This window comes from Scatophagus argus, chromosome 20 (assembly GCF_020382885.2).
Source record: "Scatophagus argus isolate fScaArg1 chromosome 20, fScaArg1.pri, whole genome shotgun sequence".
Classification (NCBI taxonomy): domain Eukaryota; kingdom Metazoa; phylum Chordata; class Actinopteri; family Scatophagidae; genus Scatophagus; species Scatophagus argus.
Window position 1 is genome coordinate 18,745,967 of NC_058512.1, and position 277,894 is coordinate 19,023,860.

Genomic DNA, 277,894 nt, shown 5'->3' on the forward strand with positions numbered 1-277,894 from the left:
CGCACAGGGACCACTGAAGACAAGCAAACAATGTGCTCATAATTTTGCCATTGTTGAAGAAAGAAGTGGGATTAAAGTATCATATTTTATCCTGGTTTATCCCCCCCCCCCAATTAGATTTTGTGTACAAGTGGAAATTTCAACATGATGGTGATTGATGATAGGTCAGAAGGTTACCCAAAATGTATGTGATTTATTGTACAATAATGCCAAATATTGTAGTTGTAGCTGTAGTTGTTGAATACAGATCTGATCTGTGATATGCCTATCTAAATTTCTTCTTTAATTGTCAAAAATTTGTAACAAATTAAATAAATGAACAACAACAACAAAAGGTTTGAAATGATGAAACTAGCTTTTGCATGTATTCCTCTGCTTGTAAACAGAGGACAACCCCCCCATAAAATAGTGCCACAGGATGTGGTAATTATAGCAGGACCATGCTTCAGCTGATAACATATTTTAGTGGTGCAAATCTGAAACACATCATTTGCAGTTAATCAAATTACTCTTGGACCCACACCAATTATTTGCATACAAGTGTGTAAAACAAGGGAAGAGGAGAATAACTAGAACTCATTTAAGTTTCATCTAATTAATTAAGATTAAAAGTAAAATATATTCTAATTAAGGCTGGTTAAAAATATTCAGAGGAACACATTTTTGTAGCTACAGATGGTTTTTGAAAAAAAATATTAGTACTTACTGCTACTACAACGTTGTAGTACTACTACTACCACTACCTTCACAAAAAGTACTGCTGCTACTGATAATAATAAAAATAATGATAATAATAATAATGATAATAACAATAATAATAATCATTATTATTGTGACACAAAGAACAGGATATTAAGAACATAAAAGGGGCGTACAAAAATAGAAACTTTAAAGACGAGTGATGGAAGGAGAAGAAGAGGAGGAAGAGAGGAAGAAGAGGAGGAAGAGATGGGAAAAGGAGGAGGAGTAGTGTATGTAGGAGGTGGAGTCTGTTTGTTGACATCGGAGGAAAACGAAAATCAGATGAGTGAAGACTGGTTATAAAAACTACATTTCTCGCCCTCATCGAGACTTATAGCCTTGGCGAAAGCTAAGGTAGAGCACTGCGTGATGAGTCAAGCACTCAAACACCGCTGACCACTGGTTGTGGTCTGCATTTCCATACAGAGATCTTAGCTAGCGCTAGCACCACAAGCTAAGTTAGCTCACATCATAGCTGGGAAAGTCATCGTTAGCCACAAGCTAATTTGGACGCTGAAATGCACTGGTGACACCGTATCGGCAAGTTAAGGCTTAACTTAGAATAACAAGTGTTGCTCTTTGGTATTTTGGGTTGCTGTGAGTGAGTAGGATAAAATCCACTGTCTGTTTGTCAGTAGCTGTCTCACATTAACGTTTTTAGAGTAAATTGTTCTTTAGTGTAGCTAGCTAGCTAGCCATCTTAGTAACGGTCTGCTGTTTTCCCCTCATGATTCATTGCTGTATGGTTAACTAACAAACTAGTAATACTAACTAAAAGACAAGGCAAGCTAGATTACTAGCTTCAACCTATCAGCATGAGTCGTTGATCCTAACATTAAAAAGATGGCATTACTTTTGTTAGTAACGTTGAAAGAAGTTCTTGAAAAGTAGGCTCATTAGTTGCTAACAGTAGCCAGCCAAAGGCACGACGGCTAACTAAGCAAAGGTCTTAGTTTATTGTGGCAGTAATATGCCAGGCAGTTTAGCAAACACGGAAAACAGGAAGCTTTTGTAGGAGATGACCTTATTTTTGATTGAATGTCAATGTTGTAATTGTTGTCTGTCACTCAGTTAAAGAGCACCAGTTTGAATATTTTACAAAACAAAACATTTAGTAACCTAAAACATTAATATTAAGCTGCATTGAATGACAAAAAGAGTGGACAATGAAGCAGACATTAACTTATTGCTATTGTTACAGTGATTTTACATGTGGACTGTTTTTATTCACAATTGTTATTTTAATCATCACTTTTAGTCAGTCTTCATGTTGAAAATGTGAATTATTCGAGGCAGAATGAACATTTTTGCTGTTTCCCACTAAAAGCAAAGTCTAATGCGTTATTGTGTTTAATGCACGCCTCCAGGGTCCTCTGCAAAGCCTTGTCTTCGTTCAGAGCTGGAGAAGAAGAGGCTAACATGGCAACCAAAGCAGGAGACAATCCTGACAGCCTCATGACTCTAGCAACGGTCTTCTGTCTGAAGAACCTCAGGAAGACCATGTGCTACCAGGGATTCAGGAACAAGCTCTGCCTGCGCTCGGACATCTTCCTTCCCAGTGAAATTTGCGACAAGCTAGTCAACACGTATGTAACAGGATGCATCAGTTGATGTTTACCAAATTTCTATCTGTCAGAATGCCACGTTTGTTACAGTATTGCAGATTTTAGGTCTGACAAGTGCTTTTGATTCCGTGTTGGTTTTATTTATTCATTTATTTACTTTTCTTGATACAGGTATATGGAGTTGGTCCACACAGACAGTAACTTTGAACCAGAGGAGAGCTTCTTCCAACTATTCTCAGACCCTCGAAGCACCAGACTGACCAGGGTACAGCTCAGAGAAGACTTCGTACGTGACAGAGATTTGGAGGCCATTAGAAAACAGGTGTGGCACTTCAAATAAGTCAAACACTATTTTTTCTGAATAAGCTTATGACATCTTTGGAGTAAGTTTTTCATTTTCCAGTTCCCCTCTGTGGAACACTAGAAAACTGAAACATTTAAAGTATCCGTACTCCTTTACTTTTTAAAGCAAAATTAATGGAACAAAAGGGACATGGACCCTTCTTTTGTGGTCTTTCTACCCTTTCTCATTTTGTCTACATGATGAGCAAACCAAAAGATGGAGCTGTAGGAATACTGGCATTAGTAGAGCAGAAAACCATTCCAAATTGGTTAGAAGTAGGCAAAAATACAAAAACGATGGAAATGGGTAGGACACATCAAGTATTTTTGTATTATTTCCTGTTGTTACACATTTTGTTCAGTGGTATTTATTTTTTGTGGTTTGTAATTATACTTTTGAAGAATAATGGTAGGTCTACAAACATGCACTTGTAAGAATGGGCTCTTTGATGTACTATGCTAAGCTACCTTCTTGTCGGGATGGAAACTGTACTGTGATGTTGGACCAATCATTTATCTTATTACTGTAAGCATTTCAACTCTGGAATTCTTTTGCTTTGTGGCAACCCTTTTACCATACTGGGGTTGTTTGAAACTGGAATGATGGAACCATGTATGCATGTGTGTATAAGGCTAGTACTCTATGCATTTTGTTACCCATCATATCAACCTCGTACTCTATGAAATTTTGTAAAACAAGCACATAGTCACACACGTGACACGACAGGTGTTTTTACATTAGTTTCACCAAAACTGTGATGAAGTATAGACTGATCGGCCATAACATTATGAAGACCTACTTAACTTTGAGCAAGTTCCCCTGTTGCTGCCAAAGCAGCCCTGACCTGTGAAAGCACGGACTCCACTAGACCTCTGAACGTACGCTGTGGTATCTGGCACCAAGCTGTCAGGAGCACATCCTTTAAGTCCTGTAAGTTTCGAGGTGAGACCTCCATAGAAAATCCCAAAGATGCTCAATTGGAGTGAAATCTGGAGAATTTGGAGGCCAAGTCAACATTTCAAACTTGCTGTTGTGTCCCTTGTGATGTTATTGCTGATTGGTGTATATTTCTGGCATCATATTGCAGAATTTCCTGTATTGTTGTGGCATGGTTAAGAGGATAATGTTTTGTGTTAGTCTTGTGCAATAAGTTAACCTGTGGCTCACATCCTTATAGTTGATTTTATACTGCAGTTTGTAACCTAGTCATTCCAGATTAAAGCTTACTTACATCAGTATGGTCAAAATTTATTCACTAATGTGTAATAATTTCTTACTCTGTGTGTTCTGACAGGATCTGATTGAGCTCCACCTCACCTACTGCAACAGTCTGTCATCCCGCAGCTTGAAAACACTGACTTGTTTCCGTGAGACCTTGGTCTCTCTTTGTCTCTTTGGCTGTAGCCGCATCTTCTTCCGGAAGGGCGGCGCCCCACTTGCTTGCAACGAAGACACAGATGATGATGAGGAGGAAAGCCCTGCTTCAAGGCAAGCACTAGAGACAGACTTTAACTTTCAGGGGTTCAACCGCCTCAGGTTGCTCAATTTAGGCGGCTTGCCTGTTGAGGTGGATGCTGAGACCCTGCTCAAACCCCTGAAGTCCCTCACCTCATTAGATCTATCTAATGTACAATTGCTGGGAACAGCTTTTCTCACCCAGTGGAAAGATAGACTGGCATCTCTTGTTCTCTACAATGTGGACCTGTCAGAGGAGTTGATCAGTACAGTGGTGGAGATTGTTAATCTCAGGTAAGGTGGGAGGGGGGGGCTTTTATGTATACGTTGTCATTATGCTCTTAATACATTGTAGTGTTATTGCAGTCTTACACACACATATATATGTATGTGCATGTTCATGTGCGTGTGTGTGTATGTTAAAACAAAACCAATTTTACTGACGTGCTGCAGGTGGTAAGAAACTGCATTTGAACCTAAGATCTGTGTAGTTTAATCTTGTTTATCCAAGATAAAACCAGTTTATCCACTGGACTCATCCAAGAGGCTTTGCTGGTAATCTGCAGCCCACATTTATGTGTTTAAGGCATACATACTTTCCATGTTGTGACTAGAACGCATTTTCATTCATACTACAAATGAGTATCCAGGTTGTCCTTGCAGTCCACGTGTGCGCATTTCCCCGTCCATACAGCACACTCCTTTCCAGTAGGTGGTGTTAATGCACAACTGCCATAATGCTCCACTACATAAAAAATTTCTACAAATGACACAAGAGTAGGAATTCATGGATTTCAGGCACTGTCTGACAAATCCAGAAATAACTTGAGTATTGGTGGAATATACTAGTCTTTCACACCATTTGTGCAAACATGCTTATTTTTCACAAGGTACGGAAGTATCATATGACACTGGATTGTAAATAATTCAGGGTCGTATCGTTGACTATTATATCAAATGACAATGTGATTGGAGTGGGAAACCTGCAGAGAATTATCAGCTGTATGAGGCTTTATGGAGCTGTACAGTGAGTTTCACAAACTGCAACTTAACCGTTTTGGTTCACTCTCATAGCCTCTTTTTGGGTCACATCAGTTTTCAGAGGAAAAAGCTCACTGTACACTACATGCTTAGCAACTGTTGAACATGCAGAATGGATAGTTAATTAACTTAAAAAATGAGTTGTTTTAGATATACTGATGTAGTTCTTTTTATTTGCTCACTAATCATCAAGATGTTGTGTCAGTATCATTGATGGAAATCTGCATTCTTCAGACATCTTGACATCTCGCGGGAGGGCAGACGAGCCTCCAAGTTTCAGATGACCAGGAAAATCCTGACGTCCATCGTACAGCGTCTGGTCAATCTGGTGTCACTGGACATCTCAGGTCATATTATGCTGGACAACTGCACAGTTCCACACTTTGAAGAAGCTATGGGTCGGCCAAGGTGGGTAAACAGATCTGGATTTTACACACAAAAAAGTGTGGAAATTGCTTTTGTGTTTTCGTTTACGTTCAGGTGAACGGCGAACTTCTGAACAAGTTGACTTTCTCTTTCAGCATTGAGCCGTGTAAGAGCAGCATCTATCCTTTCCAGGAGCTGAAGAGGCCCTTGCAGTTTCTAGGTTTATATGACACCACCCTCTGTAATGTGACGCACATCCCTGCTTATAAGGTACTGCTTATCTAAAGGGCTGGATGAACATTATATTTTTTGGCTGATTATAGTTGTTTTGGGCATCACAACTCAAGTGACATAGACAGTTTTTGTCTGGACGAGTAGCTGCTGACAGACAGAAGATTAAATTACTTGGTGTGTAAATGTAGAGGAAATATGCCAAGAGTTAATGTTATTTTATAAATTAAATGATTAAATTTCTGTGATTTAACTTTCGTCATCCAGGTGATACTGCTGAGTATATATAACTGATACCAGTTGAAAAATGATGTTGTCGGTCCCCTCTGACAGACAGACTCTCATTTTATCGCTTATCATGTGACATATACACAGATCAAAACATATCTGCAATAATGAATGTTATTTGTGGGATTCAGGTAGGTTGACCATAGGTTTATCTGTTGGCTGTTGTGTTCACAGAATCAATGAACATATACAAGTAATGTCAAAAGCATTTGCCAAATTGGGAGGGGTCATGAGGGAATTAGTAGGGTAATTAATAGTTGTTCTCCATTCCTTGAGAACAACTTGTGACCCCTCCCAAGTTGTTCTCCCTTCCTTGAGAACAACTGGATATTTTTATGTTATTTTTGTAGTTGACTCTTGAGTCTCACTCCCAGGTCATCAAATTTTTGGGTTGGTGGCTCGGATTGATGTTAACAACCTAAAATGTCAACCATTAAAATGAAGGCAAAAAATTACCTTCACCTTTTTAGTTTGTCCATTTATCCTCTGTGTGATGTTCTTCCTTCTTAAATTAGCTAATGCACATGGAAATAACATATAACACATTAGTCCTCACTAAATTTAAGGTACAATGTGCTATTATCTACACTCAACTGGTTAGAGCAATCAATGTGCAGTTTAAATGGGAAAAACGTTTTTTTTTTTTAAATCAGATCAGGCATGTATGTTAATACTGTTTATTAACAGCCAGGTTTTGCTGTGTGGCTTGAATCTGTGTTGCTGGCCTTTTTCAGGTGACTGGATCCAAGAATGAAGACCAGGTCCTGAATGCCATCGAAGCTTACACAGAGTTTCGCCCTGAGCTGGCCCATAGAGCCATCAATCAGCTGTTTGACATTGCCAGGATACAGCACTGTAGCCAGCTCCTCCGAGCTTTACAAGTATGTTGCGTTTAAGTAGGGTTATTCTTTGAGCTCCTGATTAAATCTTTGTACCGTGGCTTTGCATGTTCACTCTGTTACACCTCATAAATGTTCTGTCCTTACAGCTTGTTATAGCAGCACTGAAGTGCCATAAATATGATAAGAGCATCCAGGTGACAGGCAGTGCTGCTCTATACTACCTGACCAACACAGAGTACCGCAGTGACCAGAGTGTGCGGTTGCGCAGAGAGGTCATTCAGGTGGTGCTGAATGGAATGGAGCAGTACCAGGAGGTTACTGTAAGTCTACCATGTTGCCTCATCTCCATCTCTGATAAGCTCAACACAATTTCAAATTGACTTGTGAAATAATTTTAAAAGGTGAATAATTTTCTATGATTAGATTTATTAAATGTATTTTCATGCTCAGAAAAATCCATTCTCCGTATGTGAGAATTGTAGTAATGTTAAGATGGGATGTCCTTAGACGAGCCTGACAAGGTTTCTCACTAGCTGTCAAAAATTGGATTTTGAGAGAATTGAGAAATCTTCTCAAAATTTGATATTTTTAGAGCAGAAGACTGTTGGAAATGGGATGCAAATTAACTGAGAATTAAAATGATGACAGGATTTTGACTCTAAGCCAGGCTTGTTTTGGGGATAATTGTGAAACTTGATTAATGCAGCATCACCACTACAGGTCATTGAGTGTCTTTTTATGTGCCTGAGTACTGATGCGGTTTGCATCCTGCCTGCTAATTTTAGAGACTTTTGGTCTTAGAATTTTCTGCACTTTTAGCAGAGAGAAAGAAGAAGGAATGATAACCATAACGAAATAATGAATAAGAACCAAAAGATTAGGGCTCTGCTTGGGCCCAGAATCTTAATTTTGAAAGACTGCGCTTTATGAAGGCAAATTTCCTTTTAATTCCTCTTCCTTTTATTTAAATTTTCATTTTCTTCAAAATAGGGTATTGCAAACAGTTACAGTAAGGTTTGGGCGCTGTATCTGTTCTAGGACAGATAGGCAAAGCTAATACAGGCTGATTATTTACTTACTTGTGAACTTCACTTTCTATATAGGCAAATTCGGTCAGTCTGTAAAAATCAATTTTAATAATTTCTTGTTCCTCAGTATCAGAACATCTTAATTACATCCTCTGTACGTAAATGTTATTCAACAAAAAAACTCCAAAGTATATATTTACCATCAGGTAAAAGTCTTCTGTGCTTGATGAAAAATGTTATTACTTTAAGCTGTTTACTTAAAGTGTATTATGAAATCAAAATCAGTTCAGTTTGAAGCCTAATTGATGTTGATTATGTTGCTCTTCAGACTTTCACCTTTGAGTTGTAAACCCTCTTCTGCACCCCCGTCCCCCGCCCCTCTCCAGGTCCAGAGGAACTGCTGCTTGACTCTGTGTAACTTCAGTATCCCAGAAGAGCTGGAGTTCCAGTACAGTCGGGTCAACCAGCTGCTGCTGAAAATCTTGGAGCCAGCCAGGCAGGATGAGTCCATCCAGAGGATTGCTGTGCACCTCTGCAACGCTTTGGTCTGTCAGGTGGACAATCATCACAAGGAAGCTGTGGGAAAGATGGGGTTTGTTAAGGTAACATTAAGATGAGCTTTTGTCTTTTGTTTTTTGTTCGTATATCCATAAAAAAACAAGTCAATTTGATCAGTTATGAAACACAAATTCTCTTTTATCAGCAACTGGTGTGATGCATCTCTGCCAGATTTGTGGTGCTGATTTTGATGAGTACTTTTGAAAAAACATTTCTGCAGTTCGGCTATATTTAGGTAGGCTTATTATTATTTGTATTTGAACCATCCTAACTATTCAGGAGCAGTGGGCAGCCACAGTGCAGAGACTGGGAAACCACTGCAGTTCTCATGCCTGTTACTTGATCAAGGACAATGGCAGGAGTATTCCTAACATCTAACAAGCTTATTTTGGGGATGGCAGGAAACCAGAACACCCAGAGGAAACCCACATGTACATAGGGAGAAGACGCATCACAGCGTGATGATAGTATCGTACTTCTTTCAGCTATGTCTGTGTGTTAGGAAAATTAAATTGGAGTTCTGTAGTATTGTATAAATTGATAACTGTTGCAAACATAGTCAACCAGCATACAGGAACACACACTGTAAAAGCAGACAATCAAAGAATATAATCTATAAATGCAAAGGGGAATTATTAACAGTATAACAATGACTTTAGAAATAAATAGTTAGCATTCCTATAGAAGCTGAATATTTGTGTTAAATGATGTTTCATATTTTGCAGACAATGTTGAATTTAATTCAGAAGAAGCTACAGGACAGAATGGTGAGTCTCACTTTTACTCCTCCTGGGTCTTTTGAACTTAAATTTATATTGCTGACTCAGCGGTTAAGTGGGGAGCACATAACTTGGGTCAAATATTGTTTCACAACTGAACAGATGGAGATTCAGAACTTAACATGAAGTTTATTTTTTGTTTTTTTTTGTTTTTCAAATGTAAAATGTGTGGCATGGTTCGACTCCAGTTTAAGTCCATTTACAGTCAAATGTAATGGGACTCTTGCTAACGGCGCGTTTCCCCTCAGTGTGACCAGGTGATGGAGTTTTCCTGGAGTGCTTTGTGGAACATCACTGATGAGACGCCCGACAACTGCCAGATGTTCCTCAATTGTCGGGGCATGAGTCTCTTCCTGGAGTGTCTACAGGTGTGTCCACACTCATCTACGCTGCCTCATTTGTCTTTTCTGAAACCCTAAGTATTTACTTAGCTTTCACTATTTGTTCTTTACACGTTAGAAGTAGATTGAAAGATAAAATATGTTGCTTTTGAATTATTGAATTATCTTTTGACATTTCCACTATATCTTTCCTCTGATATGATCTTAACTCCAGGAGTTTCCAGACAAGCAGGAGCTTCACCGCAACATGTTAGGGCTTTTGGGAAATGTTGCTGAGGTCAAAGCATTGAGGCCACAGCTGCTCACCCCTCAGTTCATCACTGTATTCAGGTAAGAGAACTGTTGAAATCAGTGGAGAGCAAAATGATTTGAGAACCATTTAGGCTATCCTTTCCAGTGTACCTATCATTAGTAAAGCAGTAACGATAAGAAACCTGCTCATTAATATATCTTACAGTACTAGTGGATATTCACATCCCCTGCTGTATGGCAGCTCATGTACGGTCATTTCCCTCAAGGGGCTTCACAGTCCGTACAGCAAATGACATCCTGAGACCTTTATTTGTTACAGTTAAACTTATTATAGAGTACATGAGTCTGGATAGACATAGCTGTAAACTGCGACTTGACTGGTGGCAGTATGAAATTGCAAGATGGTATTTCTAACTCTTAATTCTTTGACAGTAACCTGCTAGACAGTAAGGCAGATGGGATTGAGGTGTCGTACAATGCATGTGGCGTGCTCTCGCACATCATGTTCGATGGGCCTGAGGTTTGGTCAATGGAAGAGCCGCAGAGAGACGCAGTGATGCACAAGATGTGGGATGCCATTCAGAGTTGGGACGTGAGCTCACGACGCAATATCAACTACAGGTGATTATCTGTTTACCATTTCCACATTAATGTAATATCAGCCATCTTTCATTTATTATATGTATGTGTAGATGAATGAATGTGTGATCATAATCAAAGCTAGGTTAGCTTAAATAAATAGATAACACTACATATTGAACTTTATGTATTTGTGTGTTTTTATAAGCCTATCTGTTTGTTCACTGTGTATGTATGTATGTAAGCATGAATGCCAGTGTATGACCATGCTATATGCAGCCGTGGGTAGGAACATACTGTATCAGTATATAGTGAGCTGAAGTTGCGTTCTAGCTGTACAGCACAGCTGTCAGTGGTTTTCCTTTTTCTTTGAATTCTTAAATCGGGTTTGGTCTTTCAGGTCATTTGAGCCCATCCTACGGCTGCTGCCCCAGAGCATCTCCCCTGTCAGTCAGCACTGGGCCACATGGGCTCTCTACAACCTGGTGTCAGTTTACCGTGAGTATCTGCTGCCCCGGAGGGTTTTAAGTCAGACTCTGATCGGTTAACACAAACACCGGTACTGGGAACTGCACTTACTAGGTAGCAAGCCAGGTTTTGCCACACATTATAGCTAGTACTCCAGAATAATATTCTGGTACAAAATCCTGTATACTGACTAAGCTATAATTTTCAAGACATAATTTAGCATATTTAAAATATTTATTCCTTTTTCTACTGTGTTCCAGCATTAACTTTTCCCTTTTACTTACCACCAGGCTGCTTGTCCTACACACAACTTTCTTTAAGGCAGATCTGTCTTAATTGGGCTTTGTAAAGTACTAAGCAGGAATAATCTTTTTCTTTTCCATTCATTTTCGGTCTGCAGCTAGCAAATATTGTCCTCTGCTGATAAAGGAAGGAGGAATAAGTCTTCTAGAGAAAGTTCTGGAACTGGAAAGCTCACAGCCAGATACCAAGGATATGGCCAGGTATGACTGACAGTTCTGTTTGTATGCTACATGTACCTAAAGTCCATTTCGTACTCAGTAGTCTTTTTTCAAAGCAAATTCTACAGCTGCGATAGGAATTAGTTTAAGAGGCTTTCTGTTGTGCCAATTAAAGAGAATTTTGTTGGCGACAGTCATTTAATGTAGTAACCTAAATACACAGAAACACATCACAGATCACTCCCACACCTGTAGGTCAGTAGTTGTTGACTGCCAGCCATCAGCCCACCCTAAAATAGATTTATAACGAGATCACTTCCTTAACAGTTCCTGATCCGCAGATATTGAATAAGAAAAGCCCCAGAAAGTGCTGTCTTCTTCAACACAAACACAGGCGTCGTTACACTGGGCAACGTTTTGTCCAATCCCCATGCAGGATGAGCTGATGACCACATTCCTGAGTTACTATCATCCTTCTGTATCAGCGAAACACTCTTTAAGATGAGGCTGGGCACCTTCACTGTCAAAGGCAAAGGCAGTTTAGGCATGAAAACACCTCGGATGGGATTTGGGTTTAAAAATCCCTCTGTGGATCGGACCATTTGTCAGTGAAATCAATGGAACGCAGAGTTTAGAACTGCTTAAGCTTTTTTGAAGTATCTGTCATTTAGCTAGCTTGTATTTTTTTATTTTTCAGAAAAGTAATGGAGCAGTGTGAAAACTTCAAAGAAGACCCTATGGAAACAAATCATGGACAGGAGGTAAACTATGGACAGAGAGGTTGACACCACAGCAGCCATGATTCCCAGCAAACATCAAGCAAACCAACCTAAGGCCCCTCCTACTGTCATCACCACAAGGGTCAATCGTGTGCATTTTTCTTATCATTATTATTTTGTAGAGCAGAAATGTGTCTAAGACCCTCTTCACAGCAGTTTGGATAAAACCTTAATATTTGACACATAGGATGTGGTGCATGGTGTTTTGTTGTCAGGGTGCTTACGTTTGCTGCACATGAGCATCTCTTTCTGTTGGGACAGGTTTGTTATCTCTTAGTGTGTGTGTGTGTGTGTGTGTGTGTGTGTGCGCGCGCGCGTCAAAGACTCAATGGCAGAACGCGGAGCAGTTGGGGTGATGCTCGGTTCTCAGCACAAGGAAAAAAAAAAGCCCCCTGGCCAGCTCACTACCATTAACTGTGTAACATTGAACAAAAGGCTAAAGGCTGTGCACCGCCATCAGAGGTCTCAGCTCTCACACTGCGCTCTCACAGTCGCTCATGCATGTGAAGGCCACTGAGCTGTTGACACATGTACAGTGAATGTTAGCCATTATGCGTGTAGGCTGCAGAGAAGCATCACACTGATGCTGACAGGAGGGAAGTCTTCCCAGACCATGTGGCACAATGATGGACTTTGTTGTTATATATATGTAAATATTCTCTGTTTGTCTCATCCTTTTACTGTGTGTAAGTTTTATAATATAACTGTAAACACTCATGAATTTACTCTTTATTTAAATTTGTTTAGGTCTGACTGACATATAGTCAGTGCTAAGAAAATATATACAGAATACTCAATCATTCAGATGTAGTCTGGCAATCCTGGATACCATGCCCTTTAAAAGATCATTTAGATTTAGTTCAACCTTGCCTCTGTCTTTAATTATCTGGCATTTTAATTTTGATTCCCCTAACTGGAAGCCGCAGTGAGCTTCAACAACGAAGGAGGTCAGTCACTTAAAACAAATACATTATATGGCAAAAAAGTATGTTGACAATACACACTACCCTCATAAGCCAGGTACGTCAGTAAATGGTTTTACCAGTTGGGTGTGGAAGAACTTGCCTAGCTTGCACAGAGCCCTGAGCCCCATCCAGCATCTTTGGGATGAACTGGAACACACACTGATTGTGAGCCATACCTTCAAAAAATTGCTGTTTAGGCTAAATGGGAGCTAATCCCTGCAACAAAGTTCCAACATGTGGTAGTAGGTTCTGAAACCAGAACAGTGGAGATTGTCACAGCAGTTTAGTGTCCATGGTTTTGGAATGACATTTTCAACTATGATACATGGGTGAAACAGAGATAATGTCTTAGTTTATTCCATGCATTCCTCTTGTCAAAACCTCTAAAAAGTCCAGCCCATCCACCTGCTCTATTTCAACTGAAGTGATTTATAGTGCCCCCAACCAGGACTTTGATCTGGATCAATATTTTGTGGTTTTCCCTCTGAAACTCTGTAAGTTATTTTTTGCCGTTAACTATGATCCAGTCAGACTGATAAATTTATACATTGTGTTTTTGTACAGTAATCAGTGAGACCTGGCCTCAGCAAATGATTCCCCATATCATTATTTTCCAAGTTGCTGTCCAGCACACTGGCAAGAGGATGAGGCGTTGCTCTGCCAGTCAGAAGAAAGACCTCAAAGAGCTTGAAGCTAAACGTTTGTTTCACATAGAGGATAAACTCAGGGGCTGCGTATAGGGCCAGTATAAGGTAAATAATGCATTTTTGGAACTGCTAATCATGCAAAGCTACTCTGGTGAGGTCTTACAATAAAAATATATGGCTGGAAATTGATGTAATAGTTCCCCTTTAATCCACCACTGGCAGGTGGTTGTTCCAGTAGCAGCTGACCAAGAGCAGGCTACAGAGGCTCACTTCTTGCTCACTTTCTCCACTCCACCTTCCTAAGTTTTTTGGGGTTTTTGGTTGTTGTTTTTTTTCATTTTCAGATCTAACTGATGCTGACTCAAGTGATGTCACTAGAGGGCAGGATTTCACAATGTTATTGTGAGTAAGAGGCAATTGTAGTAGCATCTGGAACCAGTGTTTTGCCCTCAAGCTCAGCAGTACTTTCAGTGATCAAGTAAGATGCCAGATGATCAAAAAGACAAGGCTGAAGGAAACACAAATTTCCTTTAACAACACTTGATGGCCCATCATTTTTACTGGTTGGTCAACATGCTGCTAAGTAACTGCTTCATTAAAAGAAAACTTCTACTATGAGTAGTCCCACGGTACTATACTAACATTAAACAGCAGATGAAGCAATAACTGATGGTACAAAAGAAGATGGTGAACAGATATTTATATTTAAAGTTGAAACTGGGATGAAGTAAGCTCTTTTCTTTTTTTTGTTACCCCATATTAAAGTCTGGCTTTATTCACTCCATTGACTGTCTAGACCTTAAAGGTGCCCTATGGAGTTTTCTTGTTAACGTTTCACCAAAACATGCTGCGCTAACAAACTTGAACGCATTTCTTTTTTTACGTTTAGCAAACTGCAAATGTTTTCTAGCTCACGTTTTTTTTGGTTGTTTGTTTTTGGTTGTTTGTTTGTTTGTTTTGTTTTTGCTGTCCACAGTTTGATAAGCAAAATAACATAAAACTGGTGGTACAAATTTAGATTGCCCCGCCCACATTTTCTTGTGTGTGGGTCCTTTTATGGGCGTTCCAGATACAAACATAACACAGGCCTATTTCTAAAAATATTGCTCCACAGCACTGCTAGTGGTTAAAAACTCCACAGGGCACCTTTATGATGACCCTAATTAAGTGGTTTCTTCACTGGTATTTTTCACAAAATGGCCCTGAGATCATATACAAGAAGTGTTTAATTAGAACACTCTTCCGTAAACAACATTCACAATAAGACCCAGTTTAGAAAGTATAGGCCTGACTTAAAGGCAGTGTCCAACATTCAGTCCAAGAACAAATCCAGTTCTCAACTGTAGCTGCCTGAATGGGGAGTAGTTTCTTTTAGTTTAGACGGCAGATTACCTGTAATATTTATTAATTTCTTGCCATGGAGGCATGACAAATATATTAAATATGACTGCTTTTAATACCTTGTCTTAAGCAGAATTTTTTTGTTTTTGTTTTTTCTTTTTTTAATCCCTGGCCCTATGTTTACATATTTTGGTGTGTAAATAATAAGACTTGGCTGCAGTGACTGCAATGCAATCCTTTGAGGCAACTCTGACTGTCAGAGTTGCGTCCACTAAAAGTACTTTTTTTTTTTTAATTGCCACTCACAGGCTGAGACTGTTACTCTTGAGAGTCTGTGGGCATTACAGGAAGAATCCCTACAGAGATGGAGCTTTTTGTTAAAGATTAGAATCCTTTTTGTTTAACCCGAAGTCTCACTCAGGGAGAAGTCTCACTCTGAAATCTTGCGAGAGGTGAATTGTTGCAGTTGTTGCCTTATCTAGATTTTTGACATCAGTGAAATAATTCAGCCGTAGGGGCATAACTTCAACAGTCAAACCTGTCCCAAAGGAATAATATGTAGCCACTGCAGCCATGTAACAGCCGCTGGCTGTAGCAACCTACTGGACTAATTCCAAAACTCTTTTTAAGTATGAATCATTTACATATAGTGCTCAGGTTTAAAAATTCAATTATAAACTTCAATTATAAACTGCCTCTTAGTTTAGTTTAGAAATATGACATGATATGTTTCCACTTTTTAACATAAGCAGGGTAACAGTTCCACACATCAGACTGTTACTATATGTTGTGAATGGAATTGCCTTTCTATCCTTCACACTGGACAGTTTATGCACCTATAGATTCATTGTATTAGAAACAAATAAGACAGGTTTAATTATCAAAATTGTTTCTGGTTAAATAGTTTTTTTAGGGCAGTGCTACAGGTTTATTCTACCTTGATTGAATTCTTAGAACGTTGCATTGTTGCCATATTAATTCAGTTTCACTTCAATAAATGACCTGAGTGTGGTTGAATGAGCAGTCTGAGCAACATCACTGGGATTAAAGACTCTGTGCCTGCAGTAGTGAGCACAGTGCTGATGCCGATGACAGAGTTTGGATGGCGCTCCGCAGCGAGGGTAATTCATTCACATACATTTTATTTTTGGCACTCTTTAACAGGGACTGTCAGGACCTTAACAGTCATGCCAGTGAAAGAACATACGTCGCCCTTCATATTGCATCACAGCATTCGAAAATTGTTCTGCTCCAACTGCAAAATGTGTTGGTTGAACCATGGCAGGCTGTTGCACAGTGGTTAGTAATATGTAGCACACTGGTATCTCAGTGTGTGTGTAGCTCGAGCTGGTTCCCAGTTTCAGTCTCTGTTTTGTATGTGAACACAGTTAAGGATTATGTTCCCGAGTGGCGCCTAACTGATGCTTTCTAAGCTATTCCATGTCAGTTGCATTGGGTTTTCCCATTGACTTGGTTTCCTCGTTCTCATGTACAGTTCTTCTTTGTTTGATTTGTGGGACTCTGATCGGTACGGCTCTGTTTCTATCGCTGTTTCACAGTCACAGTGGAAAATAATGTTCAAGTAGGCAGTGGTGTGAGGTGAAAAGCTTTATTAGAGACTCACCTAATGTTTCTTTCTGGGATTCCAGTGTGTGGATATGAAGAGGATTCACCATACTTTCACGTATGATCAAAACCAAATCTCTTGTGACTTTAGTTCTTAAGAATCACAGTGTTTGACTGAAGATTCTAGATGTGTGAACTTCTCTCTAGGGAAAATAGATGATAGTCTCCATCACCTATTTTTTCTATTTTGGAATTATTTTAAATATATGTTTTTTGAGAAGAAATAATGTCTAGAGCTGAAAAAAAAAAACTCATGGTGTCAGTGACCGCAGGTAGCTACTTTTGGGGTTTGATTGTTATTTATAAAGGTGTATGTGCTGAAAAAAACATTTTAAGGTGAAAAAGTGCTTCAGGAGGACTGCTGTGTCACAAACTATTTCAAATTTCATCTACTAATTTCATAATCTTTCTAAAGTTTGTTGACACTCCGCTATTGATTCTTTTGTAACTGCTGATAAGTGTAATTCAAAATGGAGTGAAGAACATTTGATCCAAACATTATGGAGTTCCAGTTTTTCCTGATTTAAATCGTACCAGGCCATTAGTGTAAAGATATGAATAAGCAATAAAGATGGAGTGTTTAAAAAAAATGTGAATCCTGTGTTGTTTTTCCGTGCTTCCCTACAGGTTATTACACTGTGATAAATAATTAATGAACCGGAGTTGAGTCTGGAACTCTGCATTATGATGAAAACACATGTCCAAGCACAAAGAGGTCATTTCCACTGAGGACAGGGCGGGACATGTCCCTCACATGGTTACATGCACCTGATTGCACTTGATATGATCTCCTGTGTTTTGCCTCTCAAGCTGCACACAGCGTGTCCTTATTGTAAATCAACAACGGGACCAAACTCACAGGACCAGTATCTGTTTACAAGATTTGGCCATACAGGTCATAAATATATACAATCCAAGTGAATTAAATGTTTCACTTACATACTCGTTAAAGGAAATAATTTGCATTTGCTCCTTGTATTTGTGTCTAACAATGCAGAGAGTTCAGTTTTATCTGTTCAAGTTTTGAGATCTGCCTCCACCCACGGGTGTGTCCAGAAAGGGGCCTGGTGCAGTAATGCGGCGTATTGTTTTCTTTTGCATGTTGCCAACTTCTCAAGGTACTTGGTAGGACTATTTATTATTAAATGCTCCTATTGTGAGTCACATTGGATAAAAGTGTCATCTAAATGAATGTAATGTAAAATGTAAGAAAGTGTAAGACATTGTGATGTGTGTAAAAACTGACGTGAGAAACGCTAAATGAAGCTATCCTGATGTGTGAATATGCAAACATACTTCACTCCACCCTGGAATAAATCAGGTTCCACCTTGGCCACCCCAGTGTGGACACGCCCCTGCCGCATGACAGTGGAGATTAATGGATTCAATAAACGCAATGCACAATGCATTTTAACATCCTATTCTAGATAATCCACGGATTTTACTTTGTATTCTCCATTAGATCCCGATGATCTAAGGTAAGCAGAGGCTATCGTGGAGGCACAGCACACGCTGCGGGGTCACAGGGGTGGGGGGGGGGAGTCGTGACTTGCAGCCCGGTGCTGTGGTCTCTTTAAACGCAGGGCGGTGAGCAGATTTCCGATCGTCCATGAAGCGGATTACAGCTTGAGTCGTGCGTCTGCTGCTACATCATCTCAGCTGATCCGCAGGATTCCCTTCACGGGGAAACAAACAAGCCCCGTCTGTATGCTCAGCTCACCGCGGCACCATGGATTTCAACGTCAAAAAACTGGCTTCTGATGCAGGGGTCTTCTTCACCCGGGCGGTGCAGGTAAGCCGCTGATAATGTGGACTGCTTTACCGTCACACTGTAACTGCGTCCTGTATGGATGGAAGAAAGCTGCGGGCCACGGTGGTGGATTTATACTACAGTCACAGAGCTGATTGTGGCGTTTTAAATTACAGTTGTAAATTTGAAATCAGGTTTTTTTTTTTGTTGTTGTGGTTGTTGTGCATTTGGACAAGCGAGGCCAGCGCTATAAGCCGATAAAGGTTTGTCAAGACAAGCCTCGATCTATTATTGATGGCTGTGATCGAGTGAAGCCTATCATCCATGTGACACCAGCTGACTCCCTGGTCCCCTCCGAGTCATCAACAGGAAAGGCCTTCTTCATGGGACAAACCGCACAGGCATCAGGCTTTTTACTGTGTAATGTGCTTTGTAGCATTACTGCCCGCCTGCTCCACTAACTGCCAATTCTTTGTGTTGGTGGAAAAGAACATGGCACAAACCTCCCTTTAAAAAAGGGGCAATTAAATGATTCCTCTTGTGTTTTGAACTGTACATAAGAGACTTACTTCGACTTACGAATTTAGCAGGATTCATTGAGAATATCGGCATGCACCTAATACTCCAAGAAGCACTATTATTCATTTTATCATTGGTTTTCTTTTTGGTTGTGCACCCGGCTCTGCCATTCAAAAATACATCACCGACAGAAATCCATTTTTTCCCCATTAGAAGTTCTCTCTGTGGACCTTTTGTATGTCGAATTAATCTAAACTTCTTATCGATAAGTAGCCTAAACGGTCTTAAGTGATGTTATCATTAATGCACTTGTACTGATTATCAAGAAAGATTTGAAGATTTTCCAAGGTAATCTTGCAAGGGATATGCGATGCATTCATCAACTACAGGCTGCACACTACAAGTGTTACGGCACCTATTAGATAAATGTGGTATGATCTGGAGAGCTGTAACTGAAGTTGTCATATTTGAGACAGGCAGCAGGTATGATGTAGAAAACCATTAATAATGAGAGTTTTGCACTGACTGGAAGAGAAGTGTGTTTCATCATCATCACCAGTGCAACCAGAAGACATGTCACCTTAGGGCGTGCTCCCAGTGCTCACCAACAACCCTGTCAGCTACTGCACTTTCATTTCTGAGTACGTTCTGCAATGTGTGACTGCTCCATGAACGCAACAGGTTCAGATCACTTTTCTGCATGTTTTCCAAAGGCATTGTGGGAAACACAGGAAATCATTGACTGCAGAGGAAGCTACCAAGACATACTGAGGGACAAAAAAAAAACAAAAAAACAACAGATGTCTACTCTGCACAAATTAAGTCTTGGAATGCACTCACGAGTGTATAGGCAACAACAATATTTTCCATATTTACCAGTTTACACTCCACAACTGCAGTGTGACCCAGAGTAGACCACATCTGCAAAGGGGATCAGGAGCAAAATCAAACTAGGGGGGGGCCCCCTCCTGCCAAGCATTTTCCTGTGTGCATCCTGCCTTTATGGAGCCAGCAGAAAACCTGGTCTTTCAGTCCCCCAGCGGTCTGTTGTAGGTGTAATCTACAATCACACCCATTAGTGATGCCGGGTGTAGATTTTGGCACAAGGCCTCTCTGCAGTGTATTTCACATGATATTCTATTCACATCCAAATACTGCATATTTTCAAACAGATATATAATTTACCTGTCTAAAACGGCATCAAATGTAGTAGTTCTGATGTTTTTTCAGATAAATTCGGATTCATCACATTGTTATGGTTTGAGGATAGTTTAAAGGTAGGAGACACCATATTTTTAAGGTTTCAGCTGTATAATTTGCCATGCATCCTGCAAATGCATTCTTTTGTAACAATGACCACAGTGATAGACAAGACAAGCGTTTAATCTAAAACACATTACATGTTCGTATTGTTGTAACATCTATTGCTGCACTGGCAGTCAGTGAGGTTTCACAGAGTACTATAGCGCCCCATGGACTAGACAGAAGTTAGTGAAAGGTTAATTAAAGTCCCACAATGTAATTACCCCACAGTGAAGCTGGGGCATTAGGGTCCCTGAGGGTCTGGGCTGGGGCCTGGTAATTCAGCTTTGGATCAACTCTGTGTGACTGAAAAAGAGTTGAAAGATGTGACACGTCGTTTGTCATCCATAAAGTTGTTGCCAGTCAGGGTTTTGGCCTGCTCTTACATGACACTGATGGTGAATTCTTCAGTCATCTGCATGTCTTCAGTGTCCAGTTGGCTGCTGCCTTCTGTCAGTCAGACCTGGCAACAAGCGAAGAAAATGGAAGGAGAATTCAGACAGCACCGCCTGATACCACAGATGGTGTTTTTGGCCTCGCTTCTAGAAGTGAAGTCGGTGTTCTCGTCATTTTCTACACAGTTCACATTTGGACATCAAAGTTGGTTAGAATAAACTGTTTTGTTTTTCTTTTAACTGCTACTGATGTAAAATAAGGCTTTTTTGATATGATCTGAATAAATAGACATGGTGCTTTCTTTCACCATTATGAAGAGGTTTGATATTCAGTGGTACTAGTAGTAGTAGTATGCATGTCTAAAAACATGTACACCTGAAAGACTGAAGCACAGATTTATGTACTTATATATTTTAGCTACAGTGTGTGTTATTGTAATGTGATTGAAGTGAAGATATGCGTCTGAGGTGTACACTCAGGGTCCTGACTTTGCCTCCCAGTTCACAGAGGAGAAGCTGGGCCAGGCTGAGAAGACGGAACTGGATCCTCATTTAGAGAACCTGATCAGTCGAGCCGAAGGAACCAAGAACTGGACCGAAAAGATCTTGAGACAAACAGAAGTTCTCCTGCAGCCCAACCCGAGTAAGAGAAGGAAGAAAAAATAAAAAAGACATGAAAAGACATGTGACCTCCCAAATGGCAATTACACCCTCTCACAACCAGTCATCCTGCCACATGGAGTCCTAGAAGAAACAAATAATATTTCTGATTTATGCAGATATACTTGGATAAGTAAGAAAACTCAACTCAAAAAGCAAAATTGTAAAAATAGTTCATTTCATTTAAAATAATTGTAAAAGAAATTCTTTAGTGCTTATACAGTAATCAGAAGGCCAAAGATCACAATTTGTTACCTCTTGGACCCCATGGATATTGGTTTGAAATATAAGTCTCCAACAAGCAGGAGGCAAAAGCTCCGGCCATTTTAGAAAAAGTAGAGGAAATGTTGGTAAAAGTAGTTTCAAGGTCACTTTGCGGCAGCTTTGACATATGATGTTTTGCCACACTTTTTTTTAGCCCAATCACTCAGTGTTGTTACCATCAGTTTTTAGTGTAGCACACAGAGTTTTCACATTAATCTGTAATGAACTTAATAGACTTAATGGTTCATGGATCTTGGTTGTAATGTCTAATCCTTGACCTGTGTATTTTTTAACCCTCCATGCTTCAGTTGACCAAACTGGTAAGTCATTTCCCACAGTGCTGTGTTAGGATAGTGTGTGTAAACTCACCGAACTTGAGCATCTTCAATATTAATGAGTGCAGATGATATTCAGTGTAGCATATCCTAACATACAGCATGGCTCCACCTTTTCATCTATATGTTTTTTCCACAACATTTTTTTTTTCATTAAATCGTTGTAAAGCTCCCATCAGTGAAACAAGACATAATGCATATTTTCCAACTGTTATCTAGGTGCACGGATAGAGGGGTTCATCTATGACAAACTGGATAAAAAGCTTCCCTCCAAGGCGACCAATGCAGAGCTGCTGGGCCAGTACATGCTGGAAGCTGCCAATGAGTTTGGTCCGGAGACACCATACGGTCAGTGGAGCTGTTGCTGAAACTGATATCGTCGCAGCTGATGGGACTGTCTGCTTTCTGCTCATGAAGCTCTAGAGGTGCTGGGGATATTTTCCTGAAGCCGCAATGATAATTAAATAGTTGGTAGATCAGTCCAAATATCTAAAGACTCGACAAAATCAAAAAACACTTAGACCTCATCTTGGACTTTAACACAAGTGACTTGTGACTTGATTTAGACCTGAGCCTTTTGACTTGAAAACACTTGATTCCCCAAAGCCCAAAGATTATGAAGCCTGATTAAAAGATTAAAACCATGATTAACCAATCACCAAACCTGGGTAAATTCCCTTTGTACCCAAACAGTTCTTTAATACCAAACTTAAAATGTGAAAAATTCTGTTTTTACATTTGATAAACTAAGACTTGGTCCCATCAGAGATTATTGTGCTGGTTTTTCTGCTGCATTATTCAGAATGACTGAAATGGCTGGATGACCGCTGAAAGTTCAGATAACACAGGATCAATATGTCAGATTTGATATTTTGCGTAATACAAGTGTGCATATACAAATCGTAGGCAGTACCCTGATCACAGTGGGAGAGTATCAGAAGAGACTGGGAGGAGCCGAGCGCGAGTTCCTCCACACATCAGCCGCCACTTTCCTCACTCCTCTGCGCAACTTCTTGGAAGGAGATTGGAGGACCATATCAGTAAGTCTGAGTGACTGACTGATTTACTTGCTTAATCATGAGTCCTTGGTGCTTCGAGACATTGTGTTTGTATTAACAGCATCTGAATGAGGAGAGTTAGATTTTTGCTGTGCTGTTTTTTTCATGAGAAGTCAGTGTTTGCCTCATTGTGTTAGCTGAAATAGAAATCTAGAGTTGCAAGGTTTGTTCCCCCGATTTCTGATTGGCTCCCTTCTGTCCTCTGCAGAAAGAGAGACGATTGCTGGAGAATCGAAGGCTGGATCTTGATATCTGCAAAGCACGCCTGAAAAAAGCCAAGCAGGCAGAAGCAAAAGCAGCAGTAAGATGAAATTTCACATTGTCGCTTTTGTTTTTGTCGTTGATGTCGTTTTTCTTCTTCTTCCTCCTCCTTCTTATGTGTATCAGTATCCGAACCACAGTAATCATAAGACCCACAGCAGCTGAACTGTGCAGGTAGATTGGAAATGTGTTGCACTTCTTTGGCAACAGTGATAACACTGAGAAGCCGGGTAGTGGTATCACAACACCTGCATACATGTAGAGCCGTGTTTGTGTCCACCTGATGAATGTCCAGTACTCACTTTATGGTAGCTCTCTTTTGGTCTCCTCCAACTCCTAAAGGAAATAGCTGACTCTTCAGTTGTTCAATAGGTCACTATGTTCACCAGCTGGTTGCTAACCGTGTCTGTATGGTGTGTGATGCTGAGCAGGTAGCGTGCAGTGGGTTTGTCAGAGCTTGTTAAGATTAAACCGCAGCCGGGATGATTAAAGTGAAACCAAAGCAATGAGCTGAAGTATGTCAAAACATCCGCAAATGTGAGCGGAGCTGCATTTCTCTTCACTGTGAGAAAGCCCTGTCACCTTACATATATCCATTTAATCCACTGTTAACATAAATGATTGTTTACTGCCGCTTTAACAGCAGTCATGTAACGTGTTGGGCATTTTGATTTTCTAAAATCAAAATCATCAAAAATCCAAATTTTTTGCAAAAGCAACAACTGATATTAATTCACCACAGTTTGATATTTTATATTATAAAATTATTTTTGGTATTTTTTTATATTTAAAAATACTTTTATATTAATATGAAAAAACGATGTCATGTGAAAGGTGTCACCCATTAAACAGAGCATTATAACCTAGCTCTGCAGCTCTGTGAAGCTTTTCAAACTCTTTTAGCTTTAGCTCTAGCACATAGTTTTGTTTTGATGGGAGACTGGTAAACTCAGCCTAAATAAATGCACTACCTGCTGCAACAGACAACAAAAAAAGCAGAACTTTTAGCAGTGGTTGAGACCAAAAAAGAGCTAGATTTAAGATTTAATAACAGACTTACATCTAGAGGTATTTTTGTGTTTAGTAATCACTGCAGTTGGCTTTCTCTGCCATATCTGCACATTCTGAAAGTGATTAACTAACATACATTTTCACATCAGGCCAAGTTCTTGCTGTCTTTAGAATAACTGGTTATTTTAGTCTTATAATGCATCAGGTCGGTTGCTTCTTCAGACGGCATGGCCTCACTAACTCAAATTTGTGAAAAGCTTTTGAAATGCTCTGTTGGCAGCAGTATCATCAGTGATTCTGCCTGCTGCGCCTGCTGCATGTATCTCAACCTCAATAAGATAAGCTTCTTAATGCCTTGTACTGATTATGAGACTCTTTGTCTGAAGCCATTACACTTTGCATATGCTTGTTAAAAAAACCTGAACGCAGACAGACGATTGGCAAGCCAGAGAATGAATGTTAACATTTTATTTTGTCCTGTCTTTTATTGCGCTCACATACTACATTATACAATAAAAGGACATAAAAGTGTTTGTAACTCCAGAGGACTGGTGAGGTGAAGTCACAAATAGCCAACACGACAGATGACAGATGCTTATCACAAAGCAAGTTCAACTTAGTCTGGCTCTCTCTGGATAACCTTGTTTCAGGGAGTGAAACATTGGTGGCCCTGGATAATGTCCTAATGTCAAGACAGACTCCAGAATTTCTACATGTGTCAGGGTGATGAAGGTAGAGTTTTGTTGTTCAGAGACAGCAGGGGGCACCCTTCTTACAGCAAGGTGGTAACAGCTGTACATACAGAGGCTGGTTCGAGTCGATCACATAACTCTTTGGGTAGTGTTTAGGATAAAAGCTTAAAGAGCCTTAAAATAAGTTTTAAAAAATAAAAGTCAAGAACATTTAGCCTCTCTTGTCTTACTTGCATATGAAGCTTCTGTATGTTGCATCAGTGTGAACAGAAAAAACAGAAATTAAAAAACAAAATACTCAGGAGCTGTATGTTTATAGTGATATTGTGAAACTGATATTTATAGTTAAGAAGTAATCCTGATAATTAAACCTGTACCATCCAGCAGAGCTGTGGAAGACCATAAACAAGCTGACAAAAGCTTAAGTTCATGCTAACAATGCCACAACAAAGGAGCAGATCCATCAACATAATAAGAATGTAATTTGAGTCCAACTATTTATTGCTTTAAAAGCAATTAATGAATTATTCATAGTGATGAGGTGTTGCCTGAAAGCCAGCATGTCTCTTACAGAATGTCAACACACCTCTGAGCTCCTTGTAACGGAGGTTATAGTTTATTTGAATCATAGTTCATAATTAATTTCAGGGACTTTGATACCACACACAAACCACCAACAGTCTACAGTACCTTCTGCTTTCGAAATGATTTGCACTTGAGCTGCTTCTGCTTTTCTTTTCGCCGATATGCTTTTTGGCTCACGTTTTCGTTTGTCTGCTTAATGACTCTAACTGCATGACTGTGCCAACGTGTCTTTCCTCCTCCCTGCTCTCGTTTGTAGGCTGCACCTGATTTTCAGGAGACAAGGCCTCGAAATTATGTTCTTTCTGCCAGTGCATCAGCGGTAAGCGCTCACAAGTGAAACAAATGGCACACATGCAGAACATGCACGAGCTAGGCTGAAAAGCTAACTGGCATGCAGCACTAGAACACTGGCCTTTATGTGCCGTTCAGCCTAAGAATGGACACCAGTAGACTAACAAAATGTTCAAATCAGACTATGTAGCTTTGAAAATAGTAAAGTGCTCAATTGGTCTGCTTTGAAAAGTTGCTTATGGTGGTTAATGTTAGCTAATGTTTCTTACTGGGGATGATGCATGATCATTATTGGCTGATATAATATCAGCATTAATCCAAAATCCTGCTGATATGACAGGATTTCAGTCATGCATAATTGGCCGAAACCATTGGCTCTGTAGCGTAGATTTTGAAAAGCTTTGTATTTTATGTCAGCATCTGCTAGTGGGCTATTATGATAATGCTGGGCATAATATTATGTTAGTCCCATTACAGGAGAGACTTGATGTTCCATGCAATGAGGTGAAAAGAAATATGTGCATGTATCAGTAAATGCTGCCAAAGTTATAGTTTTTTGCAAGACTGTGAGCAGCTCTGTGGCATGATGTTATGACATGAGTGTGTTTGTGCATGTTTAGTTTTTGTTATTATTGTTTGAATCCCCTTAATGTTCCTACCTTATATTGATTGAAAGTCTTATATATTAAATGAAACACATTATGAGTCATATACAATAGCTCCACACCAATATGATCTGTCTCTGAAAAGACAAAGTTGAGTTTTATAGTTGCACTGGTCATTAGAACAAAACAGTATATCATATATACTATATAAAAGATGTTTGGTGGCCCTAATGTGCCAAATTAGCCACACATATTTGCAAAAAACAAAACCCCAGTTAGCAAAAAGATTTCATCAGAAAAAGCAACAACAAAGCTGTTGCTAGCTGAAGTTTAGAAGTGCGTCAGTTAAACTATAACTTTCAGAGGTTCGAAACGCAACAGCGTTAAGTTGGATCACTGTGTCAAAATGGCAGCTTGTTGGGCACGAAATCCCTGTAAATTGTATTACCTCAGACTTCTGTTAAACCATGTTTGTAGCAGATTTAATTAGACCTCAGAGTGGTGATTTCTATAGGGCACCGCAGCTGCAGGCACAGTTTTTAAAGAAAACAGAAGAAGAGATCATGCGATTTTTTTTTTTGTCCTAAACTTAAACCTCAAACCACAGTTTAGATCACCTTAGAACACCTTTCCACCCAGTATCTATCAGAGAAGTAAATGGAGGCATCAAATCAGAATTAGGAAGAACTGCAGAGAAATATGGTTGTGTTTTCTGTGTTGCTGTTGTTGTTGTTGTGATTTTGCAGTGAATGGGATATTATATAAATGGCCACATTAGCCCCACTGTCAAACAGCTTTGTAGCGTGAATACGTTTGAGGCATGTTCACAGTCAGTGTGTGTTTCTTTGTGTTTGCTCTGCGACTAAATCAGCTGCAAAACGACTGGGAGAGCTGGGATGTGGCAGCGGATCCCAGTGTGTCAGAGCAACCAAGGAAGGTTGAACATGTAAACATTTGTCAGTAACCTTAAAATAGGATTTGAACCTTTTCGTTCTGGACTTTTTATGTGTGGTCGTAGAAATGTAAGAACTGTCAGTATCCTTTTAATTTAGTGTGTGTTCTGTGGAAGACTTTTTTAATACAAACCTTATCCTATCTGATGATCCTATCTGATGAGGCTTCTTGCTCACCCTGCCATTTTGTTCAGTCATTATCTGTTCACTTCCATGCCAATGGAAATTCTGGCTGAGTTACTTAGTCAACAAAACAACTCTGTTGTGTTTAACAAATATCACTTTTAGCTTAGCAGCTACAGTGAAGTTTAAATAACTTTGGAATAGGATATTTTCAATTTGTAATCAATAATTTAGCCTTTTTAAACAAATCTCCAGCCTCATTAGTTGTTTAGGAGAATGCTGCAATGCTGTTTTCCATTGGCATGGAGGTGAATAGGTAATGACTAAATTCTCATTTTAAAGTGAATTTAAGGTAAATTTAATATTACCAGTGATGCACAAAGGAAAATGGCTAAGGAAACGACAGCATCATTTCATATTTTTAACTCTTAAGTTTGACTATAAAGGTTTGTTTATCAGTTGTTAAGTTTATCAGTCACTAACATTTGAACATGTTGTCCATCTGTGTATCTCAATTAAGCTTATTTTATTTTCCAAATGTTATTTTAAAAAGAATACGCTAGTTTTCATGTAAAGTATGCTACGTCTATATTAATAGGAAAGCTGCTGTCATAATAACACATGTTGAACACAGGGGGGTGCGATACAACCACCGTTCATCAGGCCTAAATGTGTGCAGAATGTAGAGTAAAGTTCAAGTTCAGTTCAGGCTGGTGGCCAGAAACAGCAGCTGTCAAACAGTCCACTGAAGCATTTACCATACACTCCAGCTTAAGTCAAGTTCAGTGTTTATCCGTAATCCCTAGGCACACACATTCATTAAAAAATATAAATTATTTATAAAATTCACCATAAAATTAACAAAATGTTAAAAAAAAAAAGAACGTTAGCCACCATGGGCCTCGCTGAAGCATGAGATGTAACTGTGAGAGAGTGATGTGGGCAGAGCTGCACTCAGTTGCTGTCACAGATTTATTATACAAAATCCAACAGGACACTACATAAAGTATTATACGACATCAAATCAAAGGAGAACTTGTAAGCAGGTTAAATTTGGGTGCAGAGCTGTGCAGCTGCCAGATATATCTGAGTTGCTTTACTCATTTTTATGTGGATAAAGAGCGAAATAAGTAACTATAACCTATTCAGTGCAAAGACATTGTCTGATACTGAAGACACCTGCACCTCAGCACAAAAATGACATAATAATAATGACATAATAACAGAAGCAGACTTTAATAATAAGATAGGCCTTCGTTAGTCCCGCAGCAGGGAAATTCTCCATTCTCAGTTCTATGTTATCTTAGAAGCAGGCTTTAATCCAGCTGAAGATGAATTTAGATTCAGTAGTTCCTAGTCCCCCTCATAGTTTCAGACAGTTCACAGACATGCCTTATAATTATTCATATAGTCAACATGATTTTATGTTTGAGTCTGAGTCTGACTGCTTTGTTGTGTCCTCATGCTGCTTCTCTCAGCTGCTGAGTGAGGAAGTGGACAAAGTAAGTATCTTCACCACTAACCAGTGTGTGTGGCTGGTGGTCCGTGTTATGTGTGAAATGTGAAAAACATTACATGTGTTGGTACACACCTTTCAGCACTTCTTTCTTCTTCTTCTTCTTTTTTTTCGTTTCCACTTGCAGGCAGAGCACGAGCTTCGTGTTGTGCAGACGGAGTTTGACCGTCAAGCTGAGGTCACCAGACTGCTACTGGAAGGCATCAGCAGCACACATGTGAGTGTTCAACACCAGTCGTGTCTCCCTCTGTGAGCCAGCAGTGCTGGAAAACTGTTAGTCACAGTCACCAGACCATCAGAATGGAGAGGAAGTGCACATGAATCACTGAACTGACCTTTTCCAAAAGACAAAGTCCAAATTACACAGAGCTGCACAATCATCAAGAATTACTGAACACATGTTCATGTATTATTCATAGTGAGCTTCTTGTCTGTCTGATGTCTGCATTGCTATCTGCTGTGGCTCCGGTCCTGTGCAGTGTCTCTTGTCCTGCTGCCATATGACAGGAATTTCTTAGTTTGGGATCACTAAATAAAGAACCCATGGGCTTTTCTCCACCTTTAGAGACACAATTCCAACAAGGGTTATGTTGTTATAGTTATCACCCACTAACAGACACATGAGCATAAAATTTCGATTCAATCAACAACAAATTTGCTGAAATGTTCTTTTTAATCTTTTCTCCCCATTCAGCTCAACCACCTTCGTTGTTTGCACGATTTCGCCGAGGCTCAGGCCACTTACTACGCCCAGTGCCATCACTACATGCAGGACCTTCAGAGGGAGCTCAACAGGTGAGGATTCGCTGCTGTTGATAGCTTTATCTGTAACATAGGTGGATTAGATTAGGATAGTACTAACAGCTACTGGCTTAGTCACAAAGCATAGTGTTTAACAAACTGTGAGACTCAGACCAGACAGTGTTGTCTTTGGCACACACTTCCTCCAGCTCAGTCAGAATCACACGTACCCCCTACAGTTTGTAGGTTGTTGGGAAATGTGGACCTTTTTAAATTTTTTTTCCCCAAACAAGCACAGATGCTTTCTGAGGACAAAATGTAAGCTCAAGATCCTGTGGGTGTCTGTGTGTTTGTCATTTTTTTTATGCTTAATGGCCACATAACAGGAGAGCACTGCTCTTTGATGATGAGGCGTTTTTAATTAATCACCCGTAACTTCATTTATCCACCCAAAGGAGACTTCAAAAGGACTTAGTCATTAAACTAGAAGAAGAAGAAGAAGACGAATCAGCTTTATTGACAGTATATATATTTCTACATACACACATGCAACACCTGGCAAATTACATGCAGTGAAACACACACAGGAGCAGTGGGCAGCGTCAAGCACCCGGGGAGCATATTGGGGGGTTAAGTGAATCTGTGGAATACAGTGGTATGAAAAAGTTTGGGCACCCCTGATCATTTTCAGGATTTTCCTTTATAAATCATTGGTTGTTCGGACCAGCAATTTCAGTTAAATATATCATATAGCAGACAAACACAGTGATATTTCAGAAGTGAAATGAAGTTTATAGGATTAACAGAAAGTGTGCAACAATTACTTAAACAACATTAGGCAGGTGCATAAATTTGGGCACCACAACAGAAAAATGACATCAATATTTCGTAGATCCTCCTTTTGCAGAAATAACAGCCTCTAAACGCTTCCTATAGCTTCCATTGAGGGTCTGGAGTGTTTGGGGTCGTTGTCTTGTTGAAGTATCCAGCCCCGGCGCAACTTCAACTTTGTCACTGATTCTTGAACATTGTTGGCAAGAATCTGCTGATACTGACTGGAATCCATGCGACCTTCAACTTTTACAAGATTGCCAGTACCTGCACTGGCCACACAGCCCCACAGCATGATGGAACCACCACCAAATTTTACTGTGGGTAGCAAGTGTTTGTCTTGGAATGCTGTGTTCTTCTTCCGCCATGCATACCGCCCCTTGTTATGTCCAAATAACTCAATTTTACATTCATCAGTCCACAGCACCTTATTCCAAAAGGAAGCTGGCTTGTCCAAATGTGCTTTAGCATACCTCAAGCGACTCTGTTTGTGGCATGTGCGTGGAAAAGGCTTCCGCCGCATTACTCTCCCATACAGCATCTCCTTGTGCAAAGTGCGCTGAATAGTTGAACGATGCACAGTGACACCATCTGCAGCAAGATCATGTTGTAGGTCTTTGGAGCTGGTCTGTGGGTTGAGTTTGACCGTTCTCACCATTCCTCGCCTCTGCTTATCAGAGATTTTTCTTGGCCTGCCACTCCGGGCCTTAACTAGGGCTGTGCCTGTGGTCTTCCATTTCCTCACTATGTTCCTCACAGTGGAAACTGACAGCTTAAATCTCTGAGCCAGCTTTTTGTATCCTTCCCCTAAACCATGATGTTGGACAATCTTTGTTTTCAGGTCATTTGAGAGTTGTTTTGAGGCTCCCATGTTGCCACTCCTCAGAGAAGATGCAAAAGGGAGAACAACTTGCTACTGGCCACCTGAAATACCCTTTCTCATGATCGGATTCACCTGTGTATGTAGGTCAAGGGTCAATGAGCTTACCAAACAAACTTTGTGTTCCAATAATTAGTGCTAAAGGTACTCAAATCAATAAAACAACAAGGGTGCCCAAATTTATGCACCTGCCTAATGTTGTTTAAGTAATTGTTGCACACTTTCTGTTAATCCTATAAACTTCATTTCACTTCTGAAATATCACTGTGTTTGTCTGCTATATGATATATTTAACTGAAATTGCTGATCCGAACAACCAATGATTTATAAAGGAAAATCCTGAAAATGATCAGGGGTGCCCAAACTTTTTCATACCACTGTATGTTTTGCCCTCTCCAAATTGTATTTGGAAAACATGAATATCAGCATGGTTGGATGAAGACATTTGGATCGAGGTGCAAACAGTATATAAACGGAAGCTTTGTTCTATTTTGCACAGAGGTCTATAAAAACGACTGTTATATTAGAAAATATATAGTTTATATATATCCGAAAAAAAACTACATTTAGGATTGCTAATTCATCCTTGAATTGAACACATCCCAATGCTAACAAAAAATTTTGGAGAAGTACAACTTAATGAACTACACATTATAGACAAAAGTATTGGGATGGGGCTGTTTTCCAGGGTTTGGGCTGGGCCCCTTGCTTCCAGTGAAGGGAAATCTTAATGCTTCAGCATACCAAGACATTTTGGACAATGCTATGCTTCCAACTTTGTGGCAGCAATTTGGGGAAGGCTCTTTTCAGTTTCAGGATGACCAGAATGGGTGAACACTTTGGCAGACAGAAATATCTTAAAAATTAAACGACTGACAGTCTGACAGTCATGAAATGTTGTACAGTATAAATTCCAGTTGTTTTGGGGATCAAGTTCTACCACCTGATTCAAAATTAGCTCTTTCAAATACAATGACACGCTGCACACATTAAAAACAAAATGTGCAGTTGTTCATTGTATAAACATGTGAAAATACATCATTGAAAATTGTGACTATAGGCTACTGTTATCAGCATTTGCCAAGAAAAAGTGAAATAATAATCTTCCTAGGATAGCGAAGGAATACCGTGTCATACTCTGCCTCTGATTGGCTAGTACTCGTTGCCTTCGTTGGCTGGGTTGGTTAGGTTTAGGCACAAAGAGTGATGATTGGTTAGTGTAGAAAACAACAGGTATTTCAGTATTCTAGTGAGAGTGTTTAAATGTGCGCAAACTTCCAAATTATATTGGAAGGCTTGTGGCCAACAAAGAAATCTAGCACATATGTTATGGGCCTGTCCAAATGAGTCAGGCACCTAAGTCTTTTGACATGGAACATTTTCACTAAGCACATTTGGATCAGTGTCTCATCTTTATTGCAGGAAAAACTAGGCTGGAAGTTCACTTTGACTACTCATATCCTACAATTGTTTCCTAATATTCTCACAGATGTGCTAATGTCAGTGGTGCCACCATCCCCTCCTCTGATGCTGTCTGTCCCAACCCCGTCCCCTCTGCTTTCCTGTCTGGGTCATCATCTCCTGGGGCCATTGTCTCTTCCACATCCAGCCAGAGGCCTGGCACACTCACTATGGAGCTAACACAGCTCCCTGTCACAGGTACAAGGAAGGCCAAGGTCCTGTATGATTATGACGCCCACGACTCCAGCGAGCTTTCCCTGTTGGCTGATGAGGTACAGTAGGATAGCCGGGTTCACTCCACACGCTATTATCTTCATTACACAAGGGACAATATCTGACTTGTTATACATAAACAGATTTATCTGCTTCCTTTAGGCCAAAAATAAAAACGTACTAAATTAAACCTTCAAATGGATATATCAATCAACCCATTTATCCATCTATTTTCTACAACAGCTTGTTCCTCCATATTTTTGAAGTTTCTCTTTAAACAATATTCAAATGCCCATATGTATGTTCATGCCTCCTGTCCATTTCAGCCCTAATCTGTTCTTATCTGTTCCTAGCGCAGCATCAGTATCAGAGATTGGAGACAATATTCTCAGTTCTTATTTTGAGCAAAAATGTATTTTAAAGTGCAGTCAGAGCCAGTGTATTCAGCAGTGTGAGTTAGACCAACATTTGGGTATCTTTCTGGTCCAGAATTAGATGATCCAGTTCCACAGGATGAGCTGTATTAAAGTGATTTAGAAACAAAAGTCATCTTAAACAGGGCAAGTTGCTTGGGATGGATTAAGCTTATGCAGCTATAATTGTAGCCAAACTTACAGCCCTCTTTTGGCAGCTTTCAAGTATTTGCAAACACAACATAGCCATGACATACTATATTAAATATGTCTGCATAAGCCTTTTGTTTTACCAAGCTGCCGGGGCCTATTGTGTCACCAGAAGGAAATGTATTGAGTCAGATAAACTTGTGTCATTGTCAATAGGACCTGAAGACTATACGTTTGAAAATAGAGAAAATCTGAAGGTGGATTTGGAAAGAAGTGAGCTTACCAGGTCTTTGAAGTCTGCTCCTCAGCTTTCAGGCTACAGTAGACTTTCAGGCTCCATTAGTTGCAACTAGCAGATTACAGTCAATTTGCATTGTTTTGACAAAGTAGTGCAATGCTAAATATGTTCCCCTGACGTTCATCAGTTGAAAATGTGCTGAAAACATATTACAGAGTCTGAGTACTGACCTGTACCTCGTGTTATTGTAGCCAATCTTTTATTTGATCATCATGCAGAAGTCTTCCTGCAAGTGTGTGTATAGTGTTACAAGTGAACCTGGTTGAACTTTTTAAGCTGTACAAACTAGATGACCTACGGACAGAATCATACATAATATCAGTAGTAACCTGCATATTAATTCACAGTTCACAATGATTTAGACCTCAGTGATGTTTTACATTAGATTACAGAGAGATTTTGTGGTAAAATATTAAGAAAGTAAACGCATAAAATCACTGTTTTATATTACATTTATGCTTTCTTTTTCAAAGTAACCTCTTCAGCTTTCTAACAGTTTCCTTTTTTTAATTAAATATGAAATTGATTTGAAGATTTGAAATCTGCATGGCACAGCAAGGAGGATTTTGATTAGAAGATAGCTTAGTGTAAATATGTGTAGTGAATCTACTGAATCACAGACTACAATATGTGGCACTAAATCCTGTTGCTGTATGATGGCTAGAGGTACTTAAGTAACTGAACATAAATGGTGTATACTTTTTTTATTGCCTCCGACCAGGAGATGTTGCCTTTGTTTGTCAGCAGAATAACCAAAAAATCACTTTCCATAAGACAGAAAGAAGAACCCCTCAAATTTTGCAGTGGATCCGAATCATGTCGCAGATATATGAATTTTGCTAAAAAGGGTAGTTTGGGGTTCAGATCCTCCTCCATGGCTCAAGAGAGCAGTGGTGAAAATGATTATTGGCTGGAGGCAACAACCCAAAGACTGACACCCAGAAACGTCCCCAACACAGACAAGTGATAATACTTAGAGGAACATACAGGCATACAGCGACTCTCTGCAGACACCATCACAGGCTTCTACTGGATGACTAAGAGCTGGTACTGATGCTTCGGCCACACATAACCTTATTCAACAAACACTGTCTAAAACATGTTACTGAAATACAGTTAAATGTACACCACATGATGATGAAAATGCTCATCCAAGTGAAAGTAAGCAACCCACTTTCTTTGTGTCCCTTCTGCTTTCAATTTCGGTTGATCGGCTTTCTAATATCAGAAATGACTTTGCTGACAGTAATTCGAGGAAGTCGAGACAGATAAGGAAGGACAGGACAATGAAGAAATTCCGAAGGTTGATCAGTCTTTGGCTATAGAGCAAAAACAGGAACATGGTACAAATATGGTACAAACATGGTACAAGATGATGTACAGTGTATCACTTTCCCCTTTTGTTTTCATTTAGAAACAACCTGAACTACTGAGCATTTTGTTTTTTTCTTTTGTTTATTTTTTTTTTTTTTAAATGGTGTATTTTAGTAAAATGTGTTTTGCCAAAATTGTCTTAAAATGCCTCCTTTGCTCTTTTGTTTCTCCAGCTCATTACTGTATACACCGTACCAGGGATGGACCCTGACTGGTTGATGGGAGAACGGGGGAACGAAAAGGGCAAAGTCCCTGTCACTTACCTTGAACTGCTGAGCTAATCTACTAAACAACAGAACACACACCCAAACACACACACACACACACACAGTTCACTTGCAATGCCAGTCATGTGCATTTAGTACACTTAGTGTGTTCTGGTCCTTCTGGCTATCTTACACGCTTATGCAAACCTGTTGGAAAAAGTTTCTGATGACTAACGAGAGGAGGAAGTTGCAGCAAACACTTGTGGGGAGCATCAGTTTTATTACAGACTTCCAGTAATGTTTCACCAGAGTGTGATGAGACCAGTTAAAGCTACAGCACTTACAGTTGCTCAGCAGTTCAAGTGCTTCTTTTTTTTTTTTTTTTTTGTGAAAACTGGAACTCTTGCAGTTTTTTTTGTTTGTTTGTTTTAACCACATTCATGAGGCATTCAAAGTCCAAGATCTCATGCAATCCATTAAAGGATAAATGATGTTTTGGAGATCTGAGTAGAACCAAGTAGTGGCTATTTAAACATGTATGTTTACAACAGATGGGTAATAATTTTACCATTCACCTTAGTTTTTCTCTTCTAAAAACGTTGAGCTAATCTGGAGGTCTGAGTACAACCAGTCTGATCGTGTCAGCTTCTTAACTTGATCTTTTCAGTGACGTGACCAAGTTTCAAGATCTCAGTAACTGAGCTGGTGAGCATGTTTGTTTAGGACTTGCAGCTTGCCTCAACTCACCAGTCCACTTTCAGCTCCACAGTCTCCAGCTGTGACGGCAAAAACATGTTTTTTATGTCAGCATTTGTTGTTAAAACTCAAATACGTCTCTCTTCCGCTGACTGTCAGTTATAATGAAATTGATTGATTATTCTTGATTTTTAAGCTCCACTCTTGTACTGTAAACTTTATAAACATACAGACTGGGAAGCTTTTAAGTTTCTTTTTCATTTTCAAATGCAGAATTTGTTTAGTAACATCACTATGTGACCAGGTTAATGACACTGTTTGCTGTATATAGTATGTGTTCTCATAACACCCATATGACTTCACTTTGGTTAAGTGATCATGCTTTTCTGTCCTTTAAGCTTTTGCGAGTCTCACAGATGACAAGCAGCTTGACATAACTTGTGCTCATAGTTAGATTCAGTAGCTGTTTGGGTCACAGTTGAAATGTGAATTTTTAAAATGTGTGTGGAGAAACATGATAGAAACTTGTTAAACTTGTTTATTAGGATGACAAACTGATGTTGGCCTAAAGAATGACTGCAACAATGCTAAAGAGAGAAAAAAAACCCTACAGTACAGACAGAGGCCATGACACATGCCTTCCTTTGCAATAACTGTGGCAAGAGAATTTGAAATGATTTGAAACTGAGAGCATCAGTTTAGGGAGGGTAACTTTGTGACAGGAGTGAGTGAATCTTACCATCCCACAGTGACACGGGACATTTACTGTGGGAAAGTTTTGCATGTTTATATCTTGTTTGCTTATTTCAATGAACTGTGACTGTGTAAGTTAAAGTACTCAGCTCCCACAGGGTCCTCCATTGAGGAGATCCTCCCAGCTCACAAAGTGTACACTCAGGCAAAATGGGTTATTAGTCAAAAAATGACATGTTTGGAGGACAAACCAGTTGCCTGAAATCATTTCAAACTGTCGCCGCAGGAGTACACATGTCATTTTTCAGTTTTTCATTTTTCAGTGAATTTCCCGAGGGAAATTCAAGATGTGCACAAGAACTCATCAACAGATGAAGTGGAGCCTTGAGTGACTCCAGTTGTTTGATTATGTGTAAGTGAGTACAGATGATGTAACTTCCTGTTGTATGAATTACCACACGAGTGACACTGTTGTAGTTGTGAGTCATAGCTGTGTGTCATGTGGTAAAGCCTTCAAAGGAAAACCCCAGAGTAGTTTCACTTCCCAAAATACTAAAAATAGAGCCTAGACTGTACAGTGATTTAGTGCATATGAAACCACAACTGTTCCCAGAGGATGATACAGAATGTTTTTTTGTGATTCCCTGATTTGTTTTTTTTTTGTTGTTGTTTTTTTTTTCTAGCTGGAGCCACTATCAGACCTCAATATCTCTTTCCACGAACAAAAAAAATAGTTAAATTTGAATTAAACTAAGGTGCAGTGGTTAGCACTGTTGCCTCATAGGAAGAGGGTTCCAGGTTTGGAACCCTCCCACAATCCCAAAAACATGCACAGTAGGTTAATTGGCTACTCTACATTGCCCCTACTTGAGAGTGTGAGAGTGTGTGGTTGTGTGCCCCGCCTCTCACCCGTAGTCAGCTGGGATAGGCTCCAGCTCCCCCGCGACCCTGACGGATAAGCGGTATAGAAAATGGATGGATGGATGAATTAAATTATGTTTTCCTCCAGCGCAACCCTCAGGATTAAATTGTTTTCGTTAAGGCATTAGCAACGGCTAAATCATCATTGTTTGTGCTCTATTTGTATTTTGCAAAGGTCATAACGCAATGCTTTAGACATTTGGTATTATTTTAACTTATTAGATGTTTCGGCTTTAAAGTCTTTCTTGACCTCAGTAGTTTAACAACATAATCTTGCTTCAAGGCCCAGTATCAGTCGAATGCATTCCACCATATTTAACAGTTTTCATCAGCTTATGCAGATGGATGACAACTGAGCAAACTCAAACAACTAAGGACAGTGGCAACAAAACCATTAAATAAAGATTCAAAGATTTTGCAAATGAAATGTCAGAGTCATGGTTTTATGTAGATCATGACGTGGCAGTTGAAAAATCACACAAGCATAAAATGCTGCGTGAGTGAACCTTGAAGCAAGCTTATATTGTCAGACTTATCATTCAGAATATTCATTTTCTGATCTAAACAGGCTACCTTACAAGGACAGAAGAGCACATCATTTGTCGCATGCTAATTGTAGAAAGTAGTGTGCTTTGATCGCATAAAACACTTACCATTTACTCTGTGTGTGCGTGTGGGTGGGTGTGCGTGCGTGCGTGCATGTTTTATGTATAAATGACTTCAGGATTTCTAATCACGGTTGTTTTAATGAGCAGTGCTTTCCCATTACTATCATGTTTTCATTTAGTGTGTTGCTGTGCCTGGGGGAGGAACTTTAAACTGTCCAGACATCTTATTGTCATTATATTCGTGAGTCACCATCTCTTTTTGCCACTGGTGTGATGTGCAATAAACATGCATGTGTGTTACAGTAATATGTCTATGTTTGGTTCTTATCCTCAAACACAGCACTGATGATGTCTTTCACAAAATACTTTTTTTCCCCCTTTTTTTCAATGTCTGTTAAATAACTGATGGGGAAACACTGTCTAGTTTTGTTAGTAACGTGATGCTTTCCAATTCTTTGTCATCTTGTTGCCATTAAGCTGCCCATGTGACCATTGACCATATTTTATGGTACAAACTCACTATTCCTGAGGAAAACATTTGGCTTTTCGGCTGATTGATGCTCCAATATGTTCACAGCATCACAAGCAGCTTGTCCTGAAAACCACAAATGTGTTAGCCCAGTTCAAGCAGACCAAAAAACCTTCCTTGGCTCGTCTTGGCTAACATCACATAACGTGTTGACATGTTGTTTGTTTTTATTTTCTTCCTCTATGACACATTACACGAGGCAGTAGGATGATCTGTGGACAAAGGGGGTTATAGCTACATTTCATTTTGTACAGAGAAACATTTAAGCCTTGGGCAACAAAGAAACAGAAACTCTTCTGTTCCAGTTTCAGCTTGAACACATTTTCCCGTTCAGGAGTTCAGGAGTTCCCGTTCAGGCCTAAACCTAATGTTGCTGGACAAAATGCCACACTGTGTTTGCAACTTACATTCACAAAACGCTGGAAACTGAGAGCAAACAAAGCACTTTGGGGTCAAATTAATACTATTCTTTCAATTAATCACCACACAGTGAACAATGAAATACAAAATACAGCTATCAGCAGTAAATCACATAACAGACTGTAAAGTATTTGGCAATGTTTCTTTTTTCATTATGAGAAGTTTTACTCAAGTAGTGTGTTTAGTTGATGCTTTTGTATTCTTAAGTAATTATTTTCAATCACAACTTTTACTCATAATTGCAAAGTAAGAGTAGTTTTACATGAGTACTGGTTTTTGGCTGGTTAAATCACCTTTGCTGTGCATTAATAAAGTGGATTTGGTGTTTATTCGCCTTTTAAGGGTATACAGTGGTATGAAAAAGTTTGGGCACCCCTGATCATTTTCAGGATTTTCCTTTATAAATCATTGGTTGTTCGGATCAGCAATTTCAGTTAAATATATCATATAGCAGACAAACACAGTGATATTTCAGAAGTGAAATGAAGTTTATAGGATTAACAGAAAGTGTGCAACAATTACTTAAACAACATTAGGCAGGTGCATAAATTTGGGCACCCTTGTTGTTTTATTGATTTGAGTACCTTTAGAACTAATTATTGGAACACAAAGTTTGTTTGGTAAGCTCATTGACCCTTCACCTACATACACAGGTGAATCCGATCATGAGAAAGGGTATTTCAGGTGGCCAGTAGCAAGTTGTTCTCCCTTTTGCATCTTCTCTGAGGAGTGGCAACATGGGAGCCTCAAAACAACTCTCAAATGACCTGAAAACAAAGATTGTCCAACATCATGGTTTAGGGGAAGGATACAAAAAGCTGGCTCAGAGATTTAAGCTGTCAGTTTCCACTGTGAGGAACATAGTGAGGAAATGGAAGACCACAGGCACAGTCCTAGTTAAGGCCCGGAGTGGCAGGCCAAGAAAAATCTCTGATAAGCAGAGGCGAGGAATGGTGAGAACGGTCAAACTCAACCCACAGACCAGCTCCAAAGACCTACAACATGATCTTGCTGCAGATGGTGTCACTGTGCATCGTTCAACTATTCAGCGCACTTTGCACAAGGAGATGCTGTATGGGAGAGTAATGCGGCGGAAGCCTTTTCCACGCACATGCCACAAACAGAGTCGCTTGAGGTATGCTAAAGCACATTTGGACAAGCCAGCTTCCTTTTGGAATAAGGTGCTGTGGACTGATGAATGTAAAATTGAGTTATTTGGACATAACAAGGGGCGGTATGCATGGCGGAAGAAGAACACAGCATTCCAAGACAAACACTTGCTACCCACAGTAAAATTTGGTGGTGGTTCCATCATGCTGTGGGGCTGTGTGGCCAGTGCAGGTACTGGCAATCTTGTAAAAGTTGAAGGTCGCATGGATTCCAGTCAGTATCAGCAGATTCTTGCCAACAATGTTCAAGAATCAGTGACAAAGTTGAAGTTGCGCCGGGGCTGGATACTTCAACAAGACAACGACCCCAAACACTGCTCAAACTCTACAAAGGCATTCATGCAGAGGAACAACTACAACGTTCTGGAATGGCCATCTCAGTCCCCAGACCTGAACATTATTGAAAATCTGTGGTGTGATTTAAAGCGGGCTGTCCATGCTCGGAAACCATCAAACCTGACTGAACTGGAGATTTTTTGTAAAGAAGAATGGTCAAAAATACCTTCAACCAGACTCCAGACCCTCATTGGAAGCTATAGGAAGCGTTTAGAGGCTGTTATTTCTGCAAAAGGAGGATCTACGAAATATTGATGTCATTTTTCTGTTGGGGTGCCCAAATTTATGCACCTGCCTAATGTTGTTTAAGTAATTGTTGCACACTTTCTGTTAATCCTATAAACTTCATTTCACTTCTGAAATATCACTGTGTTTGTCTGCTATATGATATATTTAACTGAAATTGCTGATCCGAACAACCAATGATTTATAAAGGAAAATCCTGAAAATGATCAGGGGTGCCCAAACTTTTTCATACCACTGTATATGATAAATATGTTGCACTGTTGATGGCAGTAGCTAGATAGATAGATGGATAGATAGACAGATGACTTTATTCATTCCCGAGGGGAAATTAGGTATACATGGCATAAACTTTCATTGTTATGCTGATAACACTCAGCTGTACGTATCCTTAAAACCTGAAGAAACAATTAAACATTAGAAAATAATTAACCAGTGATGTTACTGGCAAAATACAATGCATAGAGACACACGTGTAGAACAGTAGAGCAAAATAAATGCATCTCAGAAATTAGTTAAAATGAGCTCGTAGCATATACGTTGGGAGCAAGGCAGTGTGCCGAACTGATGATGCTGAAGACAAGAGGTCATATTCTCCACTGTTATCAGTCACGTCCTGCAAGCTACTTAGTGAAAGACTGCATGACTCAACTGCAGATTACGTAAACTGTTTTGAGTTGCTCATGAACAGTGAAATGGGTGAGTCATGGGGGCGTAGGTCTCAGACGCAGTAAGAGTTTGTAAGAGGAAACCTCAGTTGTTTGACAGTTCCTCAATGCTTGCAGTAGACCCTTCAGAGATCAATTTTAAATCATTTGTTTGTTTGTTTGTCTTGATCACTTCCTGATATGAACCCTTGATTAACTGTTAATGTGCTATGAACTTTCCATTAACATGGCCACAGTTTGTGTAGATTTGTGCTGGAATCAGACAAAGAAGTGATTTAAATAACTTCAGTGTTTTCACTGGCCTCAGTGATCTGTGGTCCTGAATACACTGTGCTGCTACACTCCTCCTCCTCTCACTGTTTGCAGAGCTATGACTTCACAGTGCCAGAGTATTTCAATTATTTCCATCCTCCCATTTCTCTGTAGTTTTACTTAGTTCTTTGCTCTGAGCTCCTCAGCTCCAGTCTTTCTTTTTATTTTAGGACTCTGCTGAACCAGATATTGTTGTTGTAGACAGACTGACATGAGATACTGCATTTACCTGTGCAATTCACTCTGCAGGTGCAATCAGCACAGCACAGCACTGTGAGGGACCAGAACGGTCTAATAAATAAAGGGATCTAGGCGAGTTTGGATTCAGGTGAAAAAGGTTGGAAACAGGAGGCAGCGAAGCTTCAGGTTCCTGAACCACAAATTCTCTACACACATTCTGAGAGCAGACAAAATGCAAGAACAATATGGCGATAGCATAGACTCACAGCAGGTCATAGTACCTCTCTCCATGACCTCAGAAGCTCAATGAGGGTCCATTAAATAGGGCTGCTGGTTGAGCCCAATTGGTTCAAACCATTATCAAGGGGATCACCCAAAGTCATAATGGTCCATACAATATTATTAATCATAGGTGCTCACCTTCTCACATTTTCCTACCCCTCTGGAGTCGCCAGCTGTGGCAGACAAGAAGTCTGCCACAGTTTTCTGCTTGCCCGCCCGGTACTGCCCCGTAAAGCGATACGGCTGCAATGCCAAAAACCAGCGGGTGACACGAGCGTTGCAAGACGTGATGGTAAATCTCCAATGAAAAGTCTCTGCCTAATAGGTGATACAATACTGTTTTTATTTTTCATTAAGGCAGCCACCTGACAAACACATCAGTGCTGCTAGCGGTCACCCTGATGAATCTAAACCTGAATCTGAGTTTAACCATAAAGTCCCCAAAGGACTTGTAGAATGGATAGACACAACTTTCATGACTCCTTTAGTACCCTTGCAAGAGTAAAGCGCTTGCCCAAATCCTCCCCAGTGTGCCTATACTGATCACTACTGATCACTATGCTAGTAAGCATTAGTCATCATCCTGTCTGTCTATAGTGAACAATGGAATTTCCACTCGCTTCCCAACCTTGAATGCTGCCAGCTGTGCAAGTTGGAACAAACAGCCAAGCTGGAGGCACAACGGCTAGGCCTGAACCCTTTCTCAGTAATATCATGAACTGACGTGTAATGAAGCGTTTGCCCCAGAGGTACACTGCTCAGGTCAGGTGCCATGATTTCATCGTCAGCCTCAAGCCATAAATCTCTTTAATTGTCTTTTGCTCTGTATATGTATCAACTGTATATTTCTAAAATTTTAAAGTTTGTTTTTTTTTGTGAGCACTTTTACACTTATTTTTTTTTTGTTTGTACAGAAAAGGTTTCCATAAACCTGAAACCAAGCTGAAAACTGTGACTGTGGGGGTCTAAATTCAAGTATTCGAGCAAACTCTGAATTGACAGTATAGTCTTACTGATCCTGTTTGGTGTTGGTGTAACAAAAGTCAAAAGTGTTTGTTTGAGTTTTATGAAGAAAATCCTAAAGGCCTCATATCATTAACACCCAAGATTAGAGGCTACAGTTGATCTTGGCAACTTTCCAGCTGGTTGCATGTGGCAGGTAGGTTGTAGAATTTTGCCAGTGTTTATTTTTAGTCATGGCCCTGTGGTAATTTATACAAAATTCACATGTATCAGCTCGCATTGTCAGATCAGGTCTCATTTTTCAGTTTTTCCTCCCACTCATTCAAGTCTCATCAAGTTTTTGATTTCACTCCAAGGGTTTGCCCTTATTCATCCATGCATCTGCGGGGGCAGCAGCTTGAGCAGGAATGCCCAGACTTCCCTGACCCTGGACACTTCCTCCAGCTGATGGCTCCTGCTCAAAACCTACTGCGATTACCACTGTTTAGTCATAATCTGATTTAAATCTGTTACGACTCAGTACAGCTACTACCATTATTGTTACTACTATTGTTATCAAAATCACCATAATACCTTCTGTATACTTCATTGTCATTATCATTATCTACATTCCAATACTTCTGGTATTATTACTGCTGCTATGCATCTCTGCTTGTGTGCTCCTTCTCTCACACCCCACCCCCTCTGCCTCTCTCCCTTGCTCTCGCTCGCTCGCTCTCTCTCTCTCTCTCTCTCTCTCTCTTTCCCTCCCCCTCTCTCTCAACCCAACCGGTCAAGGCAGATGGCCGCCCATCTTGAGCCGGGGTCTGCTCCGAGGTTTCTGCCTTCTAAAAGGCAGTTTTTCCTCGCCACTGTCACCAAGTGCTTGCTCAAGGAGGAATGTTGGGCTCTCTCTATTTACAATTTAATTAAAGGGTTTGGTCTAGACCTGCTCTAATTGGAAGTGTCCTGAGATAACTTTTGTTGTGAAATGGCGCTATATAAATAAACTGAATTGAAAACTGAATTGAATGGCTTACACTTGCCGTTACACTTGGGTGACACCTAGGTGCCCTAAGGAGCTATGGGATTCCCAAGGAAATCTGCCAATACAAATGATGAAAAGGAAAAATAGGAATATGTTGCAATATTTAATAGGATGCTCTTACTGTATGCCAATGGGTCTTGCCAAAAGAATGTCTGGATGTGGAATGAGGAGATGCAGAGTCCAAGTCTTGAGTTTATGCTGTTTATCTCAACGGGAGGTACGTCAGAAAAGTGTGTGTGAAGCAGAGAGTGTGATGAGAAATATGGGTGTAAAAATGCAAAAAGTTAATCAAAGGTGAGTTGTTTGTGAGTGGCTCTATAACAAAAGAACAGTGTCACAGGAGCTGCCTTCCACACTGACAAGCACAGTCCACATAGGTGAAATAATCAGTAAATCTAAAAAAACAAAAACCAAAAAAAGGGAAACAGTGTTATCACGGAAAGAAAAGTTGACTTGATTCCTCCCCGAGACAGCAAGATCAAGAAGAGAGAGCACTAAAAAGGAATGTGCTGACAAAACTGGACAGTGCGTTGTGTAACTGCTGCCAACAAGATGTGTGTGTGTGTGTGTGTGTGTGGCTGATCACTGTATGCTCTGTGGTACTTTCCAAAAGAAGTGAAAGCAGTCTTAGATTATGTGCTCATATCAAGTGTATCTGTCCAACAACTCACCAAATTTTCACTTCATTCAGGCAAATGGGTGTTTGATTTTAAGCCATGTGTTGAAAAAGAAAACAACTGGGGGGAAAAAAAGGGAACATAAAGTTGGAGTACCTTAAAACAGATACATCCATCCATTTTCTATACCGCTTATCCATCAGGGTCGCGGGGCAGCTGGAGCCTATCCCAGCTGACTACGGGTGAGAGGCGGGGTTCACCCTGGACTGGTCGCCAGTCAATCACAGGGCCAACACACAAAGACAGACAACCACACACTCTCACACTCACACCTAGAGGCAATTTAGAGTAGCCAGTTAACCTAATGTGCATGTTTTTGGTATTGTGGGAGGAAGCCGGAGTACCCGGAGAAAACCCACGCAGGCACAGGGAGAACATGCAAACTCCACATAGAAGGGCCCAGACCGGGATTCGAACCTGGAACCCTCTTGCTATGAGGTGACAGTGCCAACCACTGCACCACCGTGCCGCCCATACACAGATACAATTCATTGAAATAATAATAATACTGATGTGTAAAATCCAATAACCCTAAGACAAAAAATGATTCAGAGTCCACCACAGTTAAATTCATAAAGGTAATATGATGTCATGGATAGATTTAACACAGTGAAACTGATTTATTATAATAGTACATTTTCTTGCCTTGACAAAACAGAACAAGAGAATATTAAAGTGACAAATTAAATAGGAAGCACAATACAGCAACCATAAATCATTTCTGCACAATTTCTCATAATAACACTTTGTGCAAATTATCCCTGAGTACACACGACATATGGACACTTTGTAATACTGTGTGAATTCCATATTTTCACAAGTCACATGTACATTTTTTCCCCATATTCCTGACATCACCTGAATATACTCCAAACAGTCATGTACTTGGACAGTTGTGGACGCATAGCTGTGTAGCATACTGCATCACCTGTAGCGAAGTGGCAGCACAGACTGACTTGAGGTATGTAGATGTCCACATGAAGTCCACATGTGTACACCTCATGATGACCAAATGTATGTCAAGTGGATCCAAGTGGATCCTCACAGTATGTTTTAGGCTTTTTTTTTTTTCTTTTTTCTTTTTCTTGGATTAGCTCCGTCATGGATTGCTGGCTGAAGTTAGTGTGCATGTTTTTGAATGGGATTTTGAATTGGTGCTGATTTAGCTGTGTCTAATGTATTTCTGCATGTTGCTTGAAAGACACAGTTTGACCAGAATTAATTAGGCAACATTCAAGTGCAAGCTAACACTAAGCAATAACTGTACATAGATTTTTTTTTTTTTTTTTTAAAAATCAGATTAACACATGGGTGGCGTAATTCAAATATTTTACTTTAATACAGTGCAGACAATGTTACTCATGAAATTAATGCTGCTCTGGAGACTGCTGAAGGAAATACATCTTACTAAGACACTGTAAATTGTTACCCATCTGTATGCTGTTTATCTTCCAGACCTGAATACTCAGTTAATGTAGGCCTTAACAGGAAGTACTTTAAAACATACAAAGCGAGAGTGATGATAAATAACCCCAAAAGAGTTGTTTCTAAGAAAAAAAAAATACAACCCCATTTCCAAGAAAGACAGATGCTGAGTAAAACGTAAGTGAAAATGTAATCCAGTTATTTACAAACAAACTGTGTTTACTGACAGGAGTCTCAAATTGTGTTCCTGATATCCTTTCTCCAATCATGTGCTTCACCGGGTGGTGAACCTCAGCCCAGCCTTGCCTATGAACGACTGGGCCTTTGGAGGATGTCCCTTTCACACCCAGTCACAATATAAGCTGTGTCAAATGAACCTGTTTACCTGTGGAATGTTCCCAACAGGTGTTTTTTTTTTTGTTTGTTTGTTTTTTTGATCAGTACACAACTTTCCCAGTTTCTTGTTGTTCCTGTCCCAAATTTTTTGGAATGCACTGAAGGCATCATAATCAGAATTAGCATATATTTACAAAAATCAATGAAAATTATCCTTTATGTTTATGTTTTACATAGTATGCTTTTTTTGGAATTGGGGTCATATGTTAAATATTATTAAGATAACCTAGTTATTTAATATTATAAAATATTAACATTCACCATAATATGAATATTAATATAAATATTAATATACATATTATTATTCAGACATGCTCTCTATGTGCGATAAGCACCAAATGATGATCTTGTGATTAGTTTGTAGCCCTCACTAATCCACACACTCACATGATCTCCTTCCAGCAAATCAAAAAGCTGTCCCACGAACATGGTCCTGGAGCCTTCTGAAGTGCATGATACACCATCCCAGGCATCCATCAGGATTACAGTCTTCTGGTAACCTTTATTCCACTTGTGCAGCTCTACAATGAACCTTTTGGTGTTTACAGTTCTATCCTGTTCGTGGCATCTTAAAGCAAACCTCACATAGACAAAATAGAAGCCTCCCTCGGGAATCACAATGGCACGTCTCTCTTGGTCGTATTTTTCACCAAACATGGCATTCCATTTGATGTATAGTCCATCCGTGGTTTCGTTTGTATACAAGGACCCTGTAGGATAAAAGATTTGAGTCAAATGTTTTATTGAGGAATAAAAAAAACAAAACAAAAAACATCTGACCACAATTCTCACCAAGAAATAGAAGTGAACTTAATCCAAGAAAGGAATCCTGATGAAATAGACAAAATAATGTTGGCCCTATTGCACAAGACTCATCTGATCTTCATGTGCTCTCCAGCTGTTATTTGAATATTTATACACACATGAATGTACACAGAGATTCATCCTACTGAGGTGAAATGTTCTGTCAGGGTGTAAAATAACAAATTTGTTTTAAATCATACAACTAGGGATGCCAGATGTGACTCGTGCTGTCACAGTTTAATGACATAATTACATTTGCAACATTTGGAATGTGATTAATTCTTTAAAAGTGAGTTTTACAGTATGTTTTTTTCTGTTTTGTTTTAAAACTTCATGTAAAATCCAGGCTGCACTTCATGTTTATATACCTTAAGATAAGTATTTAGGTCCATTCTACATGAAGTTTGAAGCAAATGAAGATGTGCGAATAACAATGTGATGTAAAAATAAAAACACTCACTGAGATGAATGTGCAGTCTTTGGAAGTTTGCTAGAGGATTAGGAGGATCTATAAAACCAGAAAGACAGAAGAGAAAAGTTCAAAACAATGCTGCTTGTTCATGTGTAATATTTCAGGGAAAGAAAAATCTTATCTGAGTCATGTGAAATAGGAAACTAGGTTAGTTAAAATGCTTAACCTTGCAATATTTAATTGCATACCTGCAGGACACACTCTCTTTTGCAAAGAGTAGGCTGGACTTGGTTCAAGTTGTCTCTACAAAATAAGATGGGACATATTGTTTAAACCAGTTTCATCATGGGCAGTAACATGTTCAGCCAATATACCTCCCATTTTGTTCACTATATGGATTACATGACAGCTTTTTGAGTACCAAAAGTTCAAGTCCAAACATGATCTTATCTTTAGTGATGCCAGCAGGCAAATGGCAAATAAAACAGGTACAAATGTGTAAGCAACAGGTTGTAAGGGCGAAAATGATTTAATCACAGTCAGTGACACATGTGGAAAGCTAACATTCATATCTCCATTGAGATATAATCTGTCTAAGTGGACTGGAAGGTTTATATTTATGTCTACAATGCAGTGAACCAAAGTAGTACTGGTAAAAAAAAAAAAAAACTGAACACAACTACCTATGTGAATGTAAATCCTTTAAATATTCTCATTTCTTTATCTTTAAGATGTTATGGCAGAAGTACTCAAGTTCAGAGATGCCGTATGCTGTGCATTGTGCCAATATATCAACCCAAAGGGTTTCTTATGTACTTAAGGCAGTTTTAAACTGCACTCCATGCTTGGCCATAAAGACTTTCAGGTAAAATAAAACTAAAATGAAACATAAGTTAAAAAAAAACATTCCTCACTAAAGGTGTTTAATAATAATGCCTATGTATGAGCATAACATTAATACTACCTGAATTTTTTGGTATATCACCTTACACAAATGTATTACATAAATGCTGTCAATGAGGTTTACATGCTCACACAGTCAGTGATTCAGACACAGTCAGACCTCTCTTCAAGGACAACTGTGGAAACAAAGAAAAAGGTTTTTTGGAACTTACCCCACTGGATGCAGAGTTTTCATGTGATCTTAAATTAGTGCCACAGATGAAAATTAACACAAGTGCCGTACAGCTGAGCAGCAGAAGCAGAGTGATGAGCCTGAGCCGTGTCTCCTGTTGCTTCATGTCCTGGCAGTGTTTGATGAGTATGAGCACAGACTCATCCGAGCCCATATTTACCATTGACTCCCCAAGGGCAGTTTCAGCTGGCAGTGTTTCCATTGATTTCTGTCCTGATGTAGCAGGTCTGATCTCTGTCAGTTTACCAGTGATACATGCTGTGTTTTATATTAGCAGTTGAACAGTGAGCAACCGCCTACACTAAATCCTCAGTCTGGAATTACCTCATCCATCCATTGATGCTGGTGGGAAGGGAAAAGAGAAAGAGGTGGAGTCTCAACACGAGACTTATGTGCACTGTCAAAATATTGTGAAAGTATGGATCAGTTTTCTCAAAAATAAATCCTTGAAACATTATTAGTCATTTGAAGTGGCGTTTCCAGCCACCTGATGAATGATAAAGATTAGTTATGTCATTGTTTTATAAAGTAGAAGCCCAACAGACAAATTTCTAACTCAATTTTGAAAAAAAAATCCCACCAATCCACTCCAGTCATTTTTGAACATTAGAACATGTTTCTTCTGTTTTCAGTTGGGCTCTTTCTGCCACTGTTTGTGTCTGTGGTCTCTCTCATCATGAGGATGTGGTTGAGGCAGATACTCCAAGAAAAACATTGTCTTTATGATTTAGATTATGATTTAGGTTTTAAGTCTAGTCTTAAAAGTGGAGGTGGTGTCTGCCTGTCAAATCCAGATTGGCAACTGGTTCCTCCTAACCTACAAAGCCGTGCACGGTCTGGCACCATCATATATCACTGATCTCATTGAACCATATCAGCCCTCTAGGGTGCTGCGTTCCTTAGATTCAGACTTACTGGTAATACCACAAATCTCCAAATGTAAATATGGAGCCAGGGCCCTCAGTTATCAAGCTCCTCTTCCGTGGAACCAATTACCAGCCTCAGTTTGGACGGCAGACACCCTCTCTATGTTTAAGAGTAGACTTAAGACCCTCCTTTTTGACAAAGCCTATAGTTGGACCAACCCCTAGTTATGCTGCTATAGGTTTAGATTGCTGGGGGAGATCCTTAGACACCGAGCTTTCAGAGCAGGGGGACTCACTCATCTTGTCCCATTACCGGTACAGCCCTCTCCTCGGAGCTATTGTCTTGTTGTTGCTGTTCTCTCAATCCTCCCTGTCTGTCCTCTCTCCCTCTCCTTTTTCTCTCTATCTCCCCCTCTCCTGTCTCTCTCCATCTCCCTGTCTCTCCTCTCCCGCCTCCCCCTCCCAAGTGGTCACAGCAGAAGGCCATCTACACTGAGTCTGGTTCTGCTTCAGGTTTCTGCCTGTTAAAAGGAGGTTTTTCCTCACCACTGTCACCATATGCTTACTCAGTGTGGGGTTTTACCCTGGGACCTGTTTCTCTCTGATTCTCTTCTTTTTTGTTGTTTTTTCTTGTTGTTTACACACCTGTAAAGTGTCTTGAGATAACTAAACTGAATTGAAAAGCAATTGAATTAAGGGTGCCTGATAGCTAAAGGCTTGTCCTCCCGTTCTACTTTTATGAATTCTGGGAACTGCAAGTAAACCTTCACTCTGTGATCTGAGTGTTCTATTGAGAATATATGGGACTATTAGATCCTGCAGGTATAGTGGGGATAGTCTATTTAGAGCCTTATGTGTAAGTAAGAGTATTTTAAAATCTATTCTGAAGCCAGTGAAGAGAAGCTAAGATGGGGGAGATATGATCCCTTTTGCAGATTCCTGTCAAAACTCTAGCTGCTGCATTCTGGATCAGCTGCAGGCTATTAATAGAATAATTTGGACATCCTGATAATAATGAGTTGCAATAGTCCAGCCTAGAAGTAACGAAAGCATGGAAGCAAGTTTTTCAGCATCGCTCTGAGAGAGGACGCTCCTAATCTTAGCAAGATTACGGAGGTGAAAGAAGGCAGTCTTAGAGATCTGTTTAATATGATGGATAAATGACATGTCCTGATCGAAGGTAACGCTGAGGGTCCTCAGTTTAATAATAAAAAATTGGAGGTCATCAATATCAATTTCAATTTTCAATTTCAATTTATTTATATAGCACCTTATACAACCAAAATTGTCTCTAGATGCTTTACAAAGACCCAGAGCCTGAACCCCCGAGCAAGCAGACAGTGGCAAGGAAAAACTCCCTTTTAACAGGAAGAAACCTTGAGCAGGACCCGGCTTGCAAGGGAGAACTATCCTGCTGATAGTCGGCCGGGTGAAACACAACAACAAAAGTTATCTAATGACACTTTCCAATTAGAGCAGGTCTAGACCAAACTCTTTAATTAAAATGTAATACAGAGAGCCCAACATTCCCCCTTGAGCAAGCACTTGGCAACAGTGGCGAGGAAAAACTGCCTTTTAGAAGGCAGAAACCTCGGAGCAGACCCTGGCTTAAGATGGGCGGCCATCTGCCTTGACCGGTTGGGTTGAGAGAGAGAGAGAGAGAGAGAGAGGCAGACAGACAAGGAGAGAGAGGGAGAGGGGGGTGGGGCGTGAGAGAAGGAGCATACAAGCAGAGATGCATAGCAGCAATAATAATACTAGACTAGATACTAGATAATACTAACACTGGAACTGTAGGTAATGATAATGAAGTATACAGGGAGGTACTACGGTGAATTATGATAGCAGTATTAGTAACAGTAATAATGGCAGTAGCTGTACAGAGTAGTAACAGAATTAAAATAGATTATGACTAAACTGTAGTAATCGCAGTGAGTTTCCAGCAGGACCGCAACAGGAGCTCCAACCACGATCCATGGGAACCTGCAAGACGAGAAAACACAAGGACTCCAGGGAAGAAGTTGGGTTAGTGATATGCATTAATGGGACATAAATGTGTGCAGAAGGAGAGGGAGAGGAAGAAAGAGCTCAGTGCATCATGGGAGGACCCCCAGCAGTCTAAGTCTATAGCAGCATAACTAGGGGCCGGCCTAGGCCAGCCCTAACTATAAGCTTTATCAAACAGGAAAGTTTTTAGTCTACTCTTAAATATAGAGAGGGTGTCCGCCTCCCGAACTGAAACTGGAAGATGGTTCCGTAGTAGAGGAGCTTGATAACTAAAGGCTCTGGTGGGATAATAGGGTACTATCAACTCTTTAAGATATGATGGTGCCTGACCGTTCAGGGCTTTATATGTGAGGAGGAGAATTTTAAAATCTATCCTGAATTTTACAGGTAGCCAATGCAAGTCTCTTTTGCTTAATGCTTTTCTTTTTTAGCAACAGAGTCTATCATTGTCCTTAATGAGCTTGTAGCACTGTCGAAAAAATGGTCAATTTGAGAGGGATTGTTGTAATGTTCACTAGTATCGGGACATGATACTGAAGAAATGACTGCTTCTTTATATTTAGCCACAGCACTATCAGACAGGTATCTAGTGTAGGAGTTTTTTCTTGGTGGTGTGAAGTCAAATAGTACAAACTCAAAAGTTATTAAACAATGGTCAGATAGAAAAGGATTTTGTTCAAAGACTATTGAATGTTCTACTTAAATTCCATATGTCTGAACAAGGTCAAGAGTGTGATTGAAGCAGTGAGTGGGTTTATGTACACACTGACAGAAGCTGATTGAATCTGATAGAGAGATAAATGCTGCGCAAAGGCTATCATTACCATCGTCTGGGTGAATGTTGAAATTGGCCATAATAATTACTTTATTAGTTTTAAGGACGAGACTCGATAGGAACAGTAGAAATTCAGAGTATGGGCCAGGAACGTGGTACACTACAGCAATATAAATTGGTTGTACTGTTTTCCTGATAGGGTATGAGAGACTAAGAATAAGGCTTATGAATGAATGGTAGTTGACTTTGGATTTAATGATAGCATTGGGTCAAAAATGGCTGCAACTCCACCTCCTCAGCCGGTGTCCCAAGTAATGTGAGTGTTAATATGACTGTAGGGAGTGGATTCATTTAAGCGGACATATTCTTCTTGCCAAAGCCAGGTTGCAGTTAAACAAAATAAATCGAGTCCAATATTAATTCATTTACTGGTACAGCTTTAGATGAGAGAGATCTTACAGTCCACATTTAATTCTCCTATTTGTTGTAGCTATGGAGGCGTTGGTGTTGATCTTAATTAGATTTTTAAGTATAACTCCTCTTTTCGTATTTGATTTAATTAATTTGAGTGGGGAACAGACACAGTCTCTATGGGATATTGGGTGGGTAACTGTAATGGAAGCTCAGAGACGCATGTAGGACTGCAACTCTGCTTCCTGGTCTCAGCTCTGGGTTGTCAGGGTTTTGGTTTAATAAGAAATTCAGTCAGATTTGTAGATATGAGAGCTGCTCCATCCAAAGTGGGATGAATGCCGTCTCTCCTAATGAGACCAGGCCTTCCCCAAAAGGTCTGCCAATTATCTACAAAATCCACATTATTTGCTGGACACCACCTCGACAGCCAGCGATTGAATGATGACATGCGGCTATACATATCATCACTGGTCAGATTGGGTAGGGGTCCAGAGAAAACTACGGAGTTCGACATAGTTTTTGCAAATGTACACACTGATTCTACATTAATTTTAGTGACCTCCGACTGTTGCAGTCGGTCTGCACCGTCTAATGGGGGCTGGCTAACTACAGTAGCTAAAGACTTTGGTTCCATGGTGCTGAGCTGCGTTTCTAATACACTAAGCCTCACCTCCAGCACTACAAGTAAATTACATTTATTACATTTACCATTTTCACTAAAGGAGGCAGAGGAATAACTAAACATGTGACACACCAAGCAGGAGAGAGCAGAAGAGCGAGAGGGAGTCAGAGAAGCCATCACTAATGAACAGGCTAAGCTAGCTTAGTGGAATTTAGCAAATGCTAATCGGTTATAAGATTGGAGTGAAATCACTAAAGTGAATGATAAAGTGTATGACTAGGACAGTAAAGTAACAATGTGAAATTACTAGCTATATTGAATAATAGAACAACTTAAACGATATTAAATTAAAGTGCAGACGGAGCTGCTCATAACACCAGTAACATACTGTCAAGATTGGTTGGCGTCGCTGACGCAGGAAAATACTGAACCCCGATGCAGAGTCAAAAAGTTCCTGGCATGGCATGAAAATAACGCAGACGCTCTGACAAAGGTGACTGGGATTTCAAGGACTAAATAGACATCACAATGAGACACAGGTGACACACATCAGGAGGGAGAAAGCAATCAGGAAAACCAAAGCAAAGCTACATGAAAACAGGACACACAGGGGAAGAGACACTTTAAAAACTAAAACAAGACATGACAAAAACCTTGAACATAATACAAGGAAGCACAAGACACACATGGAACATGACAAATGGACTCAAAAATCAAAAACAAAGCATAACCAAAAACCAGGCATGACACATACAACAACAGGAAATGACATAGGATGCTTACCGCATCAGGAAGTCACCAGCGAGTTCAGATAACATACCTGTAGGAGCCAAATTGGTTATTTTCTTTGTTCACAAGTGTTGTATGCATTTTTGCCAGTAGGTGGCAGTATCTTGATTAGGCCATGGTTTGTATCTATATAGGGAGGTGGGTTAATCAGGGTAGTGGTGCACGCTGGGGAATCCACACGGTTTTTGACCGTGCCATGGTGTAACTTCTCAGGTCAGAATAATATGTTATGGTTAAAGTGAGTACCTTTGAGTTGACTGTATATAGACTAAATAAACCTGGAGTACAATCAGCAGTGTTTTGGACATTGGCTGTGTTATCCATTTGCACCTGCATACACCTACACTGGCACGCGTACAAGCCAGTTAAACAACCAGCGTGCGCGGATAGTGACAAAGGGCCACTATAATAACAATGAAAGTTTATGCCATGTTTCCGAATAATATTTCCTAGAGGGAGCATGTATTGGTGAACAGGATGGTTCCGAACACTGAACCCTGTGGAACACCGAGATTAACCCTTATATGTGAAGAGGAAACATTAATATGAATGAAGTGAAATCTATCTGATAAATATGATTTCAACCAGTGCTGTCCCTGTGATCCTAGTCTCATGTTCTAATCTGTGTAATAAAATGCTGCACAGTGTCAAAGGCAGCGCTGACATCCAGTAGGACGAATATGGAGACAAGCCTGCAGTCTGATGCCATGAGGAGGTCATTTGTAACTTTAACCAGTGCTGTTTCTGTGCTGTGATGGGCTCTGAAACCAGACTGAAACACTTCAAGCAGACTGTTCCTGTGTAGGTGATTAGTTAACTGACTTGCAACCACTCTTTTTAGACACAAATGGGAGGTTGGATATCGGCCTATAGTTAGCTAAGATGTTTGGGTCAAGTGAAGGTTTTTTAAGTAAGGGTCTGATAACAGCAGTTTTAAATGCCTGTGGCACATATCCTGTTGTTAAAGACAAGTTGATCTAATCCAGAGGTGTCAAACTCAGTTGCACAGGGGGCCAAAACTCAAAGCACACCTTAGATCGTGGGCCGATCTAAAGTTAACACTTTGAACACATTTACAGAATAAAAACAGACAGGAATATCATTCCAAAATAAATAAAATAACTTAAAATCTCCTGTCAAAACAAGTAAAAATACGAACATGCTACAAAAAAAAAACTTTCTCACAAGAATGTTTGTAATAAGCTGAAAAGACTTGCAAGACATTATTGCTTGAGTAAATGGCATGATCTCACAGAGGACTTATTATGGCTCAATTAAAGTAGTTGGAATATAGTTTTATATACTGCTAGTGAACTACAATATTTATTATCACCATCAGGCATAGTTTCATTAACTTTCTTTGTAAAGCGCAGGCCTGGTGTTTGTCACCATATGAGCAAGTAGCAGATCAGGAGATTTTGTGCCTGACATATCAATGACATGTTACGGATAAACAGAAATAAGCAGAGGAAGAAAGCCAGCCATTCATTTTATTTTCAGAAAAACACCACCAACATCAGTCTGAAAATGCCGTGAACACACCAACATGTGTCGGGTGATTGTACTGAAAGTGATGTTTGGTCGTCTCACGGCTGCTACCCAGGCCATTCGGTGTCTCCTCGTTAGCTCACAGATCCGAGGTCCTTGGGTTTGCGTGCACGTAGGAAATGAGAAAAAAACTCACCCGATCGTTTATTTTACCGAAGCGATCATGTGAACGATTGTGGCAGTTAACGACACAGCACGTTGGCACCATGTTTTAACTTGTTGAAACAAAACAACAGAACACAAGAGCAGCATCATGCAAGCAGCAGGCGTAAACACACTTTTCAGTTGCCTGAAAAGCCCACAATGCACTGCGGTTTTCCCACTCCGATACATCACTCTTTCGAGCCCGGGGCGGCACAGATGAGCGTGTCGTGACCGTTTTCCGACAGGAGGGAGCAGTGCGCTAATTACGCAAGTAGAGACGTTGTTGTTGTGCTGAAAGTAATCGTAAAAGAGCAAGCTAGGCCAACAAAATCAACAGTCTCGGTTGTATAAGGCAACAGAGCTCGACTTGATTGACGCGGGAATGTTCCCAGGTAGCCAATAGTAAGGTAAGGCGGCAGTTGCGCTGCATTATGGGACCTGTAGTTCGTGTGTTATCAGCGCTTCATATTGGCGGGCCATTGGTCACAATAATAATAGATCTATATGAAATGAGCTCGCGGGCCGGATATAATTATACGCCGGGCCGGATGTGGCCCGCGGGCCTTGAGTTAAAGGAAGCACCAATCAAGGGAAAGACATCCTTGAGGAGCTTGGTTGGGATGGGGTCTAAGAGACATGTAGTTGGGTTAGATTTATTAATGCTGGAGCTCAGCTCACGGAGGTCTATGGGCAGGAAGCTGTCCAGAAATGGATTAGGACTAAAAGAGATTTCTAAAGATGGAAGTATAATGGCTATTGTAGGGAGATCTTTATTGATTTTTTTCTCTAATGTTAGTGATTTTATTGGTGAAGAAACTCATGAAGTCTTCACTACTAAGAGCTGCAAGAATACAAGGTTCAACAGAGCTGTGACTCTTTGTCAGCCTGGCTACAGTGTTAAAGAGAAAACGTGGGTTGTTCTTGTTTTGCTCTATTAATGATGAATAATAAGCGGTTCTGGCTTTCCGAAGGGCCTTTTTATATGTCAATAGACTATCTCTCCAGGTGGGATTCAACTGATTTGGAGGAGTACCACTTCCTCTCCATCTCTCTTCAGTGTTTGTATATTTGAATTATACCATGGAGCGAGCCTCCTATGATTTGTAACCTTCTTTCTTAGTGGGGCAACCATATCTAAAACTGTGTGTAAAGTGGCTGCAGTGTTGTTGACAAAGCAATCAATTTCTGCAGGATTAATATTTAAATCAGTACGGTCTGTTGTACTGGTACATGGTGCTGAAGGGAGCTGTGATGGGATTGTATCCCTAAATCTGTCTACAGTATTCTCAGAGAGGCATCTGGTATAGAAAACCTTTTGGTTCTTTGCTGTAAGGTCTGTTAGAGTTAGCTCAAGAGTTATAAGTGAATGGTCTGAAAGGAGAGGGTTTTGAGGGACAACTTCTTTTTTTAACCCCATCACCCTCAGTTAAGTTTCATCTTCTTTATGTTAGAACTCTCCCTATCAAGACTTGAGTTTATCACCTCTAATCAGCTTAATTTCATGTTAAATATATTGGCGCCCTTAATAAATGATGACATCACACACTGAAAAGTGAATGTAAAGAAGAGGAAGACAAGGCTTCAGGTGAGTTATCACTAAATAGTTGATGATATCTTTCTTTGACTAGGTTAGAAATGCAAGGCCAGCTATTTGACTGTCTTTCAAAACCCAATGCTATTCGTTTGAATCAGTATAAGACATCCAGTGAGAAATGTCTTATATTTCTAACCTTTTTTCCAACATTTGTACGCTTTTCTGACATAAACCTCACTTGTGAAAACACATTAACAAGGTAATCCAGACATGTTACTGCCATCTGAGGAATTCGGCAAAAATACTCTCAATACTGAGTCAACAGACTCCAAATTGTTCAAAACGCGGCAGCAAGACTCTCAGTCAGAACCAATTAAAGAGGAATTATAACCTATTTTAATGACCTTACACTAGCTGCCCATTTGACATATTGCCTTTAAAGCCCTTAGTGTCCTGACCCCTGAATATAATAGAACTACTATATCATTACAAAGCAGTGACCAGCCGGAGATCCTCAGACAGGAACCTCCTGCCTGTTCATGTTTTAAGACTAAATGGGACCAAGAATTTACTGTCTGTTTATCAAGTTTTTATGTTTATCTATTTGTTGTAAAACACTCTGTAGCACTGCAACACTTTTGATACAGATAAACTTTGCTATTTTTTATTATTATTATTACATGAATATAATGTACGTTGAAGTCATTAAATAGTGACGACATTTACTGTATTTTGTTCATTTAGAGATAATTGCTAGTACCATCAGTGCAGTATATTCTGCCAATGAAATACCTGTACATTGCACATAGTCATACAGCTGCAGGCATACTGGAACAAGAAAGACGGCAGAAAGGTGCCAGTATGCTTGCCTTTCTTGTTCCTTTTCTAACACTGAGATGCCAGGTGCCAGGCTGTCTCCTTGGTAGCTGCGGTGTGTGTGAGGCAATCAATCAACAAAAGACAGGACACCAGACAAAGAACATATTCTCTGGTGGCACAAATATGCAGCTTCAGAACATTATCACAGTTTCATTATTTGTATTCAGACAGTCATAAATGAGTGTTAAAACTTACTGGCCAGTAAAACAAACATAACATTTTTTAATTAAGCTTTATGTAAATATCATATTCTAAAGTGGCACTGCTGAACTCTGTGGGAGAATGAGACCACATCAAAATGACAGAAATGTTCTCTGTGATTCAGCGTGTACATTTTCTGTATGTAGAGAAAGCACAGCTCTGAATTCGTGCACTGTTAATGCAAAAGAGGTTAAAATCAAGAAAGACAGTAAAAGCTACATTGGCAATAAAACATATTTTACCAGACACTGGAATCTACTAATGGAAATACAGGGATGGAAATGTACAAAATTAAGTAATCAGCACAGTGAAGAAAATATCTGTTTAACCTCCTCAAATAGTTCATTGCATGTATTCAGTTCCATTTCAGCATTACAGAAGCATAAAGTTCTTCCTGTCAACAGCATTTACTATCTATGGACATAGTCAGTGCATGAATAGGCATAAGCAGGCCTGTCACTTACTCAGAAGAAAGAATAAGCAACTCCCTTTTGTAACAGCAATATAGGGTAATAGTATTAGGTGGACGAAATCCACTCAGCCTTCACTATTTAAAGTTCTACTTTTGTGTCTGTATGTCTTTGAGTATCTTGCATGATCTAAATTTCACCTTCTGTGGGCCCACATGAGCATACAAAGATATGTACCCCAAAATATATGTCATAGATAACAAATGTGTAAACAAGTCCATGCATAGGCTCACTTATAGACAAAAGATAGAAAAAGATGCAAACTTTTAAACATTCTAATTATTTCATTTCATCATCATCATTTTCACTGTTTAAATGTCCCATAGGACACAAACTAAATGAAATCATCAGTGAGGTCATTTATTTTTTATTCAGTTTTTCATTTATTTTCAACTGGTGATGAATGGTTAATGTTTTGAACATTACATGTATGGTGGTTTATTGTGTTATTTTTCAGAACAACACAGAACATGACAGTGCTGAGGAGACTAATGCAAAAATTCAAAAAAAAGTAAATAAATACAACAAATAAGGGTTAGGGTTAGGCAACCTTTCCATTGTACAGCTACTGAAAATATAAAAATACTAAAAAGACTGCAAATTGAGTTGATGCTATACTGCTGGAAAATCTGAATGCTGACATCTCAAACAGCATATTTTGTTTTAATCCCAGACAGTCACAACTTTAAGAGAAAAGGAATCAAGAGCTGCAAACACTTTTGCTTCCAGATGCTTTACTTGCCAAAAAGTACAGTATTTATTAAACCTTTTAAAGCAGCCACATACTGGAAAAACAAAGTGGCCATGAAATAGGGGTTGGAAGTACATGCAGGCAGACTTACATTTGTCTTTTTCCACTAAGGCATGTCAGCTGTATTTTTTTTCAAAGCCTCTCCATGATACATCACATTTGATTGAAAGTCACTTTCCCCCACTGTACTTTATTTGAGTAAACTACTCTGAGTGCACAATCAATCATCTTTTGCAAAATTGTGTTGTAGAGAGAGATTACAATCAAGCAAAATTTATTACTTAGTTTGAATAAAGAAAAATCTGGGCTCAGTAAATTTAATTGCACATTTCCTATTCGATTCACAATAATAATATCTCTTAATTAGTTAAATTAATTTCCCCTATTTCAAATTCACTGCTCGACGCACTTCAAACCTTTGCTCTCTCAACAGGCCTTACTCTTAAAGCCAGACACAAAGTGGGTTGTGCAGCTTGTCTTGTTTATTTAGATGTTTTGCAAAAATGACTATTTAGTACATGGCAATAACTTTTGTGAATATTTTTGGTCTGTTCATATTAAATTTTAGCCCTATTGCCAATCTTATTGTTTTGCATGAAAATGATGTATACCTGTAGAAGATATATTGCTGTGCTCAAATTGTCTACAGGCTTGTGTTTTGAGCATGTGGAAAGATTAAAGGGTTGGGTGGAACATGTGTCGTTCCACCACTAATTCAAGTTCTACTTTGTATGGTCCTGTACCCAGTGACATAGCCTGAGGCAGTAAGTCTGTGGGCTGACGGTGGAGAAGGACCGGCCTGGGTGTCTCAGTCTCTTCCACAAATGCTCCAGCCTCTTCTTAAAACTGTAAACTGTGAAAATGTCTATGATCCCAATGAAGTAGCGCTGCTCAGGTCCATCAATGACATGCAAAGGATTCCTTAAATTGGGCAGTAAACGTCGGTTTTGGGCTCTAAAATCTTGAATCTCATCTGTGTCGCAATCTGGCCCTGTATTTTCTGGGCAACTTTGAAGAGTGCCCCCGCTTGATGCATCTCGTGCTTGTGAATGCTTCAAATCGCTGCCATCTACATCAGATAAAAGTAAGTTGGAGTCATCTTCTGGAATTTCCCCTGGGACAGCGGTTATGCTTTCAAGGATAGGGCTGGAGCTTGGATTCACAGATCTAAAATCACAAAGCCACAGGTACAACATTGTGTATGAGTCAGAGAAATGAAGTAGCCTTCCTCAAAATTCACTGGTACACTGTAAAGTGAGCTGTCGGGACAGGCACGAGTCAAAACAGCACAACAAACTGGAGCATTAAAATTGAATCCCTGAATACATATGAAATCGTCTTCCACAACATTATGTTTCTGTGTAGTTTCATTTTCTGACTCATGATGTATGTGCGTAACCTTCAGGAGAATCAGTTAACTAGGATGTAATTTATCTGACTTTAACAACATGCTGTGTCCTTTGAAGAAAATGACTCAGCTATTGCAGTTACTGCCCATCGTAAAATACACGCGTAAGCTTTATTGCGCAAGACCAAATCTAAAGTCCACAACATCAACATCAGCATGGCAATGAGGCACAGCAATTTAGACAACTTTGATCAGTATCAGGATACTGGTGAAAATGAAATGACTCCATACTAAGTCATTGATGAGGATGAGTAGGAACAGATGAGAAAACGAGCAGGAAAGGTCAGATGGCTGGGACTGAAGGGGCTACTGCAGAATGGTGTTTAGAGAATATAAGGAAGTGAATATATGTGGATATAAGATGACTGGAACTGGGGAAATAGACTGTACCCGTGCACAGCAATGAATTTGTTAGAGAAAGTGGGTAAGTCTGAAGAAAGGGATGGAGAGGCATTTTGGATGTTGAGGTTGAGAATATTTCACTATATTTCAAAATATCTATTCATTTGACTGAAAAATCTGATGTGCCTCATTCACAAAAGGAAATGTTTGGGACTCATCTGTCAGTAGAATGCATCCTTTGGCTCACACGAATATGTGTGCAAAAATTCAGGGCAACTTATTCAATAGCTGTTGAGATACAGTATGTAAAGTGGTGGACTCACTGATAGACAGTACTGTTATCCATTGAAAGTAATATGGCTAAACATTATTAAAATGATTGCTCATGTGTTGCAGTTCTGGTCATTTCCACTTTAATGCTTCCCTTCCTTGGACCATTGCTTACTATGATTTTCTGTGAGGTGAGACTTCATGACAGAGAAAAGCTGACTCACTGTCTGCTCTGCACTACTTGTAGGTGTTTGTGATGGAGACACTGCTATTTCCATGGTGTTTGTGAAATGTCAGAAGACCATGGGTGAATCAGTTTGCTTGTGTGGGTAAGCAGTTTGGCTTACAGTCAAGGAATCCACAGCACATCAGAACCCAATACACTAAAGTCTAAGTCCAGACAGCCAGCTCAATTCTCAATGTGCTTATGTTGCGTGTGGGGCTGCATGAGTCACACTGGAATCAATAGTTCTGGCTTAGAACGAATCTCTTTAACAGATCACCACTTGTTTACAATATACACTTTTCTCAATTTTGTATGTGCAACATATTTATTTTAAGAAATATGGCAAAATCAATTCAAGTGTGTAAGGAAGACAGCTGTGTGGAATTGACATATTAGGCATGCTACAAACTATGCCTTCCCATTCAGAATTGAATAAACTCCAGTGCATCCCCTGGCACCCAGCCCCACAACTGATCCACTCCAAAGCTCTTCTCCTCATTCACAAAGCCCTCCATGAGCAAGCCCCCTCCTCAGTCAACAGCCTGCTCCATCAGCACACTCCTTCAGAACAGCTTCCGCTCCTCTGATGCCAATCCCCTTCTCCATAGCTGCCCTTTCCCACTGGAAGTAGCATTCATGTAGCGTTCAAATCACTAATCGAACCTCACCTTTTTGAACTGATTTTAAAGGGTGATTAATGTTGTGTTTGTTATATTTTACTGGTTTGTTTTTAACTTATGTAAAGTGTCTCATGAAAAGATCATGAAAATCACTACATTTATAAATTGTATTCTGATTAGAACTATTACTACAAATATGTTGAAATGTGTAATGGGATTTTGCGTTGGTTTTGTGTTGGTCCACCTGAACCTCTTTTACATAGCAGATAGGTTTTTATCTCGCACAAGTTGTTTTTACTGATACTGCTGCCTCATGTCTTCAGCTGTGGTTTTCCTCAGTACTAAATACACAGTTAAAAATAACTATCCGCACATAAAGTTAAGTTGCAGTTTCACATTCCCGGAAAAGGTAAATTCCTAAAGAAGCTGGCCTCTGTAGTTTTTAGCAGACCCAAACAGGATGAAATAGCGCAATTGTTGGGGAAGTATTTTCTGTCTGATATGGGTTTTCCAGTTAACCGAGTTAACGGATGACATAAGCCATCCTACCAGTTTGGAAAACTGTCTGAAACACATCAAGTCCTGGATGTCCTATAACTTCTTATTACTTAATTCAGAAAAAACAGAAATTATTGTATTTGGACATAAACATCTCAGGGACTCTTTTTCTAGCTGGGCCGCCACCCTGGATGGCATTACCTTTAACTCTATTACAGCGGTGAGGAACCTTGGAGTTATTTTCGACCAGGACCTGTCCTTCAATTCCCATATAAAACTTATCACTAGGACTGCCTTCTTTCACCTTCGTAGCATAGTTAAAATAAGGAACATCCTTTCTCAGAGAGACGCTGAGAAGTTGGTCCAGTTGGTTGCTTCCTGTAGGATTAAGAATAGACTTCAAAAATCGTCCTATTGACTTATAAGGTTCTCAATAGCAAAGCTCCGTCCCATCTGAAGGACCTCATTGTTCCTTATTGCCCCAGTAGAACACTTCGCTCCCAGAATGCAGGTCTGCTAGTGGTTCCCAGTATCTCTAAAACAGACTGGGAGGTAGAGCTTTCAGCTACGGTGTGGAACCAACTCTCTCCATGGGTCAGAGAGGCCGACACTCTCTCCACTTTTAAGTCCAGGCTAAAAACATTCCCTATGATAGAGCTTAAAGTTAGGGCTGGCTCAGGTAACTGAACCATTTTATAGCTATGCTGCCATAGGCTTAGACTGCTGGGGGTCTCTGAACATTCCCCATCTATCCCATATCTCATGTTGTTAACTGCTTTCCTGCCTGCACAACATCCACTGCACGTCTGCCCGACCTGGGTGAGGGATGACATGATGTGACCTGCTAACACTGAGCAGAACTGCACTTGCCCAATTAAGGTGGTTAATTTTGGCTGGTGTGAGAGTTGTCAGTCAAACCCTGGTGAAAACCAGATTGAGCCTGCTTGAAACGGTTGGTTTCAGTTCACTTGCTTTGACACTGACTTTGTTTATCAGATTAAAAAAAAAAAACAATCAATCAAATCTTGTAAAGGCAATAACAAAACTTTTTATCACCTCAAAAACAGTCAGGGATCTCATGACAAAACAAAAGTTTCAAGCAAAGCCGTTTACTGTGATGGACATCTGACAGGATTTCCCAAAAGGCCATCAGGCACATGAAACTAATTCAAAATATTCAAAATTTGTTTCTTTCACTCATTGGTCACATTAGTTATGCAAGTCTTATGAGGAATTTACATTTGCAAGTCTGTTTGTATGACATGTCTTATTATTCATATTTGTATTTGTACTCATATTTGTGTTTATGTTCATGTTTGTATTCGTATTCTACAGCACAGCAGAGGAACCAACTGCCTGATCTGCCAAAACAGAAGCCAGATTGAAAACCTTATTTTTCTCAACCACTTTTTATTTTTTATTTCATTGCTATATAGATTTTTCTCTTTTCTTGTGCTCTTTTCAAATGTGCTATTCTAACTTTGGACTGAGTTATTTAAACCCTCTCTACAGCAGCATGAATATGTGTATGAAACCTACTTTGTAAAATAAAACTGCCTTGTCTTGTCTTGCCCAGTGCTGTACTGTTTATCGGTACTGACTATACGACTCTAGCTGCGCTGTAAATGAAATATCAGCGAAGTAAACACAGGATCACAGCTCGCAAAATGCAGAGAAACGTAGTTATGAAATATCAGAGAACCAACTTTAAGACACTGACCTTTTGGTTCTCATGATAAGAGAAGCGAAGGAGAGACTCTGGTGGCGTTCATCTTGGTGTAAGGGCTGATGAGCCAGGAGGAGACTATAGTCCAACACATTGAGCCTCTGGAGGAAGTGTGTGTCGATTTCCACCTGCCGCAGGAGCCAGGACCGCTGTTGGTCTGCACTCATACACAGACCACGTAACATTACAACCAAGAAACAAACTGCAAATGTACAGCATGTTTAATGTGTCGCTACAACTACTAACATTTTCACACACCATTAAAACTGACTGAGCTCTATTCGAATTAGATATTTGCAATAGAGGAATGCATTCTGGTTTTGGTCCAGCCAAGCAGTTGGCCTCAGGCCTCAGGCCAACTTGATATTATTCTTATCATGTTTGCACAGCTTCTTACGACTCACAGTCCCCCAAAAACATCACAATCTGTTTGCTTACCCAGGGTGATGTACTGGCCTTCAAAGTTGAGGTCTTTGAGAACCACAATAATTTGGCTTCCCTCCGGTGCAGGCTCTGTCCAACGACTCACTTCACAGCCCTTAATGTCATATCTAGCAATACAAAACACCCATCAAACCACAAGAAGAGCCTACGCTGTCTGATTCTTGTTTTTAACACATTAATAATATTGCCGCTACTTATGCTTTGTATTTATGGAGACAAGAAAACCAAGCTGACCTGGCATTGATTCGATCATCTGGATAAAACACACTTTGCATAACAATGAAGTATTTCTGCGAAACACAAGTGAAAATAAGAAATGTGCTTTATAAAGCTTTGTAACCTTCCATGATCATAATGTCACACAGAGCAGTGATGGTGATTGATCTGTACCTTCCGTCGGTGTGGGATTTTGATCCTGTGAACACCTTGAAAAAATAGTAAGAAATCATTCAGACCAGTGCAACATATTATCTGATAACACTTATACATTCAGCAGACACAGATTAACAATAGCATTCATTTTAGTCTCTTTCGCTTTTTCTCTCTGCAAGTGAATCCTTTCACGTTGCACATTATCATTAAATCAGAGTTTATTTAAAGTGCGGGATGTGTGAAGAAGCCTTTTTTTTTGGATTGGGGTTGAGGGCTTTTGATGATACAAACAAATGAATGAAACATCTTCAGTTTGACAGTAGAGTGCACTGCCAATACTCACGCACACGGAAAGAGACAAACACAGCAACACACAGTGCAGTTGTGCATTTGGATCACGTTTTATGTTCTTAATGTTGTCGTGTTTTGTCCATTGGCACGTGTTTTCTTTTTTCGCTTGACCACTGTGTTATGGCTGTGTAGTAATGAAGCATTCATTACTACATGGGGCAGAACACAGATGCATGCTTTATGTGCTCTGTCACAGAAAATATTAGATTGTACTGGACAAAGTGGTGGACAAACTGACTGACTGCCTGATACCAGCCCTAAGGCATAGCTACAAGCAATAGCCTTAAGACTTTATGATGAGATGATAAACAATAATCCAACATGGACAGTCGTGGTAAGTAACCAAGTGCGTTTAATTCACAACTAAGCAAGTAAGTTTGATGTAATTGCTTGATTTCTATTTTATGCTACGTTAAACTTCTAGATTGCATTTTGTCTTTACTCAACTACATTCATTTTACAATTTAAGTTAACAGTTACTTTCACATAAAAACATATGAAACATTTAGAAAGTGCAACAAATTATTAAATGTCAAGCCAGTGGTTCCAAAGGTTCTTTTTGAATTATAGTACCTTATGGACCAAAGAAATCTGTGTGTATTCAGGGCCCACTGTGACATTTGACATGTCTATGAACTTGTTGCCAGTTCCAGCAGAGACCTTACTGTCACAATGTCTTTTCTCTGACCACAAATCCCCCGTGCCAAAGCCCACCTTTCCATCTCCCCAGCCTCATTCCCTCATCCGACACTCACTACATATATCGGCTCAGATCCATTGTTCCTTTGTAGGATTGTGAAAGTTTGCATGTGTTTCTTGCCTTCGCCAAGCCAACTGAACCTGAACCTGACTTAGTCCTTGTACCAGTAGCTGTCTGCCTGAACTTTCTACATTTTTTTTTCCACCAAACTGTTCTTGTCTGTCTCTGTTGTCTGCATTTAGGTCCTATCCTCATTGCCTTGCAGTCACCCACCTTGAATCTTAAAAATGTTTAATATTTTTACTTCTATTAATGATCTCAACCCTGCTAAACTCTGCTACTCAGATCTATTTAAAGTAGATAAACTTGCAAGGGCATATTTTTATATAATGTTGTACTGTTACTTGTTAGTGAAGGATCTGAATACTTCTTTCTCTGCTGAACACAGATGATACCAATTTGTCAGTCTGTCAATTTCTTGCATTAAAAGGTTTTCTGCTGAGAATATAAAATGTTTAAGCATCCTGAAAAGCACCACCACAGAGCTTGCACTGCAGTCTGTGCTCGATATGCTAATATAAAATGATGCTTCTGTAAGTTTCTACAAGTTGATTTTGCTAATACAGTAAAACACAAATTTTTGGTGGCTAACAACATGGTAAAACAGTGGTGTGGTCCTTTAACAATTAAATTCACAAAGAATACTGCTGCTGCGCTGCACTGCACAGCAGGGGTTTCCCGTCAGCCGCTGTGCAAGCACCAATTTGGGGTGTGGTCACAAGTGCAACATACACCATTGAGGTTTGGGAAGTCCAGCAACACTTCCAAAAACTCAGTCATCACACATGAAACCTAATAATGAAACCTATGACACAGACAAATCAGTATTAATTCAATATTCTATAAAGGAACATCTTAAATGTGTAAATTTCATTAGTCCTCGAGTGCTCACTGATTTGTGTCGATATCTAGATCAAACTCAGTTTGTTTTGGTGTGTGTCTGTGTGTGTGATGGGTGCACCTAGGAACTTGACCAGCAGTGAATGGGGGTATTTCTTCAGGTGTTCCATGTAGATCTTCAGGTTGGCCAGAAGGAATTTGATTTCCCTTTTATTCTGAGTCTTCAAAAAGAAGCGTTTATCATTTCTAGAAGTTCAAAAGCAGAGAGAAAGAAGATGTCTATCCAATAAACAATACAACAATCCAAACTCTGACCCTTTTATAATGAAAATCATTCTCGGTATTATTATATATTTTGTCTAAGACCAGTTATACTGGATATAGTCATTAAATGTGTCTTCAACTTTAGAGTAGCAATAACACGCTTTCTTAAAGCTTTTGTGCACCTCTTTCTGTGCATGTGTAAGTTCACTTTAGTTATTCCTGAGGTTAAGGCAAAGGCTACAGCTAGGGTTAGGTTTAGAGTTATGGTTACAGATAGCTTTTGGGTTTAAAGTCAAGCAAATAGGATTTCATTACAAAATATGGATTAAAGTCTGTTAGAAACAGTGGAACAATCTTGTGTGTGAGTAACTCACGTCAGGAAGAAGTCCGCCTTGCTCTTGGAGTTACTGATGAACTGGAGGTAGCAGTTTTCAGAGCAGAGCGACTGCCGATACTCCTGCTCTGTCATTCCTAAAGACCCACGCAGGCTGGCAAACACTGGGCCTGCAAACGTCTCCATTGTAAAACCCTAACCACCCATCCACACACACACACACACACACACACGCACACACACAGAGGATCTAAATTTGCCGTGGGAAACTATCATTGCAATAATTTAGTCCTGTTAATTATCCAGACGCATTATCCTACCTTATGAATCTGAGTGACCTCCAGTCTGAAATCATCATCTGACAGTTCATTCTACAGAGGGAGGAAGAAGAAAGATGTCAGTGACAGTTAGAACTGAGCTATTTGTTAACTGAGCTTAACGTTAGATATATTACACTTGTATTATTTCGCCAAATAAAACACACACATTGTATAAAATACAGAGTATATCGTATTATCACGAGTGCGAGACAGTGTCAGATAAAGGGAAGAAAACTACTATGAGCAAAGTACATGTACGTACTATACATATATCAAGGATTCAAGGAACTTTTATTGTCATACCAGCTCACATTTACATGTTTATGGTACAAAATTAGGACTCAGGTCTCGAGAGTAAAAAGTAGAATATGAAAATATGAAATGAAAAGTTAAATAAAAATAGAATATATAAGCTAAATACAAATAGAAAATAAAACTAAACATTTAAATAAAGAAGCCAGTTTTAGCATGTGCAGCACAAACATGCATGTGCAAGTATGTGCAATCAGAATCGGAATCAGAATTCCTTTATTTATCCCTGAAGGGAAATTCTTGTTCTTACAGACATTGCACATGCAGTATTCTCGACCAAAAAGGCGAAAAGTGCGGAGTATAAAAATAGGATAAACAAAAACTAAAATCTCAAAGTACAGGTATTTGCAATGTATTCAAATTTTTTAAGAAAATTTAAAATACAGGTATGTACATGTGTAAAAAACCAATATATACATTGTATATATAAAGTGAGTGAGTGTGTCGGTCACAGTGCTGAGTTTAACAGTTTGATGGTGACAGGCAGGAATGATTTCCTGTGTCGCTCTGTGGTGCATCGTGGCAGTATGAGTCTTTTGCTGAACGAGCTCCTGTAGCCGATCAGCACATTGTGGAGAGGGTGAGAGGGAAAGTCCAGTATAGTCCTTATTTTGGACAACATCCTCCTTGATGATTCTATTGAGTCTGTTAGTGTCCCTCACCCTCAGGCAGCTGCCCCAGCAGGCAACAGCATATGTGATGGCACTGGACACCACCGACTCATAGAACATCCTCAGCATCGTCCTGCAGATGTTGGAGGACCTCAGCCGCCTGAGAAAGTAGAGGCGGCTCTGGCCCTTTCTGTAGACCATGTCCACGTTCTTGCACCAGTCCAGTTTGTGGTCTAAGTACACCCCCAGGTATTTGTACTCCTCCACCACCTCCACAGTGTCCCCTTTGATGTTGATAGGGGTCACTGGAGGCTTAGTCCTCCTCAGGTCCACCACCAGTTCCTTGGTCTTTGTCACATGGAGCTGTAGGTGGTTTTTCCCGCTCCATGTGACAAAGTTGTCCACTACCGTCCTGTACTCTCTCTCATCCCCCCCAGTAATACACCCAACCACTGCAGAGTCATCAGAAAATTTCTGAAGATGGCAGGACTCTGTGCAGTGCATAAAGTCTGTGGTGTAAATAGTGAAGAGGAAGGGAGAGAGGACAGTCCCCTGTGGAGCCCCGGTGTTGCTGATCACTTCATCTGACAGGCAGCACTTCAGGCGTACATACTGCGGTCTGCCCGTCAGATAGTCTGCGATCCAGGACACCAGTGGGTCATCAACCTGCATCGCTGTCAGCTTCTCAGCCAGCAGAGCCGGCCTGATGGTGTCAAACGCACTCGAGAAATCAAAGAACGTGATTCTCACAGTGCTTGCCGGCTTGTCCAGGTGAGTGTAGATTCTGTTCAGCAGGTAGATGATGGCATCGTCCACTCCAAGGCGGGGCTGGTAGGCGAACTGAAGGGGATCCTGAAGTGGTTGGACCATGGGCCGGAGCTGTTCCAGGACGAGTCTTTCCAGGGTCTTCATGACGTGTGACGTCAGAGCCACAGGCCTGTAGTCCTTGGGGTCGCTGGGACGCGGCGTCTTCGGGACAGGAACGAGGCATGACGTCTTCCACACCACGGGGACCCTCTGAAGACTCAGACTCAGGTTGAAGACATGATGAAGTACTCCGCTTAGCTGGGGGGCACAGGCTTTCAGGACCCTGGGGCTCACACCATCTGGGCCTGCAGCTTTGCCTGCACGGAGTCTCTGCAGCTGTCTTCTCACCTGGTCAGCTGTGAAGGTCATCGTTGGGGTGATGGGTGGGGGAGGAGTGCATGTGGTACCCAGGTGACAGTGGTCCACCCAGGCTTCTGGGGACGAGGTGTGAGCGAGGCCATCCAGATGGAATGTGGGGGGAGGGAGAGAGGCTGGAGTGGCTGGTTGCTGCAACCGTACTGCTGAGGAGTCCTTTGAAGTGTGAACTGAATTGAATTGAAGTGAATTGAATCCCTGTGTCGAATCTGTTAAAGAACTGATTCAGCTCATTCGCCCGTTCCACCCCGCCATCAACTCCTCCGCTGTTTGTTACCACAAGTTTGAGGTAGTCCAGGAAAGTAGTCCGTAATATTGCACTTGTAGGATAAAGTGTTTGTAGTGCAGGTCTGTGTTGTTGGGGGTGGGGTCTACAGGGCATGACATGGAGTTCAGCAGTCTGCCACTTCCACAGCTACTCCTCCGATGTGCAGTGGAGGGGTGGGGCGCCTGTCCTTCCTGAAGTCCACCACCATCTCTTTGGTCTTCGTCACATTGATGCAGAGATTGTTTTCTCTGAACCACTGCACCAGGTGTTCCACCTCCTCTCTGTATTCCGACTCATCGTTGTTATTGATGCATCCCACTACTGCTGTGTCGTCTGCAAACTTCACGATGTGACAGGTGGGATGCCTCGCCGAGCAGTCGTACAGGAGGGGGCTCAGCACACAGCCCTGAGGAGAACCAGTGCTGAGGGTGATGGAGGAGGAGGTGGCTTTTGCAGTATTCAGTCGTCACAAGTACTGAATCATCCAAGTTTTTGTATTATGGATTAAAATATGAAGGATTTTTAATATATACTCTTCAAACTACCCAGAATCAATATGTAAAATCTTTCTAATATTTTAAAATATTAGAAAGATAAAATACAGAAATACACAATACACATATGCAGTTTGCTGACACACTGACTCAGATAGAACTAGATTGAACTTGATGTTTAGAGTCTTCATCCACTTCAAATGATTATTATTGGGCAGTTGCACTATATTTATATTATAAGTTACATGTTTAACTGATTTAACCACACACACAGCTAAGATCAATGGGGATATTTACTGATTTTTGATTGACCACTGTGCAGAATATGGATGCTCTAAATTGTCTAAATAAGTAACAAATCAGACAAAGCAAAATACAATACAAATTGTTATATGTATTTCTTTTATATGTAAGCATGTAATGTGTCATAATTCATAAACTATGTATGCCTTGACCAGCCAATCAAATTTCACTTCACATCCAGGTCTGTCCTGACTTACATGATATACACTATATAGACTAAAGTATTGGACCACCTGACATTACATCAACAGGAACATAAATGATATTACATTTTAAATACATAGACAGCTTTACAGCTATAACAGCTTCCACTCCTCTGGGAAGGCTTTCCACAAGAGTTTGGAGTGTTATTGTGGGAATTTTTGTCCATTCATGCAGTAGAGCATTTATGAGGTCAGGCACTGATGTTGGATAAAAAGGTCTGGTTTGCAATTGTTACTCATCCAGTGTTTGATGGGGTTGAGGTCAAGACTCTCTGTGGGCCAGTCAAGTTCTTCCACACCAAATTCATCCAACCATGTCTTTATGGAACTTTGCTTTGTGCACTGGGGCACAGTCATGCTGGAATAGAAAAGGGCCTTCCCCAAACTGTTCCCACAAAATCAGAAGCATAGCATTGTCCAAAATGTCTTGGTATGATAAAGCATTAAGATTTCCCTTCACTGGAAGTCAGGGGAGACACATTTGTGTCATTTATATTGGAAGAAAAGTAAAGTTTCAACAGAGGTTCTATCCTATTAGATATCTGTGGGATATTTTGGCATAATTAATATATGAATCATTGAGATATGGTGGGTTCACTTTGACATTTGATCATCAAAATCTAATTAGGTCATCCTTCAGTACAAGCGGATGTTTGTACCAAATTTGAAGAAATTTCATCAAGGCATTCCTGAGATAACATGTTCACGAGTGGCACTGACATAAATCCCAAAAACATAAAGCCTCCCTTTTAACATAATGCCTGGAGGCATAACAACAGACAGAACAGTTATGCATTAGCCTGCTGAGTCAGCAGAATGTGTCTGACAGGGATTAGGGTGAAGCAGCATTGTGTATCCAACTGTCCTGTCGTTGGACACACAATGAACAGTCGTTCATTCAGCACAAGCAGGGTAGCCACTGTTTCAGGCCTTGGTCAGAAGGGAATTCCCCACTCAGCTGTGGTTTTCGTACATTTTCACATGGAGGACGAAAACAATCGCTGCGCTTATTGGTTGGTGGTCTTTTTAGACGATGGCACAGAGCACTCATCATGCTGCAATTTAGCACATTCAAATAGACAAAAAACACATGCAACCAATTTGACGAATTCACTGCAGATACACACAACACAACCAACAACCAACAGCTGGCAGTTTAATAGCAAGCATAAGGCTAAGGCTATGCTAAACATCTGCGATAATAACTGAATTATGCCTTCATAATGTTATAAGGGGGTGGGGGCAGGTAAACCATGACACAGTAAAACAAGCAACAGATTAGCTGGCCTGCATGGGCCTCTATGGTTAAATAGTTACTGCATACAGCTGGTGTCACTCAGATATCAAGTCCCCACTCGAAATTGGAGAAACTAATCTGTTCATTTGTTGGTGGGTGAATGATTTATATATACATGGATTCAGATGAACTCAGAGATGAGTCCTGCTAATCCACTTGAGGAAACGGTGACAGTGTGAACCTTTGCCTCACCTAGGTGTGAAAAGTACATGCGTGTATGAAGGTGCTGTAACAACAGGGGGTGATAATGACAGTAGCATAGCATAAAGAGCGTCAAAGTCAGTGGAACACTGATCCTTTGCACAGGAGACCACTGCTTGTGGCCCATGTGAAACCAGTTGTCAACTTAGATTGTGACCAGCCAATCACAGGGCTGACACACAAAGACAGACAATCACACATGCACACAATCACACCTAGGAGTAATGTAGAGCAGCCATATAACCACAAACGTATCATATTTGATACATGAGTTTTTCAGTCCTCCACATGAGTAGTGTAATATTTTTTTCTGTGAAAAACCTGATGTATACAATCAGACAGGGTTAACCTAATGTGCATGTTTTTGGGATTGTTGGAGGAAGCCGGAGTACACAGAGAAAACCCATGCAGGCACAGGGAGAAGAACAAAAAATGAAAAAAGTTAAATCAAGTTAAACAGTGTTGGATGATGTTTACATGTACTTTGAGAGTTTTAAAAAATATGATCAATAAGGTTAAATATTGTCCAATATTAATTTTTCAACATTCAACATTATTGATCAGGATTCCTTCAAGTCATAGAGTTCAACCTCCCTACAAATAAACAGTTACATCAGGTTTTTGCTGTTTGTCAAGTGAAGTGAATTCTTCTGAATTGACTCATAAAAACTAGAAGTTTTATAGCCAGGGAGCTCATGGCTGATGCAATATTAGAGTAATCTGTGGCTGGATCGCAGTACTGTTTGTCAGGCAACTTGTAACAGGATCTGAGCACCTTTTCTCCCTATGCCTCAGCCCTAGTTAGAACTATGACAGCAACACAAGTCATCTCAGCTTGGTGAAATGGATTTGACACAGATGGACAGAATAAGACACAGACAGACAAGTGCACCCCCACCACCAGTCACAGATTCATTTTTCAACTTTGATACAAAAACATAGAAGCCTGGTGATTCTCAGGTAGTTCTGGTGTCTTTTTGAGAAAACATTAAAATCCCCCATGAGGTGTGTCACTGCCATCTGTAACAGCTGCTGACCATATCGACAGTGAAATCAGCAGCCAGACTACAACAACTAATTCCATACTGTAAGAACACCCTGTTTGGAAAGCCCCATTATAGACTGTCAATGTTAAAAGCCTGGCAAATGAGGGAACCACCCTGGGGCCCCCATGAAAACATATGCATTGTTTTCTATATGAGCCCATACATTGGTTGCAGCATTTTCATTGCATTCAGTTACACTCACCACGGATGGTCTTTGTATGTTTGGGGGGTTGATTTTAAGCCATACAGCACTTTGTATGTTTGTTTGAAAATAGATAAACAAATTAAGTTTTTCTTAAAGTATATGGAAAAACAAACTAACAAAAAGCATTGTTTGATCCAAGTTTTACTTTACTTTTTTTGTTTTTTACTCAACATTTTTCGTGCTCAAAAGGATGCAGCAGCTCTAAGACCTTTTCTCAGTTAGTGAAAACCAAATGTTCAAATGACATCTATGTTCTTACCCTGAGCAGTATGTTAATGATCACCTGTCGCATGCTGTTTGTGCTTGTTTTTTTCTTTGTTTGTTTTGTTCCTTTTTCACTGGTGTCTGCCCGTCTCTACATTTACTTTGAAACTTGCATGGTGTTTTAATGCACAGGCAAACACACTCCTAAAGTTAAACTGAGGTCCTGTCTGTAATGTTACAAATCTAGATGCTTCCTTTTCAAGACAAAGTGTTTAGATTTTAAATGTTGTACATGTGTGTAAGTGCAGATTAATGAAATGTTGCCTCTGCTGCCCCGTACTCACTGTAGGTGCACTGTCAGTGGTGCTTTGGGTGGCTGCTGCCAATCCCTCCTTCATCATGCAGGTCAGGCTGTAGAACTCATGCTGCTGATCGATCTCAAACAAGCCCAGAAGCTTCCACTGCTGCTTCAAACCTCCCCACCGCCTCCTCTTCACCGTGCTGGAGCGCTGACGGCGATCGGACATCTCCAGACCACCTGCGGCCGCTGACATGTCTATCTGGGATACAGAAAAAGGCTCAGATCCTGATCATATAACTGCTATACGGTGATGTGACACTGCGCTGGAAACACAGATGAGGCTTTCAGAGCTCCAGCAAAAAGAAATCAAAGAGTAAGTAGAGGCCAGAGAGGCCAGTGACAAACACAAAAGACAGCTGATTGTCAGGTGAGTCTTTAACATGGTAACTATGGAGACCAACACAAAGAGATCATAGCTTCATGGGCTGTGCTGTGGTTAATGTCATAATGAAGGTCCTTCAACCACAACATCTCTTCTTTATAACAAATTCTTGTATTTGTTGCAGTAAATGGAGAAAAAAATAGCAAAAATAGCAAAAGTACAATAACGTCACATTAATTAATGAGCCACTATGAGCATAAGATGCTAAATGCAAAAAGGTGATTAGATAACAACTGTGCCAATACAAAATATATTTTAAAAACATGTAAATGAATCTATTACCAAAACACATTCTTGCCTTTGAATTTTTAAAAGATGGTACAGGTGCAGGACCAAAAGGCATTTTTACTTACATAAAGCATAAAACAAATAAGGATCACTTTCAAATAGTGATAATCTACATTTTCCTGTTGTCTTCATTCTAGACCTTCATTGTTAAACCTATTAAACCTACCTACCTACCTATTAAATAACCTATTATTACTGTAAGTAGTCCCTGGCAAATAGAACAATTTCCTCCTGTTTGAGTAACATCTGTTTAAAGCATTTCATAGAAAGATATTACTTATTAGTTGGAACATATTTTAAGTGAAATGATTTATTAACTTTTTCACCAAGTAAATGCAAGAGTCAGTGACTCATTTGTAGCTGGGGAGGGATTGTTCAACTAATTCTGCTCTGTGTGCATTATTAAGAACAGTCTCTGTTAAGGTTTTGACTGGATACATGCATATCCAAATTTTATAAATCTTATACGTTTTCTACAAACTTTACTACTATGATTTGAACTGAATTAAGTTAATGTTTCTTAAGCTAATGATAACTCCAATGAAACATTATACTCCCTGTCCAACTTATTCAGTTGCCACTGCATTCACATCACAATGTTAGCCCGCCTTGCTCTTGGTAACCATAGCAACAAGCATGATGGAAAGCCCTTTGCACCTTTTAAGCTCTTCTCTCTGTTACTAGCGACGCTCAGAGCTTCACTTGGCAGAAGAAACAAAAGCTTTCTGTCTGATCACAGTCGTGCGCAACCCTGTTTGATTTCCTGCTTGAATGTTCAGGCTCTTCAGGTTTGGGCACATCACATCTTTAAGAGAACAGTTTAGACAGACAGAGGGTTTTCATTATCATGTTAAAGGAAATCTGAATATTATAATCATTCAAATACTGCCTTGTGTAAATGATATTAAAATGCACTATAAATGTTGAAAAGATGTCAAATAAGCCTGGACTCTGTAATGTGATAATTATGACAGGTGGTGATGAACAGCAAAACAGTTATCACTCAGCTCTACAGTTCCCCTAAGCTCTGTGGAGGTTTTTAGTGTTTTTCAGCTCAGTGTTTTGGTCTCATGCTCTGCAGCCTTGCTGAACTGTATGAACATAAAGAGTTATTTATAAGATCAAAAGCCAGATATTTCAATATTTCCAATGTAAGGCTATTTTATGGGCTGCCCCAATTGTTTCTGAACCCCCCACAGCTGGTCCTGACCACATGGTCACTTGTCACCCTGTGAGGGACCTTGAACACCTCCTGCTCAGCCAGGCCCACTGAAGTGAAAGGACTTGATTAAATGTTGGATTTGAAATGTATCTTATGTACTATGAGATGAAAATGTGTTCATGTTTGATATCATTTTAATGGTCAATGCGAGAAGTGCAAAGGTCTAAGTGAAGAAATGCTCAAAACAATGTATATTATATGTAATATTTCTGAACTCTGGGAGAAATGTCCAAGCTCTGGAGAGACACTCCCCTTCCTGCTGTTATTGTCTTTAGATATGCACAGTAATGACTAAAAGGTACATAAGCAGAAAGAGTGCCCCAAGAGTATATAAGCTGTCTTGTTCTTCCCCTTTGCCGCCAACTTTTTCTTAGCCTAGCATTCAAGCATTTTCCTTGTGTTGTTTGCCTTGGTTCTGTGCTAGTGCTTTGTTTTTGCCTTTGCCCTTGTTGGATTTATTTGCCTGTTGGATTGCAGTTCTGTGTACCAAGCCTTCTTCTGGACAATTAAAAACTGGGAGTTTGTTTTCTGTGTCCAGTTCGCTGTGTGCATTGATTACTTTCAAATCACAAGTTTTACAAGGGAAGGTGTTATGAGATGATTACAGTACATATAGACCTACTGTACAAGTAGACAAGCTGAAAGGCTAACAAAAAGTAGCCTGCTCACACCTCACAATTACTGATTGCATCTGTTACTTAACTCTCACTTTGCAGGTTGCAGCAATTGCTTAGAGCGTCAAAAATTTTCTTGCCCCCTCATTACCTAATATTTTGAGCAATACTGCATGTCTGAACACTGTCTTTTCTCTCCTATGTGTTAAATGCTCCACTATGTTCCCCAGCTAGCCTCAAACTGTGTCTGTCTGCTGCTGGCTGTTAAGCAGATAGTGTAAAATGAGGTTATTAGAGCTTTTTAATTCATTCAATAATAATAATAATAATAAAACATTGCCTGCTGGTGCTGGAAACATGACTGATGAGAGAAGAGAGAGATGAGTGAACCAAAGCAGCAAAACAATGAGCTGAAAAATACTCAATACTGATGATAATTACAGTGCTGCTTAAAATTTTGTGGAATTTTCTATATTTCTGCATAAAACTGACTCAAAACATTAGTCCTGAAAGTAGACCAAGAGGAGCAAATGAGATAGAAATATTAGACTTGTTCATTAATTTATTCAAGAAAATGAACCAGCAGTACATATCTGTGAGTTGCAAAAAATATGTGAACTTTTGCTTCAGTATCTAGTGTGACCCTCTTGTGCTGAAATAACAGCAATGTAACGTTTCCAGTAATCAGTTATCCACAATAGCTTGGAGGAATTTGAGCCCTTTCCTCAGTACAGAATTGCTTCAGTTGTGGGATGCTTTTGGGTTTCCTCACATGAACCGCTTCTTTCAGATCCTTCCACAAACTTTCAGTTGGAGGTCCAGACATTGATTTGGCCATTCCAAGAAACCCATTTTGTTCTTGTTTAACCATTCTTTTGATACAACTTGTGTGCTTGGGGTCGTTGTCTTGCTGTTGTTGTCGTCCAGTTTCTCCTGTGATTCAGAAAGATGACCTGGCACTTTCCTTTAGAATTTGCTGGTATAATTCAGAATTCATTGTTCCATAAATGATGGCATTACATCCTGGCCCAGATGCAGCAAAACAAACCCAAAGGATACTAAGTAATTTTGTAGTTTTTTTTCCCCTCCAAACATGATGCCTCTCATTTGAACCAAACACCTCTATTTTGGTCTCATCCATCCACAACACATTTCCCCAATAGTCTTCTGGCTTGTCCACATAATGTTTAGCAAACTACATATAGGCAGAAATGTTCTTTTTGGAGAGCAGTGGCTTTCTCCTTTCTCTATCCACTCTATGGTTGCTTGGTATTCTCCTGTGGGTGGATTCATGAACATCAACATTAGCGGACATGAGAGAGGCCTTCAATTGCTTGGCAGTTACCCTGGGTTGCTTTGTGACCTCTCAGGCTATTACACATGTAGCTTTTGGAGTAATTTTTGTTGGTCGACCACTCCTAGGAAGGGTAACCACGGTCTGATTGTGGATTTGTTCCAAACCTTCAGAGAAGGCTTTTCTTCTTTTTTTTAACATTTTCCAACCTGATGAACGACAACAACTCTTTCTGTGAGGTCCTCAGAAAGCTCCTTTGTCCATGCCATCATACACTTCCACACTTGAATGAATTAACTATGGATTCTAGAAGTTAACATACTTTTGCAACTCACAAATATGTTATATTGGATTGCATTTTCCTGAATAAATAAAGTATAATAGTATACAAGAATAATATTTCTGTCTCATTTGTTTGATGGGGATCTCTTTGTCTGCTTCCAGGACTTGTGTGAAAATCCACTGATGTTTAGAGTCATTTTTAGAAGCAGAAATATAGAGAATTCTAAAGAGGTCACAAACTTTTAAGCACCACTGTATCTGTGGCTTTGTCACCATAAGTGACATCTTTCACATATAAGTAGTCATGCAATCTGTTGTTAATAAAAAAATTATACTCTTGTGTGCCTGATGTGCAAAGCATGAGTACATTGAGTTGTATGTATTTGTGTGCAATCTCTTTTAGCAACGATTCACCAAACTGTTTTTTTTTTTTTTGTTTTTTTTGGGGTTTTTTTTTTTTTTTGTGAAAGAACTCTCATAAGGAATGTCAGGAAATTGATGAACAACTTTGGGTTATGCAATATGTTAACATAGAAATATGATTCAAACTGTCAAATAATCTGAGAGCTCAACTGAATAAATGGACATTTGATAGCTGGCTTTCTCACAATCTCAGTTTGGGAAATTTTCCCTCCTTTTGCGATTTTATAATGTGTTTGTATTGCATGGAATGTTCAGAACTTGTGTGGAGGGAAGATGCAAATTTATCTAAAAAACTTCTGTATAAATTTTTACTCCACACACATCATTTTTACATTTAAATGTAGGGAAATTTGTTTTCTTTCACTGGTGTTAACTTGAAGGTAAACAAATTTATACTTTTGTCTTAAGGAGTCCTGGAGCGGCAGGAATGTCACCCATCTGCCACTTAAGCTCCCATTTTAACTAAACACAGAAAACTCTGGGAAAAAAGCAAACAGTGCTGCTTGTTTCTCCCCTTCTAATAGACAAAATTTTAACTTCACACACAAATTATAACTAGATAGATAGATAGATAGATAGATAGATAGATACTGTATTGATCCCGTGTGAAATTCAAGTAACTATTCTCATTCGTCAACTTCTTGGGAAGCTCACTGTGCGATCATTTCAATGCACCAAGCATCACTCAAAACGCAAAACTTCTTGAGAAGTTTTGAGTGCGCCACACCAACCTGCCACCTTTGAAATGGCAAGTTGGTGTGACTTAATGGAAAAATTACTCAAATAAACCCACTTTCTCTTTTTAGATTTCTACAAAATTAATAGTGTATCATGTTTCAATAATGCAACTCAGTCACGTCAGTATGTGTGCTCATTGGGCAATTGCACACTTGCTGGCAGAAGTTTTCGTGCATCAGACAAAAATAATGATTTCCACTCCTTGTTATGGCCATGCTCAGACTTGATGGGTTTCACACTCAGGTACTAATCATGAATAGTTTGTGTAACACTTTTTGTCATTTGTTAGCGTGTGTAATTTCTGCCCACACAAAGTTTGCCTTTCTCTTTTGGCATATAGTTACTGTAGTTCCCACATATTCAAATCCAAGGATTCACAGAGCTTCATGAGCTTCAAAAACATGAGATGGAACGAAATTAGTTTCCCTGGCCCCGGTTAAGCCCAATGACATATATAAGAAAAATAGCAAATACCTATAAAATGAGGTTATAGCAAGAGATGTAATAGACTTTGTTGTTACCGCTGTCAAGTGTGTAGGTGTCCAACAATTATTGCAATTATTGCAGTAGTAAAATATGAAATCAGTATGACTATTAGCGCTAAAAATAAAACCACAGAGCGGTTTCTGGAACATTTCCTGTGATTCATTCGACTTGTCAAGTGTGTGTGTCGAGCTGTGATTTATTGCAGAAGGATCCACCTTGGGAGTTAGGCATGTATGCATGCTTTACTAAGCTAAACGGAGAACTGGTAGTAGTGAATTCCTCCCAGGCAAAAACCTCCACATTATAACGTGGACTTGTTTTTTAAACTACATCCTAATTCACTGACACTGTCGCACTCCTGTGGAGCTCCAGATACGACTGATGGCAAGAGGGCTTCTTCCATGTTGAGAATAGCATCGAAAGATGCTAGCTTTTAATTGAAGTACCCCTCCTACTCAAAAATGTTTTTCTTCTTGTTCCTACGGTTGAATGTTTGAGTTTCACTGTGTGAAATGTAGTATGTGGAGAAACGCTATAAGGCTGTTTTCACATTCACAGCTGAAAGTGAAAACTTTAGTACGTCCTCGCTGAAAATCTGACTTTAATTTGCTTTCCTACAGACATGATTTATGACATCACAACAAGCGTGGAGCAGGGATAGTCTGTAGAGCTTGGAAAGGCTAAACTGATGTCAGTTTGGAGGAGATTATATATACTTATTAATGCATGGTCAAGGTATTATAAATTTAAAGGCCGCAGTTAGCTCCTCCAACAGGCTAACACTGATGTTAGCTTCTTGAACAGCCTATCGATATTCATGTTGTTTTCCATCTTCACTGCCATGCAGACCTAACATCAGCAGTGCTGTACGGTGGCCGAAAGAGCTCGACGCACTGCAGCTCAAGAAAACAGATGCAAACAAACATGACTCAAGCAAATTAGGAAATCATCTCTGTATTCGCATCTCCTAATTGCTGCGTTGCATGTGTTGTCAAATTGACAAAGAGCATAAACACATCACAGACAACAGCTGCAAATGCAGAAAGAGACAACGTCTCAAGTGTTTCCAGACAAGTGTTTCCAGAAGACACTGAGCATGGCTTGGACACATTTATATTTCATTTCTGTCAATTATTATGGAGTTGTACTGTTGCTATTCTCTGTAGCACATGTGTCCAAGCCACGTTCAGCACCGTGTCTCCGGGTAACACTGTTACTGTTGTTTCACTGTTGTCTTGTCATATCCTCAGCGTTTTTCTGCAGTGTGTCATGCTGTGGTGGTTGCATTGCGTTAGCGTATTTGGTTGGGGTTACATGGCATGTCTCTGGAGCTAATTTTCCTCTAGATGTTAGCGAATAGAAATTGGGCTCTGTCAATGGCTAAAACATACGCTGCAACCATTTCAGGGAAGCTGACAAGGAGTTCAGCAAAGGCAGCAGAGTTCGAACATCATGCGGAATGGAATGAGGTTATACATGTAAACACAAATGATGACTCAATTGGTATTAAAGTATGGACTGAAAAAGAGAAAAATATAATCAGCTGTCATAACCTATGCGGGACTAGAGAAAATATGATATGTGATATGTGATGATATGATATATGATAAGAGGATGCTGGGGGACCAAGTACAGTACAGTAACGGTAACAAACCAATAAATGCAGAACACCCGTTTGTAATAAAATCCAGCTGTGTGTGTTCAGTAGAATGAAGAGCCAAAACTTTGCTCCACTCAACCACCACAAGTTTAAATGAACTTATAGCACCCTCTGCTGATGTGGAGGGCTGATTACTCCGGATAGTTGTGAGAACATCCAGACAGAAGCACAGCAGAAAGATTGTGCCAGAAGTCATGTGATAGTTTGGGTTGTTTGTTTTTTTTGTTTGTTTGTTTAATCGTGCTTTTGTTTTTCTCTGTGAGTATATATATATATATATATATATGTTTTTGAAAAATCGTGTGAATTTGTTTGAAAGGTTTGTATTTTTTTTATTTTTAGACCCTTGAAAACCACACTGTGCTTGTTGGTAAACCATAGTTTAATGTGAATGTTGCTCTGCTGTCAAACCACCACTGTTTCCAATTCCGTGAGATTTACCAATTGATTGATTCATGTCCCTCGCCATGTCTTAAAGAATAAATGGCTTTCAGTATGATTTTGTTTGTCAGTGTAAGAGTCACGGGGAGTGTATAGGGCCATCAGGTGGGCACCCTGTCATGGAATCATGTTTCAGTTGGACCCTTGGCACCAAACAGAAGAAGAAGAAGAAGAAGACATTAGGTCCAATAACATGTCCTTTCACCACCATCCGTGTCAAACCAGTGATGCTGAGTATGCAATGCAAGCACACAGACTGTCTTATTAAGTCCTGGATAATATATATAATCTCATTTTACCCACAACTACATTTAGTGGAAATAGTTTAGAAGTTTGTATTTAAAAAAACAGCTGGTTTGTTTAAAACGGACTTTCCCACCTTATGATAAGGACCTTATAATGGGTTAATCATTTTTAATTTATGTGTTGCAGAGACTATTTCACAATGTGGCATGATTCACTTGTTGTGACAAATATTATCCAAGAAAACGGGCACTGTCTGAGAAGGGTATCTGCCTGACTGCCTGCGGATGAGGATAATCAAAATGCTTAGTCAATATGGACAACGAAACCCGGTTATGTGTAATGAGATCACGCACTGTGACACAGTAGTTTTCCACGTACACCTCACCGCTGAATATTAGCAGGATAAATGTTTGAGCTAAAGAAGAAGGATTTCTTATTAATAACAATAAAAAAAAAAACATGCATTTCAATTCTGAGCTCTCCTTTCCTGAGCAGTGATGGGGAAAAATGTGAGATATGTCAAAGCCAACGTGAAATCACCTCATCCAGTGTTACCATGCGAAAGCTGTCATGTTCAGGGTAAAGCGTTTTACTTACCTCAGGTTGTGTGGACGCAGAGCAAGTCGGGGCGCAGCCGCCGGGCACGGTCTGTTGTTATCTGTCAGTATCAGTGTGTGTGTGTGTGTGTGTGTGTGTCACATGTCACCGGGTACACTCTGTGGGTATTGACATCGCGCGGGACTAGTTTAGCCTGCTGTCACACCCAAACGCTGTCAGTGAGCGGCCAGCCGCGCACACCGGAAAAAGCAATATTATAATAAATTAAGTACTATTAGATTGAAAGGTAGATGAAAGCTGATTGCGAAACAGTTTTAGAAAAAATGGTCTACACAGTATGTAATTTAAAAAAAATAAAAAATAAAAAACAAAACAAAACAGATCAATAACTGAAGAGCACTGATGGATGGAAGTGGTGGCAGGCGGCGGGACTATCGAGCGGATGCCTCAGTGCCAGCACCAGCACTACTGAGCTCATATGCTAGCAAATGGCACTGACTGGTTGGCTGAGGCTGTGCAACAACAAATTCTGGAGTAACGGCAAAGTATTTGCACACCCTCTTCATTATGTGATGTTTCTCCAGCCAAGAATTTAGTGTAGCTTAAGTCTAAATTCAATGGCGGTGTGCGTTGCAAATCCAACAATCTGTCCAATAACAAATATCTTTAGTTGTTTAAAGCTGGTATGTTCACCAGCTAGTCTTTAATTGTGTGTGCTGCTGGGCCCTAAGCAGGTAGTGTACAGTGGGGAAAAAAAAACTGGTGCTGGTGCTGGAAACATGACTGATGAGAGAGAGGAGAGAGGTGGATGGACCAAAGCAGTAAGGCTGTGAGCTGTAACACTGCCAACAATGAGCTGAAAAGCTCTGCAGAGCTGAGGGGAACTGCAGAGTCAGTCATCTCTCTCTCTCTCACTGTCCACATATAGCCTGGGTCTGCTCAGGGGTTTCTGCCTGCTATAAGGTCATTTTTGCATTTGTACTAATGCTGGCTTTGCAGCCACAAAGTGAGTACTGCTGACTCACTGAGCCACCTAATGACTTCTATAAAAATAGTTTTCTCATTCTTCCTCATAGCAAAAATATCAGTGTGATGAGGAAATTGTCAGAAAAGAACATAACCTCTCACATACAGCATCAAATTGCAAATAGAGTACTTTGTCACCTCTCCCAGTCGTACCAAAAAATCTTCCACAGGAAGCTATCCACCTAGATGACAACAACTTCTAACAAACAGCCCCCTGGGGGCTGGATACTTTTGTCTATAAGGTTTAAGACACACGCTCAAATGAAGCTCATAACAGATATCAACCAAAATGTTTTTACTTCAGCATTGTTGAAGTCTGTGGTGACTGTGCTACTCAAAGCCACTCAGCGAGTGCTAGACTGGGAAAAATTCATTTGTACGTATGTATTCATGAGGACACAGTGTCGTTTGAAGCATAGTTAGAATAAACAGTTAGACAAGCCATGGAAGTTGTCTTTTAGAATACACATCCAAACTAGTTTTTTCCAGGCTAGCAACCACTAAGTGACTTTTTTTTTTCAATTTGTACTACTTTTTACTTTAATTATTACTTTATTAATCCCAAGCTGGGAAATTACTTCTCTGCATTTAACCCATCACACACATGCAACATGCAGTGAAACACATAGGAAACCGACGACTTTTCGATCAAAGCTGCTTCCAACCTCTATGTCTCCACTGCCCTCCTGTAACATAGTAACATAGTCACCACAGTAAATCAAAAACTGTGTGCTCATCCTGGTCCAAATCCCTATCACCTGTTCAAGTGAGCTCCAATGTATACCTGCACCCATATGGCACACAGTTGTAAGGTAAGCAAATAATCCATACATATGCAATGGCTGCAACAATATCCATGACCACAGCATCAATCCAAAGGGATTTAGCCAAGTGACTAGCAAATAAACACAGGGGGCTCAATTTTAGTGTTGGAACATGAAAGACAGCAACTCATGGGCAAAAGAGTATTTTCCTTGGGCGCACTGAGATCATCAACATTGACCTATTGAAGAAACCATCCCATAATTTGATCATATACTGGAGAGAACAAACAAGAAGACAGACTGTGGTTTGTTTGAAAGTTTACTTTCCATCTTATATCCTTATTGTAAGGAGAGAACAAACAATGAAACAGGATGAAGGGGTGTCCTTTCGTGGTAGCAGATAAGGAGAATGGGTGAGAAGAGGAGGTGTTCACTTGCTGAAAAGATCATCACATCACTTGGTACACCTCCACTTCTGTAGGCGTAACAAGTGATGTGATGATCTTTCAAAATAACAAGATAAAAGATGTGAATACAAATGAATATAAACAATACATGCTTCTTAGCAACAACATTTTATTGAACAGAAAAAAAAACACAGACCTCTGGTCCCATTTTCAGCCTCGCTGTAAGATTGTGCCAGACAAAATTCTGGTTTGCAATCAAAACAATTCACAATTAACCCCATTCATACTTTAACACACTACAGAAATTGACATATTGTTACAGTATTTACAGAAATACAGCAGAAGACCCCTGCTGCTTTCATTAAAGTCCTCCTGACGTCTTCAAAGCAGAAAAAGACTGTGGACGGAATCATCTGTCCAAAGCCCAATAATGATGATGATAATGACGCTTGACGATGAAAACAACAATCAAAGAAAATCAACATGGGCCTGACAGCAGAGTCTGTGTATGTGAGTCAGATGTACTTGAAAACAACCAGCAAGCTACGCAAATTTATATCCTGCCGTAATGGAAGTATTATCCCTTTTAAAAGAGAAACAGGTGTTAATGTGTTTTTATATTCTCACGAAGTACAAGTACAATATGGTACAACAGAGTAGGTGAAAGGGTCCACTGAGATACTGATGGGTAGATAGATGAGTGCTGCTTGTGAATGGGTCAGGGGGGTGTATGTACGGGCAGGAACCCGATACAGCAGTTCCACCACACAATCACTACTGCACAGACTCTGGCTCCAAATGACATCACGACAACAAGATGGCACCACTCAAATCCGAGATATTTTGGCTTCACTTTTGTACATGGGAAGTAAAGACACAATATCCATCTTGATATATGTCAGATACTTAAGAACACCTTCTGTAACAGTGACTCACTGAGCAATTTCAAAACCTTCAGACAAATCTGGAGCCATGTTTAATGTGACCTTTTAAGATACTCTCAGCTGTTGTAATAATTAAGTTTATAGAAAAATATTACAATCCTGGTGCAAATTTTTGCAAACATTGTAATTTGTCCTTAGAACATTCATTCTCAGTGTATTTTTTATTCTACCACTAAAGGGGCCAAAAATTTAAAGTTTTCAATTTTGACACGCAGTGACTTTAAAAAATAGTAACTAATTTTAACCAAACTAGAAAATACATCTCTTAAAAAAACATATAACTCTGTGAGTGTGAACGTCAGCTGTTCTGGGGATTACAGAATGGAGGTATGGTTTCTGTTGGCAGGGCAACCAGAGGGGGTTTAGCATCGAGTCACTGCATTCCATCTAACATCCCAAGATCAGTCCACTTTCTTTGGCTTGCGATTCTTCCACATGACAACTGCAGTGAATGCCCCTATAGGGAAGAAGAGAGCATTAAATTTGATCTCAAGGAAATTCAATCGAATGCAACTGGACTTAGTTATTTGTCTTTGAAGACGTTTCACCTCTCATCCAAGAGGCTTCATCAGTTCATGCTCGCTTGACTAGGCTGGGACTAGTCCAACTAGCTGGTGTGGAGACCCAGGTATTTAACCTCTGTGGAGGCATTCACATGACCAGTGGTGTCATAAGCTTATGACACCACTGGTCCACACCAGCTAGTTGGACTAGTCCCAGCCTAGTCAAGCGAGCATGAACTGATGAAGCCTCTTGGATGAGAGGTGAAACGTCTTCAAAGACAAATAACTAAGTCCAGTTGCATTCGATTGAATTTCCTTGAGATAACCATGACCTGGATGAATGAGAATATTCACAGGCTCATTAAATTTGATATACAGTAGACATGACACATGATCTCACGCCTCATTTCATTGTATATGTGAACGTTTTAGAAGTGTTCTTGGCAGAATCCATATGTCAATGAGAACCCTTCAATGTTGTTTTATAGTGATAATGAACTCACCTATACAGAGGAGCAATATCACTGCCGCAATGCCAGGTAGAATGACTGAGTACTCTCGAGGAAGAAAATACTTGTGCAGTACATGATCGCTGTCCACGAACGGCTGGAAAAAGACAAATGTTTCCTTGATCATGGTTAGAAAAGATGGAATTTCATTTCATAATAACATAATAATTTAAAAACATGCAATGTTGCGTGTAATAATAATATTTTGTGAGACAGTAGAAGCATATTTGGACTTTAGGTAGAGAAACAAAACCTACCAAGATGATGACCCAGACAGAGTAGTATGTAAACAACAGGAGGCTGAAGACGACGAGGCTCATGCCAGCTGCTTGATCCACACCTGTAGCCTGAAAACACCCAAATTATTTGAAATTTTTGTTTTTAAATGAAAAAAGAAAGAAAAATCAAAGTAGCAGAGATTCTTCACCTTTAGTGACAACACCTTCTTTCCCTGTTAAATGACCTTGTTTTTCAAACTCCATGCCCAAAGTTTGTATTGCAAGTTTTAGCAGAATTCAACATCCCTGGGAACATTATCAGCACCATTTCTGTGTAGGTTTTCTAAAATAGCATGTGATAAGAACGGTAAGGGCTCTTAACAACTTCTCATTTTTGCTAAGGGCCATCTGAAGGGTATTCGAAAAGCAAAAGTGGCTGAGCTGATGGATTCAAACTCTTTCCTTCATCTGCTTCACCTTGATGTCCTAAGCTGCTTCCAGATGGGACCTCAAAACAGAAGAGGAACTATATTCAAAGCAAAACAGCCATGTGTACGTGGTAAAGTCCATTAAAATCATGTTGAGCATTGAGAAAGCGTCTACGCTTAGGAAATAGTTTTGCAAAAAGTATATTAAGTATATTTAAGTATGGAAGCTAAATAGTTGGCGCTAATTAACCACTGTATTGACATTGATTATACTGTGAATTTATCAACCAAAATAATTATCAATAGAATAAGTTAAGCCCACTTACGGAAAAATAAAAATTAAGTAAAGTTGTTCAGTTTTCACTTAAAAGAGAAGGAGGTTTTAGTGAGAAAGGAGGTTTGAGAGGCGGTAGCTCTGCTTCGCGCAGAGAGAGCCATGCCAAACTCCATTCAAATACCTGAAAGTGAACAGTTTATTTGCAAATATACGCATGTCGCACATCAGATGCTTTTAGTTTATGAATTGGCTGTGCTCCCTTGAATTTCGGCGAAGGGATTAGATATATAAACCTTCAATACATTTTGATTTACGTTTACACGAATGATTGACACAAGTACATTTGGGGGATAACCGATATTACACTGACAATAAACTAAAACGGAGACGATTTAAGCCAATTATCAAGCTATAAGCTAACATTAATGTAAGCCACAGGGACTATAAGTTAGCCGACAAAGCTTCATTATCGGGTGAAACTGTCCAAAGTTTTCAGTCTGCTATTTTAGAGTTAGAGCTCAGTATGTACAGTTGAGTTAAAGCTTGAAAGAGCTGCCTTTAATTTTATTTAATCCGCTTATCTTTCTTACCATTTCTAACAGGTACTGCTTGCTGACGTTTCCTGCTATTCTTCTTCCTGTTGACAAATCATGCTGACAAGATGCATCTTAGGGTCTCTGCTGCCCCCTATTGATTGACAAAGGGAACACAGGTTGTGTACGTATTGATTTTTGTAATACCCTGAATATTTATTAATAACCTGAATCTGACCTATATGGTTTCATACACAACTATGTCATGACTTGAAATTAAACTGTAAATTAAAAATTACTTTTCTATTTTGATCGACAATACATTTCATAATATATTTACAATGTAACTATGCAAGCAACCTGTTTAATTTAAGAGTGGCAATTGGGAGTAAGGTTTACAGTGATAGTACATATATTTTGATATTAGTATAATATCAAAATTATATTATACTACTTGATGTCAGTATAATATCAAAATATATGACACAGAGGCAGCTTAGTCTAAGGTACAGGAGCCTAACACAGGAGCATTTTTAAAAAATTAACACTACAGTGATCTAAATCCATTAACCAAAAGAGTAAGTAGCAAGTGGAACAAGTTTTTTTTTCTTTAACTATTATTTTATGTTTACTGTATGTAGCACAATAGAAAAGTCACCTCTGATATGTATGATCTGCCACTTCTGATTTATTAGACCCACTATCTTATATTATTGTTGATATGATTATGGTGAATATTTCCATAGGAATAGCAATGTATGGTGCATCAGTATCAGACATTTGTATATGACAGTCCACAGCAAATACAGAATGATGATGATTCCAGGATACAATTTTATTTGGTATGCGAGCTTTTGCAAATCATAATTCATGGCTCCATGAATTGGCATTTTTACATACACTTGTGTTATTAATAGAACAAATCATCTCAGTTCTAGGAGTGACTTTTAAATGCATTTCCCAACATTTTAATACAAGTAGAGAAAATATTTGCACTTAAAGTTAAAATACGTTATATGTTGTTTTAAAGAAAACAAAAATGTGCCAGAAATGTATACTGAGTGGTGTTTATTTAATTTAAGAGAAAGGTTTTCTATCTTTAATTGTTATTTTACTAACTTGCCAGGTATAGTTTGCATTTGCTAGGCATAATTTGAACTTAATAAATTGTAAAAGTTAAAACAGCTTCAATGTTTTCTTCACCAAAACCTTCTCCTATTGAAAATAAAAATGATAACATAATCATGACATAATTATGTTCAGATTAATAGGAAATTAAAAAGATAAACTTTCACCACATGAAAAAAAGCATTTTTGTTTTTGCATAAAAGAAATGAGTAAGGCCACAGGGTTATACACGGTCGAGTACACAGAATCACAGTAGCAGACAAATCACCAACACACTGGGTCCTTTTACTGTACATATTTTCTTATGAACACACCCTGAACTGTAAATAACAACCGTCTACCTTTTCAGTCCCATCTCACATCACAGTGTTATCTTTTCTATACAAATATGCACAAATCTGTAGACCAGCCTGCTGGTCTGAAAATAAAAAGGAAAATAGGAAGGAGGGTTACAGCTGTAACCACGGTTCTTAGAGCTGAACCCTCAATACTCCTTATGCATAGGGACTGACCCCATATACATAGATACTGCTGAGAACTACATTTATAAGCATCAAGTGATAAATATTGTCTGCTTTTGGAAGAGACAGAGTGAATAGCACATTTGTTCAAAGATACAGAAATGATGCAGGAACTGAACTCTATATACTGTACGGATGGCCATGGAAAACTGTTGCTCCTAAACCCTATGTGACACATAAAAAGCAGCTGAAACGTTATCGCCAGCACACCCTTTGTTCACCATTTGTGTATAACTGAGTAGTATTTACCCAGAGTTAATTAGCGCTAAATTGAATATAGCTGAAATAACAAATTCCAGTATGTGACATACATCTTCTCCCATCGGTCAAATATGCATGGCCCGCATGCATTTAGTGGAACATTCAAACATGCAGTACAGTACAGACATGGCACAGATACACTGCAGATACACAAACATGAATCCTTTGGGGTGAGGACCTATTGTGCATTGTCAGCCCTGGTACAACAGGGGCTTTGTGCTGCTGCAGCTGTGGGACTGAGCTCACTACAAGCAGCCCTGCAGAACATCTCCATACACAAAGTGACAGGGACAGTCAGAGTTTACACAAGCTCTTCAGCTATGATATGGAAAACAGCTATTTCTTGTTAATCCACTTCAAGTTACACTCCTGTGGCACAGTTGCAGCGCCAAAACAAAGCAAAAACTGCCTAAGACTACAAAGTGCAATAAGTTCTGGCTGACATTAGTCTTTTTGGTAAATACTGCGTAGTCAATGTGACGCCAGAATGTAAGCAGGGCTGATATGGCTGCAATGGCTGCAGCGCTGTCCTTTGGGTCAACTCCAACCACTTTTTTTTTTTTTTTTTTTAAACTACTCACAGGCGAAGATTGTTACTCCAAGTGCCTGACAACATTAAAGAAAGGATCCCTGCAGAAACAGATCATTTTCTTAAAAGGGGGGGTGGGGGGGTCTCACTCTCACAAATTCTCTTAAGAAGTGATCTGTTGCAGTTGTTTCCTCATATGGATTGTTGATTGTTGTTAAATATTCAGCCAAGACTTTGGAAATAAATTCTTGTTGACAGTTCCTCTTGGGAATCTCCTTACTTCTCTCTCAAACTTTGACTCACATTTCCACAACTGACTTCCTGCAACAATTCACCTCTCATGAGAAGTCAGAGTGAGACTCCTCCCTGAGTGAGACTTGTATTTCTGGTTAAATAGAGCTTTTTTTATATAAAAACAAAAAAAAAAACACGTTTGTTTCTGTAGGAATCCTTTCTCTTAGTGCTGTCAGACACTTACAGGAACTATCGCAGCCCGTGAGTGGCAAAAAGCACTTCTAGTGGACGTAACTTTGCTAAACCCACTACACTACCTGCTTAGTATCTAACAGCAGACAGCCCCTAAAGCTGGTGAGCAAAGTGGAACATTTAGCAGCTAAAGATATTTTTCTCAGGGGTTGGTGAAGGCCAAAATAAAAATACAAGACTTATCATTATTATTAGACTTAGATACATCAGGCCACGAACAGAAACATGACTCCAAATGTTCTGGGTCTGTCAGATGTGTAACTAATCAACAGATTGCTAACAACTTTTTAATGTGAAAATATGTCAATGCTGTGGTTCCAGCTTCTGTTCCACAGCTAAAATCATTTAAAGTAGCTCTAAAGAACTTTTCTCCTCAGCCTGTTGCAATGTAACATTCAAGGTACTGTGTGTGCTTAATGTGTAGCTTCAGTTGTGACATAGATCTTAAAAAAACAAAACAAAACAAAACAAAACTACCAATCTTGATTCATTTACAAGACATTCAAAGAGTGAATAAAAGTAAGTGCAGAGGATGTACAGTTACATATGGCCAGCCATATGAACGCAGGCTTTGTGCTGACTCATAAGAGCAGCCTTGAGCTGATTCACCTAATTGCATATTGTCCTATAACAACATTAATAACATGGAAAAAGAAGAGAGATATTTAAAATATGATCATATGTCAATGTTAGTGGTTTCTAACAGATCTCCTCAAAGAGTACACATGTGCAAAATAGTATAATAAGTACATATATACAGTGTCCAAATCACATCTATCATCAATCACATCGCATCACAATATGATCAGAACATAAAAGCTTCAGTTCCAGGCTAATTTTGACTCAGTCAGTCTGGTGGACAAGCAGTCCTCAGTGAGAAGCTTTGATGGCTCTTGTGCTGCATTCAGTGGGTCCTTGTCAGCTTGTAAGGTCAGAAAGTGACAACATGATAAAATCACGCTTACCAGGTTTGACCTGTGTGATGTAAATACTGGACACCAGACAGAAACAGTTCTGGTTGTTCCTGTTAGGAGCCCGACCACCACAGAGTTATATTAACCTGATGCACTGTTTCCAGCAGTCCCTCATGTGATCAAGTGTCATCATCAGGTTTTTCCACTAATGCTAGAATGTATTGTCTCATATTTTGTTAGCGGATCAGGTACTACCTCCTGGTGTTAAACTCAGACATATTACACTTTACAAGTTGCCCAGGCCCCCCTGAACACACCACTATTTCAGTGATGCACTACAATTCCCAAAATGTCTTCAGGGTATTGTTCAAGTAACTCAGCACTGCTAAAATTTTCACAAGGTGTGTCTCAATCTGGTCCTTTGTTCCTGTGTCCCTCGCAGGATCACATCCCATCAGCAGCAAGTTTAAAAACGATAACCGCTGCACTTAAAAAAAATTACTAAGGGGAGTCATTCACTAAAAAAATTCTATCACTGTAAACGCTTGCTAACTGCCACAAAGTGGTAAGAAGTTGTTGACAACAGGCTCTGTGTTCTCTTCTCAAAAATGCTGAATTATTTTCTGTTTTCTGCTTTTTGACACCCCGAAGCAAATAAATGGGCAGCACAACAAATTACTTTCAGAGACCCTTTTCCAAAGGGATGTTTGGAATGAATTAACAGAGCATTGTGTGAACGTTTCAGCCAATGTTTTAGGGGTGCCAAAGATAACACTGCTGAATGAGCAAAATCTGAAGTCCTGTGAACCGGTCCATGACCTGAAAACTTGTGAGTGTTTATTTTGCACTGCATTAGGCACCTACTATAACACTAGCTGTTGGGTTCATTCTAATTAATTCTACTTTGCTGCTCATAAAGATCTGGTTCTTTTTTCATTTGAGGTAAAAAAAATAAAATAAAATAAAATAAAAATAAATATACATATATATGTGTATGTGTGTATATATATATATATTTATATATATAAGTCCTGTCCACTATTTGAATATATATGATAATCATGTGTTATACACCTCCCAGCACCTGATTAAAATACTAGAATACTAGAACTAGCTTGATGTCTAAATCATCGTAGTCTTATTTCAAGCTGTATGCACTGAAGACATATAAGAATACTTGCACATACACAAACAACCAGTTTGATGAGGCTGGAGACGTGCTGATGATCATCTCTCAGTGAGTTTCGATGACCACTGGCTCAAAAACACCAGGTGTTCCTCTGGGGAAAACACAGATGCATGGGTTCATTAGGCTGAAAGAAACTCAGCCTGTAAAAAGATACAGTAAATGAGTGCTGTAACAGTGTACCTGTTGGTGAGCTGAGTCCCACCAAGAGCAGTGGTCCCATCTTTGCTGACAAACAGTCTCAAGTTGCTGTCTGAAGGAAAATAAAGAACCCAGAAGAAAAATTCCCACTGTGATACCCAAATGTTGTGTAAAATCTAAACACCCCCAAACCTGACACTCTGTCCTACCTTCATTACTGCTGCTGTCAGAGAAGTTCTGACTCTGGACAATCTTCTCCACAATGTCGTCTGCATCAATGCGGGTGTCGTCCACACAGCTGGGCTGCCTCTCCACAGTGTCCTTCTTCCTCCTGTTGTTGGGCAAAACAAACACCAACAGAGAGAAGATTAATATCTGAAAGGCAGCAATGCTCGAGAAGAAGTAAAGGCATAAGTAAAACTCTGGTGATATTTTAGATTTTTATCACTGTCAACAAAGCCCATGAAAAGAACAAAAGCAAGGATGACTGTTTCCCAGTAATAACAACTGTGTTTGTACCAGTCTGTCTAGTGAGGTGAGGTGTTCAGTGATTGTTGTTTGAACAGCCAATCACTGGTTCTAAATTAGTTCCACAATGTAAGTTGTGCTGACATCCAGGACGTTACCTGGTCATCAGCTCCATATCCTTCCTGTGTGTTCCAGCAACGTCAAAATCCAAACATGGATGTTTGTATAAAATTTCAGCCAATTGCTTTCTCATGGTGTAATGTTGGGTCTCTGTGTATTAAAGAGTACAGTCTGGTCCTGCTCTGTTTGGAAGGTGTCACGAGATAACTTGTTGCAATTTGGTGCTATATAAATACATTGAATTGAATTGAATTGAATTGAACTGAATTGAACTGAATTGAATTGAACTGAACTGAACTGAACTGAATTGAACTGAACTGAATTGAATTGAACTGAACTGAACTGAACTGAATTGAATTGAATTGAATTGAACTGAATTGAACTGAACTGAATTGAACTGAACTGAATTGAATTGAATTGAACTGAACTGAATTGAACTGAACTGAATTGAATTGAATTGAATTGTATTGAACTGAATTGAATTTAATTAAATTATCAAATATCACTAAAAACCAAAATGTTAACTTTAACGTGGCACTAGATGAAAAGTGAATGGATCCAGAAACCAATGGGCTTCATTTTTCTGGGGACTGAGTACCATACCAGAAGTAACACCAGAAGCAACTTGTAATTTTTTGATTTTTTGATTTTTATCAATTGTACTTTTTAAAAGTAACAGTAATCAAATTACCCATTTATGGGTAATGAAATGTGTTTGAAATGTGCATCTCCAAACGTATGTTATTCTGAGCAAGCATGTTAAACTTCTACTATTTGAAGTCTTTTCTGTGAGCGTATTTCAGTCCAGTAGTTGACATACTTTTACTTCTACAGCAGTTCCATGACAACAGCAGATGGAGAGGTCAGGTTGTGAAACTGTTCCATTCCTGTTTTTGTACTTTTTCACATTCAGTCTGAGGTTCTTCCATGTGACCAGTAGAAGAGGTCACACACTCCTCCTCTCAAGAGTGGGATGAATTCCTGGAGAATTTCTGGTATGCATGTTTACACATGACTGAGATGGAGCCCTAGACTTATATCAGTGGGATGGAGTCTAGACATGCCTTACAGTGAGATCCTCTCAACAGACAGTGGTTTGTCAAAAGCGTGGGGTGTGTGGATCTACCTGGAGGATCTGTTGGACATGAGGGCAGCTGCAGAGGGTGGAGGAGGTCTCTCCGGTCTGGTGAGAGTTGCTTGTCGGAGCGGCTCGGTGGGAGTGGTGGGTGACAGCTGAGAGGGGTGGGCGAACCCACAGGAGACGCTGCTGCTGGAGGAAGCATTCCTATGGTGACTGAGGTCAGTCAGGCTTGAGCAGCGAGAATGAGCTGTGCTGTAGCCTGGAGGTGAGGAGGGCAGAGAAGACAAGAGAAGACTTGATGTGCAACAAGCCTTCATGTGGTCAGCAGTCTGTGAAAACCGCTTTTCAGTAACATGAGGAAGGAAAGCTGTCTGACCTGAGATCTTGCTGTGCTGGCTAGCATAGCTGGAACTGCGGAAATGACCAGTGTGAAAGACTTCATCTGGGCTGGACACACTCTCTCCCTCCTCCGGCAGCCCTGCAAAACACACACACACACACACCTGGCTAGAGCATCAACACCACCTGACTATCACTTTGGTGTTTGTGGCATATACAGTAAATGATTTCAGAATTTTCCACAATTTCCCCTGTGACACTCTAAATAATTTTGTTGTTTCATCATTTATTATCCTTAATTTTTAGTAGCAACTGGCAACTCTGGTGATTGTTTGTTTGTAACAGACAGGAAATGAGGGTAAAAAGAGGTGGGGATTGACATGCGACACAGGTCTCTGGCCAGACATGAACCAAGGACATTACTCTTTCCAGAAACAGTGTCCCAGTTACTGACCAACACATTGTTGGTTTAGGTCTTTTCATGCAATTTGTTGCAGCATCGGTAGCCTTTAACCTTTTATAGATAACATTCAGATAAATGTTTGAAAGCTTATTTTGAACCTGTCCTCATGAGGGATTATTAACAACATGTTAGCTTCAGTATGACTTCCAAATTAAGCGGTTTAGAAAATCTGCTGAAACTGTCTAATGGTGTGACCACTTGTTTCTTGCCCAGTCTGATTTCACTGTCACCATCTCACTGTGTTCCCACATCTCACAACTGAAAACCCCTAAAAATAGGACACAAATTGTAGTGAATTGACATTACTCTTCACGGTTAGAAAAGACACAGTGCACAGTGAACACTAATGTGGAGCACTTACCTGAACTACGTACTGATGACTGTCTGGGTTTGAAGGTGCGAGGACCTGTCATGATGCCTCCTAGTGGCTGCACTGTGGCATCAGTGCTGTCACCCTTACAGTCCAGCTGCAGGTTGGGGTCCTTGTCCCCAACGGAGACAGATTTGGCAGTACTCATAGGCCTAATGTTGAGGACATGGGTAAAAAACATGGTTAGACAGAACGTTAAATATTCAAGTTTGGTTGCTGATTAGGATCGATCAGCAGTCAGCAGTTACAGCTGCAGCTGACCACAGACATATACAGAGACGCCACAATGCTGTGATGTGGCAACACGTCCACCATATTGGAAAGGTCAAGGCTGGCCGGTAAACAAATACGTATAGTGAGTCAGTCCTCTGACAGTTACACAGAAGTTACCCAGCCCAACATGGCAGTGACTTTGTTCAGTTCATTTTCTTTAAGAACCTTCAAAGTAATCCAGTGAATGTTGGGTGTACATCAATGGGTATACTGCAAACAGGAACCACTAGTACCTAATCAGGCATACATCTAATGCTGATTACAAATATAATAATGAAAATACAAATATAGGTAAAAAAAAAAAAAAAGTTTATCAAGTTGTAGCTCGACAGTTTGAAAGTCCTCAAATGAACAGAAACCTTTTTCCAAAACCTGGAATGAGCAATGGCAGAGTTTTAAAACCGGTGACAAAGAGGAACTCACGTTTTAAAGCAGGGATCACCAGACAGAAGAGTCATTCCAATCGTCACCTATAAAAGAAACACAGATGTTTTACTAAACATCAGTTCCGATCAGCTCAGTGTGGGTGTGTATGTGTGTGTGTGTGTGTGTGTATTTGCCCTGCCTTAAGGATAGAATTGTCTTGTCGAGTGTTTTTAGTGTCATAGCCCTCCAGGATGCAGCAGCGAACTGTAGAGCCTGAACCGGCAAATTCTGAAATGTTGAGATCAGCAAAACCTAGCTGGAGACAGACAGACAGACAGGCAGACAGACAGGCAGGCAGGCACAGAAAAACAACAGAGAATTAAAACATTTAAGGTGGAAACTGTTATATACAGATTTAGAATAATAAAAGTGCAGGTTAAGTCCGGCCCCCTTCTTATTTTACTCTTCCCTTCATAGAGCTGAAGCAAGAATGGCTCTTCGTCCAATGAGCTGTTCCGACAGCTTTTGGTTAAGATCTTATTTTGTTCAGTCAACATGCTGCGTATCACAGTTGTAACTAGCATTTAATCAGTCCTGTCATGTGATGAGGTAAATGAAGGGAAACGGGAGAGAGAGTGACTTCAAGCAGAAGCCAATGACCTCCTTTAACCTCTTCATTCTTGATTCTCTGCCCAGTCAGCAGCGCTTCTCAAACGACGGTCACCATTTGTGGTGACGTTCTTGTGCGTGAGCATCTACAGAAGTGTGCTTCATTTTCATTGTTGATGTCAAAGACCAAATGAAGCAACTGCTTAGTCAAAACAATCATCTCTCCTTACGTCACAAGCAGGGTTTTATTGTTATTGACTTTATTGTAACGAGCACATCTTGTGACCCTTTTCAATCAGTTATATTTTCACTGGCCTGTTTCACTCTGCCTTTATGACAGTACTGGGAGCAGAGTTTTTAGTTTGAATAGGGATTCTTACTTGTTTTCACTTTTGACATTAGCCGGGCTGCTAGCAGTAAACGTGGTGCTAACGCTAATGTTTACTAATGCTAGCATTAGTAACGTTAGCACCATGTCAAAAGCGAAAACAAGTAAGAATTCCTATTTTTTCCCAGAAAAAAAAAACGGGAGCTGCGAGGAAGAAAGAAACAAATAAAAAAACAAACAAACAAAAACAAATAAAAAAAAAACATGTTTGTTTAGTGATCAGGTTGTCTTTGTGACAGCGGCACCAACACCAACTCACTCAGAAATTATTGCGACCTTGAGTTAAGTTTTGTTTTTTTGTTTCCAAGTTCATCAATGAAATTTCGCTTTCTTATGCTTCCTATCATTTTGTGATAATGCCAATTATCTTGCGCCAATGTGGGTATAGACAGGAGCAGTTGGTGACAACTTTTCTGGTGAACCTCTATACACACATTTTGTACTTTTCAGTGATAGAATGTAGCTAAGTGCTGTAGTTAAGCACAATTTTGAGGTACTTGTACTTTGAGTGTTTCCATTTTTGTTACTTTATATTTCCACTCCACTACATTTTGGAACCACATATTGCACTCTTTACCCCGCTGCATTCATGAACACTATGACAGTGATTTGCTCCGTTCACACAGTCATTACCCTTTGACTGTGTCTTGTCACATGCCCCTGTAACAAAACCCTGTGATGTTGAGGTTGTTATTTAACACAGGTTTTACCATCTCTGGCACTGTAAAAGTTTGTTTTATCAAAGAAGCAAGGCGCTCTCAAATTTATGAGTTCACAGGTCAAATAGTTTCGTTACACTGGGTTCATATGGATTTAATGAATGAATGAATGAATTTTGATACTGTATTTTAAACTTACTTTTGAGAAGGCCTTTCCTCCTTTGAGCTCCTGCAAAGAGAAAGCAAAAGAGTGAAAAAACACTGCTGACTGATTATTGCAGACTGCTGCTGCTAAGACCATCTTTACAGTCATATCCTATTACATCACATCATATGGAGCCAACATGGGACAGGTACTGTGAGACAAACCAAGCATACTCCACATTACTTTCAACATGCAGAGTGATTATTCCTGCATTATTGGCTAGTGTGGGAGGAAATGGCATAGCATTTGAATTCATAACCCTGAGAAGCAAGGAGAGCTGGATGCTGGGAATTGTAGTTTACCTTGCGTACAGATACCCTGCAGATGCAGGGGTCCAACACTCCAGTGATCGGATTAGCGCTCATTTTACAAACGAAAGAGAACTTCTTCCTCCATCGAACGCAGTTCTGCTCTACCTCCTCCCTGCACACGCACGCACGCGCACACGCACACACACACACACACAGACGAGGTTAGACTGTCTGGAAGACACATATTTGACAAAGAGTACATTTTAGCACAAAACCAGATGTATATAGGTGTGAACAGACTGCTTGAGAATTCCTCTATAAACAATAAAATTCTCTAACTCAAGGTTGTTGCTGTTGTTGTTATTGTTGTTGTTGTTGCTTCACAGCAACAAATGCTGTTGTAGTCCTGTTTTCTAGCGCAGCTGACAAGGGATTAGGTACCATACTTAAATGTCTCACTCTATGCATTCATATAGCAGAAATTTTGTAGCTTGGAACTGAATCTTTGTGGTTTAGAGTTTAATTTCACTGCTACATCCCTGTTTGTACTTTTCAGTCTTACTGTGGATTGGATTGGAGTGGATACTAAAGGAGTAATGAGCTGCGCTTTGATCAATGCTCTGTACAGCACCTTGTTGCTATAAAGAGAGATGCTGAAAAGTCGATTGTTTGTACTGTCACAACTGATGTTGAAAGCAACACACGTGAATGATCAAATCTATTTGAATGTGTTAATAAACGTAGGACATGACTTTAGCAGCTATAACCTGCCTTTTCTCAGGCCACAAGGCTGTGCAGCTGAGGGTCTAGAGGATCTCATTTGTGTCTGTTAAGGGGTTTTCCATTTTCAACGATTGGAAACAAATTCAGTGTTTATCTGCATGCAGTTTGGTATAGGGTATTTCTTGCTTTCCCTGTCTCACTTATAATTTTGTGGAATGAAAACAGAGCCAGACAAATTGTATGGATAGGTTAAATGGACAGGTTCAATGGTTCAAATACAACAAGGATATTTTGAAACACGGGGGGGCAATAAGATACCATATTTTGATGAGATGATGGAGCTGGGGAGGATACACACATCACTGCCTGCATATCAATGGACAACACAAGAGCTCTCTAAAACTGAAGCCAAAAGAAACTGATGACCACCTGGTGGCTGGTGCAGTACCGGTCATGAATTCATCAGCTTCCATGTTAGCAGAGGGGACATGGGCTAAACTAAAAACTCAAAGTACATATCAAATCCATTTTTCAGTAGATGGTCTCTGTCATTTTAGGTAGTTTGTATCACACTGATATATGTTCAAATGTTCATTTGAACATATATCAGTGTGATATATGTTCAAATGTTCATTTTTCTGATAAATTTGGTTTTAATCAGTAATTTGATGCTATAACAAGGGAGTAAAATGTCATAATTGACAGCTGAGTACTGGTGTATAGGTGGGAATTCAATCCCACAGCTCCACCACCCGATCACTACTGCACAGTTGTGGGCTCAAAATGACAGCCTCAGCTTGTATCGGGATATTTTGGGTTCAGTTATGTACATTGGGAGAAAGTGGAGTCATCCATCTTTACATATATCAGTGAACTTACTTACAATCAGACTTAAAACCAGGAGGTTTATGTTGTTGACTTGTTCACTCATGCAGTTTCACACACGAAAACCTAAAAAAGCAGTATATTCTCTACTTTTTTTCTTGCCTTCATAAGGAGTAAATGTTTATAAATCAATCAAGACCTGCATCAAAATACACTTAATGATAGACAATCACAAGATACAGGTGATTATTTTCAATCACTGGTTGTCAAGTGGAATAGGCCCCAAGATGTGTGGTATCAGTGCTGAAGAGGAGCACTGACAAGAAAAGTAGCAATATCAACTTCTCTCAATCTCTGTTATTTAACTTATTTTGATTGATATGTTAACATGTTACATATGAGGTGCATGTCTGAAAGCTGCTGAAGGAAACATAGATGCTTCCTGTAATTTTTTTCAAGAGGCTTAACCAAATTACATATTAAAGCATAGGAAGTTTTGTCTGTCTTTTACATTAAGAATATCATAGCCTAATAGTGAATTGTAATTATAGGTGTAACTAGCATCTCAGATGACAGTAATTAACATCCACAGCCATGTCCAGAAAGGGGAGAATGGGGTGGCACTCTCCAATATCTGAAATCTGACTGGCCACCCCAAGCGCTACCTCATAATCCTAAAGTATGATTGGCTATCTGCCCAGTGAGAGTTGGGACCTCAGTCTGAACAACAACTTTTTGCAGAAATCAGTGCCAGACTTGGGTCACCACAGTCAGAAAAAAAATCTAGAAATGCCCCTGTTCATATCTGCAGTGTAAGGTGTGGAGGTGATGGAGTCCCACGGGTTATTTATGCAGAGAAAATGAGAATTACCATTTTTTCCTCAATCAGAACAGCTGGTGAGATTTCCTTTTGCAAGGCACTGAACATCAAAGTGCTCCGTAAATGTGAAGCAGGGTGGGCCAGGAAATAATAAAGGCCACAAAAAAGAGAAAAATGCTTTTCATCTCTTCATCTGGGGAATTTGGAATGCCACGGAAAGGCATTATAGGATAGTTCCAACGTGTATCTTTCTCAGTTCACAAGCAAGTTTTTCTCACTAAGCTAATACATAGAAAAGTAAAGATTAGCTACAGCAGCTGAGACCACAGCAGTTTTTTTCAGGAAACTAACACTTTAGGTGTCAATAGGGTTGACTAACCTTTCTACACCTCATTCACACACACAGGCCATCAGGGTGCTGAGCTTGTCTCTACTTGACTGATAAACTCTGATCTTATCTGTCCCTTCCTGGCTCATGTCAGAGGAAACATCACAAGAAAACCATCCAACTCTCTACATGATCAGCACTTCGGTTACACAACATGCACATGCAGATTCAGCCTGCATGCTTGTTCCTTGGAATGTGATGTCAGAATACAGATAGTGCACAGCAAACACGATGAAAATCTGCTTACTGACAACTGATTATAACGGGCATCATTTATCCCCTTGTGTACATGCACAGCCACATAAATATTGCTTGCACTGCATGTCACTGCATAACTCTAACATACCCTGATTCAAACATAGACTTTGTTTCACACATGTAGGTCTGCGCAGTTATTAACACATTCATGCTCTGAAGTGTCCCCATGTTACCAATAATTTTAAACATTTCAGCTGTATTAACTCGATTATGTCCACTTGGGGGCACTAAAACATATTATCACATTTTATACATCCAGCAAACATGGAGCAATGTGAGTATTCATTGTATTTTTTTTTTTATATAAGTCCAATATTTACATCTTCTTTTATCTTTGTTTTGGTCTCCAACCATTTTCTGACACAAATATCTGTCTTTTTAGCAGCTAAATGCTCCACTACGTTAGTTAAACCAGCTGGTCTCTAGCTTTGTCAGCTATTTGGTGTCGAGTAAGTATAGCACAGGCAGTTTTAAAGAGCCTTTTCACTGAAAACAGCTGCCTGCCAAGCCGACAGAGTTGAATAATTATGTGCTCGTAACAGTGACTGCCCTCTCTTACATTATATACTGTGTAGTGATTTGGACAATCATCAGTATAAATTTGGGTTACTGGGTTTTATTTTCCTAACCATCAGCGTTATCACTTATGATAACACTGAGCTTGTTATCACTTATGATAACACTGGGCAGTCTTACACCATGTCTACATGAGCAGCACATTAATACATCAGCAGCAGCACCTTCAGTGCTCAGTCCTTGTCTACACAGGATGCATTCAGACACAGTGTTAAGTGTGAGATCCCCATAATTTGGCATCACACAATCACTGTAGTTGCATTTATAAAACAGAATAAAATACTACCGTATGTTACTACTGTTTCATGGTTGTTTATCCTTTTTTATCTTTTCTGATCTGATGGAGCTCTCTTGTTCTCCATTATCTTGAATCGCAGTCATCACTGCAGACAATGAAGGTGAACATAACTTCTGCTTTCCTTTCGCATATTGGTGTTTACGCAATCTGTGAAAAGAGCTAGGTCAGTATCTTCAGGCATTCTTTTCCAACATTGGCTTTAGCATTAACTTTATCGCAAGAACTTTTCCCACTCCACTTATCTGAAGGGTGACCTGAGGTTTACAGCTCTTAAAAGAACAAGCCTGGAGGCTGCTGCTGCCTGGGAGAGGCAGAAAACAGCCAGACAGGTTCTGCCACTTCTATTCTTACAGCCCAACCTGCCTTCACAAACACACCATTGTACAGCAGGAGATAGAGGCAGCGCCTTCTCTTACAATGAAGCATGCTTTATATGCCTGGTTGGTCATGGCCTCCAAGGGACTACAAGTCCCAGTGTGGTGTAGTCACCAATACTTGCTTTTAAATAGTAGTAGATATTTGGTTGATTGAAAATACTACTCAGAAAGTGCAAAAGCATTTAGATGAAAACTATTTTCTTTTGTTCAACAAGAGCAAGATCATGTTGATAGATGCTCTATAAACACGTCAACACATAAACTTTGACAATAAAAGACTTTGTACAGCATTCTGAATGATAAATCAGATGCTGTCCAGATCAGATCAGATTAGATCACCATGGCACCACACAGCATCTCTCCCTTATGCTGTAGGAAATGCTCACTTGTGTTGAGTGTATATTACTGGGTCTTCCACAAACACTTCAGTGCTGCCACAAATGTGTTTGGGTTAAAAATTCCCACCTGACAAACTCTGTTCTCCCATTGGTTACTCTGTCTTTTTCTCTGTGGAAGAATCTGAGGAATGAGAAGGAGTTACAAATAAGCCTGACACATGTACGCTCGCACAAGCAGACACATGCAAAGACACACACACAGACACACATACACATCCAGACGCTGCTTTTCTAATAATTCAAGACAACATAATAGCTGTGCAATGTATGCCTTTTGGTTGCCATGTGTGTTTATGTGTGTGTGTGTGTTTTTTATGAACAGATATAATATGTCGTATAGGTTCTTATGTAACTATACCATGGCTTTAGTAAGTAGGTGTATGTCTAAGGCGGAGGTGGCTTAAAGGTTTAACGTGGGATTGAGAGTGTCATGTTGGGCTGCTCCCAAATGTGCATGTCTGTAATTGTGTGAAAGGGAATGTGAAGCCAGCGTGGATGAAATGTACTTCTGTGAACATGATGTATTAGGCTGCCACTAAAAAGCTACGAAATTATCAAAAAAAATCATAACACAGAGTTTTTGAGCATCTTAAAAGAGATTTCATGTTCTGAAATCAGAAAAGAGGACCCGGAAAGCAATCCAAAGATCCTTTCTCTCCCCTGTATTCTAACTCAAGACTCGTTTCACAACACATGTAAATATAATGCATATGAACAACAATCAAGATAAGTAACCACATGCTTCTTTTTACACATGGTGGTGTTTTCTGTCGATAGCAGACAAAGTAAAACACCTGATACCGAATAGCGAAAGCAGAAAAAGGATTATTTCCAGTCACAGCAGAGTCTGAGCAGACGTACTGGTGAGAGACCAGCACATCGCACTGGTTACACTTCCCTTTTCCAGAACGATACAGAAGCTAGAAACTCGACTTCTCAACAGTTCAAAAGCCAAAGCATTCCACTGTGAAAAGCTGCCCACCACTGTTAGCTATACTGCTAAACCACCAGGCAGAGATGGACAGTATTTCTATTAAACGTGCAACATACGTATTTAATTACTTGTTTTGAGTATTTGGTAATTTGCATTTTGATGAGGTGAAAATAAAAAAACATGGAATATACAACTTCATGAGCTTGCATTTGTTTGTACTTGAAGACATTACTTAATATGTCATTTTACTGTTTAATCAGACACATTGTTATCCCCTTCAAACTGTAGGAAAAAAAACAACTGTATAACAATAATCACATTCTTTGCCTAATGAATAACATGACATTTTCTTTGCCTAATGAATAACATGACATTTCCTGTCAGGTCCGACTACGCCGTGTATTCACAATATTATCAGATAACGCTTGTTAAGGAAAGCATACTGAATGGCACAAAAATATAAACACAAAAAGAGAAATTAGCAAACGCATGCTCTAGACCTGGCAAATGCGCTCGCTAGCTAGTGCAGCTGGACTTTTGTGTTGGTTAGATAGAAAAGCTGAAATTAAAGACATGAAATCTGAAATGTAAAAAAAAAAAATGTTAGATATTAGTAAAATGTAGGACTGCAGTGTTAGGAGTTACACAAGGAGACTGTCTTTTTCACTTGTTGGTTCTGTGGAGGGGGAGGGGCTTCTCTTTTGAAATGGTACTGTTTAGTGCCTTTTGCATCAGTAGGGTTGGGGTTTGAAGAAGAAGAAGAATCAGCTTTATTGACAGTATATATATTTTTACATACACACACTGAATTCGTCTTCTGCATTTGACCCATCCTTAGTTGAACACACACATGCAACACCCAGCAAATTACATGCAGTGAAACACACACAGGAGCAGTGGGCAGCATCAAGTGGCCGGGGAGCATATTGGGGGGTTAAGTGCCTTGCTCAAGAGCACATCAGCCAGCTAATGGAGGAGGGGGGGGGCATTTTTCACATTAATCACTCCACCACACCCAAATTTTTCCTGCCCGTCCGGTGGGGGAATCGAACCGGTGACCATCCGATCACAAGCCGCTTCTCCAACCTCTAGGCCACATCAGCTTCGTGAAAATTCGTGAAGCATCTTAACCTATTAGTGGATGGTAGCTTTCTGCAGCTTCTTGGTATTGTTACTTACGTATTCAAAACCAAACCTGTGACCTGATGTAGGATGTTCTGTATGACATTGCAGAGCATCCGATAAAAAATGAAAAAACAGAATGCAAACAAGTTGTGTTTACCAACAACAGTTTTATTAGCCCATGTAATAATATTCTTCATACAATCACGTGTTTCACAGGTGATGAAACTCGCGCCATGTCATGGATGTATGAAGAGCAGCAGGTCCATGTGTCTGTTTGGACATGGACGAGGTTGACACACACACACACACACACACACACACACACACACACAAACACACACACACACACACACGCACGCACAGAGCCAAAAACTTCAGGCCGCAGCGAACAGAGGTGAGCACGCACTTTAGCTTAAAGTCAGTAATGAGGGCACCTTTCCACGAGTCCACAGTGCAACAATCAGAAAATAACGTTTTATTTCTCTGATTCACTGCTTCGTTTGTGCCAACACCACTCCTTGCCTTCGCTCTCGCTCACTCAACCACTGCTGCTCTCTCTCCTCTCTCTCTCTCACTGAGCGGGCGAGGAGGTACCAACTTTGAATGAGGTACATAGAAACAAAAACCAACAAATCCTGCATAGTGTGTCTTTAAATACAGGTGTAGCATCATCATCCACCTCCAATCTCAAATCTTCCAAGCTTAAACTTTTAACACTCTCAATATTTAAACTTGATTCACCTGGTCATATTTCAAAGCCGTGGTCAGAACTTGCACATAAAGAATCAATAAATCAGGCAGACTAAGGCATTTAACTAAACAACCTCTTTGGCTCTGCACTCTGTCTGCTACTAAGGGATGGAAATGTCACTTTGAATCAGAATGAGCTTCCCGTGTAAGACAATACACTCACTGTCATTAACCAGACACTCTTCATGGAAACTTATAAGTTAGGCAACTGTCTCCCAAATCTGCTTGTTGCCTGTTAATTTTATCATCAACTTAGAGATTTTATTGATTAAACATTTTGTCTCAGCTTGGCTCAGTTACCTTTGTGAAAGTTAAAGGCTACAGGTGGCAGGATTTCTACTCCACCCTGCAAAGTATCCACCTGAAAAATCCCTCCTCACTCGCGTAGCCCCAAAACATATGAACATATGCTGCCTGACTACTGCTGGAGTCCACAAGAGCAAGGAGCACTGATGAGAGGAGCGCTTTTTTAAAATAAGTCCATGTACGGACACCTCTGTTAAAAGCCATAATCGTACATAAAACAGCCATCTGAATCGGACACCGAGCAGTTACCGCTTACTGCTGTGGGTGCGTGCTTTGTGCTAATCTCACCAAGGTTAGCCGCTGAATGAGAGTCTGTCACTGGCGCAGCACTTCAGATGTCTAAAGAGGCGTAAAGTCTTTTGGCATCGCTAACCATATCCAACTACCTCAGCTGGCATGATCATAATACATCATTTACCCTGGAAATGTATACATTTTACTTTATTTTATATATTTTTTTCTATTTGTTCCTATCTTTTCATTTTCTTGGTCAGGAAAATTGTAATGTCTGCAAGAAAGAAGAATTTTCTCTCGGGGATAAATAAAGGAATTCTGATTCTGATAATGAACAGAAACAATACTGCCTACACACAACTGTCAAGGTGGTGTGTTAGCATCAGGAAATTTTGACTGCACTTTCTCTGCCATTCTCATGTGACAAGATTGCTAATATTTTTAGCAATACATCTGCCTAGCCTTGTGGAAGCCTCCAGTCGTACACAAAGAGCAATTAGAAAAGGCGTGCTGGTAGGTAGGTTTGTAGATAGACAGGATAGACATGGAGGTAAGCCATATTTTAAATTCAGGCCAAAGTAAAAGATTCGATGGGCCCATTTCAGGCCTGCAACAGACAGTGGATTCCTTTTCTTTTTTGTCAGAACATCTGATTTATTGATTGCTGATGGGATGTTAACACATTTTCAACAAATATTGCAAAAATTGCTTCTGAAATACACTACCAACCCTAGATTTGAGTCTAAGACCTTTTCATCTTTGTTGTCTATTCTGTTTGTCTCATCCTCTGCTGGGTTTCTTTTTTTACTAATTTCTATTCATTATTCTATCTTTCAACTGCTTATGTTTTTTTCCTTTGTTTGCAAAGTGCTGTTGCAAAACAAATACTGTTAAAGGATTATAAATGCATTAAGGCATGCAAACTTTAGTGTGGTCCTTCATGTGTCTGTTATTCTTTCAGCCTACAGACCTGTCATGGCACTCTCCTACAGCTTACTCATCATGAGCCACTAATGTAATTAGAGTGAGTCTTACTGGAGTCATGCCAGTAAGGTGTATATTGTGCTGTCTGGAGGATGGGGGGTGTGTGTGTTTGCAGCCATCAGATGCCTTTTCAACCGGTATGAAACTCCTAAGGGCAAATAATCATAGGGTAAGTCCACCCAAACTGGCCTGCAGTTTGCTCAGTGCGTGTGATAACTTGACAAATATTGTCTTTGTATTGAAAACATTACAGAGGCAAAGGGAAACAAAAACCCTGATACATTGTACTGTATCAAATTATAATACAAAAATGACCATATTTTGATTCATTTTTTTAGATACATTATCCTAGTTACTTTAAATAGTCCATGGACCTCACAGTATGCTTTGGTTTGGAGTTCATTTTTACCAACCAAATGCCGTTATGTTTTTGCAGTTTTACTGAACTGCTTTTGATGTTTAGGGAGATATTTAGTCAGGTTGAATCTTGGAAGGTGAGAAGGTGATTTTTGTTCTCTTAATAACTTTAACCGGGAGCCCTTGAACAAACCCCTTCACCTGAACATACTCCCAAAGAGCGGCTCAAAGAGTAGAAGGCTGATTTAATGCTGGGCAGCTTCCAGTATGAAGGCAGCCTACGCCAGGGTGGAGCTGAGAAGCATCATGAAGACAACTTTCCCAGGAGGCAAACGGGTGAAGTAACACATACTGTACTGCAAGACACACATGACATTTTCATACCAGTTTTTCTCCCTCATCTGAGGTCAGAAACTACCAGCAGACACATGCCAATTATCCACTCTTCTGCAGCTGAGTGTGCCTACACAATCAAGTCCTGCTATATTTGTAGAAAACAGCAAATTGTCAACAACTGAAATGGAAAAGAATTGCATTTAACATGTGTGGAGTTTTTCACTAGAGGCAAAATCATCACAAGTGTTGAAAGCATGTAATAGAGGTTTTAGTGGTTACAACAAGGAAGTGACATACCTGGATGACAAGGTGGCAAAGTCCCCACCATCAATCAGTCGGATCTTGCAGAAAAGCACTCCGTTGACAAAAGGTACAGCTGTAAGCTCCTCCAATGTGAAGTGGACTTGAAACTTAAACTTCTTCTTTTTCATTAAAAAAGACATTGTTCCCAGCTGTTGTAGAGCACTCATGGTAATGATGAAAACCAATGAATGAATAAAATTCAACAAATATGGCCTAATGGATTTGGCTTCAAAGTGGGGGCTGAAAATCCTTCTCTAGTTCAAGATTAATCATTTCTGAAGAACCTGGAATTGGAAGGAAAAAACAACTCTTTAAGTCATACATACATGATGAACTCTTTTCATTTGCAAGTGCTTGTAAAGGTACTGGCAGCAGTGACAGCTGAGGAAACAGTGCTCCGTATTTTCGTGCTTTCGTATTTTCTTCTCTCATATCCTGTCACAATTCTGGTTCGTGAATTTGGCATTTTCTAATAGTTTGAGTCAAAAATCCATATGTAATCCACATGTTTCCTCGTCTATTCTCTAACATTAACAGTCATCAACACTCTCCAGTCCAGACAGCTGCCACGCAAACACCGAAACCACTCGGGGACTCACTATAACCTCAAACCTTACCGTTCCGCCAGTCTGATGCTTCTCATACGCGATAAGTTAGTCCACATGTGTACCGCTGCAGAGACCCGAGGTCTGGAGTCCGGGTTCTTAGCAGTTTTCTCAGCTGGACTGCATCCCCACCAACTTTTCCCTCTCCGGTAGACGTTTCAACAACAGTCAAGTCACAGCGGCTCTGTGAACGTCTCGAATCTCACGGGGCCGGTTTAGGGACCGTCCACAAAGTCTGAGCAGAGGCGTGTAAGAAGGAGGATCGCCCATATGGAAATCTAATATAATGCAGCTCATATGCATTCCTGAAAATGCCATATCAGTAATGTATGTGCGTATATACTATGACATAAATGCCATATATGTTCATATTCAAAATTGGAGCAATTTCCACATATTTTGCTATAATTTCTTATGACATGTACATTTTCAATATTTCAACATACATGACAAATTAACAAACCATACTCAAAATTTAAAAAGTAGCATGTAATAGAGGCTAACACCCAATAATTACAATACGCAAATTCGTTCTCTGAGCACAGACACTCATATGATGTACACAGAATGGGAAAAGGACACATGAATATTGTCATAGTGGTCATCTCTCTGGGGACTCGGGATATTAACTCTGTGGATAAACTCTTTTCTAATCTTTGAAGCTGGTCAATCTGAAGCTACCTTTTCTCTGTAGCTTTAGTCCTCCCCAGGTTAACTTTGTTGTAGTTTGTTTCCCAGGTATGGACTTTAAAAACATATTTTAAGTACATTGCCCAAATAAAATACATATCCTGACTGCTTGTGAGATTACAAAAAAAAGAAAGAAAAAATAAAGCATGTCTTTTCATGACTGATTTCTGGAAAATGTCTGTCAAGTCACATGAAGGGCTACCTGTGTGTGTCTGCAACAGCTGAGAGAACTGAAACTCATCACATAGTATTTTTTCATTAGCCAACGTCAAATGTATGTTAGTCAAGTTATGATGATAACCGAAGTGTTGCAAGTTACTATACTTAAAAAAATCTTTTTATTGGTTAAAAAGCTTGACAAAACTGCAACATAGATGTAATGGACAGACTTACAGACAGTATAAAATAACAATTACAATGATGCCTAGTAACAGTCCAGGGGTGGAGATTCACCTTTATTAATTGGGGTATGTGTGTGTGTGTGTGTGTGTGTGTGTGGTTGTATATGTTTGGATGTTTGTATAAAAGGGAACAATATCTGGTGTCTGTGTTTAGTGATCCTGGAGAACCAAGAGGAAAAAAAAGAGAAGAGCAACATCATAATAATAATATTAAAATAAAATTAGAATAATACAATAATTATTTGTACAATGATATAATCATTGTAGGAAAAATGATTATGAGATTCTTTCTCAAAATGATACAAGATGCTGAATTTTAACTTTCTTGTTATTTCAAGCAGAGTACTCTCATTCCTTTAATGAGTTATTTCTTCAGAGTTCCTGACTTGCTTGTATAAAGGAAAAGAGTATTTACAGATGAACTACTTTCATTTTGACTTTCACTAAAGGCGGGATAGCTCATAATTCTAAACTGTGATGACATGCTAATAAAATTGTAACATAGTGAAAGCAAATCAACAGGAATTATATCTAAGCTGTTGTTGGCAGTCTCTATAATGTCTCCAAGTCACTACACAAAACTGCACAGCTGCTCCACCAGTCTGTGTAAGCAAGTTTCATCACTGATTGAGCAGCTGTGTAGTTTTAAGGCAAAAAAGTATATGACTACAGTATTCCAAATGAAAGATGAATAATGTATTCACATACATATCCCAATTTAAAGATTAAATTAAAACTAAAACAGCACAGCTGCTCTACCAGTGATGAAACTTGCTTAACCATGCTGACCTCTGCTGGTTGACTAATAGTATCGCACCTTGCAAAGAAAAAAAACACAGGCCAATGTTTTTTTCCTCACATTTTATTCAGTTCAGATGTGGTGCACAATAACTGCTGACCCCAGCTGACTCTGATGTCATATTCTCACTCTGGACTTTTTAACCTTCATCCAGGCTAAATTACAGGATGACTTGGAAGAAACTGAGAATGAATTCATCCCACATCAGGGTGATGGCCTATGGCCTCTGAACATTAAAAACATAATTTCAATATCAAATCCAACATATTAAATAACAATCTCACTAATACTTAATGACAGTAAAAATAATGCTCTCAACCTTTTCATAGCTTCCGTGTCAAATCATAAAACATATGTAAAATTCTGTACATGCTCTCCCTAAGGCAACTTTTGACAAAATCATTGTTCTCTGAAGTCTCTGTGCATGGACTCCTCTCTGTGCAATGCAGACACGAGGCAAAGCCATATACACACACACACACACACACACACACATTGTCTACTGTGTCTCTTCAGCTTGCTGTGGCAGAGGTGGAGGTGTTCTGGGCCTGCTCTGCTCCTCTGTTATGATGCCATCTGCTGTCACTCCTGCTGCTGAGCTGCTGGGATTAGCAACTTCAGTCCCACTCTGCAGGAATTTGCGCAGGTCTTTGAGAGCAGGCCTGAGCATCTGCACTAATGCAAGCAGTGCAGCCTGGGTACCTTCCAGAGCCTGAGCCTGTCGTTCCTGGGCAAATGCCTGGGCCTCCTGGGAGCGCCTCATCATCTGCAGCAGCTCATTCTGGCCCTCCAGGTGCTGAGCGATCTGTCGAATGTGAACATTGGTGACTCTCTGCTCCTGCAGCAGACGCGCCGAGTTGAGGGCGATGCGACTCTTCAGCTCCTGAGGTTTGGCCTGACCCTGAGGTGGAGGCGGGGATGCTGAGGACGAGGCCAGCATCTCCACCGGAGCTTCAACAGCTGTCACAACAGTGGGAGCGGAATCACTTACTGTGGTGGTGCAGTACTCCACCACGCCTCCATCCTCTAAAGTGTGGTAAGCTGTTTCGGCTAGAAAAAGGACAGAAAAACTGTTATTGTGGCCCAGTTTCCATTCAAACACCAAATGCAATGCACCGGTTCAAGTTCTTCAGTACTTCAGGGCTACCAGTACGTAACACTTTGGGAAATCTGCAGAGTTGCTCTCTTGGGACTTGGACTTTGGGTCTGAACGCTTTGGATTAGACAGTCACGAATAAGCGAATCAATTCATTTGTCACGGTATTCATTTATTTATTATATATTTATTTAACTTTAGTTAGTTATTTTGCAGATTTTAATAATACAAAATATAATCAACAAACAAATTATGAAGTAATATTATAGATTAAGATAATGTAATTCACACCTATACTGCACATTAAATATATAAACTAGTGAACCACCTGCTTTAAACTTTACGTGATGGACACATTAATGCATCCCTGGTTATCATCCAGTAATAATATACTTTATTCTGAAATATGCCATGTATAATAAATACATGTACTTTTGATAGTAATATTTTTTACTTTCACCTAGTAAAATATTAAATGCATAACTTTTACTTGTAACAGAGTAAGTAAGAAGAAGATCTGCTTGTTCCACCTCTGAGAATTTGTCTGAACACAGCCAATAGATCTTACACAGTAAAGTATGATGACTGAGTATAACCACTAGTAGTAAATGATCTAGTAAATGATGTTATTATTCTACTCATGGATGTTTATACTGGTTGTGAGACTATTGCTTAAGAACACAACAAATTATTGTGCAAAAGCTGTTTGTTATGATTCCGTGATTATTTTTTTGTACTTTTGGACCAAGAAAAAAATAAAAACATCATGCAAAAGTCATTTTTAATGGGGAAAAAGCCAAATATTCCAGGAACAGTTGAAAACCCAGTCAGCTGGTTTGGAATAGTCTTTATATTTGTCAGCTGTATGGGAAGCAAACTCTCCTGCAATGTAACTTGTGCAACATGTTTGTCTTCTCTCAGCAATTGTAGCTTTTTTTAACTTGTTAATTGTGGTATCGAGGATGAAGTAAACTAGTTTTTCCTGTCTGGGTGGTCTTCTAATTGAGGCCCCAAAATAACTTGGTCGTCCCTGTCCCCAACAGAGACACACTGAAAGAACGTGTTCATCACTAATTTAACTTCAGAGGAGTATCTGCTGTATCTACTATGTCTGTGCTGATCAGAAATCTATTGTAATGATCAGTTCAGTCTACGAGACTGAAATACACTCACTGTTATGTATGTATCAGTAAACAATATCATGCATGTAGGAAAGAATACCATAGAAAAAAGCTTACCATTAAGTGGCTTTGCTTCATCACAGACTGTATCTGACCCAGCTGGAAGAGCTAAAAAAAAAAATAAATAATTGTAAAGACAAAATAAGATGCTAAAAACACAATAAAACAACCACAATCAAAAGAAAAGAACAAAGAAAATCAAAGAATACAATTCAATTATCAAGCTAAAACCTGCAACAATGATTGCATGGTTGTTACATGACCCAACATGACTTTGTGGGTCATGTAGACAATCAGGATGAAGAGGAGGAGAAGTAGGACTGATGACTGAAACTCTTGAACATATAGACAGATGTCATCAAGACCCAAGAGTCTGCAGGTGCATCCTATCTGTCCTTCCTCCTACCGCTCTCCTCTCTCATTACCACTTGTCATCTTTATCGACCAAGAAATACCCAGGAAGTCGAGAGTCGGTGAATGAGAAAAGTCACGAGTGAACAGAACTGGTGCAGCTGTTTGCTTTCTATATAATTTACATCTTTTATTTTTGAATATGGGAAATTTGAGCTTGTATTAATAAATCAATTCAACTCCTCCAATCAAAACTCTGAGTTTGAGCTTCACTGTGCCGAGTGATGTAAGTAACCTTAGAAGGCCCTTCTTACAGAAGATGCATTCACCTTATGTCTGAGGTCGAACAGGTGTGATTCTGTGACACTGCACTATAACTAGTTTGGGAGCCAATCATAGAAAAGTAGCAATTTATTAAAGTGTGATGTGGAAACTTGAAGCCTCCCAGTCTCACACACTGTAAAGTGCACTTTTCAGATGTCAGATGTTTAAATAACCTACACTTTTTCAAATACCATACTGGGTGCAAATCGTTAGATCGTTAAATTACCTCTTAATGGTCCAATGTGTAGGATTTAAGGACAGAAATTGAATATAACATTCATAATTATGTTTTTATTCATGTATAATCACCTGAAACTAAAACCTGTGTTTGCATTAGCTTAGAATGAGCCGTTTATATCTACAGAGAGAGCAGGCCCTCTTCCACAGTCTACCATGTTGCACCACCATGTGTGAGAGAAAGCATTTTCATGTTTTGACCAGCCAATTGCAGGTTATCCTACATGCTTGGAAGGGGAGGCTGTTTGCAATATGCAATCTCACCGTTAGATTCCATTAAATCTTAAACACTGGACCTTTAAATAAGCTTTGGGCTCAGTAAGTAAAAAAGGAGGTATAGGGAAGGAACTTTTGTAGGAACTGAGAAAGTAATGAGTTGCTTTAAAACACTGATTCCCCACCTGTGGGTCAGCGTGCCTTGAAGTGTAAGCAAGAAGAATCTGGGGGGAGCCACCAGAGGATTCACAGGATGTAAAAAGTGGCCAAATACTTTATTTTAGCTCATTTTTATTTTATCAGACTTCACAAGTTATCCACATAAGCAACATGTGACCAGGGTCACATGTAGACACAGCTTTGTGCTGATGAGTCACAAGTCCAAAAGGCTGGGAGCCGCTGCTTAAAAGGAAACCCGCAGGCGTATTTAGAGGCACAGCTGAATAAAAATCAACAGCACAGGTGCACTCTTCATCTGAATTCTAAAAGCACATTTTCTCTTGCAAACCATTCTTTACCAAGCCTGATTTCACTGGTTTATTTGAAATCTATCAATTCCTGATGAAGTCATTGACTCAGTTCAACATTTCTTCTACTCCTGAATATTTACTTTCATTCAAAATATTATTCATCTGCAGCGTGTATCAGCCTCTCTGTGTGCACACACACTACACATGAACTTTTCTTGCTCGTGACAGCAGCTTACATTGCCTTTAACACCGACACTGTATGCTCAGAGTCCAAAGTTTCGTCAACTTACTTTCTGCTAGTGTGACCGTGGTGGCAGTGTTCACTGTCACAGGTAAAGTTATCTCAGCATCCGAGTCTCCTGCAGGTAAGCTGATGATGGTGGCCTCACCCAGGAGGTTACAGATCCTCTGCTGCATAGCAGTGAGGATGACGGGAACTGGAGTGCAGTCAGCGGAGGTTCCCTCTATAGCAGCTCGCGCCTGGGCCACTTTCCGCCGAACCTCCGTCTTCATGTCAGACCACTTCTTTTTCACCTCGGGCAACTCTCTGGGACAGGTGGTGACAGCGTTCACCTTTTTCAGGATATCCACCCATGCGTTATTCTTTGCCATGTGGGTGACTCCAGCATTGAAGTGGTTAACCAGTGTATGCTTTTGTTTCTCTATTTCTTCTACAATAATTTCCACCTCTCTCTCCGAGAAATTCATTTTTCTCTTTTTCGCGACCGATGCCATAATTGAAGAAATTCCTCTTTTGGAGAGATAATTGTGCGTATTGTACGCAAAAATAGTAGGATTTACTCAATTGATGTGCGCAACGTAATGGCTTCCAGAATCGGCTTCTTCTTCCTACTAACAACGCTTACGTTAGCTGGGCGTGTAGTCCCGCCCGCTGATACACAATTGGTTGGTTGTATCGCGGTCAGGCTATATCCTCTGTTACTATTGGCTTAATCAAACGCCAATCACGCAACAAGCCAAACAAACTTTATTATTCAAAATCCAAATAAAAATTCTTAGTTATTTCTCTTTACCTTTTCATTTCAACAGTTAAGTGGTAGAGATGAACACAAAAATGAATGAGCACATTACAAACAATTTAAAAACTGGTTTATTTTGAAAACTACATATACAGAGAAAGAAAGTATACGTGCCATAAAATAATGTCATGTTTAAGTGTATTATGTATGTTTTGTGTGTAAAAAAAGCAAGATACACTATCATCTACATTAGGTATCATTTAGATAGCCTGATCAAATTTGAGAAGTTTGAGGGAAGCTTTAAAAATCTACATAGCAGTTACATGGAACTGAATTAATGATTTAATAATAAGCCAAGAACAAGAACAAACACATTTTGCCCATTCAGAGTAGAACATTTTTGACCCATTCAGCTTGGAAATATTATTTTATTAAAAGTAACCATATCTTAACTATACCTTAGGTTTATCTCAGTGATATTCTAATTTACATTAGGACAGCTTTCTAATTTTCTTCTGTCAATACAAAATCCTTGTTTCAACAGACTGTTTAATAAATGTTAGATAGATTCAGAATTAAGGTTCCTACTATATTTCTTACTTTCTATATACAATGTGGTCCAGCTTGACGATATATTGACTTGATTCGATGTACTCAGAAGAAGATAAATGATCCACCTCTAGTAAAAAATGAGCACTAGCCCACTTCCTTCTGGTTTAATAGGCCGCATCATTTAGAAAATGCATTCACTGGCCACTGTGCAGTGTTTTTGTCAAATTGTTGCCACCAAATTTCCCATTGGCTCATTGGAATACATTTCATCTCTGACTTGTACGATCAGCTAACAGTGCATATCTGAAACTAAAGATGGCGCCAGTGTGTTGCAGTGAACATGTTTCATTCCATCTTTCATTCAGTATTCTCAGACTTTTATATCATATTCTCACATTCCTAAAACACATACTCTCCTTCCTCTATTCATTTTTATTCACGAATTATTTTCCAAAGAACATGTACGTCAGTTGTCACTCACATTCAGTAAATACCATAGAATACCATTTGATGCTGATGCTGTCTCGCCATAATCTCGAGTAGTACCGCGAGACATCGGACGCACCCAGGTTCCCGTAGCCAGATACATGTCGCTTCCCTACGGTCGGCAAGTTAACGGCACGTAAATAACGGAATAGACATGCAATAGACAACGGCCTTTAAAACAGGACCACTGTTTTTGGTGAGGTGCGCTACCTGTTCCTCCGGCTAAAGTCTCAAATTGGGTGCTGTGAAGGCATTTTAATAGACGATCAATGCGCTGACGGCTCAGGATCGTCATCACCGCGTCTCGCTTAACCGGCATCAAACTGAAACCTTGAGCTTACGTTGAAAACGCTTGGTACGTGAGCTAATATATCATGTGGAATTAGTGAGCGACACATTCGTCTCAAGTTAACTTCACGAATGTGTTCCTGGTGAAATATCGAGTTTGTAAGTTAACCGGCAGCTGGTAGCTTTTCCTTTCAGTATACCGGCAGAAAGCGAGGAGGCATGTGACGTGGTAGTTACTGCTCGAGATATTAAACAGTGGCCTCGAGTGCTCTTTGACTTCAGCTCTCAGCCGCTTGACACCGTAGGCAGGAGGCTGTGAGCCACCTCACTCGATGCAGCAACAGGGCTCGTTGATGCCCCCCTTGCTCGGTGATGTATTCTGCCAGTGCCGGTCCGCCGAGACCCACCCAGGGGTCGACCCGGGCGGCGGAGGCGGACACGCCGAGGACCCCTCATCAGCTTCCCAGTCAAAACCAGTCACCGGACAGCCCGTGGCCGGTAGCTGGCACTCGTACCCTGGCCAGTCAGCGCATCCTTGTGATATATGTGGAGGACCTGAGCAGGAGCACAGACTCAAAGTGCTGTTCCAAGTTCTGGATGTGAACGGTGATGGAGGTATTTGTGTCAACGACCTGACGATTGGGCTGAGGAAATTAGGGGTACATCGCACCGAACATGAGCTCATGGTACGTGGACATATTTTATCTCAACTTTGTGTTTTTGTGTATTTTTTTCCTGTCATCTGGCGTTTCTGTTCATATTTCTGTCTTATTGGTTCCATGTATAAGATAAGTTATAAATGCATTTCTTAAAGTAAACCAAGTACATAATTTTTATATATCAACAGTAACAGTTTATTTGTCAGGAAAGTAGATAAGTAACAGTACATGGTAATGACAAAAGGAAAAGAGCCCAAACTGTAAGCAACAGTAACTTTAACAGTAATTTTGGGGAAAAATAAAAATGGGTCCTTTCAATTAAAACATTTGAAATGTTGAAGTATATTTTTAATGTCTAGGATATCCCCTTTTCGACAGGATTCCAGTTGAAGGGCAATTGCTGATGCATGTCTGATTAAACGCCCATCACGCAGCAGTTGTATTAGCTACTTTGCAGAAATTATAACTACGTAAGCGAGTCCCTCCTGACCTCATTTGACGTCTGGGCTGGAAGCAAATCAAATGGAAATCCCTGCTTCTCTGGAAATGTCTATGTCTGTTTAGGATAGCCATGTAATCCTGGATAGTGGTACCTTCTATGTGCCTTTTGACATTGTGGCAAATGTTGAAGACCACCACAGATGTCAGACAGCATTTCACTCCTTCTTCAAATAGACAGATGTCTTTGTATCTAAAATAATGTGATACTTTTTTGCCAGCTAGAGCTTTTCTTTAAGCGGATTTGTTGACAATAGTTTTGTAATGAATACACACAAGTTACACCTGTTCAGTAATACCTTTGCATCTCCTTTAAACACCAAAACCTGCTGCTCCATTATGGCTAAAATCATAATCGTGATTGCTTAAAACAATTACTCACTCACTCTGGAAACATCTTGCATTTGTGGAACTTTTTGGAAAACTTGTCAACAGCAGATTTAGATGAGGTTTGGTGGCTGTTGTGATAGCTTTCTGTCTAACAGCTGAATTGGTTTTACCTTTCATATTCACCAAAGGCTCTCATTCCATCACCTTGGCTGGAGCTGAACTAAACATGCCCCAGCCTGACTGAGAGCAAGTTTGGGTTTTTAGGCTGGGTTAAAGTGCACCTTTGTAAAGGAGATGTCAATTTTCTAGAATTAATCTTCGAACGTGTGCGACAAAATACTAAAGCATGGCCTTTTGTGTAAAATATACCCGTTCTGAGACATATCATTTTTTCCCAATTTTGCTTGGCTCGACTGAGTCTGTCACCACGACCAGTGCTGCTACACATATCATCAGAATAAGACAAATTCACAGTTTTGTTTCTTTCTTCATAGAGCTAAGTCTGTCCTTGACCTCGACAGTGACGCTACATCCCACAGCTGGCATCTGTCCCTGAGAGAAAACTGACATCAGCAATTATTTGCAATCCTGTTACCTGCAAGCCTGTTACTGTAATTAGAGTAACAAGGTTAGAGTAACAGAGTTGCCTCTTTTTCAATTCACTCACCAGGGACAGTTATTTAGTATAATTAAATATTTATTTCTGAAACAATATTTATAATTATGCATTTTATTCAGAATCCTCAGTAGTTGTAGCAGTGCTGCAACAAGCATAGCAAACAATAAATTAAATATCTCGTCACAAGTCTAGCTCTCATGTCTCAGGTGGACTAATCTCTTTCTTGACAGTTCATTACCAGTTTTTCTTAAATACATGATGGAAAATGATCAAATATGGGGTCATTTTTTTTTCCAAGCGTTGATACCTAAATTGTCCTCCAATTCTGGAATGGACCACACACATAACTGAATATTGAAAAACTGGCTACAGCAGCAAAGCACCATGGAGAGTCCCACTCCTGTCAGAAGAAGCATAACGGCATCATGGATCTGTGGATTATCCTGCCTTGTATGATAGACACAAGTGAAAATACACTTGTTGTGGGGAATGACAAACTTAAGCTAAGCAAAAATTTGTGTAGGTAGTTGGATGTATTTAGATTCAAGAAGGGCAGTGGAATATCACCGGGGTGTGATAGGTTTGTATGCTGCTGTTTTTCCTCATGAGCCATTTGATAAATATCTTGTCAGTGAGTCTTGTCTGACGTTTTAGTGTCAGAACCAGACCAGAAAATGAGCTCACGTGTTGCTTCGACAGGGTGATATGATGCATGCTGAATCTCAGTCCTCAGCAGGCCACAATCCAGGGTCATGAACATCTGTCCAAACATTCTCAGGAATCTAGCAGGTAATAGCCATGTCCAAATGCAGTACCAAACAGACAGCCTCATGGAAAGGCTTGAGGATCCTGCAGTGTTGTTATTTTGGTTCAAAACAAGATAAATTCCTGGAGTTTCTGCAAACACCAGCTGAAAACATCACATAACCTGTAGGATTTTGCAAAATATAATTCAGATGCTATCAATTTCTCAGTTGCATTTTCCCATTCATTTAAGGGTACAATAACCAGTAAGAAATATGACTCAGCATGGACCAAAACACATTCATATCACCATAGCACATAATTTTAAAACTTGCTGGCCAGACACTTAAGATGCAAAGTCACATTTTTAGCCGTTTTTCTGCATATACTTAAATGTTTACTTACGTACATACAGTATGTGTAGTAGGTGAGAGACACCTGACTGATGAACTTAAAAACATTTAGATCAAACCAGTTGCATTTTAGGCTCATGTCATCTCCTGCTCTTTTTATTATCCTCAGGCTCATCTCCTCTCTTCTTCTTTCATAGCAGCCGTCAGCAGCCCTGCATCTGCTCTTGTATTTTTCCATGAGAGGGCATCCTGCAGCGTACATATTAGCTCCTTATCTACAGTTTGCATCTCTCTCTATATTTGGGAGCTGTTCCCAGTGACAACCATGGGGATTGGGTCTGAGAGCCATAGACAAGGTAGGGAAGTCAGAAGCTTCAGAAGCACTTTTTTGGTTTTGTTACAGGATTTGTTAATAATAATAGGAAAAAACTGGAATAACGACAGCTAAATCCTTAATTAAGAGAGCTTTCGGTTGGTGTTGTTTTTGTTTGTTAGACTGGGATTGTACTCTGCAAGCAATTCAGCCAGTAAGACAGGACTGCAGACAGCAGCTCGAGGTAATGAGGATTTTATGAAGACATGGGCCCAGATTGCTGCGTCACACTCTAGTTTTCCCAGCAGGATGAACCCAGTACATTGAGAATTAATATGCGACAGAGCTTGGTTGTCAAGTGCACGGAATCGCCTCCTGAATGCTGACAGTGTGCTTGGAATGACTCAGAGGGAGTGCAGGAGGATATTGAGGGAGGCATCACTCAGCAGATTTTCTGCTGTGAGGGAGGTGCAATTGAAGGGAAATCCTGAGCTTCACCCTACCCCCTCCTTCTACTCTGGCTGTCAGTTGAAGGCAATTTGCATACTGCTAACCTATTTCCCATTGGCTGAGGGACTCGTTCCATGGCTCAACAGTTGGACCTGCCAGTGTGGGCTGTGGTGATTGGTCGGGCTCGGCTGCAGTGAGGATGCAGGTTTCTGGACGCTCTCTTTGCTGCATTTCTCTGGCCTCTGATGCTGAATCTAGCTATATGGCAGATCCTGTCTGTCTGCTGCTGATACCATCATGTTATCAGCCTCAGCATGATTTATTTACACTGTAAAATTCTAGGTTTGAGAACTGACTGTAGCTCAGAACTTATAAGGTGAGGGTTAGCTTGGAAAATTTCATCTGATCCATTTGATGCCTCCGGACCTGTGCTGGGACCGATGTCAGCGGAATGATTTTAATGAGAAAAACGTCTAGTAAGAAGATGAGAGACACTAAAGTGGAGCCGTGAAGTAGAAGAAAGAGAAGGAGCCCTCTCTGCAGTCCTTAGCCCACCTTGTCTACACTGTTGCTAATTCAGCTGTTTGCTTTCAACCAACAGACGTAGTTAAGTGTCATCATTGTGCTTGAGTCGTGGGAAGTGACCCAGACACACAGTAAGCCCAGGTTGGAGGATGCTGCAGGACATGTTGAGTTTCCTGTGCCAGCGCTTTTTTGGTCTGACACAGTGTAAGCCTGCTGAAACTCAGTTACCAGGGAAGAAAGAGACTGAGGCTACTGGGAACTGCAGAGAAACAACTGCTGTCTCTACTGACAGTAAGGAAAGCAGCCAGAGTGATGTTACTCCAAAGAAGACCACAGTATTAATCATGGTGGCGCCACCTACTGATCTTCAACAGGTAGGATATAGCAAGTGGCTTGCACTTAGCACTTAGTGTAATGTAGTGAAGATTGAGGCCTGATATCCAGGCTTGTCTAATCTGTAGGGAGAGTAGGAGAACTACCAAGTGGGTAGATGCAGGCCTGCTTTGAACCTCTTTTCTCTCACAGAATTACTGTTTGATAGGTTGGAGGTCCAATGGTAACATCAACATCAACAAGTAGCAGGTGATCAAACATTTACTCTTCAGTTCTCTGAAGACCTTAGCAACAACTCAATGTTGCCAATCTTTAGATTATTTTTTAAAATTTAAGTGTTAAGTGAAATTTGGTACAGACCACTGGCGTATAGAAAGATGGACAGCACTTCTCCAAAGATATCCTGGGTACAAGTGTTGCCGTCTTGCACTGATGACATCATTTGGAGCCAGAGTTTCCGCAGGAGTGATCAAGTGGTGGTGTGGTACCAAGTTCCCTTCCATATACCTGCCAGACCTAACTGTGATGTATGATCTGTACAATAGTCAGCCCCCAAGATGTTTTCAGTTCACTTTTGGAGAGTTGTGATATCGTCCAATTGACATATATTATGATGGATGACGAAACAAAAATATCCCAGATACGAGCTTTGCCATTTTGCACATTTAGAGCCTGCGACTGTCAGTGTGTCATCCATCTTCATATACAGCCGATGGTACAGACATCACCTCATAGTGAACTGTAATAACCTGTTCTTGGTTAAGATTTCAATTTGCCCAATGCAATTTGGTTTTTGACCAAACAAATTTGCTTATAAACTCAGCGGGTTTCATTGTGATCTAATTGCCACGTTGGCATTGGCATCTACTTTGAAGTGCCACTGTGCCTGCATACAGTGTCACAGAGCCACTGAGCACACCTGTAGACTCTCAGTCTTGTTAACCTGTGTTTTATATTTACCTGCTGTTGGTTCACTTAACTAAAGTATCTTTCCCAGGACACACTGCCAGAACAATGTGTGCCTTTCTTAAGGATACCTCAGTTGTGAGAGTGAGGGCACTTGTGCGAAGGAGTGACAAGGACTGCTTTTTCATTGCACCACACAGGTTTTTTTGTTTAAACAGGAGATATTTTTTCCCTTCCGTTTATTTACTTCATTTATCATGTATCTTGATCTTTTTGGCTTCTAGCATTTTCAAAAATTACTACATTGTCCTCAGCGAGATACGCTGCTTTCTGCTTTCAGAGGCTTTTTTTTTTTTTGCTTCATCACCTCAAGAGCCGTCAGTATAAAGCTGTAAACCGGCTTATCCAGTGTCATGAATGTCATGACTGTCATGTTGATTTAGAATTGGCTTGAATGAGTTTCAGAGGCAAAGGTGGCTGCAAACACTGTGATACTCAGTGTCAGGAGACATTACAGATGTTGGCTTCCCTCTAGTCTTCGCCAAAATGAGTTATGTCAGGCACTGTGCATATGTCTGATTTGAGCTACCACTGTGACTCTCCCATGTGTTGTTTGTCAGCAATAATCATGCGAATGCTGGCTTGGATACAGTACACAGTCAAGCAGTTTTTGTGAAAACATCACATAACAGCTGCACAGTTTGCATGAAATATGCTGACTGAAGTTTGCTACCGTACAATTCTGTAAAGGGTTTATTGAGTTACTATTATGACCTTTCAGCGTTTAACTCGTATGTTTCTGAGAGAAAGCTCGGCATCATTTTGCTGCTTGCAGTTAAACAAAAAAAACTCAGTAACAGCAGACAAACCGTGCTGATCTTCAGTGTCTGTTGTGTCCAGTCATTTCCTGAGTGTAGGAGCTCTTTGCTTTCTGTTTGTTTCTAGTCATTGCATTGTGAAAAAATATACTTCTATCTGTGACATTTTAAAAGTACAGTTTTAGGGGGTTTTTTTTAAACAGCTTGTACAGATAAATATTTACAATGGCTATCAGCACGTGTCAGTTCAGTAAACATCATCTCAGAAAAGTGTGCGTCATTCAGTTGTAAATCGCACTGATCAGTTTCAGAGGGTTTAATTTTTGCGGTGTAACACCTCAGAAAGCAATTGACTACAAGGCAGACAACAGGAAATTGCTTTGTCAGCTACCTCTCTGCCTTGAAGGTCACTGTTTTTCAGTTTACACAAAGTTACAAAGGGATTCATGTGTCTTTTGAAGTTTATTAACTGTGTTTAAGAGACATCCTCAGTGCTCATATTGGAAATGATGGCTGCACTTGTTCTCTGAGAGATGTATTTATTTATGTTAACAGCTGATGATGATGGGAGGCAGGCTGGTGTGGAACTCTTTATTTGCTTTATACTGTATCTGTGGCACTAAAAGTCTGCCTTCTATACACTCCATTTACTTCTTAATGCGTTCAGTTAGACAGCAGAGGAAACCTGATGGGTCTGTGTCTCTGTGTCTTGGTATCCAAAGTGGACCATTATGAATCTGAGTATTTTGAATCGAATGGATTACCTTTTGGAATAAAGTCAGTGAACAAGCGGAGTTTATTTCTCCCTTCACATGAATTGATGACTTGTCTTTCATGGAAAAAAGCATGAATGGACATGCTCTGATGTTGTAATTTGCTTCAAAAATGTTTTGGGTATTTGCTTACTTGGGGCTCTTTATTTTTGTATTGTGTAGAACCATTGGACAAAGGCCAATTATGACAGTCACAGACCTGTGTTTGCTAATTGCCTTTTTGAAATGATAAAATCTCACGTAATGCTTCTCAAATGCTGACTAAAATGCCTCCAGTGGAAGCCCATTTCTAAATGTGCCATCACGTATTTTCATAATCATTTCTCTTGATAGTTGTCAAGGATCAGGTGCTTTGCCACTGACAACAATTTATGTAAAATGAGGCTATTTTCAGTAAAATGTTACCTGGGAAGTTGCTCTTCTTTTAAGAGAGCCAATATGTTGTAATTCTTTCATTTTAACCAGGTAAGTCAAGGCTTATAAAGTACTATAAACTGTAATGAGGATTTTTTTCTTTCTAAAAATGACTTTGTGTAAGTATACATTGCAATGTGCCTCTGTCTTTTTAGATACCACTGGCACAATGTTTGTTCAAATTCTACAAACGATGGCTTAAATGTGTACTTTTGTACCTTAATTATTAAATTACTCCCAAATCACAAATACTTTTCATTATGGCCAACAGTATATAGTTTGCAGTATGTCTTAAATGCCAGATCTTTAATACACTGTAGTATTTGGTATTGTGGTATTTCTTCCACTGCTGCAGTTGCATTAAGATGCCGTGATGATGTAAAAGCAGGTGTAAAGGGAAAAAATGGCGGTATAATCCTTAAGGGAGTAGGTTTCAGTAATATGGTAAATTATAAAAAGAAAGAAAACAAAACAAAAACCTATCACTAACATGAAGATTTCTTCTCTGACCTGCACACCCAGCTGTCCCTGCTCTCAGGTAGCCATTTCCTGCCAGTAAGTGTATACTCATGTTCCAACTGGCTCTAATAGAAATCATTCCAGTTCGCTTGACGCGCTGTATTGACACAAAGTGCGATAGACAGTCTTATATGCCTGATCACCTGATATGTGTGATGGCTGTTAAGTGGTCCAAACTGGAGACTGAGTCAACAGTACGCAGATGGTGGGAGATTGGGGAAGCTTCCTCGCTCCGGCCTCTGCTGATGTTTGTCACATCACTCTGACAAAGCAATACGACTGTCTTTAATAACAGGAGTGAGTTTAAGTTAATATCCTTTACAGATAACGTTGCCGTATATACACAGCTAATTCATCATGCTTAGTAAAACATGCTCATAATGCTTAACTACAACAGTGAAGCACATTTTTATGAGCTGCTGTCCCTGTCCTTCAGGTGCCTGTTTCTCAGATTATACAAGATTCCTCAGAGGTTTCTTCTGTCTTTTCTCTGGTTACAGAAAATAGTGAAAGCAGGAGACAAAGACCTGGATGGACAGTTAGACTTTGAGGAGTTTGTTCATTATCTCAGAGACCACGAGAAGAAACTTCGGCTGGTCTTCAAGAGTCTGGACAAGAAGAACGATGGTAAGGAATCTTTTTTACGGATAGTCAGCTTTGGGTTATTGAAAACAGACAGGATCAATACAGTATCATAAAAATTCCATGCGTTTAACCACAAGATACAGAATAAAGAAGAATTGTCTAAAGTCAGCAGTGGCAGTGATATATCTCCAAAAGAACTGTGCCTTCTACAATAGCAACAAATGGCATCTTTTTGTAAGCTCACACAGAGAGACTCATAAGACCTTATACAACAAGTGATACTCACTGTCACTATTAAACAGACCTGTATGTATAAAATCATTGAATTTCCCATTGAATTAATAACTAACACATTTACTTCTGTATTGCAGGCAGGATAGACTCCCAAGAAATCGTGCAGTCTCTTCGGGACCTGGGAGTGAACATCTCCGAGGAACAGGCCGAGAAGATTCTCAAAAGGTGAGAGTGATGCTGCGGCACACACTCTTAATGAATTCAAAAATGTTTGCGAGTGTGTCTCTTTGATGTCTCCTTGTCTTTTCTGTGGTATGTTGCAACATTTTTCTGCCATTGAACAGATTTAGAGGAGCTGTCAGGTCATCATTGTTATATTGCATCATCCTTGGCAACTGCATGAATGAATAAATAAATACCCAGGAAAATGTTTTAAATAACATATATAAGCAATTTAGAATCATTTAACTCAACATCTTGTAATTCAGCATGTGCACAGTTAGAAAGGCTCAGTCGTTCACAAGCAAGGATGGAGTAAAAAACTGTATGGACAAATAGCCTAGCAGTTTAAGAACATTTTTCAACACATTTCGTGGAATTTAAGCATATCACCATTTACAAGCCAGAAGCTCAATAAAACATTCAGAGAGTTCATATCTGCATGAGAAATATCTGCATGTAAGAGGCAAGACTGAAAACCAACACTGAATGACAGTGACCTTCAATCCCTCAGAAGGCACTTAATTAAAAGCCAACACAACTGTATAAAGGATATTACTACACGGGCCAGGAAACACTTCAGAAAATCATTGTCAGCAAACACAGTTCATCACTGCATCCACAAATGCAAGTCATTACTATGATTGAGAATATTTAGGTGGGCATTCACTGTGAAAAGTAGTTTGCCATGCTCAGGGACACTTCAATAGTATGAGTTTTAAAATCCAGCAATGCGGTGGCTAACAGCCAAGTATTGTGCAAAGGAAAGGAAAGGAAAACATGATACATTAAATACATACATTTAAATACATTTAACATTTTTTTGATGTCCAAAATAATGTCTGAATGACAAAAGCCATCACTAACAGGTACATTAAGCCGGCAATGTTCCACGATCCATGTCAGAAAAGGGCTTGAGTCATGACTCCTGTCAGTGAACTACTGTATCTAGTTGTTCTACTTAGCAGCGACTGGCTCACGTCATGTTGTCCCCAGTGTGATCCTCGTCCAGTCGTTCTAACCCCCTGTCTGTCTGTCTGTGTGTCTGTCTATTTCTTCTTCTCTCTGGCTGGTCTCAGAATAAGGAGGGGTCATATCTGGGCCCCTATCTTGTAGTAAGTAGTAGCTTCTATAGTGTGCTTGTTCAGCGAGTGCTGCACTGATCTACGCCGCATAGTCCGTCTCATTCACTTACCTGCTGCAGTTTTCAGCGATTCTAAATGAAAAATATCCAACGAATATCATGCTGCAAAAAAAAAAAATAAAATAAAAAAGAGATACTCTGATAATATGGTGATTCAGTTGTGGCATAGATCACTTAAATAAAGCTTTCTGCCACAGCAGGAATCCATAAGAATGAATGTCACCATTGTCGAGAGCATGTGAACACATAGCTCGTTCTTTCTACTGTAACATTTCTAACGGTCTGCATCCACTGTGTTATCTTACGTCCGCAGTATGGATAAAAATGGCACCATGACAATTGACTGGAATGAGTGGCGTGATTACCACCTCCTGCATCCAGCAGACAACATTCCTGAGATCATCCTGTACTGGAAACACTCCACGGTACACACTCTTCTTCTTGGCTTGAAAAGAACAAGCAACAGACAATAAAAATATACGTTACACAAGAAACATTAATAGGCACTTATAGATGGTAATTGCATGTGGTTAGGATGTACAAATGTTAGAGTTACCCATGCCAAGGTCCTTCTCCACCTACAATACCTGCAAAAGTAGAAAGCTTTTAACAAGAGCTCCTGTGATAAGGTGTTCAGCTGTAAAGTAACCGCACTTTCCTCTGCATCACACCAAAGTCTGTTGCGCTTAGTGATTTATGTCACTAACTCTCGACATGGTGGTTTTAATGGTCTGCCTCCTCGTCAGATCTTGGATGTTGGAGAAAGTTTGATGGTGCCTGACGAGTTCACGGCAGAAGAGAAGAAAACAGGAATGTGGTGGCGGCACCTGGTAGCCGGAGGAGGAGCTGGTGCTGTGTCTCGAACCTGCACAGCACCACTGGACAGACTCAAAGTGCTCATGCAGGTAACACACAACACTCAGCTGATGAATGAGGGAGTATTTTAGCAGCAAACATCACAAAGAAAAGTGAATAATTTTTTTAATTTAATTTACTTTATTAATCCCAAGATGGGAAATTACTTTACTCTGCATTTAACCCATCACTGATTGAAACACACACACATGCAACATGCAGTGAAACACACAGGAGCAGTGGGCTGCATCAAGTGCCCGGGGAGCAAATTGGGGATTAAGTGCCTTGCTTAAGGGCACATCAGCCAGCTAATGGAGGGGTGGGGACATTATCACTCCACCACACTTTTTTCCTGCCCGTCCGGTGGGAGAATCAAACCGATGACCTTCCGATCATAAGCCGATTCTCCAACCTCTAGGCCACGGCTGCCCCAGAAAAGCAGGGGAGAGCACGAACGCAGTCCCCCACTACCAGAAATTATGCAGTCGAGATTCCCACATTAAGGGAATTCGCAGGAGTCAGCACAACCGGAGTGCAATGGCCGAGCCTCGTCCTGGGTGAACCACTTTCTCGATCGTGGTATCTCCCATGTGATCATAGTGTGAAAACATACTGTTTGTGGCCTCCCCAGGTTCACGCCTCCAAGAGCAACAGCATGCGTATCACAGGGGGTTTTGTCCAGATGATCCGAGAGGGGGGCGTGAGGTCACTGTGGCGAGGCAACGGCATCAATGTCATCAAAATTGCACCCGAGTCTGCTATTAAGTTCATGGCCTACGAACAGGTACGCAACATTACAGCAGTATAATTCTGTCACATTTTGTGTTGTGGCATGATAAAAAGAATGACCTGTCTGTCAGATTAAACGATTAATCGGAAGCAACCAGGAGACGTTGGGCATCGCAGAAAGACTGGTGGCGGGCTCCCTGGCCGGAGCGATCGCTCAGAGCAGCATCTACCCCATGGAGGTGAGAGACCAGGGAACACAGACAGAGTTAAACCATTTTATAAGCAAGAAACAACAACGCTAGCTAGTCACTGAGATTGTACTTATTCTTTAAATGTACTGTGGCAACTCATAACTCATTATGTTTGCATGTAGAAATATCCAAGTGGATTCTTTTTGTCTTGTGACTGACTGCCCATTTTAACTTTTAGCCTTGAACCCATCATGTGAAACTGTACTGTGACCTCTTATCTGGAGGAAAACAGACCTTCACACGCAGACTCACAGACCTTCAGTTATGCACAAAGTGTGAGCAAGTCATTTATGTAAATGAGGTTCATTACATGCAACTTATTTTCACGTGAACTGCAGTGCACTCCTTATGTATGCTTGTCTGTGTTCAATTCTGAAAGATTTTCTGCAACTCTTGGATGACAAAGTTAACATTTCTTTCATCTGTGAAGAGGCCTGTAATCATTTCCTGTCCCCTCAGGTCCTGAAGACGAGGTTAGCCCTGAGGAAGACGGGCCAGTACTCTGGCATCCTGGATTGTGCCAAACAAATTTTGCAGAGGGAGGGTGTGGCTGCTTTCTACAAGGGCTACATCCCCAACATGCTGGGCATCATCCCCTACGCTGGCATCGACTTGGCTGTCTATGAGGTGCGTAACTGTTGTCAAGGGATGACTTCTAATTTTGTTAATTGTTTTTCTACTTCGATCTGACTCCTTTACGTTCTACTCCTCTGTCAGACTCTGAAGAATTCCTGGCTGCAGCGCTTCGCCACAGACAGTGCTGATCCAGGAGTGTTTGTGCTCCTGGCTTGTGGCACCACTTCAAGCACGTGTGGCCAGCTCTCTTCTTACCCGCTCGCCTTGGTCAGGACTCGAATGCAGGCGCAAGGTCAGTCAGCGTGCTGTTTTATATTTGAAGCATATGAAGATATGATTATGAATTTCCCAATTAGATCGATTACCCATTACAGTTATTGGACCTCATGCAGAAACATTTTTGTAGTCTTATCCTAAATTTCTGTTAAGTTTTTTTTCTGTGAGGCGTATTCGTTCATCAGTGTTTGAAGTGGGAATCAGAAAACTCTCGGAAATGCACAAATTTGTTTTAAATTTCTTGTTTCAACCTGATGAGTGCCACCTATTCAAGAGGAGGTGTGTGTTCATGACATTTTACCATAAACAAAGCCTCTTAGGATGGCTAATTGTTCTCCTTTCTTGGGCAAGTTTCATTCACAAAAATGTCACCACCAGTGAAGACTCCATACAAGTGGATCCTGCTTGAGGTCCAGGGTTTTAAGTCCCAGTACTGAGGTCATATTATTACTATGTTTCCTTCCATTGTATGGTTATACTGCTTTAACTCTGTCACATAGCCCAACAGGACAAGGAATGAGCATCATACAAAATGGTATAAACTCACAATTAAAATTAATCACAACCTTAGACATAAAACAACGTTTTGCTTGTGTTTCTTGCTTTCTTGCCCTACGACCTCAAAGAAGCGTGCAAATATTTGACCTTTCAACTATTTTAGTCATTTTACTTTTTACTTAAGATAAAGGGGGTGTACGTCAATGTTTTATCTTTTATCTGTGGACAATGCTTATAGTGCAATACATTGGACAAGAAGTTTGCAAGCTTAACATATCATAAATGTTTTCTGGCCTTGCAAAGTCATAAGAACAGCGGCAGCAGCTGTCCTCCCATTTCTTGCCACTGCTGTCCTGTTACATTAGAAACAATTAAGGCGATGGCAGCAACCGCTTCATAAAGTATCGGTAGAGTTCAGATGTGGAATTATTTTATTAAAAATGTCCATGGTGCATGATGTTGGTCCATATGTTTGGTTACAGGCAAGTAGCCTTGTGTTTGGTGTAGTTTTTAATGGGCCCATCCTCTCTCTGTTTTCTTCAGCTACCCTTCAAGGAGGCCCTCAGATGAACATGACGGGCCTGTTCAGACACATCATCAGGACCGAGGGGGTCATGGGACTCTACAGAGGCCTGGCACCCAACTTTATGAAGGTCATTCCATCTGTCAGCATCAGCTATGTGGTCTATGAGTACCTCAAGATCACACTGGGAGTCCAGTCGAAGTGAAGAAGGAGGCAGAGAGAGGAAATCTAGATGCCAAAGTTTTTTTGCTTTCCTTTTGAGCTGAAATTGACCGTATTTGGCTCTAAGGAACAAGCAGCTGACAGTCAGTGAGTTTAAATAAAATCAACCTAATCAAATTACATGGTTTAAAGGATAAATGTGAGACCGATGTGAACGAGAGGCGATTGGAGATTTCGAGAAATCTTGATTGAAGAAATGTCTGTGAGTTGCAGTTATTTAAAACTACTTTATCTTAGTAAGTGCTTCAACACTTTTTAATCTTTAAGAAGGACGCAGTTTACATTTAATTAACTGAAGTTGTTTACTAGTGTACCAGTAAAGCGTGCCTACTTGTTTTGGGCACTGACATTGATGTGGCAGGAGAAGTTGCTGCAAAGTAAGAATCTTAAAGGGCTTTCCTAAGGCATATCGCAAAGCATTTCACCCTGTCTCCCGTCTGGAAGTATTTAACCTATTAATCATCAAAAGTGCACTGACTGTGCACAAGACAATGGGGATATAACTTCTGCAGGTAAGTAATATGTTCCTTTATATTGTTTAAGAAGAGATCCACAGCTTTGTTCTGTGTAACAAATCGGTGGTCAAGCAAGTCCTAATTACATAATAAAATTTGAAAATAAATTCAGCTGCACATAGGACTCAGTTTAACATATCCCTGTGGATTGTGCAACATGAACACTTTTATGTCATTTTCAAAATTCCACAGTACTATGGAGTTTTGAAAATGACTTCTCTCCCTTCAGTGACTTGTCCCCCTTCATTCTTTCCAGAGAATGGACACTCTAATACCCCATCAGGTCTAAATGTTAACTGTCCGCAATTTTCATTAAATTGCATAAACACATTGATCCTATCAAAGGGATGGATCCTGTAAATTGGCTCACCCCTTTCCGCCAGTGCTATCCTTATGTTTTTAACCCCAGCTTTGTTAAGGGCCTAAGTAATAGCATAGGTGATATGATGCTATGTTGTTGTTCCGTCCAACACTTCCGTACTGTGGGGTGTAAGGAACAATGAGTAAACAGCAGCTAAAGAATATCTAAGGACTACGGTACTTAACTGGTTTGTTGGCTAAAGAAATGTATCATTCTTGCACCGTGGAAATAAATACTACTTTAAGTCCTAGGGCAAAGGCAGCACTTTCAACTGACCTCTGGTTTTTAAGGCTCACAGATTCACGAGTGCCTTGCATGCCAAGTCTCTCTTATGTAAATGTACTGTAAGAGGTGGAATCTGTGGAACACTGAATGCATTTTAAGGTACTCTGCTTTAGTTGTTGTTGTTTTTTTTTTTATTTATTACTGTATTTATTTATTTATTTTCTGCAAACAACAACAACATTAATGACTGATTTTTGGTCTACTGGTTATGCTGAATATATAAAATTTAGGTGGCTTTTTGGTCCCAGAGTAACCTGTGATCTTGCTGAAAAACTTAGGCTCATGGTATGTTATTGGGCGATTGAAGCGGCTGATGTGGTTCACAGCCTCGAAGGTCTGGAACCCCAAAGTGTTCAATACAATAAAATGATCTCACTGTGTAAAATATTTAGGTTACTTTCCAAAAGCCTGATTTTATTTTATAATGGTTTTGTCCCAGTAACACTTTTATCATGTCAAGTTTATATTAATTAACATCACTTTTCATTTCACAATATCATTTATTTGGTTTTACTTGCCATGTTCTGACCTTTCAGTGAATCACATGCCCCTTGCCTCTCTGAAGCTAACAAATGCAATACAGCTTAAACAGTTAGCGCCGGTTAGCTAGAGCTACAACAGTATGAAGTTGATTGCGAATCAACCAGACACACTAGCTAAACCTCTTTAGCTTTTAGCCTTAGCATAACATGGTCGCTTGTACTACCTATCTGGTAGCAGGCTGGCTAATTAGCTAGCTTGTCATCAAATTATATATCATTATCATCAAAGTGAAGTGCTAGTGTTAGCCGTGCTAGCTAGCTCCTGTTGTACAGAGTAACCACAGTGAAAGACTTTCTTTTTGCATTTCACGTAGTTGCATCTTTCTCTGAAGAACATGTTTAGAATCAAAGTGTGTCAGCAGTAACTGAATTAACCAGCTAACATTAGCTGCTAACATTACAGTTAATACTGGTGCTACATTTTGATGGTGAGTGATAAATCAAGCTCACAACCCCACTTAGCTAGTTAGCCAGCTAGCATACTTTGTCTGTATAATGTGTTTATTTACAGCAGCCAACTGTTTGGTTGATTATGAAAATGACATATAGATTATTTTTAAATGTGTCTAATTTGCAGAATGTATTCATATTACCATTTAATTTATAATTATTTATTTTTTTTGCTATTGAACACTTTGAAGGCCCATTTAAAGATCCCTGTGGTAACACCGTCTGATTTGTCAGCAGTAGCAGTTTGTTTTGCAACAAAATGGGAAAAACACTGCTCAGACATACTATCATGAATAATAAAGATATTCTGGGCAGTGAGAGATACAAGCTGAACAGTCAGCTGCCTTAAGCACCACATCTGCTTTTGAAATCACCCTGTGTCTTTGTAACAAATGATGGGCAAGAGATGATGGGCTTACATTTGCTGATTGATGGATCCTCATTCACATTTGAAAGCAAATGTCTCAGCCCATCTCTCCTTCATCCTCTTCCTTTCTGGCTCAACAACTGTGTATTTGTCTTTTTGCTCTGACATCATATATGCATAAATTGGTGACAAAGAATGATGTCACTATGTGGTTGTGTGTAAATGTTTTCCATATTTTGTACATTTAAAAGTAACACTCAGATGTCTTAAATTAGCCCTTCCTGTATGTTGTATTGACCCAACAGGTAGTTGGGCAAATTGTCACTAGAACTTGACATGTATAGGAACTACTGCACTATACAAACTGATGGCTACAATGTATATTGGCAAATGGTGGCATAGTTCAAAAAGTGTATTCAGTATATATTTCTATTTTATTTTATTATGCCAGCTATAAGTGACAGGGATGCCAGAATGAGTATGTGAGTTTTTGTACAGTAGTTGTTTGTAGTTGCATCCATTCAAAGAATGTTATGAAAAAAATATTAATGCTTGTAGAAGTTAAATAAACTACAGAGGTTCAGCAGTTTTGATTTGGGCTCATTTGATAATTCAGCTCTACAACTGAACTCACACCTGAGTTTGCACAACATGACAAATAAGGACTGAAACTGAATATCTTGTTGATCCTTCTCCCAAAACTAAGACAATACCCTGTATGAAGAATGGCCCATCATTGTGCTCCAGGCAGAGCAGCAGCCACAGTCCACAAATGGACAGTCCCTTTAACTGTATAGACTTGTTCATAAAGATTAAAAGATTCAATGAAAGTCAATACAAATAACAAGTGTGACATTCACATGACAGGCAGTGGTTAGATCAGGGTGCAGAAGCACAACAAGACAGTCTGGTGTTATGGAAGTGAAACTAGGGAAGTTGTTAAATCAGCAAAAGCAGTGACACTCACCAACTTGAAGTTAGTTGTGGATGTGAAGACATTAAGTAGTATGACCAGACTGTGGTGGAAATATTTCCTGAATCAGAATCAGAATCAGAATCGTCTTTATTGCCATTGTAAGTGAAGAGGTTTCGCATTACTAGGAATTTGACTTGGTGATTGGTGCAAACATAGAACGTAAGAAAGAGTAACATATAATAGTAGAATAAAATAGAATGAGGTAAAACAAAATAAAATAAGATAAATAAAATAAAATAAATATGGTTCTGGAGGTAGTCCAAAGGTGAAGTAGTGCAGGGTGGAAGTGTAGTGCATGTAGGTGAGGTAAACAGTGCAAATGAACAGCAGGTGGATAATGACATGAGCAGAAATCAGTTCCTGTACTGAAGTAACTAAAGTGCAGGGCAGCATGTTAGTCAGTTGGTGTTCAACAGTCCAACAGCAGAGGGGAAGAAGCTGTTCTTGTGGTGTGAGGTTTTGGTCCGAATGGGCCGTAACCTCCTGCCTGAAGGGAGTTTCACAAAGAGTCTGTGTCCAGGGTGAGAAGGGTCAGCTATATTATATTGCTGTAATACTTATGTATCATGTAAAGGTTAAAATCACTCCATGAAATGTTGCTACTGTAGAAAATAATTTGCTAATTTTCCCTCTGTAGAAATATAACTAAGTCAAGCCTCCAGAGCACATATACTGAGAGCTTTGCCATAAACTCACAGTGGGCGAGAGACGGGTTACGCCCTGGACTGGTCCCCAAGGAGCCACAGGGCCGACACACAAAGACAGACAGTCACGTTAAAATATCCGAAATGAAAATATTTGCATATTTACTGCAACTCAGGAAATTCAGTTGCAATATCCGGGTTTCAACCTGTAGGGGGCAGTGCATATTCCATCCATCCATTTTCTGTACCGCTTATCCGTTAGGGTCGCGGGGGGCTGTCCTAGCTGACTAAGGGTGAGAGGCGGGGTACATCCTGGACTGGTCGCCAGCTTATCGCAGGGCTGCCACACAAACCGCTCACCTACACACTCATGCCTAGGGACAATGTAGAGCAGCCAATTAACCTAACGTGCATGTTTTTTTTGGGATTGTGGGAGGAAGTCGGATGGAGAAAACCCACGCAGGCAGAGAGAGAACATGCAAACTCCATATAGAAGAGCTCAGACCGGGTTTCAAACCTGAAACCCTCTTGCTGTGAGGTGACAGTGCTAACCACTGCACCAGATTAGACTGTTAAAATATTAACACGGCAGCTGATTTTTTTTTCATTAAGTAGAACAAATTCTAGCTTGTGTATTCTTTTGGAGAGCAATGTTATCAGACCTGGTACTAACAAAGAAGTGTGCAATTTGGAGACGGTCCCTGGTGTGCTTTACTAATTGGCCCAAACCACAGTGGGAAGAAATATGATCCGATATCTGTTGTGAAATGCAGTGTACACGCGCGTGTTTAGATATGGCGTGTATAAATATGATGATAGCAGTGGTTTCTTTAGCACTCTGAGTGCTAACAGACGCCGACTCAGCACAGCCCGAACTTGTTTGCTGACAGTCGTCCAAAAGTCGGTTTTCACGGAGCCATTTCAGACATGTTTTGCTCTTGCACTCCTGGAACAGCTCAAAGACGTCTGTCATAGCGCCGAAACAGCATATCCTGTAGTGTTTGTCTTTGTCACCGCAGGATCCTTGTTTGGATCCGAGAGCTGCAGTCACGAGTTATTCATGACACACAGTCATTTCCCGAAAACTGCCACACTCCTGTACCTATAGCCTGCCTGCAGGAGGTTGGATGTGTGTTTCTTTGAATGACCTACTGCAGGGTTCGTTTTGTTACCGAGACACACAATGCTTTCCTTGGAGCAAGTGAAGCAGAGTTTGGAGAGTGCTGGACAATCTCACATTCTGCAGTTTTGGTCGGAACTGTGTGAGGGGGAGAGGGACAGTTTCCTCCGGGAGCTGTCTCAGCTGGATCTGAAGAGACTGAAGGAACACTGTGAAGGGGCTGCGAGGGCTGCAGCCGCCCCGTCCGCCAGCTTGGATCAACACATAGAACCAGTTCCTCCAGAGTTCATCGGCAGCGTGAGGAAAAGTGACAAAAGCGCTCTAGAAAAGTGGGAAAATGAAGGTTAGTGTCAACAACAGCGGCGCAGCTATTAGTGGGATTACGGTAATCTGCAAAAAATATCGGAAAGAGGGCAAAGAAAAAAAGAAGAGGAAGATGGTGCCAGGTTACCGAAAAACAACATGAAGTTTGACTTGTCACTAACGCTCCTCTGAATGCACCGCTATATTAACAACAGCATAAACTATATTAATAATAATGATCAGTCACTGCACTCTACTGATGGAAAACGACTACATTTCTCTCAAGTAGGCACCGTTACTACTTAAATACAGTTATGAGGTACTTGTACTTAACTTGAGTATTATAATTTTACACTACTTTGTATTTCTGCTTCAGTGCATTGTTCTTTTAGGGATATATGATGAAATACAATCCAAGATCAGATTGGAGGTTCCCTGTCTACTTGGTTTATGGCCACACATTAAAAGGCATTGTCTGGGTGTGACCCTTTCTCATGTTTCAGGTGTTCCAGCAGTTCCACCAGGCATTTCTCTCTGAACCTGTCAGGTGGTTTCATGTAAAGAACAATTTAAGGATCAAAAGAGGTCTGATTATCCAGTATTCACAATAAAGACGAGAGCAAAGTCAGAAAATGAAAACACGTTTTTGTCCTCTCACATTAATAATCTCACGACCCCTCAGATTTATCTTGTGGCCCTTTTGAGGGGCTCAACCTCTAAGTTGGCTGTCGGTATTTAAAATTGGCTTGAGAGAAATCCATCCGTTTCGAAAATCCATCACATTATGTCTCAACATTATAACTGTGGAACAATGCGGTGCAGGGTCTACAAATCAATCTGTTTTAAAGTGTGCAATATCATCCAGTCATAACTAATGCAGATTGGTGGATTATCTTTATTTTCTATTAAACTATTAAAATGAGACAACCTGAGAATGGAAAAATCACTTTTAAACTACTCATTGCACATATGTGACCTGACCTCGTTTTATGAAAGGTTTCACTTACACAGGATAATAAAAGGTGTAGCGTGCTATGTTGGCCGCTTGTCTTAAAGTTTAAAGGCTGTGATTTGAAAGCAGTAACTTTACCTTCGTGTACCCTGCTGCAGCTGCTCATGTTACCACTCTGTTTCGACAGGGCTGTTGCAAATCTCAAGGAATCGAGTTGGAGTCCTGCTCTTGGCTGGCGGTCAGGGGACTCGTCTTGGTGTTCAGTATCCCAAAGGGATGTATAATGTTGGGTTACCAAGTGGCAAAACCTTGTATCAAATCCAGGCAGAGCGCATTCACAAAATCCAGGAGCTATCGGACAGAAAGCATGGCTCAAAGTGCACCGTTCCATGGTAAGATTATGTGATGGACCTTCCACCACTGCTCTAATTATGATGACATGAGGCATATTTAACACAAGGTGATATAACCTCACAGACATTTGAGTATCATACACTACTCACAGTCACAGTTTAACTGGCATTGAGTGATTTTGGCCACATGGGGGGGCAGAAACAAGCTGTAAACGCATGAGTAACCTACCTTTCTTTTTATTTTGTTGATACGGTGAACAGTTGCTCACCTGCCAGTTATCCAGTATTCACTGACGTTTAGCTGTGTTTTAGGTTAAATTAAAAACTTTAGCTAATCCATCCTAGAAAGCCAAAATGCATTAAGATACTTTACTTATTTTGCAAAAAAAAAAAATTAGTTTAGACAGGAAACTGAATTGTTGGCATTTGATGTGAAATATATAAAGTTCTTATGACAAAGACTTGTAATATTTCAAGGAAAATGGATACAACTTAAATATTTACACCAGCAAATTCAGTTGAAGCTCACTGATGACATTATTACTGCTTGCTGCAGTTAAACCTACATTTACTTTCATTTGTTGGCCCTAATGTTAGCTGTTTTCAGGTTTGGCATGCCTTGGGGACACAAAAAAGTGAGAATCCTCCCCTGTAAGATGCATGCTGCATGCTGCTGAATTTTTAGGCACCAGTTTATTCCCTGTTTGCGTCAAATATTCTCTGCTACTCCCAAAATGAACGTAAAGGAAGTAAAGAGTCAATAAGAAGAGTAAGTCACAGTTATATTAAGCATTAAAACGTCAGATCATAGACATCATTTGGTACCACAGAGGCCACTATAGTGGATGACTGATGTGTGACGGAAACCTCTTCTTATTTACTGACAAATTGATGAGAACAACTCCTGTTCCAGAGTGAGGGAAACGTGGCAATCAAATAACAGATACACACCTTTCTAGGAGGATGGGGTAGCCTAGCTTTTAAAAGATTAACTTCCACCGAGGGTTATTTGTAAAACACACACACACACACACACACACACACACTCACACTCTAGGGATCTACACATATGTGTATTTCTGGGCCAATAATAATTATAAGTAATCAAGCAGACAGAAAACCAATATTTGGAACTGGTACACATTTGCAGTAAATTTGCAGAAATGCTATACTACTGTATGTCCACCAGTTAGTCAGTAACTTTGTGTAAAGTAACTTTGTGCCTTAAGCACCTGGCTAATACTAGCTGCTGTGAACAAGGTTGATGAAAGCTGTGAGGCTGACTCAAGAGCACATCTGTGGTTTTGGGAACTACCTGGTCATGATCATTTGTGGGTTTGCCGGTATGAGTGGCATTTTTGCATACAAGTAGCCACGTGAGTCATTGTTGATACATATTTATTATAGCCACTTTAATGGGTTCTGAGTGATATAAAATGATTTGTTTTGCTCTGTGATTGGGTTTTGGAGATGTTTTAAGAGATATAATGTCAGTAGGATCATAGAGAGTAAATCTAAATTTAACATTTGAAACTTCTTATCTGTACTATTCCAACTCTTCAGGTACATAATGACCAGTGAGTTCACTCTGGCTCCCACTGAGAAGTTCTTCAAGGAGAACAACTATTTTGGACTGGAACCATCAAACGTTGTTATGTTTGAGCAAAGGATGATCCCAGCAGTGACCTTTGATGGAAAGGTCATCCTTCAGGATAAAGGAAAGATAGCCATGGCCCCAGGTAGGTGCTTATCCGCTCCTTTTAGAAGATCCAGGGACAAATATCTGTGAAATCACTTTGGTTTCACCTAACACTGTTGATGCATGTTCAAGATAGTTTGAGGTATGAGCCATGTTTCAAAATCTCCCTCTGTCAGATGGGAATGGTGGTCTGTACCAAGTATTGGAGGAAAACAAGGTCCTGGAGGACATGAAGAAGAGGGGAGTGGAGTACCTACATGTGTACTGCGTGGACAACATCCTGGTCAAGATGGCAGACCCTGTGTTTATTGGCTTCTGTGTGAGCAAAGGTGCTGACTGTGGAGCCAAGGTAGCGTAATATCACACAGTAGAAGAGTGAAGAATTCATTTATTTTGTTCCTGAGGGTGGCCCTGCGATTGACTGGCGACCAGTCCAGGGTGTACCCCGCCTCTCGCCCGTAGTCAGCTGGGATAGGCTCCAGCTCCCCCGCGACCCTGACGGAAAAGCGGTATAGAAACTGGATGGATGGATGGATGTTCCTGAGGGTCATGTTTGTGCATGGAATACAGAGCTGGAGCTTTTTTTACACTTCTGTTTGTGTATTATGAAAAAACAAAGGCATGCAATGTTTTACTGAGTGAGCTCTAAAGGTGCTGGCAGGTGTAGTCTTGAACTTATGACAGAGTCTGTCTAGCCGTTTCTCCCTGTGTCGAGTCTAAGTTAGGCCAACCGTGTTCTGACTCCAGAGAGCATCATAAATACTGAGAAAATGCAGTCACTCTGTTGTTTGAACAACTCTTAGCTGAATAGCTGTTATATGCAGATTTGCCACCTGCCACAGTCAGTGTGTTTCAAATAAAGTCATCAGTTAGCAGAACAAGTTGGCAATGTGTGATTCTGAACTTGCATTATATTAAATTTTTACATTATATGACAAGGAGAGGAGAACGATCTTATCTGTGGAGAGATAACCTAACTAGTAAAATCCACATCTGTTCTATTTCCCGGAATGGACACGGAATGGTTTCACTAAGTGCTAAGTGGTTTTAATGGCGAAAACTTAACACTATAAAAGAGACAAGACCATTAGAAGAAGTACTCAGATCTTTTACTTACGTGAAGGTAGCAATACAGCAGAGTAGAAATACTCAGCTTCATGTAAAAGTCCTGCTCTCAAAATCTTCAAAAGTGCTTGAAATACCTAAAGTAAAGTACTTATTATGCAGAATGGCCCATTTCAGAATATTATTTATTATATCATTGTATGCGGTGATACAATAACTTTACTATTGCAGCTGGCAAAGGTGCAGCTATTTCTCACTATTTGATATTATTCTCAGTAGCCTTAATCGATAATAATAAATTGTAATTTTTAATTGTGACTCCTGTTTCCTTCTCACCTCTATCATGTGTCAGGTGGTGGAGAAGGCCTACCCTTCCGAGCCTGTGGGTGTTGTTTGCAGAGTGCAAGGCATCTATCAGGTGGTGGAGTACAGCGAGATAAAACCAGAAACAGCTGAGCTCCGAGGACCTGGAGGAGAGCTGGTGTACAGTGCTGGAAACATCTGCAATCACTTCTTTACAAGGGCTTTCCTGCAGGATGTGGCAGAGTAAGAGCCTTGCTGTCACGTGTTGGTAACATCCTTCTGACGGCACAGCACAGCAAGTGAAATTCAGTTCAGTTTATTTTTATAGCATCAGTTCACAATAAAAGTTATCTCATGACACTTTCCAGACTGTCAGAACACGCCGATATATGGATGTCAGGGCAATGTTTTTCCTCCAAGTTAAGCCTCCATTTAACTCATCTGTTGTAATCGGGTGTTTATTCACAAATCTAGAAGTCAAACATATACATCAATTTCACCAATATCCACTCTATTTTATCTCTGTTCTGGTCCCGATCATCTCCTGAAAACAATATCTGTCTCTTTAGCTGCTAAATGTTTTAATTAGGCCTAATTAGGTCACAAATGTGTGAAGAAACCTCAGGGAGAGCTTCAAAGGAGGGAGTTTGATGACTCCCTGACCTGCTCCATATCACCACCATCAGGTCAAAAATTTGAACTTTATTAATACTCTCAAAAACTGGCCAGGTTTATGTGGAAATGTGTGCCCCCCAGAGGATAAATCTTATGTATAACTTTCTTTGCTTCCTTTGTTCCTCTGTTCTTAGTGTTAATGTTGTTGTTTTTTTTTTTGTTTGTTTTACAGGAAATTTGAAAGTCAACTGAAACAACATGTAGCACTCAAGAAAGTGCCCTTTGTGGATTCATGTGGCAATCATGTCAAACCTACCAAACCTAATGGCATAAAGATGGAAAAATTTGTTTTTGATGTATTTACATTCTCAAGGTACTGTCTTCAGCTATTGACATCCGCAGTTTTACTCTACCTAAAACGGCTTAGGTAGTAGTAGTAGTATTTAAAACACTGAGTTTCTCTCTTTGTAAAGGAGCTTTGTCGTGTTTGAAGTTGTGAGGGAGGATGAGTTTTCCCCCCTGAAAAATGCAGATGGAGCAGCCACAGACAACCCCACCACAGCCAGGAACTCTTTGCTGGCTCAGCACTGCCGTTGGGCCACAGCTGCAGGAGCCACGCTGTTGGATGAACATGGGAATACCCTCCCTGCTACAGCCAGGTCAGAAGAAATGTTGCTACATACATGCTGCAGCAATAGATAGTGTCAGAACTTGAACTCTCATCTCTTTTAAAATTGGAACAAAAAAACTGGTTGGGAACAGAATACCTTTCGATTTGAAAAGCAGAAGTGGTACCAGTAGCATAACTTAATTAAAAATGTCCTCCACGTTTTCTGGGGAATACACTTTCAAGCTAAGAAAGGAGATACACTATAAAGACAAAAGTTTTGGGGAATCTGACCATTACACAGGTACTATGGTGATCTTGCATTCTAAATGCAGGGACATTTGTGTGGAGTTGGTCCCCCCCTTTACAACTGTGGCAAATTCCGCTCTTCTGGGAAGGTTTCCCACTGGATTTTGGAGTGTTTCTGTGGGTGGTTTTGCCCATTTGGGAAAAGGCTCAGCTCGCAGTTTGTCCAGGAGGGGTTTGATGGGGTTGAGGTCAGGGTTCTGTGCAGACCAGTTGGGTTCTTCTGCACTGGACTCATCTGACTGTGTATCTGAATACTTTTGTCTATATAGCACAGATATTATTCTCATCTGTATGCTTAATATGAAGCTGGAATCAGCAGGAAATTAGCCTAACTTAGCATAAAGACCAGAGACTAGGTGAAACAGCTAGTGTACCTTGGTTGTTTAGAAAAACAAAACAAAACACAACCTACCAACACTAAAGCTCACAACATACCAAATTACTAACACCAAAAGTGACCTGTTAGACTTGTACTCATCCTTTTATAAGTTTTGTTTAATCCAATATGCTTTGGATTTGGAGGCGTAATAGCTAGCAGAGTGATATCAAGTGTCCGAGGTCTGTGTTTGGATATCAGTTTAAAAAAAACAACAACAACTTTGTTCGTGTTCTCTAAAGAGCATGACTGAGGTATAATTCGTTAATTTTTCCTACATACTCCACCTCCTGATCTAATTCCTTACTTTGACTTTACCACATCTAAATTGTACGCGTAGTCCATTTAAAATTCAGATCTTACTGTAAAATAACTTTTCATCATGTATGTGTACGATTCCACATTTTTAGTTAAAAATGAAAATATACAGCAGACAGAATACTGCATATACATTATATACCTGTTCACTGATACTGAAGGATAGCTCAAGGCAGTAATTATAGTATATGTGAGAGGGCTGTGTTACTTTCAAATGTATTAAAAACTGGAAATCTAGAATGTAATATGAAGCGACCTCTGCAGTTTGAGTCTTGTGGATATTGTCAATCTTTACAGTCTTTTTAGTTTGAAATTCCCCATATGAAGAGGAGAGATTTTTACAGTGACCACTAATTCTTTCAGTGTGCTTATGGACTTGTGAGTATTCTGTTAAGACAGAGAAATCTGAAGCTGTTCTTGAAATCTAAAATTATCCTTTTTTTTTTTCTTTTTAGTGTGTCAGCAGGGGACAACCCTCCAGCACAATGTGAGATATCTCCACTGGTCTCTTACTTTGGAGAGGTGAGGACATGAATGTGCCTACAGATCCATGTAAAACATTAGCTTTCACTTTCTAGAGATGGGCCAAATCCAATGGCTGGATTAAACTGGTGAACTCTATAGAGCAACTCTTTGAATAAAGTAGTTTTTAATTTTCTCAGCCTGCCTTTAAAATAGTTTTTCTCACTGATTACGCTGCTGTTGTTTTCGGTGTTATACCTTGAGAATTAGCCCCTCCTAAATGATTAAATATGGTGCTTTAATTTAATCAATTTAACCTCTATCTCACTCTTCTGTCAGGGGCTGGAGCAACTGCTGAAAGGGAGGATACTGCCATCTCCCTTCATTTTGGATGAAAAAAGGGCCAACGAGCTGCAGGCTCAGTAACATTTCTCTGATTGACGGAAGACTGATTAATGGCAGCAGAAATTTCAGTACAGTGGAGTACAAATGGAGATGGCAACCCCGGATGGATGTGTTGGGTCATTTCTGTCCAGGAATGCGCTAATGTTTGAGTTTTGACTGAAGATAATCATATCTTGTGTAACTGTGTAATTGTCCCTTTGCTAATGAACAGCTTGAAAACAAATAAGGCAAATGAAGGACTAGCAATGACTTTGGCAAAATTATATGACAACAAAAATATTATCCCAATACCTCATTATGTGTCCCCTATTCTTTTTATTAAATTCATTTTACTCTACTACGTCTTTAACTTTCAAAGTCAAAGAGTTCATTTCCGATAATTCAGTTGTTTTAGGATAAGTATGAGTGTTACAGGCTACAATAAGTCAATAAATCAACCTCAAGGAGCCTCCATACAAAGACTCAGCTGTGCAGCTGTGAACTGGAAAAGCTTTAGGTAACAAAATGGATGATGGAACATAGAGCATTTCCTGTGACATGTAAAAGTGGTGGTGATGCTAAATTAATATGACTTCAGATGTGAAGATATGATTTCCGGTCCCAAGAGTGTAACTATAGAGCCATAGCACTATGCCACATACCATACCACCTATCTGCTAAAGTGACATATAAATGTGTGCTTGCATACCAGAGATAAGCAGAGCTAAACCTGTTTAGTACACTGAGCAGGTCCCAGCCTTACAGTGTCCCTCCCGGCCACCCTATCCTGGACCGTCTCGTGACCGACACTGGCCAATCGCAGCTTAGACGGGACGGAGACGACAACAATAAAGTGCATCAAAACGTAAAACGAAGCGGACGGTTTGTGTTGCTCTTTAGCTGTGGGATCGTGTTCAGTGGAGTCTTTAAAGCCTATGTAATAAGCTTATATCAATATATGTTTTTCGACTGAAATTCAGTGTTTGGCTTAGTCACGCGAAACAAATGACGTGAACGCCGCAGCCTAGCGCCGACTTTGGTAACATAACGGTATTTCTCTGACGACATTCATGGTTGCTAGCTTTCTGACAGAACGCTTGTTGGTCTGAAAGGAGCGTCAACGTTAGCGGTTTTTCACGCTAAATATCATTTTTGTCGTTAGTTAATAATTAACACTATACCTGTCCTATCATTGACAGTTGAGGCAGTTTTAACATCTGAACAACATTAGATCCGTCTGAAGATTGCGATGGATGCTATAACATGCTAGGAGGACCATGTTCAAAAATGTTTTTGGCTCAGGGTTTGTGGTCAGAACAGCTCATGTGATTCTGACATGGGTCATAACGTTGATACTCTTCCTACATGATACAGGTGAGCCTGTCGCACGTCTTGTACTCTACATGATAATACATCATAGGCCAATGTTGTGTGTAACGTTAGCTGTTGGCACTCTGTTACATGTGGAATGACAAGCTCATTTTTGACGTCTAATCATATATTACCATATGTACTTTTAGCTGGAAGAATAAATCGAAAATAAACTGGGCAGGAGTTATCCTCTCGGGTTCAGACAGAGGCTGGGACCTCTCAGCGGGAGTGTTATTGACTTGAATCTCTTGTGTTCTCCTGTTTTGCTTGAAGAACTGAGGAAGCAGGAGGAGACTGGCCAGCTCGTCCAGCCTGTGCTCTTCGTCCTGCTGGTGCTGGTGTCGGTGCTGCTTTATTTTGCTGTTTCTCTGATGGACCCAGGCTTCATCTTGTCTGACGATAGCGATTTACAGGTAATTAATGTATACTGCTGTCTTTAAGCATATCGCAAATCTTTGGTTGGTTGGTATCAGGAATCAGTGGAGCAGCTGTAACGGTAGCTGGGACTACTGTGGGTGTCTGCTTGGATTTATGTGTAAAGGCAACTGAGTGGATGTTGCTTGTTGAAAAAGGCCGAAAGGAACGATTATGTTTTGGGATAATAGTGTGTAATGTGGTGTAAAATTGTATCAACCACTGATAACATTTTTCTTAATCCATCAGAAAAATATTATCTTTATCTGTTGTCCTTGGTCATTTTCTTAATTTGTTTTTCCAAAGAAGATTGGCTCTTGTATGGTCTGCCAAACACTAATTTCAGCTCAGTTTTTCTATCTGTATGTTTCTTCAGTGGCATTGCAGATGTTTTGCATGCATCTGATGCATAGCTGTTTTGCAGTCAGTACATCTGTATGCCAGGGAAGGGACATCATGGGATGTAAGGAGGAGTAATCTAATCACTGAAAGGGCTTGTGTTGTCTAATATCATTCTCAGTGTTTTTACGAGCTGAATGTGCAATGATGTTCATCAGCTCAAAGATTATACTGCTTAACTTCTAATAAAGTGTGTGGGGAAACACAGTCACACCCAGCAGGTCATGATCAAAGCTTGAGCTGAAAATGGGCAGTTGCTTCCTTGACCAGTTTGTCTCCTTTGTTATGCCAGTTCACACTGGGAGTGACTGAGGAGCAGCAGGACATGATCCCACCCACCTCCAAGTCACTGCGTCAGCGCCGCTGTGGCCACTGTCTGCTGCAGGTAAGCTGCCCACCGTGTCAGCGTGCTGATGTGGGCTCGAGTGGCTTTCAAGTGCATCTTACTGATGGCGGACAAGTTTGCTCAGTCGTCAAGTATGGCTGGAAGGCAAGAGGTGCTGCATGCGACGGAGCTGCCTTTGTGTCTCTATGTCACAAACTGTAATACAGTTGTGCCCCAAGTGACTGATAATTGTACTAAATCCAGACATCCATGACCAAATTAGTTTGACAGGAAATGCAGCAATACATTTGAACTGTACATGCATAGTATCACGAAAAACTAAATACTGAGTTTGTCTGCATAGTAGCAGTAGTTAACTTGCTTCTTCTTTGTAGCAGAGATGTTTGGCAGTGGAACATCATCAAACTGTCTGGGTAGGGGGGTGTACTGTACGGTCACAATGGGTCAACACATTTTCTGGGAGCTGGCTTGAGAGTCCCAAATAAAAAGCCTGGCTGGCCAGGAACTCCAAATGTCAGTCCAGATTTGTATCAGTTATGGTACCATGCTAAAGTGTTCTGGTAGTTATTTGGTAGCATAATAGCATACATAGTCAGAATGTGCTTATATACATAATAAAGAGAAATGGAAAAGTCTGGAAATTTGAAATGGAAAATGTGTAGGAACCCTGTGTCATTTGTCACCTGTCTGTGGTGCAAGTGTAGCTCTCAGGTTGAAATGTGACACTTGAAGGTGTACAGCACTCACAGGATGGTATAGAATAACGGCGGTGTTGCCAAGCAGCACGGTTGTGTGTTACACGCCTGTGTGGTAGTTATTTAAGCCGTCAGATCTGTGAGTACAGCAGCGTTTTGTATTTTAACTTCTTTGTCAAACATCCACGCCAGTTCACGATCTGTGATCTAAATTACACCAGAACCAGGTATCACTCTCACATTGATTGACAGTTCTGTTTTTTATACAGATTAACACAATACAACAACCAACTCTAATCTAAATCTAGCGCTTTCTGAGACTTGTTGATGCACAGCTCGCTATTTCACCCTAACTGCAAAAAGCGTAAGGCATATACGTTTTGACAGAAAAATCTTAACTCAGCCTATCTAGCTTTTGCAGTTTTCAACCATATTTCTGTCTGTAAAGGTTGTATAAAAAGTTCTCTATGTAAAAAGCTTATCACTCCAAAAGCTAATCAAATGCATATCGAGTTTATTGTGTAGCAGTCAGCCCTCACCTTCCACCCTGAGTGGTTTAGACACGGAAACTTGCTCCCATCATGTTATTCCAAATAAAGCATTGCATCACACAACAGTCCATTTCCCAACATAACCGCTGCAGAAAAGCTGTAAGAGTGTTGCTGTTTGAAAATATCCCATCTGAAGATTATCAACACGATGTCTTCAAAGCTCAGATGTGTGTCCATGGTTTTCTCAGCATGGAGATTTCCTGGCTCAGTGAAGGCCTACAGCCTACAAGCTCAAATCTCATTCCAGTTTGTTTTTCCAAGCTCGTGAGCATCAGCAGCTATTCTTTCCACATCACTGGTCAAAATCAGCTTTACTGGCCAGGGTTAGCTCAGATCAAGTGTGCCTGTGAATCGGTGTTAAGACAGCAGACCACGTGGCGTGAGTGTAGTTTTTTTTTTTTCGAATAATATTTTTTATTTCCTCTAAATACAATGATCTTTATTCCAAGCAGCAGCCAATGAGATCGAAGCACTGCCAGACGTGTCAGCACTGTGTCCGGCGTTACGACCATCACTGCCCCTGGATTGAGAACTGTGTCGGTGAGAGGAACCACCGCTGGTTTGTGCTTTACCTGGCTGTCCAGCTGCTGGTACTGCTGTGGGGGCTGCACATTGCCTGGTGAGTACAACGCTGTCACCGCTCACCTCTGCTGGCAGATTTATGCTACAGCCGCAAAGCCTCCACAATTGGCTTCCTTCCTGCTTGTTTCCTCAGGACGGGTTTCAGCTACGCACCCGCCTGGCAGCTGTGGCTGCGTACAAATGGCATGCTGCTGGCTGTGGCCGTGTTGGTGGCTCTGCTCTCGCTGATCGTGCTGCTCCTGCTCGGCTCCCACCTCTACCTGGTTTCTCTCAACACCACTACCTGGGAGTTCATGTCGCGCCACCGCATCTCCTACCTCAAGCACTGCGGCGCTGATGAAAACCCCTTTGACCGTGGCACCTTCCACAACCTTTGGGGTTTCTTCTGTGTGTGGGGCACAGTGGTGTGGGAACAGGTGTACTTCAGGGAGGGGAGCGACCAAGTCTAGAAGCACATGGCAGGCGAGTTAAAAGACTGGATTTTCCTCATGAACATACTTGCTGGTTTTGGGGATCACGCACATGACTACAAAGTTGGGAGATAAACTGTTCCTATGTGCAGTTTACCTTTGTAGAGGCACGTTATGTTGTGCCATAACACCATAACAGCTCCCTTCTTTAACTTCTCTCCTTTCAGTGGTTCTGCACTGCAATGGATTGCTTGCTTGTGTTGTCTTGCTTTGTTTTTGCTGTCCACATTTCCTGTTTTTCCTATCCTCTCCCTAAGTGGCTGTCGACAGACTAAACATTGTCTCGTGTGACCCCAGAATGAGGAGCCTAACCTGAGTTAGCATCTCACAGTGACAGGCTACCAGCACTACAGCCTTTATTTCGAACAGTTGTTTACAATCATTCAAGTATACCTTGACAGACAGTTATCCACACTGTCTGCAGGCACTTTGCCGTCCAGTCGTAAGGCTCTAAACGAAGCTAGTCATAAAGCCCTGTTGACTCAAGCTTGGCCTTTGTTTATGCACCCACGTCTCACTTGACAGTCACTGCTGCTCCCTTCATTGAATCATTTATGTGGGCAGTAATTACACATTTGAAGTACTTCTGGTCTTACTGTGACACATGGTAAACCTAAGGGATGGACTGTTAATTAACTCTGGAGTTTACTTGTAACATTAGATTTAAAAATATTTAGGTGCATGTGTAGACAATCCAGATCTGTGGTTGACTCACTGGAGACAGATCCCGATGAACATGTTGGAGAATTTCAATAAAATGGTACATTAATGGTTTTTAGTCCAGAAAGCTGAATCCTCCTCTTGTTTCATGGGATATATTTCTATAATTACAGTCATATTTATTGTGCACAGAGGTTTTACAGGGTCCACTCGCTGTTAGTCAAAGTTACTGACAGGTTACAATTTTGTTAATAGTGAAAAATGAGTATTTTGAAATACGTGTGTGAAAAAAGTGTACTGTATTGTTCCTAGCATTTAGCCCAGTCACGATGTACAGGATGCTTTGACTTTCATGGGACAGCATTCCAAGCTATTTTATATTGTATATACTTTTTAAACTATTTTGAACCAGAAAATATCTTTTGACTTTTGTATGAGTGTTTTGAGTAACTGGAGGGAATACCTTTGAAGAGTAGAGCGTAAGTAGAGAGCTTTGAGTGCAATACATTGTTTGGTATTTCCATCTGAACCTCTCCTTGTGCAATAGTAACCTTGTAAGACAGCAATAAATGTGTTGAATTTAATGTACAGCAGTAGTGTTGGACAGAACGCAGATTGCCTCCAGTTGGACTGAGTCAGTGCTGAGAGCTCTGGTTTATATGAATTAACATTTAATTCATGTTGTGTATTTCTGAATTATATGCAATACTGTCATGCAATGTTTTTTTGGTTTTTTTTTACTACTTTAAAATGACTGCACACATCAATAAATCAAAGTTTCATGAAGAGTTTCCTGGTCATTCAAAGTCCAGCAGATATAAATTTATTCATCAAGGTTTTCTTTCATGTAGTTTACACTTTACATATAGGCTGGTTTCTTCATTATACGCATAATCTTCATGATAGTATTTTAAAAAATCTCAATCCAGTTGTACTGCGTGAGAAAGATCTAGGAAAAGAATATAAAATAACATTAACATTTTCAGTATCTTAAATTCCTTAAACAACAGGTGGACATACAGTACTAATCATCCGACTAAATAACGAAGTACATTCAAAGCTGTGGCCTTCAGAGTCGATTCATTCATTCTTCATTAAGATCACAAATATTTGTATAATATGTTTTACTGGCTCAATGTCCAATGGCAAAAAAAAAAAAGTAAATGTTCCACTTGTTGCTGTTTGATGACAGAAACGACATGAAATAGCTCAGAATCATTTTGGCAGAGAGAAGAAAATGTTCTAAAGAAACTGTTGTATCATGAAATCAGACTCGGTGAGTATCAGTGAAGTGCGACAGGCTGAAGCCAAGCTGATTCTGAGCATTTGAAGGACTTTGTGTTGTGTTGTTGTAAACGGGCCGCTGAGATCATGTGCAACTGTGTGAACAACGGCAGGACTGTTGTCTCTGAGCTTCTGATGAATCAGAAGATTTAAATAAAAGGTAGGTAGAAACAGCAGCTGTCAGTCACTGTGATGTGGCAGCACGGAGCGTGAATCCCTTCGGTCAACTTAGGAGGGAAAAGTCAAAGTCAGCAAAGATTTCTTGCTGCTGGGCAGTGAGGACGCAGGTTGTTTGTGGGAGGGTGAGGACTGGCTTGAGGCGAGTGAACTCATTGTCAAAGTTACTGACGTCCTTTGGCGCTCTGATGACGGGCAGGAAGGGAGGTTTCACCTTTTTGGCCAGGAGAGCCCCCCAGTCCATTCCCTGTTAATGAAGAAGAAGAATGACTTTATTGACAGTATATATATTATTATTATATATTTTTACATACACACACTGAATTCGTCTTCTGCATTTGACCCATCCTTAGTTGAACACACACATGCAACACCCGGCAAATTACATGCAGTGAAACACACAGGAGCAGTGGGCAGCATCAAGCGCCCAGGGAGCATACTGGGGGTTAAGTGCCTTGCTCAAGGGCACATCAGTCAGCTAATGAAGGGGGGGGGGGGGGGGGGGCATTTTTCGCATTAATCACTCCACCACACCCAAGTTTTTCCTGCCCGTCCGGTGGGGGAATCGAACTGGTGACCCTCCGATCACAAGCCGCTTCTCCAACCTCTAGGCCACGGCTGCCCCAGTGTCGCAGTGTCGCGAAAAAAAAAGGTGATCAAAACTTCACAATAAATTGACATTATGATCTGGTTTCAATGTACAGTCAGTACTCTGGATGTGCTAAAGCTGGTGCATAACAAAAAAAACGTAGAAACATTTTAAAACAAGTCCCAAGATTCTTCAATAACCCCATCAACATTGCTTTGCCGTGAACCTCCAGAAATGTTTTGGGAACTCTCAGCTGACTTTCCATCAGCACGCGGGTGAAGTAGATAATGATTGTACTTTTATTTTTGGATGAACTGTTCATTTCATGGCAGCAGCCATCGTGACAGTTTTCAATTATGCGCTTTTTATGCTTTAACAAATAAAAATGTCTGCTGTGGGGGAAAAAAAGGGGGTTTGTTTGTGGTTTGTGAACGGCGCATCATAAAGGAATAACATATTTCCAACAGCATGACGACAAGTTAGATTTTACTCTTCAACTGACATCCCATCTGCTTTAACGGTAACTTACTGTTGTCAGCAATATTATACACATGCATAAATCTATTAAGTGATCAATGGAAGTCCAATGCCTAGGTCTCCAAAACTGAATACTACTATACTTCTACTCTGAGCACAGCTGGTTTCTCAATAGATAAGCTCTATTGTGAAAAAGTGAATCTTCAAAAAAAAGCCCTAAAGCAGTGGAACTTGACTGCCTCGTCTCTGAAAGGCAATCCGAGCTCTAAGAGTAGGGAAAAATCTTTGAGATAAAGAAAGAGCTAAATAAAATACTTCACAGCTGTTTATGGTCCTAAAAATGAAATTATGCTTGCATGAGTTGAAGCTCTAAAGAACATTCAAGCCAGAGACTTCTAATGTTTTGGAAAGGAAGGAGTTACAGTGTAAGGTGTTCAGTAGTGCCTGGCCAGATAATAACCTGAAAGAATTTGTGTCTTTTGATCTGTGAGGCATCTTCCTCTCCTGCTCCAAGCCTCATCTCAGGATTTTTCTGCAGCAGCTAAAAAAAATAAAAAAAAACACAGTGAGAGCAACGAAGGGGAGTCAGAACGACCAGACACATAAGCCTCAGAGCATTCAGAACACTGGATTGTAATCAAATCCGGACTGAAATCAATAATGTTGATGCGTGTTTACAGGCTTGAACATGAGAGTGATTCTGTCATCTAAAGAGACTGCGAGAAAACCACAAACCTTTTGAATGAGGGACACAGAGTGGGCAGAAAGGAAGCGAGGGTAGCGTACATCATCGTTGACGATGCTGTCAAACACCTCCTCCTCATCATCACCTGGGAAAGGAGACTGAAAGAGAGTACAAACTTTACACTCCCTGATTTTAAGGGATTTGTTCAGGTTTAGTTTTTTTTCCAATTCTTACACCAGTAATCACATACACACAGTTTGTTCACTGTAACTGTTCCTTCAGCTGCTGCTGAGCTTCCTTATCCCATCCTAACGCAGCTTCCCTCAGCCTTACAAGTCAAGTCAAGTGTTATTTATATAGCCCAAAGTCACAAATCAGAATGCCTCAGTGGGCTTTACAGTCTGTACAGTGTAAGTGTGTTTAGACCGTCTCTACCAATATGGACAGACGTGCACAACATATTGCAATCAGAGAATATACAGATTACAGACACGCTTCACACAGCTTCACAGCGAGTTTCAGCTCATTGTTTAGCCGTCCAGCTCACAACTTTACTTAACACTGCTTAAGGCTGCAGCAGGTAGCGGTTTTCAGCCAAAAAAAAAGCTCCAAGTATTTCCCTCAAAGACTTGGTAGAGACCAAACTACTTTGAATACTGGACTTGACGGGCATACAAACGCCACGTGTAAGCAGTTGTGTGCAAACAGGTTCATCTATAACATCAGTTTAAAAGCTGTCATATGTCAGTGCTGTGTTCTAAATTAGTTTCTGCTGCCACTTTCTGCCAGTTGCAGGTTATTGCAGTTTGAAGGGCCTTACCATGTATACAGTGCATATTAGCAATTAGTCAAAAAAAAAAAAAAAAATACTACAAACTAATTGCCATGCAGTGAAACTGGGACCTTTGAGCCCCATGCTCCCTTGAGCAGTAGCCTGCTTAGCCTTGATCAGTTTGGTAACTGCCATGTTTATACTGACCTCCCCCACCAGCATCTCATAGATGAGGACCCCCAGACCCCACCAGTCCACACTGCGGGTGTAGTTGTTGTCTGTCAACACCTCTGGGGCCAAAAACTCGGGTGTACCACAGAATGTTGAAGTGCGGTCGCCGTGGCCCATACCTACACACAGGACAGCTTGACTTAGGACGTTGCTGCAGACACATGTAACAGTGATTACACACTCTACTAACAGAAATAGATTTCCGTTAGTAGAAATCTATTTGTGTTAGCATAATAAATCCTTGCGAGAGTTTGACTTTTACTGGACCTTGAAAAATGACATAAAATTGTCATTTCTTACCTTCTTTGCACAGGCCAAAGTCGGCTATCCTGACAAAACCATCTGCATCCATTAGCAGGTTATCTAGCTTCAGATCCCTGACACACACACACACACACACACACACAAAACAAAAATGCTTCATACTCCAACATAAAGCACATAAAGGTATGAAATTATGCTGTTCTGTAATTATGAGATGGACTCACCTGTAAACTATTTTGTTTTGGTGGAGAAACTCAAGGCCGAGCAGGACGCACGAGGAATAAAACCTTAAAACACAAAGAAAGAGAAAGAGAAAGAGAAAGAGAAAGAGGTGGAAACAACATAAACAATCCTGTGCTTTAGCTTCATGTCTCTGTTACTGTGGTGTTCAGAGTGCGATGTGTGCTTACAGGGTCTGTTTCTCAGTGAAGATGCTGTTGTGAATGTGCGTCATGAGGTCTCCTCCGGGGGAGTAGGCCATCACAAAGCACACGTGGTCCGCAGTCTGGAAGCAGCCGTAAAGGTTCACCAGGAAAGGATGCTTGGAGACGTTGATCACTTCAAAGATCCTCTTCTCACAAATGAGGCTGAGCACAAACACACACGGTCAGATGGAGAGACAGCTTTACTGAAAACAAACTAGCGTTCAACATGACGAGCTCTAACGGGGAACCCCTATAAAATATCATGAGACGGATTAAAAAAGAAGCAGCAGACAGCAGGATGTCCTCATTTTTTATCTTTAGTATGGATCAGTTCCCACAATATTCAAGCCTAGACTTCTCATAATACAACCAGATAGAATCCTTCCCTCCTTCTTGCATGGTAAAGGGCAATATCTAGCAATCTTTACACCTCCGGGTTTGACACAGGCTTTCAGCTATTAATGTGTCATCTCCAAGCACAAGCCAACACAACCCTGTTGACATAATCTGGGATTATTTAAGTCACATAAGACATTGTGCAGCTGTTTTTATATGCTTTATATGCTCGCACTAAACATGACAAGCAAATTGCTTGCTTTTATGTATAAATTTGGTGGTGTGTCCCTTTGATAGTTAAGCATATTTCAATTTAGTGTCATTATCCTGATGCTGATTTGAGCTTTTAGTAACTAACTGGTGCTCTTAAGAACTCAGAGATGCTGGTCAAAGAACAATATTTTCAATGCATAAAAAGAGAGCAAATTCACATCATTTTAGATCACATCCAAGTTAGCTTACTTTTCATTTAAGCACTGCTTTTCTAAACGACTCTGAAATCACCCTTAAGCGCCCTGTCTCGTCTTTACCACTTAGTCCTGAGTGATAAGTCTCTGTTCATTCATTTTCATACTTCAGGGACATGAAATGAAACCAACTGCTGCCTGGAACACAAATCAACATCAAAATGCAGACAGCAGCATGTGGCAGCGTTCAGCACGGACATCATTCAGTCATCCAGTCAGCTTTGGGTCTAAACTCGACTGGTATCATGAAGCTGGCAGATAACCTGCTCCACAACAGGTTAATGTCAGAGGATCTGATCAAACCCTGATGACAGTCAGACCACTGACCAATCAGATCACTAGAAAACATTGAGCCATAGTACCTATGGGATCATAAAATGCACAAAAGTACTGAGCTTGCATTGATATTTGAATAAATGAGTAGATTCACTTTGCTGTTGCAGGCTTTCAGTGTCTGTTTATTACAAATATCATATATAAATCATCTCAGCAAGCTATAATCAACACCGACTTTTTTTGGTATACCTTTTGTTTTAGTTCACTCTTCATTTCTTTTGCTTGTATGCGAGTTAAACTTATCACTAAGTTTATTCCTTCTGTCACTGCATGTCACGACAGAGTGAGACTTTACTATGCTCACAAAGAATATGCAATGACGATTATAGCTACTAATTTATATAACGGAGAGTCCTTTACATTAATGACAGAATTCCTGTAGATTCTTTTACACTTAATTCCATCACTCCAGCGCAGAATAACATCTGGTGACTTTGTAATGAAAACTGGAAATAAAAAGTATATGAACTATTGTCCTCTGGCAGGTAAATAATCCACACATAGTTAATTAGCATCATGTCAGTCAGACAGAGCACATTAGGTGTGAACCACTCTCTCCTCTCTGCTTTGGCTGCACAAATACATCAGCATGTTATTCTCAGTGAAGACCGCTAACCCAAAGAGCTCCAGGCTAACCTGACCCTGCTCTGTGATAAAGGCCCAAGGCGCAGTCACATGTTTAAATGCTTTCCATTGGGAACATTAAAGAGCAGCAGAAAGAAGCATTAGCACTCCGGTGTTGTTTCCAATAAACTAACTGAGGGACCGCTTACCTGTCGACTTCATCACGTGTCACGATGTCTCCTTTCTTCAGGGCTTTGATGGCGTAAAGTTTGCCCGTCTTCTTAAACTCTGCTAGCAGCACCTGGGATTGGCACAGCAGAAAAGCACATTTACTTTCATATCTCGCTTTAAAACATTTGCCGATGGGAGCTGACAGGAAATGAAGGAAGTGAGAGATGGTGTATGACATCTAACAAAGGGTCGGACTTCGACTGGGGAGGCTATGATTGCCCAGTCAGTGTCCTGAAACTCCACCAGGACACCTCTCAGCGATTAATCAAGCGCTTTGCTCGACTCAGTACACTGCCATGATGTTTTTACAGAACAAATTAAGGTACATGCACACCTTTCCAAAGTGACCTCTTCCCAGAACTGAAATGCAGCTGAAGTCTTCGATCTGAAGTCCTCCCTCCCTGCTGCATGAGAGAACAGAGGAGCACAATTTTTTGATTTTTTTTGGGGGGGGGGGTTTGCAGCTGAAAAAAAAACCTTCTCAGCACAGATAACATGAATAATAAAAAAAAAATTATAAATGGCATCCTGCTAGAAGAAAACACTTTTCTTACTTACAGAACCACACCACTGTGTTACGTTAGAACTCTACATTTGTTTTAAAATTATATATTTAAAAAATTCAAATTGACAGCTTCAACTGTCGCACTCAGGAACAAATCAATACTTTTAAACAAAAATAAATAAATAAATAATAATTTCCACAATTCTACTCAGTATAAGTTACCGTGTGGATGGATGAATCGAGGGCTGGCGTTGGGGCTTTGGGCTCTTGTTCTCACCAGGAGACTAGTTTTCAGACAACAGAGATAAATTGACAAATCAGCTGAATAATTCAGAAAACTGAATTTAAATAAAAAACAAACAAATCAACATTTGTTTAGAGAGTAACAGAGACCTATGAGTTCTCTGCCATTAGCCCCTGGTTTCAGTGGTATTATCTCACTACTTAAGCGTTTGTCACAGACCAGCTGACTTACTTACCAGTGGAGAGTCCTTTGCGTTCTTTCTTGTGCGATGAGGAGATCTTCCAGGATGTTGATCAGCAAAATTTAGGCTCACCACAGCAGCTTCTCTGAAAACCCAAGGAGAAATACCTTATGGCTGTGCTGGTGTTCATAATGTTGACCAGCTTCAGAAAATGACTGTTGAGTTCCTACATTTCTTTGATCTCCTCAATCAGAAAATAAGTTTTAGCCACACAAAACACAACATAAAACATAACGTTAAAAAAATAAGAACCTAGCCAAAAACATGAAAAACATAACACTGAAAGTACTTCCAGGCCTTTGCATTGGTAGCTTTTCTCTCCGCAGCTGGCACCTCCAAAAATCATGTAAATTTACAGCATGCCTTTTCACTCTGACAACTGTTGTGGCCAAAGCGGCACTTTCACATCTGCTTTCAAATTTCTGTTCAACTGCTTTCAAATTATCTCTCCAGGTTAAGAACAATATGCCTTTGTTACACATTTGCCAGGTTCTCATTTTATTTCAACAACACTTCTTAGTAGAATGCCTTCATTGTTGGTTTTGATCCACCCAGGGGATTTGTGTGTAATAAGAAAAATAAAGATAATATAAAATCACAGCCATTATCCTCTAATAAAGCTTATTTTTATAAGCTTGTACACTATTATTATACAACAACTATGTCTTACTTCTCTTAACTCTGAATGTAAGTCAGTGTTGCTATCAGCCCTCCAAAGAAGTCACATTCTTTCTAGTCAGAAGAGTCAGATATCATAAGTGGGTAAAAAAAAAATAGCCTCAAGTCACTGTGGAAAGCTAAGCAAAAAAGTTCATAGCTCACTTTTGTAACATCTCTTTCATAAATGTGACAAAGAGATGTTTCTGGGTCACAGTGTCTGCAGACACCACAGAGCCTTACCCTGCCGGAGAAGTGGTGGATGATGTGGGGCCGGCATTAGTGCCAGTTAATGGAGGGCTCATGGGTTCCAGGGAGCTGCAGGGAGGCAGGATGCTCATCATCAAACGTCCCCAAGTGGCAAAGTTCATGTTCATCTGGGCAGCACGCAGGAAGTCCTTCCCTGTGAAGAGCAAAAAAAATGTTACAAAAATGTTAAAATGTTCCATGTTACAATCTCAGGCTGAAAATTAATGAAATGTAAAATTTATTCAAGTGACCTTTGTGCAAAAAAATTAAGAAGCGACAGTAATATTAAAAAGGTCAAAGTTCTTTTTTGGAAAATCATAGCTGTTTGACTTAAAGCGATTTTTATTCTACTGATGATAAAATTAATCAGTTGGTCACCATTTCTATGGAAATAGAATCGAATCCAATTATAACAACCTGCCATGTTTGTCCTTTGTAATGTATGATGTTTATTGCATGTATGTTTCTCTCTCTCTCTCTCTCTCTTTCGTCCTCTCTGTCCTGTCTACCTCTTCTTTCCCCCCCTTCACCCAGCCGACTATCAGCAGGATAGTTCATCCTTTCAAGCCTGGTCCTGCTCAAGGTTTCTTCCTGTTAAAAGGGAGTTTTTTCCTTGCCACTGTCTGCTTGGTGCTATGTAAATAAACTGCAATAAATTGAAATTGAAATTGAATTGAAATATGTTTTAGTATCATCTTTGACATTTCTGTAGGTTTGTGATTTAATGTCCTCCTTCTCCTCCTATATAGCGATAGCCCTCATGTTAATGAACCTATAACATCCGCAGAATTAACAGGACAGGATGCAGAATGAATAAATGTTGCTACCTTTTTCTTTAGGGAAAATTCTCCTCTGCCTCTGGAGTTTGGAGTGCCGCTCAATGACAGGACTGATAAATGTCACCTGGAAATGAACGGAATGATTCATGTATTCATTTCATTTGTGGTTGTGCCATAAAGATATGCTGACTGCTTGGGATTATTTTAGTCCCAACATCCTTTTTTGTGGCTGAGGACACAGATTAGAGCTTTTCATTTGTATGGTGTAACAATAATAATGACATTCAAAATCAAATATGAATTGATTTGATAATAACTCTGAAATGAGAAATGCGGGTACAAAATTCAGCCCATTATTTTAAGTGTGGTGGATTATAAAACCACAAAAGGCATCACAGGACTAAAGGTTAGATATGAAAGTCGGAACCTCAATGAAGAGGACGCCCTGAGGCTCCAGCTGGAGACACATGCCATGTCGGCGGTTATCCAGGAAGTCCTCCAGGCGCAGGAACTTCAGCCCACTTAATGCTCGCCAGTCTCTCCAGTACACAGCAATTTCAAGCTCCCTGGACTGGATCAACAAATATTAAGTGTTGATAATCTCATTTAATCAAGTAACATTTTTACATTTACTGACTGGATTATTACATTTGGACCAGAAAAGAGATAACTGAGAGTTCTGCAAAGACACAAAAAAATTCATACTGTTCTTTAAAGGGGTATCCAGGTGATTTAGCACTGTGCGTTTATAAAGCTGGTGGACTCACAAGAGACAGATTTAAAAAAAAAAAAAAAAAAAAAAGGAATGGAGAAAACTCAAAGTAGCATAGGCACATATATTTTCATTAGAAGCAGGAGGGAAGAAGTCCACCTCATTCTAACTCTATGCCCCAAGGCTGTATAATCTCCCAGTTCACAATGAGAGAGCCCTGATGACATCACTGTGACATCATCAGGGTCATTTTCTCAGACTTGACAAAGCTTCTCCTGAGCCAAAGGAGACATGATACAAGTGTTCTTACTTGCTGCGTAGCACTCCCTATGATCAACAAACAGACATGTATGCGTAAGGTCGGTCACTTCCCCTCGAAAGTTTCGAGGCTTGCTGTTAAACACAGGGAATAAGAGCTGGATGTTCAGTTCGATATCAGAATCCAAGTCTTAAACGCAGATGTCGAACATGTGTGGGTCAGATTAGAGCAAATGTCAGAGGATTAGCACTGGGATTACATGAGTAGAGTATGATGGAATAGGAGTCTAAGAGAGTATCAGACACATACTTGGTCATTGTGACTCATTGAGGGACAAGACGCCACAGTCCTGTTCCTATGCTGTTAACAGATGTTCAACATTAGGTGTTATTGAGAGGATATTTAACAATAAGCTATCTAGGCTAAGAGAGCCAGCCACAGTGTTGGTTTAACAACAGTGTTGCTACAGGCTATCATCTAGAAAGCAGGAAGCCACTTTTGTACAGTCAAATTAGTGTTTACTTTCCCATATCAACACACTAAAATAAGAAAAATTGATGGGCCATTTCATGGTTAATCTATCAGCCCATTTGATGGAAGAGATAGAAATTTAATATCGAAAACAAGACACATTACTGTAGAATGAAAGCATTTTCACACAGTAATTTTAACATTTTTCAGTTACTGTGGACAGTTTCCTTCTGGACTGAACTTGGTTATGATGCAATTAAATAAATTGTAGTCCAGTTAGCTTCAGAGTCACCCCGGTACTTTGAACTGAGGTGGATTGTTGCTGTGGTCACTTAATACAACGTTCTTATCAGTTTCCCCACTTGCTTACCTTGTCTCAAAGGAAATGCCATTCCTACTTATTAAAGACATGATACACATTATAGCCTGAATAATAAAAAAAAAGAAGAAGAAGATGAAGAAGGAGGAGGAGGAAAAGAAGGCAGGCATTCATTTAGAAAATTTAGATTAATATCTGTGCCGTTTCATTTTTTGGAAATAAAAATGCTGTAATATGGATCGTGATTACTAATTATTTTCCATTATCCGAGCATGGCCGATAGAAAGAGCTTTGTGCAGGAGATCAGTCAATTAAGGGAACTTGGGATCTCAATAACATTTTGTATTTTAGCAATACAAGGCCAGCCTCTAGGTTTCAGCTTTGGCCTTCCAAGGGACAAAGTCTGGGCATTCCTGGTTTTAATCTGCACTGAACAAACAGAGCAAAACATTATCTTTAGTAATTATTTAAAATCAACAGAGCGGGATCTTTTATCTGACAGAGGCTGACTAAGCACAATCTCACAGATGCATCAGTTACTAGATTCAAGTCACCACCTCAAAGCTAAAACGGTAGCTTTTGCTACACTTTAGACTGTGTATTCAAATAAGCCTTTTAGACTTAATTCTACCCAGACAACAACACCATCGCCATCCATCTATCATCTACCAACGCTGTCTCACTGTCAAGAGACAGTTTCTCAGCAATGATGTTTTCACCCTAAAAGCTTTAGTGCAGTAACCATTTGAAAAATGCAGTTATAGCACAGTTGTGTTGTTGAAGTGAAAGCCACTGACCCGTTCCAGTTCGATGCTGAAGCTCTGGCCCCAGGCCTCAGTGCCCAGCTGTCTCCAGTGTGTGCGGCCAACTATCCTGTTGTCCACTTTCAGCACAACACTTACCTCCGCTGAGGAGACACACATACAAACTGTTACACGCACTAACTCATGAAGACCAATAAAGGTTCTTACAGTGTGGATATCTAGAGAAACATATAGTGTTAGAGAGACTGCTCAAGTCAAAAAATAATGTTCCTGTCAACCTAACAAATGTCTGGAAATGTCTGCAATTAGGGTGTGGGGACATTTCCCCCTCACTTTTTTAAAATCCTGTTTTTGTTCCTCAGACACTTTCATTTAATCTCATCTCAACAATCTCTTTAAACAGAGTCTTCAGTGTCCCCAGAGAAGAAAAGAGAAGAGATAATTTAACCATATTACTCATCTGGGTTGCCTTCAGTTATCACTGTGAGCTCGTGGTAAATCCTTTTACCGGTACATTCTAACAATAGTTACTGTACATATTATTATCACGTGTTATGACATGTCATTATACTTTCTTAAATATTATTAATATATCCATATATTAACTTTATTGCAATAACAAATTACTTAATCTTGTAAAAACGTTCATGAACAGCACTGAGCTCAGTCTTGACATGAGTTGTTTTTTTTTCCTTCTCAGGTCACACAAGAGCTGCCATAAACCTCTGATAAGTGGATCTTTATGGAGCTGAAATGTAATCTGAGAGAAAGTTTACCGATTGTTATGAACTCAAAAAATTACCCAGCCTCATCTACATGTTCTGGGCTATTTTGATCCACTTTGGGCTTACAGTTTTACATTAGTCAAAGTTAAAGTAGCAGCATTAGTCATTATTTGTTTGAGTGTTGACTTACAGGACAGGTCATCAGCCTTCATCTTGCCATTAGCACTGCGTCCTGATAGACCGGCTCTCACCTTCAGAGACTTTCCATCTGAGAGGCTTCCCGGGGTGGTCGAGACACTGGTCACGCGACCACGGCCCGGAACCGACTCCAGCAGGTCTTGGCAGCCCTTCAAACAAACCTCCAACCGACCTGAGGAAAAACATTTCAGTTTCAAGCTATCCATTCAGTGTTGAGAAAACATTAAAGTTTAATGGGAAAAAGTCATTTAGTTGAGGAGTTGAGGGACACTGGAGAATATTAGTAGTGACCTGTTAGACTGGCTGGTTTGAAGAAGGAGCAAGAAGAAGAAGAGGACGGAGTGCTGGATAGCTTCTTTGGTGTGCCGTAGGAAGGCGAGGCTGCCGACGCTAGTTCCTCTTTTATGGCAGCACATTTGGGATGGTCCTGAGGCAGCTCACTTAAACGTCTCTCCAAGGAGAGACGTAACAGATCCACCTTCTGAGATGACTCTTGCATTCGCGCCTGGGCCTGATGAACACATAACAATCATAAAGAGCGTAGCCTGGCTCAATCTTTCTTTCAATTTTGGAATTTTATTTTGGGAATACTGGATAGTGACAGCAGAGACACATAACAGAAACATGGGGCAGTATGACATAACTCCAGTCATTAAGGTATTTCATTAAGTAGTAAAACTAGTTAAACAAATCTACTATTTATCCATCCATCCATTTTCTATACCGCTTATCTGTCAGGGTCGGGGGGGAGCTGGAGCCTATCCCAGCTGACTACGGGCGAGAGGCAGGGTTCACCCTGGACTGGTCGCCAATCAATCGCAGGGCCAACACACAAAGACAGACAACCACACACTCTCACACTCACACCTAGGGGCAATGTAGAGTAGCCAATTAACCTAATGTGCATGTTTTTGGGATTGTACCTGGAGAAAACCCACGCAGGCACAGGGAGAACATGCAAACTCCACATAGAAGGTCTCAGACTGGGATTCGAACCTGGGACCCTCTTGCTGTGAGGAGACAGTGCTAACCACTGCACCACCGCGCCTCCTCCTCATCACCACCTGATTTCCTCCAGACTAACCCAGTTAAACTAGTTTTGTTAGTTTTAGCTTCGATCAGTCTGACACACAACCCTCAGGGTTGAAAACCCTGAGGGTTCATTTTACTGCCGCACTGTAAACAGTGAACAGTCGTTTAAACGTTCAAATTGATCATATTTTGACACAGACTGCATATTTTTGTGTTTCTTATGTTTTTCAGTCTAAATATCTGAAGACTATTCCAATCAGTAGTCCCTGTATGTGTGTGCATGCACACGTGTGTGTGTGTGTGTGTGTGTGTGTGTGTGTCTTGGTGTTTGCCTTATATTGTTTTACACAGACAACATGCACCTAACACTGGCATTTGGGTTCAAGCAATTTCGCTTCTAAGTTTGGTGTGCCTCTCCCTTCAATGTTGTACAACTTTAAGCCATGAGTGTTACCTTGTGGTAAGCAGTAGTAGTAACACTTTAACTGATGGGGTGCACATTAGAATGGCATGGCATTGTCATTACCACGACATGACACCTGTCATGAATACAAATGAGTCTCAAGTGTCATTCTGTCAATTATGTCATTTTCAATACAAGGCTTTATGTGAGATTGTTAGGACAACTTGTTAACCAAGATAACATAACCTGTAAAACATCCTCTGTGGAGGAATCAGAGTGTGAGGCCACAGGGAAAGCCCCACCCATATTGCTTGCAGAGGTTGCTGAGGTAATCGAGAAGCCTCTCGCTCCTCGCAAGGCGCCAGCTGCGGGTGAGACTCTACCTGAGATGCTGAAGGCTCTGGAAATTGTTGGGCTGTTTTGGCCTACACACTAGCTCACAAGGACAGTAAAATGGAACGTGAGGTGGACAGGCAGACTTATGAGTAGGTATTGTACTGGACCGTTGTGGTGAAGGTGAAGGTGTGTCTTTGTTTAAAATCAAGTTGTCAACATCAATTTTGCATTAAAAATGACAGAATTGACCAAATGACCCTTAATCGTCATAAATGGTCATATACATTCATTAAGACTCCTTCAGGGTCCTGTCATGGTTATGAAGGAGTCATATCCCTTCAAATAAAGTGCTACCACAGCATTTTTTACTACTTCCTCTCTCTTTAAGTGCTACTGAGATAAAACCAATGAACCTAATGAGGATGAATCTTGTCAGCTACAGCAGTGATGTATCTACTGCACAGTGGTGGTCTGAATAATATGTGATGCAAGTGTGGGCTATTCAGTTGGTACCTACCTCTGCAAGTATGCGACGGTCCTGGATCTTACGACCGCTCAGCTGCTTCACCACGTTCTTGGCGCCTTCTACCACAGCCGCTTCAATCTTCATGTGGTGCATGAGTTCAGCCACTCGCAGCTCCAGAGGACTGATCATCTCCATGGGGTGACCTGAAGGCAGGTGGAGTAGGTCAGACTTGGGCATCATCAGCAGATATGAGAACAGATACAGTAAGCACCACTCTTTTAAGAGTTTTGTATCCAAGTTATTACATACTTATACTTTCAAGAGACATTTGCGCCCAACAGCAATACGTGCCCTTCCCTTCACTTGACTTTTTATAGTGTGTGCTGTTGTTGTTTGTAAGAGGAACTGTACATGTATGTGTTGTAAGATTTACCATTTGAGCCATCCCGTTCTCCATCTCTGGCTTGACTTTTTATAGTGTGTGCTGTTGTTGTTTGTAAGAGGAACTGTACATGTATGTGTTGTAAGATTTACCATTTGAGCCATCCCGTTCTCCATCTCTGGCTTGACTGACTTTGATTATCTGCATGCGCAGCAGCTCGATCTTCGTGCGGCTGTCCTGCAACATTTGCTGGGCTGCAGATAGCATCTTTCTATCCTGGAAAGCAAAATGGACAACCACATTGCTTCAACTGATGAATAAAACTAATTAAGAGGTCTAATTATTACTTAAGAGTTAAAATATAAACGTCGGCATGCTGTATTAAATGTTCCTGCTTTTGTTCAAAAAGCGAGCGTTACGGAGTCGTAAGTGAGCAAATTGCCACGCAACTTCTACAAAATCAAAAATAAATTAACAAGTTCCTTTTTACACATGATCCAGCCAACATTGCAGGAACGAGTATGTAAAGGGTTGTGTCCATTTGCGTGGAGCGAGAGAACTAATCATAAGGCTCTACTGATGATGTCATTGCATCCATGATCCGTGGAACATTGGCGCTGGACAAAAACAGCTGTTCGGCTGCCATGTTATGGCACTTAGCATCCCCTAAGTGTTGCATTATCACCATCTGCTGGACTGGCCCTTGCCCCCATCTATTCTGGAATTGCCGAGTCATGTGTGAAAAGGAACAAGATGGAAATGTAAACAACACAACCTGTGCACAACAGTGTGTGTATGTTTTCAGTCCTTTCACCTATCCCATACTCAAGACATCCTGCTGACAAACAAATCCTCACTTATGCCATACATTACATTTCTCTCTGTACTACTTATACTGATTTCATTCCTTTGAATTTCAATTTCAATTTATTTATATAGCACTTTCTACAATCAAAATTGTCTCTAGATGCTTTACAGAGACCCTGAGCCTGAACCCCCGAGCAAGCAGACAGTGGCAAGGAAAAACTCCCTTTTAACAGGAAGAAACCTTGAGCAGGACCCGGCTTGCAAGGATGAACTATCCTGCTGATAGTCGGCTGGGTGAAGGGGGGAAAGAAGAGGCAGACAGGACAGAGAGGATGAAAGAGAGAGAGAAAGAGAGAGAGAGAGAGAGAGAGAGAGAGAATGCAATACATGCAATAAACATCAAAAATTACAAAGGACAAACATGACAGGTTGTTATAATTGGAATTCTGAAGACTATGTATTGTATGTATTTGTTTTTTAGCTGAGAAGTTGTTTAAGTTAGTTAGAATAGCACTACATAGAAGAACAACGTGGGCAGATGTTGACAGTAGACATTGGGTTTGCAATACTTTAATTCCTTACACAAGATAGAGCAGAACTGAGCATTTAAAAACACAAAAGGAGTGAAACAAAACTAGACAGACACTAAGAAGATAAATGGAGAGAAATGAATAGTGAGCTCAGGAGGAAATTTACAAAGTCAGTGACAGTGGAGTTCATGCTGCTACCCACTGAGAAAAAGAAAGAAATACTTTCTGCTGCCGCCAGCAATTTACCACATGAGTCAGTGTCAACTCACTGCCACAGACAGACTATACTAAAGGGGCACCTCCATCACCAGGCGTGTGTTGATGCGTTCTGTACCTTGACTGAGCTGTTGGTGTAAGTCTGAATCATGTTGTCAGCACCCTGTTTGACTTTGGTCTCCATGGTAAGCTGTTTCTTCAGGGTTCTGAGTCGACTGGCCAATGGTGACGTGACCTCTTCCCACTGACACGATTCTGCTGACTGGTTGTCTTCTTCCTCCAAGTAACCTGCATCAAAATATTCACATGGTGGTTTGGGATTAGATATCTTATTTAATTTTTGCATTTTAAGCGTGAAGAATACAATATACGCCACATAACTGTGTTTGTGGGGAGGATGTTAAATCTTGTATACTTGTCACAAAGGTTAGAGTTACACAAATGGGAACATAGAGGTTCACAAACATACATATCCCATTAATATGTGCATGTACGCCCATCCACATATATACAGTACATGTAAATACCTGCAGCTGTGTACACACAAATACATGTATATCGGCATTTGCATGCAACTCACTCAGACCAGTCTTTCAGTAAACTGGAGGTTCTCTCTAGGTAATCCACCGATTCCACCAGGAGCTAGCTTGAACACCTTTCAGTTGAGAAATATAACCTGATCAGCCACAACATAAACACCACCTGCTTCATATTTTATAGGTCCCCCTTGAGCTGCCAAAAGGGCCTCTGAGGGTATTCTGTGGTCACCGGCATTGGAATGTTGGATCCTTTGAGTCCTGTAAATTGAGGGTGGGGATTATGCTTATTCTGGTGCATCCTGCATATTCTTGAAAAGGCTGGGATCTGGGCTGTCTGTAGGCCGTTGTTATGGTCCTTGAGACATTCTTGAGCGGTTTTCAAAATGTGACAGGCTACACTGTCCAGCTGGAGGGGGGCTGCTGCCGTTTCCCGCAGAACATTGCATTGTAAACATACGATTAATTTCATTCATTTCACCTGTCAATGGTTTTAATGTTGTGGCTTATCGGTGTATGGTGCTTTACTAGTCTGACCGACCGCTCTTTGTGATTTACAACATGACCAGCATTTGCCCATTTACACATACATTCATACGCTGATGGCAGAAACCAGAATGCAAGGTGGCACCTGTGATAACCATTCACACAAACACTCCCACTCCAATGGAGGAGCCATTGGGAGCAATATGGGATTCAGCTTTATTCCCAAGATACCCAATGACCTCCACTTTTAAGACTACATTTAAAACCTTTCTGTTTAGTAAAGCGTATAGTTAACCTCAAACAAAGTGTGTAGGCCTGGTAGGTGTAGTTACAGTCACTTCTTGACAGATAGCCACAGGTAGAATAGGTCTGACTAACTGTTAATCTTTAATCTCTATCATAGCTACGCTGCTATAGGCCTATGCTGCCGGGGGACACAAACATGATCCACCGAACAGTTCCCCCACCTCCCTAATACCACCACCATCTCTACTCCCCCACCTCCTCATCTCTTCTTCCTCTCCCCTTCTCTCCCCTCATCAGATCAACATATGATTCACTTTTTTATGTCACTAACTGTGTGTCCAGTTCTCCTCGTAGTTTTGTGTCTCTCCCTCCCTTTCTTTCTCTCTCTGTATCTTTCTGCAGGTATCTCTCCATCCAGATCTACATGTTGAACTGCATCCGGCCCTCTGACAAACCCAGTGTCTACTGTCAACATCTGCCCACGTTGTTCTTCTATGTAGTGCTAATATAACTAACTTAAACAACATATCAGCTAAAAAACAAATACATACAATACATAGTCTTCAGAATTCCAATTATAACAACCCGTCATGTTTGTCCTTTGTAATGTATGATGTTTACTGTATGTATGTTTCTCTCTCTCTCTCTCTCTCTCTTTCATCCTCATCCTTTACACAGCCACCCCAGTTCACAGTTCCACAACAAATAAATTATTCAGTCATGACTAACACAGTTATGCACATTATGCCAAATCAGAGGTGTTAACAGTCACCTTTGCAAGTCTGAGTCACATACGCTCTACATATAATCTTATTTTGAATGATCTTGTATATGTCACCTTTGGATATATGTGTATATGTCTAATCTTCACTTTAGAGGCCCACTGAGAGGAAGGACACACAAGACTTGTGGGAATAAAACATGTAGATCTGTAAATATGCGTGCCTCACTCAGTCATAATAGTTGGACTGTTCAAAACTGGACAAAATGGAACACAAAGCTCTTTGGTAATGTTAAACCATTTCAGTAAAATTTTAGCATCAGAGAATGTAACAATAATGTTTTCCAAGGCAACATGTAGTCTGGATATAGACAGGAGAAATTATGGACCAAAAGTGTTAAAGAAAAGAACAGGTTTTTTATTTCTTTTATGGATAGACGTGTCCAATATTCAGCATTTTTCAGATCACCGGTATCTGCTTTTTTCCTTGTCCAGTGGAGGATAAAATAAATTCATTTAAAAATGTGCTAATTTGGCTCTAACGCAGGTGTCTTTGTCTGTCAATGTCCCACACTAACTGAATGGCACACGTCACAAGTAATAGTCTATAAACACTGTATAAACTCTATAAGCACAAGTTACAAAATAGATATAGCGGAGTAAATAAGTATTGGGCCACAAAATGTATTGGAGTGGAAGCATAAAGTAGTACAAACTGGATATACTAAGTTTAAGTACAACTACCTCAAAACTATTCTTAAGTACAGTATTTGAGTAAGCTGTACTTACATTCCATTGCTGTTTATTCTAAATTTTGACACTAAGATTTTAATCTTAACTGCAAATTTATATCTCTTCCAAAGATAAGTTATCAGTCTCCTTGATTACTAATAATCAATATCTGCCATGAAAAAAAACATATTGGTTGTTTCCTAATTTCTTTTGTATTTCTTTAAAAATGAGGCCATTTGTCAGATGAGTTGCCATTTTATCAAAATGCAGTTCAGCAAATGATCTGTTTCAGTTACCTGCGGTGCTGTCCTTCTCTGTGGCCATAGACCTGGCATTGAGCTCCTGCAGATCCCTGTGCATCTTTTCCAGCTTGCGGCTCGAGGCCCTGAGTTGGCCCTCCACATCGGCTGCACTCTTGCGATTGGTAACGGCTCGCCGCAACCTCTCAGCTGCCTCCTTAATCTTCAGCTCTCGCTGGATATCCTGCCTGAGCAGAGTACGAGCATCCTCCAAACGCTGCTGAAACTCTGGGTCAAGAATATCCCCCTCATCCAGATCCTGCAGGTTAGCGCTCTGAGGGACACACCACAACTGCTTCAATCTCTCATCCCTGTGGTTGTTATGTTTATATACTGTCAGTTATCATGTTATATTTATAAGAGTCCAGATGTCTATGTTGTTTATCTTGGGGTCTAACGGTGTCACCTATCTTTTAGATTTTTTTTTTTTTTTAACACACTCTTTCAACAAGTGTTATGAATACATACAGATTTCAGGAGCTGCACTCTGAGTAGTTTGCAATAAAGGTATTATCCACCTGGACTTCATGGATTCCAAAAAATGTTAAATTAAAAGGGAGAGCATTTAAATGTAGGCAACTGGAACATTAAAAAAGCCAGCACTAAGGCAGATCAGTAAGAGTTCAGCATTACTGAGATGATCTGAAAACACCATCTACAATACAAAGGACAAACATAACCCTTGTCTCCACCAACGTGAAAAAGAGAACAATTATATCAGAGACAAAAAAAATAAATAAATGGACGTTAAGCAGGGTGTGTCTATTGGTTGTTGCAACCAAATAAGAAAGAACAGGAACCACTAGATTAAATGGGAACAACTGTTAAGAAAGCTAAGTATTTGAAGAAGACTATTTAAAACGAGCTGTGACAGTTATATTGACAATGGATCGGCAACAATAAATGACACAATGCTTCCCCCTTGTGCGTAAAGATCCGTTTAGTGTTCTACTACAGTGCGTCAGCATCAGCCTTCTCTCAGTGTCGGGGAATTCTGTGCCGTTTCGTAACTATGGCTGAAATTAATTTGCATTTTCTAATCTATTTTCCATTAACCATTTAGTCTTAAAGAAAAAGTGCCCATGACAAATTTTGAGCCCAAAGAGACATATTCAAACGCTTTGTTTATCCAACTGCATAAATCACAAGATATTTAATGTAAAATGATGAAATAACACAAGAAACAACTTTTCGTATGATTTTTGCTTGATTAAACTTGATTAATCGATCAACAAAAGCGTTGTGGGTTGCATAATCAGCTAATGTTGTTATCATTAGTCCAGTCAGTTTATGCCACAGGCTAACAGCTGTTGAAGTAGGCTTGTCTTTTGTTCTTATTATTACTGGTATCAATTCATTTCCATAGCTATTATCATAGCTGAATTAGCCAAAGGACACACCTCCTGTCAATCACAGAAGAGTTATTGTCTTCTTTCATTAAAAGACAAGGCATATTTCAAGGTAGAAACCTATGAAATGGCACCTAGCCCTGAAATTATTTCATAATTAAGCTAGATCTTGGGAAACACTACTTTTATTTTGTTTGTTGTAATAATACAAAACAACCAAACGGTTTGTTTTGATAAATTGTCAAAACTCAAAACATAATGCTTCTTTCTCATAGCAAGGCAGAAGGTTTTGGACGGTAGCCGAAAATAAAAACAGTAAATGTAAGCTAAGGTTTATTGAAATGAAGCCTTGGAAGGCAGAAAGTGGGTGTTTGCTCAAATAAACTCACTATACCGAATCAGATCCAGGAAGGTTAACGCCATGGCGAGAAGGTAGCTTAATTCTTAGTCTTTTTCTTGATGAAACTGAGTCCTTCATATAACCTAGTAAGTTACAATAAAACGTTAGGTATTTCTCCGAGAAGCACAAAGACAAGGGAACTATGAGGAGAAGCAAACAAGACAAACAGGAAAATCCAGTGCGCCTGTCTGGTACAGAAATAACTAACATTATTTAACTACACTGAACGTCGGGTAATATTCTGTTATTTTGGCATCTAATATCAGTATGATGATTAAACTTCATGTGACAAATTCGACAACCCTGTGACATTAAATTTACCTGTAGTGTTAAACCTGACATGGTGGCTGTCACTTGGCGGTGCTGTACATTCACGCAAGCGTCAACGTCCGCTTCAGCTCCCAACAGTTTAGTTCGGGTCAGCAGCAGGTGAAAAAGGCTCCGAGGAGAAAGACACGGCTAGCTTAGCTATACTGACAGCGGCTTGTGAAATTCAACGTCTGCTAAAGGTGTTCACAGGTGCTCCGTACGTCCGCACTAACGTCCATCATGGAAACAAATCTGAGCAAAAGTTTGAATTGACTTAAAGTGTGGCTCGACGCTAAATGACGTCAATAGACTTCGGCTGGATTGGTTGGCAGTCAGTAATGACAGCGACGCCGCAGGAACCAATCACATTCTATCACGCATTGCACCTGCAAAGGTACGATGCATTCACGGGCCTATGGTCGTCTCCCATATCTGATCTAGTGCAAAATATCACATTAAAATTAATAAACATTAAATACATTGTAATAAAAAAATGAATCTATATCTTTATTGCTAATGCTAATAAATGAAAACAAACACAAACCCACTTTTTGATAATGAAAAACTATTAGTATGTGTATATAACAATGCAGATGCAAATGTGTTTTATTCGCAAATATATGGACAACGTAAGTGGAAAATGAAAGGTGAACCAGAAAAGCAACTTGTCTCAGAGTCATTAAACATGTTTTTTTGCATAACTTGTGGCAGTGGCCTGCGGTTACTTTGAGACAAGGAAAGCGTGTGTGCTCTGTGTGTTGACAGAGGTTGATTTTCCATGAAAGAACGCCTCAGCCGCCTGCCACTCTTTTTCCCAATTTTTGTTGTGTGTGGGCCTGTCATGTAAATAAAAGGAGTGTTTAGATCTTTAGCTTCACAAGATTACAGCACAGATTCATTGATTTTTCTGCTCCTTAGGGAAATATGACTTTGAGTGCCCCAATATTTCTATGAATGACTGAGAAAAATGAATTTGAAAAAATCAGTGTGGGGATAGAAACTGCTGGCCCTTCATCAATGCCTATGACCACACAAGGTAGCAAATCCAGCTGTACAAACAAAAAGGTAAATAGAGAAGGGATCAAGGTAAACAACACAAAAGAATTTGTTAGAAATGCTGTTGAAACTGCTTGTTTTCACAAGGTTTAACAGGGATATTAGACACCCAGGTTCTTGACTTTGACAATAACTGATATGCCACATAAAGCATGATGGCTACTTGCAATACACCAATAAAAACGAAAAGAAAGGCCTGAAAAAGTTTTCAGGAGAAGCAATGCTGGATTATAGACAATGGAGTCAATATAAAAAGAAAGCTGGTTTTATCCCATATCTACTGCACAGAAAGAGAGATTTTACATTTTACACTTTTGGACCAGTTTTTTTCTTTTAAAAAAGTCCCTCTACCCAGAAAAGCGAAGTATAAGAAAAGTGGAGTATAAAGGAATGGAAAAGTATTGACTCCTGTTAGGGAGAGCAATATGTTTTACCATTATTGTAGATACACAGAACTAACAAACAGTAACGGGGAAGCATATATGGCTGTGTTAAAGTGGAGGGTTTGGATTTAGCGTAGACTGGAGGCTTGCACAAGAAAAAAATTAATAATAAATAAATTAATAATCACTGGAAGTAGCAGTGGTTTGCTGTATGCTATGTATTTGACCTAATGTGGTTCGGCCTGGGGTTGTAATTTGCAAAAAAGAGCTTTATTTAAGTCATTTACAGACATTGTGGTACCAGCTTTTCCGTTTTTACATATTGTAATCAGCTAGTATAAGTTTTACAAAAGGAATACAGTGTAATGGGCACAGCTTCGACACATATTAGTGTAGTTTTGAAAGTATTGTACTTTATAAGTAGGCTACCATATCATTATTGATAATGACAGCGATTATCAGTAATGATTGTAGCGATTGTAGAGAAGGGATGAATGAACTAAAGTTGTTTGGAAATAGTGACTTTGTAATTCAATGCTTGGAAATGGTTATCAGAACATTTCGTTTGCTCAAGCTGACACTGACACAGATCTGTATTGTATTTTATGTAGACCTAGGTTGCAGTATTGTACTCCAACCAGCTGGAGGCAGTAGAGCACCATAAATAAGTTCACCAACCGAGAGTCAGTGCCACAGAGAGAAACAAGCGTGCGAAGCTGCGCTCAGTCCTCCTTATCGTAGGCTTGAAGACACGCAGTCTGTGTAAGGTGGAAGTAACTTTTATCCTCCAGAGAAGAGTTCTAAACCGCGCAGGGAATACATCTGGTCAAAAGTGTCACGGCAAACGATAAGCATGTCGGCCTCATCGGCGAAAGTCAGTAGGAAGGAGAATTCAAATCATGACGGAGCGGACGAGACCTCTGGTAACGTTAAGGAATGGCGGTTATCCTGTACAACGCCATTTTCATTTGTTTTTCGTCATTTTGTTATTTTCAGTGTAGTCTGCTGAATAGTGTCGAGTTAGAATGATATATGTTTACAAATGAACAGCTAAGTTTGCTTTCATATAAGCACCGAGGTGAAACGTTGTTGTACAGAACTGGTAAAACACGCAATGTATTAGCATGCTAACAATTTAGCCAGCGTGAGAGGTTAGCTAGCCATTAGCTTACATTAGCTACTAGTTCTCATGTAGGAGGCCGGTATTTGCATTGCATAAGCTGCACTAAACGTTATTATTCATGCAGACACTTTGGAAGGTATGTTATTAATGAAACCGCATGCAGCCGCGTGTTTCCTCATACACGTTTGCGGCTGGAACAACACGAGCGATTGTTACTCCACGTTATTAGCAAGTGCAACATTCACTGTATCCCATTTCCCATCAGTCAAGATAGGCCGAGCACTGATAACATTAGCTAGCTGTTGAGTTTAACATAAGCATGCTTTCGAGCTCGGCTTCTGCGTGTGCGTTACTAGCTGAGCAAAATGTAAACAATCGCGTTTTACTCGTTTTGATTACTAAAATTTCGCTGTGAAGTAGCGTTATGAATGGTAGTATGTGTTGAACATGCGTAAAGACGCTTTGATGGACCTCGCAGCATGTTAATGTCTATGTGAAGCAGAGAGCATTTTCCAGCGAGACGTCGTTAAGCCTCCCGTTCAAACCACGCCGCCTTTAGCAGCAACAGGAAGCTCCAGACTGCAGGAGGCAGAGGGTCTGTCTGTTATGGCCCCCCCTCCCTGCCTCCCTCCACCACCCCCACACACGCACTCACTAACACGAACTCCAACCAGACGCACCTCTCGTGGCGGCATCCCACGTTATTTAACACCATGTATGTAGTGCATGACAAATGACCTAGAATCGAGTTCGCGTGGCTATAACATCGAGCTTTTTTTTTTGCTACGTTTAAATTAGGAGAATACTTTTTAAACTGATCAAATCATGGTCGTATGTAGTCAGAAGCAGATGCTGCAAATGTCTTGTATGTGAGACCAGTGACCTAAATAGTCCAATAATCCCAATGCTTCTACTTTCTTATTTTTAATAACATTTTTAATCGCGTAATCATGAAAAGTTAATGTTTGTTAACTTAAGCTGATGGTTGTATGAAGTTGCTCTGGGTTGCGGATGGATGCACGGCTAAAGTTTCAGCAAACTGTCCTTTTATTTTTGGAAGAAGTCGCGGTTATACCCGACGAATAATTTTGTTTACATGTAGCTAATAACAGCTACTTTCAGTCTATATGAATTAACAAGACTTTAACTTCTTTTTGTGTTTTGCTGCCAGGCCCTGTACCCTCAGCTGAGGCAGGATGTTTCAGGCACACTGAATATCAATTTCTAATCATTAAAAAAAATAGATAACTTACATTTCTTTAATCGTTTTAATTAACATTTTAAACAGTATTTGTTACGAGCATTACTTATATTTGTATTTAAAGATTTGTGATGTAGACTGAGGTGGATGTTTGACAGTGTAAAAATGTTTTGACATCCAGCATGTGCAGTGATCTTAATTACATAACTACAAAATGTAACAGTTGTGAAAGTCCTATCATACTTGTTGTAAAAACTGTAATATCCATAAACAAAAATAAAAAAACAATAGGTCCTGCATGACAGCAGATGGACTACTCTGAATTCATGTAACAATACAGCGTGCCACAGAAATGTTTTGGCCTCTTGATATTATATTATAATGACATTCACAATGATTTTATGTATTTTTTTATTATTATTATTTTTAGTTATCTGAAATACTGTACTTAGTTTAACATGTACAGTGTGTCCTGGCCTTTAGGTTGGCTTGTATTTATTGTTGTTCACAGTGTCTTTTTATTGCAAAATTCTCTGTTAATGTTTTCTTTCTTTTTTATTTTCAGAAAAAGAGCAACAGGAAGCAATTGAACACATTGACGAAGTACAGAATGAAATTGACAGGTGAGGTTGTAACTTGTTTGTGAGCAATGAAAGATGGGTGCATGGATAAAGTCTTCTTATTGACATGTTTTTTTTTGTCCTCTTTGTATGCAGACTGAATGAACAGGCAAGTGAAGAAATTTTAAAAGTAGAGCAGAAGTACAACAAATTGCGCCAGCCATTCTTCCAGAAGCGATCAGAACTCATAGCAAAAATCCCCAACTTCTGGGTCACAACATTCGTCAACCATCCACAAGGTAAACTTTTATATTTTTGCTCTGATTATCAGTGGTGCTAATACCCAATATTTACAACTACTTTAGTTTTAATTGTTTGAGTATTTGTCATAAACATACAGAAAATGGTCTGATCAAAAGGTGTCTGCTTGGCCTTTGTGTCCTGTAGTTTCAGCTCTTCTGGGGGAAGAGGACGAGGAAGCACTTCATTACTTGTCAAGGGTGGAGGTCACTGAGTTCGAGGACATCAAGTCTGGATATAGAATAGATTTTGTGAGTAGTTGTCAGGTTCATTTTGTACTTGTACATTCTGAATGCCATACCATGTAGTGATCCAGATGTGACAATGAGGTGTTTCTTTTTTCTGTAGTATTTTGATGAGAATCCATACTTTGAGAACAAAGCCCTCTCCAAAGAGTTTAATGTAAACGAGAGCGGAGATCCTGTTTCCAAATCAACTGAAATCAAATGGAAAGCTGGAAAGGTCAGTTTGCGTTTTCTTTTGTTAATTACTACACTATATCTCACTTTAGTGCTACATTTTCCATTGCACTATACTACTATTATTTCAGCCTCTGTTGTTGACTCAGTATTGGGGTTTCACTTCGCAACCTTCTGTCATATCTTTTTCACCCCAGGACCTGACAAAGCGCACAGGCCAGACGCCAAACAAAGCTGGCAAGAAAAGGCAGCACGAGGAGCCTGAGAGTTTCTTCACCTGGTTCACTGACCACTCAGATGCAGGAGCTGACGAGCTGGGAGAAGTCATCAAGGACGATATCTGGCCTAACCCACTGCAATACTACTTGGTAGGCATACGACCCTCCACCATGTTTTCTTTTTGCCTTAAGAGTGTTTAGACAGAAAACAGCCCTACGATAAAGGAACACCAGGCACTTTGCTGGTGTGAATGTGCTGCTTGTGGTGCTGGTAACATGATAAATGCAATCATTAAAGCAGGTCTATGAGTTTGAGGCCTTAGCAGACAGGATTTTACACCTCTGGAAAATTACCACATTTTATATTTTATAGTGATGATTGTTAGATATTACAGTGAAGTTAAGTTACACCTGAAATGTTGAAAATGTATATTTATTATATTTAATTGACCAGTGCAGGTAGAGCAGGCATGATTGGTTGATTTTAAATCATTTGAAGTTGTTGACGTAAAAACAGTTCCCAAATATTTTGATAATCTATTTATTGTTTCAGTCATTTTTCAAGTAAAAATGTCAAACATCTTCTTTTTCCCAGCTTCTTTCATGTAAAGAGTCTTTGGCTTTTAGGCCGTTGGTTGGACAAAAGATGCAGGGCTCGAGTCTGAAAGCATCATTATTTTAGTGTCAGGGAAATGCTATACTTGGCTGATTACTGGCCCTTCAGACACGCTGTATGAGTGCATTCATTTGAGATAATATAAAATGCTCACATTGTTTTTAACTTGAACACTGTTCAGAAACTTTCACATATCAGAACTCTAAAAGTTTGCTTGGTTGTCTAGGAGATGGCCCAGTTGTTATGTCATATGTATAATGCATTAAGCAAAGAATTTCAAGATACTGGGGCTGATCTTCCTATTGTCCTATTGTTTCCTATCCTATTGTTTGAACACCTGTTCAGTGTGACAGTGTAGTGCCCGACTGGTATTCTCTGTATGTATGTATGATTAGTAAGGTATTTATGTTTGAAGTAATATAAAAACAATGATTCTATTTACATGTGTCCATCAACTGACAAACTGATTTTAAAAACTGTAAAAATGTCCACTCATTACATATCATGATCACAAACAAATCTGAAGAATCAACATAAAATGGTTGATTTAGAGATGAGCATCTGTCTTCTCTGTTGAGGTGATCTGTGATACCGATACTGGTATCATCCTTGTAATCTTGTGTTGGTCTAGCTCTGTTGTGAAGGGTTGAGCCTATTGCTGTACCAATCTTGGAGGTTTCAAAATAACGTGAGGATCAGACTTCTAAACAGCAGTGTTACATTTCAGTACAGGAGAGAATTCAATTGCAATTCAAATACTCTGCGCTAAAATGTCAAGAATTGGACCTGAGATGATCAATAACCATACTAAATATCTATTTAAATTGATTCTCAGCAGAAAAAAAAGTGGCTTAGGGGTTTTGTTCCTACTTCATGTCTCGATGTTCCCAAGGTCCCTGACATGGAGGATGAAGAAGGTGACGGTGATGAGGATGATGATGAAGAAGAGGGTCTGGAAGATATTGATGAGGGTGAAGAAGAGGAAGGTGAAGGCGAAGATGAAGACGAGGATGGAGACGGAGAAGGAGAAGACGGAGAGGTGAGAATCCTGTAAAATCCACACTTGGACTGGCAACTCTGGAGTGTTATAATTGATGACAAACCGAGTGAAGAAATTTCCTGTCCTGTATTAACATGTTTATCAGTAACTCAAACGATGGCTCGCTCAAATGGTCTCCAGTGTAATCATTCTTTTTTTTTTTCTTTCAGGATGATGGAGAGGATGATTAAACATTTGAGCCAACACCTTTTCCCAGTCCTCCCTCTGATCATCCTTCAACCCATGGGAGCAAAACTTTTTTCTTTTTTGTTTTTTTTTGTGGGGGGGGTTTAAAAGAAAAAAAGAGAGCGAGAAAGAAAAATTCTTGTATGTCGTCAGCGTGTCCGTCCTCTTCCTCTGCAGCCACGGCTTGTCCATAATGCCATTTCTAAAGACCAGCTCCATACACAGCAGGTCTATATTGGGTGCGGTGGGGTGGGGTGTCGTTTTCTTGAAGTCTCACCTGTCATTGTTTCTCTACATCTCCCAAAGACATGCAAAAGAATAAAAAAAAAATTTGTAGCATTCTGCACGTCATCCTACGTAGATTTAAAATACGTACAATAGCAATTTGTATGTAAAATATGACAGTTTCTGTTGAAGTTGTGAGTTCAATAAAAATAAGCCATGGTGCAGTGATAAGTTAATCATAGCATCCTTAGCCACTTTTATATATATAAATGTACATTATAATATATCCAGTGGTGGGGGTACTAAGGCTTATTAGAAGTTGCATTTTCCTTTGTGACTTATTGTACTAATGGAACTGATTGAAAGCACCAGCTCGTCCTTTCAACCATTGTAAATGTTTTTGGGATATAAATGTATCTTGGTAAGACAGTCGTTAATTGTACACAGTTTAATGGGGAGGTGTGGTGGGGCAGCGGGGCTTTGACAGCAACTCTGGACGTCTATTCAAGAAATTTTCATTATCTTGTTTTTCAGGCACCCACAACAAAGTTTGAAATGTACATTTTTTATAAAAAAAAAAAAAAAAAATCTAAAAATCTAATTTCGAGCTTGGCTTAACATTTTGAAATGGGAGAGTAAAAGATTTCTGTAGAGTCCTCTGGAGTCTGCAGTGTTTCTCCTGTTCCGCTGGAAACCTGTCACATTAAATTAAGTGTACCAGTTGCTTTGTTACAATAAATAAATGTATACATGATGTTTGGACTAGTTCGATCACATTCGGGCATTACAGCTGTTTGATTAGACCCACACCATGTTTGGTTTTACATGCTTACTACCATTATGCCAGTCTGAAAGTAATGTGAATGTATTTATATACATGACAGATACGACAGAACAGATGGATGCATTTGTAGATAATTGGCGCTACTTTCTTTCTCAGACGACTTAAAATATGGCTTTTGGGTAAACCAAACAGTCCCAGTAGTCCAGGTTGTTGCTAATAGGGTTAGAGTTACAGTCAGACTGGACATGTTGCTCTAGGTTCAGTGGATGCTAATGTTCTGATTATGTTAACGTTTGTTGTATAAAATTTCATGGGTGCCTCTGGCTCTCTAATGTGACCTTTTCAATTGTTACTGTTTATATGCATCCCATTGTTAAATACCCTACACTTTGTTGTCAGTTGGTTTTAAACAAACAGTCTGGGCTGACTCAGGTTTTAAATAAATATTGCACATGTTGATTTTTTTTATATATATATCATTATTTTTGTGTTAATATGCTGTTAGGCCAATTTGGGACCACTTTTGCTCCAGTTTGGCCTCAGCAACAACTGAACAATATGAGAGGGCATACATAAGTGGGTTGCATTAGGCTGAACAACACACCATGACTTGTCTGTTAATAGAAACACGCTGTGCGGGTGAGTATGAATGTGTTGCAAGTAGATAAGCTGCACAAGATAATCGACTTAGGCGACAGTGCATGATAGAGAATATGGAAAAATGACTCAAGTATGTAATGTAGTTTTCTCACCAATAGGTGGCAGGCAATACATGGGCGTAAAGAACGCAAAACAAGATCTCGCTTGGTCTACTTTGGTGTTTAATAAGAGGGATGAAAATATCTCAGCGAAAAATTAATCTGCCCTAAAGTGAGTTTAAAAAATCCAATTGTTTTACTGCATAAAGCCCAGTTAAAACCCAACAGTAATGGGAAGAATAAGCCCAGACTTCACTTGCAGGGTAATCATCAGTGGGACACTTTGTACAGCGAGGTGGGGCTAGTGTTTCCAGTATGATGCCAACAGCCATTACTTATTGCATGTAAACAGCATATCACCCTCGAACAGCTGATTTAATGTGCCTATCAATATGGAGACAGTACCATAGCACTGCTTTGTGATGAGCTATTTAATGAAGAAAACAAAAGGAGCCCACATTCGATACTTGTTTGGTCAGTGTGAGTCTCTGAAAGCGGATGTTTAACACCAAAAGTATGAATTGGCAGCAGTGTGACAAGAAAGGGGACTCCAGTACTCCGGTGGACTTTATTCTTGGCTTTTGTGTCTATGCAGGCCTAACTTGAGGAAATATTAGTTAATAAGCTTTTCACATGTTTGACTTCAGGAAACACGAAGTAGCAAAGAAATGCCTTTACAGGAAGCCCATTTTATTTTTCGAGGATGGAGAAAGAATGGCCGCCCTACTCCACCTCTGATTCGCTAGCATCCATTGCTTTCGTTTGTTGGGTTGGTTAAATTTAGGCATGAGAAGTGATATTTGGTCAGGATTAGTTAAGAACACCCACGTACGCCAATCAGAGGCAGAGTAGGGTGGCTCATTTCTTTGCTATCTTAGGAAAAGAAACATCCCTTAAAGGAAATAGCCTACAGATGCGTACACAATATATTTCACTGTTATTATTGCAGTATACCACAAAGTAAAACATCATGGAAAAAGATAATCATGTGATTGTTAACTTTGCTTGTTGTGTTTAATTCTAATGATAATACATCAACGGGTCCACATCAAAATACTACTGAATGAATAGCTAGTACGTTTATTTTGGAAAACAGCGGAAGTGCCTAAGGACATTTTCTCCGTTACCAAGGTAACGCTAGCTTAATGGCAACAGATGCTAGCTGGTACAGCAGCTAGCTATGTGAAAAGCGTCAAGCTAGCTAGCTACCATTCTGTCAGAAGGCACTTTACGTTAATTACAATAGTTTTACTTACTTATTTAAATTTTCTTTAGCTCGAGTAAACCACCTCTATTAATGTTAGCATGTTTAGTGACGAAACCCTGGACTCAGTGAGTATCCAGTCTCTGTGGAGGAAATCTCAGCAGTCGGTGCAGGAGTCGGTATGTTGTCAACTTTGGCTCCTCAAGTCCTCTGTTGAACCACAGTGTACTTATTGCGAATAGCTGCTAAAACAATTCATGTCTTGCAGAGACAGTATTGAACCTAACATTAAAACAGTTGGCTACATGACACGTGTAACGTTCAGGTGTTGCTCCCAATTGTAATAACCACTGTTGCAGAGAGATCAAACGATATTAAGTGACTTAACACTGCAGAAAACAACAGGGGTGTTGTTGAAAGAACAACTGGTAACTTTATAGCGACGTCAGTGGAATTTTAGATATTGAAGTCAGTAATTCGACTTAATTAATACTCAAAAACAATGTCCCAATTAAATATGTCACCATCTCAACACAAAGCAACAGTATTGCACCTGCTCAAAAGAGTTAAAGCAAGGCGTCTGGACTTGTGAAAATATCTTCACAAGTAAATGTGACCTGGATGACTGAGAACCTCCACAGATAGTATTGCACCTGATAAAGTCTGATTAATTGTGATTACAATTACTGCATAACAGATGTGCATCCCTTAGTAGAAAGGCTTTTATTTGCTGATATTTCAGAAAAGCTGTCAGACCAAAGCGGTGCACAGAGCTGAGGCAGAGGTGCAGACCGTGTTGGCTGCCATCAGCGGTACCCAGACGGAGCCACAGAGCCCAGCCACGGAGCAGCTCTTGCAGCAAAGCCACAGCGAGCCGGAGCCACCTGGCTTGAAGGACTTCCTGCAGAGGGTTGAGGACACGGTCATCAGACAGCTGGTCAGAAATGCCAGGAGTCATGCCTTTGATGGGTTCCAGGTGAACTGGGAAGACCACAGTAATCTGGTAAGCAGGAACAATAAATCAAACAAAAGTGGTGTTTCCTGATTTCTTAGTCAGGTGACATTTTGTAAGCCGGAGGAGAATCTGTTGTATCTGTAGATGTTCCTGATGATGATGGGGTTGATCTACCATCATGGAGAATTCTTTTCTTTTTATGATGTTTATTGCATGTATCTCTCTCTCTCTCTCTCTCTCTCTCTCTCTCTCTCTCTTTCATCCTCTCTGTCGTGTCTACCTCTTCTTCCCCCCCTTCACCCGGCCAACTATCAGCAGGATGGTTCTCCCTTGTGAGCCGGGTCCTGCTCAAGGTTTCTTCCTGTTAAAAGGGAGTTTTTCCTTGCCACTGTCTGCTTGCTCGGGGGTTCAGGCTCAGGGTCTTTGTAAAGCATCTAGGGACAATTTTGATTGTATAAGATGCTATATAAATAAAGTGAAATTGAATTGAAATTTTATGTGACACAGTTCCATGTTTGCAGGTTTCATGCCTCCATTGTTTTCAACATCCCAGCGCTCTAGAGCGAGGTCTTCATGTAACTGCTGTGTCCTGGAGTTGTACAGGCTCAGTTATTGCCTGTGCCTATGGTCGGTATGTAAGTGTTTCACCTGGTGCATGCATGTGTTTTATGGAAACAAACCTACCGTACTAAGGAGGTGCTGAATGTTCTCACCTCTCTTTAGTCTCTTGTTTTTTTAAAATAACTGAAAAGACTAAGAAGAAGGTGTGGTAGAAGCTGCGGCTCAGAGCCCGTGTGAGCGTGTATTTTTGGTGTGCAGGATCGACGGTGGAGACTGGAGCACTGAGAGGTCATATGTTTGTACGTGGAACCTGAACCGTCGAGGCCTGAACCCCAAACAGGCTGATCTGATCATAGATGTTCCCACTGCAGTCACCGCTCTGTGCTGTCACCCCAGCCAGCCGGCCCTCATCGCAGGTATGCTGCCAGTTTGTGCTTTTACTTTCATAACTGATTATTTGCAAGCTTACAAACCTGGTCAACTCAGATACAGATTTTTGCATATGGATGTTAGGTTTCCAAAAGTACTAAAATATATTGTTCTGCTGGTGACCTGAAGGAAAGAGAAGACTTTATTTGTCAGCACTTCACATTACTAGATGTTCTGACGCAGCTGAGACCAGATGTAAACATGCTGTAATCTGAGCCAGGCTCTAGAGGGATACAAAAGAGACTTCATCTGTTTCATGGTGCTATTCCTCTTATTCCATACTTTGCATATAATTTCCCACAGTCGATAGCTAATGCCGAATCCACACAGTGTCAGCAGAATGGTAGGAATTGGAAAAAGTTTCAAACTTTCTTCTTTCATGATTTCAAGGTGGTTTACCCTTTACGCCAGATAAATAACCTTGTGACAAGGATACTTTTCTCCAGTATCATTAGATGCTGTTCCCCAACAGTAGCAGGACCTGTTTAAATATATTTGATCAATAATCAGGTTATATAGGTTCACCGTGTGTGTGTGTGTGTGTGTTGCTCTGTCTGGAATGTTGAAATAGATGGATTGTGGGTCATTATGTCTTGGACGTTATTAAGATGTAAGACTTTCATGAAACGGTTCCTGTCTGGTAAATGCACATCTTTCAAAATCTGTATCTCCAATTGTATCACAGACTTTCTGCTATAAATCTGTAGTCTTTTAGTCCAAGCCGTGATGACCCCCGATGACTACATCAGGGGTTATTTTCTCACCACTGTAAACCAGTGTAAAGCATGTATGTGTGTGCTGCTGTTGCTACAGGTGGTCTGTACAGTGGAGAGGTGGTGGTCTGGGACAGCAGTCGGACACAGGACCCTATGCTGGTTCAAACAGGGATGTCAGCAGACAGTCACAGAGAGCCTGTTTATCGGGTGAGTCCAGCTAATATCTTTGGTTTTCTGATTGAACTGTTCTGTTGAAACGTGATATCTTATTTGGTGCCAGTGGAGAGGTTTGGTTTGCAGCGATGCACTTCATTTTGAGATGCTTTAGGCAGAAAAAAAAATGGAACTTCAGCTTCAGTCCAGTCTGATTATTATCTTGATTTGTTACTGTGGAGTCTCTGCAGTGGAGAAGATGAAGAACATGACTGCAACAATTCAGCTGTCTGTGTGCAGGTTGTCTGGGTGCCCCTGCGTAAAAAAGGAGAATTTGGGGTGCTGAGTGCCTGTTCAGGAGGAAGGGTGCTGATGTGGACGGTGGACTCGGACCAGGACAGGCTTGTCCTGAATGCTGCCTACGCCTTGGTACGACAGCAGGTTCCCCACAGTGGCAGTAGCTTCAAGGTGAGCCTCGGGTGTGAAGTCGATAGAGTATCACAAAAGAAAACATTAGAACACTTAAGTGTATTTGTATGTTACACCCCGAATTGCAAATCCCAAACTTCTCCTGTGTGCTGCAGTTTAGGACAGAGTGAGAAACACGTGCAGTTTTGTGTCACCCATAGGCCCGAGGCAGCAGCACTGTGGGAGTCACCTCCCTGGCTCTGTCTCCCTGGGACTCCGACACCTTCTTGGTGGGCTCTGAGGGCGGCCTACTGCTCAGATGCTCCTTCTCTTCTAAGATGCCAGCTGCAGCGCCCTCTGAAGGCCAGAGCGTAACGCCGAGAGCCCCGGCGGTCTTTTCTTTCAGGCATCGCAGCGGCCCTGTCCACTCCATACACTGCTCCCCCTTCCACAGGTCACCGACCAAACACATGATCATGACTGAAGTGATGAGGAGCTGTTTTACAAGTGACTCATCAGTGACTTTGCTCTGACTTGTCTGCAGGAACTTGTTTGTGACTGCAGGCACAGATGGTCTGGCCCACCTGCACTCCCTGCTGCAGGCCAACCCACTGCTCTCTCTCAGGGTTTCAGACTCCTACGTGTTTCAGGTGCAGTGGTCTCCAACCAGACCGCTGGTATTTGCTGCAGCCACTGGACAAGGTACAACATGAGAACTTAGAATTGTAAAATGATAGATTTCATTAGCTGTTAGGCCATGTTTTCACGCCACATTTGTGGGTTTACATGTCAGATTTAGATCAGGAAGTAGACCAGTTCTTTGATAAAACTGGGGTTGTATCAGCACCTCTCACACAGTAAGTCTCCAGGGTCACTCATCAGTTGATAAACCTTCAGGATGACATCATGGATGATCCTCATCTTTTATAATATGGATGACCACATGTTATTCTGTTACTTCTCATACTGAAATAGAGTACAGCATGTGTGTAGGATTGTGTAAATAATGACGTGAGGATACAATGTATCCTTGTTCACTCTCTTGCCCTGTGCATCTCTCTCACTCTAAGGTGAGGTGCAGATCTTCGACCTGGGTCGCAGGTCCCTGAAGCCAGCAGCCACCATCGAGCAGGGAGCTGCGGGCCAAGCTGCAACTTGCTTGGCCTTCAACTGTCAGAACCCTCACCTCTTGGCAGTGGGAAAGACAGACGGGACGGTCAACGTTTGGCAGCTGAGCACGGATTTGACTGAGCAGAACCCCAGAGAAAGCAGCCAGCTGGAACAGATAGCCAATCAGGTGGCAGGATGAGACATATTCGCCCAAGACAACTTTATATGTCTGATTTATGTGAACTGTGTTGTCAAATATTTCAATCTCAAAGACTTTACAAGACTTTAATTAAATCGAGGAAATAAAATAAAAACAGTAGAGGTTTCCAGTTCTAACCAGTAGCGTTTATTAAAGCACACTGCAGTTGTTAAGGTGTTGTTACAACATTATTGTTACTATTGGGTTCTTAAATTCATTGAAAGCACAAGCTAAAACAGCTAAAACAATCACATTCAAATGCAGACAGGTTCACTATGCTATCATGGGAGGCACAAAGAGTAAAGAGTAGAGTGAGATAAATAGTACGGATAGTTGTTATCAGTGAGTATTCCTAGTTTCACAATCATGCAGTTTCAGCTGTGTGTTTGTGTTGAAGTGTGTGGGGGGGGAAACGCATCCCGATTGGTCACTGGTGGGCAAGGGATCAGTTCACGAAGAGCGAGCGGGTGAATTCGACAAAGTCGAAAGCTGACGGCAGCTCGCGGCCCTTGCTGTCGAGGTAGGGCTTCATATGCGAAAGGCAGTAGTCTGCCTGCTCCTTGGTCAGGTTCTGAAAGGGACAAGGGGACGGTTAGATGAAGACTGGACACTGTGACTGAATCCACAGAATGAGCAGTGAACACATCTGACCTGGTAGAGCTCTTCTTTAGTGACGTAGGGTTTGTTCTCGGTGCTCAGGGCTCGGAAGGCGCTCTCTATCTCCTCACTGGACTTGACGTTCTCTGTCTCGCGGCTGATCATGAAAGCCATGTACTCTTGCAATGACACATTGCCATCCCTGCAAACACAAATTCCTCACAGTCAAACAACTGTTGCAACAGTGAACAATACCACCCCTGCCAAACTATTTTCCTAAATACACGACAGACCTGTTGGGATCCACAGTGTCGAGTATGGCCTCAAACTCAGGATCGGGTTCGCCTTCTTCCACCATGGGCAGGTCGTAGCCAAGCGAGCGTAGACATGACTTGAACTCCTGGTGGTTCAGACGGCCAGACTTCTCCTTGTCGAAGTGCCTGCAAACCAACAAAGGTGTGGATGAGGATGAGACTTTGTCAGAGCAGACAAAGAAACATGTCACAATGACGTCAGGTCAAAGCCACTCACTTGAACATCATGCTGAATTCCTTCAGAGCCTCCTCTGTCACTCCAGTAGTGTTCCTGAAAGCAAAGAGGAGGAACGTAAGCACAAAGCAGCATCAACAGATTACTCATCTTCAAAAGTTTCACAGCCTTCCATTGTTTTGTATGTCTTGTTTGCCAAGAGTGGTCCATACGCGTGTTTAAATCCAGATTAATTTGGCGACATGTTGCCGTCTACCTGGCCTGTATCTGTTGCTCCAGGTTGTGTTGCATCCTCATTCCCAGTTGGTCCAGCTGATCCCACTGCTGTGCCAGGCCCACTGTGCTGTGCTCTGTATACTTGTTGTCTAAGATCAATGCTTCCTCCATAGCTGCACCCAGGTCCTCAATCTTCTTCAGCTGGCTGCGCATAGCCCGGATCTCCTGGTGCTTACGCTACACACACACACACACACACACACACACACACACACACACACACACACACTCTTCATCAACAAAACCTGACACATTGTGTCCACCTTATACCCCAGTTCACGATACAGCTAACAAGCTTGCTCTTTGATTGCTTGTCCACTGAGAGTGACTTACTTGTAATGCATTTGGGTACCGGTAACACTGAAGCTCATCTTTAGCGTGTGTGTTAATTATTTACAACAGTTAAGTTACCTTGGTGGCCTCCAGTTGGGACTCCAGGGTACCAGACTCTTCCACCATACATGACCTGACACAAACACGAACATGATGTTAGATACGAAGCAGCACAGTCTGGTGAAACTACTGCACTCACTCTGACACACACTGTTATTAGGAAGACTTGCATTCACTACATCCAGTATTCCCACACAAACCTTAGTGAACTGTAATTAAATGAAGTATTTAGAGGTGCTAAATAAACTGGTTCTTGGGAATATAGCATGGATAATCGCTATTGGGATAAAATGATTGTTTTTATATTTGGAGGAGGACCTATTTCAGTGTCTTTACTGCCACAAAGTGCAGCTGCATTCATGCCAAAAATCTACTTGTAACCTAAACCATGCAGAGCTAGGACTACTGCACACAGGACTGGAAACTGCAGCACATCATTAGTACTTCATGAATGTGAAAGTCAGTTTCCTGTTACAGAAGATGAATGGTGCACCCTGAAGTCACTGCACACATGCTGAACAATAAACCACAACGACCCAATGGACTCAAATTCCTCTAGAACATTCAAAGTTGCTTAAAAAGTACTGTATTTGTACTGTTTAGAATGTGTGAACTTGTACAATGAAAGTCAGTAGTATGCAGTTTCCATCCCTGAGGTACAACAGTAAACAAAGTGGTTACCAGCCAGTTCACTGAGAGCAGTGCTGACTGATGCCTGGTGCTATGAGCTTGAAGACTGGGTGAATGTTAGTACAGCAGAAAGGTACGGAGCACACCGGAGTTTCAACATGGTGTTTTTAGACTGCATGAGTGCATGAGGTCACAGCCCTGACAGCACTGCGTGGGTCAGAGACAGCAAAAGAAATAACAGCAAGGCTTGAAAGAGGTTGACCTTCCAGAAAGATCATCAGCAACTTGGTACTGATAGACACAGATAACCCGTCGATAGGCTATGCTATTCAAAGAGAGGATGAGGGAGGAGGAAGGACCAGAGATTAAACATCAGACAAGAAACTGGAGCAAACACACAGGGAATATTTCAGAAAATATAACATCTACATCATCACATCCCACTCAGGTTTTCACAGCCACACACATTGAATCAGATAAAACACATATAAAAGAAAAAAAAAGGAGATATTAACCCATCCAGAAGATATGTCCTGATTAGCACAGTAATCCCAAGCACCAGCGAGGAAGGAGGAGGAAACAGAGGGGAGGGATGGAGAGAGAGAGAGAGACAAATACACGTTAACATGAGGCAACAACCCTGAAAACAACAAGCTTAACACCAGTGTGGACAGTGGTCAATGTGTTTGAAGCCTTGGCACTGAAAATGACAATCTGTTGGAATGTGATATTTGTACAAGACGGCAAACACTTGACCAGCAAGCATGCTTTGCGCTGAACGTATTCAGTGTGACAAACTTCACAGAGAGCGCCTTCACATATCTGTGTCATAACCTACGGAGTCAACCGCAGCGTGTTAGTTGAAACATTATGTGTGTGTGTGTGTGTGTGCAGCTGAAGTGACATTTTCATCTTTAAAATGTCATACCATAACATACAAGCCAAGCACCAATGTTGAAAATGCTGATATTTAACTATGTGAAAGAGGAGCATATATGTGTGGAAACCCCAACCCGGGTTTTAGAAAGGCTCGGCTGGAAGAACGCGTCTTCTACCTGGTCTCCTGCAGCCACTGGTGGAAAGCGTTGGCATGCTGTGCAAACTCCTGACGCAACTTGTCGTTTTCCTCCTGCCTCCTCTGCTCCTTCTGCAGCTCCAGCTCCCGCTCCTACACAGGAGACAGAGCTTATTGTTTCTGTAAAGAAGAGTGAGTGTGTGTGTGTGTGTGAGAAAGTTTATATAATATCTGGATGTGGAGACCTTGATGATCTTCTGCAGGTTCCTCCAGGTCTCCTCCAAGGCCTCCATGGTGAACCAGGTGTAGGGGTTGGACACCACCTGGTAGCTCTTGATCTGCTGGTCTAGCTCGGCCAGCTGGTTGAAGTCAGCCTGAGCTGAGCTCAGCGAAGAGCGGAAGGCTTCGTGGGCTTCGCGCAGTGCCCGGATCTCCTCCAGAGAGTTGCACCTCACCGGGTCTGTCAAATCCTCCTCTGCGTTCTCAAACCAGCTGTTGAAAGCCGACGCCTTCTTAGCAAAAGTCAGGAACAAGTCCTCAACCTGGGTTGGGTGTGGAGAAAATACAATCCTTAGAACAAGTACTTTTATCAATGCTTCTGATATATCACAGCTGTATGTAAGATTTGTGGACCACCTCTTCAGCACAGGACGCTCTTGTGGCCTCTTTACCTTTCTGAAGTGCTCTTGAGCCTCCAGAAGCTTCTTCTTGCGAGCAGCTGAGTTGGAAAGCAACTGGTTCCAGCGCTTCATCAAGGCAGCATGACGAGCTTCGATGGCTTTTGATTGGACATGTTTGGCTGCCAGCAGCTGGTCCTTGAGAGCTGTAATGTTGGTGATGCCCTCCTGTTGGAAAGCCTGGAGACCAGCATCAAACGTCTCCTGCAGACAGACACAGGGGGAAAAAAAAAAAGATGCTGTCGAAGGGAAGAGTAAAATGGCACAGAAGGAATGTAGAACACTGTTTGAGAGGATGGAATACCTGTTTGGTGAGGAGAGTCTGCACAGAAGACAGGTCTCTGCCATAGTCATCAGTCTTCAGGCTGTTCTCCTTCTCACCTAAACCAAAAACACATCCACAGGTTCACAAATGATGGAAACAAAGGCAAACTCTATGCAAACAACTTAGGTCAGGCTTCCTAAACTATTAAAGAAGGAAAAGCGTTCACAATAGTTTAACTTATTTGCTTTCATTCTAAGAAGCTCACGTCTGTGTATTAGCTTTACATAAAAACTGGAAGGAGGGGGAGACAACTAGCCTGGCTCCATCAAAAAGGCAAAAAATGCCTACAAGAACCTCTTAAAATCCATCCATCCATTTCCTATACCGCTTATCCAGTCAATCACAGAGCCAACACACAAAGACACACAACCACACACTCACACGAAGGCACAATGTAGAGTATCCAGTTAACCTAATGTGCATGTTTTTGGTATTGTGGGAGGAAGCCGGAGAACCCGGAGAAAACCCACGCAGGCACAGGGAGAACATGCAAACTCCACATAGAAGGGCCCAGACCGGGATTCGAACCTGGGACCCTCTTGCTATGAGGCGACAGTGCTAACAACTGCACCACCACTGCCATGCCGTGTATATATTAAGGTCTTGTTCACCAAGAAATAGAGAAATAGTTTCAGAGTACATAACTCCCTCTAAAACAAGTCAATTTTCAAACCTTTAAACATGACACTAATTGGCAGCAATAAACAGCATTTTCTTTCGTTAAGCTATGGCTGAGAAGTCCCTGGATTGAACATCGGATATTATCAATCAGGACCATTCTCCAGAAACATAAATATAAATATAAACATAAGTTAGGTTTTCTTTAGACTGAATACAATGTAGTGGTAGGATTTTAGTCTCTGCAGAGAGACACACCTAGTACCTCCAGCAAAAAAAAAAAAAAATCAATGTTTTGGAATGAAACTCTTATGCAAGAGGACAACATAAGTCCCGATGTGTTCGTACCAATCCAGGACTCCACCACGTCAGCCTTCCAGTTGAACTGCAAAAAGGCAGAGTTCTCGTCCAGCTTGGCCTTCCTCTGAGCAGCTGCCCTCTCCAGCTCAGACACTTTGCCTCGCAGAGCTGACATCTTGGCGCTGATGTTGTCCACGTGATGGTTATTCTGTCGGACACGCACACAAATTATCATCTGCTGTCCTGCTCCACAAATCAACGTAGGATAATTGATTATATCCTCTTGATGCTATATAGCCGGTACCTTCTTGATGAGCTCTTCTCCATTAGCGCACACATCATTGACTCTGTCCCTGTGCACGGTGAAGTCTGTCTCAAATGCTTCGTGCTTTTTCAGCAAACCCTATTGAAAAGACATATTTCCTTGACACTTAGTAAAAATCTTTTCTTCTGGTTAAAAAAAACATAAATATAATAAAATGTTATGTAGCATGAAGTGTTGTCTCTGACCTGCACAGCAGCTAGTGTATCTCCATAGTCCTCACTGCCAACTAGATTCAACTTCTCATTAATCCAAGCTTCTTCCTCTTCCACGTTCGCCACAAACTGCTGGTACTCCAGCGACTCCTCCAGCCTCTGTCCCCTGAGAGCAAACATGCATATATTGTCCACATTTACACACCTCTACCTCCATCTGTGTGTGTGTACGTGTCCTAGGCTGCACCTGCCAGGCAGGCTCAGTGTGTAGCTCTGCAGACTTACCTTGCTCCAGATAAGTCTTTGAGTTCCTTCCAGTGGTCAACAAACTGGGCAAGCCTCTGCTGGATCTCCTCCTGGCCAATGGTGTTGTCATCAGACAGCTTCTTCCCAGTGTCCAGCACCGACTGAGAGCACGCGCACACACACACAACATATAATCACTGCATAACAAAGCTACGAGATTTGCCAGAGCAGAGCATGCAGGAAGTCAGAATATATGCGAACAACAACGATGAAACACTAGTTGGATTCAGGTCCAGGTTAGTTATTCAATAATCGCTAAACTACAACTTGTTATGCTGCTGTAGCATCACTGAATTTACAGATGGGGTTGCAAGGTTATTATTATGATAGACATTGATATATGGAGTTGCAATAGTGTATAGAAGTGTGTAACTCATATGGCACCCTGACTGAGTTGTTCAAGAAGGAACCCAAACTGACATGAAAACTTCCACCAGAGCTTCAGGCTTTGACTGAATAATTTACTGAACAGCGCCACAGCCTTGAGCAAACGGGAAATGTTAATAATTAGTAGTTCATCTTTTCGGGTAAAACATTTACCGTATTTTCCGGACTACAAGCCGCTACTTTTTTCCCATGCCTTCAACTCTGCGGCCTAAACAACGATGCAGCTAATCTAGAGATTTTTACGGGCTAACGGCCTGGTAACGCAAAGAGGAAGACGCTAGTTTTAAGCGTAACCTTTAACAGTCATTTTGCGTGTCATGCACATACTGTCATCATGGAAAACACTGAAAAAAATGCATATGATGCAGCTTTTAAGTTAAAAGCAATCAAACTGGCTGTCCAAGAAGGAAATAGAGCTGCTACATGTAAGCTTGGTGTAAATGAATCAATGGTGAGACGTTGGAGACGGCAGCGTGAAGAACTGACGCAATGCAAAAAGACGACAAAAGCTTTCAGAGGTAATAAAAGCAGATGACCTGGACTTGAAAACGTATGTCATGTTACAATGTGGACACCTGCGGCTTATAGTTAAGTGCGACCTATATATGTACAAATATTATTATTATTTTTTTTAATTTGGTGGGTTCAGCTTATACTCAGGAGCGTTCTATAGTCCAGAAAATACGGTAATCATTTCATTTCATATAGTGAAATGAGAAGACTGGTACTGCTCTCATGTCTGAGTTGTGAACAAAGCTGGAGTCAGGGTGTGGTTAGCCGAGCTTAGCACAAAAACTGAATGTACGGGGAAACAGGTAGACCCATTCAAATGTTCTAAACAAATAACTCTTCCATCTGCACTTTAGAGGTGCTTACATCTAAATTTCAAGTTTATTTCCCAAAAATGAGTCTGTTGGCTCGATATAAATACCCCTCATCATCACTATTGATAAAACTGAGAGGAGCTCTCAGTGACACTAACTCCAGTGATCAGCTACAGTCACATTCATAATGAGCCAGCTCAGGGGGTCAGGTAGCCTGAGCCCTGTTTGTCTTAAAGGTGTAAGGCTTTAGAGGGAAACAGCAGAGAGCAAGGCTCAGAGCCTACTGTACACAAACTCTGTGGCCTTTTTTTAACTCAACAATTGGGCAAATGTCACTAAATAAAAAGGGATGGATGGATGACCCTCTTACCTGAATAGCCGGCTCATGGGCTCCCAGCTCGGCCTCCAGCCTCTTGTGTTTCTTCCTCAAATTCTGTACTCCTGTCAAATCACGTCCGTAGTCCTCCGAACTCACAAGCAGCTTCTTTTCTCTTTGTGGGGTCAGAACAGAATACGTATGTTTCACTTATGTGTTGTAAGCAAAAACAAAGGAAATCATCTGAACTACTGATTCCTTTGCTGACAACAACATGTCCTGAAAGGGGGGGGGGGGGGGGCATTCTTACTTGATCCAAGACTCTTCATCATCCAGATCCCTGAAGAACTGATGCAGGCGATGGGACTCGTTGAGCTTAGCGCGACGACCAGCCGCCATGCTTTTGATCTTTGTGAAGCGGCCATTGACTGCATCTCGCTTGTCTTTCACCTGTGAGGTGTCAAAGGCGTTGCTGGCCATTAGGCTGTCAGCCTGGCCATTCAGATCCTTCAGACGATCCTGTAGGGAGGAGAAGCGGTCAGAAGCTCCAACTGTAACTCTGGATCCATTCTTTCTGTTACCAAGTTACCAACTGCCTACTGCACTGATAGTGCTGCTGGATCCAGAACCTTCTCCATGGCCCTGCCCGGATCCTGCTGCTCTTGCTCTGCAGTGTTCTCTCAATCCTCCCTGTCTGTTCTCTCTCCCTCTCCTTTTTCTCTCTATCTCCCCCTCTCCTGTCTCTCTCCATCTCCCTGTCTCTCACCTCTCCCTCCCAGGCAGTCACAGCAGAAGGCCGTCTACACTGAGTCTGGTTCTGCTTCAGGTTTCTGCCTGTTAAAAGGAAGTTTTTCCTCACCACTGTCGCCATATGCTTACTCAGTGTGGGGTTTTGCCCTGGGACCCGTTTCTCTCTGATTCTCTTCTTTTTTGTTGTTGTTTACACACCTGTAAAGTGTCTTGAGATAACTGTGTTATGAACTGGCACTTTAAATAAAACTGAACTGAATTGAATTGAACTAATTTTGTGACCAACAACTGCCTTGGTGGGCATTTTGTAATTTGTAATTAGTTTAAAATTCACAAATGTTCTGAAATAAGGTTTTGTGTGTTCCCTGAAGTAATAATGAGCTACACACCTCATGGGCAGAAATATCAGCCTCCAACAGCTGGTGTTTCTTTAGCAGGTTGTTCACCGAGGCCAGATCTTTGCCATAATCCTCAGAGGCAAGAAGAGCTTCCACCTGAGAAACAAAATGTGCCACACTTAAAAGATGATCTTCGGTACATTGGTGTCACAGACTTTTTCCCCACGGGTATCTGAAAGTGAAATTCTCACCTCAGAGAGCCAGAAGTCAAAGTCCTTGATCCCGGTGTTGAAGTTCTGTTGCTTGTTGGCCTCTTTGAGTTTCTGGCTCTTTTCTGCAGATTTGTTGACGAGGAACTGCCACTGTTCATCCAGAGCACTGAGGCGTGCCTGACAGAAAAGCCACGTTTGAGCCAAGTTATTTTCACAACACTGCATTTAAATTCACTTCTCACACATAACTTGCAGGGAGCTAACAGACTAACATGTTTATTCTCCAAACAATCCATGTTTTGCAACAGGGCTGAACAATCATGGGTAATTGGAATTTTTCTGAACAATACTGCAATTTGAGTGTAGAATCTGATAAAATGATGCAGCTGTTGTTGGCTTCACAGACTGACACGGTATTGAATTCTGAAGGTCTTAATTAAGAGCTTTTACAGTTCAAAGCCTAAAGCAAAATTAACTGTGAGGCAATTACCTTGGTGATTCAAGTTGATATTATAACTGGTGAAATTCTTATTCATCAGATTGTTATAGAAGTAAAAATTAAAATCTCAACTCTTATGATATATCTTATTGTACCAAGCCAGTAAGATCCATCAGCAGAAGGTTTACGTCATAATTTAAGAACATCTACCTCTAGCTTCAACTTTCTTAAGCTCTTGCATGATTGGTGACAGTATTGTTAACTCTGTCCTTCATTGTTATTGTCAATACTTGTAAATCTTATTCTGCTAGTAAGCCATGCTGTCAGAGGCATCTGCTGAATGCCCAAAATTTAAAAAAGGTATTTAATAATAAACTTGCATTTTATCATACCGCATTCACAGTATGCAGACATGATGAAAATACCTTGACTGCATCCTCGCTACCGGAACAGGCTCCTCTCTGGATCAGGGAGTTGCCAGTATCAATGACCCCACGGATTCGGTCTGCGTTGGCATGTAGCTCAGCCTCAAACGCCTGATGTTTCTGATGCTTACTCTGACAGCACACACACACACACAGGCAAGAAGAGGCACAAACACAACATGAGAACCACTCCTACAGCATCCTATATCTACAGCATTATGAGGACATTAAAAGGCAAATGCGAATTAGTTTGTAAAATTGGAACTGAAAAACTAGAGGGCAAAAAACTTCGACATCAGACACTGACCATGACAGACACTGTGTCAGACACCGACAGACGGACAGGACAAACAAGTGAAGAACATAAAATGGCAGTGTAAATGACATTTACAACAAAGCTAACTTAAGAAAAAAAAGACTAAAGGAAGAGTCACTTCAAAGTTGCTTCATGTTTGTATCTTCCTGCATTTTCATCACCTTCTCAGATGGCCTTCAAGACAATTAAAGACTAGTAAATACTGAGTACATCATACACAGAGCCAGTTAGGGACCAGTGATTGCTTCTCACAACAATTTACTATGTCGACAGCAATGCCACGGTCTACTTTGTCAGGAATTATCCATTCTCCACTCAATATCATTTAACAATCCAATTTGATAAGTTTGACTGAGGAATCAAACATCTGAAGCAAGGTTGAAGATAATCCCACCTTCAAGATCTGAACATAAAAATGGAAGCCACACCCGACAACTAGTAGCCTTCAATGACAAACCTAGAATAAAATGAATAAAATACAAAAATAAACACAGAATTAAGCCAAATTTTTTAAATTAACAAAATTAAAACCCAGGTTAAAAAAAAAAGAAAAAGAGTTGGCACTCAACAGTGCTGATAAGGGACAAACTAAAGATGGATGGAGTGCTTATTCTACGCCGCGTCTACACACACAGCAAAGACGTGGACACATGGAAGATAACCTGCTCGGCTGTTAGTCGGCTGATACACTACTTAAACTTACCAGCAGCTTGGACAGCTATAAAAAAAAAATAGGACAGTAGGAGAAAAATTCAGTCTCATGTAAGACAGGACACAGGAAGGGATCTGACACACTAGAAACAGTATAATCAATAATAATAAAAAAAAGGATAAAACGGATGAATAATTTTAATTTAGCCAATGACACACGACTGACTTTTTTGGCTCTGTCTGCTCCAGAATCAATTAAATTCCATGTTACAATATTAATGTAATTAATGTTAACATTTCTTAAAAAGAAAAACGTATAGCAGATTTTTTTCTATCGGCTAAATTCATGAGTGCTATGAACTTCAGTGGCCTGGACCTGTGCCGGTAGAAAATGCGTACCTGGATGTTGGTGGGGTCCTTGTAAGACTCATCAGTTGCAGTTTGCAGCTTCTCGCTGATCCAAGCCTCAATTTCATCTACGTCCCTGCTGAACTGCTGCAACGTCTGAGATTCACCCAGCTTGGAGCGCTTTTCAATCATCTGAGCCTTCAGTCGGCGCCACCTTTACAACACCACAAGTATAAAAGGGCAATCAAAAGGCATCTTCATCAGGCATCAAAAAACAGAAAGTCTGTAATTTGGTTGCCAAATTAAATGCAACTGGTCTGGATCTTATCCCAGCCATCATTCTTTTTTTTTTGTGACAGTATAATTTACAGTGTCACCACTCATATTGTTGATCTGTCATCTTAACATCAAAAGTAGGGAGTTAGAGGTCAATGCCACTGTTACCGACTATGTCTAAGGTCTGGCTTTGGGTCAGCATATTCTACTGATAATCAATACTGGACAGCTCTATACTGCCACGGTTATGGTGAATGGGGTTTGGACATACTGCTATAACAAATTTCCTGATGGAAGTGCCTCATATGTATGTGTGTGTGTGTGTATTGAAACTTAAGGATACCGTATGTGCATGCTGTATGTGTTCTCCAATTAGGGCCTCTCTCATTCTTTATACACAGTACATACAGATCAGCCATAAAATTATGACCACTGACCGGTCACACGAATAACAATGGCTATTTCATTACAATGGCACCTGGCAGTGGGTGGGATACACTAGGCAGCAAGTGAACATTTTGTCCTTGAGGTTGATATGTTGGAAGCACAAGAAAAAAATAAAGCGCGTAAGTGATTTTGACAAGGATCAAATTGTGATGGCAAGACAACTAGGTCAGGACATCCAAAAAGTGCAGCTCTTGTGAGATGTTCCCAGTCTGCAGTGGTCAGGACCTATCACAACTAGTGAACCAGCAACAGGATAATGGTCACCCGAGGCTCACTGATACATGTGGGTAGCAAAGCCTGGCCTGTGTTATCCAATCCAACAGAAGAGCCACTGTAGCTCAAACTGCTGAAAAAGTTCATGCTGGTTCTGACAGAAAGGCGTCAGAACACACAGTGTGCCACAGTTTGTTGCATACGGGGCTGCACAGCTCCAGACCAGTGCCCAGGCTGACCTGTGTCCACCGCCAAATGCACCTACAATGGGCACTTGATCGTCACAAGTGAACTACAAAGCAATGGAAGACGGTGGCCTGGTCTGATGAATCAGGTTTTCTTTTCCATTGTGTGGATGGCTGAGTGTGTGTGCGCCTCGCTTACATGGGTAAGACATGACACCAGGATGCACTGTGGGAAGAAGGCAAGCTGACTGAGGCAGTGGGTTGCTTTGGGCAATGTTCTGCTGGGAAACACTTTGTCCTGCCATTCATGTGGGTGTTACCTGGACACGTACCACCTACCTAAACACTGTTGCTAACCAAGTGCACCCCTTCATGGAAACAGTATTCCCTGGTGTCAGTGGCCTCTTTCAGCAGGATAATGTGTCCTGTCACATTGCAAAAATGTGGTTCTAGAATGGTTTGATGAACACAACAACAAGTTTGAGGTGTTGACTTGGCCTCCAAAGTCTCCAGATTTCACTCCAATTGAGCATCTATGCAATGTTCTATGGAGGTCTCACCTCGCAACTTACAGGACTTAAAGGATGTGGTCCTGACAGCTTGGTGCCAGATACCACAGTGTACCTTCAGAGGTCTAGTGGAGTCCGTGCTTTCACAGGTCAGGGCTGTTTTGGCAGCAAAAGGGGGGCTTGCTCAAAATTAGGTAAGTTGTTATAATGTTATGACTGTTCGGTGTATATATAGATGAGACACCAGCTGCCGTGAAAAGCAAACTTCTGATGTATATTGGTGATTCTGCATTATTGATGTCTAGCAAACATATAAGACTGCGATCTCTCTCAAAAAAACATTCCAAAAAAGTATAATATACAGCAAAAATATTAAAAAACAAAATGTTTCCTACCTGTCAAGGACTTCATTGCGGCGGTTGAAGATCTCAGGTTTGGCGTAATGGTCAGCTCCAATCAGTTGGTCAGCAAAGGACTGCAGAGCAGCAATCTTCTCCTCCTGTACAGCAGAGCAACATTGACTCATTTATGGAACATAACAAAAATCCATATTAAAAGCTTTCATTTAGCGGTGAGTCATCATACTGACCTGAACATTAATAGCCTTGTCAAAGTCTTCATGTTTCTTGATGAGGGCCTCCACGCTGTCCAGGGAGTCACCTTTGTCATCACTAGCAAGGAAAGCTTCACGAGCTGCCATCCAGTTCTCAGCCTGCTCACAGTCCCTGTTGAAGAGCTGCAGAGGGACACAGAAAACAGCCAGTTGGTGAAGGTGCAATGACAGTTGTAAGTGACAACATAACAACCATTTCTAACCGGTTGTGTCATAGAACAACATTTCAGTACCTGGAGCTCGAGGCACTGGTCCAACATCATGCGTCGCTGCACCCAGGCCTTCTCAAGGTCAGCACGTTCACGGTCTAGAGCCTCCAGTTTCTGCTGAATCTCAGGACTGGCATAGTGGCCTCGCACCAGCAGCTGTTGACCGAACTGTTCAAAGGCCTGGAACGTACCAGCACGAGCATCGATCTCTGTGCGGTGTTCCTGGAAAGATGGAACAAGAAAATAAAGATGGATCAGCAACACCCAATAGGGAAAAACCTGCAAGGACATCTGCGACTTTGTAAAAAAAAGCAAAAAATATACCTGATGTCTTTCCAGAAGAGCTTCAGCTCCAGTCACGTCTTTGGCCAGCTCCTCTGATGATACCAGCCCTCGGATGCCATTGATCCAGGACATCAAATCTCTGTATTCAGGAGAAGAGTTATAGCTCAAACATACCACACATATCTGAATTGCATCAATCAATTTAGTTATTAGTTATTCAATTTAGTTCATCAACTAAAAAATAAATCTGAGTTGTGGTATCCACTGGCTGTTTTTTTGTCCCCTCACCTGAAGTCGGAGAGGAAGCGCTGCAGGTCATGAGAGTTGCCAAGCTTGTCCTTGCGCTGGTCAGCACGTCCCACCAAGCTGCTCCAGGCGGTGTTCAGCTCGGTACATTTTTCCTGGATGTCATCCACTGCCTCAGGGTGGGACTGGATCAGACGCTCTGCTGTCTCACCGAGAGAGTTCACCTATGCAGGGGAGTAGGAAAAATGAGTCAATGGTTTAGGAGAAATAATTCAATTTCACAGGAGATTTGGTTGTAGATCAGCTAAAATCTCATATGAAGGACTAAGAGACCTTATCACCCAGGGCTGCCAGGTCCCTCTCAAAACCTTCATGTTTGCGCTGCAGAGCCTGGACACTGGCCAAGTCGTGACCGTAGTTGTCAGTGTTTAGGGCTTGGTTCTTCTCTTCAATCCACTCTTTAGTTTCATCCGCATCCCTGAGGAAGCACAAACACAACTTTGGTCAAATGTGGGAAAGGGGTTTCATCTGGAGGTCTTTTTTGTGGAAGTAAGCACATGGTTTCCATTTAATTACTGACAAACACAGTATTACATCAAATAAAATTCTTACAAGCTTCCATTTAAAAATGCTTTCTATAAAAGGCAAAAATAAATAAAACACACTGATGCTCAGTCAGTGCAATGAGGGATTTTGCAGCTACAACTTTACATGGTCTTGTATGACTGCTATCTTATGATGGCTAATGTTTAATAGCGACACTGCTGTCTAATACGGTGTATTAAAGATGATGCCCATTCTTTATCCTGCCCAAACAGCTCTGATAGGTCAACTGCCTCTCGATCCGTCTGAAACAGCTGCCAATAAGAACAGCAACATGCCTAATTTATTGTTGAATAAACTGGACATACAGTGGAAATTCACTGGTCTGTTACCAGGCTATCATGTAAGCGTGGCCACAGAGACCACTGTAAAAACTCTCAAATCCAGGTTAATGTAATATAAGGTCTAAAATAACAAAATAAAATATAGCAGGAAATGTCTTCCGTACAATGATGGTATACAAAAGATTTGTTTTAAACAGGATGTGCTTGAATAAAATGGAATTTCCAGAAACCTATTAGGGTGAAGTGTGTTTTCCACCGGTCTTCGGCTCATACCTGTGGAATCGTTGCACCTCATGGGCGCTGCCTAGCATGTTGCTCCTTTCTTCAGCGAGCTGCTGCAGGGACCGCCAGCGATTATTCAGCTCCTGCGTATGAAATAATCAACATTAAATAGCACTCAACACACAGTTTGTTCAGCCCTTCTGCAGTTTATCTATTCAAGCTTTGGTGGTAAAATGTGCACTATAAATGAGAACTTCTCCATTAAAGAAGCGCTCATAAAGTGAGTCATTCCATTAAACGTCATCATCACATTAACCGACAGATCATGACTGACTAAATTAATCATTAAGTATACCTTCATTATAATCATGAAAATACAGTGTGCACTAGATGTGTGATAATTTTCATAGTGTGTCTGATAGGTACAGATGGTGATGGAAAAGCCAAGGCAGGTGGCATGATCGGGGTGAGATGCACAGGACTGGATGCATGTTAAGAACATAACATAATATGAGGACAGAAAAAAGTAAGGTCTGAAGACACAACTCACGTAACATATGCCACATTCATTCATACTACAGCCGACAAAATGGACGATAAAAAGACCAAGACATACTACGGGAAACGAGATGGAACCAAACAAAACCGAAAACTCTGAAACTCGAAAACTAGTTAGACTCAAGTTTGAGGGAAGAGGAAGACATGGATCATGTGACACCAAAACAGGAACACTGGGTTAGTTTTCTGATCACAATGCAGGGCAGGGGAGCTAGGGGAGGAACGGTTCAAAATCAGGTTGGAGTCAACTAGTTCGGCTTACCTTGATAGTATTAAAGTTAGCCGTTGTTTGAACAGCCAAGCGTATATTCTATAGTCAAAGGTGAACAGAACATGGCAGAGAGGAGTGGGAAAAGGGAGGAGGAACAAAAACAGAGAAACACCACACCAGTCAAGAGTATTGTGGAAACTCCCAGGATTTGTCTTGGTCTTCGCCCAAGACCAATCAAGACTTCACACAAACCAGGACACGGTTAGCACTGCAACCATGGCTAGAGAACCAGCCAAGCTGCCCCAAACATCGAACTATTATGAATCAAACAAAATATCTGCGAATGATTGAGACATTTTGAGACGAAATTTATAAAGGGATGCTGAAAAAGGCTTGGGAGTTCCCAGGCTCGTCGAGGTCTCCTCAATGTCTAATCATATTGTACAAGGAAATGTGACATTAACCCCATGCCAGTAGAACGTCTCTTTAGGCATGATTGCAGTAAATTCCCAACGTGACACACCAGTATCAAATATCCACCCAATGGTGAGCAATCATGCACAGTTACGTTATTAGATCAAGATTGACAGCTTGTCTAATCTTTGCAGTTGATGCAATTTGTATAAAAATACATAAAACATCTGAATGTTAGGAATGTATTTTCATAAAACAGATCAACAATGCTAGACAATCTCACCTTCCATGGAGATGCGGTCTTGGAATCAGCTTCATCCTGTTAAAGAAATAAGGCATGATGCATAAATTTCATTGTGATAAAATGTTTTTTTCTTAAATCTCAAACAAAATGTATGTAAATCACAGAAATGATTACAACCTTGCCTGGAGCAGCACCAAGCAGTTCTTGTTGCTTCAAATGGAAAAAAAAAAAACATGATCTCCATTAAATTACAACTAATGCACAGAAGATGGCTTTAGCTTGGGAGTGAGGCCAAGGAGGCAGAACTTACCTGAGCTTGAACCATGGGGGCCTCCTCAGCCATGAGACCTTCAGACTCCAGCTCAGATGCCACTTTGTTGATGTCCCTCAAACGAGACTCATTGGCTTTTAAGTCCTGGATCAAACATGAGATCATAATCATACACTTGTGCGAGATATGACACATACTAACAATATAACAATAATATAAACTATGAGCAAGATTGTATTTAAGCAGAAAGATTCACATGAGCTGAAAAATCAAGATCAGTTTACACAGTAGTAATAGTTGTATGTTTGAACTTGTTGTGAATCTTTGGTCTAGTGGAGAAACTCTCTAGATTATCCTTGTTCAGATCCAGGAATAAGAAAACTCAATTCAAAAAACCATTTACATTTTTAAGTACACAAATAAGTAATAAGTAAGTCTTGGAATGTTCATATCTTATAACCTAAATACGTGGCAAATTTTTACATCAGCTGTCATTAGTTATTTTCAGTGGTTCAGTGGTGGAGAAAACATAAAATACATAAACATAAACATAAGTTAACATTACCTTCTGGAAGTCGTCGAACTTCTTCTGCAGGACCTCAACCTGCTCCAGGTCAGAGCCGACCTCTTCATTAGTGAGGGCACTCTCCTTTTCATTGATCCACTGCTGGAGCTCATTGGCCTCACGGAACAACATGAACTTCTTACAGCTCTTCTCTAACATGTCCTTGCGTTTTTCTCCCAGCTCCAACAGAGTACCGTACCTTCAAAAGGTGGCAACCACAGAATTATGTCATTTAATGTGCCTTCAAAAGCTTATCATTTCTTATACCACAGTTCATTTTTAAGGATTAAAAATGATGGTTGATGATGACAGAGAATCTGCTTGTAAAGAATTTGTATTTGTTGCTAGTGATCACTCCTTTTCTTGGATTAAAGAAAAAAACTGATTGGTCTCAAATTCAGAATTGACAAATCACTCCTGTGGCACTGAAAAAAAAACAGCCAATAAACTGATTAAACAATGGACAGAGATTTATTTTTATAAATAGTTGATTAGAATTTGGGCTGTGGGAAGCTATGCCTCTGACATAGTATACCAAAATAAGGAATCCAAAAAGATGTTAATAATCAGCTACTGATGAAAACATTTGCTGGTCATAATCCTAAACTCCTGTCACTGAACTTTACTTCACTGCCTCAGCAGATTAAAAAAAAAACAAAAAAAAACAAACTAATAAACAATATGCTTCTGTCAGCACAAAACGGATCTAAATAACCCAGTGAGAATACGACTGTACTGTTACTAACAACACCTATTTTTTTTTAATTGCTAATTCTGGTATGAAAGTTTGACAACCAGCTAATTTTATGTCCTCAGGAAAATAATAGCAATATTTCTTGCGAGACAAATATTAGGTCAGCCTAGTTAAGCAATTAGTCAATCAAAAGAAAACTAGTTGCCAAATACTTTGATAATGGATTCATCTTTTCAGGCATTTTTCAAGTAACCTCAAGCATTTGCTGGTTCCAGCTACTTAAATATAGGGATTTTGAAGCTTTTCTTTGTCAGTTATGAGAGCAAATGAAGTATCTTTGGATTTTTGGTTTGGGTTCTTGGAAATCGATATGGCAGAAGTGACCTTCCTTGACTGAAACAGAGAGGGGTCACTAACATTACCAAAGAATACTAGGCTCTAAATACTTTCAGGAAAATAAGCAGTGTTGATCCATCAACAAAGTTCATTTAGCATTTAAACCAATCTAGTACCAATCAGTTTCTGATTCAGCTCAGTGGGTGACTGACTGATTGATCACATCATACACTGGCTTCACAATAACTGATCACAGTAAAACTTTGCCACAATGGAGGAAAGGAAATTTCTGAGTTTTAACTAGATGGGAAGAACAAAGACAAACAATGCAAACAAACAGCCAGACACCAAGCTGAGTTTTAAAATTTGATAATCACCAGATGGAAACATATTTAATCCAGTCTATTAAAGTTTGCAATGACCTGCCAGGTTCTGTTTTACTGTGGAGTCTTTCATTTTTGAATAGGCTCCTTAGTTTATTAATCTCGTTTTAATTTATTTTCTACATCGTGTTTTGTTATAACTTTTGCAATCCACTCCTTTGACCATGAAATGTTAACATAAATATCAACAGCTGAACTTCATACTTTATAGCTTTAATAATAATGATTATTAAAGCTAATTTCTCTGACTAGCATCTTGAGTCTTGGACAATAAAATAACCCATACAAAAATTAACCAAAGCTTATGACATGAATAGAAAAGCAGAAAATAACACCAATAGGCAAGCCTGGCATGAGAACGAAGTGAAAGGTATGCATCACAGGTGCTTCTATCCCTGTATCGAATAGAAGACAAAGGGTGAAGTAGAGATGGTGTCACAACATGAGGGTTGCTGGGGTTGGGATGGATGTAAAACTGCTGATGATACACAATCACAAGAACACGCAGAGGGACGCTGGTTCCTACTCACAGCTCTTCCACCTGCTTCATGCGCACAGACACGCTGCAGGCCTCCTTGGTGACAAGCCTGCTCAGTGGCAAGGCAAGACGAATGCACAGCAAGTCAAGATAAGTTGTTAAATACAGCAAGAGGGCAGCAGAGGAGACAGAAAGAGGCCGGGGGGAGGGGCAAGGTCATTAGTTTCAAAAAACTGAGTAGAGAATGATTCAATGGATGTAAAGAAAGGTTAGAGAACACACTTGTAAGAGGAATAGTTAAACAAATCTAGTAGGAAAGGAGAAATGAGTTAGTAAATTACACTGCACTGAAAAAGAGGAGATTATCGTGATGGTTTCTTACTGATTCTCAATCTGGTCTTGGCGCAGTGCAATGCTGCCATGCTCATCCAGCAGATTTTCCCTGGAAGAGGACTGGGTGGGGTCTAGCTTCTTTACATAAGCAGCAGGGACAAAGCCCTGGCGATCATTCACCTCTACCTTCCACCAATCCTGCAGCACAGAGAAGGAGCAACGTTAGCAAGTGATGTTGATGAGACATTTTCTGACATAAGTCATGATTTTGTTACTATTTACAGCCTTTTACTTAGGCCAAGTACTTTGATAGCTGGTTGATGTCACAAAACTAAAGGTTAATTCTGTTGATATTCTGTATGTTGCTAATTTCATCAAATACCATGAGGACAAGTGTTGGCCAGAGCACCTAAATTGTGATTTGTCTTTTTCATCTGGGCTATAGAGCTCTATTGTTGTCATAGGTTTAGGATGAGTGTAGTATAGGGCTGTGTAGTATGTCCAGAAGGTCATATCCTGATATGGGCCATTTCATTTCCAGATAGCAATATGTGCAGCTTTGCCACTATACTTCTAAGCAAAATATTGACCTAAACAGCGAATATGGTCATAAATTTCCAAAACTGTCTTTAATAGCAGAAGTTGCAATTGCAGCTGTTAACTCCTTCCATCCTTGTGATGCTTTGCTCTATGGTTTGCGCCTGAGTCTGGGGATTTGTTTCAAGCATTGGCCTTTTTGAGGCTCTCATCTGTAGATTCTCTGTACTGTTTGACATGATTGCTGCCTAACTGATAAAAGAAGTTACTGGTGTTTGAATCTGTAGCAGGAACCAGTATGATACAAAGTGTGGTTGTCTGGTCCATGTCAGACAACCACAGACACAGCCCCTCTTTTAGGTATGAGCTCTTTGTTTTATCTTGGCTGTTTGGAGTGGGGAAGTCAGAAACTACTGAGAGGGCAGTCACATTTTTGGTCTTTTAATGGGATTTGCATCAAAAGCCTTAACTTAACTAAGACATTTGCAAATTTTGGAATAATTTGTTAACTGAAAAAACATTTATATTTCTAAATGTTAAGTGTCATTCTGGGACTGACAGTGATCCTCAGGGATCTTACTGGCACCCATATATAATTATTATTAAGGTCAGCTTTAGTTTTAAGTGGTCACCATGTCCACTCTCACCTAACTGTCATGCAGTATAACATTTTATTGACACAGAAATATATCATCTTTAATCTCTTAAATTTGTTGAAGGCTGACAATTGATTATTAATCAATACTGATTATTACCACGACTAACCAAAGATTTAATGAATAACTTTACAGTAGAAATTTGAAAATACCTAAAGCCTGAACAACTCCAATTACATTACTCTAAATAGCACTAGGATTACCTCTAAAAAAAAAAAGTACTGATTCAGCAGGTCAGATTAATTTTAGCCTGAAGCCCACTTCATGCTGCAGTGTTTACTGTACATTGAGCTGGTTTTATCTCTACCTTGTTGGTGCTGTTGAGCAAGGTGAGAATGTCCCCTTTCTTCATGGTAACTTCACGGGGACTCTTCTCCTGGTAGTCATACAAGGCCAGTACAAGTTCCTTTCCAGTCTCATCATCAGTTGGTGCCACTTGTTGCTGTGAAGTTAAACAAACATTTTGAAACGCTGATTTGAACACTCTACTGAAGAAAACTACTGCTAACTGCAGAAATTAATTCCAAAACAAACAATCAAACAAACAAACTTTACTGGGCATTAAATTCCCTCCCACTGATGCAGAGTGCAGAGCTGATGATGAATTGTGAAGAAGAAGAATTGTGTTTTACCCTGCAGGACTGTGCCTGTTCCTTCAGGGACTGGATGCTGCTGCCGTAGGCACTCAGGTCAGACATCAGGGCCTCGTGCTTCTTCAGCAGAGCCTGTTGAAGAAATCCTATTCAGTAAAACTGTATTAAAACTGTAAAAAAAAGAACTGTGTAATAATGTAACATGATCAAAAATTGGTGTAAAACACAAAGAGATCAACAAATTGTAAACACCAGGGTTTGGTAGATTCCCAGATTTGCCAATCCGGCGTACAAGCGTAAACTGGTTTGATTTTATGCAAAGTAACTCAACCAGTATCTGTCAAGTGTAGGTGGGAAGAGCTTAGACATGTGGCTAATTAGCAAGAGCCCTGGGATAACCAATTAGCTCAGCAAAACAGAATTGTGTTTCCCTAATGACATAATAGAGTTGCTCTCCTACTCCATTAAAAAATAATGCTCATCCGTCATGAGTTGGTGCATGTTATACTGTCTAACATCGTCTTACATGCCACAATAATTTAGTACGAAGCCTCTTTTGGATCCACAACCACTTGCCCGGGTAAAGTTACTGCAATATGCTTTTAATACAACAACATTTCTTACATCCGTTTCAAATTAAAAGACCTCTAGTGTTTTAGTGGACAGAAACCCTTCACTTCGCAACATTTCTTTTATTGTGCAGCATTTATAGAATCGTGTTGTGGAATATTCATGACTTTGACTTAACATCATAATAGTTTGACAGTTTTTTACTCTAGACCAACCCTTGATGGCAATGTATTAGAATTTTTTATTTATTTTCTTTTTTCCCCCCACTCACGTACCTCAGCAGAGTCCTCATCTTTGCCATAGTCTGTGCTCCCCACAATGGGCTCCTTCTCTCTCATCCAGGACTCAGCCTCGTTAGCATCTGCAAAGTACTGCTGGGCCTGTAAAGAGTCCTCTAGATCCTGTCTCCTCTGGGATGCCTTAGCTTTCAGTGTGTCCCAGCGTCCATGTAGTTCAGCCAGCTTAGCTTTCACATCCTCCCCAGCAAAATGTCCTGGATGCATAAATGAATAATTAACATTTTGAATGTCAAAACAATATTTCAAGTCTTGTGGAAGTTACCAAACAAGTCTTGGAATTTAAATAATTACCTTCCTCCACCATTGCCTCTCCTTTCTGGGTGACAGCCTTAATGCGAGGCTCATGACCAGTGATCTCAGCCTGTAGAGCCTGGTGCTTCTTCAGCAAGTTCTGGACACCAATCAGGTCTTTGCCTGAGGAAAACACCAACAGAGACCGCATTTTTTTAGAACAATCAATTCAACCGAAAACAGAAGGGTCCTCCAAATTTACTGCTTATTTATGTAATTACCCATTAGAAATAAACATTGTTACACTGTTAACCACGGCCTTACATTTCACAGCACTTTATAATATACTGGCCTGGATGGTGACCACATTAAATTTTACCTCTGTTAGTTGAGGCAGCGATGGGCTCTTTCTCACGGATCCAAGTCTCTTCGTCCTCCACATCTCTGAACAGCTGCTGAAGCCTGAGAGAATCTGAAAGTTTTTGCTTGCGTGCAGCCATGGGCTCGCGCAAAGCATCATAACGCACTGCTAAGGCCTCCTGTTTCTTGCGGATGTTGTCAGCATCAAAGTGTCCAGCCTCTTGGAACTGACGAGCCTGGATTGTTATGCCATCAATGCGATCCTGAGAAGAAATAATTTGTTCTTTTGCTATTCCACAGTTTTGTACAAATAAAAACATTAGCTGGTATCAGGTATGCTTTCGTGATGTATTTCTTTTGTTGGGTACCTGGTGAGCGGCCACATCAGCCTCCAGCAGTGCATGTTTCTTCTGTAGGTTCTGGACACTGGTCAGGTCTTTTCCGTAGTCATCTGAAGCCAGGTGGCCCTCAACCTCATAAAGCCACAGCTCAATGTCCTCTACGTTCCGGTTGAACTGTTGCTGCTGGTTGGCCTCACGGAGCTTGATTCCTACATTGAAACATCATATTACCGTCAGTAATGGGTGGTGCAGGGATCCATTCTTAGTCCGCTGTTATTCACATTATTCTTCCTTATCAGTGCTTCAAAATCAATTTAATGCAGATGATACAAGTAGCCGCACAAGATAGCCCATTCCTAGTGAAGAACAACCAACACCACAACTGGGATGTTTCACAACGTCCCAACAAAAGATTAATGTCTCACCAAGTACGTCAAAATGTACATTTTCTGTGATGTTGACTAACACACTGTGCTTCTGTGCACAACTGTAAGCATGGCGAAGCAAAGAGGAAATGCATACATGGTATTCTCTACATCCTGTGACTCTGACCGCCCTGCCATTAATTCTTTAAATGGAACACAAAAAGCATCTGTCTTTTCTGAACAGTAAAACTATTACTGCATTAATAATGATGCACTTGACTGTCATGCTACCCCTGCCCCTAACCCTATCTGTAACAGTGTGTTATGCTATTTCACCTAAGGCAAATTTTGTACACATCCTTGCTTTCTGTATCACAAAGCTGGATGACTTCTTCTAAGCTTGTAAACAACCTCATGTCTTTTCTCTTGTGGCAATCTTGTAACTACAGTTCATGAGCCGACAATTATCGAGTCTCACATATCCTGTATATACTAACTAATCTATGCATAACTACTTTCAGGTACTATTCACCTTTTAAATGAAGGGAACTGCAAAACTGCCCAAGATTCCTTTATTCCCATTTTTTTCCCATTATTCTTTTCTGACTCCTGTTTATGTTAATTTTTTTATTTGTTGCATCGTAATTGGTCCCACAGATCTTGTTTCTGTTGATGCTGTTTCTGTGACTGTCTGAATATAAATGTTTCTTGTCCTGAGGTCTCTCACTAATTAAACATCTCAGTGAGAATCCTAGATAATAGTTAATAATGTTCATCCTATACTGACAAAGTAATACTACAATGTTTGATTGAAATTTTCCCATTTGACACAATCAAACTTGTACTTGAAAATGAAATCACATCTGGCCATATAGTACCTCCATTATTTTGAGTTTAGTGAAAAACTGCTCAAGCTTTCCTGCAGCCAGTACCTTTGAGCTCGGTGGCCTCCAGCAGTTTTTTCCATTGGGAGCTGACATCCTCCATGCGGCTAGCCACCTCACTTGAGGCGTAATGTTTTCCATCCAGCAGCTCCTGGCCAGATTTTTGCAGGGCATCGATGCGGCTCTGATTAGCTGACAGCTCAGCTTCAAAAGCCTGGTGTTTCTGCACCTTGCCCTGCAGGTTGGAGGGGTCCTGTTGTCAAGAGAGCAGAGGCAAAGAGGTTGGAGAATGGGAAGATCAGAAACAGTGAGCATAACACTGGAATGTATAAAAACATTTAATAACTGAGAACACATGTCCACCGCTTGACACGCATTAAGAGGCTTGCAGCTACCTTGTAAGCCTCATCTGTGGCGGTCTTCATCTTCTCGTTGATCCAGCTCTTGAGCTCATCAGAGTCCCTGAAGAACTGCTGCAGGTGAAAAGAGTCCTCCAAGGCAGCACGACGAGACTGAGCACGCTCATGCAAGGCGTTGCGACGGCTGAGCAGCTATAAATGTAAAGAAAAGGAGAAGACGTGTGGAATTAAAAAATCCATCCCAATACTTTAGCATCCAGCAGGTGGATTTTAGGTTAGCCTTTTAAGAAACGTTCATGGAGCTGATAGCAAAACTTACAGCATCTCTGCGGGTAGCCACGTCTTCTTTGGCATAGTGGTTGTTCTGGATTAGCTTTGTAGCAAACTCATCCAGGGCCTGGAGATGTAAAAGACAAAGAGACTGTGTATTCCATTTCATAACAATATCACTCTAGAATCAACTGAAGAGAATCTTGCCATGATTGTACAACTTCCACAATGGAAAGTGAACTTCAAAAGGGGACACACTAGAGTAACTTACAGTAATCTTCTCTTCTTGGGCACTGAGTGACTTTTCAAAGTCCTCATGTTTCTTCAGCAGTGCTTCCACACTGTCCAGGGAGTCACCAAGGTCTTCATTGAGGAGGAAGGCCTATACAGTGAACATACAACAATGAAAACTGGTCCAACACATCTACTAGACAATACACACTGAGGTATTTCTTATCAAGAAAGGTACTAGTGTCAGTTGCTGTGTCAGGTTACCTCTTGTTTGCTCATCCAGTTGTCAACTTGCTCAGTATCCCTGTAGAAGAGCTGCAGGTCCATGCACTGCTCGTACTGCTGCCTACGAACCTCCCACAAATCCAGCAGAGACTCCTTCTCCTCAGAAAGGATGCCCAGCTACACACAACACATCATTACAAACATTAGAACTGTACATGTGACTTTGCTGGTATTGATACATTTGATAATATTACACAAAAGAGAAAATACAATCTGGATGTCTGTCAAGTTCTACCTTTTCCTTGACCTCATCAGAGGCATAGTGTCCTGCTTTAAGCAAGCCCTGGCCAGCTTCATCAGTGGTCCTGAAACTGTCCTCATGGGCATCAATCTCTCCCTTGGAAGCACAAAAGAAAAACAATTACCAAATGTTTGTCTTTAGCTTTTTGAAAAAGACTAAACTAAAATTCTTAGTAAATTCCAAGAAGCTATGACCTGTGTTACCAGAGGTCTTACCTTATGTTCCTGGTGGCGGTCTAGCAGAGCCTCTGCTCCAGCCACGTCATTGGCCAGTTCATCAGCATTGATCAGGGCTTTCATCTCTGTCACCCAGCTGGTCAGATCCCTGAAGTCGGCAGTGAAACGTTGCAGCCTAAAAGAGATTATCACAAGAGGGTAGATGAAGCGGAAGCAGTTTTCATATTCTTATAGAAAAAAAAAAAACAAAACAAAACAAAACAAAAAAAAAACATAACATAGTCTCTGCAGACTGTTTACCAGTATGAGTCGTTCAGGCGGGCACGGCGCTCAGCAGCCAGGGTGTGAATCTGTTCCCAGTTGGTGACAAGTTCATCCTTCTTCAGATGGATCTGGGAAGCATTCTGGGGATGCGTCTGCTGCAGCCGCTCTGCATCACCACCTAGTTTGTTGACCTGATAGAAAGCAAAATAAAATAAAAAGCTAGAATACAAAATGGTTGTTAGCTATTTTTGGATATATGTAGATATTCTCCAGAGCACTTTTCTTGCCTTATCCTTCAAGGCAGCCAGGTCTCTCTCGAGACCCTCGTGTTTGCGAAGAAGAGCCTGTACACTGGCCAGGTCACGACCAAAGTCATCAGAGGCCATCAGCTGCTCCTTCTCCTTGATCCAACTGATGGTTTCATCCACATCCCTATTGTTGGAATCAAACACACAAGTTTGCATTTACAACGGGTCAAAATAAAATTGTTCATTAGAGCCTTTTAAATCACCAAAGATCATAAGTGTCCAAAATCATTATTTACAATACAATTAACAAACACTCTGCATAATGGCTGACCATTTGTTGCCATAATGTTGTTTACCTGTTGAAGCGTTGCACCTCAGCAGCCCCAAACAGCTTGCCCTGCCTCTGCTGGGCCAGGCCCTTGAGGCGCTGCCAGGCTGCGTTGACCTCATCCTGTTTGCGAACTATGAGCTCAGCCTCGGGATGGGCCTCCTGTATCAGCTTGGCTGCCAGCTGATTCACCTCATTCACACGTTCCTCATGCGCAGCCAGATCTGTCTGGAATTCCTCAAACTTCTTCTGCAGGAGCTCCACATGTTCCAGGTCCTGGCCAAGCTCCTCAGAGGTGGCCATGGCCTCCTATAGGTGGAAGTGGCCAACATCAAAATGCTTTTATGTAAACATTTAAGTCAAACGTTTAAACACAGGAAATGGCTTCTTAGTCATTACATTTCATTTATAAGGTTTGCATAAGCTAACTCTCATCACAAAGTAAAAATGTCATTTAAAATGGCATAACATCTGTCAAATTTGAGCAACAGGCACCATTTTATCCTTCCTAGTACCGATCAAACTACATTGTTAGCTTTAATGCTAATGATGTAAATAATTTCTTTTTTGTTTCAATTTTTGTTTTTGTATATTTGCTTCAAAAAAACTTGGAATATTTTTATTCTATTTATCTCTGTCTTTATTTGCTATCCTTGTGGTGCTGTGACAATGTACATTTCTCCACTGTGGGACTAAAAGGATTATCTTATCATATCTTATCTTTAACTCATTTATAGTTCCAGCATATCATTGCACTGGTACTTCAAATGTTAGTTGCATAGTTACTATCAAAGCAAATGTTTCCCTTTTGGTACTTTGTTACAAAATTAGCCTAATTTTTATTTCTCATTCAGATCAATATGGACCATTAGCATCAGGTAAGCCTTTTAGCTTTTAACACTAAGTACCATGTCCTGCTCGAGCAGCTGTAGAACAAATACAGAAACAGCATTTCCTTGGTTCTACCAAACAGCTAGTAGAAAGTGGAAACACTTAAACTGACAACTAAAACAATGTCCCTAAACACAATATATGAAATATTTTTTTTGAGTAGCAATATTTTTTTTATTGCACATGAGCATTTTTGTGACATCTTGCAAATGTGAATCTGACCTTATCACTGATCCAGTCCAGGGCATCTTCACACTCACGCAGGTACTGGACCAGTTTCTGGGCCTGCAGGAGACGCATTCCCTTTTCCTTGGTCTTTTCCAGTAGGAGGTCCCAAAGCCGACGTAGCTCCTCCAGACGGGTCTGGTACACAAAAGGAAAGGGATTTTTTTTTTTTTAAATGTTAGTGCAAAGAGGAAAATGTATTAATTGCAAATTTCTGTATCCTTTTTAAAAAAGTGAAAGTGAGTCCTGTAGTTTTAATGGGAAGATAAAGCAAGGATTTCTGTCGCTTCTTACAAAGAGCTGGATCTGGAAGAGTTTTCACAGCACTCAAGAGTCACACATCGTCCACACCAGCTCAACACCTACTTGTATATACTCAGCCATATTGACACATGTAACTATGGGTCTCTGTTGTGTCCGGTAAGGCGTGTAGGACTGAATCAGATGGATCAGGTTAACAGCTGAGCTGAAAACATGCACATTAGAATGAACACATCTTCATTTCTGTGTGCCTTACTCGAATGGTCTCAGAGGCAAAGTGTCCCTCTCTGATCATGACGTTTCCAGCATCATCCAGTCTGACAATGGCCTGAGCATTGGCCTGAACCTCAGCTTCAAAAGCCTGATGTTTCTGCAGCTTACCCTGTGCAGTAGACATATGACATAAAATACAAATACATACACGTTAAAACAATCAGAAAAATTCAGTTGTAGTCAGAGCTTATGATAAGTAAATGTTCAGCCAAGTATTCGACAGATTGACTAACCTGCAGGTTGGAAGGGTCCTTATAGTTCTCATCAGAGGCGATCTGCAGCTTCTCCTGGATCCACTTTTCCAACTCATCGGCGTCACGACGGAAGGACTGAAAGCGGTAAGAGTCCTCCAGTTTCTGCCGGCGCACCATGGACAGCTCCTTGAAACGTCGGTAGCGGTCCAGCACCTGCTGCCGGCGCTCCTGGATGTCTTCGGCTGTTTCCAGCACTTTGACCCCTGTGGTGTCCATTTTCTGGAAACAGACCATAGACAGGACATAAAAGTAAATTCCGAGCATGTGTGAGAGTATTAAGTTCCCCCTCAAGGGGGAATGTTGGGTTTTCTATATTACAATTTAATTAAAAAGTTTGTCTAGACCTGCTCTAATTGGAAAATGTCATGAGATAACTATTGTTGTGAATTGGCACTATATAAATAAACTGAAATGAATTAAATAATTTTCTGCTGAATAAGTTTAAATCACATTCATTATAGATCAGCTCTGTGCAGAAAAGCATATATAATACATGAATTATTGTATTTATTTAGTCAAATATTTTAAAATTGTACCTGCTCAAACCACCCAAAGACAGTATATGGATAACACTGGGGCTTGTCTCAAAGTTACACGCGATCCTCCTTTTTCACAAATACAAAGCACAATTGTGCTCAAACACCATGACATTCATAGATACTGACAAATACAGGTGTTAAAAATTTTTACTTGTGTCAAAATCCACTATCAATTGGGCTTTATTTACAACTATTTTGAGTATAAAGGGGAGAAAAGAGATTATATGCATCTCTAAAACTTTCCATTTAACAGAAACTTGGCTTGAAACTATGAGACAGGATATAAAGGACAAGACTGTTTTCCTAAACAAAAATCCCTCATCCTGTCTCAAGCTGAGCAACCAAGGGGCCGGCAGCTGAAACAGTAAAATGCCAAAGAGGGGTGGGGGCGGACATTCCACAAGCATGCGAACAGTAACCAGGCTTCATTACACAATGGGTGTGCTGCGGTCAGCTTCTCTGTCCACTGTGCTTCTGGCCCCATGGCCAGTGAGTGGAGCCTAAAACTGTGGGTAATGTCTACCAATCAACTTTTTTTGATGTAGAACAGCCACCCACACCTGTTTCATTTCAGGCAATCAATACAGCATTGGCTACACACTATACTGAAGAGCAGAGATGAAAACTATTCAGAATTTCAAAATAAAAGCAAAAACCAAGTGATGTTGCATCACTCACTTGCACCAGTGAGAATTTTAAAAGTACTTTCAGGCACCACCCATCTGTTGATGGGTGGAAGAAAAGAGGAAGCGAGAGAGAGATATTGATCTGCCAAACAAATCCAAGGTCAACCACAAAACAAGCACAATAGCTGACATCTCAGCTGAGTGCAGGTTGGGGAGTAGGGGTATGTGTTTAGTGTGAGGCCTAAATGTAGATGAACGTGGATTTTGTTGATGTTGCAGACAGTGAGACAAAAAGCAATGGATAGATGTGAGACAGTCTCCTGGTTCCTGTCTACATTCAATAGGAGGATTAGTGGAGTCAGCAGTGCAGGGCTTTTTAACCAGAGCCAGAGATGCCATTAGTTTTCCAGACAAGCAAGCATCCCAGGGAGCCTATACAAACCCAGATACACAATAAACAAACATAGTATCACTGAGTATACTGTAGACCCATTAGTGGTATCAACCCACTGCCTGAAAAAAGTGACCATCCAGAATGTTAGTCAGCACCCCTCCCCCATATCCGTACTTGTCCTAGTTCAGAGGGTTTAAACCATCTGGATCATTCAACTGACCTCTGTCTTTTTCTGCACAGCGATGCACTGGTGACTAGTTTTTAAAATAGGACTAGGTGCCTTGTGAACTGAAGGGTAAGAAGAGTAAGATTAATATTTGCCTTCAATATAAAGTCCGCTAGTAGTCAAGTTGGTACTTAATGACTGTAAGACCAGACAAAATTAGAGTCGAGTTACAGCACTCTGACGCCCCTAAATACAGCCCTGCAACTGCTGATAGCACTTCCTCACATCTTGTATCAGTTGATAAGAGCTTTTCCTCTCTTTGCCTCACTGCTGCCCCTGAGCAGGTTTTCAGCCCTCTCCAGCAAACACACGCACACACACCAATAGGCAGCAACACGGCTGAAGCAGGATGGTTGTTGTCATATGACCCTTGTCCCCCTTTCTTCCATCCTTTCAGGCATTTTTAAAATGTACTACTGGGTGGGAACGTAGAACTATGCCAGCTGCATGTGACTTTCAAAGTCCTCAACTGACTAAAATCCAATTATTCACTTTACTACAGGCAAAAAAAACCAAATGCAAAGTTACTGTTGCTATTACCACCCTTCTCTATAAACGATGCAATAAAGTTGTGGCTGTAAGGCTCATTAAGAACAATGAGGCAAAAATAGTCAGTGTTCTATACGGAGGGATATTAGTAATCCAACAAAGGTTTGAGTTTGAAAGAACTGCTCAAGTTGGGCAAATGCAACATAAAACACTCGATTCAAATTTTCTCCCTCGAAGACAAAGCAATCTGACATTTAGATCTCTGGCAGGTCCTGCTAGTTCAGTTACATAATAGCCTAAACAAGGGCTGCCATAATGATCATATCAACCAGTGACACACCAGTTTAGTGGATATGGTGATGAGAAGCAGTATTTGTTTGTGGAAATGCCATTTAAACCATACCATTTTTACCAGATACTACCACAAATAATAATAAAAAGTCTTTTTTTTTTTTTTTTTAAGAACACTAATAATTGTTCATTTAAGAGACCCGGTCTACTTATTTCTGTTTTGTCTTGCTCTTAAAAATACTTTTCTTATCGGATTATTTTATTAATAGTCAGAATAATCTGTATCCATGTAAAGGCAGATTGAGGCATCCATGTTCTATAATTTCTCTGCTACAAATCAGGCAATCCTCGACCAGCCACAGCACAGATATATATTTTTAGAGACACTGTAGATCCCATGCTGCCTCTAAGTGCCTGCTTGCTCTGCCAGGAAACAGTACAATAAGAGTGTAGGTGGATGAACAGAAGGCAATGGTTATTGATTCACCCTATTAAGATGACTGCACACATACTATAGGAGTTACCTAAATTATTTATCAAATGCTTCCTCAAACAGCCCTAAAAACATGCACATTAGGTTAACTGGCCCTTGGTGTGAGTATGTGTACGATTGACTGGCGGACAGTTCAGGGTGTACCGCACCTTTCACTGGTCGTCATCGGCCCCACCCATGCCCTTGATGGATAAGTGGTACAGAAAAGGGATGGATGGATGCCTCTGCCAAGGTTTATGCATCCTCCCTGGTAGAAACAAAAATCTAAACCCTAACAGTGAAGATGATTCCTTAGGCTTACATGTTTGTGAAGCGATTCTGAGATAAACAACAGCTTAGTGCAAGTCTGAAGGGGTCGGAGGAAGCCAGTTTGATAGTCACAGCTGCTGGTGAAGACTAAAACTATTAGGGTGGAACTCATGGAAGGTCCTAAACCCATGACAAAGCTGGACTCCAGTCTAAATACTACTTAATATGTAGAAGAAGCTTGTTAGCCAAGTACAGAATGCGTAAAGTAACTTAGCATTGTTGCACTATGAAGCAACCTGATTTTAGATATCGTTTCTGAGAATACAGCATCTTTCCAGTAGATTAATAGACTGCATTGACCTGTGACCACTGAATCTTCTGCTATTATCAGAAGTCCACAGAGTGAAGTCATTCCACTAGCAACTCCCAGTTACTATGGTAAACCATCTGTTATGAATAGAAATCACACTGACGCCACACTGGGAGGATAGAAATGAAAGAAATTTGCAGGAAATGGAAAGGCTTCATGAGACTAAGCAACCCTTTTTCATATTGTGGAAAGGGAAGAAAGGGAGAAAGGATGTTTCTCAAACACTTCAAGTACACAATAACCAATAGTTACCAAACAACTGCAAGCTGGTTAACTCTATATATGAAATGAAATCGGTATTGAATATAAAACAAAGGGTTCTATAAAGCAAGATCAACGAGAACAGCACCCCAATAAAGTAAATATCCCACATCATTTTCATGCAGAGAATATCACAACACAACATGCAGTAAAAAACAATGAATGTCTGTTTTTCCCCCACACAGAGTATATATACCGTAGTTAAATCACCAACAAACCAGAACAGTGTTAGCTCAGTATAAACTAAGGCCAACAGAAAAGCAGACAAACGCATGCACAATGCAGATCACCAGCCGCTTACCAAATTTTCACCGACATTCAAATACAATCAGCTAACATTGATTTAATTTGAATGCCAATTTCGTACTAACAAATCTGAGTTGAGTATTTGACAGGATGGGAAAAAAAGACAACTAGTGCAAAACCAAAAAGATACACACATTCAGTGTTTCTAGTCTGGATCCTCAGGTTTCCTGGTATCTTGGATGTTCAGAAGGCTACATCTGTGGTGAAGTCATAGTCAGCAGCAGCATTTACATCTGTAGTGCACTCCTTAACAGTCTTATAGCGGCTGAAGAAGTCTAATCCGCTACGCAGCACAGACAGACGCATTGCACCTGCAGTGACTATGCTGTACAGAAGAGCAAGCCAAGATGGAGCCCAGCCCATGCAGCTCTCTCTGCTCTTTACCTCCTACCCCTCCCTCCAGCTCTCTCCCAACCCTTTACTCAGCAAAACAACATCACCACAGCCCTACACTTCTCTAGAATCTTCCCTCATACACAAACTAAAAGACACACAGGCACACACACAAAGGAGCACACAGCAAGACAAACACGGATGTTACCTTGAGTTTGGGTTTAGTAAAAGTCGACATGTGGCATAACAGTGTAGGCTAATCTGTGTAGGGCATAACATTGATCACACAATCGATAAAAAGCAATCAGCGGTGAGTGGTTATAATAAGTGGATGCTTTCACAGGAAGTATTATGTTCGAAGTTCAGCATTAGAATGTTTAAGCAGTTAATGCAATCAAGAATCGCTGTACATTTGAGATGGGGAACATCCAGAGTCTTCCATACAAACAGAATCTGAAAATGTCCAGCAAGTAGTTCATGCCAGCAGAAGAATGACAATGAGTTAGCAGGCTAAACTGTATCTGCAGGCCCAACACCAAACCTGACCCCCCCGGAGACAAGGAGGCCTATTTTCTATTTGGGTCACGGTCACCTTACAGTTACAATGAAAAAGACAATTTATAGGCTGTACGGGTTGAGAGGGAGTTTGGAGAAGAATGTGTAGGTTTCAGTTCACTGTAGCACAGGCTCAAACAGCTGTCCCATTTTATATACGTTTCTGTGCATTCTGAACATTAAATCAGACTGCAGTACTTAATTATACTGTCCATAACTCTAGTAAATGTTGGTAGTCCTGCCAAAAACACTCTTACCTATGGCACACACCCTCTATCATCCATCTAATGATCAATGGATTCTGCCTCCCTGTTGTTGTCATTTTACATTTGGCTGGTAGATGGAATTCCCACGGTCGAGGTGGCTTTAACAGTCAAATAACAGATGTGAGCATTCTATGACAGTGCAATGATAAAACTGGTCAGCACAGGTGACTTAATGGATGGAAACAGCTATACTCATTTCCACTTTCTACACCTATCAAATGGCGGAACAGCTTCACAAGCATCTGCTAAGGCCATGACCCAGGCCTATAAATCAATAACATTAATATTTAGAACTGTAAATGCACAGTGGCAAAATTTAGTCCACGAACATAAACACAATACCTTAAAGCTGAATTCCCCTTGAATTTCTGTAACACAGCTTTTAAACTGTTTTTCCCCCACTGTGCCTAATCACTAACTTGTAGGCTGCATGCTAAAGCTTTTAATTAGAGGGGCAGTTGGTATGTGAGGAACTTGGCACCACCCTGACAAAGCCGGGACAAACAGCTGCACAAGTGTGAGATAGCGCCTTCACGTTATGGCAAGTCCAGCTTTTCATACTGTCCACAACCGTATGTATGCAAACTATACACTATATTTATGTAAATTGTATTTCGACGTGCTCCGCTGGAAATGCAAATACCAGTTCTTAGCTTTGACCCACACCTTAAAACATGCAATGCCAACTTGTCACAAATTGTTCATGTGACAATATCCGTCCGAGTAAATTATTAACCGCTACGCTTAAATAAATGCAGGGTAATAAGAGGACTGACAGCTGGGGCCATATGTCCAAAGGTATTCAACTGCACTGGGCGGCTCCCTTTCCGCCATGGCCGACACGCTAATGTGGTTACCAACGGAAACTTGTCATTCTCAAGTCAGTGGTGTTCAATTAACTGATTCAAAACACAGACTGTACAACCTGTAAGAGAAGACTTATTTCAATCAATATTAGCTGATAGGATTTGGATCGTGCAAATGTACGTTGGAAGCTAGCAGATACCAGCTCATGACAAACACCTCGGATATGTTCGCTATCCTGAACATCAGTCAAACTTGCAATATCATAATATTGCAATTTCAAGATGAAAGCATAACGTTAATTGTTAGCTAGCTGAAACAGACTTGAATATTTAACTTAAAACAATCATTTTGTTTGAATGCAAAGCAGGTCAGCGGTTGTCGACGAAAGCTAACAAAATGTAATTTGGTAGTGTGTCTAATGTTAACATGTAGTCAGTATCACAGCCCTCAGACAACTGGCAAACATTATCCACCTATCATACGATAAATATTCAACAAAAGGAATGCTCGCAGTTAGCTAACGTTAGCCACCAAGCTAGCGAATCCGTGGCACCCAGAGAATTCAAATTGAATTAACAGAACCGGTCAACTATAAAAGCAGGGTCTATATTGTGCAACTAAATCTGTTTTTAAAAATGACCGACACAATAAAAATATAAACCTTTTAAATACCTTGGTCTGTTATCGAAAGATAGTGGTTGAGCAGGCAGATCGTCGAAGAAGGATGAGAGGAGGCTCTCGGTGATGGGTGTTTATATGACGTGACGTAATTCTCTGCAGCTTTACGGAACTAACCGATAAATGCCGAAGCTAGCCGAAATTCTCTGGGCATTAACATTTCAAAATATCACTTACTACATTTAATATGAAAACACTGAAATATGCACTCATACTTTATTCTCAGTCTATGCTCACTCTTCATTCGTATAGGAACGATATATACACCGGATAGGAATACAAGACAAATAGTAAATAAAACAGGACTGACAGACTTTCTGCTTGCAGTGAAGGGCTGAGTGATTTGAATCAATTTAATTAAAACACTGCGCTCCCATCCCTGCAGACTCAGGCTTTGTTCGATATGGAATGCACTACATCTTTACCAGTTACCAGTTCTCTCTGTAGCTGTCAGTGTTGTCTGTAATTCCTTCAGCTGCATATCAGCTGACTATCAGAAGGACTTATCACACAAGAGATCAGCTGTTCATGAGCTCTTACATAGTTGCTGAAATTGTTTTGCATGTGTTATTTCCATTTTTAACTGGTCTCTCCCGATGTACATTTTCAAATTTAATCGCCGCTCTATATTCCTATCCCTAAAATGACCGAGTAGTACACAATTCAGTCTGACTTTGTGAACAAGTCTTCTTAAGCAGAACATGACAGAGAAACACTGTTGCGATGAGGTTTTACAGAGGCAGTAAACCACAGGCGTGATCACTTCAGCATATTTTTTTTGATTGAAATTTAATTAATTTAAAATAGTCATAAAAATCCACAATCAACAACTCTCTATTCTCCTAATATCATTTGAGAAACTGTAAATTCAAAATAACAGCTTGACACACACTGTCTCGTAGCAGCCAAAGGACAGTGTTTTCAGCTCCTCACAGTCAAAGACCATAGACACATAGTGCATAATGTGTTATGGTAGCTTGGCTTCAGTTAAATGCAGACAGAGCATGTAGTCTGGTTCTGGTATAAACTTTAGCCATGACTGGCTGAGGTTCAGGATAAAAGATAAATATGTAAGCTTGATTTAAAAAAAACAAAAAAAAACAACAATTTAGATTCAGTTTTTGGCATGAAAAAAAGAGAGAAAGTGACTTCAATTACCAGTCATACATTTCTGAAGACAATATTCAACATGAAAAGCCACAAGCAGCCATCAAAACTAATAAGACTGGTGATAGAAATGATGAATATTCTATGTTGATGACAAATTCAAATTAAATCACAGAAAATACAGGAAATAAAACCAACAAGTTCAAAGTGTCTTCAAGACATTTCAAACCTTAGCCACTGTTCAATGAGTAAACACTATAAGGTTCCATTTGTGGTCTTCAGCAACATCAGTGCATGGCTGCTATTGTTTGATCAAATTCGGTCTGCAAAGCAACACAGTGCAGCGCAGATGCTGCAGTGGGATGGTAGGATGGGAATGGTAAAAGCAGCAGCAAGAGCAAGATGGTTAGATAAAGAGCTGCAGGTTACAGGCACTTAGTGCAGTTTATGGGAACCATCAAATTAGCTTGTCATCAGGGCAAACAACATTTTCAGAGTGCTGTCATTTTGTAAAACCACTTATGCCTGTATTGCATTACTGGCTCTGATCACAGCTGTTCACAGCATCCTCCAGAACCTGCAGAAATTGCTAACACATTTGAAATGGAATAGCACAAATATGTCATAAGGAAAAAAACAGAGTGGAGTACAAACCCACAGAATATTTATTTTTATATAATATTAAGATATCTTACTTTTGTATCAGTGGGTTGCAGCTGCTTTTTATTGCTGCAACCTCCTATTAAAAAAAGTAGTATGAACATTCTCTCCTGCTTTACCGAAAACATACAAAACTGAGACTTTAACACCGAGGCGCATACCCAACCATGATTTTTGCGTCCAGTTACAACCCTAGTATCCGGTCACACTGGTAGTGAAGTGACCAAATTAGTTTGTACACAACAATGCCCATATGTACATTTGATACAGTTTCTAAATTTAAGGTTCTAAATTTAACATTCTGCATTGCGCATCCTTTGAAGCCCTTGTCTCCTCTAAACTCATAATACATTTCGTGGGTTAAAGGACCTTCAATAAATGCCATGTCTCTTTAATTTAAATGAGTTCAGTTTACATGTAAATAAAGACTCTTTCAAGTTAATTTGGTTCTTTTCCCAATTCTTAGTGTCTCTAGGTTAAATCCATGGCATATCTTTTTAGGCTTGAGTTTTTTAATCCATTGACATGAATTTGGTTGTCAACCAATTCAGTTCTAAGTAAGTCTTTACAGAAATCTTACATTCTAAAAGCCCCACTAGCAGCTCTTCACCCAACCCGTTCAAAGTGTGGTTTGAAACAAATAGCCAGGTGACTGACCAAGACTGTCACACTTACAGCCACCATCTTTTGTTAGCAATTGTGAAAGTAACAGGCACGACCCATAGCATTGTTTTGGAATGTGTGTATGATACAGCTCCGTCAGTTAGATGGGTGAGGGGGCACGCAGTGAGCTACTGAGGGCCAAGTCTCCAAACACATTGGCATAGGAGGCTTTGAGGAACTGCACATAGTTCTGCAGACTTCGGTTGGTGCTGTCTGACTGCTCCAGGCGATCTTTCACATCCTGCAGTCGGCCTCTGTACCGTCGCTCCACCTGAATCATAAACACATACCTTATAGACCTACTGCACAGCCTGTGCATGTAGATGTTGAGTTAATTATTATTATTGGAGGGCCTTACCTCCTCTTTGCTGCGTCGCAGCTGGTTAATTTCTGAGGTAGTCCTGCTAAGTTGAGTTTCTAGGTCCAATATTTTGGACTGGGTGGAACGTTCTTTGGTGGCAGCACGCTCTCTGGTCTCAGACAACTGAGACAAATATGAGACATTTGAATTAAATAATGGGTAAAAAATAGTACGCAACTGACATGCACCAATATATCGCCAATGATACGCACTTCAATCCATGCAAGTATGCTTGCAATTACCCATCTACACACTCAAGCTATAGAAGCTTGGGCTCCTGAACACCTTAGTGTAAATGTGTGTTTAGACTAAAAACAGAATTGCTTAACAAAAAACAAACAAACTAACATAAAAAAACCAAGGGTTAATTTTCTTTGTCATGCAACTGAGTTGTGAGAATACATGTTTCAGACCTGTTGGCGAGCATCATCCAAGGCCTCCTCCAGCTTCCGGCTGAGCAGGGAACATTCCCTTGTTTTTTCGTCCAGGCGGACCTGATTGCTGTGAATGGTGTCTTCCCTTTTGGCAGTGACTGCCAGCAGGTCACTGTTCTGACTGACAGCCTCCTCCAGCTTTCTGCAAGACAGCAGCAACAGCATTAACAGTTGGAATAAACACACTGACACTAAAACTAAAATTTTAGGGTTCCGTTCTTCCAACAATTATGTTTGCAACTGAATAATACCATTCAAATTCCTGATAACATTAACCTGTGAAAATGACAAATCCAATCAAATACATCAGCAAGAGCACACTTGCTGATTATTAAAGGAAAGATGTTCTCTATAGTCTGGACCATAGGATTTGCCAATAGAGGAAAAAAGGTGAGGTAAAGGGGGAAGGTACACGTTGGTGTTGTAAAATCAACAGGAACTCAAGTTACTGTGGCCACACAGCAACATGATCAGTAGTTTGAGCTGCAGGAGCTGTTGTGAAACAGTGACACAGGACTCATAGAGGCAATTAAGGTCTGTTAAACTCTTTAGTGGCCAAGTGGGGCAATTTACAACACAAAAGTGGTTCGGTATCTCTGATTCATGCCTCAGTCAAACCTGAACACGAAAACATGTCCTTTCTTTCCATATGATTTCATCTTATTTTATTTCACTGAGAACAAATTCAGGAATCTTCTACAAAAAAAATCACTGAAAGAATTTAGCTCAGCCTTATTTAGCTTATTCAAATGGTTTCTGTTTGCCAAAACGTAAACAAATACAGTCTAAAAATGCCCTGATTGCATTCCTCAAATCCCCTAAAACTATGGAAACTTTTCAAAACTTCCAACAATTTGCACATGATTGTCCCCCATGTAGACATTGTCTCACTTTTGACGGAGGGGGGGGCACAGTATCGACCTCTGGAAACCTCTTGTCTCAAAGCATAAAAGCCAGTAGAAAAAAGCAGAAATGGTGACCGACCTTTCCAAACTCTCCACTCTCTGCTGAAGCTGTTTGTTCTCCTCTAGCAGCACTTTGTTCTTCTGTCTCAAAAGCTCCATTTGGCTGCCCTGAGTCTCCACCTAAGACAACACAAGACACGACTCTTATCAGATGACTCATATTGTTCCCATAAGTATTCAGTTTTCTACTTGAAGCTGTTGGTAAAACGAATTGCATGTGTGCGAGCTGACTTGATCTGACTGATGTGTCACTTCAAACACATTTTTAATTCCAATCGAAATAAATTTAATGGCAAAACTTCAATGTCAAATTTGTTGGAGATTAATGATTAGTAACATTCCAACCTTGTTTATAGCATTATTTAAATTAAATTTTAACCACAGTCAAAACCATTTTTCCCATCTGTCAATGGCATAACTTATGTTTGTGATGAAAGCATAACGCTTACTTCCTTACAAACGCTTACGGTTTGGTTTCATAAAACAATTTTCTACAATCCATCCATTTTCTATATCACTTATACAACAACCACACACTCTCACACTCACACCTAGGGGCAATGTAGAGGAGCCAGTTAACCTAATGTGCATGTTTTTGGTATTGTGGGAGGAAGCCGGAGTACCCGGACAAAACCCACACAGGCACAGGGAGAACATGCAAACTCCACATAGAAGGGCCCAGACCGGGATTCGAACCTGGAACCCTCTTGCTATGAGGCAACAGTGCCAACCACCACACCAACTGTTTTCTAAAATTTTGAATCTGATTTAGCTCACCATTTTTTTTAAATCAGTGCAGCAACATCCAATTCACTTTCAAATGAGCACCTTATGTTGGAATTTAAGTCATTTTTTTGTGTGGAGCTAATTTGAGCTTGCATGCACGGTACTGCTGTGACCTTCATGCGGAGATCGGTCAGGGTTGTGCCGAGCTCCATGCTGCGTTTCTCCTGACTGCGCTCCCTGTCCTGCGCCTCCTGCAGTTGGAGTTCAGAGCGTCGTAAGGCTTCGGGCAGAGGCTCCAGCTCTGCCAGCCGTCCCAGCAGCTCCCTGCGCACCTCCTCTATCTCCTGCTCCACCTCTCCCCGTGCTGCCTGGGCCTCCCGCTCAGCCTGAGCCAGTCGAGCGCAGTACTCATCTGCCTCAGCCCGGGTTTTTCCAACCTACGGAGCGTTGGTTAACAGAAAGAAATTTGTGTTTAGACTCTTCATGAATATTAAAAGCATGTGCTGTGCTATCAACAATGTCAATGTTGCTGCATTCCCAGTAGAAAAGTTCATTTCTCATACCTGGATCTTATAGCTGTCCAGCAGACTTTCATATTGCTTGATGGAGGCTTTGACCTGCTGCAGCTCTGACTGAGACAAGGCCAGCTTCTCCTCCACTGCAGACGCTGTAGCCTGACAGGAACAGGCAGATTCAAATGATGTGTCATCAGTTATTAAATTAACAGCACAGTCCATCCTCCTAATGTAATCTAAGTCAGCTTAAGTCTATTAGCATTAAAAAATGAGGATAGGAAGGGCATTTTCCAAGACACAAACAGATAATTAAGAATTCTGATTAGTGCCAGTGTCAGGTGAACTTCCAATAAATGTGTTCTCAGTGCACAGTGAATTGCACGTTTTCTGTGGATTGTTGGGTGTTTCACCTTGAGGGACTGGTTTTCCAGTTTAGCAGCAGTGCTCTCTGTGCTCAGTTGGTGCAGGTGATCCAGCAGGCCTTGTCTGTCCGCTTGGCCTTTATCCTCTGAACTGTGCAGCTGTTCCGTCAGCTCTGCTATACGACTACATACATCATATTACACAACATGCAGCTGTCACACCAAGGATCAACTGATATGTTGGTTTCAGTGCTATAATAATTATATTTTTTGTGGTGACTACAGAAATAGGGTGCTATACAAGAGGCAAAGCACTGCATTTTTAAAATATTTTATGGGCAAAACACATGTGGTCATAATTGGAAAACTGCTAAATATGAGACTCCACTTCAAAAAGAGGCCTTACCAGAGACACATATGAGTGATTTAAGAGAGCATGTCTCATTCATCATCCTACTCAGGTGTAGAATTTTTGGTTTGGTATGAATGAAATTCACATGTGGTCCTGACAGTGACATGTGGATCAGGGTTTTTTTTTTTAACACCCACGTACACCCAACCCTTTAGGAGAGCCAATAGGCACCATGTGCCAACATGTGCCATGAATTACACTTAAGATATCTGTCAATTAAAATGATAATTTTACAGGTGAAGAAAGTCAAAGTTTGCCATGAAACTGTTATATAACGTGAGTATAAGACTACACGTAAAATGGTTATGTAAGTAATACTGTCTCATTTAACGCTCAGTGAAACCCATTGACTGTGACATTATAGAGCCGGTCCTGCATGCTAGCTAGCTTATAGAATAGAAGAGCTCTTCTTACACATAGCTGTAGCTGTCAACATGGTAGATTTATAGTGATTTTCACCTCTTTTAAACCTTTTTCCAATATGACATGCAGCCATGATAGTGTCGGCGATGTATCTTGTGAGAAATGAAAGATGTCATTGACTGAGCGGTTTCACACAATTAGTGGTTCTTTAATATCTTTACAAGGAAGTGCGACCTTCACGTGTTCCAATGTTATCTCATAAAGTGACAGACATCATTTTTCGTAATGTACAACACAATTCAACATGCTCAAAAAATTATTTATTTCTATTACTGTATACTGATTTTTTTTTGAATTAAGGTCCCATGGGGGACTTTGGAGCGGGTGGGACTTAGTCTTTCTACCTGACTGTAGCTGAAATTGAAACAGACCTGCAGTTACCTGTTCAACAGCGACACTTCAATCTCCAGCGAACTCTTGTCTTTCACTTCCTGGGCATGGCGACTCTGCCAGCTCTCAGCTGCTGACACTGCATCTGCCATCTGCTTCTCCTGTTGAAAAAGAAATAAAGATGGACTTTTTTTGGTCACAGTGGAATGTTTTCACATCCTTACGTTACAAAAGGCAGCGAAATGATGAAATGTGGGTGTGCGCAACGGGGCTTGAATCTTTCTTTAAAGAATTAGGGAACTCAGTGTTTTTTAACATTTGGCCAGTGTTCTAATAATTGACAAAAGTACGTAGGAGGATGTTAATGAATTATATGAATCTAACACGACTGTATCTGGTGTGTCTGGTCAATAAGCGTAGAGCTTCAGCAGAGCAGCCTGCCTGCTCTGTGGCACAAGCCTACCATCTCAAGCAGCTGGACGCTCAGCTGGCCAGCAGTGTCTTCACTGCGCTCAGCTCGTTGTTTCTGGGCTCGGGTGGCTCGTTTCAGAGCTTCTCTGTCAGCACTGGTCTGCTGCTTCAGCCTCGCCAGCTGCTCTGTCAGATGCTTCATCTCTGCTTTCTGCTGGTTGGCAGCTCGCTCCAGGTTCTGGACCAGCGGGAAGGACAAAAGCAAAAAAAAACAAACTGTAGTTTGATTCACTGTTTGCCTTTTCTCATTGAACTAACAGCAGCTAAGAAATATTGGCAACGGTGAGTCTGACTGCAGTGGCCTTGGTGACAAAAGCATTTACCATGCACAATCATTATACGCACCACAATAGATAATTCCACATGATGGCATGCGTTAGGACAGACAGATCAGGACCATTACAAACCTTTATTTGCACAGTAAGCCGGTTGTTCTCAGCTTCTTTGCTGCGGAGCTGTCCTTGTAAATGAGCCCGTGTTGACTCAAGACTCTTGGATAAATCAGCTGTGCTCTTGGCATTGTCCTGCATTCCAGCAAATATACATTGGGGAAAAAATACATATTTCCTTGTTGTGGATGCTAGTTTGAGACAGTTTGACAGAGTATTTCCTGTAAAAAAACATGAGAAATTTTGACAGCTGCACTCACAGTACCTTTTCAGTATCCAAAATTTTGAAGAGTTCATGAACCTCTCTGTCTTTCTCTTGAAGTTTCAACACAAGATGCTGTTAAAGGCGAGACAAGCTTTAGTCACATGTTTTACATGAAGATAAAAAGAAGACACAATACATGGGGAAAATAACATATAATATGGATCAGCATGCTGAATGAAAGGAGGAAAAACAGTTCAACTGAAATAAAGTACATTTTATTAGTCAGTCAAACTCACAGCATTTTCTGCCTCCATGTCAGCCAGTCTCTTGAGTAATGTGTCCTTCTGCTCTGACAGTCGGGTTGACTCCATCTGCTCAAAATGGTCACATGGCAACAGAGAAGAAAGTCAGTCACTGTGCTTAAAAAAGATTTAACGTATACTGCTACTAAAAATCCCATGTGACACGTATTAAGACAGCAGATTGTGGATTGTGTTATTAGTTATTATTGGTTATTAGTTCAATCAGGTTGCAAATGCACTGACATTTATATAACACATCTGAGTGCATTTGCCTCAGTATTCTGAGGAAACATCTCGCACTCCATCAGCTGCAGAAGCTCTATGCATTTCTTTACCATATCAAGTTAATGTGACTCCTAATACATTACCTGTGCAATTAGACCTAAATATTTTGATGCTATAATTCTACATGTAATAAACTTGTTTTTTTCCCTCATGTATGTTCGACTGTGAAGCAAAAGCTGGGGAGTCAAGATCACAACCCAGTAATTTATTGTATCTCATTGAAATAATGTCTGAACACTGGCACAACATGACTGAAGGTCAGGGCCAGGAACTGGCTGCTAAAGGAGCCCTGTTTTAATAAATTAGGAGCTATAACCCTGATAACCCCTGATAATGTGTGTATTCTTTTTGACACAAATTCAATTAAAAACAGTACTATTTAATGCTTCACCTCATCTGCAGTGCACATTTGCACTATTTTTGTAAATGCAGTTTTAAGTCAAGTCAAGTCAAGTCAAGTCAAGTCAAGTCAAGTCAAGTCAACTTTATTTGTATAGCCCATTTTTACAAGCAGTTTGTCTCAAAGGGCTTTACATAACATCAGCAACATCCGCTGCCCTTCGACACTCACATCGACTAAGGAAAAACTCCCAGAAAAACCTTTAACAGGAAAAAATGGAAGAAACCTCAGGGTGAGCAACAGAGGAGGGATCCCTCACCCAGGACGGGCAGACGTGTAATGGATGTTGTACAGGCTTTTAAAACTAAGAACCAGCCAGACCAAACTCCTGTAAGTTTGACCAGGTAGTAACACAGGAACTCTGCTCCTATATAAACTACTATGTAAAAGTGCCATGATATATCAGACATGGGACAAATATACATGGATGATTTTAGAAAGCATACGACAACAACAAAAAAAAAAAAATCAATAAATCAGGATCACACATCCATCGTCTGGTTCATGTGTGTTTTCCAGATGTACCTGGGAACTGTGCTGCTCTCTGAGAAGGTGCCGCAGAGCTCGATTTGTGGTCTCGAATGTTTCCAGTTTCTGCAGCAACAGCTCCTTTTCACGGGCCAAGACCAAAGACTCAGAGCCAGACAGCCTCTGTATCAGCGAACAGAAAGACAGGCAAAGACATGCGTTTACAAAACAAAGTTGTGAAAAGTATTTCTGACAAATCATTGAATTGCATCATGTAAAATGCTGAGTTAACACTCACTCTGCCACCACACAGTTTGGAAACAGATTCCCGCAGGGCTGAGACTTGCTTGGCAGCTGCTGTCCCATCTGCCTCAGCCTCCATCAGCTTCCTGAGAAGAGCATCTTTGTCTTGCATACTGTCCCCGTCTAATCTGCAAGGACAAGACAGGAACAAGTACATTGGTACGTAAACTTTGTCTTACTATTATCAAACCAGTGTTCCTGTAGGTAGCCGTGAAATATTAGATCTACAACTAAATTTATAACATTATAAAGAGATTTGCAGCTTAAACGCAACACAAAATCAACCACTGCCACAAATTTTTGCATGTAAACTACTAATTAAAAATCAGTACAATGTTGAAAAATGTTGATGACCAAAACCCAATGAAATGTCATAAATTCCTCACACTAACTTCCATTAAACTATAAAAACCTTTACACAGAAAGGTTTACAATACAACAATTTGTTTTTATCTTAACACTGTGCAGGCTTGGCTTTTTCACAATCAAGATATAAGCTGAAGACTGACACAGTATTTTCCCAATCACAATGAATTTGAAGGCCTCTCCGTTCTGTTTTCTCATTATATAATGAACTACACTGGCTGAACACAATTGTAAATAGCAGAAAATGCTAAAGTTAGAAGTGAGAAGAGGAAGAAGAAGAAGAAGAGGAGAGAAGTGTAAATGCGATGAGTATATAGTTGCCTGTCGTGGTCGGTCTCCTCCAGCATCTTCTCCATGGATTGCCGTAGTCGAGTGTTCTCCCTCTCAGTCTCTTCCAGTTCCTTGGTCACCTCAGCCAGCTCTTCCTCCTGCTCGGCAATCACCCGCTGGGATGCGTTCAGCTGCTCTGACTGGCGCTCCAGCAGGTGTTCCTTCTTCCGCAGTTCCACCTGTACACATGGAGGTGTAAAAGCATTCATGTTGACAGACACAGACAAACTATACCCTGTTGCGGTCTTTGTGGAATCATACACACTGTGCGAGGCTGCAATGTTATGGGTCTTCAAATCTTATTTGTTTCTAAAGGATACAACCAATGCAGGAGCTTAAAATTTCAAATTGCTAAAATTTAATCAATCTACAAAAAATGGACGACCTTAGTCTGATGGAAGAACAGTACCTCACCAAGTGAACACAACTGTCAGTGCAGAAATCTTTAAGACTCTTTAAGAGTCCTTTAAGTGTCTTTTGGTAAACGTGGATATAAAAATGATATGCGTGCTTATAATATAAACTGATGTAACCTTGTAATAAAACATTGTTTAGGTTGTTGGCCAATTTCACATGATTGTGTTATTGTTTTGTAATCTACACATCACTTTGTCAAATAACAGTCAAAGGTACGTTTACAAAATTAAAACATTTATCAGTGAACTTCATCATTTTAAATTTGCATTCAATATGTTCATGATAAAAACCTTTTCATTTTATGCTGAATTGTGAAGCATTTTGCAAAGTTTGTTTCAGTCTATAAATTAAGCATTTTCTGATATTAAATAATGATTTGAGTCCATTCAATTTACCGTCTGCCTACATAGAAACAACAACACATCAATTAAGTCTGAAATAAAAATGAAAATATGAGACCAATATGATGTCAAATCTGTTGATGGATGTAAGTCTAAGAATGACTTGGTAAGGGAAAGACTTGTGTGATGCAGACCCGCTCAGATCAAAAAGGGAACAGAAGAGAGACTGACCTCATTCTTCAGAGAGCTGACTTCAGTCAGTAAGCTATCAATCTTCCTCTCATACTGACTGATTCGTCCATGCAGGCCTTCCTCTTCTTCTGATGTGAGGTCAGCCAATCGCAGCACAGACTGGGAATGTTCAGGTTCTGGTTCAGGGAGCGGTGGTGTGATCTCAAGGCGGTGTGTTGGCCCCTTTGTGCAAATTACACTCTCAGTAACACTACATATTTGAGTGGACGAATCTTTCACAATCCTCTGATTACTACTGTTTAGTCATAATCTATTTTAATTCTATTACTACTATGACTACAGCTACTACCATTATTGTTGTTACTGCCATTATTATCATAATCACCATAGTACCTTGTGTATACTTCACATTTATCATTATCTATAGTTCCAGTTCTTCTGGTATTATTGCTGTTGCTACACATGTTTGTGTGCTCCTTCTCTCATCCTCCACCTCCATCTCTCTCTCTCTCTCTCTCAACCCAACCGGTCAAGGGGGATGGTCGCCCACGTAGAGCTGTGGTCTGCTCTGAGGTTTCTGCATTCTAAAAGGCAGTTTTTTCTCGCCACCCATCCAAGCGGGAATGTTGGGTTCTCTGTATTATAATTTAATTAAAGAGTTTGGTCTAGACCTGCTCTAATTGGAAAGTGTCATGAGATGACTTTTGTTGTGAATTGGCACTATATAAATAAACTGAACTGAAACTGAATAGAAAAATAATGTTTTGAAAACGAGGATGGCATTTAGGTATAATAAAATTCATTACCTCCCATTTGAATGAAGCGTCCCGAGTGGAAGCCTTTCCTGGAGGTATCCATGGCACTCGAGTTTTGACCTTGGCTGTAGGACGGAGATTTCCTTTGTCAACCTTGGCCTTCCCCTTTAAAACACACAGTGTCAAGTGGGATTATCTGTCAGGTCTGTCTATGCTGCATAATAACTACATTGTATGAGAACAGGTGTCTAATAAAAGGGAATGAGTGGAATGAGTTTCACAACATTTTCTAATGTTTTTGATGAGGAAAAAAAGGATAAGATGAAGGAGATACACATCTTAAAAGGCACATATTTACAATAAAAAAGAATAACTGAAAACAGTCAAAACAAATGCCATCACTTCTATTATAAGGGATAAAAATCTCTAACCTGAGGAGTCCTGGCAGGACTCATCCTCTGGCTCTTCACATGCACATGGACCGGTGTGGTGTCGTTGATGTGCACATGAATTGGAGGTGAACTTGAGCGAGTTCTCATTGCTTTCCTCTGTAAAACAGTACTGGTTAGCATCCCCAACCAATGTAACTGTTCACATTCGAATTTCCCATCGAAATTAGTGATAACATAATGACATGAAGAGGGACATGCAGGTTTGAGGTGTATGTGAAAGTACAAGGAAAATGACTTTGTGCAAATAAAAAATATAATAAAGCAGTTAACATTTCCGTAGTACCGTATATTTACAACAATTACTGCAGCTATATTTGAAAGATAATTGTATTACTGCTATAATGTAAAGAAGAAGAAGAAGAAAACTTAAAACCTATATATGGGCAAAACCAGAAAGAACGGAAAAATGCTTCAGGTGTTGTGTGTTTACTTTTAAGGGCCTTTCATATTTTCTACCTATTTCCCTGAAACTCACTGAAACAGAATGTTGTAAAATATAATAAATATACAAAAATGTATGAAATTTATTATCAAACACTAGCAAAGCCCATTCACAAAAACACTGAATAAATTAAGTTGCTAATATCGACACAAATAATCAAAGCCATGAACTGCAACTTAACCTAACCTAATACTTTTAGATGGATTGTAATCTGTATTTCAGTCTTGAAGACATTATCAAATGGCAACATAGCTTAGCAAGAAGTAAACATTAGCCTGACATTAACCAGAATTAGCTAACTCTAACAGCAGCCTTTCTAGTCTGCGACTAACAAGTAACAAATTCACCGGCTTACCATATAAAAAATCAGAATATACTAGTCAGTACTTGACAATATACTTCATTCGCAAAACAGCACCTTTTGTTTAAGACGAAAAATAAGTAGATTGTTTAAACACATTCAAAGTCTAACACAGCGGAAGCTTGGATAGACTTCAACAGATAGTGACGCTAAATTCCCTGTGGTTGGTCACTTTAACGCACGTGACATCTTTATCCAATTGTGATTTGACCAGAGTCGAAATTCTAACGTTCCTTAGCAACATCCTTAACCCAACAAGCTATGGTAGCTATGTCCGTGGCAATGTTTTTTTCCCTTCGCTCTCTTTTTTTTTTTTTTTGAAGCGAAGCCGGAAGTGAGCGCGGATCACTCTCGCGCACTCACTCACACCATGGTATCAAAGATACACAATTTAAGATCAGATAAGATGAATTTTATTGATCCCACAGCGGGGAAATTAATTTGTCGTGGCAGCTTACAAGAACAGAATACAGTGTAAAAAAGCAAAAGTGCGCAAAACACGAGAACTTCTAGACCATGAACCAAATCTGTTCATGTAAGATTGTTTTAGATGAGAGCTTTACATGAGTGCAAATTTGTCTGGGCATACCTACAACTAAAACACTGTCAACAGAAACCTAAACCTCATCATGACGAACTGATGTGTAGGTGAGTAGGATTTCAACCAGGCCACTAGAAAGGGTTGGAGGACCATTAAATTCCCTTTTCACTCATGGCAACCACCAACGCATCGGTGTCAGTTCGGGCAGAATATCATAATGAGAGTGGACAAAAAAATGCAGTTAGTATTTGTGACAGGAGTGTTGTGTACACTGTAGTATACGTTATGAATGTTTTCCATAAGATGTTACAATTACTAACACGGAACAAATATGTGCGCTCTGCAAACGTAAGCGTTGGTGGTATAGTGGTTAGCATAGCTGCCTTCCAAGCAGTTGACCCGGGTTCGATTCCCGGCCAACGCATACTTTAAGCACTTTGCACCTACATGTTACGGACTGCTTTCCTGCGCTAACTCATACTAGCACACACTTGCACTAGAACTGGCTTGTTTATTTATTTATTCCTATTTCTCAAATGTTTAGTTTTTATGTTGTATTTGTATTTAGCTTATACATTCTATTTTTACCTCGGTTATATTTCTATATATATTCAAAGTTTCATTTCATATTTTTATATTCTGCTTATTGCTCCCGGGACCTGAGTCCTAATTTCGGATCATAAACATGTAAATGTGAGCTGGTATGACAATAAAGTTCCTTGATCCTTGATCTTTGATCCCTAGAGGCCATAAAAACGTCGATTTCAAACTATCCATGTTACATCCTTACTCTACTAACCCTCCCTGTAAAAACCTTCAAAAAATAAAATCAAAAGCAAAATAAAACAAAGCAGTTGTTTCACTTGGTTCAGTCATGTTATGCTTTGACATTGACTTGAAAGAAATAACACATTTCAAGAAATAACACAACACAACCATTTCTATTCTAAAATCTACCTAGCACTGCTGTACAGCTATAGAGCTATTATTGGTCTAAAACGAATTAATGTTTTAGAAGTCAAAATAAAGGTTTGAAAGCTTTGATAGATTAAAAGTACGTGAGCTGAGTACACCAGTTAACTACAATGAATCAAATAACAGTGTAAACTATAAAGTGTTCTATTACAAATACATCCCCCTATAAGGAAATTTAAAAGACAAAATTATTTTCCTAAAAATGCATGTAAATGATTAGGGTCATCGGTTCGATTCTCCCACCATTAAAGCAGCTGATGTGCAGGAAAAAATTTGGGTGTGTGGGGAAAAAATGTCCCCCCCCCCCCCATTAGCCGGCTGATGTGCCCTTGAGCAAGGTACTTAACCCCCCAATATGCTTCCCGGGGGCTTGATGCTGACCACTGCTCCTGTGTGTTTCACTGCATGTAATTTGCTGGGTGTTGCATGTGTGTGTTCAACTAAGGATGGGTCAAATGCAGAAGACGAATTCAGTGTGTGTATGTAAAAATATATATACTGTCAATAAAGTTGATTCTTCTTCTTCTTCTTAATGGACAACAGTGTTTGTACATTCTCCCCAGTCCCACAATAAAGACACTTATAGGTTCTTTTATGAAGCCAAATTTTCTCTTTCTTTATTGGCTCCATCTGGCAACACAGAAAAAAAACCTCCATCTGATACAATAAGTAATCTCAATCTTGGGAAAGTGAGGGTACACCGTCTTTGGCACTTTCTATTCTAAACAAACATGCTGCTTACAGAGATCTGCACATTTTTTTCAAACAGAAATTTTGGAAAATACATTTGACAGTCTGACACTGACTGAAAAATCACAAAAATCAAGTCACACATGTTGCTATAAAGGAAGGCTGCACCCCATCTTTTGGACATTTTAGAAGTATAAAAACATAGAAATGACACCTGCGTATCTGGGAGAGAAAACAGGATTTATCAGTCGGCAGTTGTTTGCAGTGTGTTCCCAAGAGGTGCTGACATGTTTCTCCATGGATGCAGGTCCACATATGGAGCAGTGGCTTTTGTGCTTGTCATGTCAAAAACAAGTTCATGTCTTATACTCCAGTGGATTCTTATACTGGTTATGCAGGGTGACCACTGATTTGGTCCCACAAAATCATTCTCCAGCAAACGGCCTTTAAACCCTCCCTGCTGCCATTGTGTTTCATGGTCAGGGGTCACTCCTGGTTTCAATGCTTCTTCTGTGGATTTTCCTGGTATGAAAGTAAACTTTAGAAATCAATCGTTTGAGCATCTGGTGTGTAGAGATAATGAGATTAGAGGTTAATATAACTGAAACCTTGTCTGCTAAGAAACTTCATTGTGGCTGCTGGAAACAATTTGAAAGTACTTACATCAACTATGTTTATCTAAAAAAACAAACAAGCAAAGAAAATTAAATAAAAAAAATAAAAATATACACACCCCAGTAGGGCTATGTAAAAATTCTCAAAAAAAAAGGCTATCAATCAGAGTGAAAAGTCTGATCAAGTCTGAACTTTCAGCAGTTCATAAACTATTTCATTACAGGCAAAGGCAATGGCAGCAGAGGAGAGAGGGAGGCCTCAAAAGCTTGCTGGACTGTGATTTTATCTTGGGTTTGTCAGTGTCCTTCTTGCATGAGTTATTATAATCCCAGCGAGAATAATATTAACTGCATGATGTTGTGAATTGTCCACCATTTTTCACTTCAAGTCACTTCAAACACTATCAAAAATAGTGCGCACAAATTATTATTACATATGCACAAGTTATCCTTTTGTTTGGTTAATATCTCGCTACCACAATTTTTTTTGAACAAGTTAATGTCTTGTTAATAAGTTAAATTTCACAAATGTCTCTTTCCTTCCTACAAATGATCTTTTATAAGCTTGTTGTCTATACAAACTTGTTTGCACATGTTAATATCCTTATCCTGTTCACACAAACCATTTTGCTTATACAAGTTGTTGTACAAATTAATATCCAGATAATATCGCATTACAAAGTTAATATCTTGTTAAAATCTTGTTCCCACAAATTAATGTTAACACAGTATCTCAATGTTTTGTTCACATGAACTTGTTTGTACAGATTCATCTTTTTCAGTTAGTACCTCATTATTATCATCTTTCAGTTATTTGCTAAAATTTGTTTGCACAAGATATTTTGTTTATAGCAGTTGTTTGTTTGTTTACATAAATATTCATACTTACTCATAGAAGTTATTATCTGTTTTCACATCTTGTTCATAGACCTTAATGCCTTATTAGTGTCTTGTTTACCTGAAGGGTGATCTAGTTTGTACAAGTTATAATTTTGTATATCAGCAGAATCAATGTATGTTGTGGTGTACACAAAAAAAAAAAAAAAAAAAGAAAAAAAAAAAATCACACACACTCATACAATGCACAATCCTGTTTCGAGGAACATTAATCTGTGAAGAAATACAAGCAAATTCAAATTCATTCTTTTTCTGTCAACGCGCCCACTGCTGCTACAAAATAAATTGACTAGTTGTGTTTACAATGCTATTTTAAATACAGAACACAGAAAACATCACTACAGTAAAAGTTGTTAACAGAAGCTAAAAGTTACCTTGTTTATTCGTTTCTTTTAATAGTTATCATTATGATCAGAGTACAGTGTCACTTCACTGCTTGGGGTTATTTCCCATGAAATAATGCTTGTTTTGTGCCATTAGGAGACAATATTTGCTATTTTCATTGATTATGAGTTCAGGGAACACACTATAGAATAACATGTTGTAAACATACAAACGTGAGTTTTTGAGACTTAACATACAACTTGTCAACATGCAATATTTGACAATTAAAACAAACACATTTCTTCGTCTTCTTCTGCCCTGATTTATGTTCAAATAATATATTTTAAAAAATGTTATTTATATTGATTTGCAAACTAAATAATCGTGACTGGCACAGCAAATCCCACCGGCACCATGGTCTTAGAGCATCACCGGCTAGAAAACAATAGTTTCTCCTCATTTCAAACGGTATTGCAGAAACCAGTCAACATGTTTGACACAATTCAGGCAGAAGCTGTTTAAAAAGGGACAGCAGATGAAAAGATTTCCTGTAGGAAAATATTTGATATCAGTGACTCACACAGTTTTTACTCACTGTTTAAAAAAAAATAATAATAATAAAAAAAAAAAGGTCACCAGTGTGCGGGTCTGGCGTGAAGAACAATCACATAGAAGGATTTTTCTCTTTTTTTTTCCCCCCTAAAACACAACAAACAAGATCATAACAGTATCAAACTTCATTAAGTGCAAGCCTACAATATTTTAATTGTTATAACTGTCAACACAAGAGAACATGGAAATATTGATCTTACAATGAAAATGAAGAAAATGTATAAACGGCTCACTTTCCCAGACACATGTAAAATGGAGAAAACAGTGGTGGTTTTCCTCTGTCTCTCTTCAAGTTCTTGGAAAGTTGGAATGTAACATTTTTAAACTTTTTTTTTTTTTTTTTAAAAAAAAAAAAGGCCAAAGAGCAAGCAGGCCTCATGAACGTTTTGCTCCTCCTTAATTTCTACCTCATATTTCATTACACAGACTTTCTAAATACTGAACAAACACATCTGCCAAAACATCTCTTTACATTACCTGTACACATACTCAGCAAAGTCAATAAATATAACAAACACTAAAAATAGTGTTCTTCTTCTTCATATTATTATTATTACTGTCAGGTCAAAAATCTTGATTTCAACCAGACAGCTTGGCCACTTCCTGTATCAATCAATTATTTAAACATTTTGGTCAAGTTCGGTTAACTCTCAGCTTGTCATCACAACGGCCTGTGCAATCACTCCCCTTGCTGGTGCCAGAAATAAATCACTAATGGCAATGTCTGATAACGTTCTGACTTTGTATACCTGTCTTCAGCTCATTTCTACTTTGGGATATGTTAACACGTGGAGCATATGAAACTGTCCAAGCAAAATTTAAAGGCAAAAAAATATTACATATTGATAATTTAGTTTTCAGCTATTCCAAGACCTTTAGCTGCATTGGGGGTGAAAAAAAGTCGAATTTCAAAGGATAAGTCAGATGATATTATGTACTTTTCTAATCATCCATAAATTTTTTGAAAAGTTCCAAGCCAACAACGAATGTACTGAACCAACATGGAGGTTTCAGAGGTGGTACCTTTACCTTTCACCAAGTCATCTCCTCCGTTATCAAACTAGATTGTCTTCATTTGCCGACTCAACTACTAATGTAGAGGCCCAAGAAACACATGCACTGGCGCCATTTACTTCCCAACCCATGACAATTTCAAATCTACGAGTGTTTTTTATATCCTTAAAGGAACAGTAAAATTCAATCATTATCTACTCATTTTTTTAGTCCACAAAATATTTCTGGAGCTTTCCAGCAAAAAGTACTGTATCACTCTCCAGAATAATTGAAGAAGCTTGCTTCAAAATGTAAAAAAAGAAGAAAAAAAGAAGAAAAAAAAAACTGAAAATGGACCCATGCAACTTGTCTGATGTAATCAAAGTCAGCAGAAGGCCTGAGATAACAAACTGATTTGAAAAGACTTTATTTACACCCCTTTTTTAAGCCAAAATCCTCTACTGCAGCCACTAAGTTGAAAGCATTAGTGTGCACAGATAGGTGAGAGGATACGTGAGCTCTCACGTGTGTGTGTGTACAGTGAAAATACTGGTTTAAAAAAAGGTGTAAATCAGGTGTAAAAATATCCTTTCAATTCAGTTTGAGACCTCAGAACTGAATAAGGACTGATAATGATTGAATTTTCATTTCCGGGTCAATTGTTCATTTAAAGACGGAGACCATTCTTTGTGGCTAACATAACAAAACTGACACATTTCTTTGCCTTTTTGCATGCAAATACAGCACAGTGATATGGAAAAGGAATAATTATCACTTTCAAAACGCACAAGACCGAAACAATGGACGATTAAAGGTATTTGTTAGATTGCTGGTTAATGACATGAAGGACTGTGATATATTTTACAACTAATGAGGGCTCACAACACACAACAGAACATGAACTCATGCACCTCAGCCTGCTACAAGTTAAGCTGTTATACAGCAAATACAAAAATCCAGACCAGAATTAACATTTTTTTTTTTGGTGAAAAATTTCAACTTAGTGTGCAAAATAACGTGCTGACATTATACTTGTTTTTAAAGTTTTGAGTTTTATCCCTGTGTTCTTTCTTGACACAACCCTGCTTTGCCCTCATGCAGATGGATAAAGTCACATCTGAAAGCTGTCCAGGATTCTTCCATCCTCTATCCTTTAAGTTTACACAACTTTCACTGTAATAAACAATAATAAATATTACTTAATGAAATAAAAAAAAACCTCACAAAACCAGGACTCTCAATTTCTTTACAATTGTCTGACATGAGGATTAAAGTTAGAGACTGCAGTTTTTACCTCACACGCGGACGGGGAATGGCGAGTTGAAAAGTCATTTGCGACGTCCCACTTGTTTGTTTACTCTTTCGTCTTATGCTTATATTTATGAGGCAAGTCGCTGAGACTCAAAATATGGAATTTACACTGTGTTAAACTCTCTGGCTTATCTATGTGAACATTTTAATGTTGCCCTACATTTGCTTTCACAAGTAACAGTTAATGCAGAACATGAACAATGTGCTAAATCAGTTATTTCATTTTCTGTTTAAAAAAAAAAAAAGAAGAAGAAGAAAGAAAGACAACTGAGAGGGCTCCGGCAGCTGAGTCTGTATGTACACATATGCCATTCTGCCCTGTTAGTAGCCTTCCAGTGATTCATCCCAAAATAAGCTCTGCACATCCAACATGGTTGCCAGCTCCAAAATATGCTTCTGTAGAAGACTGCTCTCCACTGTGTCCTGTTTGGGGAGCTCAGGGTATGACTCTGGGAAGCTCCGGGACTCCTGCAAACACAACATCAAACGTCACACAAACATAGCAACAAACATGCTTTCAAGGCCCAGGGTAGAAGGAGTGAATTCTAGAAAACCTAGCACATTTATTCTTCAACATAGTCCCCTTCTACATTTGCAAACTTAGCATGGCGGTCATGGAGCATATGGATCCCCTTCTTTGGAGAAGTCAGTGTCTTGGACCTCCAGAAAGTGGTCCACATCAGTGATATCATCATCATCACTGTCAAAATGGCACCAAGTGAATTCCTTCTTCACCAAGAAGTAGTAGTCTCAGGGTGCCAGATCAAGTGAATAAGTTCTGTGTTCCTGGATGGTAGCCACAATGGACTTGTGGGCTAGAGCCTTGTCCTGGTGGAAATGGAATTGGAGACCACCGGCAGTAGTCCCTTTGTATCCCAAAAAACATAAACCACCTTGGCTGCATCTCACTAACACAGTTCTTTTGGGAGCCAGAGACTCTGGGTGTTTCCACTGTTTGTTCTTTCGTCTCTGGTTAGCAGTAGGGAACCACAGTTAAGAACTGCTGGAAAAATCTCTCGCTCTCAGTATAGCAATACTGTGGCTTGACATACTGTACAGAATATGCTTCTCATCTGGCCAATGGAATTTCAAGACTCAGAGAGCTAACACCTTGGTCATTTGGAGTTTATGGTGCATAACTGCATGGATATGTTTCTGGGAGATATCCAGCTCTGTGGCAATGTATCGTTTTGATATCTGGTGGTGACAGTGGCTGACCATTCAGGATAGGGGACTTGCAATTTTCAGTTACTCAAAACAGAAATACCACAGGGTATTGACTTTGAATCTTTCTGCCTAATCACTCAAAGAGCCCAACTGGAAAGTGAGACCTGTATGGCTCGTCTCCTTCAACCATAGGCTCTGAACTCACACTATAGCAGTGCTTCTCAAATAGTGGGGCGCGCCCCCCTGGGGGGGCGCGGTGCGATGCCAGGGGGGGCGCGTGTGACCCTGGGGAACATGCTTTTTTTGCCGTACTAGAATAAAGTGTAATTGCACATCCACTACAGTAGTTGGCAGTGGCGCTCTCATTGTCAGAGTGTGCGCAGGGAGTATTAGCTCTATGGTGTAGCGGCTTTTTTGCACCGAGCAGGCGATATGAAGTGCAGTAAACGAACCCTTAAGAGACAACATGAAGACATTTTTAACAGGGATGAGAAGAAAGGCGGAGAGAGACGAAGATAATGAGACAAAAGTAACTCACCCGAAAGCTAAGACGAGGAAATATGACGAAGCATATGTAGCGCTTGGCTTCACTGACTACAGTGGGAGACGACAGACCGGTGTGTTTACTGTCTAAAAATGTTGGCAGCGGACAGCATGAAGCCAAATAAATGAAGGCCCCACTTGAAGACATTACATCCCAATCATGCTGATAAGCCGCTGGAGTTTTTTCAGCCAAAACGTGCCGAATATTGCCAACGATCATCCCGCTTTGTGAATGCTACTTCAGTAAACCAGCGAGAATTGTTAGCATCCTATTATTACATATTATTAAATATTATTACATATTATTATTACTATTATTTATAGTCGGGGGGGGGGGGGGGGCGCAAATTGTTTTCTACTTGCTGGGGGGGGGGGCGCAACAGAAAATAATTGAGAAGCACTGCACTATAGAGACAAAAGTACTGGGGCCGACCAGTAATGTCATTGCATTCTAAATACACAGACCAGTATTAATGTCACTGACCAATAATTATCCAAATTGGATTTCGTCTCTCACAATTATTTTTGCTTCTTTTTCATTTATTGAGGAAAATGTCAGTAAAAAGGTTGTTGACGAAAACGATAAAAATTATTAGTTAACGAAATTAACTAAATAAAAACTAACGCATGAGGACAAAAACTCTGACAAAGTCTACTGACATTTTCCTAAACAAATAAAAACAGGAATTAACACTGACACAGACAGCTCTGCAGCTGTAACAGCTTCCACTCTTCTGGGAAGGCTTTCCACAAAATATTGGAGTGTTTATGAGATAATTTTTGTCCAATCACACAGTAAAGAATTGGTGAGGTCAGGAACTGTTGTTGGACAAAATCTCAACCTCATTTCCATTTCATCCCAAAGGTGTTGGATGGGGTTGAGGTCAGGGCTCTCTGCAGGCCAGTCAAGTTCTTCCACACCAAACTCATCACATGTCTTTATGGAGCTTTGCTTTGTGCACTGGGACACAGTCATGCTGGAATAGAAAAGGACCTTCAACAAACTGTTTCCACAAAGTTGGAAGCATAGCAAAATGTCTTGGTATGCTGAAACATTAAGATTTCTCTTCAGTGGAAGTAGGGGGCCTAGTCCAACCCCTGAAAAACAGCTCCATAAAGAGGTGTCTGAATAGTACTACTAAATTTCTGGCATTACTAGCTGTCCTGTCCAGACTAAGGTGAGGATTTTTCTTAACCTTTGCCAAAACAGTTCCTGAACGCACAGATCTTAGCTTCATCAGCTTGGTATAATCTCTGTTATCAGCAGAGTGTACAGAAGGAAAACTGAGCTTTTTGCAAAAAATGGGTCTCATAAATATTACCTGTTAGTTAGGCAACCACTCCCAAGTTATTGCACTGCTGTAATTAAGTATTATCTTGTTTCAACTGCGATGTCCTCTGCTCAACATAGATCCAGATTAATGACAGCTTAGCTTGATGTTTGAAATGAACATCCACAGAGCAAGAGACAACACAGCCCCTGAACGTCACTGGAGAGCAAACATCATCGTTGTGCAACAGCTCCTGAACACTGTTCTCAAATTTAAACACCATTTTACTCTGGGTGGAGGGTTGAAATCAAGACAAAACGTATATTCATGTACACCAAACACAAGACATTAGATGAGGCATAAGACATTTATACCAATGTATGATCACTCACTGTGTGTTTTTAGTTGCAATGAGCACAAACTACTCTGTAACACTGTAGGGAAAAGGGAAAATAAAAAAAAGGTTGAAACTCAGATTGCAGATTGGGGCGTTTTTTTGGGGGAGGGGGGCACATAAATATTCATCAGATTTCATGTGACTGTATGATGTTGACTGCTGTCTTATACACTTCTAAAAACAATAACTGGTCAATGAATAACCTACTTGTTCACTTAACTTTTGTTGGGTATAGAAAACCCAAAATTGTGAACTTCCATGTGAACGGTCAGACATTGGTGGCCAAGTTCTTTCTTCCTCTAAAAAACTGAATTTGAGACCTTCACTCCCTGGTTTGGATGCTCTTTTAAAACAGCTGGACAGTGTAAGGTCACTGAGGGAAACAAACAGCAAACATTGCTGAGAATGCTGACATACTAATTATGGGAACGTGTATTACAGGTGAAATGTGCACATTTGGCAGTTTTTTTTTTCATCACAGAACTTCTATGAGACTGTTTTCCAAGTGAAGAAGGGTTATAGATGTGCAACGCACTTAAAACATATAACTGGACAGAAACACCTGATTGGAGCTGGAGTTAAATGGTTCAAATATAGTTCACAGAGTTGAGACTCTTATTAGTTTTCCATTCTATGCCATGTTTAGCATCTCTATAGCAACCTACAGCTTGATTTTATTTGCATCTAATTGAAATACCAATACTGTTATAGCATCTGGACTTCAGTAAGAAAATTCACAATAAATTGATTTGATTTGTTTGTTTGTTTTTTTAAATTTTTTCTTGTTTTCTGTTTTTAAATCAAATGCTTTGCACACATCATATATTCCTATAGATATGACATTGACAAGAAATGCAAACCTAAGTGATTAGGTTGTTTCATCACTTCTGTTTTTGTAGAACACAAATTGCTACCTTTTAAATATCTTTTCTGCCTTTTTTTGAACACGTGATGTGATGATGATAAGCAAACCAGCGTTTAGGGGTATAAGCAGCAGCACCTGTGCATTTGTAGTGCAGTACAGTGATCGATTAGCTTAGACGCAGATGAAGTGTGCATCGGGAACAGTAACTTACCCGAAAGAGTTTATGTAGTCTCAGGGCAGCTGAGCAGAAGACAAAGCGGATAAGCAGCAGTCGAAGGAATTCGTCCCCAAAGAATTGTAAAAAGGCCTGATCTGTGAAACAAGAAGTGAAAACAAGCTCATTAACTGATGAGTTGACCAAGAGATACTGATAACTGTTTAATCATTTAAATAATTGAATAAAGCACAAGTGCCAAGCGTTCACTTTCATTCTCATTGTCAGTTTCTCAAATGTGAGAATCACTCTTGTGTATCATTATCACCTGAGTATCTTTGGTTTTGGATTGTTGGTCTTTCTCACCATTTTCTAAACCAAAGGATTAATAAGAGCTGCACATACACGCACAAACTTGTTCTCTCTACGCTGTCTAATATCAGTCACTAATCTCCTCCCACCAAACCCTCAAGTTTAAACACCAGCAGCAAGACTCAGTCTGGCTGCGAAACCTCACGCCTTACAGATTTCGCTCTCCGGGCCACAGGTCTCACCAAGACCCTGGTCCCATTGTCCACCCATTATTCCCCTACTTTTCTCATCATACCTCTTTGCTACTTGTCGATACAAATATAAAGAGCCTGAAGCTCCACGTGGAACCAGGATATGTTCACTTACATGTGTGCCATTGTAGGCAAAGGAGCCTACCACAGTGCGCATGCGTCGATACGTGTGCAGCCTGTTACAGACGCTCCCGATCTTTCTCACTCAAGAATTTCCCTCCAGGGATTAATAAAGGAATTCTGATCTGATTCTGATTCTGATTATTGGAAATTTTTCACAAATTCAGTCGCCACTGAATCAGGCTTTCACCATCTGAAGGGACGTACATCTGCATTTATGTAAACAGCCAATAGGAGTGCTTTCTCTTTAAAATTACCTGTGATTTTATTATTATTATCATCATTATTATTATTATTGCTATTAGTTCACAGCAGAGGAACAAGAAAAAGAAGAAAAATTACAACAAAAGGTCACCATCTGGACACGAACAAAGGACACTGTGGTTCACAGTTAGTGCTGTTAAAACCTTGACTATAAGGGCACCTCATAACAAGCACCATAAGGCATATATGAAGACAAAGATAAAAGAAAAAAAACTGAAAGATTCAGTGGGACATGTGTTACCTATGGTTCGTGATCGAGTTATCATCTGCCCAATGTCACGGTATACTTTGCGAAGAAAATCTTGAGCCCTCTCCCACAGTCCTCGTCGTACGTTGCTTAAGCCACACACTGAGGAGAAAGCCAGGAGTGGGCTGTAGAGGAACAAAGTGAAGAGACTCCCACGCTGAGACTGATCTGAACAGGTGAGCAGAGACATGGTACAAGTAAGGACACATTTTAAAATGTTAAAACCCAGTGAAAGCAGCAGTCTTACTAACTTCAACAATTACATACATACATAGGCCTACCTAAAAATGTGAGTACATTTTACATCCCTAAGGTTAATAAAGTTTTCAATCATAACATTAATTTATACACTTTTTATTAAAATTCAGAAAAAAACACAGACTAACTGCAACATGCAAAGCATGTGCTTGGTAATAGTCAGCAAATCTCATGTGCAGACCAAAATGAACAGTGAACATATCTACTAAAAAAGTATTGTGTGTGTATCAAAGCCTGATATATGTTCTTCCTCTGTGACACAGAGCACAATTTGTTATTCAAAAGCTACTAAAAACACATCAATGATCCACACTGGGTGCACTGGGTGACATGCTCCTTCGTTACCATGAATACGCACACTGTAGTTTGTTTTGACTCAATCTCATCTTCCTGCTGAGACATATATACTATATAGACAAAAGTAGCCAGACACACCAGAAGAATTTGACCGCACCTCACAGAGCCCTGACCTCAAAACCCAGCAAACACCTTTGAGATGGAAATGGAAAGGAGATTATGAATCTCCTTGTGAATGGAGAAAAATTCCCTCAGAAACACTCCAAAATCTTGTGGAAAGCCTTCCCAGGAGAGTGAAAGCTGTTATAGCTGTAAAGCGGTCTATGTATGTAGAATGCAATTCATTAATGGCCCTGATGATCGGTCTATATAGACTTTTGTCTATATAGTGTACTTACCAGAGAACCAAAAAAACTGCACTGTTTTACTCATGTTTGATTAACATCTTGACACTTAACATTCACTTGTGAGTCACTTTTAAATATTCAAGTCTTCAGTAGAAACCAGTGGGGCTTGGAGCTGAGAGCCACAGAAAGAGTGAGAACGTCACAAAGTCTTGAGAGACTGACTAACAAATTGTTATCACTTGAATTATCGTTTAATGACACACACCTTGTACACTCTTGGGATACACTGTAGGTGACAGTAGGCACACCAGAGGCTGGCCAAACAGATTTGTGAAATTCTATTAGGAAAAACAAAATACAGAAGAAGTCATATTAATCATAAGGATATACATTCAGTGTCACCATATCATATAAACAATGACAGTTGTACAAACATTATGGACAGTTCCCATAGTTTGAATGCTTTGGGATATATAAACAGGAAGTATAACGCTGCAACAGAGTTAGCTGTGGGCTACAACTTGAGCTCTTTTATTTTTGCCGACATTTGTCTACATTTTGGAAAACTTGTGTCATTAAAATTATCATGCATTAGCAGCTCCTGTTTGCAACGCAATGTATCCAAGCATGTACAGAAAACTATCAGTGGGTTATTTTTGTATTGAAGAAAGCTTAAAAACACGATAAGGCTAGTTGCGTTATGAAGAAAGTCTTTTTTTATGATGTATAAGCCGATTTATGGATATTCGATTATCTTTGGAAAATGCAAGCAGCGCTGAATCTTAAAAGGCATGTTCAGATTTTGATGCAAATTCTGGCAATCTTGCACAATGTGTGCATCTACAAGTACTTCAGTTCTCCAAATAGTTCTAATACCTCTGATACGCATGTTTTATTCCAAGCAGTTTAACCTAGCTACATACCTTGTAGGCTCCGCTGTTTGAAGAATCCACAATGACAAAAAGTGGCTTCCGCGTGAAAGGGAATAAATCCCCTGGATGAAGGCTGCAACGTCACAAACAAGTAAAGGTCAGAAAGGTACGTTTCTATACCTTCATGTCTATGGTGACCTTCAACACTGCCTACCCAAATTCCCCCAATGATTAATAAAGTATTTTGATTCTGACTCTGACAGAAGCACTGTTGCCTCATAGCAAGAGGGTTCCAGGTTCGAATCCCGGTCTGGGCCCTTCTGTGTGGAGTTTGCATGTTCTCCCTGTGCCTGTGTGAGTACATTGCCCCTACGTGTGAGTGCGAGAGTGTGTGGTTGTCTGTCTTTGTGTGTTGGCCCTGTGATTGACTGGGGACCAGTCCAGGGTGAACCCCGCCTCTCGCCCGTAGTCAGCTGGGATAGGCTCCAGCTCCCCCGCGACCCTGACGGATAAGCGGTATAGAAAATGGATGGATGGATAGACTCTTGACAGATGGATGTGTCTCAATATACTGGATGTGTACACATGGTGAGAGTATCTAAACCTGTTATTCTAGAGAGGAGGCGGCAGGCAGACAGATGGTCAGATAGATGCTATTTGTCATTAGTCACAACAAGCAAGAATGCTTGCAATGACTGTCCTCTTGGATTATGTCTAACAACTGCCAACTAACTATGAACACAGGAAGCATGAGAATTGGGTATATTACTGGGTATATTTTTCATATTTCAGGGCATTAACAACCTTCTTCTGTTGTTTGTTCTGAAACATTTCAGAATTTTAGCTTTTTCAGTGTTTCAAAAACAAAAGAAGATGCTAAATGCATTCTCACCAGTGCATTTCTTTCTGGGCTTGATTCCTCTTCTGCACCATTTCTCCATTCACCACATCTCGATTTGTATTTGTGAGAACTCCTCCAAAGTCATATGGTCCTACAGGAAATGCTTAGAGATATAAGCTTAATTGCTTCAAATTTAAATACACAAACACCTTTTCACATACAGATCAGATATTTCGCTTGAACTCTACATTGTATTGGTTAGCATCATGGCATTATGTTAGCAGATGGAACTAATACCAATATCGTCTTTTATGTTCTTTACTATAAAAATCTGCTGTAATCAGACAAATTTTAAATCTCTCCACAATGTGCGGTGACAATAATGAAAAACGTGAAGTGAGTTTTTTGAGCAGGTCAAATATATATATATATATACACAAAGTCAAATCAAAGTGTGCGATTTCAAAAACCAACAAACTGCAGCGAAAAAGGATTGTGTGTTGCAGGGCTTTGCAGAGTGTTGTATGGGGAGGACAAAGCACAGCGGAGGGAAAGAGTCACCGCTCTGCTGCTGAGACCTGGGAAGCTCTGGAAGAGAGAGAGCCGCTGACAGACCTGGACTCTCTGGAGGGTCACACCTTGTGTTTCGGTTATGTTTTGTCTTTTGGTTTTCAGTCCATGTGCCATGTTTCATGTGTGTCTTGTCATGTGTTTCCATCTATTATGTTCCAGATTTTTGTCATGTCCTGTTTTATTTTGAAAGTGTCACTTCCTCTGCGTGTCTCTTTTTCATGTAGCTTTGCTTTTTGTTAATCATGATTGCTTTCTCCTCCCCTAATGTGTTCCACCTGTGTCTTATTGTCTTGTTTATTTAGTCCTGGTCTTTCCTGTCACTTTTTGTCGGATCGTTTTTTTTTCATGTCTTCAAGCCAGGAGTTTCTTGTTTCACTTTGCCATGATTTTTATTATTTGCCAGTTTTTGTTGATCCTTCGCCACAGTAAGTGTGTGCCTGTTTTGAGCGTTTTTTGGGGTTTTTTTTTGTTTATATTAAAGAATACTTTATCGGATTCCTGCCTCCCAGCCTCCCAGCGACCCCGTGCCTTTTTGACATGGAGGAATAAACAACCAGATTCTGCTCTCATCTAGAGATGTTGACTAGCAGGAGTTGTGCTCACAGTTCACTTTTTATTAAACGTTTGAGGTTAAAAAGTGAATTTACATTCACTCTTGTTTCTCAACCTGTTTCCACAGTGGGCAATGGTATAATGTATTGTAATTATGTAATTAGTCTATCTTTGTCCGTGCTGATTGCTGACCGGAGGGGAATGTTCATGAACAAACACTGCCAACAGACACTGGAGGCACAAAAGCAGAGTCTCTGGTGAAAGAGGAGTTCAGTCAGACACAACACACACCCTCTGTGTCTGCAATTCATCACTAGCTTAAAGCTACTGTACACTGAGGTATTCAGTCTCTTTGGGGTGAATAAACATAAATGATCTTGTAGTCAAACTCCTTTCTGTGTGAATGAAATTGCAAACTGATTGGTATTAAAAGAGAAAGATAATTAATTTACTGCAGAGTCTAATTCCCAGGTTTTCAAATACAGACCCTTTGAATTGGTGATGTAGGGTAACGCAGATTATATTTGACAGGAAGTTCTCCCATTTTCCAGGAACATTGAAATCTTAATAAGGATGGGGCCATTATATCTACTTTGATAAAGAATTAAGGTTGTTTTAAATACTGCTGTCAAAAAAAAAAAATCACATGAGGCTGACAGACCTTTTTCACATTTTGAATATATAACCAGTGTCCATGTGAAAAGGAACAAATTCCTCAAAATGTTAAAGATAAAAAGTAAACAGTGTTGTCAGATTTGTTATGACTGTGAGAGTGAATGCTATGTTTAGACAGCTTTTGTCTTTCAAATTAATATAATTCACTTAAAACATATTAAAATGTTTGCTGGAATCGCCATATTTTACAAATAAGTACATCATTTTTTTTTCAGATATTATATTTGAAAAATGTGCCTTCTAATATTTAGCTTTTTACCTTCATAATCTGAATGCCCCGTAGGGAAGACTCCAGTTGCAGACAAGTAGACAAGCAAAACGCTGTTGGCAGGCAATTCCTGAAAATTCAAGCAATGGGAAAAAAAAGATAATGTGGCAAAGTTCTACAATTTGTAGATTTAAGGTAATACATATTTTAAATCTTGACATAAAATTTGAAGATTAAAATAGAAAACATAACTGGAAGCAGTCTTTGTCAGGGTCTGAGCACAATGCACTGGAGCACTGTGACTATTTAAACTTAGGATGGTGCTACAGCGCTACCTTTTGGCGGAATGGCATCAAATTTGGCACTGATGACAATAAATGAGGAGGAAAACGGTGGGCAAATTAATCAGTAGTGAAGATAATTAGTTGCACCCATATACAGTAACACAACGAATATCACTGTGGACTCTGAATTGTACTGTCGAATTAGCTCTAGTGAGACAAAGTTTTCTCACAATTCAGTGGATGCGAACATTTTTCAGTCCTGTAGGACGTACAGGTAATTTATATAGCTTTTTTGAAATCTGGAATGTGAAATATTCATACAAATTTTTCATACAAATTTCATACGAATCTATGAAGTAGTTTGGTTATGATTAAGCTTAAGCCAAGCGAACCTGAAGACACAGGTTTCAAAATGTAGAATTTCAAAATGTGACAAACAAATTTTGTCTGGATTTGTCCAGATATGCCATGTGCCAATCTTGAGGAGGACGACTAGTGACAACCAGACACCAATAGGCGTGGCTTATATAGATAGTTTCGTCTGGACACACAGAACCCTGGAAAATTTTGTTGCTGAGACTTGAGGTTTATAGGCAAAAACATAAAGTCTGTTGCTATAGTGCCACCATATGGTCAATTGGTATTTTGTTTTTGTGTCTGTGTTGTGGATGACATGTCCAACCTATCAGAACTGTAGCTGTTACTGAGACCCACATACTTTTAGAGCACAAGACAAAGAGGAAGAAAATAATGGGTAGAGAATGCAGGAGAAAAAAAAATACCCAAAATTTGCCCACTTAGTAAATGACTTGTGGAAAGGTGAGAATCTGTCACAATCCAGAACTTCAATAATAAAACAATAATAATAAACCTGTCATGATATGTAACCCAGAGACTCTGATTAAGATGAATACTGACCTTGAAAGAAGCAGACAAGAAAGTAAAAAGCTGGCTGAATGTTGGCTTGTACAGCAAATATTTGTGAGGGTTTTCTCTTTTAGCTGGCTTCTCATTGGATTCCTGTAGAGAAATATATTACATAATTACTGTTCATATTTCAGTTCAAGTTCACTCAAAGTCAAAGTCAGCTTAATTGTCAATGCCATATGTACCAGACACACATAGGAATCGATATTGCATCATTCTGTAAGGCCCACGGTGCAACAAATAAAAAGGTAACCGAAATGTAAACATTTTTTAAGCAGCATATTAAAGAAGAGGGCTAAGAAAGAATAAATAGTTAAAAAAGTGGCATGTATGTATGTAAGACAGGGTAACCAGTCTTCTAGGAGGTGATGTATGTTCATTTGCTCATCGTGTTTGCCACCCAAAGTTAGTCAGACACCAGTGGGGAATGATGCAAATCTTGAGGGATGCTGCACCTCACTTAGCTCTCAGTTACAACTTAATTACAGAGACGCAGTCACAGGCCTGGCCGTGGTGACATACAGGTATTTGATACTGATTGGCCCTGATAGAGACTGCATCGTTCATGGGACGTGTATACTGTTGCCTTGGTGGGAATATTCTACTCTGATATACAAACCAAAAACGTCCTTGTACTGGTGTGTGCAGCACATGGCTTTTGCCTTTATGGCGTGAAAGCATTAATTCGTCAAAAAACACCATACCAGAGATGCGCTATCCACAGACATGACTCTCACCTGTGACCCCTGTTTCGAAGTCTGTGTGGCCAGGTTTACAGGTTCTCTCTCCAAAGCTTGAAGCATACGGAACATATCGATGGTTAACTCGCTGAATTTCACCTAAAAAGAATAAAACAACTTACTGTACAAGGAAGGAACAGTACCTCAAAAACACCCTTGCTCTTACTTTGGGTGCTATTTATTCACCTAGATTGTTTTGATATCCGCTGTAGAGATATCTAACTTCTCACAAATATTACCGTACTAGATGGCACTTGACTTGTGGCGCTGAAACCACAATAAACAAATAAAAAGAACTGAAAAAAAAACTGAACCCAGAAATCATGACCCGGTTACTCAAGATAGTCCACAGACTTTCTTGTGGGCGGTTTAATATAGAAAGTATTACCAAAACTTTTATCAACCAAACTAGTCCATATCACAGTGCTGAAAGAAACATGCATGTACACATAGCCAGACAGGCCCTGTCACAAACACAGGTGAACACTGACGGCATCCTTCTCGGCTGAGCTGTAACATTAGCTAGGTTAGTTAACTAAATTCTTATCCGTGAGAAGATGCATGTTTCCTTCTGCTGATATCGAAAGAAATGAGTGAATGGCAGACGCCTCTGAAGCAGCTTGCTCCACAACTCTACAATTCACACCAAAACAATCTAGATGACTCCTCAGCCCTACAGGTAAGGACACTATGTATTTTTGATATGGGGGGGCAAACTGTCCCCTGTAGAAATCTGTAGGTTTGAGGTTTTTTAGCACACAGATTTTTTTAGTTTTATGGTCAGTCAGATATTCTACCCAGCAGAGGGCACTGCAACTACAAAAAAAGCAACTCCCAAAGCAAGAAATGAAGAATGTGTCATAAAGTTACTTTATGTTGAAATGATAAATAATCAGATCTGAGACACAGAGTAGGGAGAGGTCTGTCCTATATGGGCTCCAGCTCCCCACCCCAACCCTGACGGATAAGTGGTATAGAAAATGGACGGACGGACTAAGGGTTGGTGGCAGCAAATGTCTGGCAAAGATGAAAGAACATTTTTATAAATGTGCTAAAGAAGTTGTTTTAAAGGTTTTATTATATGATAAAACATAAGAGACAACAGGGCTGCAGGCATTGCAGGGAAATTCTCTATTGAAAAGTTACTCAATCTTTTATACTGTTTGTTTGAAACCCAACAAGCTTTCTTTAATAACACTGGTCAACAAGCATTTTGATGTGGATGAAATGTTAGGAACTGTGAATTAGAATTAGTGGGTTAAAACCTGGTTGTTACAGTTGCCGATGATTAGTGAATCTGCAAGGACGAGCTGCCCAACCACCATGCCTTGTTCCAATGGAGGCACACTCCCCTCCTGCAGTCGATTGCTGGTGACGACGACAGAATTGTTGTCATTCAGAACTACCACTGGATCCGCCTGTTTTATATATGAGGAGAAAACACCAGTGAGCTACAGCAGATTCCGTGTACCACGCAGTAGACAATTCACAATAGGGACTTCTATTTACTTTATTTACCTCGCAGTTGGTCCAGAAAGGTGGAATGCTGCATCAAAGTTTTAATTTCTGTAAGTAATTTAAACCCTTAATTTACCTTTTCCTGTTACAGACTACAGGACTGTAGGGTTTGATTATCTTTTTTAAAAGAAAATAACTTGAAATAATTGAAAATCTACCAAAAATAATGTAAGGCAGACATGCATGTGTACTACGTGTGTACTACTATCTATTGACATACCTTCAGCATAAACAGCTAACTTTACTTAGACATTTTGCCTAACAGCTAGACACCTACAGTGTGTGAATAACAAAAACAGAATGCATCCTGGGACATGCAGATTATGAACACTGTACTTCCATCCGAGTTTGACATGTGTGATCTAGTCAAACAAATTTGTAACACATAAGATGAATAATAAAATACAGAACCTTGCAACCACTGAGTTTTGTTACATCTTTGAGGATCAGGTACCTCTATAAAAGCTGCCACCTCTTGCAGAACCAGATTCCATTCCAATTGGTCCTCTGTGTTGAATCGCTGTGTGTAGTCTTCGATTTCTTCAGATAACTCCTGCAGGTAGCAGATGGACGTTAAATCCAGAATGGGCCATGCAAAAAAAAACAAAAAACAAAACAAACAAAAAACACTTTCTTGAAAGGAAAATTTGATTTGTGCTAGATTCATAAAATAAGATCTCATATTAATTTCATGAAGCCGGCTAACTTGCCCTAGTATTCTAAATGGGGAAAGTGGAGGCTGTGATCAAAGTGCATTAGTTTCTATGTCTGACTCAGATACACACCCCTTTCATATTCTCAGAATAACTTCAACGTTTTATTGAATCCACTTGCTGAAGACTGACTCATTCTGGGTTATAATGAGCAGTAGAAGGGAGTGGACACGAAGCTTCTGGTGTCACATATCAACTTGGCACTGGCATGGACATGATCCACTTTCACAGTGGAGCACTATCAGTCACAACCTAAGCAGAATGCTCCACAACATCTTAGCATTTCCTTAATTTTGAAAAAGGTTGCTGCACCCCAAGAAGAGAAGCCACATTCCAACAAGACCCCAATCCAAGAAGCACCTTGACTGGATTTTGAAGGAAAGGAAAACACGCTATCTAGAGTCATTAGTGGCAATTCATTTCCACAATGGATGGGGTGGCTTGTGACTTGGGGGCAGCCGTGGCCTAGAGGTTGGAGAAGCAGCTTGTGATTGGAGGGTCACTGGTTTGATTCCCCCAACGGACGGGCAGGAAAAAATTGGGTGTGGTGGAGTGATTAATGTGACAAATGCTCCCTCCCTCCATTATCTGGCTGATGTGCCCTTGAGCAAGGCACTTAACATCCATTTTGCTCCCTGGGCGCTTGATTCAGCTGCTCCTGTGTGTGTTTCACTGCATGTAATTTGCCGGGTGTTGCATGTGTGTGTTCAACTAAGGATGGGTCAAATGCAGAAGACGAATTCAGTGTGTGTATGTAAAAATATATATACTGTCAATAAAGCTGATTCTTCTTCTTGTGCATAGGCCTTTGACAACATGGGCTATGTATCATTAAACAGCTGTACTACAGTTCATACCAACATCTGTATGTGCAGTGCCATGCTGATCAGATGACAGGGAAAGTCTGTGGCCATTCTCATCAAACTGACAAAGTGCCATCATTCAAGTTTTCCCAAGGGTAGATTTTGTTCTGCTCTCACCTCCATGCAGAAAAAACAAAAAGCCAAGATTCATGAGAATAACACCTTTCAGGTCTGTCTTCCACAACAGAACGTGGCCCCACAGGCAGACTAGAACCCAACCTCCGCTTCTGCATGTCTTAACAAAACTCAGGCTCCTGTTGTGGTATTTGTCAAAGCACTCAACTAAAGCTATCCGGACCTGCAGAGCAAACACTTTCAGTAATCCATTTCTCGAAAGAAATATTTTTTGGTTGTGTTTCAAGGTGTACCATATCCAGCCAGAGGCCAGTGACTCAAACTTTTTCACATCAAGGATCAACAAACAAATTAGACCACCGACCTCCATTTGATAAGAATCTGTCCCAGGGTCCCCTATCTGATAACAATTTTGCTTTTAGACATTTTATCTCAAAAATGACATGAAAATACTCATTCTGTCATGTGTTACTTATGGTTGGAAGTAAAGTGAAAATAAATGATTCTCCTTTTTCTGGGAACCAACTCTCAGAGGTTCAGTCATTTTACTGGGGTTCCCTTGTGTTTTCTTTTCCTGTGTTTCGGTTTTGTTTGCCTTCCTGGTGTGATATGTGTGGGCACGTGTGTGTGCAGAGCTAAGCAGGCCTGACCTACATTCTCCTCAGTTATACTCACCTGCACAGCCACGACTCATCTCTCCTATCAACTCCACCTCCCGACTGTTGCTCTATAAGACTGGCTCACACTCTCGATCTCCAACAGATTGTGGTTGTATATTCAGTGGTATGCATTTCAGGTCTTTGCGGTTTTTCCTTGAGCTTGAGCTCAAGAGATTCTGACATTTCTCTCCCGTACTGCAGGTTCATGGTTTCACTTCCCCATTGCCTGCCCAGCTCTGCTTAGCTTCCCAAGTGTCCTGTGTGTTTCATCCAGAGGATGTGTTTCTACTCCTTGGATTATTTGTGTTTATGGACTCTGTTCAGACCACATGTCAAGGCACTCACCTGTTGCACATCATTGTTTGGACTCATTCTAACCCCTCAAACAATTTTACCTAAAAATAAGTTTGTATAGTCAACTTGCTTTCTTGTAATAAATCATTTTGAACCGTTACATTCGTGTCTGATTTGTCTGATTTTTGGGTTGTCTGATTAAACATAACACCCTTACTTTAACCCTCAGGAGTCGACAGACGCGCCGGCGCGTCCTTATCACAAGACCACTTTAAGACGACGTAGCTGCAAGACGCAGCCTCGCTGAATCACAGTTTTTTTTGTGTCGAAAGTGGGCACTTCAAACTATATACCAGTTTTTAAATTTTGTTAATATGTCAAGTAAAACCCGAGTTATGATAAAAAATATAGGCACTGTTTTTTTCATGACCATTGCCATCACGTTTGGTGCGCGTTTGGTGCGCGTTTGGGGCGCGCATTTTATTCAAGAAGACGCAGTAAACACCAGCGCATTGAGCGCACTTCATTCAGCGCATTTCAGCGCATTTTCCCCAGTCGGATTTTAGAGTTTTGTGTGATTTTAGGTCCAGTGTGTCAATACAGCATGTCAAAATGAAAAAAACAACAGTAAATCACACTTGTGAGGTTGTGCTGATCAAAAATGATTCCAAAATGGCAAGATAAAAAAAATTCTAAGTTGAAATATAAAATTAGAATCAAAAATAGTCAACAACTGACAATTATACATGACTTCAGAGGGTTAAGAACCACGCCTGCAAGCATCTTTATGGCTGCCTACTGCTGGTTTGCTATGACCAGTGTGGAAGCAAATAAGTGCCATCAATATCTGGAGCTTGTGAATTGTTGCAGTTGCCTAGAGTTATTTACCACCCTTAGTGTGCAGGTGAAGAAAACTGCATGCACGTATCTAAATCTGTGCATTTGTAAAAAAAAATGTGCAACAAAGTTTTGCAGCTGTATAAATATTTTTTGCATGTGTGAAAAACAAATTGTACTTGTCATGATTATTGGTGGCTATTATCATAAGCAAACTAAAGTATATAAAAAACAGGGCTGGCAGTGGCAGAACTGCAGCAGGAAGATTGTGTGGACACCAGTAGGTAGGTAAGTAGTGTGTTCCAGGCATTGGTGTTGATCTCAGGTACTTTGAGATTTCTCTCAGACCGGACACTGTGCACCAGAGCCACAGCATAATTATAGTCTGTGTGACAATCTGACACAGGGCATGGGACTATGCAGACTGTGAATGGGTTATGGAGCAGCTGTCTCAAACATGGCCATATCAGAACTAATAGCTGGCTTCTTAATGCTAAAGCATTTCTCTCCATTTCTTAAGTGCTGTACTGTGAGGCCTTCTAATAGGGTGGCATTTATCAGTAGTGCAGGGTAGCTGTGTTCTCTGTTCAGATAAACCCACAGGCTGGCAAAGTGATACTGTGGAACAACGTACAGGCCATCCATCTGAGAGAGGTGCAAGTTAACAATAATCAGCTTTGGAGCAATCTCCTGTTACGGGGAATGTGGGAATACCATCAAGATATAATGAATCAAATATGGCACAGATCACCTTTTGTATGTTAAATTTCAAGAAATATGTTGCACTTGTCATAATAGATAATTTTTGTTTTATTTATTTCATATTTCATATATATTCATATTTTAGAATGTGCTTATGGGTGATTGCTGTAATTTCCATTTCTATATAAGATCCCATCGCCATGGCGTCTGTTCGGTTAAAACCGAATCATTTCCCATAAATATTATTATGGGAATAATAATTATGGGAAATGATTCGGTTTCTTTCTACTGAAAATGTACTGAACTGTGACCCCCAAAACTGAAATAAGTGCATTATACAGGGTAATTTCCCCAGCGGTAGGAAAAACTACATCAACCTAATTTTACTTACTCCTCACTAGCCATTGACTGAAGCAGCTCTTCTGAGGCGGCTTATACCCCTTGCATGGGCTTGACCTCTCAAAACACCCCAAGTGGCTTGTGCCTTGTGAAGGATGGCCTGTGACCAGTGCAACTACTATGCTATCACGGACAGTGAAGAATGTTTGAGGAATAGTGTGCTAAGGTGCAGGAAAAATCTTTACAGGATCTAATTTAAGTATAATTTTGTCTTTCCTACAGGAATCCTAATCTCTTACTTTAGGATTAGGGTTATGAATGCTACGAGAGGTACAAAGGTGGGGAGGTGTGTTCATGCTACTCAGAAAATCAGAGTTGTACAGGGAACAGAGTTTTTGATAATTCAGCATGCTGTTATTAAAAAAAGTTTTCATACCTTTACCAAAACTTTGACAAGGTCCATCTTGTTCAGCAGTAAACAGACGACTATGTAGCGAGCATAATATCGAAGCTTCTTCACTACTAATTCCGGCCTGATAAACGACACAAGAAGACAGAAGAATTGTTCCCATTAAAGCTACGACTACAATTATTAAGTTTTGATATATAGCTCATCAAGTTAAGTTTGCTTGCTAGCCTCTGTGATTGAGAAAATAAAAACATAAGTCTCGCTATCTGCCATATTTCTCTTATCATCAACAAATCCCATGTGCAGATCCAACATGTATTGTTTGTCTGTGCATCAAAGCCTGATATATCTTCTTCCCCTCTGCCACAAAACTCCACTGTAGTTTGACTCAATCCCACATACACCATCTTGCTGCCTCAAATATTCACTAGATGACCAAATGTGAATTAATACGCCACTGAAAATCCCCAAACGCACAATTTCCTTCTGTTGGAGTGATGTATGTTAAAAACTATAGTGAGCAACTGTTTAAGGAAATGTTATCTTAAAAAGGAAGAAATGAGCTTGTAGCTGAAGTCAGCAACAGAATAGCATAGTCAGAAAGTAGCAGAGACAGTCTTTCCATAGGACTTGTTGACAGTAATAAAATATAAAGTATATGAAGTATGGATAGCTTTATTATTTAAACAGAAATCTAGACTTTGCTGCACACATCCATTGTCTATGGACGATAATCACAAAAGTGGAATTTGGAACATTTTTAAACCAACAGTATAAAATCTTTAAAAACCTAAATGTCCAATCCTCATCATAAAAAGCAAAGGCATCTACTTCTTGAAACTGTAACTCACCATATAGACCATATAGACAAAAGTATTGGGATGGGCTGTTTTCCAGGGTTTGGTCTCTGTCCCTTACTTCCAGTGAAGGGAAATCTTAATGCTTCAGCATACCAAGACATTTCAGACAATGCTATCCTTCCAACTTTGTGGCAACAGTTTGTTTCTATTCCAGCATGACTCTACCCCAGTGCACAAAGCAAAGTCCATAAAGACATGACTGAATGAGTTCGGTGTGAAAGAATTTGACTGGCCCACAGAGAGCCCTGACCTCAACCCAATCGAACACCTTTGGGATGAACTGGAATCGAGATTGCGAACCAGGCCTTTGTGCTTCAATGCCCGACCTCACTATTACTCTACTGCATCAATGGGGAAAAATTCCCACAGAAATACATCACAACATCTTGTGGAAAGCCTTCCCAGAAGAGTGGAAGCTGTTATAGCTAGAAAGCTGTCTAAGTATTTAGGATGCAATGTCATTAAAGTCCTTGTTGGTGTAATGTGTCCCAATACTTTTTGTCCACATAGTGTATGTTAAAAAATGTTCTGAAACTTACCTGTCCTCTTTGTTGACCTGAAAGTAGTAGGAGCGCTGACGGATGGCTGAGTAGAATGAAAAGGCCTCATTCAGGTAACTTGTTTCTGAGGTACGAAGGCTATCAATCAAGATTAGAAAGTAGTTGTATTACTATCTCTGGAGTGGACTACATTTCAATACACTTCATAACTTCTGAGTCTGTTACACCATGTACACAAATTTTAAGTGATAAGTGGATAAAATACAGCACTTATTTAAAAACAAAAATCTAACTGTATGATTTAGAACGCAGCACACAAAAGTTAGAAATATCAATGTTAAACTCATACATGTGGATTCTTCATACATTGAACCACAGGCAGCACATGTCCAACTTGCCACAATTTGGAATTACAAATACCCTGTGGGGTTTTTGGTGCAACAACTGATCCAAGCAGTGATCCAACTGTTATTTTCTTGACCTTGAAAATTACTTGCATGGGAGGAGAGGTGCACAAACCTGAGGGGAGTTCGTTCAAATAAGGCTGCGCAAAACAAGCTGTTGGTATTGTGATAGCAAGTGGGTCATATGGTAAATCTGCCAGGTGAAATGTATGCATGTGGTGAGGACAAAAGCAGGAGGGGACAGGAAATAGCACGGGCCAGGTTGTAAACATAAACTGCAGGAGCTAATATGGCTAGCAGGCTGATAGTAGCACACCACAAAGTCTTGCTATGTTCATTGTTGTGCATCAGAATACCAAGGGAAATTCCTTATAAGTGAAAGCCACTTGGAAACAAATCTTATTCTTACACACAGAGCCATTGCTGCTTCTCTACTGCTTGTATCACTTAAAACAGTAATATGAACAAACACTATTTCACTACACGAGATGTCAGTCCTTGCTGGACATTGGGGAGTCTTGTGATTTTAAGTGTTAAAATCAGACTGAAAGAGGAAAACAGACATCAGTGAGGCAGTGACAACACAACACAAGACATAATCTGACTTACTAGTAGTGGTAGTAAAGCTGTCCAATTTTTGATGCAACTTCCCCAATCTGCCATCTCTTCAAGCCATACCGACTGTCCAGAACCTGCCTGTCAGTAAATGAAAACACACAATACTAAATACAAACTTGAAACATGGCACCAATAAATGTGAACTGATAGGATGCGAGAAATAACCTGTGTTGCTGCTGAAATTTCCACAGCTTGGTGTAGACATCAAAGGTCCGTCCAAAGTAGGACTGCCACTGCTTGTGTCCATACTGTGGAAGGTCTCTGAGAAGGAGAACAGACACATACAAACATTTTTGTAAAAACTTCTTACTCATCTCATCAGCTCTTCGATTACCGGCTAAATCAGAGCAGCTGAACAGACATGCAACTACAGGCATGTTAGTATCCTACTAGTATTTTTTTTAAAGTTCTGAACAAAGCTGTAGCTCACCATCTCTATCATACCACAGAACATAAATCATCATTTGATAAAAGGTAACAAGGTTTGGTCCATGGTCTAACACATTGAATCATAACAGTCGTATTAATAAACTTTCCAAATTTAATTTCTCTGATAAAACTTAACAGTGGTTCACATCTTATCTTTGCAACCATGACGCGTTGATGATTATTGAGAAATCATCTTTTCAAAAGGCTGTAACACCACAAATGGAGTCTCACTGTTGCAGTCATTTCACGTGGCTCTGATTTTGGGAGCCTTTTAAAATGCATGTTTAGAGCTTATGACCAAGTCATTCTGGCAGTGATTCAAATATGATGAGAAAGTAGCAGCAGTTCTGACTAATATACCAAAAACTCAGTGTGTCACTCTCAGCTCAGATTGTACAGTTTATTCACCTAATCACTGAATCATTTTTTTATGCATCCATCTATCGAGCTCAAGATCCCAGCCCTTTTCTTTCTCTCTGTCAGTATGTCTTGCTTGGCTCGCCACCAGATGACAGGTTCAGCAGCTACTGCTACTCCAGATGGCCAGTATGGCGGTTTGCCCTCTACAGTTTTGCTCAGCTTATTGTGATATTTGCCATCACAATATGACAACAAAAACATCCAAAATGCTGACTAATTTAAAGTGTCAGTTATGTAATAGTAACACAAGGAGTCAATAATAGTCAATCTGAGGACTTGACCTTGGCCTAACCTAAAATAATAACAATAATAATACATCTGTTTAGACTTTGTTAGGTTTATCCTGAGTGCAGGAGAACATTGATATGGTTTCAAGTTGGAAGCAACACTACAGGCAGACTACAGGTGAGCTAACACCTTTCCCTACTGTGCAGCTGCATTCTTAAAATCCACATTTGCTTTCTGTGCTGTGTCGGCAGCAAAAAAATTGGGAATCCCTGAGAAATCTCAGTCCATTAAACTAAATCTGAGCTTTCCTAAAGCTACAAGAACACAGGGATGCTGAAGAGACTCTCCTCCGACCTCTCATCTCACCCTCACAACCTAATGCTCTCTCAGCAGGTAAGTTGGCTCTTAATAACACTGATGCACTGCAGTTCTACTAATGCCTAGTAATGTAAAATTATATTGTAGATCAGGTGGAATTTCTACAGTTTCTCAAATGAAATATTCGTTTCATTTAACTGACACTGAAAAATAAACCCTTTACAAACTGGCTGCCCTGCCATAATAACATGCTTAACTATACAGATTTTAAGCATAATAACATGCTAAGACTGTTAAATTTGCAGTTCAAAATACTAAATGGTCTGAAAATATCTGGGAGAAGGACAATTAAGCATTTACTACAAGCCAGAAATGAAAACAGATCCCTCTGTGGTAGTGAATGAGGTGATCCAAATCATAACACAAGGAAAGCAAGACAGATGAAGGAATAACATTGCCATTATATCAAAGATTGATCGTTAATGATAAAGAGCACTCAATATTGAGATATAGGGCGGCACGGTGGTGCAGTGGTTAGCACTGTCACCTCATAGCAATAGTGTTCCAGGTTCGAATCCCGGTCTGGGCCCTTCTATGTGGAGTTTGCATGTTCTCCCTGTGCCTGCGTGGGTTTTCTCCGGGTTCTCCAGCTTCCTCCCACAATACCAAAAACATGCACATTAGGTTAATTGGCTACTCTAAATTGCCCCTAGGTGAGAGTGTGAGAGTGTGTGGTTGTTTGTCTTTGTGTGTTGGCCCTGCGATTGACTGGCGACCAGTCCAGGGTGAACCCCGTCTCTCGCCTGTAGTCAGCTGGGATAGGCTCCAGCTCCCCCGCGACCCTGACTGATAAGCGGTATAGAAAATGGATGGATTTATTTATATAGGGCCAATTCACAATACAAGTTATCTCATGACACCTTCTAATTAGAGCAGGTCTAGACCAAACTCTTTAATTAAATTTTACAATGGGCAAGACATGTGATAAATACACCATACATTTACAATATATAGATATAATTTGTAACAATAGGTGGAATTTTCCTGGAAATTTTTCCATACAGTTTTTTGTTTTGTTTTGTTTCAATTGCACCCAAGGGGAAAAAATAAACATTAAATTTGTTGGAGAGCTAAAATCCTTTGATGAAAATTAGCTACAAACTTTGGAAATGACAGTAAGTAATTTTTATCTACGGAACTGGGATGTAAAATGCTACAAAAATAAGATATGACGCCTCTGTGAGTTGTGTGACACTTCTCTCTATCTCTATGGTTTTTCTCAAGAATGGTACTGAGAAGCCATCGATACTTGTGCTAAAATACAATTAAAATCAAGTAAAAATGTATTCATATATAAAGAATTAGGGGAAAGTGGTTCCCTCAACACAAGACCAACAGCTTCTCATTTTCAAAGAAATCTTCTGAATGGAGAAAAAACTGACATATTTTCAAAATACACAAGAAACGAGGTAAAAATACACAAGAAAGCAGGAACACTGGAAATGGAACTCCAACGGAATCCACCAACAGTGCAAGAATGAAGGAAACATTGTTATGTTACTGCTGTTATTTAGTGAAAATAAACAGGAATTCAAAAACTAGACTAGAAAGTTGAGATGGAATTGTATAGCTGTGACAGTGGAGTATCAATCAATCTACTACCATGACAATTAGCCTGAAAATGGTGCAAATAGGTCAGTGATGCTGATAATGGCTTCAACTGCTTAATCGCAAGACGAAAAAAGGTTTCAATTTCCAGTTCAGGAAAGTAGTCAAAACATGTGACCCATCTTGCTTATTACATATGTAACATTTTTGTCTGAGACAGAGAAGATACTGTAGTGTCACTAAAGAGAAACTAAATTCCTTTGTATGAATTAAGGCTAGGTGATGAACTGTATTTTCTTTACAAGTATGATTTTGGCTTCCAACAACAGCACGATTATAGAGACAGAAAGTCCACTGGGCTGCATTTAGTTTCAAAGTAATGCTCTTGTTTTGTTTTGTGTTATAAAACCAGTAAAGTCAACCTCCTTTACAATGGTGCACCCCCCCCTTAAAAAGCCAAACTAACTCTCAGACAGGCTGCATCATGTCTCGTTCAGCTCCAGCCAAGATGACGGAAAGGATCAACACAAAAAGTAAAACCAAGTTTACCAGGAATACGTGACACGGCGTGCAGGTGCATAGAGCATGTGCACACACGCACGCACGCACGCACACACACACTCACACTCACTCAGTAAACGTTTGGTGGGAGAGCAGGCAGGGTTGGTCATTACACACTGTGGCAGTCCCAAAACCTTGTACAAATAATTTATAAGAGAGTCTAAGCACATGACAGCTTGCAGAACATGTGTCAATTAGTCCATAGTCCAGAATCACCAGTAAACGCCATCATTTGTTAACAAACACCAACAGTGCAGCAGTGCCATCAGACAATGCCATTACCATGAGGGGATGTGCTCGGTCTGCAGTGATGCTTAGATATGTGGTACAATTCACCTGTCATGGGTTTAATGTTGTGCCTGGTCTGTGTATTTCCAACAACGGGAGACAACAGAGTACTTTAAAACTGACCGTAGCCCATTGAAGAGTTGCTTAGACTTGTCCAAGAGATAGCAGAAATCCGTGACAGTCTTCCTTTCGCCTAATGGAATATCATCCTCAGTCTCAGCTCCAGTCATGACACTGACTTTTCACACCTGAAGACAAACAAATTATATGTATATCAACTGCAGAGAGATACTGCATTAAGGAGAAAATACCAATTAGTTTAGAATAGTTAAAAACATTAAATCCAGTGACAAGCTGTCTGAACTATCATTTATTCCAATGTGAATGTATGATTTGTTGACACATGTCAACCAGTAACAAGAACCTGCTGATATCTAACCTGCTGATACAGCTGCCTCTACCCACACCTTGCTGGTTGGAGATATCTGAGTGTCTTATAGCTGCCCCACTTAAATATGAATAGAAATAAGAAACTATGGCGGAAATGTGTCACATGGTCACCTTTTTTTAGGATGACCTGGGTTGTCCCAGATTTCATTCTCACAGTAGCTACAACCCCCAGTTCACCAAGATGGATGTGCAATCAGGTCAAGGCAGCACCTAGTGTGGTCACAATGTCAAGCTAATGCTGCACCTTGTTCATTTGCAGCCACGTTTATTCTGCCATGTAGTGTAGCCTCGCAGCTATTAGCGCACAGACGTAGAGTGTCTATGTGTGCCTATCTTGTATGATGGAGAGCAGCTGTCAGTGTGTGTAGGCTAACCTTGGCTGCTGTACACCATGTGTACCGTCTCACAAATGGTACTACACTAAAATCCTCAGCTTACGTTGTGTTGTCATTACCACTATCCTGCGTGGCTCACGTACATGTCAGTATCAAACAATTATTTCTCTCGAAATAATATGCAAGTAAGAATTCCTGCCTTCAGACACTCGGCATGTCTCATTCAGTTTTACAGACAGGCAGGACGCTTGCAGGCGCAGAGATTGGAGGAAAAAAAACTGATCATAACACAAAACTCGCAAAATACACTAACAAAATACATACACGAAAACCCCCTGAATGAAAGAGATTTGAAAAAAAAGCATATCACTACTGCACATATGTATGAAAAGAAAAATCACCGTCAGGGGTAGCGCATGTATTGTTTTTCAATTATTAGCTACACTTAATATCTGTAATTATCTAATTCAGGTGTAATGTACCACGGTCACCAATAATCTATCTCTTAGCTACTAATGAAACCAAGCTTAAATGGGCCGTAAGCTATGACATAGCTAATGCTCTGTATCTGACGTTATCAGCCTTCTATTATCGGCACCTTTAAGTCAGGACACCACTCGATTTAACGTCACAACTAAATAAACATCTGGACAATAATATGTGGACAACAAAGATAAGCAATGGTTGCTAATTTGTGTCATTTAATACACCGTGGGTGCAGCTACAGCTCGTGTAATTCACATTCTTCTTACCTCGCCAGCTGGCTTACGTGAATGGACAGGGGTACCACAGTGATGCTTCTCAAAAATCTGTGCAAAAGCCACGACGAGCTATATCGGTGAAGCCCGACTGTATTGGCATCTCAGAGGCGTGAGACTGACACCGGACCGCGGTCTAACGAGCCGTATCCCCCAGCAGCGTGAATGGGACTGCTGTCTACTGATGCTTTAACGCTACTCTGGATGAAAGGTTGCTGTCCTGTGACAAGGAGGGAGGCAGAGGGAGGCAGAGGGAGGCAGGGGAAACAGGATGAGGACAGCTGCTGGCTCCGCGCCGCTAAATCTGGCTAGCTACTTCCGGGTCAATATTGCCAAAATAAAAGCTTACCCACTGACAGAACGTCAAATAATTTAAGCAATTTAAGTTTTAATGACAGAGAAATGGTGGTACATTAATATTAAAGTTCCTGCATATGCTTAAACTTGATAATTGAAAATTGAAAATTGATACAGTTGGATCAGAAGTTGCTACATTTATTGTTTATCAGAAAATTATTTACAGAACAGATTCAAAATTGAGCTTCAGATCGATGCTTTTGATCATAAGAGTAAGAGAACTATTTACAGATTTTTACAATGTTTTTTATATATATAAAAAAATGAATAAACTTTAGTCAGCTAACTGCTGAGAATTTTCCTCCATCATGAGCACAGACATTGACACATTTTACTCAGATGATATTCATACTCATAAAAAGTAAAGCAGTAAATTTAGTTGTTCCAGCAAAATACAAAATAAGTAACCTGTGTTGTTAAAATCTATTGCATTTGCAAACCATTCATCTGATTCTAATTAAAATTCTGCACCGCAATATAGTGTTTAGTAGGATTATGAGCCGAAAAATAACATCACTGTCCAGTCACTATATTTGTGCCTATTGGATTATGTGACTGTCATTTTAAAAAGGTCCATGGGAATTCTGTACCCCCCAGAATATTGACCTGGCCATTATAATTTCTTGTTTAGATTTAATTTGTGACTTGAATTTTATATATCTGGGATGGAATGAATGAATGAATGAATCTTCAGTCCAAGGAAGAAATTTTCTGTTTATGAATAGAATATTTTATTTTGGAAAGGTATGCTTAACATTCTAGAATGAAGTCATCAGTGTCTGAATTCAGTGTTCTGGAATGGAATGTTAGATTTTACCTCAAGGCTCTTGATGTTGTAGGGCTGTCATGGCTGACAGGCCTCTGCATCATTGCCTGATCATCGGGGACAGTGCCCTTGCAATGTCAAACTGGGGTGGGAGGGGGTATTTCAACTATGCGGGATCACACTCCTCAGCCTCCCTGGAGTTTACACCAGGGATCACTCCTGGAATTCAATGTTCTGGAATGGAAAGGAATGTTGTATTCTGGAATAAAATGTTCCAGGATTACACGATGGATTCCTCAGTCCAATGAATAATTGTTGTGTTCCAGAATGGTATGTTATATTTTAGAACGTAACGCTTGACATTCTAGAATGAAATCCTCTTTTCCGGAAATCAATGACCTGTTCCGAAATTTTTAGAATTATCATTTATAATTATAACGTTCTACAATACACTCATCCATTCCGGAATTCAGTGTTCTAGAGTGGAATGTTATAAATCACCTGAAGGCTCCAGATGTTTTGGGGCTGTAATGGCTGACATGCCAAGCAACACTGCATGGTAATCAGGAATCATGCGCTTGAAGTGTGAAACTGGGGTGGGAGTGTGTGTTCCAGCTATCAGGGGAATACATTCTTCAACCTCCCCGAGAAAGTCTACGCCAAGCATACTCAGTCCGCTCCACAGTACTCAGGTTGAGCACGGGGAGCTAGAAATCACTCACTGCGGCGAGTCAGACTACCAGAGAGCTATCGAGGAGCCCACTAGACTCGAATCTCGGAGTAAAATGCGGGTACATTTTACTCCAAGATTCAGTAACATGACGTACATTTTTCATTTCGTTTGCATAACACACAGTGACGGTCATTAACATGGCTAACTGAAACCTTCAGTCAGTACAAAAAGCATTACACGGTAAATACAGCAAGCCAGTGGCCCAGTGCATGAGCACTCAGTCGAAATCACAAAGGTCAAAGTTTACGTCGGTGTCAAATATTGTCAGTTCACTATCAACCTTGGCCTTATTTGCAGGCTGCTGATCGGAGCTGGCATCAACTTCCACTTAGGGTGAAATCTATCCTGGGCAACATGCAAGATGCCACTCTCTTGATCCTCTTGACTATATCATTGATTGCGGTCTTGTTCTCCACAGGGAGGCCGTTGAATTTACCCCCCTGGGAAGCATACATCTTTGTGTCGACGCCTGTTGCTGAAAACCTTTGCAGGCTAGTAGCAACCCCGCCTCAACTTGACAGAGCCATAGTTGTTGTCTTCACCATGGGAGCGTGGATCATGTACTCATTGCTGGTCAACACAGAGTGCCCATCTCGTTATGTTAAGTAAAGTATGTTATGTAAAACCCTTTGAGATAAGCTGCTTGTAAAAATGGGCTATACAAATAACGTTGTCTTGTCTTGTCTTGTTCATGAATAAAACCCTGTTGTAGGAGACATTCTTCTCCTTCATAATCCTCCGAACCTCTTTCTTTGTGTCTTCGACCTGTGTATGTAATCGGGGAGACTGCTATAGTCGGCCTGCAACCACTCCATGGAATCCAGTTCGTGACAGTTGACACCATTCCTACCGGATTGCAGGAAACCGGCCCCGTCAGCTTTAGCAGGTTGCCATAAGACGGGGACAAGGGTAACCGATGCCGAAATTGTGGGATCCCGTCGCTATGCAAACTCCATTTGTGGATGCAGTGCAATGCAGTTTGCCATTCCAAACAGAGAGACAATGGGTCTACACCCAGAATGCAGACGAAACTAGTGAAGATGTTGACGTCTAAGACGAATATGTCAGCCCTAAGAAAGCCCTAATCGAATTGCAAGGTTCTAGTGCTGTGCTGCCAGGTATGCTGCCAAGTAAGGACAAACTGTCTCAGGTGCAGGGATATGAGGTTCTGATCAGACTGGCTCTCCTGGCTGATTTCTGCAGGTACCAGAAGGAAAATTTCGCTTTAAATCAGGAGGAGTCGACAGAGAAGTTGTGTGCAATCAGAACAGAGGGACTTAAATACCTTAAAAGTACACCGTTCAAGGTCCAGCCGGAACTTGAACAGCCAAATGTGACCCACTTGTCCCACGAGAGCGTTGAACAGTTGCCGAACTATGCAACTCCAATCTATGTATACGGCCGTGAAGACTCCCCCGTCCGACTGAGGGATCTTGGACACACCCCGCCCACTCCAGAAGCAGAAACCGATCCGTCTCTCAGTCTGCAGATGAAATTCGGATCCTCGTGCTGTGCCGCGTCCATGATAAACGTACCGCTCAACACCACGGTCGTCAACACGTGCACGTTTACTGAAATGAAATGAAATTTCACCTCTTGTGTGAAAGGCAACAGCTCATCTTTTCCAAAGTACTAGTGGATATGGAAACACTATACTCGCACTGTGCAGACTGTACATCCAAAGGTCTCTGATAACATGCCGAACATACATTCTAAACCTCACCCGAGACGCAGACGGATGGACAGACGGACAGATGGACGAGGCCGTCTATGGCTGAACTATCCTCCAGGTTCAAGTATCAAGCCGACATGAGGTTGCTTAGAGCTGTCCACGCTATACCCTTTGCCAGGTTGAAAGACATCATCTGCACGCATTACGGAGCTGAACGCTTGGATGCCGAATGGCAAAGACTCCGTTGGAGAAATTATGAGTATACAGCTATGGTCTCATTATGGCCAAACACTTTTCCAATATGTACACCGATACCAAGGGCCACAAGGTAAAAAGGGTCAGTGTTCTGGCCAGACCACCCTTGGTCTGGGTGAAAATGGACACATCGCCCGACATGGCAGCGTGTCACCAGACCTACCCTTTCACAGGGGATGCTTTTTGTGGGTATCAACCATCGTCTCGGACATATACGCAAGTGTGAACCGTTATGTCAACAATACATTTTGATCATAACCCCTGGACTCTACACAAGGCGATACTGGCTGGAAGTGTGGTGAGCAAGACACTCTCCATACTTGGGGCTCCACTGGCGTTCAAAGTGTTACACAAGCAGAGCAAGCTAACCCTGGAACGATTGCAGTGTTGCAGCGACCGTGAGATCCTCCCTATACTGGATCCTCAACACGCGACGTGGGGAACGTGTGTATTGTGGCAGCTGAACTCTGATCTACGGACTCTATCACCAGCAACTGGTGACCAACAGATGGACCTGTCACCGGTGCTGTCTTCGGCGGTTCAGTGGTTGCCCGTGAAGCTCACATGTGTGGGTTTGGAGGTGACCAGGTCCTCAGGAGGACGAGGAGGACCTTGCCTCAAAGACATTATACAGTCGCCGTACTGGACAGTCATATTCACAGCCCTGTGTTGCGGAGCGCTGGGCAGCATTGAAAGTCTCGAGTTGGGAGAAGGATCAACTGTGTCAACGTTGCGGCTACACTTATCATACATTGCCCGTGCTGTACGAGCCCGTTGCAGCCATGTTACAGAGAGAGGGCAGAGGATGTTGCTATGATGTTATGTAAAGCCCTTTGAGACAAGTTGCTTGTAAAAATGGACTACACAAATAAAGCTGTCTTGTCTTGTCTTGTCTTGTCAGCCAGCCTGCACCTCGTGGACTGATAGCCCAGGTATCCACATACTCTGGATCTGACCTCACAAGATCACAGAAGGCTGCCTTGTGAAGAATCTCCTGGTTTCACTCAATGTTGCGGATCAGGTCCAAAGTCTTATCTTGTCATGTGGAGCATTCATGGCTGACACACCTCTGCAACATTGCCTGAACATTGGGCATGGTGCTGCTGGACTGTTAAGACTGGTGTGGGAGGGCATGTAGCAACTATAGAGGGATCACACTCCACATCCTCCCCGGGAAAAGTTTCCACGAGGGATCAGTCCTGGAAATCAATGTTGTGGAATGGACTGGAATGTTGTATTCTGGAATGAAATGTTCCAGGATACCGGGATGGAATCCTCAGTTCAAGGATTGAGTGTTCTTTTTCGAAATGGAATACTATATTCTAGAATGGTATGCTTCACATTCTGCAATGAAGTCATCCATACCGGAATTCAATGTTCTAGAATAAAATGTTAAAATTATACCTAAAGGCTCTGGATGTTGTGGGGCTGTCATGGGTCACAAACCTCTGCAACATTCCCTAATCATTGGGGACAGTGCCCATGGTCTGGAATACTCGGGAGGGAGGGTGTTGCGACTATGAAGGGATCACATACCTCAGTCTCCCAAGGAAAGTCTACACCTACACATCAGTCCCAGATGTTCTGTAATGGAATTTTTTATTTCAGAATTGAATGTTCCAGGATTCCATGATAGAATACTTAGTCCAAGGAATAAATTTTCTTTTTCGCATTGGAATATTATTTTTTGGAATGGAATGCTTGACATTCAGAATGATGTCATAAGTTCCAGAATTCAATGTTCTGGAATGGAATGTTATACAGTATTTTACCTTAAGGGTTCAGATGTTGTGGGGTTTTGCATCATTGCCTGATCATCATATAGATAGACAGATAGATATATAGATGCATCTTAGGAACAGAAATGTGAGATGAGAAGGCCTATACCAGTGTTTTCAACTCTGACCTTGGGCCCCAGGATCCCCTATAAACCAGAGAGGCTGTTAGATTAGTGGGAAAGTAACAAGAAGAATAATAATAAGAATTTGTATTCATCTTTTTTAAAGATGTTGGTTAGTTTGAGCTGTTTTGGGCCTTAGATTATTTAAATAAAACCATATGAGAATTTTAAAAGGGAAATATCTTTTTAGTGGTCACCTAAAATTTGATATGAAGTCCCACCCAGCCAAAAAAAGATTGGGACTCTTTAGTTTAATCTTGAACAATGCATTGTGTTTGACAAAATTGCATCTTTATAAGTAAAATCTTAATCTGAAAAATCAAATACAATAGTTCCCTCTAAAAATACAGCTGGTGGTGTTCATGCTTCATGTTTAATATTGGTAAACAAATACATACAACAAGATCACTTAAGCATTGACCTTAATAGTCTATGTACCTTATGTGGAATAATGTGAAAATATACTGTAATACAATTATTTAATTTACTACAGTGTTCAAAGATAACTGCAAAGTTTTCCAGCCAACGT

General features: G+C 40.3%; 16 protein-coding genes and 2 non-coding genes across 42 annotated transcripts; 8 read left to right on the forward strand and 10 right to left on the reverse strand.

The window, feature by feature from the left end:
* Positions 1 to 933: 933 nt before the first annotated feature.
* zer1 (zyg-11 related, cell cycle regulator) lies at positions 934 to 12,834 on the forward strand. 4 transcript variants are annotated; one of them, XM_046375376.1, is made up of 16 exons: positions 934 to 1,095; positions 2,109 to 2,327; positions 2,478 to 2,628; positions 3,944 to 4,398; positions 5,380 to 5,553; positions 5,667 to 5,781; positions 6,765 to 6,911; positions 7,019 to 7,192; positions 8,287 to 8,502; positions 9,184 to 9,225; positions 9,486 to 9,605; positions 9,793 to 9,908; positions 10,263 to 10,451; positions 10,810 to 10,907; positions 11,278 to 11,380; positions 12,036 to 12,834. In XM_046375376.1, exons 2-16 carry the CDS (start codon positions 2,161 to 2,163, stop codon positions 12,121 to 12,123), a joined length of 2,355 nt encoding a protein of 784 aa, XP_046231332.1. In that variant the 5' UTR covers positions 934 to 1,095; positions 2,109 to 2,160; the 3' UTR covers positions 12,124 to 12,834. The 4 variants fall into 4 exon arrangements, with proteins under 4 accessions (XP_046231332.1, XP_046231334.1, XP_046231333.1 ...); XM_046375378.1 differs by lacking the exon at positions 934 to 1,095 and adding an exon at positions 1,114 to 1,342; XM_046375377.1 differs by lacking the exon at positions 934 to 1,095 and adding an exon at positions 1,114 to 1,281.
* Positions 12,835 to 18,044: 5,210 nt separating this feature from the next.
* LOC124051825 (endophilin-B2-like) lies at positions 18,045 to 36,137 on the forward strand. 7 transcript variants are annotated; one of them, XM_046375532.1, is made up of 12 exons: positions 18,045 to 18,488; positions 21,164 to 21,305; positions 21,895 to 21,906; positions 22,141 to 22,269; positions 22,828 to 22,961; positions 23,188 to 23,280; positions 25,785 to 25,847; positions 28,979 to 29,002; positions 29,144 to 29,233; positions 29,711 to 29,811; positions 32,958 to 33,201; positions 35,551 to 36,137. In XM_046375532.1, exons 1-12 carry the CDS (start codon positions 18,426 to 18,428, stop codon positions 35,656 to 35,658), a joined length of 1,203 nt encoding a protein of 400 aa, XP_046231488.1. In that variant the 5' UTR covers positions 18,045 to 18,425; the 3' UTR covers positions 35,659 to 36,137. The 7 variants fall into 7 exon arrangements, with proteins under 7 accessions (XP_046231488.1, XP_046231490.1, XP_046231491.1 ...); XM_046375534.1 differs by lacking the exon at positions 28,979 to 29,002 and having other exon boundaries at positions 18,047 to 18,488; XM_046375535.1 differs by lacking the exon at positions 25,785 to 25,847 and having other exon boundaries at positions 18,047 to 18,488.
* Positions 36,138 to 47,102: 10,965 nt separating this feature from the next.
* Positions 47,103 to 49,837, reverse strand: LOC124052126. Its single transcript, XM_046376057.1, has 4 exons — positions 49,460 to 49,837; positions 48,593 to 48,647; positions 48,393 to 48,440; positions 47,103 to 47,838 (listed from the first exon to the last, which is right to left on the reverse strand). Exons 1-4 carry the CDS (start codon positions 49,679 to 49,681, stop codon positions 47,447 to 47,449), a joined length of 717 nt encoding a protein of 238 aa, XP_046232013.1. The 5' UTR covers positions 49,682 to 49,837; the 3' UTR covers positions 47,103 to 47,446.
* Positions 49,838 to 58,985: 9,148 nt separating this feature from the next.
* pip5kl1 (phosphatidylinositol-4-phosphate 5-kinase-like 1) lies at positions 58,986 to 84,688 on the reverse strand. Of its 2 annotated transcripts, XM_046375902.1 has the most exons (10): positions 84,615 to 84,688; positions 75,925 to 76,140; positions 69,255 to 69,305; positions 68,975 to 69,129; positions 68,458 to 68,582; positions 66,404 to 66,438; positions 66,248 to 66,303; positions 66,008 to 66,120; positions 65,564 to 65,726; positions 58,986 to 61,646 (listed from the first exon to the last, which is right to left on the reverse strand). In XM_046375902.1, the coding sequence occupies exons 2-10, from the start codon at positions 76,132 to 76,134 to the stop codon at positions 61,202 to 61,204; spliced, it is 1,353 nt and encodes a 450-aa protein (XP_046231858.1). In that variant the 5' UTR covers positions 76,135 to 76,140; positions 84,615 to 84,688; the 3' UTR covers positions 58,986 to 61,201. The 2 variants fall into 2 exon arrangements, with proteins under 2 accessions (XP_046231858.1, XP_046231857.1); XM_046375901.1 differs by lacking the exon at positions 84,615 to 84,688 and having other exon boundaries at positions 75,925 to 76,403.
* Positions 84,689 to 86,922: 2,234 nt separating this feature from the next.
* On the reverse strand, positions 86,923 to 90,380 carry dpm2 (dolichyl-phosphate mannosyltransferase subunit 2, regulatory). Its single transcript, XM_046375440.1, has 4 exons — positions 90,242 to 90,380; positions 88,986 to 89,075; positions 88,723 to 88,825; positions 86,923 to 88,173 (listed from the first exon to the last, which is right to left on the reverse strand). Exons 1-4 carry the CDS (start codon positions 90,242 to 90,244, stop codon positions 88,118 to 88,120), a joined length of 252 nt encoding a protein of 83 aa, XP_046231396.1. The 5' UTR covers positions 90,245 to 90,380; the 3' UTR covers positions 86,923 to 88,117.
* A 618-nt stretch (positions 90,381 to 90,998) lies between these two features.
* On the reverse strand, positions 90,999 to 111,740 carry fam102ab (family with sequence similarity 102 member Ab). Its single transcript, XM_046375438.1, has 12 exons — positions 111,552 to 111,740; positions 110,929 to 111,218; positions 100,994 to 101,114; positions 100,686 to 100,715; positions 99,030 to 99,146; positions 98,888 to 98,934; positions 98,183 to 98,343; positions 97,396 to 97,497; positions 97,065 to 97,278; positions 95,560 to 95,681; positions 95,393 to 95,462; positions 90,999 to 95,303 (listed from the first exon to the last, which is right to left on the reverse strand). The coding sequence occupies exons 2-12, from the start codon at positions 111,099 to 111,101 to the stop codon at positions 95,258 to 95,260; spliced, it is 1,203 nt and encodes a 400-aa protein (XP_046231394.1). The 5' UTR covers positions 111,102 to 111,218; positions 111,552 to 111,740; the 3' UTR covers positions 90,999 to 95,257.
* A 1,734-nt stretch (positions 111,741 to 113,474) lies between these two features.
* Positions 113,475 to 118,182, reverse strand: naif1 (nuclear apoptosis inducing factor 1). Its single transcript, XM_046375971.1, has 3 exons — positions 117,595 to 118,182; positions 115,764 to 115,814; positions 113,475 to 114,479 (listed from the first exon to the last, which is right to left on the reverse strand). The coding sequence occupies exons 1-3, from the start codon at positions 118,037 to 118,039 to the stop codon at positions 113,929 to 113,931; spliced, it is 1,047 nt and encodes a 348-aa protein (XP_046231927.1). The 5' UTR covers positions 118,040 to 118,182; the 3' UTR covers positions 113,475 to 113,928.
* Positions 118,183 to 119,329: 1,147 nt separating this feature from the next.
* LOC124051808 (calcium-binding mitochondrial carrier protein SCaMC-2-B) lies at positions 119,330 to 134,913 on the forward strand. 5 transcript variants are annotated; one of them, XM_046375489.1, is made up of 11 exons: positions 119,330 to 120,296; positions 128,365 to 128,491; positions 128,821 to 128,908; positions 129,982 to 130,017; positions 130,360 to 130,471; positions 130,793 to 130,951; positions 131,533 to 131,685; positions 131,762 to 131,869; positions 132,341 to 132,508; positions 132,599 to 132,749; positions 133,775 to 134,913. In XM_046375489.1, the coding sequence occupies exons 1-11, from the start codon at positions 119,943 to 119,945 to the stop codon at positions 133,957 to 133,959; spliced, it is 1,641 nt and encodes a 546-aa protein (XP_046231445.1). In that variant the 5' UTR covers positions 119,330 to 119,942; the 3' UTR covers positions 133,960 to 134,913. The 5 variants fall into 5 exon arrangements, with proteins under 5 accessions (XP_046231445.1, XP_046231446.1, XP_046231447.1 ...); XM_046375491.1 differs by lacking the exon at positions 119,330 to 120,296 and adding an exon at positions 123,979 to 124,475; XM_046375493.1 differs by lacking the exon at positions 119,330 to 120,296 and adding an exon at positions 126,368 to 127,002.
* On the reverse strand, positions 131,341 to 131,504 carry LOC124052184. The gene has a single exon (XR_006841961.1). It is a non-coding gene; the product is annotated as a U1 spliceosomal RNA (small nuclear RNA).
* A 3,975-nt stretch (positions 134,914 to 138,888) lies between the features above and the next one.
* Positions 138,889 to 147,340, forward strand: uap1l1 (UDP-N-acetylglucosamine pyrophosphorylase 1, like 1). The gene is made up of 9 exons (XM_046374879.1): positions 138,889 to 139,579; positions 140,679 to 140,883; positions 142,408 to 142,583; positions 142,720 to 142,892; positions 143,961 to 144,154; positions 144,759 to 144,899; positions 145,000 to 145,185; positions 146,592 to 146,658; positions 146,938 to 147,340. Exons 1-9 carry the CDS (start codon positions 139,300 to 139,302, stop codon positions 147,022 to 147,024), a joined length of 1,509 nt encoding a protein of 502 aa, XP_046230835.1. The 5' UTR covers positions 138,889 to 139,299; the 3' UTR covers positions 147,025 to 147,340.
* A 422-nt stretch (positions 147,341 to 147,762) lies between these two features.
* Positions 147,763 to 153,252, forward strand: zdhhc12b (zinc finger DHHC-type palmitoyltransferase 12b). 4 transcript variants are annotated; one of them, XM_046374880.1, is made up of 6 exons: positions 147,763 to 148,032; positions 148,182 to 148,356; positions 148,627 to 148,766; positions 149,459 to 149,551; positions 151,208 to 151,377; positions 151,474 to 153,252. In XM_046374880.1, the coding sequence occupies exons 2-6, from the start codon at positions 148,260 to 148,262 to the stop codon at positions 151,787 to 151,789; spliced, it is 816 nt and encodes a 271-aa protein (XP_046230836.1). In that variant the 5' UTR covers positions 147,763 to 148,032; positions 148,182 to 148,259; the 3' UTR covers positions 151,790 to 153,252. The 4 variants fall into 4 exon arrangements, with proteins under 4 accessions (XP_046230836.1, XP_046230838.1, XP_046230839.1 ...); XM_046374882.1 differs by having other exon boundaries at positions 147,763 to 148,021; XM_046374883.1 differs by having other exon boundaries at positions 147,764 to 147,919.
* Positions 153,253 to 153,259: 7 nt separating this feature from the next.
* On the reverse strand, positions 153,260 to 174,991 carry pkn3 (protein kinase N3). 3 transcript variants are annotated; one of them, XM_046374876.1, is made up of 22 exons: positions 174,694 to 174,991; positions 172,621 to 172,897; positions 169,722 to 169,891; positions 168,203 to 168,326; positions 167,720 to 167,871; positions 165,723 to 165,942; positions 165,424 to 165,603; positions 164,542 to 164,651; positions 162,411 to 162,554; positions 162,032 to 162,107; positions 161,199 to 161,358; positions 160,293 to 160,383; positions 160,036 to 160,097; positions 159,643 to 159,712; positions 159,287 to 159,378; positions 157,360 to 157,536; positions 157,174 to 157,236; positions 156,986 to 157,062; positions 156,662 to 156,804; positions 155,733 to 155,840; positions 155,458 to 155,538; positions 153,260 to 154,178 (listed from the first exon to the last, which is right to left on the reverse strand). In XM_046374876.1, the coding sequence occupies exons 1-22, from the start codon at positions 174,712 to 174,714 to the stop codon at positions 153,978 to 153,980; spliced, it is 2,799 nt and encodes a 932-aa protein (XP_046230832.1). In that variant the 5' UTR covers positions 174,715 to 174,991; the 3' UTR covers positions 153,260 to 153,977. The 3 variants fall into 3 exon arrangements, with proteins under 3 accessions (XP_046230832.1, XP_046230833.1, XP_046230834.1); XM_046374877.1 differs by having other exon boundaries at positions 159,643 to 159,709; positions 174,694 to 174,990; XM_046374878.1 differs by lacking the exons at positions 168,203 to 168,326; positions 169,722 to 169,891; positions 172,621 to 172,897; positions 174,694 to 174,991 and adding an exon at positions 168,102 to 168,132.
* Positions 174,992 to 176,800: 1,809 nt separating this feature from the next.
* On the forward strand, positions 176,801 to 182,761 carry LOC124051841 (protein SET-like). Its single transcript, XM_046375573.1, has 8 exons — positions 176,801 to 177,043; positions 179,010 to 179,067; positions 179,161 to 179,303; positions 179,452 to 179,555; positions 179,653 to 179,766; positions 179,921 to 180,091; positions 181,450 to 181,596; positions 181,767 to 182,761. Exons 1-8 carry the CDS (start codon positions 176,974 to 176,976, stop codon positions 181,785 to 181,787), a joined length of 828 nt encoding a protein of 275 aa, XP_046231529.1. The 5' UTR covers positions 176,801 to 176,973; the 3' UTR covers positions 181,788 to 182,761.
* A 1,532-nt stretch (positions 182,762 to 184,293) lies between these two features.
* On the forward strand, positions 184,294 to 189,361 carry dync2i2 (dynein 2 intermediate chain 2). Of its 2 annotated transcripts, none has more exons than XM_046375572.1 (9): positions 184,294 to 184,821; positions 185,436 to 185,696; positions 186,170 to 186,279; positions 186,468 to 186,625; positions 187,452 to 187,561; positions 187,808 to 187,975; positions 188,137 to 188,369; positions 188,460 to 188,617; positions 188,986 to 189,361. In XM_046375572.1, the coding sequence occupies exons 1-9, from the start codon at positions 184,795 to 184,797 to the stop codon at positions 189,222 to 189,224; spliced, it is 1,464 nt and encodes a 487-aa protein (XP_046231528.1). In that variant the 5' UTR covers positions 184,294 to 184,794; the 3' UTR covers positions 189,225 to 189,361. The 2 variants fall into 2 exon arrangements, with proteins under 2 accessions (XP_046231528.1, XP_046231526.1); XM_046375570.1 differs by having other exon boundaries at positions 184,303 to 184,872.
* sptan1 (spectrin alpha, non-erythrocytic 1) lies at positions 189,349 to 225,078 on the reverse strand. 4 transcript variants are annotated; one of them, XM_046375565.1, is made up of 55 exons: positions 224,932 to 225,078; positions 218,034 to 218,273; positions 217,784 to 217,909; positions 217,264 to 217,404; positions 216,179 to 216,459; positions 215,862 to 216,006; positions 215,611 to 215,765; positions 215,350 to 215,485; positions 215,129 to 215,230; positions 214,873 to 215,010; positions 214,649 to 214,759; positions 214,427 to 214,504; positions 214,144 to 214,299; positions 213,797 to 214,001; positions 212,527 to 212,708; positions 212,178 to 212,421; positions 211,859 to 211,981; positions 211,544 to 211,761; positions 210,738 to 210,830; positions 210,413 to 210,547; positions 208,962 to 209,110; positions 206,689 to 206,887; positions 206,163 to 206,267; positions 206,030 to 206,062; positions 205,892 to 205,927; positions 205,246 to 205,293; positions 204,477 to 204,568; positions 203,650 to 203,794; positions 203,359 to 203,540; positions 203,110 to 203,209; positions 202,810 to 203,007; positions 202,553 to 202,699; positions 202,359 to 202,462; positions 200,385 to 200,547; positions 200,038 to 200,052; positions 199,019 to 199,150; positions 198,194 to 198,331; positions 197,994 to 198,098; positions 197,165 to 197,373; positions 196,909 to 197,029; positions 195,307 to 195,428; positions 195,055 to 195,187; positions 194,849 to 194,947; positions 194,593 to 194,752; positions 193,606 to 193,682; positions 193,296 to 193,505; positions 192,870 to 193,166; positions 192,665 to 192,777; positions 192,125 to 192,142; positions 190,998 to 191,052; positions 190,567 to 190,763; positions 190,353 to 190,406; positions 190,115 to 190,261; positions 189,876 to 190,023; positions 189,349 to 189,795 (listed from the first exon to the last, which is right to left on the reverse strand). In XM_046375565.1, exons 2-55 carry the CDS (start codon positions 218,268 to 218,270, stop codon positions 189,670 to 189,672), a joined length of 7,383 nt encoding a protein of 2,460 aa, XP_046231521.1. In that variant the 5' UTR covers positions 218,271 to 218,273; positions 224,932 to 225,078; the 3' UTR covers positions 189,349 to 189,669. The 4 variants fall into 4 exon arrangements, with proteins under 4 accessions (XP_046231521.1, XP_046231524.1, XP_046231522.1 ...); XM_046375568.1 differs by lacking the exon at positions 205,246 to 205,293; XM_046375566.1 differs by lacking the exon at positions 200,038 to 200,052.
* A 517-nt stretch (positions 225,079 to 225,595) lies between these two features.
* On the reverse strand, positions 225,596 to 238,542 carry odf2a (outer dense fiber of sperm tails 2a). Its single transcript, XM_046375569.1, has 19 exons — positions 238,369 to 238,542; positions 237,551 to 237,667; positions 237,171 to 237,284; positions 236,404 to 236,586; positions 235,406 to 235,593; positions 234,714 to 234,846; positions 234,473 to 234,598; positions 233,257 to 233,331; positions 233,021 to 233,092; positions 232,774 to 232,890; positions 232,359 to 232,544; positions 231,947 to 232,056; positions 230,779 to 230,914; positions 230,417 to 230,527; positions 230,027 to 230,290; positions 229,147 to 229,247; positions 228,142 to 228,304; positions 227,726 to 227,851; positions 225,596 to 227,638 (listed from the first exon to the last, which is right to left on the reverse strand). The coding sequence occupies exons 1-19, from the start codon at positions 238,369 to 238,371 to the stop codon at positions 227,468 to 227,470; spliced, it is 2,496 nt and encodes an 831-aa protein (XP_046231525.1). The 5' UTR covers positions 238,372 to 238,542; the 3' UTR covers positions 225,596 to 227,467.
* A 725-nt stretch (positions 238,543 to 239,267) lies between these two features.
* Positions 239,268 to 239,339, forward strand: trnag-ucc. The gene has a single exon. It is a non-coding gene; the product is annotated as a tRNA-Gly (tRNA).
* Positions 239,340 to 242,455: 3,116 nt separating this feature from the next.
* Positions 242,456 to 271,954, reverse strand: scai (suppressor of cancer cell invasion). 2 transcript variants are annotated; one of them, XM_046375444.1, is made up of 17 exons: positions 271,677 to 271,954; positions 270,263 to 270,387; positions 266,453 to 266,548; positions 266,279 to 266,365; positions 265,305 to 265,403; positions 263,933 to 264,029; positions 259,469 to 259,567; positions 258,762 to 258,914; positions 257,494 to 257,595; positions 256,748 to 256,849; positions 255,597 to 255,675; positions 253,589 to 253,688; positions 252,748 to 252,829; positions 252,090 to 252,162; positions 250,917 to 251,090; positions 249,786 to 249,886; positions 242,456 to 245,799 (listed from the first exon to the last, which is right to left on the reverse strand). In XM_046375444.1, exons 2-17 carry the CDS (start codon positions 270,367 to 270,369, stop codon positions 245,653 to 245,655), a joined length of 1,698 nt encoding a protein of 565 aa, XP_046231400.1. In that variant the 5' UTR covers positions 270,370 to 270,387; positions 271,677 to 271,954; the 3' UTR covers positions 242,456 to 245,652. The 2 variants fall into 2 exon arrangements, with proteins under 2 accessions (XP_046231400.1, XP_046231399.1); XM_046375443.1 differs by having other exon boundaries at positions 253,589 to 253,700.
* Between the last annotated feature and the right edge of the window lie 5,940 nt (positions 271,955 to 277,894).

Coding starts and splice junctions, on each gene's coding strand:
- dync2i2 (XM_046375570.1), top strand. CDS start 184,795: ATGTTTAGTGACGAAACCCTGGACTCAGTGAGTATCCAGTCTCTGTGG. Junction 184,873..185,435: donor AGCAGTCGGTGCAGGAGTCG/GTATGTTGTCAA, acceptor CTGATATTTCAG/AAAAGCTGTCAGACCAAAGC. Junction 185,697..186,169: donor GGGAAGACCACAGTAATCTG/GTAAGCAGGAAC, acceptor CCATGTTTGCAG/GTTTCATGCCTCCATTGTTT.
- LOC124051841 (XM_046375573.1), top strand. CDS start 176,974: ATGTCGGCCTCATCGGCGAAAGTCAGTAGGAAGGAGAATTCAAATCAT. Junction 179,068..179,160: donor GTACAGAATGAAATTGACAG/GTGAGGTTGTAA, acceptor CTTTGTATGCAG/ACTGAATGAACAGGCAAGTG. Junction 179,767..179,920: donor TCAAATGGAAAGCTGGAAAG/GTCAGTTTGCGT, acceptor TTTTCACCCCAG/GACCTGACAAAGCGCACAGG.
- LOC124052126 (XM_046376057.1), bottom strand. CDS start 49,681: ATGGAAACACTGCCAGCTGAAACTGCCCTTGGGGAGTCAATGGTAAAT. Junction 48,648..49,459: donor AAAACTCTGCATCCAGTGGG/GTAAGTTCCAAA, acceptor CTTATTTTGTAG/AGACAACTTGAACCAAGTCC. Junction 48,441..48,592: donor AAAGAGAGTGTGTCCTGCAG/GTATGCAATTAA, acceptor CTGGTTTTATAG/ATCCTCCTAATCCTCTAGCA.
- pkn3 (XM_046374876.1), bottom strand. CDS start 174,714: ATGTCAGGTTTAACACTACAG. Junction 165,604..165,722: donor CAAACCAGCCAGTCTAACAG/GTCACTACTAAT, acceptor GTTTTTCCTCAG/GTCGGTTGGAGGTTTGTTTG. Junction 162,555..164,541: donor TCAGCATCGAACTGGAACGG/GTCAGTGGCTTT, acceptor TTGTTGATCCAG/TCCAGGGAGCTTGAAATTGC.
- LOC124051825 (XM_046375532.1), top strand. CDS start 18,426: ATGGATTTCAACGTCAAAAAACTGGCTTCTGATGCAGGGGTCTTCTTC. Junction 23,281..25,784: donor AGGCAGAAGCAAAAGCAGCA/GTAAGATGAAAT, acceptor TCTCGTTTGTAG/GCTGCACCTGATTTTCAGGA. Junction 33,202..35,550: donor TTTCCCTGTTGGCTGATGAG/GTACAGTAGGAT, acceptor TTGTTTCTCCAG/CTCATTACTGTATACACCGT.
- pip5kl1 (XM_046375902.1), bottom strand. CDS start 76,134: ATGTCAGCGGCCGCAGGTGGTCTGGAGATGTCCGATCGCCGTCAGCGC. Junction 69,306..75,924: donor CCACTGACAGTGCACCTACA/GTGAGTACGGGG, acceptor CTCCCTCTGTAG/AATGAACTGTCAGATGATGA. Junction 66,121..66,247: donor GATGATCGAATCAATGCCAG/GTCAGCTTGGTT, acceptor TTGTATTGCTAG/ATATGACATTAAGGGCTGTG.
- sptan1 (XM_046375565.1), bottom strand. CDS start 218,270: ATGGACACCACAGGGGTCAAAGTGCTGGAAACAGCCGAAGACATCCAG. Junction 197,030..197,164: donor GATGAAGAGTCTTGGATCAA/GTAAGAATGCCC, acceptor GACCCCACAAAG/AGAAAAGAAGCTGCTTGTGA. Junction 195,429..196,908: donor CCCATGAGCCGGCTATTCAG/GTAAGAGGGTCA, acceptor GCGTGCTCTCAG/TCGGTGCTGGACACTGGGAA.
- scai (XM_046375443.1), bottom strand. CDS start 270,369: ATGACTGGAGCTGAGACTGAGGATGATATTCCATTAGGCGAAAGGAAG. Junction 265,404..266,278: donor CAGCTTTACTACCACTACTA/GTAAGTCAGATT, acceptor CTTGATTGATAG/CCTTCGTACCTCAGAAACAA. Junction 249,887..250,916: donor AACTCGATCACGAACCATAG/GTAACACATGTC, acceptor CTTGTTTCACAG/ATCAGGCCTTTTTACAATTC.
- LOC124051808 (XM_046375489.1), top strand. CDS start 119,943: ATGCAGCAACAGGGCTCGTTGATGCCCCCCTTGCTCGGTGATGTATTC. Junction 130,952..131,532: donor GACTCAAAGTGCTCATGCAG/GTAACACACAAC, acceptor TGGCCTCCCCAG/GTTCACGCCTCCAAGAGCAA. Junction 131,686..131,761: donor AGTTCATGGCCTACGAACAG/GTACGCAACATT, acceptor CCTGTCTGTCAG/ATTAAACGATTAATCGGAAG.
- zdhhc12b (XM_046374880.1), top strand. CDS start 148,260: ATGTTCAAAAATGTTTTTGGCTCAGGGTTTGTGGTCAGAACAGCTCAT. Junction 148,357..148,626: donor ACTCTTCCTACATGATACAG/GTGAGCCTGTCG, acceptor TTTTGCTTGAAG/AACTGAGGAAGCAGGAGGAG. Junction 148,767..149,458: donor CTGACGATAGCGATTTACAG/GTAATTAATGTA, acceptor TTGTTATGCCAG/TTCACACTGGGAGTGACTGA.
- naif1 (XM_046375971.1), bottom strand. CDS start 118,039: ATGGCATCGGTCGCGAAAAAGAGAAAAATGAATTTCTCGGAGAGAGAG. Junction 115,815..117,594: donor CACGGTCACACTAGCAGAAA/GTAAGTTGACGA, acceptor TTTTTTTTTTAG/CTCTTCCAGCTGGGTCAGAT. Junction 114,480..115,763: donor TGAAGCAAAGCCACTTAATG/GTAAGCTTTTTT, acceptor TCCTTTTTCTAG/CCGAAACAGCTTACCACACT.
- fam102ab (XM_046375438.1), bottom strand. CDS start 111,101: ATGAGTGCTCTACAACAGCTGGGAACAATGTCTTTTTTAATGAAAAAG. Junction 98,344..98,887: donor GGTGATCCCTGCTTTAAAAC/GTGAGTTCCTCT, acceptor CCTCAACATTAG/GCCTATGAGTACTGCCAAAT. Junction 97,498..98,182: donor GTCATCAGTACGTAGTTCAG/GTAAGTGCTCCA, acceptor TGTGTTTTGCAG/GGCTGCCGGAGGAGGGAGAG.
- uap1l1 (XM_046374879.1), top strand. CDS start 139,300: ATGCTTTCCTTGGAGCAAGTGAAGCAGAGTTTGGAGAGTGCTGGACAA. Junction 142,893..143,960: donor GTGCTGACTGTGGAGCCAAG/GTAGCGTAATAT, acceptor ATCATGTGTCAG/GTGGTGGAGAAGGCCTACCC. Junction 144,155..144,758: donor TTCCTGCAGGATGTGGCAGA/GTAAGAGCCTTG, acceptor TTTGTTTTACAG/GAAATTTGAAAGTCAACTGA.
- dpm2 (XM_046375440.1), bottom strand. Junction 88,826..88,985: donor CTGTCTGGGTCATCATCTTG/GTAGGTTTTGTT, acceptor GTCTTTTTCCAG/CCGTTCGTGGACAGCGATCA. Junction 88,174..88,722: donor GATATTGCTCCTCTGTATAG/GTGAGTTCATTA, acceptor TCTTCCCTATAG/GGGCATTCACTGCAGTTGTC.
- zer1 (XM_046375376.1), top strand. CDS start 2,161: ATGGCAACCAAAGCAGGAGACAATCCTGACAGCCTCATGACTCTAGCA. Junction 5,554..5,666: donor GAAGCTATGGGTCGGCCAAG/GTGGGTAAACAG, acceptor TTTCTCTTTCAG/CATTGAGCCGTGTAAGAGCA. Junction 9,226..9,485: donor AGAAGCTACAGGACAGAATG/GTGAGTCTCACT, acceptor GTTTCCCCTCAG/TGTGACCAGGTGATGGAGTT.
- odf2a (XM_046375569.1), bottom strand. Junction 230,291..230,416: donor TGGACAGCTATAAGATCCAG/GTATGAGAAATG, acceptor AACGCTCCGTAG/GTTGGAAAAACCCGGGCTGA. Junction 227,639..227,725: donor TGCGACGCAGCAAAGAGGAG/GTAAGGCCCTCC, acceptor TTTATGATTCAG/GTGGAGCGACGGTACAGAGG.